The sequence below is a fragment of the Thermobia domestica genome, chromosome 8 (genome assembly GCF_964235325.1).
Source record: "Thermobia domestica chromosome 8, izTheDome1.hap1.1, whole genome shotgun sequence".
Classification (NCBI taxonomy): Eukaryota; Metazoa; Arthropoda; class Insecta; order Zygentoma; family Lepismatidae; genus Thermobia; species Thermobia domestica.
Genome location: NC_137461.1, coordinates 96,414,414 through 96,702,771, shown reverse-complemented (window position 1 = coordinate 96,702,771; position 288,358 = coordinate 96,414,414). Strand labels below are relative to the sequence as shown.

At 36.3% G+C, this 288,358-nt stretch overlaps 2 protein-coding genes across 2 annotated transcripts; both read right to left on the bottom strand.

The window, feature by feature from the left end:
* Nucleotides 1–954: 954 nt before the first annotated feature.
* On the bottom strand, nt 955–12,034 carry LOC145692227 (cytochrome P450 2D19-like). Its single transcript, XM_081767523.1, has 3 exons — nt 11,874–12,034; nt 3,447–3,585; nt 955–1,139 (listed from the first exon to the last, which is right to left on the bottom strand). Exons 1-3 carry the CDS (start codon nt 11,985–11,987, stop codon nt 955–957), a joined length of 438 nt encoding a protein of 145 aa, XP_081623649.1. The 5' UTR covers nt 11,988–12,034.
* A 44,025-nt stretch (nt 12,035–56,059) lies between these two features.
* Nucleotides 56,060–271,614, bottom strand: LOC145692225 (methyl farnesoate epoxidase-like). Its single transcript, XM_081767522.1, has 8 exons — nt 271,533–271,614; nt 265,710–265,802; nt 255,524–255,942; nt 251,971–252,073; nt 245,540–245,720; nt 72,734–72,848; nt 60,427–60,565; nt 56,060–56,470 (listed from the first exon to the last, which is right to left on the bottom strand). The coding sequence occupies exons 1-8, from the start codon at nt 271,612–271,614 to the stop codon at nt 56,271–56,273; spliced, it is 1,332 nt and encodes a 443-aa protein (XP_081623648.1). The 3' UTR covers nt 56,060–56,270.
* Nucleotides 271,615–288,358: the final 16,744 nt, after the last annotated feature.

Below are 288,358 nucleotides of genomic sequence, written 5' to 3'. Positions count from 1 at the left end.
CGAGCTAGACTTGGGCTCTTTTAGTTTGCATTAACAAGGATATCTGAGTCCTACTTAGGCTTCTTTCGTTTGCATTAATAAGGAACTCCGAGTCCTAACTGAGATCCTTCCGTTAGGATTAATCAGGAACTGCCAGTCCTACTTGGACTGTTTTCCTTAGCATTAATAAGGAACCCCGGGTCCTACCTAGGCTTAGGATTGAGAGTGTTAAAGTCAGGAATGTAAAGGATTATGTCAATCAATAATTTGTACTATGGCGTTTCAGTTGGGTTTGTTTCCAGTGGTTTAAACTCGTAAAGAGTACCGCGTGTTTAATTCTGAATGCTTTGATTGACATTTCCGTCTAACTGTAGTGACCTTAACGAATAGTCTTCGAGGGGGCCACTGTGGTTCAATGGTAGAATATTCACCTCTGATGCGTGAGGTCCGGGATTCGATCCCAGCTCGCACCAACTGGGCTTCGTGGCGGACAAACACCGAGTGAGTGTCTTTTCTCGGGGTTCTCCCATTTTCTCCATTCCATTCATTCTCATCATCACCTTTCACTCATCATCATCTCAGCCTACACTACATAAACGTAGAATGTAAAACTGACTTTCATCTTCATTTCAATAGGAATTAGTCACAAACATTTTGTTTTCCATTTTTTTTTCATCTCGAAGAGAGATATATAAGAAGGCGTATAATATCAACATAACTTATCTGGGTACCTATTACATAGTATTGAGCTGTAAAATCCAGCAACTGTCGTAGCATGAGAAATAGTAAGTCATTTATAAAATTCACACTTTGTAAAAATAGGACAAACATTTTAAAACTTTCAATATATATATATATATATATATATATATATATATATATATATATATATATATATATATATATATATATATATACAACATACAGAAATGAAATTGCTGACCACAGTAATCATGCGAAATATATTTTATTACATCATTTACGTCTTTCTTCAATGACTACCCGGAATGGCTTTGGCCGCATAGCAAATCCGTCGATTGTTTCTGTGGATGGTGTCGGTTCATTTGGTGGAATGCTGAACGTATATTTCTGCAACATCATTGTTGTAAACTGAAACAGAATAATTTTTGCCACACTTTCACCCAAACATCTTCTTCGTCCTGAAAATAAAATTAGACAGTAAAATAAAACATTGAATTCATTCTTTGAGATATTCTTAAATGGTACCATATAAAGACATGCAATCCAATTCTTAAATTGTTTTGTTAAATTAAGAAATCTGCAAAATATTGATGACTAATAGACTAACCAATATAATACGAACGTATTTCATAGTCATATTTATATTCTGGAATGTTCTGTGTAGTATTTACGTTATTATTTTGTAAATATAACAAGGGTATTATGCAGCAGCTTTCCTTATGAGGAATACTACTGTATTCGTCTATCTTATTACATCTTATTCCTATTCTATGATATATTTCTTGTATGTTGATTTTCCTTATATTTATTTTCTGAGCTTATAATTTGTTCATTCTTTATTCCAATATTTAACTTTTACCACTTGAATTATTGTTATTATTATTATTAAATATTCTGCCTCTTGGCAGGTCCTGGGACTAATGATCTTTTTTTTCTTTCAATTTTAGGTTTGAGACTGGAATTGTTTCTTCCACGTTTCCCGATCTTCAGCTTCCTCTTTTAACTACCAAATATTTTCTTCTATTTTTTAAATCATCGATCAGTTGTGTTCTTCTTCTTCCTATTCCTCCCTTTCCTTCCATCTTTCCTTCTATGGTGGTATAAAGAGGACAATTTTTTTTCGCAAGATGTGTCCAATCCAATTGGCTTTCCTACGAAGCATGCTGGCTAGAAGCGCCCTCTTCTCTTTTATCCGTTTCAAAACATCCTCATTTGTTACTCTCTCTGTCCAGTTTATCTTTTTCATCTTCCCATCTCAATTATTGTAAGGATAATTTATTGTATATAAAACTATATCATTCATACATAAAATACATTGTATTTTATCAATTATTTTATCTCCTCTAACTTTCTATATTCTATTCATTAATGTTCCTTTCTAGATTGCATCTATGATAGAGACAAATTTTATTTATGCATATGTATTAAAGTATCCTTTTCAATCAGATTCTTGATTTGTAAAATCTGTATTATTGCTTTAAAATACGTACAATATACTTTCCTTTTATGATGTAATAGAACTAAATTATGATGAATTGAAATAGCATAGTAGTTATTAACAAACACAGCAGAATTGTTTCTTTAATTAGATAGTGGGAGGAAGTTATTGATATAAGAAAATTGTGACAATGATAATGAACGTTGGTTTCAAATAATATAATAGCCTATCGTTAACAAGTTACACGTATCTTTAAAAGATCTGAAGGTTGTAAATAAAATCAGAAGTTTCTAATACATCCTATTAAGTGGAGAATCGTACCATCTTTATTATTAGTGTACTCCTGCCTATGATATTGCATTCTATTCTTTGTCCTTTTTCGATTACTCAATGGTTTTCAATACTAACAATTCATAAAGAAAATACCGCATCCATTGTTTCTCACGTGATTTAGCGTATGGCACCACCCTAAAAGCCTTGACCTAATAAGGCGTATATAATGATATACACATATTGAACAATTCCTCCTTTCTTCAGTTATGCTCCAAAGAACTTTCCCAAGACTGGTTTTCAACAACAAGGAAAGTGTTTATTTCTACAAGTTTGCACCTACGGAACCAAACAAGTAGAAAGTAAATTATAACTTTATAGGTTTTCTGTTGTATTATACATATTCAAAATTTAAGTAGTTACGTTATCTATATTATAAAATTGAAAGTGACTATGTTAATGACTCTTAATCTCTTGAACCACCCAACCGATCACAATCAAATTTTCAACATAGATGGAATTCGTGTCTAGGAAGTTTTTTCTTATTATGTCACTTTTACGGTAGAACTTGGGAGAGGGGGAGGAGAGATACTTAAAAATAATCTTAAATGCCCGAGAATGTTAGAGTCGAACCTATAGTTTGCGGGGTCGCTGAGATGAATAGTGACACTTCCAATGCCATTTAAATCCAAATTCATCTCCGCACCTTGGGGAGGGGTATATCAGAATGATCGAAAATGACCGATATTTGTGCCGAATCCATACCTTTCAGGGGCTATGAGATGAACAGTGACTCTTGCGATGCCGTTTAAATCGAAATTCTGCTTCCATTGTCCTTTATGTCCAAAATCAAACTTATTTTTTCCGTACAAAGAATTGGTATTCTGCTAGCACTTTATAAATTAGTAGAATTTTTAATACAATTGCTAAAATAAAGTTATTAATCAATTGAAGATGAAGAACTGATTTGATCAGATGACTGTTGAAACCTCAATGAAATTAGTTCAATATTCTTAAGGATTAAAGTAACTTCTTTCATCATTTTTTATTAACTTACCTCCTCCGTACGGAAAAATATTTTCAGCGTTAATAACTTGTCCATCTTGCAGAAATCTTTCCGGTTGAAATTTATCTGGATCAACCCAGAATTCCTTATCCCTATTAGCAGAATAAATATTCACGAACATAGTTGTTCCCTGAAAAAAATGTAGTTTACAAAAATATAATTTATTTTATAATACAAGGTTACGAGAAAAAATTAATACAATTAAATTAATCCAAATAAGAAACTATGAATAGTCTTTTGTCTTGGGACAATCATAGAAAAGATGCACGTGTGAACTTCACTTCAAATTTCCTGCCACTCAAGTCAATTAAATGAAAAAAGAAAACCAAACAACAACTATTAGGAATTACCATTTCCAGAGTAAAAGGAGCCCATAAAGTCCTGCAGGAAACTAAAACTCCAAAACTTCGAAGCCCTTACGTTTAAGTGTATAAACTTTGTGGTTGGAAGAAGGGAAGTTTAAAGTTTTATTCTGGCTACAATGCTCTATGGCGTTTGCGCTGGTAATCACGTGATTTAAGATGGCGTCTCTTAAAGAAAAGGCACAATGTGTTTTGTGGTTTGCAGAATTAAAACCTTGCGTTTCATCTTGCGCGAAAGTTCCAAACAACGTATGGGAAAACACCCCCAGCAGAAATAAGCATCAAGAGGTGATGCGAGAAGATCAAAGAAACGGGAAGTGTGTCAGATTTACCACGCAACGGAAGGCCGGGAACGAGTGACGATGTGATTCACACGTTGCAGGACAGCGTAGCCAGGAGTCCAATGAAGTCGTAGGTCATTGGAACTGGGAATACCGAAGTCAACGTTACACATGATCTTACGCAAGAATTTGAGGGTCCGGCCCCATAAGTTAAAATTTGTGCACGAGCTGATAGAGGAAGACTGTGACATGAGAATGGAATTCTGAGTCAATGCTTACCCGCTTACAAGAAGATGGTGACCTTTCTCGATTTCCGTTTTCAGATGAAGCCACATTTCAAATGTCGGGAAAAGTGAACAGGCACAACTGCCGAATTTGGGGGGTGGAAAATTCACGTGAATTCGAGGAGCACAAGCGGGGTAGTCCCAAAGTCAATGTGTGATGTGCTGTTTCAATGGACCACATTATCGGCCCTTTTTCTACGAGGAAGAGACGGTAAATGGTAACAATTATCTGAACATGCTACAGACATTCCTTTTGCCAGAACTTACTAGGTTAGGCATCCTTAATGAGGTCCATATGCAACAGGATGGGGCACCACCGCACCATGTCCTTCAAGTTCGACAGTTTCTTAACAAAGAATTTAAGGAGAGATGGATTGGCCGAAGAGGACCCACACCTTGACCTGCAAGATCACCAGATTTGTCGCCTTGTGATTACTGGCTGTGGGAACACGTGGAGACCAAATGTATTCGCACAAGCCAGCTAATCTGCACGATGTCAAGAACAAAATAACTGATGCAATTTTGAACATTCCAGACGACCACCACCAACATGCAATTCTTGGTTTCCCAAAAAGACTGCAAGAGTGTTTGGACGTGAATGGTGCACAATTGGATGTTTGGCGATGAACCTTAACTAGCTGAAACAAAACTTTGAACCTTTCTGTATGTACACTCATGTCCAAAATTATTGTCGCATGTCTATAAATATGTTTTTGTACGAATAAAATTTGATAACGAATTCGCCCGGTACTTCTTATAATGTTAGTATGTGTATAATCGGCAAAGACACGTATGTGACAAATTTCATGTCAAAAGAGCAGTAAATACGAACTATAAAACGAAAATAGAATTTTCTTGTCCATTCAGCAACATTTCTTTTTACTCATTATAATTTTCGTATTTACAATCCTTTTCCTATGAAATTTACCACAAATATACATTTCCCGATTATACACATAGTATCAGTATTAGAAGCACCCTGCAAAATTATTATCAAATAATAGTTTTACAAGAAGACAATTATAGATATGCGACAGTAATTTTGGACATGAGTGTACACCAAACAGTATTTGTTAACACATTACGTAGTTTCCTAGTTATAGAGTTTTACTTTCCTGCAGGACTTTATGAACTGTCTGTATATCTCACTGTAAACTGCGAACGATAACTACAAAATTTGATATCTATTTTTTATTACAGCCTCATGAATTTTTATTTTGTATAGATGTTAAATAGGATAAATGGCTTAAGAAACATATTCTCTAATCATAATATTCAAAGCCTTAGACGAATGTGCTTACATAGAGCATTTATATAGTTAGTACTTCTAGATAGTGGTGGTTAATTCATAGCCACACATACACAAACACACGCATACACACAAATAAAATTTCTGTGCACCGGACCCCAAGGCATGAATTAGATGTATTTTGTTACATAGAATCTAAATTTCAAAACCCCAGGACGATTGACCGTGTCGGTTTTTTTTTTTTTTTTTTTTTTGGGATAGGGAGGACACACGTTTTTCGCCCATAAAACAAAATTAACACTGTCAATCGTCCTAGAGTTTCGAAATTTGGATTCTGTGTAACAAAATACATCGAATCTTCTACGGTTCACTGCACAGAACTTTTTTTTTTTGTGTGTGGCTGTATTACATGTATCTTCGCTATCCAAAATTGTTCAAGTTTTTCGCTTATAAAAAAGAAATTGACACGGTCCATTGTCCCAGAGATGGTCATCCTCCCTCATTTTGCCCTCATGAGGGCCGTCCTCACCCTCACCTCACCCTCACTTTAGTAGTTGAGAGTGAGGGCGATAAAGTAATTGAGGGTGAGTGTGAGGGCGTCAATGAAGGGTGAGTGTGAGGGAAGGTGAGTGTGAGGGCGTCAATGGAGGGTGAGTGTGAGGGTGTCAATGGAGGGTGAGTTTGAGGGAGGGGGAGGGGAGGGCGTCAATGGAGGGTGAGTGTGAGGGCGTCAATGGAAGGTGAGTGTGAGGGAGGATGAGGGGAGGGTGTCAATGGAGGGTGAGTGTGATGGAGGGTGAGGGGTGTCAATTGAGTTTGAGGGTGAGGGAGGGTTAGGAAAAATGACCATCTCTGGAATGTGCTGGGGTCTCAAAATTTGGATTCTGTATAACAAAATACATAAAATCCATACCGAGGGATCCGGTGCACAGAGCTTCTATTTATTTTGTGTGTGTGACTGTGTTATCTTAATGAGGCTTCACACCATTCGTAAAAAGAAATTTCGAGTTATTTGAGTATTATTACTGTCGCAACGAATTAATATTGCTACTTATTGTGGAGAAACACCAATTAACAACTACAAACTCACTTTTATTTTCGAGCGACGATGGGTGAAAAGATTGATTGATTTGAAATATAGCTTCCTTCTTAGCACCGACACTGTATGGAGATTCGTCAGGTTTTTCTTTATCTTTCAATCTAAAAGTAGTTCACTGAAGGGTGAAAATAAAAATCCGATTTTCTCGAAAATATCTTTGGTGCCTTCCATTTCAATTCAGGCAGAGCATGTACCATCACCATCTCAGATATTGTTGAAACTTTTTTTATAGCAACTAGACATGTTTTTAAGAGACCCATATTTTTTTGTTTTGTCGAAAAAAATTTTCCCGCCAAGTAATGGGCCATCAAAGACGGGGAGTACAATTTATGAATTGTAGAAGACATGGAAAATGGTCAACTTCGGAGCCTCACCATTCGGCTATGGAGACAGGTAGAGTTATAATTCTTGTTGTGGTATGTACATAGGGATATAAATAAACTATATTTTATTATAGTTTGGTTTGCGCATGCGTATCTTTTTGTACATAAATTAACAAATGAACGTCAATTTATCTGAAAAGTCGAAGTTTGCGAATTTTTTTCGAGCACTTCCGGTTCGAATTTTAAGGTTCTGTTTTCGCGGTTGGTAAGACCTGGTTACCCGCTTTCCGAAAAAAATTTTGTATCGCTTCTGTGTGCAACCGTTTTGTCGCAAAAAATTCGAGAAATTGTAAAATTTTCAAAAATCGCCATTTTTGGGCGCCATTTTCTCGAAAACACCATCTTTTAAAATTCTGAAATTTTGTCAGATGGTTCAACTTTACATGAATAATAAACACACCAAATACCATTCTCGACCAATGCTTCATGAATTAACTGCAGCCTTTTAAAGTTAGCGAAGTTTCGTTAACTTTGATGTCACAGTTAGCAACACTGGGAACAATAAAAGTGCAATAATTTGATGATGTTTGTGGTTCACATTTATTAAATGAAGAATAAAAGGTTTTCTTGACTGTTTTTTTTTCATTATTTTGATCAAGAAGGCTCTCTGAAATAGTAAAATGAGCCTTCTCCTACTCCTCAGTTTCCTTAAACCGAAATAATCTGAGGTGGAAATTACGATTACGAAACACACAAATTTTAAGTTTACTTGAAATCCAATAAATTCTGATGATCTACAAAAAGCCTGGACTATTACATCAGTGATGATTTGGAATGCTCCAGACAAAGTCTCAATTAAGTGCGATGTCATTACAGTGATCGAAAAAGGACAAAAAAGTGAAAAAAAAATGAAACGTTTTCTTACGCGTTCCAAAGAAATTTACTGACTTTTTAAACAGAACAATCGCAACATAAGAATGGGTCACTCGGAATTTTACAGTATTAGACTAAAGTGGGTCAGTCCGCAACCTGCGAGGGAAATGTGTATGTGTGTGTGTGTATTGTGCAAATTTTAAGTTAGCTGCTACTGCGTTACTACAAATCAAAGGTTCAGCCTGTATTCAAGCTGTCATGAGTGACCTATTTCCTTTAGTAGTATGATCCATAGAAAATGACAACTGTCTTCTTCAAGAATGTGGTGAATGTCCCGGAGTGGAAGGAATAAGTATGGAATCTTTAATCATTGATCCTGATGAAAATGAAAGTGTTACGTATGTCATATGGGAAAACAATAATCTCGTTAAAAAAAAAAAAAAAAAAAAAAACTGTGCCATTTTCTGTTTTGGTATCGTAGATTGCTGATTTAACTGTAAGAAATGTAATTCACGACTACATCAAGAAAATCCAAAGAGAATTAATTGCTACCGAAAAGCACCGTATAAAATTTCAAGATACAAATCCTACTTTACTTCATGTGGACTTCGCTGAAAACTGGACTGTTATTCTGCAAAGTGAAATTCAGAGTTATCACCGGAATATGAAACAACTGACAGTTTTGTTGTAATAAACGACGATAAAACACACGATTCGGCTCATGTACTCATAGCCATAGACAAGATTCTAAAAATACTCGAAGAAAAGCGAAAATATAGGTTATAGAAAAAGGTTTGAATACGTGAAAATAGGTGTCTACAATTTCCCAAACCGTGTCAGTGATTTCTGATGGTGCTGCATCCCACTTTAAAAATCGCTTTCAGATGTTCGAGATGCAGACAGGTCCGATAAAGCAGTGGTTTTGCAGTGAAACCGGCCATGCAAGGGTCTCTGCGACGGTATTGAGGAGGGGGAAGTGTAAAGAATGTGGCAACGCGGCATAACCGTAAGCAAAAATAGATACACAGTATTAAAATCGCAGGAGAAAAAAATGAAATGAAATCTTTGTTTTACGTCCCACGTTTATGCCGGTTAGGCTAAGACGGTGATTATGAGAAATGAATGAAATGGTGGAATGCAGAGTGGGAGGAAACGGGATAACCCTGAGAAAACCCACGAGCACGGTGTTTGTCCACCACAAAGCCCACACGGCGTGAGCTGGGATCGAACCAGGGACCCCAAGTACCGGAGGTGAACGCTCTACCACTGAGCCACTGCGCCCTCACTAAAACCGCAGAAGAATTCGTGAGTATAGTGCAAGTACAAACTCCGGGTATTATTCTCGTTTTGTTGCCTGGAACTGAATTCGACGACTTCCGGAAGAAAAAAAGGGAAAGTATGCGACCAGTAACTGGTATTCAACGAAGTCATCTTTGGCTTTCGGAAAATGGCGAATTTTTATGGCAGTAACGGGTCACCATGAACTAACTTCATGCTTCCCCCAAAATCGAACTTCTGCAATTCAAAGTGTAGATTTAAGAAATTTGCAAAAAGGAACTTTTGTTACATACATATATGTATGATAACCAGTGCTGCGTAGAAAAAATATTATGAATAAATCATGAATTACGTGAAGTTGAAGTGCTGTTTATGCTTCCACACAGAACTTCAGCATTTGTGACTATCGACAATGTGCTATGCAGAGGCGGATCCAGGACTGACTTCTGGGGGTAATACTGCTACTTAGAGGTACTTTTAAGAGCTCCAAACTCTAAGACCGGTTTTATTTATACATAAAATAAAGTTTCTTCCCCCTAGATCCACTCCTGGACGAGTTGTGAGTGAACCAACACCTATTGGAGCACCTGCACGGTTACATGCTATTAGCGAAGAAGACACCAACCAAGCAAATGATTGGTCCATGTAATTAATAATAATAATAATAATAATAATAATAATAATAATAAACAGTGAAATTTTGTTTCCAAAGACCATTTTAAGTAAGTGAACTTGAAATTTGTGCGTTTCGTAATCGTAATTTCCACCTCAAATTATTTCGGTTTAAGAAAACGGAGGAGTAGGAGAAGGCTCATTTTACTATTTCAGAGAGCCTTCTTGATCAAAATAATGAAAAACACAATCAAGAAAACCTTTTATTCTTCATTTAATGAATGTGAACCACAAACATCATCAAATTATTGCACTTTTATTGTTCCCAGTGTTGCTAACTGTGACATCAAAATTAACGAAACTTCGCTAACTTTAAAAGGCTGCAGTTAATTCATGAAGCATTGGTCGAGAATGGTATTTGGTGTGTTTATTATTCATGTAAAGTTGAACCATCTGACAAAATTTCAGAATTTTAAAAGATGGTGTTTTCGAGAAAATGGCGCCCAAAAATGGCGATTTTTGAAAATTTTACAATTTCTCGAATTTTTTGCGACAAAACGGTTGCACACAGAAGCGATACAAATTTTTTTTCGGAAAGCGGGTAACCAGGTCTTACCAACCGCGAAAACAGAACCTTAAAATTCGAACCGGAAGTGCTCGAAAAAAATTCGCAAACTTCGACTTTTCAGATAAATTGACGTTCATTTGTTAATTTATGTACAAAAAGATACGCATGCGCAAACCAAACTATAATAAAATATAGTTTATTTATATCCCTATGTACATACCACAACAAGAATTATAACTCTACCTGTCTCCATAGCCGAATGGTGAGGCTCCGAAGTTGACCATTTTCCATGTCTTCTACAATTCATAAATTGTACTCCCCGTCTTTGATGGCCCATTACTTGGCAGGAAAATTTTTTTCGACAAAACAAAAAAATATGGGTCTCTTAAAAACATGTCTAGTTGCTATAAAAAAAGTTTCAACAATATCTGAGATGGTGATGGTACAATTTTATATTTTTTTGCCTGAGTTGAAATGGAAGGCATCCTTTATTGATTTTCATTTTGGTAACATTTCGTAAATAATTATTCCCTAAGCAGTAATACAATAGAGTTTAAATCATTTTTCTGTGAGAGTGACATTTTACTCTTATGAGTGACCTGTTAACATTAAAATAAATGGACCTAGGCGATTTTGTTCATAAATAAATATTTCAGAAACGACTCTAGAATATAGTGTAAACTAGTCCTCATTTTAAAAACAAATTCATAAGAAGTAGTACAATCTTGAGATGGATTTTTTTGTGGAAAATTTTCTCAAGAACGACTGAGACTACTTTATTCATATTTCACAAAGAAATATTTCATTAAAAACCCTACAATGTGTCGTAAATAATTTCCCTTTGAACATTTTATAAGGGGTAGCTTATCTTGGGGACAACTATATTTAGACTTTCTTTTCTCAAAACGATACAAATGATTTCAGAATGGCTTGTAGGCTTCTAATAGTTTCGTACACTTACGATAATTTACTCTGAACTGCAAATTTCAGTATGCACTGGTAAATGGGGAAGTGGTTATCTTTGCAATTACGGCGATTGTGTTTAGCAGAAAACTGGTAATGGAACCATCTATTGTTTGTTTATCTGAGTTAAGCGTACATTTACAGCATCTAGTCTATATGAGGCGTGGACCTACAGTTTAAGCTATAATCCGAACCACAGTAATGTTTCAAACTTTTATGCTCCTCCACCGGTAATTGAACCCGAGGCCATGTAAACAAAAAGTACACGCGCTAGTCGCTAGAGCAATGAAAAGTGCTGCAAAGATCTAAAAAGCAAATTTATGCAAATAATATATTTCTGATGAAAGCAATTATTTTTTAAATGAAACGATGGGAAAAATGCCACCTGGCTTTCCCATGATTTGATTATTCAATGTATGTTGTTAGCAGCTAACAAGTGTTAATTACATTCTTTGTGTTTTATACAACATTGAATACTTACCTTTCGCAATTCCCTCCCTCCCTCCGAAAAGTTTGAATTGTTTACCTTTGGTATGGTGTAACCTTGTATCTCATACTCTTCCACAGTCGTCCTTAGAATGAGAGGCAAAACTGGCATAATTCTCTGCACCTCAAGTATGACGGCATTCGTATAAGGCATCCTTAAAGCAATACATATAAGTAAGCTGCACACTAGCGAATACTATAAAGATATTGACACATGTGCATAAAGAAAATATGTTGAGACGGAGGTTCACAGTTTTCTATAATAAACGTTACTTAGCGATGGCTTAATGTTAGCTATATCTAACACTTGGTTCTATCTTGTAGGTGTAAGCACTTGGTTTGCAAGAATGAAGTTGGTTTTAAGGGACAATTATCAAGTTTAATTAATGATTCTTGATGTCTATTAGACTTAAGGCATTAATCATAGTAATATATACAGGGTGGCCCATAATTATGTATGTAACGTTTGACTGACTGTAATATTTGTAATAATGAACACAAAGTATAGAAATGGCCTGAGATTGGGGATAACGGCCACTGGACTTCCAACCATTAATATATAACAAACAGGGTGAATGAAACATTACCCAACTGCTCGATCGGTCGACGTGGGTCTGTGGAGTGGCGAGCTCGATCTCCCGATTTCATAAACCACTTGACTTTTTCGTATGGGGTGTTTTAAAGAACAAAGTGCATCAATATCACATACAAACTATGGTAAGCTATCACAAAAGAGTTCCACAGGATACCAGTACGGGTCTGTCAAGTTGCTTCTGACAACCTTGCTCTTCGTCTCCAGGCATTGGGTGGACTACGGGATTTGGATGGTGTATTGGTGGACCATGCCATAGAGAACAGAAATTAAAATTCTTGTAAGAAAAGATATGAGGGTAATGTGCATATGTACAATTTTATGTTACTAGTTTCTTTGCCGCAGTCGTTGAAACATCATATATCATATAATTATGGGACACTGTGTTCTGTATTCAACTACGAATTTCCTTAAAAGCATTTCAGCGTTAAGAAGATGGAATATCTTATTTGAAGTTTAGCTTTCAGCAGGAAGCACACAGGAGATAAACAGTATGATCTGTCATTCTTGTAGAAATGTTTACTTAATATTCGCATAATTTTTCACTGAAATATGGGAGATGTTGCTGTAGTGTTTAGTGAAAATAACGACAAAATAACTGCTTTTTCTTTAGCTCAAAGTAAGAAATAAACTCTGGCAAACACAACAAACAGGGCTGGGCTAAAATATTCGAATTTATAAAAAAAATATTCTTTGAAATCAATTTAACTACAATTTCATGTTTCGAGCGAAATAGATACTATTAGTAGACATTTTAAGAATTGAAGATTACAAGAATATGTCTTAGTGAAGTTCATTTTAATATTAAATTTGTAATAATGATAAAACGAAAATGAGGATGATAATTGCAATATATTTCAAAACACACCCATATACCGTTTCACATAAACAATACCCTACAACATTTTAAAATAAACAAGTCTTACCTTTTCGTATGAGAAGTGAAAGAGAGTCTGTTGTTATTCCCTACTGTTTTATCGATTTCCTTTTGAATTTTTTGCTGAACATCTGGATATAATATCATATATAAAATTATAAAACTTAAAGTATTACTTGCAGTATCTAAACCTGCTAAGAGCATATCATTTATGATATCATAGAATCTTGTACCTGTAAGTGAATAAAAACCATTAATTAAATATGTATATTTATTTATAATATTTAGTTGTAATAGGCTATATACGAGGGATGATCAGAAACTAAGGTTACAGGCCGATATTTCTAGAGTTTTGTCTGTTATAGAGAAATGAGTGTGCGGTACTTGTAATACATTGAGTTGGCAATTGTGCAGCGTTCAAACACCGCCAGCACCACCTACGGCACTAGTTGTAGGTAAACACAAATCGCGATTCGTTTGCGAAACTGGTATCGCGAAGAAGTCTGCTCAGTTGTTCGATTTCTATGGGCGAAACATGTAACCGCGGCTGAAATTCATCCGCAGCTGGCAGAGGTTTACGGAGAGATTGTAATGTCTCGTCAGTATGTAGCAGAATAGTGTCGAAAGTTTGTAGCTGGTAGAGAAAACGTCACCGACGAGGAGGGCAGTGGCCAACCCAGCACGGCATCAACAGATTTAAACACAGCTAGCGTAGGGAAGCTGATTCAGGCCAATAGGATTATCACGTTACGGCATCTGATTCCAGAATTGGGCATGTCGTTCGGAGGCACTTGGGAGGTTGTCGCTTCGCTTCAGACGAGGAGCTGAAACACTTCGTGACAACGTGGCTGAATACGCAAGGACAGGATTTTTACCAGGAGGGAATCTTCAAACTTATCTTACAATGCGACAAGTGCTACAAACGATATGGAGACTATGACGAAAAATAATCTACTCCCTGTTGACTATATTGTTTGTATGAAATAATACAGGGTGATTCTTTTAAAACTCACGGAAACTTTCATTTGGGTCTAGAGTTTTTAACTGAGGTCTGATTTTCATGCGATTTGTTTCAAATGATCAAGGAAGGATGGGAGATTTATGAGACTATGTTTACTGGTTTAAATTCATCCGGGATAATATCGGCCAGCCTAAAGAAAAACAGCAAATATTCGCCAGTGTACCTTACAACTGGAATGAGGTGCGGTACGGTGTGGAGATTTGAGTTTTCTTCGTTAGATGACAACTTTACCAAGTTCAATAAGAAACAGGAAATTTGGCTGTTGTATTGGGAATTGTTCTGTACAGTCCTGTGCTGCTATGTAAGGTGATGAGGACACAGTGAGAATAATGTATCGTTTGGAGCAACATGGGTTTATCGTTAAAAGTTTTTCGAGAACGGAATCTGTTGTTGCTACGCAAATGGCATTTAGAAACAAATTGTCTCACTTTCTGCCCTAGACAGGAAAATAATATGGTCGCTAGTGAATAAATTGGAAGAAACTGGTTCGCTTCTGAGTGAGATAGGGAAGCATCGGATCCCGCAGTGAGGTGTTGTGGCAGATGTCAGTTATCGAATCCTTAGGTCGCCCAAAAATCTCTCCCTTGTTTGTCTCAAGAAACCGGCTATAGCTATTCAACATGTGATTTATGGGTGTCTCACTAACACTTAATTTGTATTATGCAATTTCGTTCAAGAAACCAAAACTCCATTCCAATTGCAAGGTACACTGGCGAATATTTGCTGTTTTTCTTGAGGCTTGGTCGATATTACCCCGGATGAATTTAAACCAGTAAACGTAGTACCATGAATCTCCCATCCTTCCTTGGTCATTTACCAGAAACCGTATGAAAATCGGATTTCAGTTAGAAATTCTAGACCCAAATGGAATCCGTGAGTTTAAAAAAAAAATTACCCTGTATATACAGTTTCACTGCAGGCTTTGTGGCCTTACTTTCTGATCAACCCTCGTAATAAATAAATAAATATCCATGTCGTAGTACCTTCTCTATCTTCAAGGGGAAAAAAACTCAAACTACTATTCTTATTAACGCGAAAAGAAAAAAAAATCAGTATTTCATTTGTTCTAAGAATTTACCGTCTCAATAACATCTGACGTGAAATTATCTATTTAGTTTAAAATTTTGAAACAAATTGAGTTTCGTGTCACAGAGTAAACCTACGGTAGATTTCCAAAGTATGTGCATTTAATACTGAAACGAGGAATAAATCTTTACTTTCCGGTTGCTAACAATTAAAAATGTAACAGATGGAATCTGTTCTTGAAACTCCTAATCCGCATTAATAAAAAAAAAAAAAGAAAAGAAAGAAAGAAAAAAGAAAAAAAGAAAAAAAGAAAAAAAGAAGGAAAAAACTTTATTTCTACCGAATACAATTATAGAGGTGTAGGACAAAGGCGCCGATCCTGGGAGGCAAGGGGGCCCTGCTCCCCCCAAAAGCTCATGTGGGCACCCGCATTGTATTTATGAATATACTATATTTTACATAATTTGAATACAATTTGTATTAAAATCCTCCAAGGGGAGCTCCTCACGCGATGCGCAAATCCATATTAAATTTCTGCTTTGCACATGACGTCACGATAGGAGCAAGTGAGTACGTACTGATAAGAGCGCTTTTAAATACAAGCCGAAAGATTCGGTTTCTCAATTCGCGGCTTATTGAAATGTTGATTCTTTGCATTCATTGCTGAATTTTAATTTCTGCTTGTTTCCATATTAGGTGTTTAATGTCTTAATATTTTAAATTTCTGATTTTTTTCCAATTATTCATGCGTGTGTGTGCTACGTACAGTGTTTCAGATAAACTTAAGTGAAAGTTTTATTATTATTAATTTGTTTTGTATTATTTCGCATTGTGTTGTGAGTATACACTACACAAAAAGTAAACATAATACCTGGCTACGAAGTCACCGGGTACCATACGTAGCCTACAGTAGAAAAACTAAGAGTACAAACATAGTGTATCATTCCTTTGCAAAAAGTCCTCTTTTACAAAAACTAACTAACTAACTGAATAAATAAATAAATAAAAGTAAAAAAAAATCTCAAGTGTCGAAGAAAAGACCTCTTCGTTGTTTCAACTTTCACTGTATGTTCCCAACATTTGAAAGCGGATGATTACGTTAGTGACTAGCGAGCAGTACTGCTTACCTCTAGTGCGTAAGGTCGCTGGTTCGATCCCCGACCAAATAAGTTTGTGGCAGACAACATTGTGTCCGTGAATTTTATCGGGGTACTCCCATTTCTTTCCACTTTTGCATTCCACCAATTCTTCCATCATCATTTACTTGCTTTAGTTATCGTCTCCTTTAGCCTAAACGGCATAATCGTGGGACATTAAACTCTTTCATTCATTTAATTTTTTCTGAATGATCCAGTCGACATATCAAATGCCAGATGTAGAAATGGTAAGAAAGAACTGTCATATACCATATACCTATCAAGTTCAAGAGATAATTTTACGAGTGCTTTATGTTCGTTGTGAAGGAATGCGAGTAGGAAATTCACATCTCTTGCCCTTTCAGAAAGCTTTCTTAACAACAATTCGCTCTTTGGTCTTTTTTTTCTTATCTCTAATAGCTAAATATTAAGAATGTTCTGAGAGCGCAACTAAGTACGTCAAGATAGTTTGGAGAACTTTTTCTCACAAACACGAGGACCAGTGTTTCTTCCAGAAATGTTTTTAGGGGGCACTACCCCCCGCAGCTCTAGGGAGTGTCTCCCGGAGGAGAACAAAATAATACATCTATAATATAATAATAAATAGAAAAGTACCCGCAGTGCCCTCGGGTACGTTGTGTGCCCTCCGGAACATAGTTTCTGAAAAAAAAAAAACTGACGAGGACCATCCGACGCCAACTGAATTCAAACACCGTTTGCGGCTCCTACTTATGGGAAAAATATAAATGAAATACTTCTTTCAAATGAAGTTGCTATAGCACAAGAAAATGATGGAGATTTTTTGACATCAAAATTACTAGAAAGTGTTCTACCCGATATGACACAACCCTTAGCAATGATTGAACGCAAAACTGAAATTGACTACATTTTTATTTCAGATGAAAGAATAAATATTCAATCATCAGATGTTGAACAATGGACGGATTGTTCAGTAGAAGGGTTTCGAATTCTTGCTGGAGGCATAGTTTATCGGGGGAAGACAATATGACACTGATCACGTTAATAAGTTAAAAATTTCCAGATGTAAATGAAAAGTTATCAGGCTATTTGTGAGAACTAGAATGTTTATTCGCATGGAATACATGAATTCAGAAATGAATGCCTGACCAACGAAGAAAATCTTGACAATGGCATGCATCAGTTAAAAATGAAGCCCACAACAATTAACTAAGTAAGAAAAGATACGTAGAAATTATTACTTATTAATTCTTTTGCAAATGCCATGCATTCTGTTAACTGTGGTTGTGCGCTTCTCTTGCTCTGCTCCTGTAGTGACGTCATGTGACCAGCCAATCACCGTCTCGTTTCTCCTATAGCCCAACCTTACTACTCTATTAACCTTGAAAATCCTCATATATATGCCTTCTGCATTAGAATCCCCCCCCCCCAATTTACAGAGAAATCGGCGTCCTTGGAGTAGGATACAAGGTTGAAACCAGAAATTATTCTATAGTGCTGCCAAAATGTCTTGAGCCGTGGGAAAAATGTGAACTACAGCTCACACCCGCTACACACCCACGCGTTGAGCCAATAAGGGCTCAGCTGTTGTTAAGCGAGAGAGTCTTAGCCAAAGGGAGTGAAATTCCTTCAGTCGATAGCAGCGCTTGGAATGGAAGACTAGGTGTCAAGTCAATGCGGTATATCCATAGTTTCTAACTACTCATGACTGCCCAGTTTAGTACTAGTCAGTGTGTTGTTACTTAGTAAAAGAATTAAAGCCGAGTTGAAATATTTTATTGGATTACCGTACTGGATTCTTCGATTCAGTGCTGTACCAACTTTATGTATCTTTTCCTCAGAACTTTAGCAATTGTACTTTCTCTGAATGTACCAGTTAGAAAGTCTCATTTTCGCGTTTATTAAGTAGAAGCGAGTGTGGTAAAAACAAACATAGTTTAAAATGCTATGCACACAATTGATTCAATGAAAGGGAACTTACGTGTTAGAGTAGTGCCTCTCCGTTTCATTTCACATATGAGGAAATCCATTACGTCACGTAAGTTCTCATCACTATAGTCTCTTCTATGCTCCTCGAACAAAAGCTGTAACGATATCAGGTTAATTCAATATTTCGTAATCTGCGGATGATAATAATAATCGCTTACTTGGTTTTGTTTCATTATTTTAGAAGTAGGCTACAATTAAAAATAAATGTCACACAACATCTAAACTAAATTTGGTAGATCTCCTAAGTTGGCCGTAAATAATCTTCATATCAATTTTAGCTTAGTCTTCAAGTCTAAAACAATAAAATCAAGCAGAACGACGAAGAACGTATAAGTTCGCCGTGGCAGGCACTTATAATATTCGTAGCACTCTTGACATGATTTTATCAACTCCTAGAAGGCTCCTGCTAATATGTTACGAACCTCTGTTGTTTTGCCTCCCACGCTTTCAAAACAGGTCTCCTTGATAGCCAAATTTAGCTTTTTTTTCCTATGAGTAGGATGATTGGTACAGAACGGCGAAATTCTTCTGTCAGAAAGTCTGAATTCTTCCAAACTGCTGCCGAATGTTGAGTGCTTCCAAATATTGTCTTTTTTTTCATGTCTAACTGACTAGATTTCCTCTCCTTTGAGTTGAGTTTAGAGTCTCATTCAGCAAACCGAGACTATATGAGACGTGAACCTACAGCTCAACGTGGGATCCCAACCACATGAGCTCCCACCGGGAATCGAACCTACGTCTTCCACGCCAAAGGCTCAAATTGACTAGGGATCATTTAAACAGTCAGCCGACATTGCCATACAATACCTGCTTTACTATTCCCACGTCCTCCCGAGTGCTGCTTGTTGAAGGATACTCGCTCCTGGGACATCTACCGGTTTCTCATACACCTTTTGGGACCTCTTTGATGAAGTATTTAAATGATTACCTCCTAGATGTGTACATTCTCAGATCCGTACATGTCAAAATCCTTCCCAGATCCGTAAAAAGTGACATGAGCGATGACATGACATATTTTGACACTGATAAAAGATTTCCTACTTCCATACATGTTTAGTAACTGATACTGCTTTTGTGCATTTTAAAGAAACTTTGAGCAGAGGAGGATATGGAATTGTATGCTCAAAGGAACATGATAATAATAATAATAATAGTAATAATAATAATAATAATAATAATAATGCTTTTTTTTTTTTAAGAAACACTGGTACTAACGTAAAATGGTCAACTTTTTGCGTTGAGTTCAAATTCGACCAATATATCCTCCAAGTGTGTTTGATATGAATCCACAGACAGTATCAAAGGGATACACATACGCAAGTCGGCTCTTATAAAAAGCCTTCGTGGAACTAGTATCTGGATCTTCTATGATCTTTTCCCATCCGCAGCAGTCCGTTTACCGTTGTTACCACCACCTATATGTAATTCTGATCAATATAATCGACAAAAACACCATTAAAACTAATGACGATTTTTTGTTTATTTTTGTCCCATACATACTTTCTTCTTTTACTTTGCAACCTAAGATACTTTCTGTTATAAGCATGATCACTTGTTCTGGCTTCTAGCTTGAGAAAACGTAAAATTCGATGACATGAGGATGTTGCTTATTTAGCAAAGTATTTAATCTATTATTCCAACCCTCTGCGGAGTTACTTGTTCTATGGCGTTTTTCATGACAGTTCCACATGCGTACTGGGAATGTAGAATTTTCTAGCCACTTTTTAAGACATAGAGAACTTTAGACAGACGTGAACTAAGGCACTTTTCTTAACAATTCAAAACCTTGCCCATATAAATAAGCAGTTTCTTCCTTGTATATTTTCGAAACAGGTACATCAACTTCATGAATACGTTTCTCAGCTCTTTCGTGGCTAAGCGGTTAGCGTACGCGCCTTTGGTTTGAAAGATCCGGGCTCGATTCCTAGCTGAAGCTCATGTGGTTCGGGTTCCACATTAATCAGTAGGTGCCGTCTTATCGCTGCTGAAAGGGACGTTAAACTCAAAATCAACTCAACGAATACGTTTTTTGGCAGTGTATAGTGACATCTTCTCTTCAGTCAAAGCTGTATCACCGTACAAGTACGATTAGATACTCAAAGAATATTTTCACCCTGTGTCTGCATTCGGCCGACAAAATCCTTTCCTTCGTTAATGCATAACTAACTTCTTACATTTTCCTTATTAGCCATATGTAACCTATATTGACATCCATCATATATAGCCGACGGTTTTGTTTTACTTGTCTCTATATGCTCGAACGAACAACGCATCCATCATTTTCGCGAACCCACAAAATGCTGAAAGTAAAGTAAAATGTAGCTTGATTGTCATAGTAATAATAATAATAATTTTAATTTTAATGAAGGAATCATTCTCCTTCCACAATTTGTAAAGCTGTTAGGCTTTTTGGGTCCACACAATCTTTCCAGCTATTCGCTGTTTCGGGACAGGAGACACAAAAATATCCTAGGCAGTCTGGAAAATGAAACTGTTCTTTACCTCTTATTAGCTGCTACTCCAAACGAAACCTTTAGATTCCACACCCCCCTCTGCTAAAAATCTACCAATATTTCACACAAACAGTCCCAGATATCGAACCTGTACGGAAGTGGGAGTTGTTATCTTGCTTTCAAATCATGACATTCCATTGCATCTGGTACTTGTACGGAACTGGGAAAGATTTTGACATGTACAGAAGTGGGAATGTACACAAGTGGGATGACACCAATTAAACTACTTCAGATTTCCCCAACCTTGCCTGAAATTTCAGATTGATTCGTTGCTCATGATCCTCACAGCTGAAGAATTACAAAACGAAAGGTATATATATATATATATATATATATATATATATATATATATATATATATATATATATATATATATATATATATATATATATATATATATAAATTAATGCTTGCAGACACCTGAGATTATAGGCATTCATTGCCAAGACATTATAATACATGATTAAATATAATCAACACATCACTATTTAGCCAACAGCACAGGTAACTGATCGTCCGGATATTTATCAGCCAGACCTTATACGTATATTCTCGGAAATTATAGTGCATATTGCAATGTAAAATACATAGCACGTCCAGAAAGTAAGTTCCGTTTCAATTTATCTCCGCTGCAGCGCTGCAATCGCAGTTCCGCACATGCGCGGTAGACGCTCTGTATTAAGGAGAAGTAACGTGCGCCATTTGGAGATCGCTGTCAGTCACGTACGCTTTGTTGTGCTTGTTTACAATGTCAGTGTTGATTGAAAATCCCGCCGCTTGTGAAATCAGAGCGGTGATTCGTTTTCTGAATGCGAGGAAAGTGAAACCAAGTGAAATTTATCGGCAAATTTGCGATGTTTACGGACAAAATGCGATGATTGATTCAATGGTGAGAAGATGGGTCCGACAATTCAATGAAGGACGTAGTGACGTGCACAATGAAGAACGTCGTGGGCGTCCATCTTTGGTTACAGAAGAACTGGTTCACGCGATTGATGACAAGATCCAGGAAAACCGTAGGTTTACAATTAGTGTTCTCGGTATGGAATTTCCCCAATTCTCACGATCAACACTTCAACAATGACGACGAGCTGAAAGAAACTGTTTCCAACTGGTTGAAGACACAGGCGGCAAACTTCTATGAAGAAGGTATACAAAACCTTGTGCCACGCTATGACAAATGCCTGCAAAATTTCGGCAGTTATGTGGAAAAGTAGTTTAAGAGTTGTAGAATTTTGTGCAATAAATATTTTTCTGTATCTGTACACAATTTAATTTTATTACGAAACGGAACTTACTTTCTGGACGTGCCTCGTATTCATTTAAAAAATTATGACTGTTAAATTGCGTTACCTCAAAATATTTAGTGAAACACTCCATTATCCTTAGTTGTTGATTGTAACCTGTGAATTCCGGCGCAATGTATCGAAGAAAGGGGAAAACGTTCAGAATCAGACCTGATTTCATTGTTGCTGTTTCACACTCTTCAACAAGCAAAACCATGTTTTGTAATAATGGATCATTGTAGTCGAAAGTATGTCCTGCAATTAGATTCCACAGACAGTTCATAACAGGTATGTGAAACATGTTAATCATTGGGACACCTTTGGATCCATGTTGTATGCTCTTCTCCTGGAACATAGCAATTAAACGGAAACCCTCTTCTGTTATGAATGATTCCATGGTGTTTTGTCCGAAGCCCAAATCTTTCAATATCTTCAACATTAATCTTCTATTTTCCAACCAAACGGATCCACCTTGAAATATGATAGCTGAAAGAAATACACAATTTGTTTATCTAAAGATATATGTACTCAGGGGTAAAAGTGAATCTGAAAAGGTAGGGGTATGCATGACGTCACGCCATCCTCTTTGCCTATCTCTGCCCGTTATAATTTTCTTAGGAAGTGAGGTGACCCCATACATATTTTATAGAAGCTGGGGATGTCGTACCCCGCGTCTACCCTTACTTTTACCCCTGTATGTACCCCTAGGAAATAAATATAACTTTCATGCCAGAACATGCCATAAATACAACTAAAACAAAAAGTAAACAATAGAAAAATCTGTTAGTGAGATGGATGCGACAATGGACAGCCGAGGAGAAGGACCTGAATAAATAAAGGAAATAATCCACTTCATCATTGTATTTATTGATCGTTAATCTCATTCAAGATCATTTGCTCTCGTGCTATACTACAGTGATTTTTCGATAGTATCTGAAGAAGGATATGTTAGATATCCGAAACTGTCATATTTATTATTTTATAATAAATGCTGCTTTGCTTAGCATTTCTATTTTAGTGTAAGTTATTAAATATAGCAAAGCTAGTATGAATCTGTTAGTTACAGTATTTATTCCTCATTACGGTTTGATATAGCCATTGGAGATATATAGTGAATTAAGATGTCCATGTCGTTTATTATGTCCAGCGACTATCTCCAACTGCAACGAGGGCCGCGGTGGCTCAGTGGTAGAGCGTTCACCTCTGTTGTGTGAGGTCTCTGGTTCGATCCTAGCTCGCGGTAAGTAGGCTTTATGGTGAACAAACACATTGTGCGTGGGTTTTCTCGGGATACTGCCGTTTCCTTCCACTTTCTTCATTCATACATTTCCCATCATCACCGTCTCCTTTAGCCTACACGACATAAGAGTGGGATAAAAACTCAAAGATTTCATTGGGGGCCGCGGTGGCTCAGTGGTAGAGCGTTCACCTCTGGTGCCTGGGGTCCTGGGTTCGATCCCAGCCCCCGCCAAGTGAACTTTGTGGTGGGCAAACACCGTGCTCGTGTGTTATCCCGGGGTTCTCCCGTTTCCTCCCACTAACTTCATTCCACCATTTCACTAATCTCTCATCATCACCGTCTCCTTTAGCCTAATCGGCATAACCGTGGGACGTAAATCTCAAAGATTTCATTTCATTTTTTTCAAAGATTTCATTTCATTTCATTTCAAAGTGCAACGAGAAGTACAGTAAATACTGTAGCATAGCACAGTATTAAATTATGTTCATTCGCAAGCAATGACAATGTGGACGGTGAATTTTGTTCCAGACCCTCGAAATATATGAAATCTCAAAGCCTGTTTTTATTAATATTGAGACAATTGTAGATTATGCAATTTCATAAAACTGAGGCGGGATCTCACTCAACCTTACTCACCTTTATTGTTAGTGAAGAGGTTGAGGTTACTTGTTTGTCTATTTAAGTTTAGCGTCCTTTGTCAACACCGAGGCTGTATGAAACTACAGCTAAAGATGAAATGCAAACCCACGTAATGAATCCAAATGTTATCGATGTCCCACAGGGAATCAAACCCAGGACTACATATAATAAAGGCGCACGAGCTAGTCACTCAACGAGCGTTGAGGGTTTGCAGTATTTGCGTATACAGAAGATATTCAGGAGGTCGAGTTTCTCCCAGCGCAATGTCGGTTTGTGTATCATTGTTATTGAAATGAACTTGTAAATATAGATATTTTTTCGATATTCTGTCTCGAACACAGTCATATCTTATGGAAAAAGAAAAAAATGGTTTTCTTGTAGATCATTACTACGGCAAATTCGTCGGTCTGCATTTGTAACACAACTTCTATGGACTGTTTCCTTTGCTTTAAAATTATATAAGGACTCGATGATCGAGCATTTGTGTTTGTAAAGTCTGGTGTTTGCAGTGGGTCATGACGGATAGTGAGTCCAAGACGGCCATGGTGTGTCAGTGGTTTATGCTGGGTGAAATGGGTCGGTGGGTCAGAGTGGGTGACTGTACGTACTGTTGATCCACTGACCCATTCTTAAAATTTGATCCACTATACCCAGTGTCCACTCCAACTCTGGAATGGATAGCTACTGTCTTAGTACTAGTAATATAAACACATCATTCAAAAGTTTCGTATTATATTGTCCGAAGTAGGACAGGAAAGCAACCTGCAGGATGCGTGTTTGTTCTATACGAGAGATTGCTAGCAGATAAAAGCATTTAACTAATGAAACTACCGTGCCAAATATTTGAGTGAACATTCGAACTTGCAGAATGGGCAATTTATAATGCTCTGCAGGCCAGGTGATTATTTCCTATTTTCATTGCCAGAGGCGACAGCAACCCAAACGTGCAAAAACAATATATTTTCTGAATCTCTCTTCTATTTTGAGTATTCTGAATCTTGCATTAGAGCCTAGGCGAAATAGGGCCTGATCAACAAACATTTAAGAAGTAACTCTTTAAAGTTTACTTTTCTAAAAATCAGCCCGATATTAAGGGCAGAAAGAGCTTCGTAATTAAACGTTAAAGGAAATATTTTCACCATTAAGTCACGTTTCGATCAGGTACATGTATATGCTTATGGCCTACTACACTCTCCTTATTGTACATTGTTTTAATAAAAAACAAATTATATATTTTTAAACCTTCATTCACGGGATGGACTCGGCTTGCAAGACCCCATTAGGCTATCATTGCTTATAATCAGGGGTTTTGCTAGTTTCGTAATAACTCATTTTTATTTTTTGTTATGTAGATTTACCTCTAAAACAGTATCACAAAAATTGGATATATTAAATTGTCTCAAATCTCGAATTTCGTAACGAGTTCCCTTGTGCCTAATGGTTAGGGTACGCGCTTTTGACGTGGGAGATTCGGGTTCGATTCTCGGCTGGAGCTAATGTGGTTCACATCCCAAGTTAAGCTGTAGATTCATGTGTTATATAGCCTCGGTATTGAAAACCTCATTTCTTATATAGCCTCATTTTCGTAACATAGTTTAGTGTACTTACCTCCGTCTCCTTTGTAACCATATTTAATAATTGGAAAATTTTCTCTTCCTTCACACTTTCTGTTGTTAAGCACTTCGCTAACAGCTTGCTTTCCGGAAACAACAGTTTGAATGGTGCCAAATTGATCAAAAGTTACTACTGAGCCGTATTTTCTGAAGATATGGGTCATTACCAGTCTCCAAGAGCGTAATTGAAACCAAATATACGCAAAATATAGATAATTTCCTAACAATGGGATTGAAATTGGTCCTGTAATTAATAATAAGAATTAGGATATGTATGCAAGGTCATTAATTTAAATAAAATAAGTCCAGCAGTTAAAGTAAGGAAGGCATTTTTGCGACAACACACACACACACATACATGCACACATACATACATACATACATATATACATACATACACACACACACACACACACAGACATATATATATATATATATATATATATATATATATATATATATATATATATATATATATATATATATATATATATATATATATATACGAGGATTACATAAAAATCATGCCAACTATTTTTTTTACTAAAATAAGGATGAAGTAAGAAATTCTTAAATGTGCAAATATGTAAATGTTACTCAGTATGTTGGATGAACATACATATTCTCATGAGGATATAGTACAAGAAAAATTAGTACAACGAATACTATGTTTCATATATGTTTTACATTGGATTACAACTTTACAAACCATTACAATATTAGGCATCTGTACGTTATCAAATTTAAGTGTTTTTGTTTTTGAAGATAAAAAAGTCCTTGTAGATGTTAAAGGCTTTTTCCACATCCACAGCGACTAGCAGGGCAAACTTCGTATTCCTTCAGAATAGCAATTCAACTTGCAACATCATGACACCTCTGAAAACTAACCTCAAGCCTTCCTTTGTCAAAAAGAATTACTTGTTGTCTTCAGAAGTAGATAGTCCACTGTTCTTTAAACGTTGCTTCTAATGGCAGTTCTAACTAGTTTCTAACTAGTTACTCATATCAAATAAACCAGCATACTTAACTTTTAACAAAATATACAGTAAAAACATTGCTAGGGCAATTAGGGGGTGTAGAAGCAATAAAAAGCAAGAAAATGGGGAAGAAATGCTCTGGAAAGCTATACCTATTTCCGACTGGAAGCAAAATTTTACACCTCTGATATGTTCAGAAAGCTCAGTTTTTCTGTAAAGGGCGCACCTAAATATTTTAACCTTACTCTTCACAAACTCGGTAATATGCAGGAATCTTCTGAGTCTCATCGCTGCCGAGTAAATAAGGTGCATCGTTTGGAATTCGATTTCCTATCGAGTTATAAAACGGAGCAATGTTCTTATCTTGGTAGTGAGTTTTGTCTCATACGTATAAATTCCAGTGCTGACAAGATAAATTAACACTATTCAATGAATCAACAAGGATATTGTGAAATGTTTGTATTGCAGTTATATTCCCAAAATATTACGAATGAGTCAAAATGCTTATGGAAAGATACAATGGAGTTCACCGAACTGGTTGGAGAAACTGTAGACCCTGTGTCCAAATAGGTTTCCTCGCATAATTTTAATAGCTAAGTCTTACATTAAATTACATTTTTGAGAAATAATGAAACTCATATATTTTTTAGCCAATAGTTTCTTAGCTAGTGAATAAATTAAATTACTGTTATCCCTTCCGCCGAAGAACAATATTATGGTTTAATGAATGTCTTACTCAAAGTACCGGCGGGAGCTCATGTGGTTCGGATTCCACGTTAATCAGTAGGTCCACGTCTCATATAGCCTCGCTGCTGAACGGGACGTTAAACTCACAATCAACTCAAACTCTTACTCAAAGTAGTAAGTTAAGAATTCTGAGAAGAACGAAATGAAAGTTTCATGTCCCACGGCTATACCGGCTAGGCTAAAGGACGCGGTGATGATAAGAAATTAGGGAAATGGGAATGAAGAAAGTGGAAGAAAACCCAAGCACACCGTCTTTGTCCACACAAAGTTCACGTGTTGCGCGCTGGGATCAAACAAAGGACCCCATGCACCAGAGGTGAACTCTCTACCACTGAGCCACCGCGGCCTCTCTGAGAAGAAAGAACACTTAAAGCGATACATAATTCCAAGTTCACAATATAATATTAGCAACAAAAACTGTTACTGATCTACCTTGTGGCTGTGGTTAGTGTACGCACCTTCGAATCAAGACACTTGGCTTCTGTTGCCTGAATGAACTCATGTGCTTCAGAAGTCTTTTAAATAGAGGTGTATTTTTTTTCGGCGCTGAAAGGGATACTAACCTCCAATCCAGCCCACTAAGAATCACTGTATTGAAACAGAACCATGGACTCTAAACAAAAGCAATCATAAACCACTGTAGGCTATAGAAGTGTGAGTGTATATAATAAGGCGGAAGGGAAATTTGTAGGGACAATACTACTTGAGGGCGGTATAAAAACGGGTAATTGCAACATCAAGAGAAACACCAGAATTCTGGGCCACTCAGCTCGTACCCATTTCGTCAGTCCCGCCTGATGCAGAGAACGACTTTCCCAGTGCCGCCTGATAAGCGATGTCAGACGACCCAAGTACGATTCGAGAAATTGAGTAATCTGTTATAGAGGTGTATTCGTTCCCTTTTATGAGCCCAATTTAGGGTTGTATTCGCTCCCTTTTATGAACACTTTTTAGGGATGTATTTGTTCTATTTTATGAGCACTTTTCAAACACTTTTTCAATTTTATATCATCCTGTACTATTTAAACAAACGAAGGGATAAATTTGAGTGGAGTATTTAGTTTTGTACCAACCAGAAAAAAAACGAAGGATCATTTTAATTAGCTGAGTATTTTATACCATTTTTTAATATTTAAACAAACAATGGAATAAATTAGTACTAACCAGAAAAAGCGAGAAAGGTTCATTTTATCTAGTTCAGAATTTATATACCTTTTGTACTACTCCAATAAACCAGAAAAACCGAGGAAATGCCATTTTAACTAGTTCAGAATTTCTGTAGGTTTTTTGCTATTCAAATAAACGAAGGAATAAATTTGATTTGGATATTTAATTTACCAGACCAGAAAAAACCGAAGGACCATTTGAACTAGCTGAGCATTTTATACCATTTTATACTAATAAACAAACGAAGGGATAAATTTGTACAAACCAGAAGAAAAAGAGACCACTCAAATTTATTCTTTCGTTTATTTTAATACCCCAGAAGGTATAAAATGCTGAGCTAGTTAAAGTGGACCTTTTTTGCTTTTCTTCTGATTGGTACAAAAATAAAATAGACCACCCAAATTTATTCCTTCGTTTATTTGAGTAGCAAAAAAAGGTACAGAAATATTGAGTTAGTTAAAATGGACCTTGTTAGCTTATTTCGTGGTTGGTACAAAACTAAATGGGCCGACCAAATATATTCCTTCGATTATTTGATTAGTACAAAATTTTAATTCTTTCCTTTTCCTGCTTCCCACAAAACTGAATAGGTCACTCAAATTTAACCCTTCATTTATTTGAATAGCACAAAAAGGTATAAAGTTGCGAGCTAGTTAAAATGGACCTTCTTTCCTTTCTTCTTATTGGTACAAAAATAGAATAGACCACTCAAATTTATTCCTTCGTTTATTTTAGTAGTACAAAAGGTACAAAAATTCTGAACTATTAAAATGGCTTGTTGGTACAAATTTATTCCTTCCTTTATTTGCGTAGTACAAAAGCTATAACATTCTCAGTTAGTTAAAACAGCATATTTTTCGCTCTTTCTTCTCGGTGGTAGAAATCTATTCCTTCGTTTGTTTAAATAGTACAAAAAAGGTATAAAATACTGAGCTAGTTAAAATGATCTTCTTCCCTTTTTTCTCGTTGGTACAAAAGCAAATAAGCCACTCAAGTTTATTGCTTCGTTTGTTTGAGTAGCACAAAAAGGTATAACATGCTGAGCTAGTTACAATGGTCTTCTTCGCTTTTTCTGGTTAGTACAAATTTATTCCGTTGTTTGTGTAGCACAAAAATTATTAGTTAGTTAAATGGCATTTCTTTGCTTTTTCAGTTTGGTACAAAACTAAATAGGTCACAGACATTTAACCCTTCGTTTGTTTAAATATTACAAAAAGTATAAAATTCTAAGCCAGTTAAAATGGTCCTTCTTCGCTTTTTCCTCGTTGATACAAAAGGAAATAAGACACCTGAATTTATTTATTCATTTTTTAAATAGCACAGAAAGGTATGAAATGCTGTGTTAGTTAAAATGATCCTTCTTTGCCTTTTCCGGTAAGTAGAAATTTATTCCTTCGTTTATTTGAATAATACAAACGCTATAATAGGTCTTCACTTTTTCCAGTTGGTACAAAAGGAAGTAGACCACTCAAATTTTATTCATTCTTCACCTTTTTCTGGTTGGTACAAAACTAAATACTCCATCCACATTTATTTCTTCGTTTATTTGAATAGTACAAAATTATATATAATTCTGAGTTATTTAAAATGGTCCTTTCTGCTACAAAATTGAAAAGCTCACTCAAAGATATCCCTTCGTTTGGTTAAATAGTACAAAATGATATAAAAGTTATGAGCCAGTGAAAATGGTTCTTTTGCTTTTTCTGGTTAGTACTAATTTATTCCTTTGTTTATTTAAATAGTACAAAATGAAATAAAATACTCATCTAGTTAAAATGGACGTTCATTTTTTTGTGGGTTTAAAACGTAGAACTGCTAAATTTAGTCTTTTCCTTATTGGAGTGGTACAAGAGGTACATAAATTCTGAGTCCTTTTTCCCTTTTTCTGGTTAATACAAAGTTATCACTTTATTTACTTAAGGAGTACAAAATGCTTTAAAATACTCAGTTAAGATGGTCCATTTTCGGTTTTTCTGATTGTTACGAAATTAAATAGCCCACTTAAATTTATTCCTTTGTTTATTTGAGTAGTAAGAAATGATATAAAATTGCTAACTAGTTAAAAAGACATTTCTCGTTGGTACAAAATTGAATAGGTCATTCAAATTTATTCCTTCGTCTGTTTAAATACTACAAAATGGTCTAGAAATTCTTAGCTAGTTAAAAATGGCATTACTATTTGGTACAAAATTGAATAGGCCATTCAAATATATTCCTTCGTTTATTCAAATAGTACCAAAAAGTATAAAATACTCAGTTAGTTAAAATGGCTCTTCGTTTTTTCTGGTTGTTACAAAACTAAATACTCCACTCAAATTTATCCCCTCGTTTGTTTAAATAGTACAAAAGTTATAAAATGCTCAGATAGTTCACATGATCCGTCGGTTTTTGCTGGTTGTTACAAAATTAAATAGCCAATTCAAATTTATTCCTTCGTTTATTTGAATAGCAAAAAAGCTACAGAAATTCTGAGCTATTTAAAATGGCATTTCCTCGATTTTTCTTGTTTATTGGAGTAGTACAAAAGGTACATAAATTCTGAACTAGTTAAAATGGACCTTTTTCGCTTTTTCTGGTATGTACTAATTTATTCCATTGTTTGTTTAAATATTACAAAATGGTATAAAATACTCAGCTAATTAAAATGATCCTTCGGTATTTTCTGGTTGGCACAAAACTAAATACATCACTCAAATTTATCCCTTCGTTTGTTTAAATAGTACAGAATGATATAAAAATTCTCTGCTAGCTAAAATGGCATATTTTTGCTTTTTCTGCTTTTTATAAATTTATTTTCTCGTTTATTTGAATAGCCTAAAAAGGTATAGAAATCCCCTTTTTTATGCTTGGTACAAAATTGAATGTCATACAAATTTATCCGTCGCTCCGTTTATGAGTTATTTACGTTTAAATATTTAACCTTTGACCTCGATGGTCAGTACTTTTGGGATGTGTAGCAGTTGGTGACTTATTACTAAATGTGGCAACAGCACCTCAATATGTTGCTCCGTTTACGAGTTATTTACGTTTAAATATTTTATCTTTGACCTCGATGGTCAGTACTTTTGGTGTATGTACTACTTGACGAACTATAACAAAATGTGGAAACAGCACCTCAATGCGTTGCTTCGTTACAATTTATTCGGGTTTCAATGTTTGACCTTTGACCTCTATATTCAGTACTTTTGGGACATGTAGTACTTGACGATCTATTACTAAATGTGCAAACAGCACCTCAATATGTGGCTCCGTTTACGGGTTAGTCGAGCTTAAATATTTGACCTTTGACATCAATGATCAGTACTTTTGGAACATGTTGTACTTGATGACCTATTACTAAATGTGGAAACACTACCTCAATACGTCGATCCATTTATGAGTTATTAACGTTTAAATATTTGACTTTTGACCTCGATGGTCAGTACTTTTGGGACATGTAGATGTTGCAGACGTATTACTAAATGTGGAAACAGCACCTCAATATGTGGCTCCGTTTACGAGTTATTCGGGTTTAAATATTTGACCTTCAACCTCGATGGTCAGTACTTATGGGACATATAGATGTTGGTGACCTATTGCTAAATGTGGAAACAGCATCTTAATATGTTGCTGCGTTCACGAGTTATTTACGTATATATATATTTGACCTTTGACTTCAATCAATATTTTAGGAACATATAGAAGTTAATTACCCATTATTAATGTGCAAAAAGAACCTCAATATGTGATTCCGTTTACGCGTTATTCGGGTTTAAATATTTGACCTTTGACCTCGTGGATCAGTACTCTTGGGACATGTAGTACTTGATGACCTGTTACTAAATGTGGAAACACCACCTCGATACGTTGCAACGTTTGCGCGTTATTCTCATTTAAATATTTGACCTTTGACCTCGATGGTCAGTGCTTTTCAGACATGTAGTACTAGTTGAATGTTTGTGTAATTTCTGCTATATTACATGGGGGTTGATAAAAGGGAACTAGTACACTCTTGCTATTGATTCCTGTTCTCTGCTGTATTAAATAGCCCCTTCGGAATCCTATGGTACAATTTGTACCATATGCACTTTTCATGGTACATTGCGTTATTTCTCTTCTATTTGAGCTTTTTCGTCCGGGTTTTTTGTTTTCCAAGTCCAGAGGCCTTGCAGAAGACATTACGTATGGTTTCAGACCGTCCTGCGTCCAGACATAGGAGGTGATGACGTCATAAGTCAAAAATTTATTTTCTCATTTTCTAAGCGTATTTTCAATATTTTTTGACGGGCTTATTTTTCTACGTAGAAGATTGAAATTTTGCACAAACATTCAGTCCATGGCGTAGTATGTAGCAGATTTTTTGTTCCGATGTCAGTGCTAAAACAGGGGGGAACCAGAGAGGCAAAGGGGTAAAAATAGGGATTTTTACCCCAAAAATCCCGTTTTTCGTCATTTTACCGCCTTACATACATGCTAGGACCACGTGAGTCATACCGTCTCAAAGGCAGTTCCATTCTGAAGAGAAAGACTGTCGAATTATTATTCTAGGGTAATTAGGGCCGTCTCAGTGAATTTTTATCCAAATATACTTCTGTATAGGGTAAAAGTGGGGCATGGTAGGGACATTTTTTCTGGCGGGCCTATTTTTTCACGTAGAAGATTGAAATTTTGCACAAACATTCAGTCCACCGAATAGTATTTACCAGAAGTTTTTTTTCGATTTCTGCGTAAAAACAGGGAGGTCCAGAGGGGCAAAAGTTGAAAAAAGGGAAAATTTGCCCCAAAAACCCTTTTATCAGGAATTTCCCGCCTTAGATACATGATGGTGACATGTGAATGGTACAACCTGAAAGACAGTTCTATTCTGAAGAGAATGATTGGCAGATTATAGTCCTAGGGTAATTAGGGATGTCTCAGGAATTTTTTCCCTGAGATAATAGCGTTTTATGGTACTTTGGGGCATTGTAGGAATTTTTGATAAAAATTCTCCCGCCCTTACTATTCAAGATAGAAACTTGAAATTTGGCACACACATTCAGTATACCAAGTACTATTTATCAGATTTTTTTGATGACTACGATCACACAGGGAGGGTCCAGGGGGGGCCAAAGTTCGAGAAAAAATTTTCCCTCCGAAATTTTCACTTTGACATTTTTTCCCGCTTCTGGTATATGGTATGAGCATGCAAGTGGTACCATTCGAAAGCCAGCTTTATTCTGAAGAGAATGAGGTATGAACCATGATCCTAGGGTAAATAGTGACGATACAGTAGCTGCTTGACTGAAAGTCTAAAAAATAGCCCAAAAAGCCAGGATCCGGAAAGGGATAGAGGTTAAAAATAGGACATACTCTTTTATACATAGAGAGTTGCGAAAATAGGTGTTTGTAGTCTCTGTGTAATCTCTGTTGTGTTAAAATAGGGGTTGAAATATATGTTTCTTGTCTTAAGTAATTTCTGCTGTGTTAAAATAGGGGGTTGGAAAAAGCACTAATAAAAGGAAACGAGTACACCCCAATTATTCTCTGTTATGTTTGCAGTCTTTGCTATGTTACATAGGAGTGCGTTCGTAGTCTGTGCGCTCATAGTCTTATGTAATTAATGCTATGGTAATATAAGGGGAAAAATAAGCCAAACTCTCTTATAATGTCTGCTACCTGTTCGTAGTCTTACGGAATTTCTGCTATGTTAAATAGGCGGTTAGAAAATGTGTTCATAGTATTTTATTAGCTCTGTTATGTTCGTGGTCTCTGTGTTTTATCTGTTTGGATTATGTGTTCATTGTATTAAGTAGTTTCTGCTATGTTAAAATAGTAGTTGAAAAAAGTGCTCATAAAAAGAGAACGAATACACCCCTGCTACTGGTTCATAGTATTCTCTGCTGTATTAAATAGGGGTTGTAATCTGTGCTATGTTAAATAGTGATTAAAATATAGCCCAGACTTTTTTATTAGCTCTGCTATGTTCGTAGTCTCTGTCTAATATCTGATTCTATTATGTATTCATTGCATTAAATAATTTCTGTTATATTAACCTTAGGAACGCAAAATTATTTTTGAGTTACATGTAACAAAAACGGGGGGCCTCTGAGCAGGCCCACAGATTGAAGGTCATTGTTTCTCACAGAAAACAATTTATCTTGTCTGACATGAACTTGGGGTGTCTAAGACTTCATATATTATTATTTTCTATTACTACTTGGTTTCTAAGTACAGCGTTGTCAACTATATGTGTGTAATTGTTTAAGTTACTGTGAGATAGACATGACTTCTGGAAGTCCGAAGTCCTGTCATCTCTGAATACCGGGTACGTTAAACTCTACCAATAAAGGGAATCAGGAAGTCCGATTTCCTTTAGAGAAGTAATAGCACTTATAAGTAGAAAAGTTACTTGTTAATTTCTGTAGCAGTTAATTTTCTTATTCTTTTATTTTATTTCATTAATATTTTGTATATTGTTATTTTATAATTTAATATGCTTATGTATTTTTTATGTATATTCTTTAGTATATTGGATACATCCAATATATGAATTTTCTTCTTTAAATAAATAAAATAAATAAATAAATAAATAAATAAATAAATATATATATATATATATATATATATATATATATATATATATATATGTGTGTGTGTGTGTGTGTGTGTGTGTGTGTGTATGTGTATGTGTGTGTGTATGTATGTATATAAGGAATAAACTAATAGAAAATAAAATATTCAGGTGCCAAAAATAATCAGAAAAAATATATATACTAATTTTTTTAACGTGCAGTTGGCAACAATGCACCATAATAATAACTCAGAGTCACTCTGCATGTTGTAATACCAAAATTGTTTTAAAGGAAAGTAAAATAACTAGCCAAAACTCTGGAATATAACAGTTAGTGTATGCGGTGAATAGCCCCTTAGTACTACCAAGGGGGGGCCTCTGAGACCCACAACAATTTCCTTATTTATAAATAGAAAAAACAAAACACTAAAAAATAAGCAATTACGTTTTTTGATTAATGGGGTCAAGCTTGACAATATGAATTCTTTTCAGATTTTTTATGCAATTAGAAATGTTAGAAAATATAACAAAAATAATTTGTGGGCCTCTGGGGCTCCCCTTGGTGTTCCTAGGGTTAAAATAGGGGTTGAAGAAAGTGGTCATAAAAGAGAACGAATACACCCTTAAAATGTGGTCATAAAAGAGAACGAGTTTTTGGGCTGTTCAGTTTTCCCTAGATGGATGGTATGCGGGTCATGGACGTACAGGCCTTGTGTATTCTCTACTGTTATACAGAGGTTGAAAAAGAGCTCATAAAAGAGAACAAATACACTCCTAAAAAGTGGTATTAAAAGGGAGCGAATACACCCCTAAAATGGGCTCGTAAAAGGGAAAGAATACACCCCTATAACAGATTACTCAATTTCTCGACTCGTACCTGGGTCGTCTGACATTGCGTATCAGGAGTCACTGGGAAAGTCGTTCTATGCTTCAGGCGGGACTGACGAAATGGGTACGAGCTCAGTGGCCCAGAACTCTGGTCTTTCTACCAGTGTTGGGCAAATTTCAATTGAATTAACAATTAACAATTAATCTGTAAATTTAATTGTTAATTGCAATTAACCATTGAAATAAGTAATGGTTAATTGTTAATTGCAGTTGGCCATTAAAAAAGGAGAATCAATTGCAATTGATCAATTGATTGAAAGTAATTGCAGTGGAAAGTAATTGCAATTGAATTCTGTAATTCAATTGCAATTGAAATTAATTGGCAATTGATTCAATTGCAATTGATTTCCACAGCAATTACTTTCAATTGATTGATCAATTGCAATTGATTTTCAATGATTAATTTTCAACACTGTAGTTCAGAGAGGGCGTGGGGCAATGAAAACTTTAGCCACGACCAATTGACTCACCACCCGTCGTGACCCACGACCCACCGTGACCCACTCTGACCCACCACCCACCATAAATCACTCTTACCCACTGTGACCCACAGACCCACCAAAACCCATTGTCATCAACTCTGACCCATGATTCACGCCCTCTTCTCTACTGACTAAAGAGTTTAAACTTGTAATAAAACAAGCCTATAAAATTATCACTCATCGGAGTTTGAATTTCTACGATCAATCGCTCAAGCATCGCACTAATACAATAACGGCGGATCTGACCTTTCTAATATAAATAAAATAGTTTGTTCGTGTGTCTGTGTGTCTATCTTTATGCGGCCTGTGGACGAGACGAGTGGACCGAAACTTTTCAAAATTTGGTCACGGGTAGCTTGGTCTAGGCCCCAGACCAAGACGAAGAGTTTTTTTTTTTTTTTATTCCTTACTATGGGGTCTCCAGGAGACGTTTACCGGGACCAGCCTGGGGACCAGACAAGTCGACTGAGAGTTACCAAATTTTGGTCAAAGATACCTTGGTCCAGGTCCCACACCAAGGCAAAGCTTTTTCGAAAAAATTCGAACCAGGGGGTCTCAGGGGGGCGTTTACCGGGACATGTAAAAGTAGTAGAAAATGACCGATATCAGTGTCGATTTCATAGTTTTCGCGGTCGCTGAGATCAATAGTGAAACTCCGATCGCATTAACTTCCAAATTCACCGTATTCTGCTACGGGCCGTGGGTCAATGGGGGGGGGATACCGAAACGTACAAGTAATCCAAAATGACCGATATTAGTGTCAAATCCATAGTTTTCGCGGTTGCTGATATCAATGGTGACACTACCATTAGCGATGACTTTCAAATTCATCCACCGTTGTATGCGGGCCTTGGGTCACCAGAGGGGGGAATTCCGAGACATGTAAAAAAATAATCGTAAATGACCGATATTAATGTCAAACTCATAGTTTTCGGGGTAACTGAGCTCATTGGTGAAACTCAAGACAGCGTTTACTTTCACATTTAGCCCATATCAGATAAGAAACGGGGGCATTATGAAGGGGATCACGAGACATGTAAAAATAATCCACAATGACCAATGTCAAATCCGTAGTTTTCGCGGTGGCTGAGATCAATGGTGATACTTTCATTAGAGATGATTTTCAAATTTAGCCACCATTGTATGCGGGCCGGGAGTCACCGGGGGTGAGGAATTGCGAGACATGTAAAACTAATGGAAAGTGACCGATATTAGTGTCAAATCCATAGTTTTCGCTGTCGCTGAGATGAATGGTGATACTTCCACAGGCGTTGACTTCCAAATACAGCCCCCATCGGCTGCGGACCAGAGGCATTGTTTTTTTTTTCAAAATTGGAACAGAGGATTATAGGGATTTTTACCGGCATATGTAAAAAGTAGTAGAAAATGGCAGATGTTAGTGTAACATTCATAGTTTTCGTGGTATTAGTTGGGGGTTGGTGGGGGCCAGAGGAGATTTTTTCACAATACGAACCAAGAGGGTCTGAGGGGGCGTTCACCGGGACATGTAAAAGTAGTAGAATTTGTGTCGAATCCATATTTATCGGGGTTGCTCAGACGTATAGTGACACCCTCGATAGTGTTTACGTTCAATTTCAGCCCCATCGGCCTTCCCAATGAAAACACATGTACGTTGTTGGATATATATTTACACAAAATATATCCAATGTTAGAAATGTTTCTTAATTGTTCTCCCGTTGTTCAGTTTGTTTACATTGATATTTTATCTGATCCGTGCGAAGAACGGGCATAACAGCTAGTACGAAATGGTAAAGTGTTTGTTAAGGACCAAATTACAATGAATTCAATTATATAGACAATTATTATAATTATAACTAATAAATATTTCCTTGTTGAATCATAGAGCTCCTCCGTGGCTAAGCGGTTAGCGTACGCGCCTTTGGCGTGGGAAACCCGGGTTCGATTCCCGGCGGGAGCTCATGTGGTTCGAATTCCACGTTAATCAGTAGGTCCATGTCTCATATAGCCTCGCTGCTGACCGGGACGTTAAACCCCAAAAGCAACTCAAAATCAAATCAACTTGTTGAATTATACATATTTTTCAGTGGAAAAATGAATACAATTTAAAAGTCCCAAATCAACGTAAAGTAGACCAATGTAAAGGAAAAATGTATAAAATTTTCCATATAATTAAGCTTACAAACTTAAAATTTCCATGTAATTAAGCTAAATTTCCATTTTTGTGTCGTTTTGTGCGCCTATTTCCTCGTTTTCTGCGTCACCGGAAATGGGTCAATGTTATCCTACAAATATGGCGGAACAAGTTAATGCTGTTCCGTCAGGAACGATTTCGAGGTCGTTTCCTTCACATCGTCTTGTGCGTGTTTTCTACCGTTTTGTAAGCCTATTTCCACGTTTTGTGAATCAATGGTAGTGGGTCAAAATGGGCATTCAATGTGGGAAGAAAACTGATCCACTCTCCCACCAGTATCAAATTTCAAGGTCGCTTTTTTCGCATTGTTTAGTGCATATTTATACCGTTTCTGCGCATACTTTCACGTTTTGTAGGCCAACGAAAGTGGGTCAAAGGTGACCTACAAATATGGTAGAGAAAGACATATTCATTCCACTTTCAAGGTCCATTTTGACCCTCTTCCACTAATGCACAAAGCGACACAAATCATGTATAAAATGTGTGAAGGAAACGGCCTCATTTGATGGTGACGGAACAGCATTAAGTTATTCCGCTATACTTGTAGGCCATTTTGACCCATTTTTGTTGTCGCACTAAAGTTGAAATAGAAGCACTAAAGTGGAAATAGGAGCACAAAACGGTACAAAGCAGGCACTATACGATGCGAAAGAAACGACCCCCCAAATTCGATAGTGGCGGAACAATGGCTCTATTTTCTCACACATTGATGGACCATTTTGACGCATTTCTGGTGATGCTCAAAACGTGGAAGTAGGCGAACAGAACGGTACAAAATACACACTAAACGATGCGAAAGAACCAACCCCGAAATTCGATAGTGGCGGAATAGTGAGCCATTTAACTCCCACTTTAAAGGCCCGTTTAACTCACTTCCGGTGACTCACAAGACGAGGAAATAGGCACAGAAAACTTTTTTAAAAAATAATCACTAAACGATGCGAAAGAAACGACCTAGAAATTCGATAGTGTCGGAACAATGGGTCATTTTGGTCACACTTTGGACGTCCATTTTCACACACTTCTGGTGACGCGCAAAACGTGAAAATAAGAGCACGAAACGGCACGAAACATTCACTACTCGACGCGAAAGGAAAGTTCACGAAATTCGGTAGGTATAGTGGCGGAGCAGTGGGTCATTTTCGTCCCACCTTCGAGGCCCATTTTGACCGTCTTCCAGTTACGCACAAAACATCGAAATAGACGTACAAAAGGGTACGCGATGTGAAATTAACGACCTCGAGATTTAATAGTGGCGGAACTCTCGGTCATTTTCGTCCCATCTTGGAAGCCCATTTTGAGCCACTTCCGGTGACGCACTAAACGTGGAAATAAGGGCACGAAACGGCACGAAAATCCACTAGTCGATGCAAAACGAAGGATATCGAAATTCGGTAGTGGCGGAGCAGTGGGTCATTTTCGTCCCACCTTCGAGGCCCATTTTGACCGTCTTCCAGTGACGCACAAAACATCGAAATAGACGTACAAAAGGGTACGCAATGTGAAATTAACGACCTCGAGATTTAATAGTGGCGGAACTCTTGGTCATTTTCGTCCCATCTTGGAAGGCCATTTTGAGCCACTTCCGGTGACGCACGAAACGTGGAAATGGGGGCACGAAACAGCACGAAAATTCAGTAGTCGATGCGAAAGGAAGGATATCGAAATTCGGTAGTGGCGGAGCAGTGGGTCATTTTCGTCCCACCTTCGAGGCCCATTTTGACCGTCTTTCAGTGACGCACAAAACGTCGAAATAGGCGCACAAAAGGGTACGCGATGTGAAATTAACGACCTCGAAATTCGATAGTAGCAGAACTCTCGCTCATTTTCGTCCCATCTTGGAAGCCCATTTTGAGCCACTTCCGGTGACGCACTAAACGTGGAAATAAGGGCACGAAACGGCACGAAAATCCACTAGTCGATGCAAAACGAAGGATATCGAAATTCGGTAGTGGCGGAGCAGTGGGTCATTTTCGTCCCACCTTCGAGGCCCATTTTGACCGTCTTCCAGTGACGCACAAAACATCGAAATAGACGTACAAAAGGGTACGCAATGTGAAATTAACGACCTCGAGATTTAATAGTGGCGGAACTCTTGGTCATTTTCGTCCCATCTTGGAAGGCCATTTTGAGCCACTTCCGGTGACGCACTAAACGTGGAAATAAGGGCACGAAACGGCACGAAACATTCACTACTCGACGCGAAAGGAAGAACCTCGAAATTCGGTAGTGGCGGAGCAGTGGGTCATTTTCGTCCCACCTTTGAGGCCCATTTTGACCGTCTTCCAGTGACGCACAAAACGTCGAAATAGACGTAAAGGGTACGCGATGTGAAATTAACGACCTCGAGATTTAATAGTGGCGGAACACTTGATCGTTTTCGTCCCACCTTGGGGACTCATTTTAACCCACTTCCCACGACGTACAAAACGGAAGTAGACGCACAAAACGGCACAAAACGATGTGAAGGAAACAATCTCGAAATTCATTGGTGGCGGAAGAGCAATAACTTGTTCCGCCATATTTGTAGGCCCATTTTGACCACTTCCGGTGATGCACAAAATGTGGGAATAGGCGCATAAAGCGACACAAAACACGCACAAAAGATGCAAAACAAAGTACCTTGAAATTCGTTGGTGGCGGAACAAGTTAATGACGCCGTGAGCACCAATATAAGTATATACTGTAGTTCTTACCAGTTGGCGCGGTGGGTCAGTGGTAGAGCGTTCACCTCCGGTGCTTGAGGACCTTGGTTCGATCCCAGCTCGCGCAGTTTGTACTTTGTGGTGGACAAACACCGTGCTCGTGGATTTTCTCGGGGTTCTCCCGTTTCCTCCCACTTTCTTCATTTCATTCATTTCCTATCATCACCGTCTCCTTTAGCCTATCCGGCATAAGCGTGAGACGTAAAACTAAAGATTTCTTATCATTTTTTGTAGTTCTTACCATCAAGGCTGAGAACTGCACTGTCCAATTTTTTAGCCAAAGTAGAAGCCCAACCGGAATAGTGATGTCAACCGACTCGGCTTGGTTCAACTGAGCGTACAGCTTGAGCTGGCTTGATTGGGATTACCCATCGACTGGGCTCAATTGAGCCAATGGCTTGAACCGGCTCGGTAAAGACGAGTCATCGGCTCGGCTCGATTGGAGCCAACGGCTCGAACCAGCTCCGTTGAAACGAGTCCATAGGCTGGGTTCGAGTCAGCTCAACTGAGCCGATGGCTTGAACGGGCTCGGTTGGGGTAAGCAATCAGCTCAATTCGGCTCGGCTCGTGTGAACCATCGGCTGGAGCTGGCTCGGTTGGATGAGCTGTTGGCTCGGCTCACTTCTCGGTTCGGCTCGATAAGTGAATAGGCTGTGAGCGAGCCGCTTGAGCTGTTGACAACCCTAAACCCGGGTCGAGCAGTTTTGAACATGTTTGGCTGGAGTCCCATAACTTCTAACAATTTTTGGCTCGAGCCCGAATACTTGCTCCTCCTGAACTCAAACCAAGAACCTCGTGACCGATGTCCTTGCCTCCTGAAGATTTCTTGACGACCGAGATTGACAGTCAACTAATTTTTAGTATTCAGATACAAACCGCCTATATTTCATGTTTATACAGGTACACGGTGTTATAATGATAATTAATTATAGTAGTAGTAGTAGTATCATTGATTATTATATTGTCTATGTAGGATACTTGGAACTACACAAAGGATTTAGCTCGAATTGGCTCGACTCGACTGGAAACTCGATCCGAATTCGAGTCGAGTTGGGGGAAATTTTTCGAGCCGAGATCTCAAGTCGAGCTCAAAGATGTCTGCTTCGAGTCGAGTCGAGTTTTAAAGAAAACTCGCTCGAACTCGCTGGTGCCCATTCCTATTGTATGCATGACGGGCATATAGAGTTCTTTCGAGGGGGATAGAACCATAAACATAATATATTTTAAAAAATACTTAGTTTCCTGGCTTTCTTCCCAGGGGGGGGGAAGGGATGGTAGGTATCCAGCATTTCTTATAAGTACCTTATTTGAAATATGTAAAACAATAACAAGTGGACAACACAATACACACACATCTTCTTATCTTCAGTTTTAATTGCTGATTTCAATTGCAATTAACAATTACAATTAACAATTACAAGTTTCAATTGTCAATTGCAATTAACAATTAAATGTTTCAATTGCACCCTTTGCAATTGACAATTAACAATTAAAAGTTTCAATTGCCTGGTGACCAATTAACAATTAACAATTGACGAAAATTTAATTGCAAATTTTATGATTGAATTCAATTGCAATTGAAATTAATTGTCAATTACAAATTGAAATCAATTGCAATTGAAATCAATTGCAATTGATTTTCAGAGCAATTACTTTCAATTGATTGATCAATTGCAATTGATTTCAATTGATTTTGCCCAACACTGCTTTCTACTAGTATCAAGACTAACACTTAGGCGAACATCACGATGCATACAAATTTCACAGTTTGCGGTAAGTGACTTCCCGAATGATAGCGCTGTGCTTATTATGTCAATAATTTTCTCGAAGAATATGCCCAGATTAGATCCGAGGACAGGACTTACAACATCAGGACTAGATGACACAATAGTCATACACCCCACAGGTGAGAGGCATATGCAGCTTATTGCCTTCCACATACCAGAATTCTAGATATGGCTCTTGTGTGGCAAATGCTAGCACATGCTAATAGTTTCATTCAGGCATGCACTTCTACAAACAGCCACAGGATAAATTATTCAACGGTATTGTAAACATTTCCTTTAAAGCGTATTCATACCTACGGTCGCACAATACTTCTGTAGCTTCTCTCCATTTTATCCAAGCGCTGCTAATTTTGCTGCTTACATTTTCTTCTATTACTGCATTCTCCTGCAGTATTGATCCCAGATACTTGTATTTCTTCGTCTTTATCACCTGTTTCTCGTTCAGGCGTATTCTTCTGTTTTTCAGGATGTCCACTTCCATGGTACTCTTGAGGATCTCGTCAATACATCCTTTTTGTTGTTAGTCGCAAAGGTCATTTTCAGCCTTGTCATAGGGTATCAAAATTGCACAAACGAACAAAGTATGGTGCGATCATTCACCATTTCTGGTCCAAATAGTGTTGATGTTAGTCACTGATAAAGGTATAGAGTTTGAACCCGTAAAGGAAAGTTAGCTGCGATTGTGTGTTTCTCATGATACAATTAATCACGAACCTGTTCATCACATTGCTTCTGGCTCATTGCGCACTCCAGTCTGTTTTGTAAATATGTACAGAGTTTTTCAGTTCGTATGCCTGACCTCGGTTTATCCTTTTGTTGTGTTTCAATGGTTGGTTCCTAGTAGATGCTAAATTCGATATTCTAATCGCATCAACCAAAAATCGAGAATACCTAATCATTCGTCCACATCCAGAATGAGTAATCATTCGTCCACATTAGGCTGAAGGACAATACATCTAATGCTAAATTAAATATCTCTTTTATTTTCTTTTTGGTGTTCCAAAATTAACGAGTTACATGCTGATATAAAAAAAGGACAATGAAAAAGACAGTCTCTCATGACAAATATATAGATATATTATGCTTCGTTTTTATTATGACTCATTGATCCTTCTTTGTTTTCAAATTTATCGATTTTACCCCACTCTTTGTTCACATAGCTTTCCAAGCTGTTTTTTCTTTTGCCGTTTAAGGAATCCTGTTGTGATCAATTTAAATATTGGGCGTTCAGAGAATAAGGGAATCAAGACAAATGATCAAAATGTGGAGGAAAGAGACATAAAGTTTGTACGGTACGTATAAGTAATGGAAAAGTTAACACAATTTTTGTACATTATAAGATTTTTATACAATATCTGGACGTAAATCTTTCAGCTTCAGATGAACCTGGAAGGAGTTAATATATGGATTTTAAAGATGAAACATGTCAAAAATGACCAAAAATGAACGTGATTCCCTTATGCACTGAACGCGACATACTAAGGTTAAAGTCTCACGTACGTAGGTATACAGTCTGAGACATCTAAAACTACCCCTGCAATACTGAAGAAACAAGAAGCACTACCAATATACGGTTTGCGGTATACAGTAACATCAAATGTGGCTTGTCAAACGGAGGTATGATGTGATAGGAATAATATACACAAAGAGGGTATTAGGAACGAAATGACTTTTTTCTTTTGCAAAAGAACGGTAGACAAAAACACGAATAACATGAAAGGATAGAAAGGAGAAATACAACGCCTTTGTCTCATGCTTCTACTGCATATAGTAACGGAGATATGGCCATTGGAATGGTTGTAAACAAAAAGACAAATGACCCACTTGACCGCCAGTACTTCGGTACGTATGCCATCTGAGGTGTCTGACAGACGAGACTTTGACGTGGAGTAAGTTGTGGTTGCCGAGCCACGAAATCGTGGTAGTTCAGAACAGGCACTCGCAGTAGTAAGATTGAAGACGATGGTGTTTACAAACGCAGAAAAAGCTGACTGATTTTGATTTATGGAGAATACAGGAAGAATGCCTTAGAAGCCTGCCGTGTGCATACAGAGAAATATCCGGGCAGACAGTAATTTTGCGATGTCTTTTAGTAAGCTGTTTGGGAAATTAAGGGACATTCGAAGTGTAATACCGCGACAATCTGTGGGGAAAGGCCAATTACAGCAAATGGATGCAACAAATTCTCTGGCTGCTGTTGCTGTGAATCCACACGTTAGCTCCCATGATATTGCCAGGGATGGTGGTATGAGTCAATGAATCGTATTACGCATTCTGCATGCACAAGCGTTTTATCCATATCATATCTCCATCCACCAGAAACTACACGGGAATGATTTTATGCATCGTTTTACACATAGATGTTAGGACAGGATACTCCAGATTTGTCGTGTAACCTATTCACCGACGGGGGAACCTTTACGAACCATAGAAACGTTAACCTAAGGAACATGCACTATTGATTTGTAACGAATCCACATTGGCTTCAATGGAGCTTTAACATATGGTGTGGAATAGCGAGTTAGCATCTTCTTGGGTCATCCTTCATACGTAGGACACTGAATACTGACCAATACATACACTTCCAAGAAAATGAACTCATAACACTTTCAGAGGACATACCGCTTCAGACAAGGAGCGAAATGTGTTATGAACATAACGCACACCCAGTTCACAGTGTACGATGTTCTACAACACGTTTGAATAATATGTTTACCACTTTGTGGATTGGACGAGAAGAACCTGTCAAATAGCCGGCTCGTTATCCAGATTTGGACCGTTAGACTTTTTCTCCGGGGAAAGCTGAAGGACAATGTACTCTGGGATGTGTCAACAACACCAGACGATATGCATCAATGCATTAGTGCAACCTATAGGGGTGTTACACATGCGATGCTACATATTGTGGAACGATCTTTGCATGTGCACCTCGATGCCTATCGCAGCGAACAGCCGCCATTTCGAACGTACACTTTGACAGATTAGGTTTAACTTATTGTGCATATCGTTTTGATGGTTATTTTACATATTTATTATCATTACGTTCTGCACCTGCTGGCCATGTCTCGTGCTTTCTTCTTCGTTTCCTCATCTCTTCCCACAGCTTCTGACAGCTTATACATACCGCAGCACAGGCGGTCAAGTGGGTAACTAGTCTTTCTGTTTATAACAATTCCCATGTCATATCTCCATTACTACGTGCAGTAGCGGCATGAGACAAACAGCGTTGTATCTCACCATGTGTGTTCTTCCAAGTTATTCATGTTTTTTTCTATACTTCCATTACAAAAAGCCTCTTCATCCCTGATGCAGCATTTGTCGATATTTTTCCTACCACACCATATCTCCTTTCACGAGCCCCTTTTTATATGACTGTTTACGGCAAACCGTATATCGCTTGCGTTTCTAGTTCCAATATTTCAGTTGTACTTTTAGATGTAATCACGCTGCATACCATTAGGTAAAGGAGTTTACTTTATCAATATACGTACTCATACATGATGTAAAAAAAAATTGGTGGACTATATAGACAAAGATTACCCTGCAGAACTCTCTTGAAACGTGGGGAGTAAACTCCGTCTAAGTTGATCAATAACACCTTTTCAAGGGGCCGCGATAGCTCAGTGGTAAAGCGTTCATCTATTGTCCGTGGGATCTCTTCTTTGATCTCAGTCCGCGCCAAGTTGGATTTGTGGCGGACAAATACCGTGTGCATGGGATTTCTCGGGGTTTTCAAGGTTCCTTCATTCCATCATAGCTGAATCGTTTATCCCATCATAACCATCTCCCTTAGCGTCGGTGCATAATCGTGGAACATTAAATTAATAAAAACTTTATCTTCTTTCTTTTCATCTTTTAACGTTCCATAATTCTGTTCTGAAGGAAGACGGCGGTGATGCTAAACCCCACGCGCACGATGTTTGTTCACCATAAAATGCACTAGGCTCGAGCTGGGACCGAACCAGAGACATACGCAATAGCTCTACTGCCAATTCACAGCAGCCTTTTACCAAACACTTGCTCCGCGGCCCTCTACCAAACCTGACACTCTTAGTACGCAAGGCTGAAAAAGAAGTTACCTATTACACATAAAAGTACAAGCCTTCTCTGAGTGACAACTTCTAAAATTATATTTGGGCATACTTGGTAATTTTTATTTCACCTACCTGGCGGTAATCGTTTCTTTCGATACAACTCTCTGTACATATATAAACCAAAGATAATAAAAAGGATACACCACAACAGCATTGTTCACTTGGTAAAGTCTAGTATTACATTAAAACTTAAACATTCATGTCGTTAATTTCTTCTTCTCATCTAAGTTAATCCAATTTCGTATTCTATGTTCAGATAACAAAAGCTATATAACTATTTACGATGCCAATGTTGAATAGATATAAACATAAATATACACTGATAAAAGTTATCACCATGTGATGTGATAGTCTATTTTCATTAACTATCATACGACAATATAATAAGATTGCTTTTATATAATGAAAGTAGATGAAGCATATTTTAACGATGGACTTTAAATCAAATGAATCGTGCTAAAATTGATTTTTAATTTTCAAGACACTTTATTTAAAATTCTACATACAAAACAAGATACACATATTCTACAGTGTTATAATAATATTCAACGAACTTAAAAAGTGTATTGTGTGTCTGTCTTTCTGTCTGTCTGTCTGTTATTTGCGATTTTTTTTTAATTTTGAACCCTGCGTTCGACAGAGCATCAAAAACTATCGGAGAAAATGATTACATTTTTCGCGTCATCCTTACCGTTCCCGAGATATTGTCCAAAAAATGGCCAATAGTAACAGGTGGTCACTGGTTTGACCAGTGGCTATCAATTAATATTGGTACCAAAATGTTTATCATCGTCTTAGGTATTGATTAATACTAATATCATCTCTCTATGACATACTCTTTCCGTGATATTGGCCAAAAAATGGTTCCGATTTCGGGAGCTTTAAGGAGCCATATCTCGGGAACTGTAAGTCATAGAGAGATGATATTTTGCGAAATTTTGCGAGAAACAGATCAAGATAGGATAAAAAGATTTACTTTTACATGTAGAAACAATCATAGTTATACTTCTCGCTCCATTTCTCCATTCTTTTTAAGTTCGTTCTGACAATGCTCCTTGAGCATTCTCAACTGGTTTAATAATGTATTTCCTGTTTTAAAAATAATTAATTTAAATGAGAAAAATGCTGTGTTAGGTAGCTTATACATATGTACAGAGGGAAAATGTGAAAATAGCAATGTACCCTGCATGGACTTTTCTTTTTTTGTTCGAGTTTGACTCGAATTACAGTAATATTGCATATTGTTATATGATCTCAAAATATGTTATTACACTCAAGAATGCTAATGACACATCGTCATAAGAAATTCAAACAAAATGGTAGAATCACAGACGTTGTATAGGAAGACACAGGTATTTTGAAATTATATTTAAATTTTCAGATTGACGTCGAAATGAATTCAGATTGAGGGCGTGCGTTAGTAACAATCTTCACAGCTTTTGACAATTAACGTGTTTGATGTGCACAAAGGACAATCCGCAAGACCTTAACGATCCATAACACCAAGACATGCTTCTTATGTTATGTTGTTGGAGTAAGTGTTGTTATTGGTCAAGTGTAGACATTAATAAGCCATGCACATCCATTTCGACATTCATGCATCTTCTAAAGATATGACCTTGACTTCCAACAATTACAACTTACCGATTGAATTTTCAGTTTTGTATCAAATGATGATTCTAGAATCCCTTTTCAGTGAACAGAAAATTGAGGGAATATCCTAAAAAAAATTAAAAGTAATGTTTTTCTTATGCGAGAATTTTTCATCAGTCGAATTACTATTTCATCCTAATCAGATTTAAGAAATTAACATTAATGGAAGATCAACATATTTGGGCTAACAGAAGTTTGCTGAAGTGACCTGAAAGTTTACTGAATATAAAGTGTAAATTTGAATATTGAACAAATTGTACATCTTTTCACTTTTTAGAAGCGAAATTATTGAGAACGCGCCAACACATAGGCCTATTTACTCATTTTTGATTGAGAGCTTATATATCGAATTTCACCCCTCTAACTTAAGTGAATTCTCACATCAAGCATTTTCTGAATAAATAATTAAAATTTTAATCCTGAAAATTGTCCCCTTTAGGAGCCAAAGTTTTGGAAAGGCTAAAACACGTTTTCGATTAATTTCACTTAGGGGTTTATGTACCAAACTTCTTACTTCGAACTTAAACGAATACTCACATAATTTTTTTCTGTATAAAACTTCTAAAATATGAATATTATAGAAGTTGTTCCCTTTCCTCATTAAAAGCTGAATTGTGTGAACATGCATTCTGTTCTTTTCGATTAGGAGTTTAAGCATCGAATTCCACACCACTAACTTGAGTGAATCCTAACATGTAGCAGTTTCAGTATAAAAAGTCAAAATTTGTAAGATAGAAATTGCTCTCTTTCTCCCTACTTAACAGCGGAATTTTCGAAGAATGCTGAAATTCATGTTTAATTATTTTTAGTGAGAAGCCCATATACCAAATTTTATCTTTCTAATGTGAGATACATTATTGGAAAAAGAATTGAACCGTCTTTAATCCCGCTTAAGGTGTGTATTTTTAAAAAATCCTTTCTTATCACTTGTTTCCATGACAAGATTTTCCTGTCCAAATTTTGTTTCTAACTATAGTACTATGGCCTTAATATTGATGAGTGAGTCACTCTTATATAATATTGTATAGATATGAAAGGAAAAATATCTAAACCAGGTCAACACACAAAATTACTAACTTCCCAAATGCAGTAATTAGTGCAATACTGATCATGGCATAGCCGGAAATATATCATACAGTGCATTAATGATTGCCGTAACAAAGAAATTGGCTTATACACGTATACACCAAGTATTATGTGGCGTCACCGTCTAAATTGTGCGTCATATGGTCAGCCAAAGTATTTCATATGCTCTTGTGACATGAAGTTTAGCATTTTATTTCAGTACACAGAGGTCATTCGCCACCATGTATTGCAAGTAATATAAATCTCCTCATAAGAAAGAGTAACCAAATGCTTGCTGTATCTTTTTATTTTTAACGCTGATTCTTCTTTTCTTCGTTTCTTTTTGTTTCATCCTTCCTTAATTTTTTTCATTTCTGGTCTCGAAGGGGGGAGTCCGGACCCCCAGGATCCCCCCTTGGCTACGTGCCAGTTAGACGGTTCCAAAGCATGAATCCATTTATGGCATTGCAAGTATCTTCTTTTTATGTAATAGATCTTGAGGTAGGAGCCAAATCTTGAAAGTTTCTTCGTTTTTGTAATGGAACTGATGGAAACGTAATTCTAAGCTTGAGCCAAGTACATGAAACGAAAATTCTTAGTTTTTTTTCCATGTTCTCAGTCAGTAGCCTTTTGCCAAAATATAACAAGAGGTCTTCAGCATATGATTGTGCTGCTTTCAAAGCTGCTAACTTCGTACTCACTTTGCTTGTAGTGTCGTAGCCGGTTAAAGAATGAATAACTTAAAGCTGTTAAAACAGTAACCAGTACTCTGCTTTCAAATAAGTGAAGTGGAATGTACTGCGATGATGTTCCTACTCCAAAGGAAATACAAAATTCTTGAAGTCGTAAACATGTCTACTTTTGTAGGTAGTGATAGAGGGCATCAACAAAAACATTGGCATCAGTAGAACAAATAACCACATTGCTTACAATTGAAATCAGTTTCATGTGAGAAATATGGGCTAGGATTGTCTCATCTGCTTCTTCATGATCAGATTCCAAAATAAGTTCGTTCTCAACCATTCTTTATACAAAAACATCTCGGCTGACCATCTTTAACTACACTACCAGAGTAAATCGGAACAGATGAAGTAACAAACTTTTCCCCCGGTATATCCAATCAACAAAGTATAATTTAACAATATAGCTTCTTTCGGTCAGACAAGAAAAATCTTCGTATGTATGACACAAAAGGGTAGGATTTCTAACGAGATATGTCGTAACATTTTTCAGAAGATAAATCCTAAGATATTTCCTAGAATTTATCTCTAAGTGTATAGCAGGCCTAAGTTTCGGTTAGAATGGAATATTGTTTAGTTTTATTCATGTGTAAGATGATATAGCAGTACGTAGGCATGTTGCATGTTACTTTCAGTTGGTATGAAAATATAAGAAGGTCAAACACAATTTTGATCAAGTCAGTCTATCAATGCAACCATATTAGCAGTACTGTTACCTTATGCTCGGCATAACGTAACATGACCCGGTACTTTTGAACACCTTGTATATTGAAAGGAATTTTTATCTTTATTGAAAATGTAAGAAAACATGTTTAATTTTTTGTAGTAGGAAAAGTAGGTTGCAAAATTTGCGTAATTTTATTTAAGAAAGTAGTTTCAACAAGTATCAAATGAAAAGTACATGGTTAGTAATTATAGTTTGCATATTTTACGTATTTAACCAAAAATATAACATTATTTTAGAAAATAAGTGTATATTTTAGCTTTTTTAATGGTTTTCAGTTTATTTCTATAGGTATTTCGGCATAGGGAATCTTCAAAAGAAAACTAAAATTTTTATTTCGTGAAATTTCTTCAAAATTCCAAATTAAGAAAGTCAGCCATAATTTCTTCTTGGTGCATCTCTTTGTTTTCGGAGTAAATTATTTGATTGGATCATCCGCAATCACAGCTGTGGTTGAGATTTTCGGCTTTCTTTGATCTTAGCAGAGAAGCCTATCATCCGATAGTTACGTCACAATTATCTTCCAATTAGGGATCATCTTCTCATTGTTCTTTGTCTTGCATCTTCAGCAGTTATAGGATATGGACGTGCAGTGTTCGTCGTCTGTACAAAATTGTGAAATTAATTAGTATTTTAAAAACTGTGATTTTTTCTTTGACTTACATCAGTGGTACTCGTATGGAATGATGCTTCTTGAAAAATTTTATTTTCTCGAACAGCAAGAAAACGTAGTAGAAGCAGAATAAGACGGTGGCAAAGACTCTGGTCTTGGGTTTGGTGTGTTAACATCAGGAAGTTGAGTGGCACTCCATGGCCACATGAAACGTCATTGCAGTTGCTTGTGCATGTAAATATATTTTGTAGAGACCACGAATGAAATCTCTTAAGGAGATTTCATGGAATATATTCATCATAATTTTTTTAAACCTCAGTTTAGTCAGTCGACGATGGATGGATCCATGTAAGTAGAAAACCAGTGAAACAAAATTCAGTTCAGATAGTAACACCTTGAAATTAATAGTTTGGTGGCATAATAATAACAGTGTGGTTTTTCTTGTGTACGTGTGAATATTAACATGATGTGCTAAGTGCATCGTGACAGCGTGAATTCATTCAATGGGGGGGGGGAAGAAAGCTAGAATTATCTCAACTCAGAGCGATTGTCATAACAACAAGAAAATGTGTGTACCGCACACACATTTTCCCCCAAGGAAAGAAATGTTAGATTCCCTAAAACCTCAAAATTATTCATTTTCGGAAACATAGTGCTGCTCCAAATTATTTTTATAATTTGGCATGTTGTTTTCTTTGGTTTTAAAATAATTCTAAACATTACAGAAAGTTTGGAAGTAAGTGTCAGAAATCACGGCTAATGTCTAGTACAAGGGTACATAAAAAAAATGCGTACTGGTAACAGGAAACTATCGCCAATAGGTCAAATCTACGTTATTTTACTCTGATACCCATCGAGAAAGTTTAAAATTACAGCCTTAACGAATACTAGTAGAAATGTTTTAGTATTTTTAAAGTAAAATAATGTTTCAGAGCGACACTTTAAGAAATAGCCACTACGTCTTTTGTCGTAATGTGGTAGCTAAAAATCAACATAAAATTTTATGAATGGAAAGGGTGCTTCATGTATATGTGTATGACTTTTTTTCTTAGGTTAAGTTAGTATAGTATAGCTAGGTTAGGATAGGGATTTTAGGTTTAAGTTGTGCAAATATTTTCTCTGAGTGTTTACCTGTGCTAGTTTGTCCAGTGGGTCCGAGCTTCAAGAGAGGTAGCGAAAAGCGTAAATCCTCTATGGCGGCCGCAATTTCAATGCACAGAAGGGTTTGAGCACCAAAATGATAGAGAAAGGAAAAATATAGCTAACCACAACAATATGTAGTGAAGATTTAAAAGTGTGATGTGTTTTGTTGATTTTCATTTGTTTCGTGTCGGTCTGATGTGAATGATTATAAATGTTGAGAATATTAATGAATATGAATATTTCAAGAATATCTGTGGAAAATTAAAATTTAAGTAAATAATGTTTTAGGCTCTGAAGATTTAGAAAATCTTTAACGTTAGTTTCTTTCTTTCAATTCAGATGGGTATGTCAGTACGAGCAAGTGTTAAGATTCTTTTATCAAATTTCTTGTAAATCCACTTTACATGAATAATGTCAAATAAAAATTACTAGCCGTGAAAACATCTTTCTTTTCAAGTACAGAATATAAATTCTTTTGTAGTTTTAAGAAGTAAAATTTGAGTTACAGTTGTTTGATATTTATGGGAAGCATGAACAAGGCAAGGAGCAGTACACACATAACAATGTTACTGGGGAAATGAAATAGCTGTGAATCGAAGGAAGAGACTTTTCCTTAGTGTGACCGGGGTTGGAAACAACCGAGTCTGCGGATTTTTTTTATTTTATCAGTTTTAAATCAAAATCTCAGTTTGGATTTTTTTTATTCCGTTGCGCGACAAAAATTCGGTTTTGGGGATTGTGTTTTTTTAATTTATTTATTTAGATAGGGCATTTACAGACAACATTAAGATCTCCATTGTGCTCATTGCCAGCTCCACTCGTAGGTCGATGTCCTGTGTCTGTAGTTGTGGTTCACAACCTATTTTCTGATGGGATGTGGATAATGAACTGCAGGCCTGGATATCGAACTGTGAGTTGAGATGGAAGAGACTCTGGAATTTTTACATTTTGGGGCAAGATTCGAGTTCTTTTTTCCGTAGATGATTGGCTTGGTGAGTGTGTCGGTGACTGTTGATGGCGAGCCCATACGGGCCCAGTAGGTTCGTTGTGATACATTCAGTGATACATTCAGCATAGCCTGTAGTCTCAAGGAAAGGGAACATCATACAAGAAACACAACATCATCAGTATCATCATCATCATTTTTATTTGTATTATTTCATTTTATTTATATTTATATTATTTTTTTAAAGTAAAAGTACTGATGTAGCACATGAGCCACAATGGCTATATATAGGTATTGAGCTTTATAAGAAAAAATGTACATAATTTATACAGATGGTGATCAGAAAAATGGAAACACCTGTAGTTGGCAACACGTCAGATGTATGGGTTGGCAGTGGTGTCGTGGCGCCCACAGCGCCGGACTGCTGGTGGTAGTGTGTTAGGTCGGTCTCCTTTCTACGTCAGGCGCAGTGGAACAGCAGCGTCCAGTGGCTGCAGCAGACGGAGGTAGTATAAAATGGGAGACCTCTCAGATTTTCGAAGAGGGCAAATTGTTGGTGCGCGGTTATGTGGAGTGAGTGTGACGGCAGTGGCTACTGTGTTAGGTGTGTCGCGTGGGACAGTGTCGAAGGTGATGACGGCCTACACAACACACGGAAAAAACCACATCGGGGAAGCGGAACAGTGGGCGGAAGAAAATCATGAGTGACAGGTCACGCCGGGTATTAAAGCGCATTGTCACGCAGAATCGTCGTGCCACTGCGGAGCAAGTGACGGAGGAACTCAATCAGCACCTCCCTCACCCTGTTTCGACTACCACAGTCAGCCGCGAATTACATGACATGAACTTACGGGGTTGTGTGGCACATGCCAAACCGCTCATCAGGGACCATAACGCTTTCGCACGCCGCAAATGTTGCCGCGACCATGCAACTTGGACCGTTGAGGACTGGAAACTTGTGATATGGTCGGATGAGTCATCCTTCACCCTATTCCCAACCACGGGCCGTGTTTATGTGTGGAGAACGCCCAAAGAAGCTTATGATTTGCAGTGTCTCCGCCCAAGTGTGAAACATGGCGGTGGCTCGCTGATGTTGTGGGCCGCCATATCATGGTTTTCATTTGGTCCTGTGGTCACTTAGCGGACGAATCACTGCCAACGATTATGTTGCAATTTTAGGAGACCACTTGCATCCTATGGTCTGGATGTTGTTCCCAGACAATGACACCATCTTTCAGGATGATAATGCACCCATTCACACCGCTGGCGTTATTGCAGCGTGGTTTGAGGAACATCGGGATGAAGTTCAACACATGCCCTGGCCCGCCCAATCCCCAGATCTCAACATAATTGAACATCTGTTGTCCGTCTTGGAAACACGACTCCGGCGACGATTTCCACCTCCATCCTCTCTCACAGAACTGGCCGATGTCCTGCACGAGGAATGGTGTAAAATTCCACTTGCTACCATTCACGACCTCTATGCCTCCATCCCACGTCGCATCAAGTCTGTTCTGAAGGCGAAAGGTGGCCCGACACCATATTAATCTGGTAAGTTGCAATTTCGTTCAGGTGTTTCCATTTTTCTGATCACCATCTGTATGAGCATATGGATATCAATATGTGAAAGTTATTGTTTTAATGTGTCCTCCATGCGCCCTTAAGAATAATGTATAACACTTCATTGTGCTTGGCATTTTCAGTGAGACAAAGCTTCTTGCAAAATTTCATAATCTCAGTGAAGTTTTATATTTTCAGATGCAGATGTAAGTCGCAGTCACCTATAACACTAAATCATGTTAATAAAATTATTTTGTATCATTGTAAAGTGAACGTAAAGATTGACGAAAATGATATACAGATTGATGAAAATGGTGTAAAGATTGATGACTGCGACAGAAGTTGGATGATCGAGTACATCGTTCGAGCTATTAAAATAAAAATGTATACAAGAAATTTACAAAAACAATTCAATTCTTGATTCCAAGAATATAATCCTTCAATTAAAATATAATATATGGTATGAAGCTCGTAAAACAATGAACAATGTCAGGAAAAGTTTTCTTCCTCTATTCAATCGCAGTGGAATTACTTTATTTACTCATACTATCGATATATCTCTCACGAATAACTACACGGTATGACTTTGGTTTGACTACAAATCCATCGATTATCTCCACAGGTGGTGGCGCTTCATTTGATGGAACACTGAAGGTAAACTTTTGTAGCAGCAATGTTAGAAATTGAAAGAGGATCATCTTTGCAAAGTTTTCACCCAGGCATCGTCTTCGACCTGTAATTAAACGTTACATTTAATTACTACAAACTATTTAACATTTCGGAAAAATCAATTTTCATCGTCGGTATTTATTGTAAATAGTAAGATTATCTATTAAAATCATTTTTAAACGTTAAGATAATCTTAACGTTTAAAAATGATTTTATTTTCCTTACGAGAACCGTAAACTTCTAGAATGAAAATGATTCGTGTTCATTTTGCAGAGAAAATATTTTACTACATGACAGATTACATTGCTATTACAACACTAGCAGCTGTTCTGATGTGCTGCCACATAAGTTTTGGACAGAATGAGTTGTTACCTTGCGCACAAAATATACTCCAAAATTGTTCAGAACAAAATTAGAAACTGTTGAATCATTTTTCACCATGAAACACTTAAAAATTATTAATTTTATTAATTTGATCTCAAATTTAAATCGGCATACACACCATACCCAGAAGGGGAGGGTAGAGAAAAATTCTCCATGAAGTACCTGTTAAGTTTTCACCAAAAAAGAAAAAAAGTGAAAATAAATTTGTTATTATGAACAAAAAACTTATAACTACTTTGAACTTAGTGAAAACTTGTTTAATATACTGTTCACAAGTAATCTCACGAATGTTATATTCAAATCAACAATAATAATTTTAGTGAAATTCGGTGAAAATCCGTTTTTTACTATGAGACACGGATTTTTTTTATATTTACAAAGTCAGCAGAACGTAGAAAATGCTATAGAATTTACCACGCAATGGCATATTTTATGTCATTTGCTTGTTTGGGAGAATTCATGAAGACATCTCCTATGATCTACCCAACATGTTATATTATGCAAATAAAAAAAGTGAGAAAGTGTAAATGAAATAACTTTTATCAAATTCAATAACTCAATATAAACTAAAAAAAATTAGAACACGCTGTGAAAGAGCCCAAGAAACAAGTAACAAGAAAGAAAGCAGGTAACAACAAAATAATTCAAATTCAAGCAATAAGCCCTAACAGCAAAAAATAAATAAGAAAGTATCAGAACATCTTAAATATTCAAATCTCAAGAATAGCAGTGAGAATTTTGGTCACTTTAGAGCTCTGAATATTTCAAGTATTCTACAACGAGTGAGATAATCCATTCTTACCAATACTGACGGTTGATATCAAGCACTAATGGAATGTGTGAGATTGGACCTTCAATACACTAGCATGAAAATATTACTTCATCCTTTCTATTTCATACTAGTGTCCAAGAACCTCTGTCGATCCCCGCAAGTGGAATGAAGATTATTTTCTTTGGCTTAATTTTGAACATTGCCAGTGAGGTAGAAAATACGTTGGACGAAACAGCATTGGGACAGGATTACAGTGCAAAGCCTGTCAAAGATGTGGCGTTCTTGATATCTGCATTGTTTCTCCGAACGTCATCATATCCCGACACTCAGCGAACAAAGGCAGCGCAGCCACATTTCTGTTGACAGTCACAAACATTCTCACAGGGACGTATTTTCTAGACATTCTTCAGGCTTATACAGTACCAATGCTTTCCTATTCGTGCAGATAAGCAGCGATGTTGTAAAAACTGCAAACATGGTCAAGGGCAAGCTTAACTGCTGATAGTTTCGCAGGGAATACTGAAAGGAGATGGTGAAGACTAAATAGTGAGCTGTTATTGTCAATGACGAAGGAACATGTAACAAACGTCTCACTTTGGAAGCGATCAGTATGCAACACACTAAAATTAGGGTACTACACTATTCCTGGATATTTGTGTAATGTTTGGCGTGTAACGACAGCCTTGGCGTATACAAAAGTCATGGTGGAACAGAATTAACGTGTAGGAACAAAGAGACGGCGATACAAATTCATCAGAAATGTAACTCTCGTATGCATGAACATACCATGGCGTACAGCGAGAGAACGTGGACCAAAGCTGGAAGGGTGGTTAATAATGCAACGCACATGAGCTGAATAACTTCTGAGAAATATCTTACGACGATGGACTTGCTTCAACGTAAGGTCAAGAAACAGGGCAGTCCAGCAAACATAAGTTGCTAGGTTGGTGATTTCCAGGTGATGTTTAGTATAAAGTTACCTCAGCAGAGAGAAACGATTGGTTGAATAAGCAATACAATCCCTAATCTAATTTGGAGCAAATTAGACTACATTATAATCATAAGGAAACAATATGACCAGCACCCAAAGAGCAGTGAAAACGAGTAGATTTTTTTTAAAGAAAACAGACAAGAATATTAAGATTCCGAATACGAAGTACCTACGTTAAGCGATGATCAAAGGCCAAAGCCAGAAATTGGACCGTAATCCGAGAAACAAGTGCCACTGAGACACAGATCCGGATCAATAAGGCAAGTTATTGGCGGTTAAAGTGTACACGTTGAGGTTTCTCGGTCGCAAACAGAGAAGCTGTCTCACTCGAAAAGTGGATAGAATGATTTAATACCAGTTGGAGGTATCAAGTAATACCTTGAAGATATAGGAAATGACAATAAAGAATATGGTTGTTAACGCTGAGAAATCCACAGACAGAAGACTGAGTCTGTAACAAAACATGGTTGACGCTGACTTCAAACAGTGTAACTCTAAGAACATTGTCTTCAAGAAAATTATTTTCCCGAGAAAATTGCTCTGAACGACTATAATCCACATGCCAGTTAAACTTACATTCGTCAAGTAAGTTTGTTATGAACCCCGACATGTGACTACGAACACTACCTTAATAAAGATGTTTCAATCATCTATAGCACATAATTGTGTCATAAATCTTTCCCAAATCTATGAATACAGCAACGACGTGTTCATGATAGAATAAGATAGACTGAAAATGACTCAAAAAGAAATGTGACTATAAGTACTATAGAAGATATTTGTAGAACATACACACAAAGACCTTGCAGACCCAACTTGTAAGTGCAATGAGAGAGCGTACTAAGCGGTTAGCGTACGCGTATTTGGCGTGGAAGACCTGGGTTCACTTAACAGAGGGAGTTCATGTGGTTCAAATACCACCCTAAGCTGTAGATCCGCGTCTCATACAGCGTTGCTGCTGAAAGGAACGGAAAACTCACAATCAAGTCAAATGTAGAAAGTCTATAGCTCATGGCAGTTATTTCGCTTTTGACTTCTTTCAAGATTGGAAACACCAGAGGCAGGAAGCCATAGAGGCAGGAAGACCGGACCGCTTCTCTCCTCCGACCAGATATGATTAAGATGCTGCAATAATGCAATATGAGTATTGCGGGAAACTTTATGCAATTGATCCTAACACATACAACTAATCTCGGGGAACAGTATTATGTAACTTGCTTGGAGCAGAATCGAGCTAGAGAGCAATAAAGGTAATTGCTTTCATATTCTGTATTTCTGGTGTAGAAATTTGAAGGGTTCCTTTTGAAACAAGTACGAAAAAGATTAAACTCGAAAGAAATGATTACACAATCAGAGAGTAAAATATTTCACCACTGGTATATGGTTTTGATACTGGTATAAAACGAATTGAAAATTATGCAACAACTAGATAAAATACCTATTCTGCACATGAAAAGCATAAGTTTCTGGAAAATATTTGAACGCTATACTTGATTACCTCTTTATCCTTTCAGGCTGCGTATTTCAATCGAAATGAAACTATAATAACCGAATTAAACTGAAGTTCTAAAATGTTGGCTCCCTCCCTGAGGTTTATATCCAATACTTCATTTAGTGATGGATTAGGCATTCTAGTTGTCAAAAAGTGGTTATTTATTGAACGAACTTGACTGAAAACAGTAGTCATGAAAAGTTGTCGAATTAATTGTTAAATAAGTTTTAGTTAACATTAATGTACATGTTAAATAATTTTATTCTAAATTTGTTATATTAACATTTAAAATGTGCTGGAACTGATTGTTTGTAAACTAATTATACTGTATAGGTGAAGTGTTTATTCAGAAATAAATGCAAATAAAGTAACATAAACTACCTCCTCCAAATGGAAAAAATGAGTCGGTGTTAACAAGTTTCCCATCTTTTAGAAACCGTTCTGGGTTAAATTTGCTGCTATCTGGAAATGGTTCTTCGTCCTTGTGTGCCACACCCATGTGGAGGATGATATTTGTTCCCTGGAATGAAATACGATTATATACGTATAATGAATTTGTAGAACAAGATTTTAGCTAATTCAAAGATTACTTTTGCAGTTGTGTTTGATTCTTAACATCCCTTTCATCACTAAAGCCATAATGAGTATTGGACCTTTACAGTATATTGTTTTCCCACCAGAAATCGAAGTCAAGTCTTTCTGTATAATATCAGTAATTAAATACTGTATTGACTTTATGAGAGTAATATGCTAAGATACAGTACATTCTATTCTACAAAGAAGGAAGCTAAAAAAAATCTTTAGTAAAACTACACATTACACATCGAATATTTATCACATACGCCAACAGATTGAACGAAATTAGACATTTGTTAATCTGAAATGTATTGATGAAGAGCAAAGGGAAACGAGGAAGAAAAGTTTACACAGAAGCTTAGATTGTTCTGTTTTGTAGAAAGTGATCATGTTATGCACTAATCTTTAGTCAAGGAAATAAAGACAATTGGTGTACTTGATTACCCATTTATCCTTTCAGGATGTATATTTTAATCGAAATAAAGTGATAATAACCGAACTAAACTGTAAGTTCTAACAATTTTCTAATATTCATTTAAAACAATGGAATCATTTCCTTGCTTTTGAACGGTTTGGTCCTCTTTATCTTTAAGAAAACGAAATATTATAGAAACCATTCTTTCCCTCATTTTACTAGCAAAATTTCTAGAAACGTTTGCAAACGTGTTATTTTAAATTATTAGTACTAACACCAATTTTCAAATGCCCAACTTGAAGTGTTCGTGAAATACTGTTTTTGGTCGAGTTAAAAAGAGAGGTTCTCAGTTTGACCTGTATGGGTCTGTGTATGTTAAGTAAGACTGTACGCGATCATATTGAGAAAAGTTGGTTAATTTCAATGTGGTTTTCACTCATCGAATAACCAGTTCCCAAGGAAGGTTTAAACGTACAAAATATTTGAAGTAGTATTAATTAATTAATTATTATTTTTTTTAAAAAAATCAAACAATTGAAACCGCGCGTCCCATAACAGCACAAGTCCACTTTTTGGCACTATATGATTTATATATATCGTTGTAATCGTCTAACTGAGCTCTACCGTTTGGCGTTCAAAGCAACGCAGGTTCCCTGTCTTCCGCATGTTCTGATGTGTTAAGTTTCATTAGCACACAAGTCTATGGACCTATGTTGTTCTGAAAAGCAAACAGCGACTAGTTTATCGAGTGTTTGAATTATGAAAGCAACGTTCCACTGTCGCCGCATGGAGTAATTTAATAATTGAATACAAATCAAAAACTATAATTGCAAGCAAGATATTAAGTGGGCTTAGTTACAGGAACATTCATGATAACAGAAAACGCAAAAGTTGATGAAAAAACTTAGAGAGAGCATATAGAGCTAAAATTCCCCTGGAAGCTGCTAAAATCAGGGATATTGAAAAATACCTGTCCTCAATTTTACTTGCATAGCAACTTTACTTTCAGAGACTTCTGGACCAGTATGATAAAGATCAGACTCGCAGTGCTGAGGAATCAGTGTGGGATTCTGATTAAGTGAAGGTAAGATATGAGTAAACAATGCATTGTTTGTTGTATTACATTATTCTGAAAATACAGACTGGGTTTATGCACAGTGACTGTTTGTTGTTTTATTTCCAAACATTATTCCATAAACAAGAGTATATTCCTTTTCCAAATGAGAGTTATAGTATCTAAAACCAATGTAACAGACTAATGAGTTCCATAACAACACGAGTCCAGTATTTTCATTATTTTATTATAAACAAATTGCTTGTAATACTCGTCATTTTAATACTTAGTGACATTTGTTATCCAGCAAAGTGTAAGTATGAAAATATCTGATTTCCAAGCTCAAATTTCTAAGATTTATTCAGTTTTTATTGATTTTTTCAACATCTCTTCAGCTGGACTTGTATTATTATGGAAGTCACAGGTTCAATTCCTGCAACGTCTGAGAAAAACGCATTCTAAAATATACTATAATAATTAAAACAATGGAGTAAAACAGGTATCACAATTAAATAGTAAGGGCCATTTTTACCAGGTTTCTATAGCCCGTCTCCCGTAGCTTACCGAGCATTTCGAGAGACGTTAAACTGACAAATTTATTTACTTTCCAGGTTTCTCAAAATGGTTTGACACTGGTGATGGATGTTTAGATTATTGGCGATGTAATGACTGTTTACATACCGGTCTTGTTCAACTTCTGCACATCTTTCTCTGTGATTGGCGGCGAGGACCATTTTGGACATAGACATTTCCTGAACGAAAGCGACTGTTTTACTGATTTTTGTGTCAGTTTTCTGTTGTTTGAAGTGCCTAAATATCTGCAGTCTACTAACAACGAACATATAGAGAGTCACAATGTTCCATTGGTAGTGCTCGTATCTGGTTTCAGGTATCGGAGGTTTTATTTCAGGTCATGTGAATTCATAGCGAACAACATTGGGAGTGAGAGAGAGGAGGAGGCGGAAGAGAGGTTCAAAAACGGATTCAAAGAGGAATACATTCACATATGTAAGAATTAGAGAAACAAGTTGTCGGATAGCATCCATATTCTGAAGAAAACTGATATTTTGTGAAGCAGAAGAAATACGCAACTTCACACTAACAGAACGCTTTTGAAAGCATCAAATAACTGCACAGGAAGAGAAAGATCTTAACAATTAGAGAATGAAGAATTGAAGATTTACGGATCTCTAAGATGGGTTTCGAACTCAGAACCTCTCGGTTATGAAGCAATGACATTAACTTTTTAGTGTATAATTTCTCTAGTTACAATTACTTTCTTATTTTAGTTGATTTTCCATTAACTTTTATTAACAGCAATATCGAAACATAGAGAATAGTTAAATTTCAGAGGCTCTCTCACAGCAAATGAAACGTATATTAACCTTTAAACTACGGGATATTTTGATTACAAAATACCCTGTTTCTTGTCTTAACTACGAATATTACGATTTCGAAATGGTACTACAATAACTTTTTAACACGTTTTGTTTCATATGTTTTCGATAAATAGGAGTGAATAAATTGACTTCTTTGTAAACCCTTACGAAAACGCTTTAAATGTAGTTTAAAGGTTAAAGGTAAATTACCTCCGTAGTTTAAAGGTTAAAGATTTACCTTCGTAGTTTAAGGGTTAAGGCGCACGCGCTATCCACTACATCAACGGGAAGGGCATTTTTCGCTGCAGAATGCTACTTGAACCTTGCATATCTCGAGAATATCATCACTTTCGATGCAGGAACATTGGAAATACTGAATATCTTAATGCTATTAATAAAAGTTAAATGTTAAGTCGAACAGGTGTTCCAATGTGTCGAAAAATAAGTGTTTAAAGTGCATCCTTGGGAAGAGAATTCAACGTACTTCAATTTCTTGTATGTAAACATTCTTATCCAACAGTCGGAAATCTAGACATGGTATATTCTAAAATACCAACCGAGATTAGTATAAGTACGAAGTCTGGTCGAATGGTATAGGGGTTAGATGAATCTAAATTAACATTTTAATCTATGGAAAATATTACTGGGAAGTTAGTGTCAACTTGGTACAACCTATCCTCACTGATCTAGTCGCAGTCATTCCTCCACACCACTACAGTTAAGTCATACACAAGTGGTGTGTGTGGAGTGAAGCTGAATAGCTATATTTCTTTTCTTTACTAAGGTGTACTGCCATCTATTGAAGAAAGTAGTGCGTTGATAATTAATTTCTGTTTGTTTCTGAAGTGTTTTCTGTATACTAACTAATAATTACCACCAAAACACAGTGAAACCTGAATTGTCTAAGAAATTTAGGTCCGGCTAACCAAGCCCCGCTTATATTCTTGGCTCAATGCTCATTTTCAAGATTATTTCATGAAAATTCGTGCTCTTCAGTTACACAATGAGGATTATTCCATTTACATTCCGTTTTCATCAGCATAAGACTAAGAGACTTTTCTACATGCTGCACCGTTTCGGGTACAATATTTGCATTCCGATAGCTCGACCAGCCATGTTTCTATTTCTAATATCGATATAATTAATGTAAGAGTCGTTGATTTACGTTTTGATACATCATTGGATATATTGAGACAGACTGAGACTTGTAAGTGTCTACGGCACAGTATATTCATTAGATGAGGAGATGTGGGGTCTCAGTACTCTCTTTATGCTATTTACAATGAAATGCGTGTTACCTACATGAAAATCCATCAACATGTCCCTTCACTATTACTGTGGATGGGCATCGAACTACTATTCCTTATCCAGGACAGTTATCAACCTGTTGGAAATGTCTATCTTTTTCGCACCTTAACACTCAATATCCTCTTCGCAACAGCATCTCGGAGATATTTGCTAAGCACGATAGATAATCGCCTCTTATGTCATCCCAAATGACAGAACTAGGAAAAGTTTCTACTTATTCTGTGTTATTTATGAGTTTCCGAATCGATTCCCTCTACAAATATACACAAGAGAATATTACAACTATTCTGATATGTTGTTTTCATCTTTTCAAAAATGAAGTAAGTATCTTACTTCTATGGATAGGGACATTTACTGTATGTCCAATACCCAACACTTTCAATTGAGACTTGAGATTTACTATGTCATTAAAATTGTTCTGATACAGAGTGCACATAATCAATGTCTTTAGCGCAATTTGTTTATTCCCCCAATTGTAAATATTATTCTCTTCAAGAAGTTATGATAAGTGATTTCTCATTTTTTTCACATTATCAGATCATAGTTACCCTTGGTCGTATCGGTTGCGGTTGTTTTGTATCGATAAGATATATCTGTTCGTGATATTTATTTACTATAAGATGGCCGCGGTGTACACTATATTAGCGATGGTTACTGCCTCTATTTTATATGGTCATTCAGAGACAAATCAGTATAAACATTGAGGACGATTTTAGGCTGAAGCTGTTATCATTTTACTCACTACTATCAAGTGCTATCCATGTTATCTGAGGATTTGTTACCGGGCAAATCAGTAGCAGTACGACATTCCGCTACTAGGTGTCTCGAAGTATATGTATTAGTTACTGCACCATAAAGTTGCGTCATCTTTGGTGCGTTCAGTTGTGAGTAGTTGTCGTGAATGTCAAGACGTGTTTCTGTGCTTCTGCGACTTCTCAAAATGGCTGACGTTAAGGAGTAACAGATTTGCATAAACTTCTGTGTCAAATTAAACAAAACTGCAGCTTAAATCCACCTCATGGAGAAAGAGTCATTTGTTGAGAGTGCACTGAGTCAAGCAAGAACATTTGAGTGGTTTAAGCGTTTCAAAGAAGGCCGCGCATCTATGGAAGATAACAAACATTATGGTCGACCGTCAACATGCACAACACCGTGAGATGCACGCAGCATCATGAAAGTGCGTGATGTGATTCGCGAAGACAGAAAGCAGATAATTCAGATATTTGTAACAGACCTCGACTGTCGCATGGTACATATCAACGAATTCTATCCGATGAACTGAACATGAGACGAACTGCAGCGAAGTGTGTCCCTCGCCTTCTCAGCATCGATCAAGAAACCTCAGGATTCAGACGTGCACTGAGCTGCAACAGAGAGTTCAAGAGTGTCCAAACTTCTTATCCAAATTTATTACAGGTGATGAATGTTACCCATAAACGAAGCAGCGATCATCACAATGAAAGACGCCATCATCTCCAAGGGCAGAAAAAAGCTCGACAAATTCACAGCAACATCAACTCGATGCTGATAATTTTTTCAACATTCGAGGATTGCGCATAAGTTGTTTGTTCCGCTTAGTCAGAATACCATCAGGGAGTTTTTCTGCGAGGTTTTGAAGAGACTGAAGGAAGATTTTCTACCAAACGACCAAACGAAAGGCTAGTTGCTACACCATTACAATGCACCCGCGCACACTTCGGTCATTCTGATGAAATTCCTGGCCAAAACAACATGGCAATGGTTCTGTATCCTCTCTTACTCCCCTGACCTAGCCCTGTGCTACTTCTGTCTGCTCGCGAAGATGAAACTCGCGTTGAAAGGGCGACGTTTTGACCCCATTGGAGACATCCAAGTGGAATCGCAACGGGTCCTGAACAACCTTCACCTGCCTTTCTAGGAGTGCTTCCAGAAGTTACGTACTTACCGAAGGGGACTACTTTCAAGGTGATGGAGGACATTAGGATTTAAGTATAGTTTTCTGACTTTTACAATTACATTCTCGGATATTTTGGGTAGCTTTTCGTATAGTGTGTGTGGGAAGGTTTTTGAAACTAATATTTATTCGATTATATTTAAAGATCATGTTTCCGTATGTTTCATATTGAACTATTCATAATGTGTTTGTCGTTTGTAAAGTCTTTGTTTGAAACTAAATGCTACACTATTGTATAAACCTGGCATTGAAACTTTACTTTTTCAAAAGTGGTAGTTTTGGTTACCTCAACGCACCTCTAATTGTCTTTCTAATGTCAATCACTGGGAGATTAGATATATGAAATCTAAAATCAGATCTCTCTTTCAATGCCAAGAGAAGGAACGTAAAATATTATTTACCGTCTGTTCGGAAGTTTATTATGTCGCTTTGTGTGATCTATCGTCTAGCTAGGCGAGCTTGAGCCCTATCAAACGCATCGTCTAAATTAAAGAAACAATGAAACTAAAAACTGCAATCCGATGTAAATAATTTTGTACTCGAAGACACTCCTGAGCGTCTCTCATACGAATCGCTTTGATTGTATCACAACGATCGCAAAGTTCAATGTCGCCGAAACATACAATTGCCATTTAATGATTCTAATGGTTCTTTACTCACTGATACAGCGATAATCATTGACGAATTTTCCACATAGTTTTCTCAAATAGCTATGCTCCGAATTTCCTTCCAATTATACTTTAGTTTCCGATTACTCCTTATTATTACCATTTCAGATTTTTTGTGAAGAAAGTAGTCTCTTTCTGCAACCTATTACTGTTTGTGCTATACAAATCGTGCTTCACATAAACAGACCACGTGCTTGTCCCAGTCTCCAATCCAAATGGTATTTTATATTTGCTTTATAAAGAATTTGTTATACTTGTTGGCTTAATTCTGTGTGAGAAATACATTTTTTTAACAGGTGGTTCTATTTTACAAAGTGAGAGGATTGAGAGGATTGCTATCTGTTACTCAAGCTGGCAACTTCCCCATTTGATCAATCTTACCGACCTATCACGCTGCTCAATATGAAGATATTTTTTACCAAAATTATGGCCAAATAGCTTCATCTTATTATTCACAAAATTATCAGCCTCTTCCAAGCTGGTTTACACACGACTTTTAAAATTTATATAGCTCTTTGAAAAAGAAGGGAAGTCATTTCTTCCTTTTTCATTTAAACGCACTAAGGCGGGTGTCATTTCATTAGATTATGAAAGAACAGGGTGCGAATTGGCGGGGGGATGCCAGGGATTTCCCCCCCTGACAAAAATCTTTCCCATCCTAGAGAAGAAAAATTTTATCCCTGGCAGGGATAACTTTTTCCCCCTCTGGAGTATTTTTAAATGGACATAAAGATAAGATAGAAAAAGGGAACAATTCTTACTTTGCGTAGCTAACCTAAATATTACTTGAGTGAAAATTTATGAAAGTGCGCATATGGGTGAAATTCATACCCCCTGGGAAAATTTTTCAATTCGCACACTGTGAAAGAACGTTCTACGGTCTGTCCCACCAATATATATTTTCCGTCCTAGAGACTTGAAAGATTCCGATTGCCTTAATATCACTACTTCAGACGTTGCAGTAAAATTTCACTCTCCGTCTCTACACAAATGGCCACCTTTCTCCAGCTCTCTCTATAAGTAAAGGTGTTCGTCAGGGCTGTATCCTTTTAATGCCCTTATTTAGTATAGCATTAGAACCGCATTTTTATAAATTTGTGCAATTTCGCACTGATATTTTACATGATTTCCAACAGTTAAATGTTGAAACGTATGATGAAGATATTACTGTTAGTTGTACTACTCCTACACAAGTTATGCTTTTCTTTACTCAAGTGGCTTCCTTTCAACAGCTTAGTGGTCTCCAACTTAACATCACAAAATCTCAGTTATTTTCCGTTTGCTGAGTTTTAGAACCTCAACTCCCCTGAGTTACTGTTTCCTTTCCAACAAGTATTCAACTTGAAATCTTACGAATCCATTTCCAATCTGACTTAAATTCCACATATATACATGTCTAGGAACCATTAATTCAGGCAATTAGTGAACCCTTACCTTGCTTTTTCTTTCTCTACCGCATAAAGTTCTCTACTTAAATACTTATATCAGCTCTAATACTGCGAGAATCTTCCTCTTAACAGAACTATACACAAAGCTACTAGATTTTCTTTTCGCTTTTTTTTTTTTTTTTTTTTTTACGGAGAGGTACCGCAATACTCATGTAAACCAGCTTTCAACAAGTACAATTTATGACCGACTATTGCGCTCAATAGGTAGCGTGTTGGGCATCTCTTTGGCCTAACAATACTTCTTATTTAAGATTCCAACACCGATCCCCATTTATTTACTGTGAATTATTTATTTATTTAACAATCACCAGATACAGCTCAAAGGCCATTTTACACTGGATATCCAACAACAACAATAACAATGGAAAGGATTTGGGAAGGTATCGGCCAGGGCTTGTTTAGTAGGTACCATCCTGGCATTTGCCTGATAGGACTGAGGGAAACCCTGGAAAACCTCAGTCAGGATGGTCGGCAGCGGGATTCGAACCCACGACCTCCCGAATGCGAAGCCAACGCTCTACCACTTGAGCTATTTTTCTACCGATATTCGTACTTCCGAACTAACGTTGAAACAATTGTATTGATGTTTCTTAATACGACATAATTCTACCCACATGGCTCTTCAACAACGAAGAAATCCTCTACACAACTAGCCGAAAATCTGGAACAATATTTTCTCACTGTACCTTTCTGTAAAGCTAGTTGATTTGCTGTCTTTCGTACATTGTTACCTATCAATGAACGTTTATATCAAATTTACTGTAGTTTTTTTTTACCTCTTTGACTTCATTGTCAACAAGAAGATACCATCTGTCATCACAATACATCCTGTTTATATTCTTCCTTCGTATGGTGCATTTTTTGTCAATTTGTGAGCTAACTTTCTCGCATCTCGCCAGAAGCTATACTACAAACATGGGTTCGGTTCCCAGATATTTTTTGTTTCATTCTCAAAAACATCGCATTGTCTAGTGGCTTCTTGGCACTACTATCCCTTGCATCTCAAAATATTCACTTCTCAATACACCTTATAGTTACGGGAAACCTTTGAAAAGAACCTTCTTTGCCAGATATTTGATTGTTCTACTTAATGAATGATTTTGTAACACTTACTGTCTTATCATACTTACTCATCATGTTATTTAAGCTTTTATTCATTTATTTTTAAGGATATATTTATTTTTCATTTCTGTTTGATTGTCTCTTTCTCTTCTGTGTTTTTACTGTCATATACTTTATTGTTTGCTTAGTATTCTCTGTAATTGTGTTTATGTATAGTTAATTGTGTAACCTAATAAAAATAAAGAGAAAAGGTGGAAATAGTTATCCCTATTTGCAACCATATTTGAATCTCTCCCCTTCCTCTTGCTTCTCCCCCTCTCAATGTCATATCATGAACTCATGTAGTCTAGGAGCCTGCAATGGCTCAGTGGTAGATCGTTCACCTCTGGTGCATGGGGTCCTTGGTTCGATTCTATCACGCGCGAAGTGAGCTTTGTGATGGGCAAACACCGTATGCGTAGGTTTTCTCGAGGCTCCCCGTTTCTTCTTACTTTCTTCGTTCCACCATTTCATCCATTTCTCATCATCACCGTTTCTTTAGCCTAACCGGCATAATCGTCGGACGTAAAATTTAAAGCTATCATTTTCAATAGTCTGCGATCAACTTTCCGACTACTGGTACTACGTTCTACGAATAGGCAATCGTGACTTCCTATAGGTTTGTTACTAATAGGCTGTAGACATTTAGGCACTTCAAACAGAGAACATAGGCTCAAAAATTAGTAAACCATGAACTAAAAATAGGCATATAAAATATCCAAAAGCTAACAAAACGTGGCAAACTCTTAAGTTACTTATATACTTTTCATAGATAAATCTTGCATTTTATGGAGGAAAAGATTTTTTAGAAGCGAAAAACAGTTTTGTATTATCAGTGGTCAAACTCCATTTCCTTTTATTATGGTTTTGGAAAGGCGTAGCTTATGTGTGGCCTTTCAGCGGGAACGGAGTCGAAGAAACCTCTTATTAGATCATGAATGTCAACCTCTAGTTAAATATTACCAAATACATGTTATGTTTTAAACAGCTTCCAAATAGGAGAAAATTATTTTTATTAACTCACCCTAATATTACACCTTAGTGAGAACACTTAAAAGTGAACATAAAATAGTAACAAACTATCACCCAATTTTTAAATACTGAAAATAAATAGTTTTTATAATATTTTCCAAAGAAATGTGCCATATTATTATATAGTAAAGTTATATTGCATCGCAGGAGCTGGACCAGCCTTAACAAATTATAATTTTGTATGAAAAATAGTGAACAAGAGATGAATGAACTAACGGTGCCGCTCTGTCAGCGCACAAACTATGAAGATCCATTAAAGAAAAACTATACTACTTTTCTTTGTGTTAAAAATTCAGATTGCATTGCTTTGTCCTTTTACACATCTCTTGTTATACTGTTGATTACATAAACAAATATATATATATATATATATATATATATATATATATATATATATATATATATATATATATATATATATATATATATATATATATATATATAATTTTCCTCATCGATTGAAATTTTAAAACAACATGTTTAATTAAGTTTTCAATTTCTTTGTCCCTATCTGTTTTACATCAAATGATGTAGATAGTTATTAATTTAATGGAGATACCTGGAGTTGAAAATGTGACAGAAGGTTTGGAATCGGTCTCCGGCTGTTGGTAGTAGGGTATTACGAGCAGTAAAACGATAGTGTGAAATTAAATGACCAAATTATGATAATATAAAATGAGCAGCATCTCTGAAAAGATCAAATTTTTGGCTCAAGATAATATAGTGTGACTGTTAGGGAAGTGACGATTATCTTAGGTGTCTCAAAACTGTCAGTGCCTATTGTGAGGACGGCCAAAAGCTCACGTTAAAAACATAAAGAACAGCAGTCGGTAGAAAACCATCAGTAAGAGGTGCCACTGATGATTAAAGCGGATTGTCACTCGAAGCCTTCTGCGATTGCAATACAATTGACCTAGAAACTCAAGCAGCAATTTCTACAGGTTGTGTTATAATCATAGTCCGCTACCAGGTATACGACATGCATATACGTGATCAGGTTGAACGGGAATCGCCACTGTTAATTTATCATATCGCTTTAGCACGACGCCAATGGTGACATATGGACCATTGCTGACTAGAAAGATATGATATTGTCGGATGAATCTTAGTCCACCTTTTTTTCTAACTACAGGTCATGCTTGTGTGTGGTGGACGCTCAAAGAAGAGTAAGATCTGAAATGTGTCTGCCCAACTGTAAAACATGGCGGCATCTCTGTTATACTGTGGGTATCAATATCCTAATATTCTATAGGTCCTGGGCTGACACTTACCGGTAGCGTCACTGCCCGCGATTATATCACCATGTTAGGTGACGATGTTCATTCAAGGGTCCAGATGTTTATTCCGACCAATGATACAACATTCCAGGATGATAATATGCCCATTCATACAGATGGAACTGTTGCGGTGTGGTTTAAGAAACAGCACGATGAAGCTGAACACTTTCCTGGCTCATCCAATCCTTGGACCTAAACAAAACTGAAAATATATTGTCCATTTTGAAGACAAGAATGAGGCCGAGATTTGTGTCTCCATCCTCTCCCACAAAACTCAGTGTGAAATGATATAATATTTCACTTGCTGCTTTCACAACCTCTTTGAAACTTTTTTAAAACCTGATAAGTGCTGTGCTGAAACAAAAAGCTGGTCCAACGTCACATTAACCTTGAAAGTTTTTATTTTTCTTGAGTTTCATTAAATTGATAAGTATCTATATATCGAAATTGTAAAACGACATTATAATAGGGGTTACTTTTTACTCTTAAGTACATACCTTAGGTATATTGTAATCCAATATAGTAAAATCCTCTACGCTCATTCTAAGAAAAAGTGGAAATGTGGGCACTATCCTCACCACCTCCAGTAGAGTAGCTGATGTATAAGGCATCCTAAAATTACAATAGCCTTTTCATTTAAGTACATTAAGATTTGAATTATATGTGTACTGCAAATAAAATAAGAGAAATTTTGATTAGTTTAGCTATATTTGAATTGGAGTATAGATTCAGCTAACTGATTTGAATATTATCAAAAGTGTGAACGTTCTGTGATAAATTTAAACAAATTGAGAATATCATGCTGTGCAATAATAATAATCATAATATTATTCATTATATCATTATGCAAAAGTTAAAATGGTTAACGACAATAAAAATATTATTGTAAGTTGTTCAAAAAGTGTTTAAGGACTCTTTAGATACTTAAAATAAGTATACCTTCAGTTTCTCATGTAATGCAATTTTGGAGAAGAAATGTATTTAAACTAACCATTATTAAGTTATATTTCGCGTTTACAGATGAGAATAGTCACAGCTGTCCAACTGAATAGTAAGTAATCTGATTCTCAAGAAAATCTAGGTGTACGAGAATCTGCTTAGCGGAGTTTTGGCTCACTCAGAGGTGGAATACGTCGTGTGTTTACTTAGGAGTAAATCAGGCCTTTTCAGAATACATACAATTCCGTTTCCCATGAAAGGAAGCTTACTACTTTAATGAAATGCTAGGTAGTGCAATGCTACGTCACGAATCTGCTCCATGTCAATGTATTAAATTCAGTATTTTCATTAAATTTCAGTATTTGATACCGTTTGCAATATGGAGGTCGTGAAACCTGAAATAAAAATCAAATGTTATCACTCACTAACTCTCATCAAAAGCTGTAAGCATGGAAACAGGAGATACGGTACAAATGTATGATTTGTAATGTGAATAAACAAAAACTCCGAAAACTGTAAACTTCCCCCTCAAAAGAGGAAAATCAGGAGGAAAGGGTCCTTAGTATTCGACATATGATGATTTTTGTTAGTATTCGACACTACGGAACGTACGTTTGGTGTGTAATACCACGTCCGTGTCAATTCCGTTACTATTCTTGTAGAACCCTCCAAAATTTGATATATTTTCGTATATTTGTATATTTGTGACATTGTGACATTCTCATCCTTACTTTGGAACACTGCATGAATAGTGTAGTATTGTAAGTTTACGTCCAATACGTTAATTTTAAAGACGTAGTAACCTTTACCATTTTAAAAAATGCAACGTTATTTTGAGTGGCAACACTGTTATTGTGGTTGTATTGTAAGGGTATGATAATGTCCGTCTGTCTATATAGTAATGGTATGGATTTATCAGCGTTTTGTGTCTATTATTTTGAAAGGTACAAGGGTGTATCAAGATAAATTGTCCACCTTGTATGCGTTCATTTTTCAGTGGGAAAGATTATGGTTATATAAAGTAATTGAGCCCCTTTTCTCCTTCGAACAAATATGAAAGATGAATTTGGATTTGACTGCATCGGTACTGTCAGTGCTGTTCTCACGGATCGGATACTACACTGTTAAAAATAATTTCTTAAATTTGAGAAACCGTTTCTTATCTGTGCACCGAGACAATATTTTCTTAGAAATGAAATTTGGCAATTCTCATTCATAAGGAAAGTAGCAGTATATTTTCTCGTTTCACTTTATACAACCTCATCTACTTTCCTTCATTTCTCATTAATGAGAGTTTCAAACTCTTGTTTCTAAGAAAACATATTCTCGGTGCACATATAAGAAACGGTTTCTCAGATTTAAGAAAGTATTTTTAACAGTGTAATATCGAACTTTCTTACTATCTTTGTATACCACTCTTTACTCCAGCTTATATCGATGGGATTGAACTTGAACTTCGCAAATGTTTCTAGTAATCTCAGTAACCCCAAAAATTATGGATTGGGCACTAATATCTGTCCGTTTAAATTAGTATTACGTTATTCCCTGACGCCTTCTTCACGCTTACCGAAAATGTACTGAAAACTATGTTAGGCTAGCTCCACTAATGTAGCGAAAATAATCAATATCGGTGTAGTAGTCTAGAATGAGTTAGCCATCAAACAATATTTTTAAGTGTGATACCTCTCACCTTTCACCCCTTTACCGAAAATGTGCTAGAAACATAAGGTAGGCCAATGTACACTCATGTAGCGAGAAAATCACAATCTGCACAGTTAGAAGAAGATTGCAGACAAACATCCTTACATTAATTTTATATACATAGAAGGTGGACCTTGCCACCTCTTAAAACGTGTTTAAAAATCTCTAGGGCGTGGTTCCTACTATTTTAAATGAAGAGTTTTATGTATATACACAAGTTTTGTTTTCCTTAGTTGAGACGATTGTTGGATTGTTATATGTTCAATTTTTAGCGTAAACTTTGGACCACTTGCTTTCCCTTAATATATGCATTTAAACCAAAGTAACATAATAAAATTCCAAGTTAGGTTATGGTCCATTCATGTACCGGAAATCATCAAAGTCGGTCCAGCGGTATATGAGCAATGTAGGGAGAAACTTCGTTACACTAATTTTTATATTCACAGAAGATGTCCTCTTTCCCCTCTATAACAGGAATCTTGAAAAACGTTGGGACACAGATTCTATTCTTTTAAGTGAAGATTGTGTGTACCAAGTTTCATCTTTCTGAGCTGAGAATATTGTGAGATATTTATTTATTTGCTTATTTTGAAGGCCCCTCACCCCCGTTAGGGCACACAGCATAATCAAGGTAGCATGATAAGAAGGTGTTATGTTCCAGTTCTGTACCAAAAATAATAAAATCGGTCAAGGGGTCTAGGAGTTGTTGAGGGGCAGAGATTGTTACATGTACGAAGAAAATGCCTTCTTATTCCCTCTTAGAACATGATATTTCAGAAAATTAGACAAGTGGTCTATGATTTTAATGAACAATTTCTAAACCAAGTTTCATACTTCTAAGTTAACAGGATCGTGAGATACTCAATTTTCTCATAAATTCTCACATCCTCTCGCCCTCCCTTGATATACGGAACTTTAATCACAATAACGTGACAGCTATCCAGATTGCGCTATTGCCCTGTATTGCACCAAACATCACCGAAAAAGAGTCTTCCAGTCTAGGAGAAATTCGCGGATGAACATAGTTTTATTCACTTTTACCCATATAGATGCTTCCCTTGCCCTCCTTAAAACAGGAATTTTTAAAGACGCTTTAACGCGGATCAGGTTAATTTAAACGAGAAACTGATATGGAAAGTACTATCGTTTTAGTTAAAAGGATCAGATAGTATGAATTTTGAACTCCCTCTTCCCTTTAGGATTCTTATTTTGACAAAAGTAATATAGTGAAAATATAAGCTAGGCAAGAGATAAGTCAGATGTCAAAAGTCAGCAAATCAGTGAACGTTCTAGGAGAAGTTGACGAACAATTGTCGTCATGATATAGAACACAGGGCCTTTGAATCAACAGAATAAGAATTTAGTCTTTTAAATAATAGGTAAGGAAATAATTCTATGATTACAGATTATTAAAGCAGCAGACGGAAGTCAAAACTATTTTTTCATACTTATTCAAATTTCCGCTCTTCTATGATCTGGTTATGAGGAGAAAAAATAATACCAAAACAGGAAGAAAATATTACTCAAAATAAACTAATCTCTCGAACAATTGTTCAGGGTAATTATATACCTCTATAATCGGAAACACACTTAATTGTTTGCATACTTCCACAAAACATACAAACACCAAATTTTGCATACTTGTTCGTCATGGGATGTGAGTAATGGGAAAATTCCGATATCACGAAAAAGGCGACATTTTCCATGGAAATGAAGTGTCGAAATTTTTCGTCGTTTCGAAATGCTGGTTTTTAGAGTAGTTCCACACACCATAGAAACGTCATATTTTGTCAGGCAGTGAAGCTAGGAACATAGTTTATGATAGAAAAAAGAGCATTAAAATTCGTTTTCGTTTCGCGGCGCAAATCGAAAAAATGTGAAATTTGTAATGGCTGTATGTAGGACGTTGAAATTTCGAGGTGATGTTTATTCTGATGCGTAGTTTGCGAATCCGCCCTTAAACTTGAAAGAAATAGTCATGTTCGGTGTAAGATGGTGCTAGGAATGTTATAAGGGGGCGTCTAATTCTACACAACTTGTAGATATGGTGGAATCACGAAATTGCGTTCAAGTGTGTAGATTACAGCGTATGTGAGGGGAAAATTCCGACATGTTGGAAAAGTCGCCATCTTCGATTCAAAATGGCGGCTCAAAAATTTGTAACCATGAAAATTGTAAGTTGTGCTCTTGGTAGGTAAGCCAGGTTTCGCTATGTTATTAAGGACGTAGTTCAGTTTAAGTGAAGAAACAAATCATTCGAGAAGTCGCCATCTTGAATGCAAAATTGCCATATTTTTGAATTGCCTTCATTTGGACTCTTATGTGGTATATTGAGGAGAATAAAACAAACAAAGTTCAACGTATTAAGTTAGCTCCGCGGTAAAGTGTCTGCTTTCTGAGTAGCAGGTCTGGGTTCGATTCCCCGCCGAACCTTGTTTTATCTTATGTTTTTTTTCTTATCATGTTGCTTCGTTTTATCAAAATAATTTCTGTTGGCATTGCGTGAACAAAATATTTTCGTTATTACAGAACATAGACGAAAAGAATATATTTATACACTAACTGTTGATATCGTCTTGAAACTAGGCAGTTTGTTCGTGTGAAGCTTCGAGACGATACTCAACTATTTAGAAAGAAACATATGTAGCTTTAGAGATGGGGCAACACCAGTGTTTCTTTCAGAAACAATGTTCCTGAGGATCACAGTTAGTATTCCCAAAGGCACTGCTCATAGTTTTCTATTTATTATTCTATTATACACGTATTATTTGGTCTCCTGCGGGGGCACTCTAAGAGCCCCAAGGAGGCAGTGTACCCCCAAAAAACATTTTGGAAAAAAACATTGAGCATCATTTGCACGATATAGTATAGAGACGAGACAAAAATACATTTTGTCTCGCGAGGATAGTGTGTGCTTCAAACCGGAAATAATTGCAAACAATCTCCCTTTTTATACTGGTCGTTTAGATAGATGCGTATACCAAGTTTGAAGTCTATACCACAACTGAAAAAGTATAAGATTATAACTTTTCAGGAAATACACACACACACACACACACACACACATATATATATATATATATATATATATATATATATATATATATATATTTATACGCACCTTTTGACAATTTTCTCGTTGGCAGCGTATATAGTTATAATATACGGGATACGTGGAATAGTGCCTCTTTCGGTTCAGTAGTTTGTTTACAGGACCGGTTGGAGTGAAATGCGTTTTATAATAGACTCAACCTTTTAGGCAAACAATATATGCTATAAAAATAAACTTTCAAAGAAAGAAAAAGTGAGAAAAAGATTGTTAGGAATCGAACCCAGGTCTCCTGTCCAGTAGGCTCACGTCAAACCCCTACACTACCGATTTCCTTAGATTTTCGACTTCGTTCTTACTGCTCACATAATACTGGTACGTTGCGGCCTGCATCTGTGGGGAATTATATACCTCTATAATCGGAAACACACTTAATTGTTTGCATACTTCCACAAAACATACAAACACCAAATTTTGCATACTTGTTCGTCATGGGATGTGAGTAATGGGAAAATTCCGATATCACGAAAAAGGCGACATTTTCCATGGAAATGAAGTGTCGAAATTTTTCGTCGTTTCGAAATGCTGGTTTTTAGAGTAGTTCCACACACCATAGAAACGTCATATTTTGTCAGGCAGTGAAGCTAGGAACATAGTTTATGATAGAAAAAAGAGCATTAAAATTCGTTTTCGTTTCGCGGCGCAAATCGAAAAAATGTGAAATTTGTAATGGCTGTATGTAGGACGTTGAAATTTCGAGGTGATGTTTATTCTGATGCGTAGTTTGCGAATCCGCCCTTAAACTTGAAATAAATAGTCATGTTCGGTGTAAGATGGTGCTAGGAATGTTATAAGGGTGCGTCTAATTCTACACAACTTGTAGATATGGTGGAATCACGAAATTGCGTTCAAGTGTGTAGATTACAGCGTATGTGAGGGGAAAATTCCGACATGTTGGAAAAGTCGGCATCTTCGATTCAAAATGGCGGCTCAAAAATTTGTAACCATGAAAATTGTAAGTTGTGCTCTTGGTAGGTAAGCCAGGTTTCGCTATGTTATTAAGGACGTAGTTCAGTTTAAGTGAAGAAACAAATCATTCGAGAAGTCGCCATCTTGAATGCAAAATTGCCATATTTTTGAATTGCCTTCATTTGGACTCTTATGTGGTATATTGAGGAGAATAAAACATACAAAGTTCAACGTATTAAGTTAGCTCCGCGGTAAAGTGTCTGCTTTCTGAGTAGCAGGTCTGGGTTCGATTCCCCGCCGAACCTTGTTTTATCTTATGTTTTTTTTCTTATCATGTTGCTTCGTTTTATCAAAATAATTTCTGTTGGCATTGCGTGAACAAAATATTTTCGTTATTACAGACATAGACGAAAAGAAAATATTTATACACTAACTGTTGATATCGTCTTGAAACTAGGCAGTTTGTTCGTGTGAAGCTTCGAGACGATACTCAACTATTTAGAAAGAAACATATGTAGCTTTAGAGATGGGGCAACACCAGTGTTTCTTTCAGAAACAATGTTCCTGAGGATCACAGTTAGTATTCCCAGGGGCACTGCTCATAGTTTTCTATTTATTATTCTATTATACACGTATTATTTGGTCTCCTGCGGGGGCACTCTAAGAGCCCCAAGGAGGCAGTGTACCCCCAAAAAACATTTTGGAAAAAAACATTGAGCATCATTTGCACGATATAGTATAGAGACGAGACAAAAATACATTTTGTCTCGCGAGGATAGTGTGTGCTTCAAACCGGAAATAATTGCAAACAATCTCCCTTTTTATACTGGTCGTTTAGATAGATGCGTATACCAAGTTTGAAGTCTATACCACAACTGAAAAAGTATAAGATTATAACTTTTAAAGAAATACACACACACACACACACACATATATATATATATATATATATATATATATATATATATATATATATACGCACCTTTTGACAATTTTCTCGTTGGCAGTGTATATAGTTATAATATACGGGATACGTGGAATAGTGCCTCTTTCGGTTCAGTAGTTTGTTTACAGGACCGGTTGGAGTGAAATGCGTTTTATAATAGACTCAACCTTTTAGGCAAACAATATATGCTATAAAAATAAACTTTCAAAGAAAGAAAAAGTGAGAAAAAGATTGTTAGGAATCGAACCCAGGTCTCCTGTCCAGTAGGCTCACGTCAATCCCCTACACTACCGATTTCCTTAGATTTTCGACTTCGTTCTTACTGCTCACATAATACTGGTACGTTGCGGCCTGCATCTGTGGGGAATTATATACCTCTATAATCGGAAACACACTTAATTGTTTGCATACTTCCACAAAACATACAAACACCAAATTTTGCATATTTGTTCGTCATGGGATGTGAGTAATGGGAAAATTCCGATATCACGAAAAAGGCGACATTTTCCATGGAAATGAAGTTTCGAAATTTTACGTCGTTTCGAAATGCTGGTTTTTAGAGTAGTTCCACACACCATAGAAACGTCATATTTTGTCAGGCAGTGAAGCTAGGAACATAGTTTATGATAGAAAAAAGAGCATTAAAATTCGTTTTCGTTTCGCGGCGCAAATCGAAAAAATGTGAAATTTGTAATGGCTGTATGTAGGACGTTGAAATTTCGAGGTGATGTTCATTCTGATGCGTAGTTTGCGAATCCGCCCTTAAACTTGAAAGAAATAGTCATGTTCGGTGTAAGATGGTGCTAGAAATGTTATAAGGGGGCGTCTAATTCTACACAACTTGTAGATATGGTGGAATCACGAAATTGCGTTCAAGTGTGTAGATTACAGCGTATGTGAGGGGAAAATTCCGACATGTTGGAAAAGTCGCCATCTTCGATTCAAAATGACGGCTCAAAAATTTGTAACCATGAAAATTGTAAGTTGTGCTCTTGGTAGGTAAGCCAGGTTTCGCTATGTTATTAAGGACGTAGTTCAGTTTAAGTGAAGAAACAAATCATTCGAGAAGTCGCCATCTTGAATGCAAAATTGCCATATTTTTGAATTGCCTTCATTTGGACTCTTATGTGGTATATTGAGGAGAATAAAACAAACAAAGTTCAACGTATTAAGTTAGCTCCGCGGTAAAGTGTCTGCTTTCTGAGTAGCAGGTCTGGGTTCGATTCCCCGCCGAACCTTGTTTTATCTTATGTTTTTTTTCTTATCATGTTGCTTCGTTTTATCAAAATAATTTCTGTTGGCATTGCGTGAACAAAATATTTTCGTTATTACAGACATAGACGAAAAGAAAATATTTATACACTAACTGTTGATATCGTCTTGAAACTAGGCAGTTTGTTCGTGTGAAGCTTCGAGACGATACTCAACTATTTAGAAAGAAACATATGTAGCTTTAGAGATGGGGCAACACCAGTGTTTCTTTCAGAAACAATGTTCCTGAGGATCACAGTTAGTATTCCCAGGGGCACTGCTCATAGTTTTCTATTTATTATTCTATTATACACGTATTATTTGGTCTCCTGCGGGGGCACTCTAAGAGCCCCAAGGAGGCAGTGTACCCCCAAAAAACATTTTGGAAAAAAACATTGAGCATCATTTGCACGATATAGTATAGAGACGAGACAAAAATACATTTTGTCTCGCGAGGATAGTGTGTGCTTCAAACCGGAAATAATTGCAAACAATCTCCCTTTTTATACTGGTCGTTTAGATAGATGCGTATACCAAGTTTGAAGTCTATACCACAACTGAAAAAGTATAAGATTATAACTTTTCAGGAAATACACACACACACACACACACACACATATATATATATATATACGCACCTTTTGACAATTTTCTCGTTGGCAGCGTATATAGTTATAATATACGGGATACGTGGAATAGTGCCTCTTTCGGTTCAGTAGTTTGTTTACAGGACCGGTTGGAGTGAAATGCGTTTTATAATAGACTCAACCTTTTAGGCAAACAATATATGCTATAAAAATAAACTTTCAAAGAAAGAAAAAGTGAGAAAAAGATTGTTAGGAATCGAACCCAGGTCTCCTGTCCAGTAGGCTCACGTCAATCCCCTACACTACCGATTTCCTTAGATTTTCGACTTCGTTCTTACTGCTCACATAATACTGGTACGTTGCGGCCTGCATCTGTGGGGAATTATATACCTCTATAATCGGAAACACACTTAATTGTTTGCATACTTCCACAAAACATACAAACACCAAATTTTGCATACTTGTTCGTCATGGGATGTGAGTAATGGGAAAATTCCGATATCACGAAAAAGGCGACATTTTCCATGGAAATGAAGTGTCGAAATTTTTCGTCGTTTCGAAATGCTGGTTTTTAGAGTAGTTCCACACACCATAGAAACGTCATATTTTGTCAGGCAGTGAAGCTAGGAACATAGTTTATGATAGAAAAAAGAGCATTAAAATTCGTTTTCGTTTCGCGGCGCAAATCGAAAAAATGTGAAATTTGTAATGGCTGTATGTAGGACGTTGAAATTTCGAGGTGATGTTTATTCTGATGCGTAGTTTGCGAATCCGCCCTTAAACTTGAAAGAAATAGTCATGTTCGGTGTAAGATGGTGCTAGGAATGTTATAAGGGGGCGTCTAATTCTACACAACTTGTAGATATGGTGGAATCACGAAATTGCGTTCAAGTGTGTAGATTACAGCGTATGTGAGGGGAAAATTCCGACATGTTGGAAAAGTCGCCATCTTCGATTCAAAATGGCGGCTCAAAAATTTGTAACCATGAAAATTGTAAGTTGTGCTCTTGGTAGGTAAGCCAGGTTTCGCTATGTTATTAAGGACGTAGTTCAGTTTAAGTGAAGAAACAAATCATTCGAGAAGTCGCCATCTTGAATGCAAAATTGCCATATTTTTGAATTGCCTTCATTTGGACTCTTATGTGGTATATTGAGGAGAATAAAACAAACAAAGTTCAACGTATTAAGTTAGCTCCGCGGTAAAGTGTCTGCTTTCTGAGTAGCAGGTCTGGGTTCGATTCCCCGCCGAACCTTGTTTTATCTTATGTTTTTTTTCTTATCATGTTGCTTCGTTTTATCAAAATAATTTCTGTTGGCATTGCGTGAACAAAATATTTTCGTTATTACAGACATAGACGAAAAGAATATATTTATACACTAACTGTTGATATCGTCTTGAAACTAGGCAGTTTGTTCGTGTGAAGCTTCGAGACGATACTCAACTATTTAGAAAGAAACATATGTAGCTTTAGAGATGGGGCAACACCAGTGTTTCTTTCAGAAACAATGTTCCTGAGGATCACAGTTAGTATTCCCAAAGGCACTGCTCATAGTTTTCTATTTATTATTCTATTATACACGTATTATTTGGTCTCCTGCGGGGGCACTCTAAGAGCCCCAAGGAGGCAGTGTACCCCCAAAAAACATTTTGGAAAAAAACATTGAGCATCATTTGCACGATATAGTATAGAGACGAGACAAAAATACATTTTGTCTCGCGAGGATAGTGTGTGCTTCAAACCGGAAATAATTGCAAACAATCTCCCTTTTTATACTGGTCGTTTAGATAGATGCGTATACCAAGTTTGAAGTCTATACCACAACTGAAAAAGTATAAGATTATAACTTTTAAGGAAATACACACACACACACACACACACATATATATATATATATATATATATATATATATATATATATATATATATATATATACGCACCTTTTGACAATTTTCTCGTTGGCAGCGTATATAGTTATAATATACGGGATACGTGGAATAGTGCCTCTTTCGGTTCAGTAGTTTGTTTACAGGACCGGTTGGAGTGAAATGCGTTTTATAATAGACTCAACCTTTTAGGCAAACAATATATGCTATAAAAATAAACTTTCAAAGAAAGAAAAAGTGAGAAAAAGATTGTTAGGAATCGAACCCAGGTCTCCTGTCCAGTAGGCTCACGTCAATCCCCTACACTACCGATTTCCTTAGATTTTCGACTTCGTTCTTACTGCTCACATAATACTGGTACGTTGCGGCCTGCATCTGTGGGGAATTATATACCTCTATAATCGGAAACACACTTAATTGTTTGCATACTTCCACAAAACATACAAACACCAAATTTTGCATACTTGTTCGTCATGGGATGTGAGTAATGGGAAAATTCCGATATCACGAAAAAGGCGACATTTTCCATGGAAATGAAGTGTCGAAATTTTTCGTCGTTTCGAAATGCTGGTTTTTAGAGTAGTTCCACACACCATAGAAACGTCATATTTTGTCAGGCAGTGAAGCTAGGAACATAGTTTATGATAGAAAAAAGAGCATTAAAATTCGTTTTCGTTTCGCGGCGCAAATCGAAAAAATGTGAAATTTGTAATGGCTGTATGTAGGACGTTGAAATTTCGAGGTGATGTTTATTCTGATGCGTAGTTTGCGAATCCGCCCTTAAACTTGAAAGAAATAGTCATGTTCGGTGTAAGATGGTGCTAGGAATGTTATAAGGGGGCGTCTAATTCTACACAACTTGTAGATATGGTGGAATCACGAAATTGCGTTCAAGTGTGTAGATTACAGCGTATGTGAGGGGAAAATTCCGACATGTTGGAAAAGTCGCCATCTTCGATCCAAAATGGCGGCTCAAAAATTTGTAACCATGAAAATTGTAAGTTGTGCTCGTGGTAGGTAAGCCAGGTTTCGCTATGTTATTAAGGACGTAGTTCAGTTTAAGTGAAGAAACAAATCATTCGAGAAGTCGCCATCTTGAATGCAAAATTGCCATATTTTTGAATTGCCTTCATTTGGACTCTTATGTGGTATATTGAGGAGAATAAAACATACAAAGTTCAACGTATTAAGTTAGCTCCGCGGTAAAGTGTCTGCTTTCTGAGTAACAGGTCTGGGTTCGATACCCCGCCGAATCTTGTTTTATCTTATGTTTTTTTTCTTATCATGTTGCTTCGTTCTATCAAAATAATTTCTGTTGGCATTGCGTGAACAAAATATTTTCGTTATTACAGACATAGACGAAAAGAATATATTTATACACTAACTGTTGATATCGTCTTGAAACTAGGCAGTTTGTTCGTGTGAAGCTTCGAGACGATACTCAACTATTTAGAAAGAAACATATGTAGCTTTAGAGATGGGGCAACACCAGTGTTTCTTTCAGAAACAATGTTCCTGAGGATCACAGTTAGTATTCCCAGGGGCACTGCTCATAGTTTTCTATTTATTATTCTATTATACACGTATTATTTGGTCTCCTGCGGGGGCACTCTAAGAGCCCCAAGGAGGCAGTGTACCCCCAAAAAACATTTTGGAAAAAAACATTGAGCATCATTTGCACGATATAGTATAGAGACGAGACAAAAATACATTTTGTCTCGCGAGGATAGTGTGTGCTTCAAACCGGAAATAATTGCAAACAATCTCCCTTTTTATACTGGTCGTTTAGATAGATGCGTATACCAAGTTTGAAGTCTATACCACAACTGAAAAAGTATAAGATTATAACTTTTAAGGAAATACACACACACACACACACACACACACATATATATATACGCACCTTTTGACAATTTTCTCGTTGGCAGCGTATATAGTTATAATATACGGGATACGTGGAATAGTGCCTCTTTCGGTTCAGTAGTTTGTTTACAGGACCGGTTGGAGTGAAATGCGTTTTATAATAGACTCAACCTTTTAGGCAAACAATATATGCTATAAAAATAAACTTTCAAAGAAAGAAAAAGTGAGAAAAAGATTGTTAGGAATCGAACCCAGGTCTCCTGTCCAGTAGGCTCACGTCAATCCCCTACACTACCGATTTCCTTAGATTTTCGACTTCGTTCTTACTGCTCACATAATACTGGTACGTTGCGGCCTGCATCTGTGGGGAATTATATACCTCTATAATCGGAAACACACTTAATTGTTTGCATACTTCCACAAAACATACAAACACCAAATTTTGCATACTTGTTCGTCATGGGATGTGAGTAATGGGAAAATTCCGATATCACGAAAAAGGCGACATTTTCCATGGAAATGAAGTGTCGAAATTTTTCGTCGTTTCGAAATGCTGGTTTTTAGAGTAGTTCCACACACCATAGAAACGTCATATTTTGTCAGGCAGTGAAGCTAGGAACATAGTTTATGATAGAAAAAAGAGCATTAAAATTCGTTTTCGTTTCGCGGCGCAAATCGAAAAAATGTGAAATTTGTAATGGCTGTATGTAGGACGTTGAAATTTCGAGGTGATGTTTATTCTGATGCGTAGTTTGCGAATCCGCCCTTAAACTTGAAAGAAATAGTCATGTTCGGTGTAAGATGGTGCTAGGAATGTTATAAGGGTGCGTCTAATTCTACACAACTTGTAGATATGGTGGAATCACGAAATTGCGTTCAAGTGTGTAGATTACAGCGTATGTGAGGGGAAAATTCCGACATGTTGGAAAAGTCGCCATCTTCGATTCAAAATGGCGGCTCAAAAATTTGTAACCATGAAAATTGTAAGTTGTGCTCTTGGTAGGTAAGCCAGGTTTCGCTATGCTATTAAGGACGTAGTTCAGTTTAAGTGAAGAAACAAATCATTCGAGAAGTCGCCATCTTGAATGCAAAATTGCCATATTTTTGAATTGCCTTCATTTGGACTCTTATGTGGTATATTGAGGAGAATAAAACAAACAAAACTCAACGTAGTAAGTTAGCTCCGCGGTAAAGTGTCTGCTTTCTGAGTAACAGGTCTGGGTTCGATTCCCCGCCGAACCTTGTTTTATCTTACGTTTTTTTTTCTTATCATGTTGCTTCGTTTTATCAAAATAGTTTCTGTTGGCATTGCGTGAACAAAATATTTTCGTTATTACAGACATGGACGAAAAGAATATATTTATACACTAACTGTTGATATCGTCTTGAAACTAGGCAGTTTGTTCGTGTGAAGCTTCGAGACGATACTCAACTATTTAGAAAGAAACATATGTAGCTTTAGAGATGGGGCAACACCAGTGTTTCTTTCAGAAACAATGTTCCTGAGGATCACAGTTAGTATTCCCAGGGGCACAGCTCATAGTTTTCTATTTATTATTCTATTATACACGTATTATTTGGTCTCCTGCGGGGGCACTCTAAGAGCCCCAAGGAGGCAGTGTACCCCCAAAAAACATTTTGGAAAAAAACATTGAGCATCATTTGCACGATATAGTATAGAGACGAGACAAAAATACATTTTGTCTCGCGAGGATAGTGTGTGCTTCAAACCGGAAATAATTGCAAACAATCTCCCTTTTTATACTGGTCGTTTAGATAGATGCGTATACCAAGTTTGAAGTCTATACCACAACTGAAAAAGTATAAGATTATAACTTTTAAGGAAATACACACACACACACACACACACACACACACACACATATATATATATATATATATATATATATATATATATATATATATATATACGCACCTTTTGACAATTTTCTCGTTGGCAGCGTATATAGTTATAATATACGGGATACGTGGAATAGTGCCTCTTTCGGTTCAGTAGTTTGTTTACAGGACCGGTTGGAGTGAAATGCGTTTTATAATAGACTCAACCTTTTAGGCAAACAATATATGCTATAAAAATAAACTTTCAAAGAAAGAAAAAGTGAGAAAAAGATTGTTAGGAATCGAACCCAGGTCTCCTGTCCAGTAGGCTCACGTCAATCCCCTACACTACCGATTTCCTTAGATTTTCGACTTCGTTCTTACTGCTCACATAATACTGGTACGTTGCGGCCTGCATCTGTGGGGAATTATATACCTCTATAATCGGAAACACACTTAATTGTTTGCATACTTCCACAAAACATACAAACACCAAATTTTGCATACTTGTTCGTCATGGGATGTGAGTAATGGGAAAATTCCGATATCACGAAAAAGGCGACATTTTCCATGGAAATGAAGTGTCGAAATTTTTCGTCGTTTCGAAATGCTGGTTTTTAGAGTAGTTCCACACACCATAGAAACGTCATATTTTGTCAGGCAGTGAAGCTAGGAACATAGTTTATGATAGAAAAAAGAGCATTAAAATTCGTTTTCGTTTCGCGGCGCAAATCGAAAAAATGTGAAATTTGTAATGGCTGTATGTAGGACGTTGAAATTTCGAGGTGATGTTTATTCTGATGCGTAGTTTGCGAATCCGCCCTTAAACTTGAAAGAAATAGTCATGTTCGGTGTAAGATGGTGCTAGGAATGTTATAAGGGGGCGTCTAATTCTACACAACTTGTAGATATGGTGGAATCACGAAATTGCGTTCAAGTGTGTAGATTACAGCGTATGTGAGGGGAAAATTCCGACATGTTGGAAAAGTCGCCATCTTCGATTCAAAATGGCGGCTCAAAAATTTGTAACCATGAAAATTGTAAGTTGTGCTCTTGGTAGGTAAGCCAGGTTTCGCTATGCTATTAAGGACGTAGTTCAGTTTAAGTGAAGAAACAAATCATTCGAGAAGACGCCATCTTGAATGCAAAATTGCCATATTTTTGAATTGCCTTCATTTGGACTCTTATGTGGTATATTGAGGAGAATAAAACAAACAAAATTCAACGTAGTAAGTTAGCTCCGCGGTAAAGTGTCTGCTTTCTGAGTAGCAGGTCTGGGTTCGATTCCCCACCAAACCTTGTTTTATCTTACGTTTTTTTTTCTTATCATGTTGCTTCGTTTTATCAAAATAGTTTCTGTTGGCATTGCGTGAACAAAATATTTTCGTTATTACAGACATGGACGAAAAGAATATATTTATACACTAACTGTTGATATCGTCTTGAAACTAGGCAGTTTGTTCGTGTGAAGCTTCGAGACGATACTCAACTATTTAGAAAGAAACATATGTAGCTTTAGAGATGGGGCAACACTAGTGTTTCTTTCAGAAACAATGTTCCTGAGGATCACAGTTAGTATTCCCAGGGGCACTGCTCATAGTTTTCTATTTATTATTCTATTATACACGTATTATTTGGTCTCCTGCGGGGGCACTCTAAGAGCCCCAAGGAGGCAGTGTACCCCCAAAAAACATTTTGGAAAAAAACATTGAGCATCATTTGCACGATATAGTATAGAGACGAGACAAAAATACATTTTGTCTCGCGAGGATAGTGTGTGCTTCAAACCGGAAATAATTGCAAACAATCTCCCTTTTTATACTGGTCGTTTAGATAGATGCGTATACCAAGTTTGAAGTCTATACCACAACTGAAAAAGTATAAGATTATAACTTTTCAGGAAATACACACACACACACACACATATATATATATATATATATATATATATATATATATATATATATATATATATATATATATACGCACCTTTTGACAATTTTCTCGTTGGCAGCGTATATAGTTATAATATAGGGGATACGTGGAATAGTGCCTCTTTCGGTTCAGTAGTTTGTTTACAGGACCGGTTGGAGTGAAATGCGTTTTATAATAGACTCAACCTTTTAGGCAAACAATATATGCTATAAAAATAAACTTTCAAAGAAAGAAAAAGTGAGAAAAAGATTGTTAGGAATCGAACCCAGGTCTCCTGTCCAGTAGGCTCACGTCAATCCCCTACACTACCGATTTCCTTAGATTTTCGACTTCGTTCTTACTGCTCACATAATACTGGTACGTTGCGGCCTGCATCTGTGGGGAATTATATACCTCTATAATCGGAAACACACTTAATTGTTTGCATACTTCCACAAAACATACAAACACCAAATTTTGCATACTTGTTCGTCATGGGATGTGAGTAATGGGAAAATTCCGATATCACGAAAAAGGCGAAATTTTCCATGGAAATGAAGTGTCGAAATTTTTCGTCGTTTCGAAATGCTGGTTTTTAGAGTAGTTCCACACACCATAGAAACGTCATATTTTGTCAGGCAGTGAAGCTAGGAACATAGTTTATGATAGAAAAAAGAGCATTAAAATTCGTTTTCGTTTCGCGGCGCAAATCGAAAAAATGTGAAATTTGTAATGGCTGTATGTAGGACGTTGAAATTTCGAGGTGATGTTTATTCTGATGCGTAGTTTGCGAATCCGCCCTTAAACTTGAAAGAAATAGTCATGTTCGGTGTAAGATGGTGCTAGGAATGTTATAAGGGGGCGTCTAATTCTACACAACTTGTAGATATGGTGGAATCACGAAATTGCGTTCAAGTGTGTAGATTACAGCGTATGTGAGGGAAAAATTCCGACATGTTGGAAAAGTCGGCATCTTCGATTCAAAATGGCGGCTCAAAAATTTGTAACCATGAAAATTGTAAGTTGTGCTCTTGGTAGGTAAGCCAGGTTTCGCTATGTTATTAAGGACGTAGTTCAGTTTAAGTGAAGAAACAAATCATTCTAGAAGTCGCCATCTTGAATGCAAAATTGCCATATTTTTGAATTGCCTTCATTTGGACTCTTATGTGGTATATTGAGGAGAATAAAACAAACAAAATTCAACGTAGTAAGTTAGCTCCGCGGTAAAGTGTCTGCTTTCTGAGTAGCAGGTCTGGGTTCGATTCCCCGCCGAACCTTGTTTTATCTTACGTTTTTTTTTCTTATCACGTTGCTTCGTTTTATCAAAATAGTTTCTGTTGGCATTGCGTGAACAAAATATTTTCGTTATTACAGACATGGACGAAAAGAATATATTTATACACTAACTGTTGATATCGTCTTGAAACTAGGCAGTTTGTTCGTGTGAAGCTTCGAGACGATACTCAACTATTTAGAAAGAAACATATGTAGCTTTAGAGATGGGGCAACACCAGTGTTTCTTTCAGAAACAATGTTCCTGAGGATCACAGTTAGTATTCCCAGGGGCACTGCTCATAGTTTTCTATTTATTATTCTATTATACACGTATTATTTGGTCTCCTGCGGGGGCACTCTAAGAGCCCCAAGGAGGCAGTGTACCCCCAAAAAACATTTTGGAAAAAAACATTGAGCATCATTTGCACGATATAGTATAGAGACGAGACAAAAATACATTTTGTCTCGCGAGGATAGTGTGTGCTTCAAACCGGAAATAATTGCAAACAATCTCCCTTTTTATACTGGTCGTTTAGATAGATGCGTATACCAAGTTTGAAGTCTATACCACAACTGAAAAAGTATAAGATTATAACTTTTCAGGAAATACACACACACACACACACACACACACACATATATATATATATATATATATATATATATATATATATATATATATATATATATATATATATATATATATATATACGCACCTTTTGACAATTTTCTCGTTGGCAGCGTATATAGTTATAATATACGGGATACGTGGAATAGTGCCTCTTTCGGTTCAGTAGTTTGTTTACAGGACCGGTTGGAGTGAAATGCGTTTTATAATAGACTCAACCTTTTAGGCAAACAATATATGCTATAAAAATAAACTTTCAAAGAAAGAAAAAGTGAGAAAAAGATTGTTAGGAATCGAACCCAGGTCTCCTGTCCAGTAGGCTCACGTCAATCCCCTACACTACCGATTTCCTTAGATTTTCTACTTCGTTCTTACTGCTCACATAATACTGGTACGTTGCGGCCTGCATCTGTGGGGAATTATATACCTCTATAATCGGAAACACACTTAATTGTTTGCATACTTCCACAAAACATACAAACACCAAATTTTGCTACTTGTTCGTCATGGGATGTGAGTAATGGGAAAATTCCGATATCACGAAAAAGGCGACATTTTCCATGGAAATGAAGTGTCGAAATTTTTCGTCGTTTCGAAATGCTGGTTTTTAGAGTAGTTCCACACACCATAGAAACGTCATATTTTGTCAGGCAGTGAAGCTAGGAACATAGTTTATGATAGAAAAAAGAGCATTAAAATTCGTTTTCGTTTCGCGGCGCAAATCGAAAAAATGTGAAATTTGTAATGGCTGTATGTAGGACGTTGAAATTTCGAGGTGATGTTTATTCTGATGCGTAGTTTGCGAATCCGCCCTTAAACTTGAAAGAAATAGTCATGTTCGGTGTAAGATGGTGCTAGGAATGTTATAAGGGGGCGTCTAATTCTACACAACTTGTAGATATGGTGGAATCACGAAATTGCGTTCAAGTGTGTAGATTACAGCGTATGTGAGGGGAAAATTCCGACATGTTGGAAAAGTCGCCATCTTCGATTCAAAATGGCGGCTCAAAAATTTGTAACCATGAAAATTGTAAGTTGTGCTCTTGGTAGGTAAGCCAGGTTTCGCTATGTTATTAAGGACGTAGTTCAGTTTAAGTGAAGAAACAAATCATTCGAGAAGTCGCCATCTTGAATGCAAAATTGCCATATTTTTGAATTGCCTTCATTTGGACTCTTATGTGGTATATTGAGGAGAATAAAACATACAAAGTTCAACGTATTAAGTTAGCTCCGCGGTAAAGTGTCTGCTTTCTGAGTAGCAGGTCTGGGTTCGATTCCGCGGCGAACCTTGTTTTATCTTATGTTTTTTTTCTTATCATGTTGCTTCGTTTTATCAAAATAATTTCTGTTGGCATTGCGTGAACAAAATATTTTCGTTATTACAGACATGGACGAAAAGAATATATTTATACACTAACTGTTGATATCGTCTTGAAACTAGGCAGTTTGTTCGTGTGAAGCTTCGAGACGATACTCAACTATTTAGAAAGAAACATATGTAGCTTTAGAGATGGGGCAACACCAGTGTTTCTTTCAGAAACAATGTTCCTGAGGATCACAGTTAGTATTCCCAGGGGCACTGCTCATAGTTTACTATTTATTATTCTATTATACACGTATTATTTGGTCTCCTGCGGGGGCACTCTAAGAGCCCCAAGGAGGCAGTGTACCCCCAAAAAACATTTTGGAAAAAAACATTGAGCATCATTTGCACGATATAGTATAGAGACGAGACAAAAATACATTTTGTCTCGCGAGGATAGTGTGTGCTTCAAACCGGAAATAATTGCAAACAATCTCCCTTTTTATACTGGTCGTTTAGATAGATGCGTATACCAAGTTTGAAGTCTATACCACAACTGAAAAAGTATAAGATTATAACTTTTCAGGAAATACACACACACACACACACACACACATATATATATATATATATATATACGCACCTTTTGACAATTTTCTCGTTGGCAGCGTATATAGTTATAATATACGGGATACGTGGAATAGTGCCTCTTTCGGTTCAGTAGTTTGTTTACAGGACCGGTTGGAGTGAAATGCGTTTTATAATAGACTCAACCTTTTAGGCAAACAATATATGCTATAAAAATAAACTTTCAAAGAAAGAAAAAGTGAGAAAAAGATTGTTAGGAATCGAACCCAGGTCTCCTGTCCAGTAGGCTCACGTCAATCCCCTACACTACCGATTTCCTTAGATTTTCAACTTCGTTCTTACTGCTCACATAATACTGGTACGTTGCGGCCTGCATCTGTGGGGAATTATATACCTCTATAATCGGAAACACACTTAATTGTTTGCATACTTCCACAAAACATACAAACACCAAATTTTGCATACTTGTTCGTCATGGGATGTGAGTAATGGGAAAATTCCGATATCACGAAAAAGGCGACATTTTCCATGGAAATGAAGTGTCGAAATTTTTCGTCGTTTCGAAATGCTGGTTTTTAGAGTAGTTCCACACACCATAGAAACGTCATATTTTGTCAGGCAGTGAAGCTAGGAACATAGTTTATGATAGAAAAAAGAGCATTAAAATTCGTTTTCGTTTCGCGGCGCAAATCGAAAAAATGTGAAATTTGTAATGGCTGTATGTAGGACGTTGAAATTTCGAGGTGATGTTTATTCTGATGCGTAGTTTGCGAATCCGCCCTTAAACTTGAAAGAAATAGTCATGTTCGGTGTAAGATGGTGCTAGGAATGTTATAAGGGGGCGTCTAATTCTACACAACTTGTAGATATGGTGGAATCACGAAATTGCGTTCAAGTGTGTAGATTACAGCGTATGTGAGGGGAAAATTCCGACATGTTGGAAAAGTCGGCATCTTCGATTCAAAATGGCGGCTCAAAAATTTGTAACCATGAAAATTGTAAGTTGTGCTCTTGGTAGGTAAGCCAGGTTTCGCTATGTTATTAAGGACGTAGTTCAGTTTAAGTGAAGAAACAAATCATTCGAGAAGTCGCCATCTTGAATGCAAAATTGCCATATTTTTGAATTGCCTTCATTTGGACTCTTATGTGGTATATTGAGGAGAATAAAACAAACAAAATTCAACGTAGTAAGTTAGTTCCGCGGTAAAGTGTCTGCTTTCTGAGTAGCAGGTCTGGGTTCGATTCCCCGCCGAACCTTGTTTTATCTTACGTTTTTTTTTCTTATCACGTTGCTTCGTTTTATCAAAATAGTTTCTGTTGGCATTGCGTGAACAAAATATTTTCGTTATTACAGACATGGACGAAAAGAATATATTTATACACTAACTGTTGATATCGTCTTGAAACTAGGCAGTTTGTTCGTGTGAAGCTTCGAGACGATACTCAACTATTTAGAAAGAAACATATGTAGCTTTAGAGATGGGGCAACACCAGTGTTTCTTTCAGAAACAATGTTCCTGAGGATCACAGTTAGTATTCCCAGGGGCACTGCTCATAGTTTTCTATTTATTATTCTATTATACACGTATTATTTGGTCTCCTGCGGGGGCACTCTAAGAGCCCCAAGGAGGCAGTGTACCCCCAAAAAACATTTTGGAAAAAAACATTGAGCATCATTTGCACGATATAGTATAGAGACGAGACAAAAATACATTTTGTCTCGCGAGGATAGTGTGTGCTTCAAACCGGAAATAATTGCAAACAATCTCCCTTTTTATACTGGTCGTTTAGATAGATGCGTATACCAAGTTTGAAGTCTATACCACAACTGAAAAAGTATAAGATTATAACTTTTCAGGAAATACACACACACACACACACACACACACACACATATATATATATATATATATATATATATATATATATACGCACCTTTTGACAATTTTCTCGTTGGCGGCGTATATAGTTATAATATACGGGATACGTGGAATAGTGCCTCTTTCGGTTCAGTAGTTTGTTTACAGGACCGGTTGGAGTGAAATGCGTTTTATAATAGACTCAACCTTTTAGGCAAACAATATATGCTATAAAAATAAACTTTCAAAGAAAGAAAAAGTGAGAAAAAGATTGTTAGGAATCGAACCCAGGTCTCCTGTCCAGTAGGCTCACGTCAATCCCCTACACTACCGATTTCCTTAGATTTTCGACTTCGTTCTTACTGCTCACATAATACTGGTACGTTGCGGCCTGCATCTGTGGGGAATTATATACCTCTATAATCGGAAACACACTTAATTGTTTGCATACTTCCACAAAACATACAAACACCAAATTTTGCATACTTGTTCGTCATGGGATGTGAGTAATGGGAAAATTCCGATATCACGAAAAAGGCGAAATTTTCCATGGAAATGAAGTGTCGAAATTTTTCGTCGTTTCGAAATGCTGGTTTTTAGAGTAGTTCCACACACCATAGAAACGTCATATTTTGTCAGGCAGTGAAGCTAGGAACATAGTTTATGATAGAAAAAAGAGCATTAAAATTCGTTTTCGTTTCGCGGCGCAAATCGAAAAAATGTGAAATTTGTAATGGCTGTATGTAGGACGTTGAAATTTCGAGGTGATGTTTATTCTGATGCGTAGTTTGCGAATCCGCCCTTAAACTTGAAAGAAATAGTCATGTTCGGTGTAAGATGGTGCTAGGAATGTTATAAGGGGGCGTCTAATTCTACACAACTTGTAGATATGGTGGAATCACGAAATTGCGTTCAAGTGTGTAGATTACAGCGTATGTGAGGGGAAAATTCCGACATGTTGGAAAAGTCGCCATCTTCGATTCAAAATGGCGGCTCAAAAATTTGTAACCATGAAAATTGTAAGTTGTGCTCTTGGTAGGTAAGCCAGGTTTCGCTATGTTATTAAGGACGTAGTTCAGTTTAAGTGAAGAAACAAATCATTCGAGAAGTCGCCATCTTGAATGCAAAATTGCCATATTTTTGAATTGCCTTCATTTGGACTCTTATGTGGTATATTGAGGAGAAAAAACATACAAAGTTCAACGTATTAAGTTAGCTCCGCGGTAAAGTGTCTGCTTTCTGAGTAGCAGGTCTGGGTTCGATTCCGCGGCGAACCTTGTTTTATCTTATGTTTTTTTTCTTATCATGTTGCTTCGTTTTATCAAAATAATTTCTGTTGGCATTGCGTGAACAAAATATTTTCGTTATTACAGACATGGACGAAAAGAATATATTTATACACTAACTGTTGATATCGTCTTGAAACTAGGCAGTTTGTTCGTGTGAAGCTTCGAGACGATACTCAACTATTTAGAAAGAAACATATGTAGCTTTAGAGATGGGGCAACACCAGTGTTTCTTTCAGAAACAATGTTCCTGAGGATCACAGTTAGTATTCCCAGGGGCACTGCTCATAGTTTTCTATTTATTATTCTATTATACACGTATTATTTGGTCTCCTGCGGGGGCACTCTAAGAGCCCCAAGGAGGCAGTGTACCCCCAAAAAACATTTTGGAAAAAAACATTGAGCATCATTTGCACGATATAGTATAGAGACGAGACAAAAATACATTTTGTCTCGCGAGGATAGTGTGTGCTTCAAACCGGAAATAATTGCAAACAATCTCCCTTTTTATACTGGTCGTTTAGATAGATGCGTATACCAAGTTTGAAGTCTATACCACAACTGAAAAAGTATAAGATTATAACTTTTCAGGAAATACACACACACACACACACACACACACATATATATATATATATATATATATATATATATATATATATATATATATATATATATATACGCACCTTTTGACAATTTTCTCGCTGGCAGCGTATATAGTTATAATATACGGGATACGTGGAATAGTGCCTCTTTCGGTTCAGTAGTTTGTTTACAGGACCGGTTGGAGTGAAATGCGTTTTATAATAGACTCAACCTTTTAGGCAAACAATATATGCTATAAAAATAAACTTTCAAAGAAAGAAAAAGTGAGAAAAAGATTGTTAGGAATCGAACCCAGGTCTCCTGTCCAGTAGGCTCACGTCAATCCCCTACACTACCGATTTCCTTAGATTTTCGACTTCGTTCTTACTGCTCACATAATACTGGTACGTTGCGGCCTGCATCTGTGGGGAATTATTATTATTATTATTATTATTTATTATTATTTATTATTTTTATATACCTCTATAATCGGAAACACACTTAATTGTTTGCATACTTCCACAAAACATACAAACACCAAATTTTGCATACTTGTTCGTCATGGGATGTGAGTAATGGGAAAATTCCGATATCACGAAAAAGGCGACATTTTCCATGGAAATGAAGTGTCGAAATTTTTCGTCGTTTCGAAATGCTGGTTTTTAGAGTAGTTCCACACACCATAGAAACGTCATATTTTGTCAGGCAGTGAAGCTAGGAACATAGTTTATGATAGAAAAAAGAGCATTAAAATTCGTTTTCGTTTCGCGGCGCAAATCGAAAAAATGTGAAATTTGTAATGGCTGTATGTAGGACGTTGAAATTTCGAGGTGATGTTTATTCTGATGCGTAGTTTGCGAATCCGCCCTTAAACTTGAAAGAAATAGTCATGTTCGGTGTAAGATGGTGCTAGGAATGTTATAAGGGGGCGTCTAATTCTACACAACTTGTAGATATGGTGGAATCACGAAATTGCGTTCAAGTGTGTAGATTACAGCGTATGTGAGGGGAAAATTCCGACATGTTGGAAAAGTCGCCATCTTCGATTCAAAATGGCGGCTCAAAAATTTGTAACCATGAAAATTGTAAGTTGTGCTCTTGGTAGGTAAGCCAGGTTTCGCTATGTTATTAAGGACGTAGTTCAGTTTAAGTGAAGAAACAAATCATTCGAGAAGTCGCCATCTTGAATGCAAAATTGCCATATTTTTGAATTGCCTTCATTTGGACTCTTATGTGGTATATTGAGGAGAATAAAACAACCAAATTCAACGTAGTAAGTTAGCTCCGCGGTAAAGTGTCTGCTTTCTGAGTAGCAGGTCTGGGTTCGATTCCGCGGCGAACCTTGTTTTATCTTATGTTTTTTTTCTTATCATGTTGCTTCGTTTTATCAAAATAATTTCTGTTGGCATTGCGTGAACAAAATATTTTCGTTATTACAGACATGGACGAAAAGAATATATTTATACACTAACTGTTGATATCGTCTTGAAACTAGGCAGTTTGTTCGTGTGAAGCTTCGAGACGATACTCAACTATTTAGAAAGAAACATATGTAGCTTTAGAGATGGGGCAACACCAGTGTTTCTTTCAGAAACAATGTTCCTGAGGATCACAGTTAGTATTCCCAGGGGCACTGCTCATAGTTTTCTATTTATTATTCTATTATACACGTATTATTTGGTCTCCTGCGGGGGCACTCTAAGAGCCCCAAGGAGGCAGTGTACCCCCAAAAAACATTTTGGAAAAAAACATTGAGCATCATTTGCACGATATAGTATAGAGACGAGACAAAAATACATTTTGTCTCGCGAGGATAGTGTGTGCTTCAAACCGGAAATAATTGCAAACAATCTCCCTTTTTATACTGGTCGTTTAGATAGATGCGTATACCAAGTTTGAAGTCTATACCACAACTGAAAAAGTATAAGATTATAACTTTTCAGGAAATACACACACACACACACACACACACATATATATATATATATATATATACGCACCTTTTGACAATTTTCTCGTTGGCAGCGTATATAGTTATAATATACGGGATACGTGGAATAGTGCCTCTTTCGGTTCAGTAGTTTGTTTACAGGACCGGTTGGAGTGAAATGCGTTTTATAATAGACTCAACCTTTTAGGCAAACAATATATGCTATAAAAATAAACTTTCAAAGAAAGAAAAAGTGAGAAAAAGATTGTTAGGAATCGAACCCAGGTCTCCTGTCCAGTAGGCTCACGTCAATCCCCTACACTACCGATTTCCTTAGATTTTCGACTTCGTTCTTACTGCTCACATAATACTGGTACGTTGCGGCCTGCATCTGTGGGGAATTATATACCTCTATAATCGGAAACACACTTAATTGTTTGCATACTTCCACAAAACATACAAACACCAAATTTTGCATACTTGTTCGTCATGGGATGTGAGTAATGGGAAAATTCCGATATCACGAAAAAGGCGACATTTTCCATGGAAATGAAGTGTCGAAATTTTTCGTCGTTTCGAAATGCTGGTTTTTAGAGTAGTTCCACACACCATAGAAACGTCATATTTTGTCAGGCAGTGAAGCTAGGAACATAGTTTATGATAGAAAAAAGAGCATTAAAATTCGTTTTCGTTTCGCGGCGCAAATCGAAAAAATGTGAAATTTGTAATGGCTGTATGTAGGACGTTGAAATTTCGAGGTGATGTTTATTCTGATGCGTAGTTTGCGAATCCGCCCTTAAACTTGAAAGAAATAGTCATGTTCGGTGTAAGATGGTGCTAGGAATGTTATAAGGGGGCGTCTAATTCTATACAACTTGTAGATATGGTGGAATCACGAAATTGCGTTCAAGTGTGTAGATTACAGCGTATGTGAGGGGAAAATTCCGACATGTTGGAAAAGTCGCCATCTTCGATTCAAAATGGCGGCTCAAAAATTTGTAACCATGAAAATTGTAAGTTGTGCTCTTGGTAGGTAAGCCAGGTTTCGCTATGTTATTAAGGACGTAGTTCAGTTTAAGTGAAGAAACAAATCATTCGAGAAGTCGCCATCTTGAATGCAAAATTGCCATATTTTTGAATTGCCTTCATTTGGACTCTTATGTGGTATATTGAGGAGAATAAAACAAACAAAATTCAACGTAGTAAGTTAGCTCCGCGGTAAAGTGTCTGCTTTCTGAGTAGCAGGTCTGGGTTCGATTCCCCGCCGAACCTTGTTTTATCTTACGTTTTTTTTTCTTATCACGTTGCTTCGTTTTATCAAAATAGTTTCTGTTGGCATTGCGTGAACAAAATATTTTCGTTATTACAGACATGGACGAAAAGAATATATTTATACACTAACTGTTGATATCGTCTTGAAACTAGGCAGTTTGTTCGTGTGAAGCTTCGAGACGATACTCAACTATTTAGAAAGAAACATATGTAGCTTTAGAGATGGGGCAACACCAGTGTTTCTTTCAGAAACAATGTTCCTGAGGATCACAGTTAGTATTCCCAGGGGCACTGCTCATAGTTTTCTATTTATTATTCTATTATACACGTATTATTTGGTCTCCTGCGGGGGCACTCTAAGAGCCCCAAGGAGGCAGGCAAACAATCTCCCTTTTTATACTGGTCGTTTAGATAGATGCGTATACCAAGTTTGAAGTCTATACCACAACTGAAAAAGTATAAGATTATAACTTTTCAGGAAATACACACACACACACACACACACATATATATATATATATATATATATATATATATATATATATATATATATATATATATATATATATATATATACGCACCTTTTGACAATTTTCTCGTTGGCAGCGTATATAGTTATAATATACGGGATACGTGGAATAGTGCCTCTTTCGGTTCAGTAGTTTGTTTACAGGACCGGTTGGAGTGAAATGCGTTTTATAATAGACTCAACCTTTTAGGCAAACAATATATGCTATAAAAATAAACTTTCAAAGAAAGAAAAAGTGAGAAAAAGATTGTTAGGAATCGAACCCAGGTCTCCTGTCCAGTAGGCTCACGTCAATCCCCTACACTACCGATTTCCTTAGATTTTCGACTTCGTTCTTACTGCTCACATAATACTGGTACGTTGCGGCCTGCATCTGTGGGGAATTATATACCTCTATAATCGGAAACACACTTAATTGTTTGCATACTTCCACAAAACATACAAACACCAAATTTTGCTACTTGTTCGTCATGGGATGTGAGTAATGGGAAAATTCCGATATCACGAAAAAGGCGACATTTTCCATGGAAATGAAGTGTCGAAATTTTTCGTCGTTTCGAAATGCTGGTTTTTAGAGTAGTTCCACACACCATAGAAACGTCATATTTTGTCAGGCAGTGAAGCTAGGAACATAGTTTATGATAGAAAAAAGAGCATTAAAATTCGTTTTCGTTTCGCGGCGCAAATCGAAAAAATGTGAAATTTGTAATGGCTGTATGTAGGACGTTGAAATTTCGAGGTGATGTTTATTCTGATGCGTAGTTTGCGAATCCGCCCTTAAACTTGAAAGAAATAGTCATGTTCGGTGTAAGATGGTGCTAGGAATGTTATAAGGGGGCGTCTAATTCTACAAAACTTGTAGATATGGTGGAATCACGAAATTGCGTTCAAGTGTGTAGATTACAGCGTATGTGAGGGGAAAATTCCGACATGTTGGAAAAGTCGCCATCTTCGATTCAAAATGGCGGCTCAAAAATTTGTAACCATGAAAATTGTAAGTTGTGCTCTTGGTAGGTAAGCCAGGTTTCGCTATGTTATTAAGGACGTAGTTCAGTTTAAGTGAAGAAACAAATCATTCGAGAAGTCGCCATCTTGAATGCAAAATTGCCATATTTTTGAATTGCCTTCATTTGGACTCTTATGTGGTATATTGAGGAGAATAAAACAAACAAAATTCAACGTAGTAAGTTAGCTCCGCGGTAAAGTGTCTGCTTTCTGAGTAGCAGGTCTGGGTTCGATTCCCCGCCGAACCTTGTTTTATCTTACGTTTTTTTTTCTTATCACGTTGCTTCGTTTTATCAAAATAGTTTCTGTTGGCATTGCGTGAACAAAATATTTTCGTTATTACAGACATGGACGAAAAGAATATATTTATACACTAACTGTTGATATCGTCTTGAAACTAGGCAGTTTGTTCGTGTGAAGCTTCGAGACGATACTCAACTATTTAGAAAGAAACATATGTAGCTTTAGAGATGGGGCAACACCAGTGTTTCTTTCAGAAACAATGTTCCTGAGGATCACAGTTAGTATTCCCAGGGGCACTGCTCATAGTTTTCTATTTATTATTCTATTATACACGTATTATTTGGTCTCCTGCGGGGGCACTCTAAGAGCCCCAAGGAGGCAGTGTACCCCCAAAAAACATTTTGGAAAAAAACATTGAGCATCATTTGCACGATATAGTATAGAGACGAGACAAAAATACATTTTGTCTCGCGAGGATAGTGTGTGCTTCAAACCGGAAATAATTGCAAACAATCTCCCTTTTTATACTGGTCGTTTAGATAGATGCGTATACCAAGTTTGAAGTCTATACCACAACTGAAAAAGTATAAGATTATAACTTTTCAGGAAATACACACACACACACACACACATATATATATATATATATATATATATATATATATATATATATATACGCACCTTTTGACAATTTTCTCGTTGGCAGCGTATATAGTTATAATATACGGGATACGTGGAATAGTGCCTCTTTCGGTTCAGTAGTTTGTTTACAGGACCGGTTGGAGTGAAATGCGTTTTATAATAGACTCAACCTTTTAGGCAAACAATATATGCTATAAAAATAAACTTTCAAAGAAAGAAAAAGTGAGAAAAAGATTGTTAGGAATCGAACCCAGGTCTCCTGTCCAGTAGGCTCACGTCAAACCCCTACACTACCGATTTCCTTAGATTTTCGACTTCGTTCTTACTGCTCACATAATACTGGTACGTTGCGGCCTGCATCTGTGGGGAATTATATACCTCTATAATCGGAAACACACTTAATTGTTTGCATACTTCCACAAAACATACAAACACCAAATTTTGCATACTTGTTCGTCATGGGATGTGAGTAATGGGAAAATTCCGATATCACGAAAAAGGCGACATTTTCCATGGAAATGAAGTGTCGAAATTTTTCGTCGTTTCGAAATGCTGGTTTTTAGAGTAGTTCCACACACCATAGAAACGTCATATTTTGTCAGGCAGTGAAGCTAGGAACATAGTTTATGATAGAAAAAAGAGCATTAAAATTCGTTTTCGTTTCGCGGCGCAAATCGAAAAAATGTGAAATTTGTAATGGCTGTATGTAGGACGTTGAAATTTCGAGGTGATGTTTATTCTGATGCGTAGTTTGCGAATCCGCCCTTAAACTTGAAAGAAATAGTCATGTTCGGTGTAAGATGGTGCTAGGAATGTTATAAGGGGGCGTCTAATTCTACACAACTTGTAGATATGGTGGAATCACGAAATTGCGTTCAAGTGTGTAGATTACAGCGTATGTGAGGGGAAAATTCCGACATGTTGGAAAAGTCGCCATCTTCGATTCAAAATGGCGGCTCAAAAATTTGTAACCATGAAAATTGTAAGTTGTGCTCTTGGTAGGTAAGCCAGGTTTCGCTATGTTATTAAGGACGTAGTTCAGTTTAAGTGAAGAAACAAATCATTCGAGAAGTCGCCATCTTGAATGCAAAATTGCCATATTTTTGAATTGCCTTCATTTGGACTCTTATGTGGTATATTGAGGAGAATAAAACAAACAAAATTCAACGTAGTAAGTTAGCTCCGCGGTAAAGTGTCTGCTTTCTGAGTAGCCGGTCTGGGTTCGATTCCCCGCCGAACCTTGTTTTATCTTACGTTTTTTTTTCTTATCACGTTGCTTCGTTTTATCAAAATAGTTTCTGTTGGCATTGCGTGAACAAAATATTTTCGTTATTACAGACATGGACGAAAAGAATATATTTATACACTAACTGTTGATATCGTCTTGAAACTAGGCAGTTTGTTCGTGTGAAGCTTCGAGACGATACTCAACTATTTAGAAAGAAACATATGTAGCTTTAGAGATGGGGCAACACCAGTGTTTCTTTCAGAAACAATGTTCCTGAGGATCACAGTTAGTATTCCCAGGGGCACTGCTCATAGTTTTCTATTTATTATTCTATTATACACGTATTATTTGGTCTCCTGCGGGGGCACTCTAAGAGCCCCAAGGAGGCAGTGTACCCCCAAAAAACATTTTGGAAAAAAACATTGAGCATCATTTGCACGATATAGTATAGAGACGAGACAAAAATACATTTTGTCTCGCGAGGATAGTGTGTGCTTCAAACCGGAAATAATTGCAAACAATCTCCCTTTTTATACTGGTCGTTTAGATAGATGCGTATACCAAGTTTGAAGTCTATACCACAACTGAAAAAGTATAAGATTATAACTTTTCAGGAAATACACACACACACACACACACATATATATATATATATATATATATATATATATATATATATATATATATATATATATATATATATATATATACGCACCTTTTGACAATTTTCTCGTTGGCAGCGTATATAGTTATAATATACGGGATACGTGGAATAGTGCCTCTTTCGGTTCAGTAGTTTGTTTACAGGACCGGTTGGAGTGAAATGCGTTTTATAATAGACTCAACCTTTTAGGCAAACAATATATGCTATAAAAATAAACTTTCAAAGAAAGAAAAAGTGAGAAAAAGATTGTTAGGAATCGAACCCAGGTCTCCTGTCCAGTAGGCTCACGTCAAACCCCTACACTACCGATTTCCTTAGATTTTCGACTTCGTTCTTACTGCTCACATAATACTGGTACGTTGCGGCCTGCATCTGTGGGGAATTATATACCTCTATAATCGGAAACACACTTAATTGTTTGCATACTTCCACAAAACATACAAACACCAAATTTTGCATACTTGTTCGTCATGGGATGTGAGTAATGGGAAAATTCCGATATCACGAAAAAGGCGAAATTTTCCATGGAAATGAAGTGTCGAAATTTTTCGTCGTTTCGAAATGCTGGTTTTTAGAGTAGTTCCACACACCATAGAAACGTCATATTTTGTCAGGCAGTGAAGCTAGGAACATAGTTTATGATAGAAAAAAGAGCATTAAAATTCGTTTTCGTTTCGCGGCGCAAATCGAAAAAATGTGAAATTTGTAATGGCTGTATGTAGGACGTTGAAATTTCGAGGTGATGTTTATTCTGATGCGTAGTTTGCGAATCCGCCCTTAAACTTGAAAGAAATAGTCATGTTCGGTGTAAGATGGTGCTAGGAATGTTATAAGGGGGCGTCTAATTCTACACAACTTGTAGATATGGTGGAATCACGAAATTGCGTTCAAGTGTGTAGATTACAGCGTATGTGAGGGGAAAATTCCGACATGTTGGAAAAGTCGCCATCTTCGATTCAAAATGGCGGCTCAAAAATTTGTAACCATGAAAATTGTAAGTTGTGCTCTTGGTAGGTAAGCCAGGTTTCGCTATGTTATTAAGGACGTAGTTCAGTTTAAGTGAAGAAACAAATCATTCGAGAAGTCGCCATCTTGAATGCAAAATTGCCATATTTTTGAATTGCCTTCATTTGGACTCTTATGTGGTATATTGAGGAGAATAAAACATACAAAGTTCAACGTATTAAGTTAGCTCCGCGGTAAAGTGTCTGCTTTCTGAGTAGCAGGTCTGGGTTCGATTCCCCGCCGAACCTTGTTTTATCTTATGTTTTTTTTTCTTATCATGTTGCTTCGTTTTATCAAAATAATTTCTGTTGGCATTGCGTGAACAAAATATTTTCGTTATTACAGACATAGACGAAAAGAATATATTTATACACTAACTGTTGATATCGTCTTGAAACTAGGCAGTTTGTTCGTGTGAAGCTTCGAGACGATACTCAACTATTTAGAAAGAAACATATGTAGCTTTAGAGATGGGGCAACACCAGTGTTTCTTTCAGAAACAATGTTCCTGAGGATCACAGTTAGTATTCCCAGGGTCACTGCTCATAGTTTTCTATTTATTATTCTATTATACACGTATTATTTGGTCTCCTGCGGGGGCACTCTAAGAGCCCCAAGGAGGCAGTGCCCAAAAAACATTTTGGAAAAAAACATTGAGCATCATTTGCACGATATAGTATAGAGACGAGACAAAAATACATTTTGTCTCGCGAGGATAGTGTGTGCTTCAAACCGGAAATAATTGCAAACAATCTCCCTTTTTATACTGGTCGTTTAGATAGATGCGTATACCAAGTTTGAAGTCTATACCACAACTGAAAAAGTATAAGATTATAACTTTTAAGGAAATACACACACACACACACACACACACATATATATATATATATATATATATATATATATATATATATATACATATACGCACCTTTTGACAATTTTCTCGTTGGCAGCGTATATAGTTATAATATACGGGATACGTGGAATAGTGCCTCTTTCGGTTCAGTAGTTTGTTTACAGGACCGGTTGGAGTGAAATGCGTTTTATAATAGACTCAACCTTTTAGGCAAACAATATATGCTATAAAAATAAACTTTCAAAGAAAGAAAAAGTGAGAAAAAGATTGTTAGGAATCGAACCCAGGTCTCCTGTCCAGTAGGCTCACGTCAATCCCCTACACTACCGATTTCCTTAGATTTTCGACTTCGTTCTTACTGCTCACATAATACTGGTACGTTGCGGCCTGCATCTGTGGGGAATTATATACCTCTATAATCGGAAACACACTTAATTGTTTGCATACTTCCACAAAACATACAAACACCAAATTTTGCATACTTGTTCGTCATGGGATGTGAGTAATGGGAAAATTCCGATATCACGAAAAAGGCGACATTTTCCATGGAAATGAAGTGTCGAAATTTTTCGTCGTTTCGAAATGCTGGTTTTTAGAGTAGTTCCACACACCATAGAAACGTCATATTTTGTCAGGCAGTGAAGCTAGGAACATAGTTTATGATAGAAAAAAGAGCATTAAAATTCGTTTTCGTTTCGCGGCGCAAATCGAAAAAATGTGAAATTTGTAATGGCTGTATGTAGGACGTTGAAATTTCGAGGTGATGTTTATTCTGATGCGTAGTTTGCGAATCCGCCCTTAAACTTGAAAGAAATAGTCATGTTCGGTGTAAGATGGTGCTAGGAATGTTATAAGGGGGCGTCTAATTCTACACAACTTGTAGATATGGTGGAATCACGAAATTGCGTTCAAGTGTGTAGATTACAGCGTATGTGAGGGGAAAATTCCGACATGTTGGAAAAGTCGCCATCTTCGATTCAAAATGGCGGCTCAAAAATTTGTAACCATGAAAATTGTAAGTTGTGCTCTTGGTAGGTAAGCCAGGTTTCGCTATGTTATTAAGGACGTAGTTCAGTTTAAGTGAAGAAACAAATCATTCGAGAAGTCGCCATCTTGAATGCAAAATTGCCATATTTTTGAATTGCCTTCATTTGGACTCTTATGTGGTATATTGAGGAGAATAAAACAAACAAAATTCAACGTAGTAAGTTAGCTCCGCGGTAAAGTGTCTGCTTTCTGAGTAGCAGGTCTGGGTTCGATTCCCCGCCGAACTTTGTTTTATCTTACGTTTTTTTTTTATCACGTTGCTTCGTTTTATCAAAATAGTTTCTGTTGGCATTGCGTGAACAAAATATTTTCGTTATTACAGACATGGACGAAAAGAATATATTTATACACTAACTGTTGATATCGTCTTGAAACTAGGCAGTTTGTTCGTGTGAAGCTTCGAGACGATACTCAACTATTTAGAAAGAAACATATGTAGCTTTAGAGATGGGGCAACACCAGTGTTTCTTTCAGAAACAATGTTCCTGAGGATCACAGTTAGTATTCCCAGGGGCACTGCTCATAGTTTTCTATTTATTATTCTATTATACACGTATTATTTGGTCTCCTGCGGGGGCACTCTAAGAGCCCCAAGGAGGCAGTGTACCCCCAAAAAACATTTTGGAAAAAAACATTGAGCATCATTTGCACGATATAGTATAGAGACGAGACAAAAATACATTTTGTCTCGCGAGGATAGTGTGTGCTTCAAACCGGAAATAATTGCAAACAATCTCCCTTTTTATACTGGTCGTTTAGATAGATGCGTATACCAAGTTTGAAGTCTATACCACAACTGAAAAAGTATAAGATTATAACTTTTCAGGAAATACACACACACACACACACACATATATATATATATATATATATATACGCACCTTTTGACAATTTTCTCGTTGGCGCGTATATAGTTATAATATACGGGATACGTGGAATAGTGCCTCTTTCGGTTCAGTAGTTTGTTTACAGGACCGGTTGGAGTGAAATGCGTTTTATAATAGACTCAACCTTTTAGGCAAACAATATATGCTATAAAAATAAACTTTCAAAGAAAGAAAAAGATTGTTAGGAATCGAACCCAGGTCTCCTGTCCAGTAGGCTCACGTCAAACCCTTACACTACCGATTTCCTTAGATTTTCGACTTCGTTCTTATTGCTCACATAATACTGGTACGTTGCGGCCTGCATCTGTGGGGAATTATATACCTCTATAATCGGAAACACACTTAATTGTTTGCATACTTCCACAAAACATACAAACACCAAATTTTGCATACTTGTTCGTCATGGGATGTGAGTAATGGGAAAATTCCGATATCACGAAAAAGGCGACATTTTCCATGGAAATGAAGTGTCGAAATTTTTCGTCGTTTCGAAATGCTGGTTTTTAGAGTAGTTCCACACACCATAGAAACGTCATATTTTGTCAGGCAGTGAAGCTAGGAACATAGTTTATGATAGAAAAAAGAGCATTAAAATTCGTTTTCGTTTCGCGGCGCAAATCGAAAAAATGTGAAATTTGTAATGGCTGTATGTAGGACGTTGAAATTTCGAGGTGATGTTTATTCTGATGCGTAGTTTGCGAATCCGCCCTTAAACTTGAAAGAAATAGTCATGTTCGGTGTAAGATGGTGCTAGGAATGTTATAAGGGGGCGTCTAATTCTACACAACTTGTAGATATGGTGGAATCACGAAATTGCGTTCAAGTGTGTAGATTACAGCGTATGTGAGGGGAAAATTCCGACATGTTGGAAAAGTCGCCATCTTCGATTCAAAATGGCGGCTCAAAAATTTGTAACCATGAAAATTGTAAGTTGTGCTCTTGGTAGGTAAGCCAGGTTTCGCTATGTTATTAAGGACGTAGTTCAGTTTAAGTGAAGAAACAAATCATTCGAGAAGTCGCCATCTTGAATGCAAAATTGCCATATTTTTGAATTGCCTTCATTTGGACTCTTATGTGGTATATTGAGGAGAATAAAACAAACAAAATTCAACGTAGTAAGTTAGCTCCGCGGTAAAGTGTCTGCTTTCTGAGTAGCAGGTCTGGGTTCGATTCCCCGCCGAACTTTGTTTTATCTTACGTTTTTTTTCTTATCACGTTGCTTCGTTTTATCAAAATAGTTTCTGTTGGCATTGCGTGAACAAAATATTTTCGTTATTACAGACATGGACGAAAAGAATATATTTATACACTAACTGTTGATATCGTCTTGAAACTAGGCAGTTTGTTCGTGTGAAGCTTCGAGACGATACTCAACTATTTAGAAAGAAACATATGTAGCTTTAGAGATGGGGCAACACCAGTGTTTCTTTCAGAAACAATGTTCCTGAGGATCACAGTTAGTATTCCCAGGGGCACTGCTCATAGTTTTCTATTTATTATTCTATTATACACGTATTATTTGGTCTCCTGCGGGGGCACTCTAAGAGCCCCAAGGAGGCAGTGTACCCCCAAAAAACATTTTGGAAAAAAACATTGAGCATCATTTGCACGATATAGTATAGAGACGAGACAAAAATACATTTTGTCTCGCGAGGATAGTGTGTGCTTCAAACCGGAAATAATTGCAAACAATCTCCCTTTTTATACTGGTCGTTTAGATAGATGCGTATACCAAGTTTGAAGTCTATACCACAACTGAAAAAGTATAAGATTATAACTTTTAAGGAAATACACACACACACACACACATATATATATATATATATATATATATATATATATATATATATATACGCACCTTTTGACAATTTTCTCGTTGGCAGCGTATATAGTTATAATATACGGGATACGTGGAATAGTGCCTCTTTCGGTTCAGTAGTTTGTTTACAGGACCGGTTGGAGTGAAATGCGTTTTATAATAGACTCAACCTTTTAGGCAAACAATATATGCTATAAAAATAAACTTTCAAAGAAAGAAAAAGTGAGAAAAAGATTGTTAGGAATCGAACCCAGGTCTCCTGTCCAGTAGGCTCACGTCAATCCCCTACACTACCGATTTCCTTAGATTTTCGACTTCGTTCTTACTGCTCACATAATACTGGTACGTTGCGGCCTGCATCTGTGGGGAATTATATACCTCTATAATCGGAAACACACTTAATTGTTTGCATACTTCCACAAAACATACAAACACCAAATTTTGCATACTTGTTCGTCATGGGATGTGAGTAATGGGAAAATTCCGATATCACGAAAAAGGCGACATTTTCCATGGAAATGAAGTGTCGAAATTTTTCGTCGTTTCGAAATGCTGGTTTTTAGAGTAGTTCCACACACCATAGAAACGTCATATTTTGTCAGGCAGTGAAGCTAGGAACATAGTTTATGATAGAAAAAAGAGCATTAAAATTCGTTTTCGTTTCGCGGCGCAAATCGAAAAAATGTGAAATTTGTAATGGCTGTATGTAGGACGTTGAAATTTCGAGGTGATGTTTATTCTGATGCGTAGTTTGCGAATCCGCCCTTAAACTTGAAAGAAATAGTCATGTTCGGTGTAAGATGGTGCTAGGAATGTTATAAGGGGGCGTCTAATTCTACACAACTTGTAGATATGGTGGAATCACGAAATTGCGTTCAAGTGTGTAGATTACAGCGTATGTGAGGGGAAAATTCCGACATGTTGGAAAAGTCGCCATCTTCGATTCAAAATGGCGGCTCAAAAATTTGTAACCATGAAAATTGTAAGTTGTGCTCTTGGTAGGTAAGCCAGGTTTCGCTATGTTATTAAGGACGTAGTTCAGTTTAAGTGAATAAACAAATCATTCGAGAAGTCGCCATCTTGAATGCAAAATTGCCATATTTTTGAATTGCCTTCATTTGGACTCTTATGTGGTATATTGAGGAGAATAAAACAAACAAAATTCAACGTAGTAAGTTAGCTCCGCGGTAAAGTGTCTGCTTTCTGAGTAGCAGGTCTGGGTTCGATTCCCCGCCGAACCTTGTTTTATCTTACGTTTTTTTTCTTATCACGTTGCTTCGTTTTATCAAAATAGTTTCTGTTGGCATTGCGTGAACAAAATATTTTCGTTATTACAGACATGGACGAAAAGAATATATTTATACACTAACTGTTGATATCGTCTTGAAACTAGGCAGTTTGTTCGTGTGAAGCTTCGAGACGATACTCAACTATTTAGAAAGAAACATATGTAGCTTTAGAGATGGGGCAACACCAGTGTTTCTTTCAGAAACAATGTTCCTGAGGATCACAGTTAGTATTCCCAGGGGCACTGCTCATAGTTTTCTATTTATTATTCTATTATACACGTATTATTTGGTCTCCTGCGGGGGCACTCTAAGAGCCCCAAGGAGGCAGTGTACCCCCAAAAAACATTTTGGAAAAAAACATTGAGCATCATTTGCACGATATAGTATAGAGACGAGACAAAAATACATTTTGTCTCGCGAGGATAGTGTGTGCTTCAAACCGGAAATAATTGCAAACAATCTCCCTTTTTATACTGGTCGTTTAGATAGATGCGTATACCAAGTTTGAAGTCTATACCACAACTGAAAAAGTATAAGATTATAACTTTTCAGGAAATACACACACACACACACACACACACACACACACATATATATATATATATATATATACGCACCTTTTGACAATTTTCTCGTTGGCGCGTATATAGTTATAATATACGGGATACGTGGAATAGTGCCTCTTTCGGTTCAGTAGTTTGTTTACAGGACCGGTTGGAGTGAAATGCGTTTTATAATAGACTCAACCTTTTAGGCAAACAATATATGCTATAAAAATAAACTTTCAAAGAAAGAAAAAGATTGTTAGGAATCGAACCCAGGTCTCCTGTCCAGTAGGCTCACGTCAAACCCTTACACTACCGATTTCCTTAGATTTTCGACTTCGTTCTTATTGCTCACATAATACTGGTACGTTGCGGCCTGCATCTGTGGGGAATTATATACCTCTATAATCGGAAACACACTTAATTGTTTGCATACTTCCACAAAACATACAAACACCAAATTTTGCATACTTGTTCGTCATGGGATGTGAGTAATGGGAAAATTCCGATATCACGAAAAAGGCGACATTTTCCATGGAAATGAAGTGTCGAAATTTTTCGTCGTTTCGAAATGCTGGTTTTTAGAGTAGTTCCACACACCATAGAAACGTCATATTTTGTCAGGCAGTGAAGCTAGGAACATAGTTTATGATAGAAAAAAGAGCATTAAAATTCGTTTTCGTTTCGCGGCGCAAATCGAAAAAATGTGAAATTTGTAATGGCTGTATGTAGGACGTTGAAATTTCGAGGTGATGTTTATTCTGATGCGTAGTTTGCGAATCCGCCCTTAAAGTTGAAAGAAATAGTCATGTTCCGTGTAAGATGGTGCTAGGAATGTTATAAGGGGGCGTCTAATTCTACACAACTTGTAGATATGGTGGAATCACGAAATTGCGTTCAAGTGTGTAGATTACAGCGTATGTGAGGGGAAAATTCCGACATGTTGGAAAAGTCGCCATCTTCGATTCAAAATGGCGGCTCAAAAATTTGTAACCATGAAAATTGTAAGTTGTGCTCTTGGTAGGTAAGCCAGGTTTCGCTATGTTATTAAGGACGTAGTTCAGTTTAAGTGAAGAAACAAATCATTCGAGAAGTCGCCATCTTGAATGCAAAATTGCCATATTTTTGAATTGCCTTCATTTGGACTCTTATGTGGTATATTGAGGAGAATAAAACATACAAAGTTCAACGTATTAAGTTAGCTCCGCGGTAAAGTGTCTGCTTTCTGAGTAGCAGGTCTGGGTTCGATTCCCCGCCGAACCTTGTTTTATCTTATGTTTTTTTTCTTATCATGTTGCTTCGTTTTATCAAAATAATTTCTGTTGGCATTGCGTGAACAAAATATTTTCGTTATTACAGACATGGACGAAAAGAATATATTTATACACTAACTGTTGATATCGTCTTGAAACTAGGCAGTTTGTTCGTGTGAAGCTTCGAGACGATACTCAACTATTTAGAAAGAAACATATGTAGCTTTAGAGATGGGGCAACACCAGTGTTTCTTTCAGAAACAATGTTCCTGAGGATCACAGTTAGTATTCCCAGGGGCACTGCTCATAGTTTTCTATTTATTATTCTATTATACACGTATTATTTGGTCTCCTGCGGGGGCACTCTAAGAGCCCCAAGGAGGCAGTGTACCCCCAAAAAACATTTTGGAAAAAAACATTGAGCATCATTTGCACGATATAGTATAGAGACGAGACAAAAATACATTTTGTCTCGCGAGGATAGTGTGTGCTTCAAACCGGAAATAATTGCAAACAATCTCCCTTTTTATACTGGTCGTTTAGATAGATGCGTATACCAAGTTTGAAGTCTATACCACAACTGAAAAAGTATAAGATTATAACTTTTCAGGAAATACACACACACACACACACACACACACACACACATATATATATATATATATATATACGCACCTTTTGACAATTTTCTCGTTGGCGCGTATATAGTTATAATATACGGGATACGTGGAATAGTGCCTCTTTCGGTTCAGTAGTTTGTTTACAGGACCGGTTGGAGTGAAATGCGTTTTATAATAGACTCAACCTTTTAGGCAAACAATATATGCTATAAAAATAAACTTTCAAAGAAAGAAAAAGATTGTTAGGAATCGAACCCAGGTCTCCTGTCCAGTAGGCTCACGTCAAACCCTTACACTACCGATTTCCTTAGATTTTCGACTTCGTTCTTATTGCTCACATAATACTGGTACGTTGCGGCCTGCATCTGTGGGGAATTATATACCTCTATAATCGGAAACACACTTAATTGTTTGCATACTTCCACAAAACATACAAACACCAAATTTTGCATACTTGTTCGTCATGGGATGTGAGTAATGGGAAAATTCCGATATCACGAAAAAGGCGACATTTTCCATGGAAATGAAGTGTCGAAATTTTTCGTCGTTTCGAAATGCTGGTTTTTAGAGTAGTTCCACACACCATAGAAACGTCATATTTTGTCAGGCAGTGAAGCTAGGAACATAGTTTATGATAGAAAAAAGAGCATTAAAATTCGTTTTCGTTTCGCGGCGCAAATCGAAAAAATGTGAAATTTGTAATGGCTGTATGTAGGACGTTGAAATTTCGAGGTGATGTTTATTCTGATGCGTAGTTTGCGAATCCGCCCTTAAAGTTGAAAGAAATAGTCATGTTCCGTGTAAGATGGTGCTAGGAATGTTATAAGGGGGCGTCTAATTCTACACAACTTGTAGATATGGTGGAATCACGAAATTGCGTTCAAGTGTGTAGATTACAGCGTATGTGAGGGGAAAATTCCGACATGTTGGAAAAGTCGCCATCTTCGATTCAAAATGGCGGCTCAAAAATTTGTAACCATGAAAATTGTAAGTTGTGCTCTTGGTAGGTAAGCCAGGTTTCGCTATGTTATTAAGGACGTAGTTCAGTTTAAGTGAAGAAACAAATCATTCGAGAAGTCGCCATCTTGAATGCAAAATTGCCATATTTTTGAATTGCCTTCATTTGGACTCTTATGTGGTATATTGAGGAGAATAAAACATACAAAGTTCAACGTATTAAGTTAGCTCCGCGGTAAAGTGTCTGCTTTCTGAGTAGCAGGTCTGGGTTCGATTCCCCGCCGAACCTTGTTTTATCTTATGTTTTTTTTCTTATCATGTTGCTTCGTTTTATCAAAATAATTTCTGTTGGCATTGCGTGAACAAAATATTTTCGTTATTACAGACATGGACGAAAAGAATATATTTATACACTAACTGTTGATATCGTCTTGAAACTAGGCAGTTTGTTCGTGTGAAGCTTCGAGACGATACTCAACTATTTAGAAAGAAACATATGTAGCTTTAGAGATGGGGCAACACCAGTGTTTCTTTCAGAAACAATGTTCCTGAGGATCACAGTTAGTATTCCCAGGGGCACTGCTCATAGTTTTCTATTTATTATTCTATTATACACGTATTATTTGGTCTCCTGCGGGGGCACTCTAAGAGCCCCAAGGAGGCAGTGTACCCCCAAAAAACATTTTGGAAAAAAACATTGAGCATCATTTGCACGATATAGTATAGAGACGAGACAAAAATACATTTTGTCTCGCGAGGATAGTGTGTGCTTCAAACCGGAAATAATTGCAAACAATCTCCCTTTTTATACTGGTCGTTTAGATAGATGCGTATACCAAGTTTGAAGTCTATACCACAACTGAAAAAGTATAAGATTATAACTTTTCAGGAAATACACACACACACACACACACATATATATATATATATATACGCACCTTTTGACAATTTTCTCGTTGGCAGCGTATATAGTTATAATATACGGGATACGTGGAATAGTGCCTCTTTCGGTTTAGTAGTTTGTTTACAGGACCGGTTGGAGTGAAATGCGTTTTATAATAGACTCAACCTTTTAGGCAAACAATATATGCTATAAAAATAAACTTTCAAAGAAAGAAAAAGTGAGAAAAAGATTGTTAGGAATCGAACCCAGGTCTCCTGTCCAGTAGGCTCACGTCAATCCCCTACACTACCGATTTCCTTAGATTTTCGACTTCGTTCTTACTGCTCACATAATACTGGTACGTTGCGGCCTGCATCTGTGGGGAATTATATACCTCTATAATCGGAAACACACTTAATTGTTTGCATACTTCCACAAAACATACAAACACCAAATTTTGCATACTTGTTCGTCATGGGATGTGAGTAATGGGAAAATTCTGATATCACGAAAAAGGCGACATTTTCCATGGAAATGAAGTGTCGAAATGTTTCGTCGTTTCGAAATGCTGGTTTTTAGAGTAGTTCCACACACCATAGAAACGTCATATTTTGTCAGGCAGTGAAGCTAGGAACATAGTTTATGATAGAAAAAAGAGCATTAAAATTCGTTTTCGTTTCGCGGCGCAAATCGAAAAAATGTGAAATTTGTAATGGCTGTATGTAGGACGTTGAAATTTCGAGGTGATGTTTATTCTGATGCGTAGTTTGCGAATCCGCCCTTAAACTTGAAAGAAATAGTCATGTTCGGTGTAAGATGGTGCTAGGAATGTTATAAGGGGGCGTCTAATTCTACACAACTTGTAGATATGGTGGAATCACGAAATTGCGTTCAAGTGTGTAGATTACAGCGTATGTGAGGGGAAAATTCCGACATGTTGGAAAAGTCGCCATCTTCGATTCAAAATGGCGGCTCAAAAATTTGTAACCATGAAAATTGTAAGTTGTGCTCTTGGTAGGTAAGCCAGGTTTCGCTATGTTATTAAGGACGTAGTTCAGTTTAAGTGAATAAACAAATCATTCGAGAAGTCGCCATCTTGAATGCAAAATTGCCATATTTTTGAATTGCCTTCATTTGGACTCTTATGTGGTATATTGAGGAGAATAAAACATACAAAGTTCAACGAATTAAGTTAGCTCCGCGGTAAAGTGTCTGCTTTCTGAGTAGCAGGTCTGGGTTCGATTCCCCGCCGAACCTTGTTTTATCTTATGTTTTTTTTCTTATCATGTTGCTTCGTTTTATCAAAATAATTTCTGTTGGCATTGCGTGAACAAAATATTTTCGTTATTACAGACATAGACGAAAAGAATATATTTATACACTAACTGTTGATATCGTCTTGAAACTAGGCAGTTTGTTCGTGTGAAGCTTCGAGACGATACTCAACTATTTAGAAAGAAACATATGTAGCTTTAGAGATGGGGCAACACCAGTGTTTCTTTCAGAAACAATGTTCCTGAGGATCACAGTTAGTATTCCCAGGGGCACTGCTCATAGTTTTCTATTTATTATTCTATTATACACGTATTATTTGGTCTCCTGCGGGGGCACTCTAAGAGCCCCAAGGAGGCAGTGTACCCCCAAAAAACATTTTGGAAAAAAACATTGAGCATCATTTGCACGATATAGTATAGAGACGAGACAAAAATACATTTTGTCTCGCGAGGATAGTGTGTGCTTCAAACCGGAAATAATTGCAAACAATCTCCCTTTTTATACTGGTCGTTTAGATAGATGCGTATACCAAGTTTGAAGTCTATACCACAACTGAAAAAGTATAAGATTATAACTTTTCAGGAAATACACACACACACACACACACACACACATATATATATATATATATATATATATATATATATATATATATATATATATATATATATATATATACGCACCTTTTGACAATTTTCTCGTTGGCAGCGTATATAGTTATAATATACGGGATACGTGGAATAGTGCCTCTTTCGGTTCAGTAGTTTGTTTACAGGACCGGTTGGAGTGAAATGCGTTTTATAATAGACTCAACCTTTTAGGCAAACAATATATGCTATAAAAATAAACTTTCAAAGAAAGAAAAAGTGAGAAAAAGATTGTTAGGAATCGAACCCAGGTCTCCTGTCCAGTAGGCTCACGTCAATCCCCTACACTACCGATTTCCTTAGATTTTCGACTTCGTTCTTACTGCTCACATAATACTGGTACGTTGCGGCCTGCATCTGTGGGGAATTATATACCTCTATAATCGGAAACACACTTAATTGTTTGCATACTTCCACAAAACATACAAACACCAAATTTTGCATACTTGTTCGTCATGGGATGTGAGTAATGGGAAAATTCCGATATCACGAAAAAGGCGACATTTTCCATGGAAATGAAGTGTCGAAATTTTTCGTCGTTTCGAAATGCTGGTTTTTAGAGTAGTTCCACACACCATAGAAACGTCATATTTTGTCAGGCAGTGAAGCTAGGAACATAGTTTATGATAGAAAAAAGAGCATTAAAATTCGTTTTCGTTTCGCGGCGCAAATCGAAAAAATGTGAAATTTGTAATGGCTGTATGTAGGACGTTGAAATTTCGAGGTGATGTTTATTCTGATGCGTAGTTTGCGAATCCGCCCTTAAACTTGAAAGAAATAGTCATGTTCGGTGTAAGATGGTGCTAGGAATGTTATAAGGGGGCGTCTAATTCTACACAACTTGTAGATATGGTGGAATCACGAAATTGCGTTCAAGTGTGTAGATTACAGCGTATGTGAGGGGAAAATTCCGACATGTTGGAAAAGTCGCCATCTTCGATTCAAAATGGCGGCTCAAATATTTGTAACCATGAAAATTGTAAGTTGTGCTCTTGGTAGGTAAGCCAGGTTTCGCTATGTTATTAAGGACGTAGTTCAGTTTAAGTGAATAAACAAATCATTCGAGAAGTCGCCATCTTGAATGCAAAATTGCCATATTTTTGAATTGCCTTCATTTGGACTCTTATGTGGTATATTGAGGAGAATAAAACATACGAAGTTCAACGTATTAAGTTAGCTCCGCGGTAAAGTGTCTGCTTTCTGAGTAGCAGGTCTGGGTTCGATTCCCCGCCGAACCTTGTTTTATCTTATGTTTTTTTTCTTATCATGTTGCTTCGTTTTATCAAAATAATTTCTGTTGGCATTGCGTGAACAAAATATTTTCGTTATTACAGACATAGACGAAAAGAATATATTTATACACTAACTGTTGATATCGTCTTGAAACTAGGCAGTTTGTTCGTGTGAAGCTTCGAGACGATACTCAACTATTTAGAAAGAAACATACGTAGCTTTAGAGATGGGGCAACACCAGTGTTTCTTTCAGAAACAATGTTCCTGAGGATCACAGTTAGTATTCCCAGGGGCACTGCTCATAGTTTTCTATTTATTATTCTATTATACACGTATTATTTGGTCTCCTGCGGGGGCACTCTAAGAGCCCCAAGGAGGCAGTGTACCCCCAAAAAACATTTTGGAAAAAAACATTGAGCATCATTTGCACGATATAGTATAGAGACGAGACAAAAATACATTTTGTCTCGCGAGGATAGTGTGTGCTTCAAACCGGAAATAATTGCAAACAATCTCCCTTTTTATACTGGTCGTTTAGATAGATGCGTATACCAAGTTTGAAGTCTATACCACAACTGAAAAAGTATAAGATTATAACTTTTCAGGAAATACACACACACACACACACACATATATATATATATATATATATATATATATATACGCACCTTTTGACAATTTTCTCGTTGGCAGCGTATATAGTTATAATATACGGGATACGTGGAATAGTGCCTCTTTCGGTTCAGTAGTTTGTTTACAGGACCGGTTTGAGTGAAATGCGTTTTATAATAGACTCAACCTTTTAGGCAAACAATATATGCTATAAAAATAAACTTTCAAAGAAAGAAAAAGTGAGAAAAAGATTGTTAGGAATCGAACCCAGGTCTCCTGTCCAGTAGGCTCACGTCAATCCCCTACACTACCGATTTCCTTAGATTTTCGACTTCGTTCTTACTGCTCACATAATACTGGTACGTTGCGGCCTGCATCTGTGGGGAATTATATACCTCTATAATCGGAAACACACTTAATTGTTTGCATACTTCCACAAAACATACAAACACCAAATTTTGCATACTTGTTCGTCATGGGATGTGAGTAATGGGAAAATTCCGATATCACGAAAAAGGCGACATTTTCCATGGAAATGAAGTGTCGAAATTTTTCGTCGTTTCGAAATGCTGGTTTTTAGAGTAGTTCCACACACCATAGAAACGTCATATTTTGTCAGGCAGTGAAGCTAGGAACATAGTTTATGATAGAAAAAAGAGCATTAAAATTCGTTTTCGTTTCGCGGCGCAAATCGAAAAAATGTGAAATTTGTAATGGCTGTATGTAGGACGTTGAAATTTCGAGGTGATGTTTATTCTGATGCGTAGTTTGCGAATCCGCCCTTAAACTTGAAAGAAATAGTCATGTTCGGTGTAAGATGGTGCTAGGAATGTTATAAGGGGGCGTCTAATTCTACACAACTTGTAGATATGGTGGAATCACGAAATTGCGTTCAAGTGTGTAGATTACAGCGTATGTGAGGGGAAAATTCCGACATGTTGGAAAAGTCGCCATCTTCGATTCAAAATGGCGGCTCAAAAATTTGTAACCATGAAAATTGTAAGTTGTGCTCTTGGTAGGTAAGCCAGGTTTCGCTATGTTATTAAGGACGTAGTTCAGTTTAAGTGAAGAAACAAATCATTCGAGAAGTCGCCATCTTGAATGCAAAATTGCCATATTTTTGAATTGCCTTCATTTGGACTCTTATGTGGTATATTGAGGAAATAAAACAAACAAAATTCAACGTAGTAAGTTAGCTCCGCGGTAAAGTGTCTGCTTTCTGAGTAGCAGGTCTGGGTTCGATTCCCCGCCGAACCTTGTTTTATCTTACGTTTTTTTTTCTTATCACGTTGCTTCGTTTTATCAAAATAGTTTCTGTTGGCATTGCGTGAACAAAATATTTTCGTTATTACAGACATGGACGAAAAGAATATATTTATACACTAACTGTTGATATCGTCTTGAAACTAGGCAGTTTGTTCGTGTGAAGCTTCGAGACGATACTCAACTATTTAGAAAGAAACATATGTAGCTTTAGAGATGGGGCAACACCAGTGTTTCTTTCAGAAACAATGTTCCTGAGGATCACAGTTAGTATTCCCAGGGGCACTGCTCATAGTTTTCTATTTATTATTCTATTATACACGTATTATTTGGTCTCCTGCGGGGGCACTCTAAGAGCCCCAAGGAGGCAGTGTACCCCCAAAAAACATTTTGGAAAAAAACATTGAGCATCATTTGCACGATATAGTATAGAGACGAGACAAAAATACATTTTGTCTCGCGAGGATAGTGTGTGCTTCAAACCGGAAATAATTGCAAACAATCTCCCTTTTTATACTGGTCGTTTAGATAGATGCGTATACCAAGTTTGAAGTCTATACCACAACTGAAAAAGTATAAGATTATAACTTTTCAGGAAATACACACACACACACACACACACACATATATATATATATATACGCACCTTTTGACAATTTTCTCGTTGGCAGCGTATATAGTTATAATATACGGGATACGTGGAATAGTGCCTCTTTCGGTTCAGTAGTTTGTTTACAGGACCGGTTGGAGTGAAATGCGTTTTATAATAGACTCAACCTTTTAGGCAAACAATATATGCTATAAAAATAAACTTTCAAAGAAAGAAAAAGTGAGAAAAAGATTGTTAGGAATCGAACCCAGGTCTCCTGTCCAGTAGGCTCACGTCAATCCCCTACACTACCGATTTCCTTAGATTTTCGACTTCGTTCTTACTGCTCACATAATACTGGTACGTTGCGGCCTGCATCTGTGGGGAATTATATACCTCTATAATCGGAAACACACTTAATTGTTTGCATACTTCCACAAAACATACAAACACCAAATTTTGCATACTTGTTCGTCATGGGATGTGAGTAATGGGAAAATTCCGATATCACGAAAAAGGCGACATTTTCCATGGAAATGAAGTGTCGAAATGTTTCGTCGTTTCGAAATGCTGGTTCTGGTTTTTAGAGTAGTTCCACACACCATAGAAACGTCATATTTTGTCAGGCAGTGAAGCTAGGAACATAGTTTATGATAGAAAAAAGAGCATTAAAATTCGTTTTCGTTTCGCGGCGCAAATCGAAAAAATGTGAAATTTGTAATGGCTGTATGTAGGACGTTGAAATTTCGAGGTGATGTTTATTCTGATGCGTAGTTTGCGAATCCGCCCTTAAACTTGAAAGAAATAGTCATGTTCGGTGTAAGATGGTGCTAGGAATGTTATAAGGGGGCGTCTAATTCTACACAACTTGTAGATATGGTGGAATCACGAAATTGCGTTCAAGTGTGTAGATTACAGCGTATGTGAGGGGAAAATTCCGACATGTTGGAAAAGTCGCCATCTTCGATTCAAAATGGCGGCTCAAAAATTTGTAACCATGAAAATTGTAAGTTGTGCTCTTGGTAGGTAAGCCAGGTTTCGCTATGTTATTAAGGACGTAGTTCAGTTTAAGTGAATAAACAAATCATTCGAGAAGTCGCCATCTTGAATGCAAAATTGCCATATTTTTGAATTGCCTTCATTTGGACTCTTATGTGGTATATTGAGGAGAATAAAACATACAAAGTTCAACGAATTAAGTTAGCTCCGCGGTAAAGTGTCTGCTTTCTGAGTAGCAGGTCTGGGTTCGATTCCCCGCCGAACCTTGTTTTATCTTATGTTTTTTTTCTTATCATGTTGCTTCGTTTTATCAAAATAATTTCTGTTGGCATTGCGTGAACAAAATATTTTCGTTATTACAGACATAGACGAAAAGAATATATTTATACACTAACTGTTGATATCGTCTTGAAACTAGGCAGTTTGTTCGTGTGAAGCTTCGAGACGATACTCAACTATTTAGAAAGAAACATATGTAGCTTTAGAGATGGGGCAACACCAGTGTTTCTTTCAGAAACAATGTTCCTGAGGATCACAGTTAGTATTCCCAGGGGCACTGCTCATAGTTTTCTATTTATTATTCTATTATACACGTATTATTTGGTCTCCTGCGGGGGCACTCTAAGAGCCCCAAGGAGGCAGTGTACCCCCAAAAACATTTTGGAAAAAAACATTGAGCATCATTTGCACGATATAGTATAGAGACGAGACAAAAATACATTTTGTCTCGCGAGGATAGTGTGTGCTTCAAACCGGAAATAATTGCAAACAATCTCCCTTTTTATACTGGTCGTTTAGATAGATGCGTATACCAAGTTTGAAGTCTATACCACAACTGAAAAAGTATAAGATTATAACTTTTCAGGAAATACACACACACACACACATATATATATATATATATATATATATATATATATATATATATATATATATACGCACCTTTTGACAATTTTCTCGTTGGCAGCGTATATAGTTATAATATACGGGATACGTGGAATAGTGCCTCTTTCGGTTCAGTAGTTTGTTTACAGGACCGGTTGGAGTGAAATGCGTTTTATAATAGACTCAACCTTTTAGGCAAACAATATATGCTATAAAAATAAACTTTCAAAGAAAGAAAAAGTGAGAAAAAGATTGTTAGGAATCGAACCCAGGTCTCCTGTCCAGTAGGCTCACGTCAATCCCCTACACTACCGATTTCCTTAGATTTTCGACTTCGTTCTTACTGCTCACATAATACTGGTACGTTGCGGCCTGCATCTGTGGGGAATTATATACCTCTATAATCGGAAACACACTTAATTGTTTGCATACTTCCACAAAACATACAAACACCAAATTTTGCATACTTGTTCGTCATGGGATGTGAGTAATGGGAAAATTCTGATATCACGAAAAAGGCGACATTTTCCATGGAAATGAAGTGTCGAAATTTTTCGTCGTTTCGAAATGCTGGTTTTTAGAGTAGTTCCACACACCATAGAAACGTCATATTTTGTCAGGCAGTGAAGCTAGGAACATAGTTTATGATAGAAAAAAGAGCATTAAAATTCGTTTTCGTTTCGCGGCGCAAATCGAAAAAATGTGAAATTTGTAATGGCTGTATGTAGGACGTTGAAATTTCGAGGTGATGTTTATTCTGATGCGTAGTTTGCGAATCCGCCCTTAAACTTGAAGGAAATAGTCATGTTCGGTGTAAGATGGTGCTAGGAATGTTATAAGGGGGCGTCTAATTCTACACAACTTGTAGATATGGTGGAATCACGAAATTGCGTTCAAGTGTGTAGATTACAGCGTATGTGAGGGGAAAATTCCGACATGTTGGAAAAGTCGCCATCTTCGATTCAAAATGGCGGCTCAAAAATTTGTAACCATGAAAATTGTAAGTTGTGCTCTTGGTAGGTAAGCCAGGTTTCGCTATGTTATTAAGGACGTAGTTCAGTTTAAGTGAATAAACAAATCATTCGAGAAGTCGCCATCTTGAATGCAAAATTGCCATATTTTTGAATTGCCTTCATTTGGACTCTTATGTGCTATATTGAGGAGAATAAAACATACAAAGTTCAACGAATTAAGTTAGCTCCGCGGTAAAGTGTCTGCTTTCTGAGTAGCAGGTCTGGGTTCGATTCCCCGCCGAACCTTGTTTTATCTTATGTTTTTTTCTTATCATGTTGCTTCGTTTTATCAAAATAATTTCTGTTGGCATTGCGTGAACAAAATATTTTCGTTATTACAGACATAGACGAAAAGAATATATTTATACACTAACTGTTGATATCGTCTTGAAACTAGGCAGTTTGTTCGTGTGAAGCTTCGAGACGATACTCAACTATTTAGAAAGAAACATATGTAGCTTTAGAGATGGGGCAACACCAGTGTTTCTTTCAGAAACAATGTTCCTGAGGATCACAGTTAGTATTCCCAGGGGCACTGCTCATAGTTTTCTATTTATTATTCTATTATACACGTATTATTTGGTCTCCTGCGGGGGCACTCTAAGAGCCCCAAGGAGGCAGTGTACCCCCAAAAAACATTTTGGAAAAAAACATTGAGCATCATTTGCACGATATAGTATAGAGACGAGACAAAAATACATTTTGTCTCGCGAGGATAGTGTGTGCTTCAAACCGGAAATAATTGCAAACAATCTCCCTTTTTATACTGGTCGTTTAGATAGATGCGTATACCAAGTTTGAAGTCTATACCACAACTGAAAAAGTATAAGATTATAACTTTTCAGGAAATACACACACACACACACACACCACACATATATATATATATATATATATATATATATATATATATATATATATATATATATATATATATATAATATACGCACCTTTTGACAATTTTCTCGTTGGCAGCGTATATAGTTATAATATACGGGATACGTGGAATAGTGCCTCTTTCGGTTCAGTAGTTTGTTTACAGGACCGGTTGGAGTGAAATGCGTTTTATAATAGACTCAACCTTTTAGGCAAACAATATATGCTATAAAAATAAACTTTCAAAGAAAGAAAAAGTGAGAAAAAGATTGTTAGGAATCGAACCCAGGTCTCCTGTCCAGTAGGCTCACGTCAATCCCCTACACTACCGATTTCCTTAGATTTTCGACTTCGTTCTTACTGCTCACATAATACTGGTACGTTGCGGCCTGCATCTGTGGGGAATTATATACCTCTATAATCGGAAACACACTTAATTGTTTGCATACTTCCACAAAACATACAAACACCAAATTTTGCATACTTGTTCGTCATGGGATGTGAGTAATGGGAAAATTCCGATATCACGAAAAAGGCGACATTTTCCATGGAAATGAAGTGTCGAAATGTTTCGTCGTTTCGAAATGCTGGTTTTTAGAGTAGTTCCACACACCATAGAAACGTCATATTTTGTCAGGCAGTGAAGCTAGGAACATAGTTTATGATAGAAAAAAGAGCATTAAAATTCGTTTTCGTTTCGCGGCGCAAATCGAAAAAATGTGAAATTTGTAATGGCTGTATGTAGGACGTTGAAATTTCGAGGTGATGTTTATTCTGATGCGTAGTTTGCGAATCCGCCCTTAAACTTGAAAGAAATAGTCATGTTCGGTGTAAGATGGTGCTAGGAATGTTATAAGGGGGCGTCTAATTCTACACAACTTGTAGATATGGTGGAATCACGAAATTGCGTTCAAGTGTGTAGATTACAGCGTATGTGAGGGGAAAATTCCGACATGTTGGAAAAGTCGCCATCTTCGATTCAAAATGGCGGCTCAAAAATTTGTAACCATGAAAATTGTAAGTTGTGCTCTTGGTAGGTAAGCCAGGTTTCGCTATGTTATTAAGGACGTAGTTCAGTTTAAGTGAATAAACAAATCATTCGAGAAGTCGCCATCTTGAATGCAAAATTGCCATATTTTTGAATTGCCTTCATTTGGACTCTTATGTGGTATATTGAGGAGAATAAAACATACAAAGTTCAACGAATTAAGTTAGCTCCGCGGTAAAGTGTCTGCTTTCTGAGTAGCAGGTCTGGGTTCGATTCCCCGCCGAACCTTGTTTTATCTTATGTTTTTTTTCTTATCATGTTGCTTCGTTTTATCAAAATAATTTCTGTTGGCATTGCGTGAACAAAATATTTTCGTTATTACAGACATAGACGAAAAGAATATATTTATACACTAACTGTTGATATCGTCTTGAAACTAGGCAGTTTGTTCGTGTGAAGCTTCGAGACGATACTCAACTATTTAGAAAGAAACATATGTAGCTTTAGAGATGGGGCAACACCAGTGTTTCTTTCAGAAACAATGTTCCTGAGGATCACAGTTAGTATTCCCAGGGGCACTGCTCATAGTTTTCTATTTATTATTCTATTATACACGTATTATTTGGTCTCCTGCGGGGGCACTCTAAGAGCCCCAAGGAGGCAGTGTACCCCCAAAAAACATTTTGGAAAAAAACATTGAGCATCATTTGCACGATATAGTATAGAGACGAGACAAAAATACATTTTGTCTCGCGAGGATAGTGTGTGCTTCAAACCGGAAATAATTGCAAACAATCTCCCTTTTTATACTGGTCGTTTAGATAGATGCGTATACCAAGTTTGAAGTCTATACCACAACTGAAAAAGTATAAGATTATAACTTTTCAGGAAATACACACACACACACACACACACATATATATATATATATATATATATATATATATATATATATATATATATATATATATATATATATATATATATATATATATACGCACCTTTTGACAATTTTCTCGTTGGCAGCGTATATAGTTATAATATACGGGATACGTGGAATAGTGCCTCTTTCGGTTCAGTAGTTTGTTTACAGGACCGGTTGGAGTGAAATGCGTTTTATAATAGACTCAACCTTTTAGGCAAACAATATATGCTATAAAAATAAACTTTCAAAGAAAGAAAAAGTGAGAAAAAGATTGTTAGGAATCGAACCCAGGTCTCCTGTCCAGTAGGCTCACGTCAATCCCCTACACTACCGATTTCCTTAGATTTTCGACTTCGTTCTTACTGCTCACATAATACTGGTACGTTGCGGCCTGCATCTGTGGGGAATTATATACCTCTATAATCGGAAACACACTTAATTGTTTGCATACTTCCACAAAACATACAAACACCAAATTTTGCATACTTGTTCGTCATGGGATGTGAGTAATGGGAAAATTCTGATATCAAGAAAAAGGCGACATTTTCCATGGAAATGAAGTGTCGAAATGTTTCGTCGTTTCGAAATGCTGGTTTTTAGAGTAGTTCCACACACCATAGAAACGTCATATTTTGTCAGGCAGTGAAGCTAGGAACATAGTTTATGATAGAAAAAAGAGCATTAAAATTCGTTTTCGTTTCGCGGCGCAAATCGAAAAAATGTGAAATTTGTAATGGCTGTATGTAGGACGTTGAAATTTCGAGGTGATGTTTATTCTGATGCGTAGTTTGCGAATCCGCCCTTAAACTTGAAGGAAATAGTCATGTTCGGTGTAAGATGGTGCTAGGAATGTTATAAGGGGGCGTCTAATTCTACACAACTTGTAGATATGGTGGAATCACGAAATTGCGTTCAAGTGTGTAGATTACAGCGTATGTGAGGGGAAAATTCCGACATGTTGGAAAAGTCGCCATCTTCGATTCAAAATGGCGGCTCAAAAATTTGTAACCATGAAAATTGTAAGTTGTGCTCTTGGTAGGTAAGCCAGGTTTCGCTATGTTATTAAGGACGTAGTTCAGTTTAAGTGAATAAACAAATCATTCGAGAAGTCGCCATCTTGAATGCAAAATTGCCATATTTTTGAATTGCCTTCATTTGGACTCTTATGTGCTATATTGAGGAGAATAAAACATACAAAGTTCAACGAATTAAGTTAGCTCCGCGGTAAAGTGTCTGCTTTCTGAGTAGCAGGTCTGGGTTCGATTCCCCGCCGAACCTTGTTTTATCTTATGTTTTTTTTCTTATCATGTTGCTTCGTTTTATCAAAATAATTTCTGTTGGCATTGCGTGAACAAAATATTTTCGTTATTACAGACATAGACGAAAAGAATATATTTATACACTAACTGTTGATATCGTCTTGAAACTAGGCAGTTTGTTCGTGTGAAGCTTCGAGACGATACTCAACTATTTAGAAAGAAACATATGTAGCTTTAGAGATGGGGCAACACCAGTGTTTCTTTCAGAAACAATGTTCCTGAGGATCACAGTTAGTATTCCCAGGGGCACTGCTCATAGTTTTCTATTTATTATTCTATTATACACGTATTATTTGGTCTCCTGCGGGGGCACTCTAAGAGCCCCAAGGAGGCAGTGTACCCCCAAAAAAACATTTTGGAAAAAAACATTGAGCATCATTTGCACGATATAGTATAGAGACGAGACAAAAATACATTTTGTCTCGCGAGGATAGTGTGTGCTTCAAACCGGAAATAATTGCAAACAATCTCCCTTTTTATACTGGTCGTTTAGATAGATGCGTATACCAAGTTTGAAGTCTATACCACAACTGAAAAAGTATAAGATTATAACTTTTCAGGAAATACACACACACACACACACACATATATATATATATATATATATATATATATATATATATATATATATATATATATATATACGCACCTTTTGACAATTTTCTCGTTGGCAGCGTATATAGTTATAATATACGGGATACGTGGAATAGTGCCTCTTTCGGTTCAGTAGTTTGTTTACAGGACCGGTTGGAGTGAAATGCGTTTTATAATAGACTCAACCTTTTAGGCAAACAATATATGCTATAAAAATAAACTTTCAAAGAAAGAAAAAGTGAGAAAAAGATTGTTAGGAATCGAACCCAGGTCTCCTGTCCAGTAGGCTCACGTCAATCCCCTACACTACCGATTTCCTTAGATTTTCGACTTCGTTCTTACTGCTCACATAATACTGGTACGTTGCGGCCTGCATCTGTGGGGAATTATATACCTCTATAATCGGAAACACACTTAATTGTTTGCATACTTCCACAAAACATACAAACACCAAATTTTGCATACTTGTTCGTCATGGGATGTGAGTAATGGGAAAATTCTGATATCAAGAAAAAGGCGACATTTTCCATGGAAATGAAGTGTCGAAATGTTTCGTCGTTTCGAAATGCTGGTTTTTAGAGTAGTTCCACACACCATAGAAACGTCATATTTTGTCAGGCAGTGAAGCTAGGAACATAGTTTATGATAGAAAAAAGAGCATTAAAATTCGTTTTCGTTTCGCGGCGCAAATCGAAAAAATGTGAAATTTGTAATGGCTGTATGTAGGACGTTGAAATTTCGAGGTGATGTTTATTCTGATGCGTAGTTTGCGAATCCGCCCTTAAACTTGAAGGAAATAGTCATGTTCGGTGTAAGATGGTGCTAGGAATGTTATAAGGGGGCGTCTAATTCTACACAACTTGTAGATATGGTGGAATCACGAAATTGCGTTCAAGTGTGTAGATTACAGCGTATGTGAGGGAAAATTCCGACATGTTGGAAAAGTCGCCATCTTCGATTCAAAATGGCGGCTCAAAAATTTGTAACCATGAAAATTGTAAGTTGTGCTCTTGGTAGGTAAGCCAGGTTTCGCTATGTTATTAAGGACGTAGTTCAGTTTAAGTGAATAAACAAATCATTCGAGAAGTCGCCATCTTGAATGCAAAATTGCCATATTTTTGAATTGCCTTCATTTGGACTCTTATGTGCTATATTGAGGAGAATAAAACATACAAAGTTCAACGAATTAAGTTAGCTCCGCGGTAAAGTGTCTGCTTTCTGAGTAGCAGGTCTGGGTTCGATTCCCCGCCGAACCTTGTTTTATCTTATGTTTTTTTTCTTATCATGTTGCTTCGTTTTATCAAAATAATTTCTGTTGGCATTGCGTGAACAAAATATTTTCGTTATTACAGACATAGACGAAAAGAATATATTTATACACTAACTGTTGATATCGTCTTGAAACTAGGCAGTTTGTTCGTGTGAAGCTTCGAGACGATACTCAACTATTTAGAAAGAAACATATGTAGCTTTAGAGATGGGGCAACACCAGTGTTTCTTTCAGAAACAATGTTCCTGAGGATCACAGTTAGTATTCCCAGGGGCACTGCTCATAGTTTTCTATTTATTATTCTATTATACACGTATTATTTGGTCTCCTGCGGGGGCACTCTAAGAGCCCCAAGGAGGCAGTGTACCCCCAAAAAAACATTTTGGAAAAAAACATTGAGCATCATTTGCACGATATAGTATAGAGACGAGACAAAAATACATTTTGTCTCGCGAGGATAGTGTGTGCTTCAAACCGGAAATAATTGCAAACAATCTCCCTTTTTATACTGGTCGTTTAGATAGATGCGTATACCAAGTTTGAAGTCTATACCACAACTGAAAAAGTATAAGATTATAACTTTTCAGGAAATACACACACACACACACACATATATATATATATATATATATATATATATATATATATATATATATATATATATATATATATATATATATACGCACCTTTTGACAATTTTCTCGTTGGCAGCGTATATAGTTATAATATACGGGATACGTGGAATAGTGCCTCTTTCGGTTCAGTAGTTTGTTTACAGGACCGGTTGGAGTGAAATGCGTTTTATAATAGACTCAACCTTTTAGGCAAACAATATATGCTATAAAAATAAACTTTCAAAGAAAGAAAAAGTGAGAAAAAGATTGTTAGGAATCGAACCCAGGTCTCCTGTCCAGTAGGCTCACGTCAATCCCCTACACTACCGATTTCCTTAGATTTTCGACTTCGTTCTTACTGCTCACATAATACTGGTACGTTGCGGCCTGCATCTGTGGGGAATTATATACCTCTATAATCGGAAACACACTTAATTGTTTGCATACTTCCACAAAACATACAAACACCAAATTTTGCATACTTGTTCGTCATGGGATGTGAGTAATGGGAAAATTCTGATATCACGAAAAAGGCGACATTTTCCATGGAAATGAAGTGTCGAAATGTTTCGTCGTTTCGAAATGCTGGTTTTTAGAGTAGTTCCACACACCATAGAAACGTCATATTTTGTCAGGCAGTGAAGCTAGGAACATAGTTTATGATAGAAAAAAGAGCATTAAAATTCGTTTTCGTTTCGCGGCGCAAATCGAAAAAATGTGAAATTTGTAATGGCTGTATGTAGGACGTTGAAATTTCGAGGTGATGTTTATTCTGATGCGTAGTTTGCGAATCCGCCCTTAAACTTGAAGGAAATAGTCATGTTCGGTGTAAGATGGTGCTAGGAATGTTATAAGGGGGCGTCTAATTCTACACAACTTGTAGATATGGTGGAATCACGAAATTGCGTTCAAGTGTGTAGATTACAGCGTATGTGAGGGGAAAATTCCGACATGTTGGAAAAGTCGCCATCTTCGATTCAAAATGGCGGCTCAAAAATTTGTAACCATGAAAATTGTAAGTTGTGCTCTTGGTAGGTAAGCCAGGTTTCGCTATGTTATTAAGGACGTAGTTCAGTTTAAGTGAATAAACAAATCATTCGAGAAGTCGCCATCTTGAATGCAAAATTGCCATATTTTTGAATTGCCTTCATTTGGACTCTTATGTGCTATATTGAGGAGAATAAAACATACAAAGTTCAACGAATTAAGTTAGCTCCGCGGTAAAGTGTCTGCTTTCTGAGTAGCAGGTCTGGGTTCGATTCCCCGCCGAACCTTGTTTTATCTTATGTTTTTTTTCTTATCATGTTGCTTCGTTTTATCAAAATAATTTCTGTTGGCATTGCGTGAACAAAATATTTTCGTTATTACAGACATAGACGAAAAGAATATATTTATACACTAACTGTTGATATCGTCTTGAAACTAGGCAGTTTGTTCGTGTGAAGCTTCGAGACGATACTCAACTATTTAGAAAGAAACATATGTAGCTTTAGAGATGGGGCAACACCAGTGTTTCTTTCAGAAACAATGTTCCTGAGGATCACAGTTAGTATTCCCAGGGGCACTGCTCATAGTTTTCTATTTATTATTCTATTATACACGTATTATTTGGTCTCCTGCGGGGGCACTCTAAGAGCCCCAAGGAGGCAGTGTACCCCCAAAAAACATTTTGGAAAAAAACATTGAGCATCATTTGCACGATATAGTATAGAGACGAGACAAAAATACATTTTGTCTCGCGAGGATAGTGTGTGCTTCAAACCGGAAATAATTGCAAACAATCTCCCTTTTTATACTGGTCGTTTAGATAGATGCGTATACCAAGTTTGAAGTCTATACCACAACTGAAAAAGTATAAGATTATAACTTTTCAGGAAATACACACACACACACACATATATATATATATATATATATATATATATATATATATATATATATACGCACCTTTTGACAATTTTCTCGTTGGCAGCGTATATAGTTATAATATACGGGATACGTGGAATAGTGCCTCTTTCGGTTCAGTAGTTTGTTTACAGGACCGGTTGGAGTGAAATGCGTTTTATAATAGACTCAACCTTTTAGGCAAACAATATATGCTATAAAAATAAACTTTCAAAGAAAGAAAAAGTGAGAAAAAGATTGTTAGGAATCGAACCCAGGTCTCCTGTCCAGTAGGCTCACGTCAATCCCCTACACTACCGATTTCCTTAGATTTTCGACTTCGTTCTTACTGCTCACATAATACTGGTACGTTGCGGCCTGCATCTGTGGGGAATTATATACCTCTATAATCGGAAACACACTTAATTGTTTGCATACTTCCACAAAACATACAAACACCAAATTTTGCATACTTGTTCGTCATGGGATGTGAGTAATGGGAAAATTCCGATATCACGAAAAAGGCGACATTTTCCATGGAAATGAAGTGTCGAAATGTTTCGTCGTTTCGAAATGCTGGTTTTTAGAGTAGTTCCACACACCATAGAAACGTCATATTTTGTCAGGCAGTGAAGCTAGGAACATAGTTTATGATAGAAAAAAGAGCATTAAAATTCGTTTTCGTTTCGCGGCGCAAATCGAAAAAATGTGAAATTTGTAATGGCTGTATGTAGGACGTTGAAATTTCGAGGTGATGTTTATTCTGATGCGTAGTTTGCGAATCCGCCCTTAAACTTGAAAGAAATAGTCATGTTCGGTGTAAGATGGTGCTAGGAATGTTATAAGGGGGCGTCTAATTCTACACAACTTGTAGATATGGTGGAATCACGAAATTGCGTTCAAGTGTGTAGATTACAGCGTATGTGAGGGGAAAATTCCGACATGTTGGAAAAGTCGCCATCTTCGATTCAAAATGGCGGCTCAAAAATTTGTAACCATGAAAATTGTAAGTTGTGCTCTTGGTAGGTAAGCCAGGTTTCGCTATGTTATTAAGGACGTAGTTCAGTTTAAGTGAATAAACAAATCATTCGAGAAGTCGCCATCTTGAATGCAAAATTGCCATATTTTTGAATTGCCTTCATTTGGACTCTTATGTGGTATATTGAGGAGAATAAAACATACGAAGTTCAACGTATTAAGTTAGCTCCGCGGTAAAGTGTCTGCTTTCTGAGTAGCAGGTCTGGGTTCGATTCCCCGCCGAACCTTGTTTTATCTTATGTTTTTTTTCTTATCATGTTGCTTCGTTTTATCAAAATAATTTCTGTTGGCATTGCGTGAACAAAATATTTTCGTTATTACAGACATAGACGAAAAGAATATATTTATACACTAACTGTTGATATCGTCTTGAAACTAGGCAGTTTGTTCGTGTGAAGCTTCGAGACGATACTCAACTATTTAGAAAGAAACATACGTAGCTTTAGAGATGGGGCAACACCAGTGTTTCTTTCAGAAACAATGTTCCTGAGGATCACAGTTAGTATTCCCAGGGGCACTGCTCATAGTTTTCTATTTATTATTCTATTATACACGTATTATTTGGTCTCCTGCGGGGGCACTCTAAGAGCCCCAAGGAGGCAGTGTACCCCCAAAAAACATTTTGGAAAAAAACATTGAGCATCATTTGCACGATATAGTATAGAGACGAGACAAAAATACATTTTGTCTCGCGAGGATAGTGTGTGCTTCAAACCGGAAATAATTGCAAACAATCTCCCTTTTTATACTGGTCGTTTAGATAGATGCGTATACCAAGTTTGAAGTCTATACCACAACTGAAAAAGTATAAGATTATAACTTTTCAGGAAATACACACACACACACACACACACACACATATATATATATATATATATATATATATATATATATATATATATATATATATATATATATATATATACACGCACCTTTTGACAATTTTCTCGTTGGCAGCGTATATAGTTATAATATACGGGATACGTGGAATAGTGCCTCTTTCGGTTCAGTAGTTTGTTTACAGGACCGGTTGGAGTGAAATACGTTTTATAATAGACTCAACCTTTTAGGCAAACAATATATGCTATAAAAATAAACTTTCAAAGAAAGAAAAAGTGAGAAAAAGATTGTTAGGAATCGAACCCAGGTCTCCTGTCCAGTAGGCTCACGTCAATCCCCTACACTACCGATTTCCTTAGATTTTCGACTTCGTTCTTACTGCTCACATAATACTGGTACGTTGCGGCCTGCATCTGTGGGGAATTATATACCTCTATAATCGGAAACACACTTAATTGTTTGCATACTTCCACAAAACATACAAACACCAAATTTTGCATACTTGTTCGTCATGGGATGTGAGTAATGGGAAAATTCCGATATCACGAAAAAGGCGACATTTTCCATGGAAATGAAGTGTCGAAATTTTTCGTCGTTTCGAAATGCTGGTTTTTAGAGTAGTTCCACACACCATAGAAACGTCATATTTTGTCAGGCAGTGAAGCTAGGAACATAGTTTATGATAGAAAAAAGAGCATTAAAATTCGTTTTCGTTTCGCGGCGCAAATCGAAAAAATGTGAAATTTGTAATGGCTGTATGTAGGACGTTGAAATTTCGAGGTGATGTTTATTCTGATGCGTAGTTTGCGAATCCGCCCTTAAACTTGAAAGAAATAGTCATGTTCGGTGTAAGATGGTGCTAGGAATGTTATAAGGGGGCGTCTAATTCTACACAACTTGTAGATATGGTGGAATCACGAAATTGCGTTCAAGTGTGTAGATTACAGCGTATGTGAGGGGAAAATTCCGACATGTTGGAAAAGTCGCCATCTTCGATTCAAAATGGCGGCTCAAAAATTTGTAACCATGAAAATTGTAAGTTGTGCTCTTGGTAGGTAAGCCAGGTTTCGCTATGTTATTAAGGACGTAGTTCAGTTTAAGTGAAGAAACAAATCATTCGAGAAGTCGCCATCTTGAATGCAAAATTGCCATATTTTTGAATTGCCTTCATTTGGACTCTTATGTGGTATATTGAGGAGAATAAAACAAACAAAATTCAACGTAGTAAGTTAGCTCCGCGGTAAAGTGTCTGCTTTCTGAGTAGCAGGTCTGGGTTCGATTCCCCGCCAAACCTTGTTTTATCTTACGTTTTTTTTTCTTATCACGTTGCTTCGTTTTATCAAAATAGTTTCTGTTGGCATTGCGTGAACAAAATATTTTCGTTATTACAGACATGGACGAAAAGAATATATTTATACACTAACTGTTGATATCGTCTTGAAACTAGGCAGTTTGTTCGTGTGAAGCTTCGAGACGATACTCAACTATTTAGAAAGAAACATATGTAGCTTTAGAGATGGGGCAACACCAGTGTTTCTTTCAGAAACAATGTTCCTGAGGATCACAGTTAGTATTCCCAGGGGCACTGCTCATAGTTTTCTATTTATTATTCTATTATACACGTATTATTTGGTCTCCTGCGGGGGCACTCTAAGAGCCCCAAGGAGGCAGTGTACCCCCAAAAAACATTTTGGAAAAAAACATTGAGCATCATTTGCACGATATAGTATAGAGACGAGACAAAAATACATTTTGTCTCGCGAGGATAGTGTGTGCTTCAAACCGGAAATAATTGCAAACAATCTCCCTTTTTATACTGGTCGTTTAGATAGATGCGTATACCAAGTTTGAAGTCTATACCACAACTGAAAAAGTATAAGATTATAACTTTTCAGGAAATACACACACACACACACACATATATATATATATATATATATATATATATATATATATATATATATACGCACCTTTTGACAATTTTCTCGTTGGCAGCGTATATAGTTATAATATACGGGATACGTGGAATAGTGCCTCTTTCGGTTCAGTAGTTTGTTTACAGGACCGGTTGGAGTGAAATGCGTTTTATAATAGACTCAACCTTTTAGGCAAACAATATATGCTATAAAAATAAACTTTCAAAGAAAGAAAAAGTGAGAAAAAGATTGTTAGGAATCGAACCCAGGTCTCCTGTCCAGTAGGCTCACGTCAATCCCCTACACTACCGATTTCCTTAGATTTTCGACTTCGTTCTTACTGCTCACATAATACTGGTACGTTGCGGCCTGCATCTGTGGGGAATTATATACCTCTATAATCGGAAACACACTTAATTGTTTGCATACTTCCACAAAACATACAAACACCAAATTTTGCATACTTGTTCGTCATGGGATGTGAGTAATGGGAAAATTCCGATATCACGAAAAAGGCGACATTTTCCATGGAAATGAAGTGTCGAAATGTTTCGTCGTTTCGAAATGCTGGTTTTTAGAGTAGTTCCACACACCATAGAAACGTCATATTTTGTCAGGCAGTGAAGCTAGGAACATAGTTTATGATAGAAAAAAGAGCATTAAAATTCGTTTTCGTTTCGCGGCGCAAATCGAAAAAATGTGAAATTTGTAATGGCTGTATGTAGGACGTTGAAATTTCGAGGTGATGTTTATTCTGATGCGTAGTTTGCGAATCCGCCCTTAAACTTGAAAGAAATAGTCATGTTCGGTGTAAGATGGTGCTAGGAATGTTATAAGGGGGCGTCTAATTCTACACAACTTGTAGATATGGTGGAATCACGAAATTGCGTTCAAGTGTGTAGATTACAGCGTATGTGAGGGGAAAATTCCGACATGTTGGAAAAGTCGCCATCTTCGATTCAAAATGGCGGCTCAAAAATTTGTAACCATGAAAATTGTAAGTTGTGCTCTTGGTAGGTAAGCCAGGTTTCGCTATGTTATTAAGGACGTAGTTCCGTTTAAGTGAAGAAACAAATCATTCGAGAAGTCGCCATCTTGAATGCAAAATTGCCATATTTTTGAATTGCCTTCATTTGGACTCTTATGTGGTATATTGAGGAGAATAAAACATACGAAGTTCAACGTATTAAGTTAGCTCCGCGGTAAAGTGTCTGCTTTCTGAGTAGCAGGTCTGGGTTCGATTCCCCGCCGAACCTTGTTTTATCTTATGTTTTTTTTCTTATCATGTTGCTTCGTTTTATCAAAATAATTTCTGTTGGCATTGCGTGAACAAAATATTTTCGTTATTACAGACATAGACGAAAAGAATATATTTATACACTAACTGTTGATATCGTCTTGAAACTAGGCAGTTTGTTCGTGTGAAGCTTCGAGACGATACTCAACTATTTAGAAAGAAACATACGTAGCTTTAGAGATGGGGCAACACCAGTGTTTCTTTCAGAAACAATGTTCCTGAGGATCACAGTTAGTATTCCCAGGGGCACTGCTCATAGTTTTCTATTTATTATTCTATTATACACGTATTATTTGGTCTCCTGCGGGGGCACTCTAAGAGCCCCAAGGAGGCAGTGTACCCCCAAAAAACATTTTGGAAAAAAACATTGAGCATCATTTGCACGATATAGTATAGAGACGAGACAAAAATACATTTTGTCTCGCGAGGATAGTGTGTGCTTCAAACCGGAAATAATTGCAAACAATCTCCCTTTTTATACTGGTCGTTTAGATAGATGCGTATACCAAGTTTGAAGTCTATACCACAACTGAAAAAGTATAAGATTATAACTTTTCAGGAAATACACACACACACACACATATATATATATATATATATATATATATATATATATATATATATATATATATATATATATATATATATATACACGCACCTTTTGACAATTTTCTCGTTGGCAGCGTATATAGTTATAATATACGGGATACGTGGAATAGTGCCTCTTTCGGTTCAGTAGTTTGTTTACAGGACCGGTTGGAGTGAAATGCGTTTTATAATAGACTCAACCTTTTAGGCAAACAATATATGCTATAAAAATAAACTTTCAAAGAAAGAAAAAGTGAGAAAAAGATTGTTAGGAATCGAACCCAGGTCTCCTGTCCAGTAGGCTCACGTCAATCCCCTACACTACCGATTTCCTTAGATTTTCGACTTCGTTCTTACTGCTCACATAATACTGGTACGTTGCGGCCTGCATCTGTGGGGAATTATATACCTCTATAATCGGAAACACACTTAATTGTTTGCATACTTCCACAAAACATACAAACACCAAATTTTGCATACTTGTTCGTCATGGGATGTGAGTAATGGGAAAATTCCGATATCACGAAAAAGGCGACATTTTCCATGGAAATGAAGTGTCGAAATTTTTCGTCGTTTCGAAATGCTGGTTTTTAGAGTAGTTCCACACACCATAGAAACGTCATATTTTGTCAGGCAGTGAAGCTAGGAACATAGTTTATGATAGAAAAAAGAGCATTAAAATTCGTTTTCGTTTCGCGGCGCAAATCGAAAAAATGTGAAATTTGTAATGGCTGTATGTAGGACGTTGAAATTTCGAGGTGATGTTTATTCTGATGCGTAGTTTGCGAATCCGCCCTTAAACTTGAAAGAAATAGTCATGTTCGGTGTAAGATGGTGCTAGGAATGTTATAAGGGGGCGTCTAATTCTACACAACTTGTAGATATGGTGGAATCACGAAATTGCGTTCAAGTGTGTAGATTACAGCGTATGTGAGGGGAAAATTCCGACATGTTGGAAAAGTCGCCATCTTCGATTCAAAATGGCGGCTCAAAAATTTGTAACCATGAAAATTGTAAGTTGTGCTCTTGGTAGGTAAGCCAGGTTTCGCTATGTTATTAAGGACGTAGTTCAGTTTAAGTGAAGAAACAAATCATTCGAGAAGTCGCCATCTTGAATGCAAAATTGCCATATTTTTGAATTGCCTTCATTTGGACTCTTATGTGGTATATTGAGGAGAATAAAACAAACAAAATTCAACGTAGTAAGTTAGCTCCGCGGTAAAGTGTCTGCTTTCTGAGTAGCAGGTCTGGGTTCGATTCCCCGCCGAACCTTGTTTTATCTTACGTTTTTTTTTCTTATCATGTTGCTTCGTTTTATCAAAATAGTTTCTGTTGGCATTGCGTGAACAAAATATTTTCGTTATTACAGACATGGACGAAAAGAATATATTTATACACTAACTGTTGATATCGTCTTGAAACTAGGCAGTTTGTTCGTGTGAAGCTTCGAGACGATACTCAACTATTTAGAAAGAAACATATGTAGCTTTAGAGAGGGGGCAACACCAGTGTTTCTTTCAGAAACAATGTTCCTGAGGATCACAGTTAGTATTCCCAGGGGCACTGCTCATAGTTTTCTATTTATTATTCTATTATACACGTATTATTTGGTCTCCTGCGGGGGCACTCTAAGAGCCCCAAGGAGGCAGTGTACCCCCAAAAAACATTTTGGAAAAAAACATTGAGCATCATTTGCACGATATAGTATAGAGACGAGACAAAAATACATTTTGTCTCGCGAGGATAGTGTGTGCTTCAAACCGGAAATAATTGCAAACAATCTCCCTTTTTATACTGGTCGTTTAGATAGATGCGTATACCAAGTTTGAAGTCTATACCACAACTGAAAAAGTATAAGATTATAACTTTTCAGGAAATACACACACACACACACACACACACACATATATATATATATATATATATATATATATATATATATATATATATATATATATATATATATATATATATATATATATATATATACGCACCTTTTGACAATTTTCTCGTTGGCAGCGTATATAGTTATAATATACGGGATACGTGGAATAGTGCCTCTTTCGGTTCAGTAGTTTGTTTACAGGACCGGTTGGAGTGAAATGCGTTTTATAATAGACTCAACCTTTTAGGCAAACAATATATGCTATAAAAATAAACTTTCAAAGAAAGAAAAAGTGAGAAAAAGATTGTTAGGAATCGAACCCAGGTCTCCTGTCCAGTAGGCTCACGTCAAACCCTTACACTACCGATTTCCTTAGATTTTCGACTTCGTTCTTATTGCTCACATAATACTGGTACGTTGCGGCCTGCATCTGTGGGGAATTATATACCTCTATAATCGGAAACACACTTAATTGTTTGCATACTTCCACAAAACATACAAACACCAAATTTTGCATACTTGTTCGTCATGGGATGTGAGTAATGGGAAAATTCTGATATCACGAAAAAGGCGACATTTTCCATGGAAATGAAGTGTCGAAATGTTTCGTCGTTTCGAAATGCTGGTTTTTAGAGTAGTTCCACACACCATAGAAACGTCATATTTTGTCAGGCAGTGAAGCTAGGAACATAGTTTATGATAGAAAAAAGAGCATTAAAATTCGTTTTCGTTTCGCGGCGCAAATCGAAAAAATGTGAAATTTGTAATGGCTGTATGTAGGACGTTGAAATTTCGAGGTGATGTTTATTCTGATGCGTAGTTTGCGAATCCGCCCTTAAACTTGAAAGAAATAGTCATGTTCGGTGTAAGATGGTGCTAGGAATGTTATAAGGGGGCGTCTAATTCTACACAACTTGTAGATATGGTGGAATCACGAAATTGCGTTCAAGTGTGTAGATTACAGCGTATGTGAGGGGAAAATTCCGACATGTTGGAAAAGTCGCCATCTTCGATTCAAAATGGCGGCTCAAAAATTTGTAACCATGAAAATTGTAAGTTGTGCTCTTGGTAGGTAAGCCAGGTTTCGCTATGTTATTAAGGACGTAGTTCAGTTTAAGTGAAGAAACAAATCATTCGAGAAGTCGCCATCTTGAATGCAAAATTGCCATATTTTTGAATTGCCTTCATTTGGACTCTTATGTGGTATATTGAGGAGAATAAAACATACAAAGTTCAACGAATTAAGTTAGCTCCGCGGTAAAGTGTCTGCTTTCTGAGTAGCAGGTCTGGGTTCGATTCCCCGCCGAACCTTGTTTTATCTTATGTTTTTTTTCTTATCATGTTGCTTCGTTTTATCAAAATAATTTCTGTTGGCATTGCGTGAACAAAATATTTTCGTTATTACAGACATAGACGAAAAGAATATATTTATACACTAACTGTTGATATCGTCTTGAAACTAGGCAGTTTGTTCGTGTGAAGCTTCGAGACGATACTCAACTATTTAGAAAGAAACATATGTAGCTTTAGAGATGGGGCAACACCAGTGTTTCTTTCAGAAACAATGTTCCTGAGGATCACAGTTAGTATTCCCAGGGGCACTGCTCATAGTTTTCTATTTATTATTCTATTATACACGTATTATTTGGTCTCCTGCGGGGGCACTCTAAGAGCCCCAAGGAGGCAGTGTACCCCCAAAAAACATTTTGGAAAAAAACATTGAGCATCATTTGCACGATATAGTATAGAGACGAGACAAAAATACATTTTGTCTCGCGAGGATAGTGTGTGCTTCAAACCGGAAATAATTGCAAACAATCTCCCTTTTTATACTGGTCGTTTAGATAGATGCGTATACCAAGTTTGAAGTCTATACCACAACTGAAAAAGTATAAGATTATAACTTTTCAGGAAATACACACACACACACACACACACACACACACACACATATATATATATATATATATATATATATATATATATATATATATATATATATATATATATATATATATATACGCACCTTTTGACAATTTTCTCGTTGGCAGCGTATATAGTTATAATATACGGGATACGTGGAATAGTGCCTCTTTCGGTTCAGTAGTTTGTTTACAGGACCGGTTGGAGTGAAATGCGTTTTATAATAGACTCAACCTTTTAGGCAAACAATATATGCTATAAAAATAAACTTTCAAAGAAAGAAAAAGTGAGAAAAAGATTGTTAGGAATCGAACCCAGGTCTCCTGTCCAGTAGGCTCACGTCAATCCCCTACACTACCGATTTCCTTAGATTTTCGACTTCGTTCTTACTGCTCACATAATACTGGTACGTTGCGGCCTGCATCTGTGGGGAATTATATACCTCTATAATCGGAAACACACTTAATTGTTTGCATACTTCCACAAAACATACAAACACCAAATTTTGCATACTTGTTCGTCATGGGATGTGAGTAATGGGAAAATTCCGATATCACGAAAAAGGCGACATTTTCCATGGAAATGAAGTGTCGAAATGTTTCGTCGTTTCGAAATGCTGGTTTTTAGAGTAGTTCCACACACCATAGAAACGTCATATTTTGTCAGGCAGTGAAGCTAGGAACATAGTTTATGATAGAAAAAAGAGCATTAAAATTCGTTTTCGTTTCGCGGCGCAAATCGAAAAAATGTGAAATTTGTAATGGCTGTATGTAGGACGTTGAAATTTCGAGGTGATGTTTATTCTGATGCGTAGTTTGCGAATCCGCCCTTAAACTTGAAAGAAATAGTCATGTTCGGTGTAAGATGGTGCTAGGAATGTTATAAGGGGGCGTCTAATTCTACACAACTTGTAGATATGGTGGAATCACGAAATTGCGTTCAAGTGTGTAGATTACAGCGTATGTGAGGGGAAAATTCCGACATGTTGGAAAAGTCGCCATCTTCGATTCAAAATGGCGGCTCAAAAATTTGTAACCATGAAAATTGTAAGTTGTGCTCTTGGTAGGTAAGCCAGGTTTCGCTATGTTATTAAGGACGTAGTTCAGTTTAAGTGAATAAACAAATCATTCGAGAAGTCGCCATCTTGAATGCAAAATTGCCATATTTTTGAATTGCCTTCATTTGGACTCTTATGTGGTATATTGAGGAGAATAAAACATACGAAGTTCAACGTATTAAGTTAGCTCCGCGGTAAAGTGTCTGCTTTCTGAGTAGCAGGTCTGGGTTCGATTCCCCGCCGAACCTTGTTTTATCTTATGTTTTTTTTCTTATCATGTTGCTTCGTTTTATCAAAATAATTTCTGTTGGCATTGCGTGAACAAAATATTTTCGTTATTACAGACATAGACGAAAAGAATATATTTATACACTAACTGTTGATATCGTCTTGAAACTAGGCAGTTTGTTCGTGTGAAGCTTCGAGACGATACTCAACTATTTAGAAAGAAACATACGTAGCTTTAGAGATGGGGCAACACCAGTGTTTCTTTCAGAAACAATGTTCCTGAGGATCACAGTTAGTATTCCCAGGGGCACTGCTCATAGTTTTCTATTTATTATTCTATTATACACGTATTATTTGGTCTCCTGCGGGGGCACTCTAAGAGCCCCAAGGAGGCAGTGTACCCCCAAAAAACATTTTGGAAAAAAACATTGAGCATCATTTGCACGATATAGTATAGAGACGAGACAAAAATACATTTTGTCTCGCGAGGATAGTGTGTGCTTCAAACCGGAAATAATTGCAAACAATCTCCCTTTTTATACTGGTCGTTTAGATAGATGCGTATACCAAGTTTGAAGTCTATACCACAACTGAAAAAGTATAAGATTATAACTTTTCAGGAAATACACACACACACACACACACACACACATATATATATATATATATATATATATATATATATATATATATATATATATACACGCACCTTTTGACAATTTTCTCGTTGGCAGCGTATATAGTTATAATATACGGGATACGTGGAATAGTGCCTCTTTCGGTTCAGTAGTTTGTTTACAGGACCGGTTGGAGTGAAATGCGTTTTATAATAGACTCAACCTTTTAGGCAAACAATATATGCTATAAAAATAAACTTTCAAAGAAAGAAAAAGTGAGAAAAAGATTGTTAGGAATCGAACCCAGGTCTCCTGTCCAGTAGGCTCACGTCAATCCCCTACACTACCGATTTCCTTAGATTTTCGACTTCGTTCTTACTGCTCACATAATACTGGTACGTTGCGGCCTGCATCTGTGGGGAATTATATACCTCTATAATCGGAAACACACTTAATTGTTTGCATACTTCCACAAAACATACAAACACCAAATTTTGCATACTTGTTCGTCATGGGATGTGAGTAATGGGAAAATTCCGATATCACGAAAAAGGCGACATTTTCCATGGAAATGAAGTGTCGAAATTTTTCGTCGTTTCGAAATGCTGGTTTTTAGAGTAGTTCCACACACCATAGAAACGTCATATTTTGTCAGGCAGTGAAGCTAGGAACATAGTTTATGATAGAAAAAAGAGCATTAAAATTCGTTTTCGTTTCGCGGCGCAAATCGAAAAAATGTGAAATTTGTAATGGCTGTATGTAGGACGTTGAAATTTCGAGGTGATGTTTATTCTGATGCGTAGTTTGCGAATCCGCCCTTAAACTTGAAAGAAATAGTCATGTTCGGTGTAAGATGGTGCTAGGAATGTTATAAGGGGGCGTCTAATTCTACACAACTTGTAGATATGGTGGAATCACGAAATTGCGTTCAAGTGTGTAGATTACAGCGTATGTGAGGGGAAAATTCCGACATGTTGGAAAAGTCGCCATCTTCGATTCAAAATGGCGGCTCAAAAATTTGTAACCATGAAAATTGTAAGTTGTGCTCTTGGTAGGTAAGCCAGGTTTCGCTATGTTATTAAGGACGTAGTTCAGTTTAAGTGAAGAAACAAATCATTCGAGAAGTCGCCATCTTGAATGCAAAATTGCCATATTTTTGAATTGCCTTCATTTGGACTCTTATGTGGTATATTGAGGAGAATAAAACAAACAAAATTCAACGTAGTAAGTTAGCTCCGCGGTAAAGTGTCTGCTTTCTGAGTAGCAGGTCTGGGTTCGATTCCCCGCCGAACCTTGTTTTATCTTACGTTTTTTTTTCTTATCACGTTGCTTCGTTTTATCAAAATAGTTTCTGTTGGCATTGCGTGAACAAAATATTTTCGTTATTACAGACATGGACGAAAAGAATATATTTATACACTAACTGTTGATATCGTCTTGAAACTAGGCAGTTTGTTCGTGTGAAGCTTCGAGACGATACTCAACTATTTAGAAAGAAACATATGTAGCTTTAGAGATGGGGCAACACCAGTGTTTCTTTCAGAAACAATGTTCCTGAGGATCACAGTTAGTATTCCCAGGGGCACTGCTCATAGTTTTCTATTTATTATTCTATTATACACGTATTATTTGGTCTCCTGCGGGGGCACTCTAAGAGCCCCAAGGAGGCAGTGTACCCCCAAAAAACATTTTGGAAAAAAACATTGAGCATCATTTGCACGATATAGTATAGAGACGAGACAAAAATACATTTTGTCTCGCGAGGATAGTGTGTGCTTCAAACCGGAAATAATTGCAAACAATCTCCCTTTTTATACTGGTCGTTTAGATAGATGCGTATACCAAGTTTGAAGTCTATACCACAACTGAAAAAGTATAAGATTATAACTTTTCAGGAAATACACACACACACACACATATATATATATATATATATATATATATATATATATATATATATATATATATATATACGCACCTTTTGACAATTTTCTCGTTGGCAGCGTATATAGTTATAATATACGGGATACGTGGAATAGTGCCTCTTTCGGTTCAGTAGTTTGTTTACAGGACCGGTTGGAGTGAAATGCGTTTTATAATAGACTCAACCTTTTAGGCAAACAATATATGCTATAAAAATAAACTTTCAAAGAAAGAAAAAGTGAGAAAAAGATTGTTAGGAATCGAACCCAGGTCTCCTGTCCAGTAGGCTCACGTCAATCCCCTACACTACCGATTTCCTTAGATTTTCGACTTCGTTCTTACTGCTCACATAATACTGGTACGTTGCGGCCTGCATCTGTGGGGAATTATATACCTCTATAATCGGAAACACACTTAATTGTTTGCATACTTCCACAAAACATACAAACACCAAATTTTGCATACTTGTTCGTCATGGGATGTGAGTAATGGGAAAATTCCGATATCACGAAAAAGGCGACATTTTCCATGGAAATGAAGTGTCGAAATTTTTCGTCGTTTCGAAATGCTGGTTTTTAGAGTAGTTCCACACACCATAGAAACGTCATATTTTGTCAGGCAGTGAAGCTAGGAACATAGTTTATGATAGAAAAAAGAGCATTAAAATTCGTTTTCGTTTCGCGGCGCAAATCTAAAAAATGTGAAATTTGTAATGGCTGTATGTAGGACGTTGAAATTTCGAGGTGATGTTTATTCTGATGCGTAGTTTGCGAATCCGCCCTTAAACTTGAAAGAAATAGTCATGTTCGGTGTAAGATGGTGCTAGGAATGTTATAAGGGGGCGTCTAATTCTACACAACTTGTAGATATGGTGGAATCACGAAATTGCGTTCAAGTGTGTAGATTACAGCGTATGTGAGGGGAAAATTCCGACATGTTGGAAAAGTCGCCATCTTCGATTCAAAATGGCGGCTCAAAAATTTGTAACCATGAAAATTGTAAGTTGTGCTCTTGGTAGGTAAGCCAGGTTTCGCTATGTTATTAAGGACGTAGTTCAGTTTAAGTGAAGAAACAAATCATTCGAGAAGTCGCCATCTTGAATGCAAAATTGCCATATTTTTGAATTGCCTTCATTTGGACTCTTATGTGGTATATTGAGGAGAATAAAACATACAAAGTTCAACGTATTAAGTTAGCTCCGCGGTAAAGTGTCTGCTTTCTGAGTAGCAGGTCTGGGTTCGATTCCCCGCCGAACCTTGTTTTATCTTATGTTTTTTTTCTTATCATGTTGCTTCGTTTTATCAAAATAATTTCTGTTGGCATTGCGTGAACAAAATATTTTCGTTATTACAGACATAGACGAAAAGAATATATTTATACACTAACTGTTGATATCGTCTTGAAACTAGGCAGTTTGTTCGTGTGAAGCTTCGAGACGATACTCAACTATTTAGAAAGAAACATATGTAGCTTTAGAGATGGGGCAACACCAGTGTTTCTTTCAGAAACAATGTTCCTGAGGATCACAGTTAGTATTCCCAGGGGCACTGCTCATAGTTTTCTATTTATTATTCTATTATACACGTATTATTTGGTCTCCTGCGGGGGCACTCTAAGAGCCCCAAGGAGGCAGTGTACCCCCAAAAAACATTTTGGAAAAAAACATTGAGCATCATTTGCACGATATAGTATAGAGACGAGACAAAAATACATTTTGTCTCGCGAGGATAGTGTGTGCTTCAAACCGGAAATAATTGCAAACAATCTCCCTTTTTATACTGGTCGTTTAGATAGATGCGTATACCAAGTTTGAAGTCTATACCACAACTGAAAAAGTATAAGATTATAACTTTTCAGGAAATACACACACACACACACACACACACACATATATATATATATATATATATATATATATATATATATATATATATATATATATATATATACGCACCTTTTGACAATTTTCTCGTTGGCAGCGTATATAGTTATAATATACGGGATACGTGGAATAGTGCCTCTTTCGGTTCAGTAGTTTGTTTACAGGACCGGTTGGAGTGAAATGCGTTTTATAATAGACTCAACCTTTTAGGCAAACAATATATGCTATAAAAATAAACTTTCAAAGAAAGAAAAAGTGAGAAAAAGATTGTTAGGAATCGAACCCAGGTCTCCTGTCCAGTAGGCTCACGTCAATCCCCTACACTACCGATTTCCTTAGATTTTCGACTTCGTTCTTACTGCTCACATAATACTGGTACGTTGCGGCCTGCATCTGTGGGGAATTATATACCTCTATAATCGGAAACACACTTAATTGTTTGCATACTTCCACAAAACATACAAACACCAAATTTTGCATACTTGTTCGTCATGGGATGTGAGTAATGGGAAAATTCCGATATCACGAAAAAGGCGACATTTTCCATGGAAATGAAGTGTCGAAATTTTTCGTCGTTTCGAAATGCTGGTTTTTAGAGTAGTTCCACACACCATAGAAACGTCATATTTTGTCAGGCAGTGAAGCTAGGAACATAGTTTATGATAGAAAAAAGAGCATTAAAATTCGTTTTCGTTTCGCGGCGCAAATCGAAAAAATGTGAAATTTGTAATGGCTGTATGTAGGACGTTGAAATTTCGAGGTGATGTTTATTCTGATGCGTAGTTTGCGAATCCGCCCTTAAACTTGAAAGAAATAGTCATGTTCGGTGTAAGATGGTGCTAGGAATGTTATAAGGGGGCGTCTAATTCTACACAACTTGTAGATATGGTGGAATCACGAAATTGCGTTCAAGTGTGTAGATTACAGCGTATGTGAGGGGAAAATTCCGACATGTTGGAAAAGTCGCCATCTTCGATTCAAAATGGCGGCTCAAAAATTTGTAACCATGAAAATTGTAAGTTGTGCTCTTGGTAGGTAAGCCAGGTTTCGCTATGTTATTAAGGACGTAGTTCAGTTTAAGTGAAGAAACAAATCATTCGAGAAGTCGCCATCTTGAATGCAAAATTGCCATATTTTTGAATTGCCTTCATTTGGACTCTTATGTGGTATATTGAGGAGAATAAAACATACAAAGTTCAACGTATTAAGTAGCTGGTGGCAATAGCCGAGTGGTCTCGGGCGTTCGGCTTCGGATCATGAGGCGCAATCCACTGGGGGTTCGAATCCCTCTGAAGAGCAAGGTCGGAATTTTAACTGTCTTGGATATGTATGTGTTCGTGTCCCTGTCGAATATGGTAAAAGGTCGAAAAGGCCTTGTATACGGGCAAAACCCGGGTTGCTCAGGAAACTGAGGTATGATCGGTTGATCTTTAAAAAAAAAAAAAGTTAGCTCCGCGCTAAAGTGTATGCTTTCTGAGTAGCAGGTCTGGGTTCGATTCCCCGCCGAATTTTGTTTTATCTTATGTTTTTTTTCTTATCATGTTGCTTCGTTTTATCAAAATAATTTCTGTTGGCATTGCGTGAACAAAATATTTTCGTTATTACAGACATAGACGAAAAGAATATATTTATACACTAACTGTTGATATCGTCTTGAAACTAGGCAGTTTGTTCGTGTGAAGCTTCGAGACGATACTCAACTATTTAGAAAGAAACATATGTAGCTTTAGAGATGGGGCAACACCAGTGTTTCTTTCAGAAACAATGTTCCTGAGGATCACAGTTAGTATTCCCAGGGGCACTGCTCATAGTTTTCTATTTATTATTCTATTATACACGTATTATTTGGTCTCCTGCGGGGGCACTCTAAGAGCCCCAAGGAGGCAGTGTACCCCCAAAAAACATTTTGGAAAAAAACATTGAGCATCATTTGCACGATATAGTATAGAGACGAGACAAAAATACATTTTGTCTCGCGAGGATAGTGTGTGCTTCAAACCGGAAATAATTGCAAACAATCTCCCTTTTTATACTGGTCGTTTAGATAGATGCGTATACCAAGTTTGAAGTCTATACCACAACTGAAAAAGTATAAGATTATAACTTTTCAGGAAATACACACACCACACACACACACACACACATATATATATATATATATATATATATATATATATATATATATATATATATATATATATATATATATACGCACCTTTTGACAATTTTCTCGTTGGCAGCGTATATAGTTATAATATACGGGATACGTGGAATAGTGCCTCTTTCGGTTCAGTAGTTTGTTTACAGGACCGGTTGGAGTGAAATGCGTTTTATAATAGACTCAACCTTTTAGGCAAACAATATATGCTATAAAAATAAACTTTCAAAGAAAGAAAAAGTGAGAAAAAGATTGTTAGGAATCGAACCCAGGTCTCCTGTCCAGTAGGCTCACGTCAATCCCCTACACTACCGATTTCCTTAGATTTTCGACTTCGTTCTTACTGCTCACATAATACTGGTACGTTGCGGCCTGCATCTGTGGGGAATTATATACCTCTATAATCGGAAACACACTTAATTGTTTGCATACTTCCACAAAACATACAAACACCAAATTTTGCATACTTGTTCGTCATGGGATGTGAGTAATGGGAAAATTCCGATATCACGAAAAAGGCGACATTTTCCATGGAAATGAAGTGTCGAAATGTTTCGTCGTTTCGAAATGCTGGTTTTTAGAGTAGTTCCACACACCATAGAAACGTCATATTTTGTCAGGCAGTGAAGCTAGGAACATAGTTTATGATAGAAAAAAGAGCATTAAAATTCGTTTTCGTTTCGCGGCGCAAATCGAAAAAATGTGAAATTTGTAATGGCTGTATGTAGGACGTTGAAATTTCGAGGTGATGTTTATTCTGATGCGTAGTTTGCGAATCCGCCCTTAAACTTGAAAGAAATAGTCATGTTCGGTGTAAGATGGTGCTAGGAATGTTATAAGGGGGCGTCTAATTCTACACAACTTGTAGATATGGTGGAATCACGAAATTGCGTTCAAGTGTGTAGATTACAGCGTATGTGAGGGGAAAATTCCGACATGTTGGAAAAGTCGCCATCTTCGATTCAAAATGGCGGCTCAAAAATTTGTAACCATGAAAATTGTAAGTTGTGCTCTTGGTAGGTAAGCCAGGTTTCGCTATGTTATTAAGGACGTAGTTCAGTTTAAGTGAAGAAACAAATCATTCGAGAAGTCGCCATCTTGAATGCAAAATTGCCATATTTTTGAATTGCCTTCATTTGGACTCTTATGTGGTATATTGAGGAGAATAAAACATACAAAGTTCAACGTATTAAGTTAGCTCCGCGGTAAAGTGTCTGCTTTCTGAGTAGCAGGAGTAGTAATGGCCTGACTATAGGAAACTTTTTGGCCCCTGGGTCCCTGCCTCAGGACCCATGGTCCCTGGCCGGGGTCAATGACCTAGGGGTACATAGGACCACCCCCTCTAAATTTTGGCATGGGTACCTTGGCCCACCCCCTAAATTTTGGCAGGGGTACCTAGGACCACCCCCCTTAAATTTTGGAAATTGCCAAATCTAAAAATTTGTTATGGTAGGGTAGGACCATAGTATGTACCTCTATCAGTATTGGGTGTCTATGTCGTTCCCTTTTATGGGTAAAAAATTGCCAAAAATTCAAATTTTGGAGGTTTTTGACCTAATTTATCCCCTTTGATGAGGTGTTATTACCCTATATGGTTATATGGGCGTATACAGGGGTCCATTCCCTTTCATAGCATATGGGTATATTAATGCACTCCTTGAAATTTTTGGGAGGGGTACCTTGGCCCACCCCTTCAATTTTGGAAATTGCCCAATTTAAACATTGGGTATTATAGTATAGGACCCTAATATCTATTATGATAAATTTGGGTGGTCCACCTCATTCCCTTCTAGGGGTACAAAATTGCCAAAACTATAAACGTAAGCAATACGTTATACCACGTGTTTGGTTTTTGGCTCAATTTATCCCCTTTGATGAGGTGTTATTACCTTATATGGTTATATGGTCATGTATAGGGGTCCATTCCCTTTATAAGATGTGGGTATATTTGTGCACCCCGGGAGGGGCACCTTGGCCCACCCCTTAAATTTTGGAAATTGACCAATTTAAACATTTGGTATTATAGTACTGCACCCTAACATGTATTATGATAAATTTGGGTGGTCCACCTTGTTCCCTTCTAGGGGTACAAATTTGCCAAAATTTTAGTACAACCACGTGTTTGGTATTTTGGCCCAATTTATTTCCTTGGATGAAGTCCTATTACCTTATATGGTCATGTATAGGGGTTGATTATCTATCATAAGACATAGGTACATTGGTGCACCCCGGGAGGGGTACCTTGGCCCACCCCTTAAATTTTGGAAATTGCCCAATTTAAACATTTGGTATTATAGTACAGGTCCTCAATATGTATCATGATAAATTTGGATGGTCTACATCGTTCCCTTTTAGGGGTACAAAAATTGCCAAAATATAAACGTTGTACCACGTGTTTGTTTTTTTGGTCCATTTTATCCCCTTTGATGAGATCCTATGATTACAAGGGGTCCATATCCTATCATAAGACATGGGTATATTGTTGCACCCTTCTTAAATTTTGGCAATGGTGGTCCACTGAAATTGTCCAATTGAAGCATAGTACAGGACCTCAATATGTTTCGGTGGTCCTATTTTCAAATTTTTAAGTACAACCACGTGTTCGGTTACTGACTCAATGTATCCTATTTGATAAGGTATGGACGGTATCTCCTTTCAATTTGGTAGTACCCTTCGGGTGTAGTACGGTCACGTGATCAATGATTTGGTTTTGATGCGCGACGAGGTCCCTGGTCAATGTTCTCTAGGAATTAGGTGGAAACTTTGTCCAGGGTTCTCGTCTTATATCGCACAGTTCTTTAGGAGAATCTGATAACGTTGTATATGGAATGAACAATAAAAACACATAAATAAGTATAAATTGTATTTTATTCATATTTCTGGTTTCTTCTTTTTCTTTCTTATTGACAATGTTTGTATATTGAGCTGGGTTTCTTCATTAGACCGCCTCCTCTTCTTGATTGCGATGATTTGTTTCCATGTTTTGCAGCATAGCACCCGTTTGCAAAGCTTCGTATTGTGAATTCTGTAAAAAAGAACGAGGAAAAAGATGATTAGTATAGAAATAGATGATGATTAAACAATACATTTGCAATGATAAATATGATAAAATTACCTGGAAGGTATATTGCAGCAGTCTACGATCATTAACCGTGGGTACTGTTGTGAACAAATATTGAATTTCACGCAGAGATTTTCCTTGGGCTTTACAGCACAAATAAAAATAAGCATAATAGCCACATACGGATGAACCAAGACTTTGCATTTGGCTATTATTATATTTATAGTATATACAATGAAGTTTTAACAATGCAACATGTTGTGGTACATAAGGAGGAAGGCCATAGCTGTCAAAATATTCTCCAACACCGCGATGATCAATATAAATTGCAATCCAATGACTTCCTAGTTTTGTGGATGGATCTGTATTTACAATCATTGCCAGAGGAAGAGAAATCCGTGAGGGCAACTCATCGCTTGCAAATACCCCGGTAAAATGATTTCTGAATAATGGACTACCGTGTAAAGCACTAGCTAATTGTAATGTATTCAACATCGTGAATGGAAATGATACATAACGTATACGTACCTTGTAATTTAAAAGTCCAGGATAATGTTGCGCTGGTGGTCGATCTCTAGGAGTGAGGAAAACTCTCCATACACAATACAGTTTGCAGGTGCTGCTAATTTCTCTTGGAAATGAACTTCCAATCGGATGGCTCCATGTCGTTGTAAATTCCAATAGTGACAATCTCCAGCAGAAGAATCGGGAGTTAGGTCAAATACAAACAGTGTATATCCATTCTTGTAGTCGGCTCTTGAAATTGTATTTCCAGTATTGGTAAAATGTATGCCAGAGCCTGAGAACAATGTGTGGTACGATGAAATGTAGAGATTTTCTTCAAAGTTGGGTTGCAATGGTTTTGAAGGTACAGCTTTTCCATGCACGTACAATGTAAAGAAATTAATGTTTAGATGTTGAAATTCAAATGGATTGGTGGTAATAGTTCCACTGGATGCTTCATTCGATGTAAATCCTACAATAATACGATTTGGCAATGTTCCCATAAACAGGTTATCAATAGTTTTGGATTGTATATCCTTCGGGATGGTAAATGATTTCATTTGAACCCTTGTCAGAGGATACTTTGCCGGTGTAGATTGTAAAATTTTATTGTGTGCCAATTTGACACTAGGGCTGATGCTGACTTTTTTCACCTGCAACGATGCATCTAGAATATTGATTTTTGCATTGACACCACTTTCACCGGCCATGAGACAAAAGTTTGGCTTTGCAGGAATAAGTTTCACACGTAATTCCACTCCATGAATTAAAAATTTATCTTGATTAAAAATGTCACAATGAAGATGTCCAATCATATCGAATTTCATACTTTGTTTTGTCAGTTCATAGCGTTGTTGAAATCCTTTGTTCTCACTTGTGGTTGCGTTCATATGACCAGCCGTATCTTGAAACCACATTGCTGTTTGTAAATGTGTATTTTTAGCTCCATCACTATAATTGAGTAGTTTTTCCATGTACGAACGATATGGATGATTATGTGACGGAAATGAAATCAGTTTATTGTTCAAGTAGATTTGTACTTCACTAAACATAGCATTTAGAAAATCATTGACAGGTGCAATTGCTTTATCCGTATTGATGAAGGAGGAACCATCTGGTTTCACAATTTGTGCTTGGATGTACAATAAGGTTTGTGGTAAATCAATGTATTCATCACTGCTACCACTCACTACAAATTCTATTGGTGAATTTTCAGCTATTGAACTAATTGGTTTGTAGCCAATAATACGATTGTCCAGAACACTGGTTTGCGTGGGCAACGTTGAAAAAATGTCCAATTCACTTTTTACACATTCACAGGATTGATGATGTAAGAAAACCATCGTTGAATTAATCAAAAATATCTGGTGACGATGCCAATGATCTCTTCTTCTTCTTATGTGATAATTTACGTCTCTTTGTAGGATTGATGGTGTTGTTGATCGTTGGAAGGTCAACCTCAAACTGAGAGCAGTCATCCCATTTTCGTTTATGATATCCACTTCCCAGCATAGTTTTCAACTTGTTTTTAGCTTTTTCTTGTAAATTCGATTTTGCCTCTTGCATCCGTTGATGAAACGATTCTTCCAGCGGTTGATTCGAGATCACAACATCATTAATCATATTGGCACCTGATTTTAATAATTCTTTTCCCACAGTTTTAGCGCCTTGCTTCACAAGTGGTAACACTGAACGAAATAAGCCACCAAGGAAACTTCCAATGCCATGTCCTGCTTGATAGGGACTTCCCACATAGACGTTGCCGATACCGGATAACGCTTGTTTTTGGTAGTATTGCAAATACGGATCAGTCATGACGACGACGACGGAAATGTAGTTTTGTACACACCGTTCCAAAGGTGAATGGCATACGATGACCTGTGCTATCCCTTATATCGATTTGTATTTGCTCAAAATTCATTTTTTCCACCGGAACATAATGTGCAGGATTAAAGATTTGCACTGCATGACTTCCAAAAGTATGATTCACAGGATCCATGTTGACAATTCGTAGCAAGGGTACCATTGTATCTCCAACAATGACAGATTCAATAATGTCACAGTAGACGTACATTTGTGATGGTAAGCCTAATCGTACATCCGGTGTATATTGTCCCTTTTCCATATCTTTTAAATCACTTTTCGGGTCAAATCCAAGCATTAAACTAACACTTGGTGACAATTGTACAGAAGTATGGATTTCCTTTTTGGGATGTCTTATGAGGCATATATTATTAGCTGCGTCATGAGATATAAATAAATTGGTTTCTTTATGATGTATATTAATTGCATGAATAAGATCCCGTATATTGTTATAATAGCGTACAGGGATCGTTACAACCTTCCACGGTTCCTGATCATTACTACTTGATGATTTGTAATATATTTTATTGTTTTTACTGTTAATGTTCAGCAAAGAATGTGGATAATGAATCTCTACAATTGCCACATCCCATTTCTGGCGAAACTCTACACGTCGTTGTAATTTCGTAATATATGAAGTCAATGTATTTTCTGGAAAATAATCCATGGAACTATTACTGGGAAGTGTAACGTAAAAATCTTGATCAGGTTCCATTCTTCTTCCTCTTCTTCAATGAAGTTGCAGGGATCCACGAATTGAATGAGGAAGGATATTCTTTCCAGTGGACGAGATACTCCTTTCTGCGATTATCGATGAGGAACGTCGAAGGGAGCGGTACTGGTTGTAATTCTTCTCTGTAGAAAACACCATCGATAAGTTGATGATTTAAATCCTCTAGTCGATACACTGGTGGGTTTCTTGGTACAATGGCTTTTACTCTGAATATTTCCCAAGTCCAGTTCTCGAGGTAACCCTTGTCAAAGATACGTTTTGTTTTACTTATACGAACAGTATCACCAACAGATAAATCCGTATCTTGTTTTGAACGTTGTAGCTTTTTGTCGTATAAGTTATGCCACACCTCCAGTAAATTGTCCTGAGAAACGTTTGCAGGTGCCATTTTAATACTGGAATGCCGACTTTCATTGTATGCTTTTACAAGTAAAGGCAATACTTTGATGTAATTGTATGTTTGATATTTGGTAAAGTATTTCCACATACGATGTTTCAATGTCTGATTAAATCTTTCTGCGATGCTGGCTTTAATATCTGGATCCTTTGTTGTAACATGTTGCACGTTGTGTTTTCTGAGAAACTTTTGTACTGTCTTGTTGGTAAATTCAGTTCCTTGATCACTACGTAGTACAATTGGTTTCCTGTCCTGGAAAATCATTTCAAATGCATTCACTATATCCTCGGCACTTTTTGATTTTAGTGGTACAGCCCACCCGTACCGACTAAACACATCAATCACTGTAAGAATATAGCGGTAATTGTCATTATAGTTTTGAAGTGATTGTAAATCATTTAAATCACATTCCCATTGATCATCAATATTGTTGACAAGATAAAAATCTCTACGGAAACGACGACGTACAGGACGATGTAACGTGTAGGTAGGTTGTTTGTTTAACCAAAGTTTTATTTTGGCTAGAGGTATAGATTTTCCTGTGGCTTGCCATAATTTCTTTGCAGTAGAAAATGATGCAGGGTGTGCTGGATTGTAATAAATGGATTTCAACTTTTTGTTCATGGTTTGTACGTTGACCATTGTGGAATGATACGTTTTCTTTTTGGTCGGACTTCTAAAACATCATCATCATCTTCTTCTTCTTCTTCTTCTCCGGAAGAAAATAATTCAGGTGCCGGTTTTGGTGGTGCAGATCCTTCAGATGCTGTTGTACTATTATGCTTGACAATATAGTTTAATCTCCGTGGATTACCAATCAATTCTTGAGGTGTGTTTGACGATGCAAGGTAGTTGCAAAACGATTCCCAGCCTTGAGGATTAGAATGTTTCCTCGGTCGAGTCACATCGCACATTAAATCTACAATATTGGATCCATGTAGTTTATTATCGTTGATGTACACTGTTCCTTTATGATCCCACGTAATTGCGTCATCTTGTTTTAAACGACGGAATAGTAGTTCGGCTTTCTTACGATACATTTGTGGTATTGCGGCTAAAATTTCTTGTTTCGTGCTATCGTCAACATTCGGGACGTCACCATCAGGTTTCATTGATGTAATTGTAAGTGGTATTGGTTCTTCTTGTTTACGTATCACATAAAGATATTTCTGTAATATTCTATTGTACTGATTCCATTTTTCTTCATCACTTGGATACGATGTATTCAATATGGATTGCATTTCACGATCAAGATTGGATTCTCGATTTTCACTCGCACGGGATGATGATGCATGCATTCGTTGAAGCATTTCTGGTGGCACTAAAACCATCTTCTTGCTATGTTCCATGATGTTTATTGTTTAAACAAAATACTGGATAACACACTTCCTACAATAGGTGCAAGTAATGCAGGTAAGAATCCTCCTTGTTGTACGGCTAAATGTTTCTTCTTTTTATCCAATGATTTTGTATTGTCCACCAGATAGCGGAGCGTGTTCTTGTAACGCTTTAATCTTGACTTCTGCGCACTTGTCAGTGGAACATTGCCTTTTAAGACATTATAACAACATTCACAAATACTATGAATTAATGAAGCGTCTGCATTGGCAATAATAGCTTTACGCAATCTTGGTTTAGCTTTGTGCAGAGCACGTAGCAGATCAGCGTGTTTCACTGTAGGAGACATCGTGACAGACTAAGTCATTCTTTTCACATGCACAATAATTTAAACATGTTTTGTTGGTACGTAAACATAATGATGCAAATCGTCGGGAAAAATATTTGTACGAAATCGCATTTCATCGGGTGTATCTTGTTTAAGATCCATCAGTAAATAACCATGTGGATTTCTTGTTGCGTCTGCATAACTTTCTTGTAGAAACAGTGGATGCTCAGGCATGATTTGATAACTCATATGCTTGATTTGTGACTTGTCACGTGGATTTTTAAACAACACCAAATACGAACAATTTAAACTCATATTTCTATTTGCTTTACTTTGATGAAATACATTTTGTGTTATAAAAATCACACTAATATTTCGATGATGTGATCCTTTTGTGAACATATCAACAATATCACTATTCACTTCTCGCATATGGTCATCAATAATAATCAAATGTGGTCCATCGTGAGGCTGAAAATCTTTCATTCGTGGAAGTCCTTCGTGAAATTCTACTGGAACTGGCATTGTTGCATACACGTCTTGCCATTCTGCATAATACCAATATATCTTACGAAATTTTGCATTGATCATGGTTGGGAGATGTGACAGTAATCGCTTCACAAAATACGTTTTTCCACACCCACTAGGCCCTGCGAAAATACAGGTAAATGGATGTTTCCACTGTGTATCCATGATGAACACTAACACCTTGTTTCAAAAATGATGCGTATTTAAAGCGAGTACAAATTTTCTTTTTGTTTTAGATTGTAAACTCTTGCACTCACTGGTGTGAAAAGGTTAAAACCGTTCATCTGTTTATCGAGTAGTTGAAAACCGTTTATTTGTTAATCGAATAGTTGAAAACCGTTTATTTGTTAATCGAATAGTTAAAAACCGGATAAAGTTTAACGGTTAACCGTGAAAGCTGATCACTGTTTGATTTAAATTCTATTTGAAAATTTTTCGTTTGAAATTTGTTTTGTAATTTTTGTTTCAAAAATTTTGTTTAAATTTTTTTTTGTTTCAAATTTTGTTTAAAAATTTTTTCGTTTGAAATTTTTTTTGTTGAAAATTTTTGTTTTGAAATTTTTGTTTTCAAAATTTTGTTTGAAATTTTTTTTCGTTTGAAAATTTTTAATTTTTTTGTTGCAAAATTTTTTGTTTAAATTTTTTTTGTTCGAAATTTTTGTTTTGAAATTTTTCGTTTCCAATTTTTTTTTGTTTAAAATTTTTTTTGTTTCAAACTAAAAAACTTTTTGTTTGAAATTTAAGTTTAAAAAATGTTCGAATTTTTTGTTTAAAATTTTTTGTTTGAACATTTTTGTTTCGAAATTTTTTCGTTTCAATTTTTGTTTTCATTTTTTTTTTAGTTTGAAAAGTTGAAAAAAAAAGTTTTAAATGCCAAGAATCTTTCCTAGAGAACATTGACCAGGGACCTCGTCGCGCATCAAAACCAAATCATTGATCACGTGACCGTACTACACCCGAAGGGTACTACCAAATTGAAAGGAGATACCGTCCATACCTTATCAAATAGGATACATTGAGTCAGTAACCGAACACGTGGTTGTACTTAAAAATTTGAAAATAGGACCACCGAAACATATTGAGGTCCTGTACTATGCTTCAATTGGACAATTTCAGTGGAGCACCATTGCCAAAATTTAAGAAGGGTGCAACAATATACCCATGTCTTATGATAGGATATGGACCCCTTGTAATCATAGGATCTCATCAAAGGGGATAAAATGGACCAAAAAAACAAACACGTGGTACAACGTTTATATTTTGGCAATTTTTGTACCCCTAAAAGGGAACGATGTAGACCATCCAAATTTATCATGATACATATTGAGGACCTGTACTATAATACCAAATGTTTAAATTGGGCAATTTCCAAAATTTAAGGGGTGGGCCAAGGTACCCCTCCCGGGGTGCACCAATGTACCTATGTCTTATGATAGATAATCAACCCCTATACATGACCATATAAGGTAATAGGACTTCATCCAAGGAAATAAATTGGGCCAAAATACCAAACACGTGGTTGTACTAAAATTTTGGCAAATTTGTACCCCTAGAAGGGAACAAGGTGGACCACCCAAATTTATCATAATACATGTTAGGGTGCAGTACTATAATACCAAATGTTTAAATTGGTCAATTTCCAAAATTTAAGGGGTGGGCCAAGGTGCCCCTCCCGGGGTGCACAAATATACCCACATCTTATAAAGGGAATGGACCCCTATACATGACCATATAACCATATAAGGTAATAACACCTCATCAAAGGGGATAAATTGAGCCAAAAACCAAACACGTGGTATAACGTATTGCTTACGTTTATAGTTTTGGCAATTTTGTACCCCTAGAAGGGAATGAGGTGGACCACCCAAATTTATCATAATAGATATTAGGGTCCTATACTATAATACCCAATGTTTAAATTGGGCAATTTCCAAAATTGAAGGGGTGGGCCAAGGTACCCCTCCCAAAAATTTCAAGGGGTGCATTAATATACCCATATGCTATGAAAGGGAATGGACCCCTGTATACGCCCATATAACCATATAGGGTAATAACACCTCATCAAAGGGGATAAATTAGGTCAAAAACCTCCAAAATTTGAATTTTTGGCAATTTTTTACCCATAAAAGGGAACGACATAGACACCCAATACTGATAGAGGTACATACTATGGTCCTACCCTACCATAACAAATTTTTAGATTTGGCAATTTCCAAAATTAAAGGGGGGTGGTCCTAGGTACCCCTGCCAAAATTTAGGGGGTGGGCCAAGGTACCCCTGCCAAAATTTAGAGGGGGTGGTCCTATGTACCCCTAGGTCATTGACCCCGGCCAGGGACCATGGGTCCTGAGGCAGGGACCCAGGGGCCAAAAAGTTTCCTATAGTCAGGCCATTACTACTGCAGGTCTGGGTTCGATTCCCCGCTGAACCTTGTTTTATCTTATGTTTTTTTTCTTATCATGTTGCTTCGTTTTATCAAAATAATTTCTGTTGGCATTGCGTGAACAAAATATTTTCGTTATTACAGACATAGACGAAAAGAATATATTTATACACTAACTGTTGATATCGTCTTGAAACTAGGCAGTTTGTTCGTGTGAAGCTTCGAGACGATACTCAACTATTTAGAAAGAAACATATGTAGCTTTAGAGATGGGGCAACACCAGTGTTTCTTTCAGAAACAATGTTCCTGAGGATCACAGTTAGTATTCCCAGGGGCACTGCTCATAGTTTTCTATTTATTATTCTATTATACACGTATTATTTGGTCTCCTGCGGGGGCACTCTAAGAGCCCCAAGGAGGCAGTGTACCCCCAAAAAGCATTTTGGAAAAAAACATTGAGCATCATTTGCACGATATAGTATAGAGACGAGACAAAAATACATTTTGTCTCGCAAGGATAGTGTGTGCTTCAAACCGGAAATAATTGCAAACAATCTCCCTTTTTATACTGGTCGTTTAGATAGATGCGTATACCAAGTTTGAAGTCTATACCACAACTGAAAAAGTATAAGATTATAACTTTTCAGGAAATACACACACACACACACACACACACACATATATATATATATATATATATATATATATATATATATATATATATATATATATATATATATATATACGCACCTTTTGACAATTTTCTCGTTGGCAGTGTATATAGTTATAATATACGGGATACGTGGAATAGTGCCTCTTTCGGTTCAGTAGTTTGTTTACAGGACCGGTTGGAGTGAAATGCGTTTTATAATAGACTCAACCTTTTAGGCAAACAATATATGCTATAAAAATAAACTTTCAAAGAAAGAAAAAGTGAGAAAAAGATTGTTAGGAATCGAACCCAGGTCTCCTGTCCAGTAGGCTCACGTCAATCCCTAAACTACCGATTTCCTTAGATTTTCGACTTCGTTCTTACTGCTCACATAATACTGGTACGTTGCGGCCTGCATCTGTGGGGAATTATATACCTCTATAATCGGAAACACACTTAATTGTTTGCATACTTCCACAAAACATACAAACACCAAATTTTGCATACTTGTTCGTCATGGGATGTGAGTAATGGGAAAATTCCGATATCACGAAAAAGGCGACATTTTCCATGGAAATGAAGTGTCGAAATTTTTCGTCGTTTCGAAATGCTGGTTTTTAGAGTAGTTCCACACACCATAGAAACGTCATATTTTGTCAGGCAGTGAAGCTAGGAACATAGTTTATGATAGAAAAAAGAGCATTAAAATTCGTTTTCGTTTCGCGGCGCAAATCGAAAAAATGTGAAATTTGTAATGGCTGTATGTAGGACGTTGAAATTTCGAGGTGATGTTTATTCTGATGCGTAGTTTGCGAATCCGCCCTTAAACTTGAAAGAAATAGTCATGTTCGGTGTAAGATGGTGCTAGGAATGTTATAAGGGGGCGTCTAATTCTACACAACTTGTAGATATGGTGGAATCACGAAATTGCGTTCAAGTGTGTAGATTACAGCGTATGTGAGGGGAAAATTCCGACATGTTGGAAAAGTCGCCATCTTCGATTCAAAATGGCGGCTCAAAAATTTGTAACCATGAAAATTGTAAGTTGTGCTCTTGGTAGGTAAGCCAGGTTTCGCTATGTTATTAAGGACGTAGTTCAGTTTAAGTGAAGAAACAAATCATTCGAGAAGTCGCCATCTTGAATGCAAAATTGCCATATTTTTGAATTGCCTTCATTTGGACTCTTATGTGGTATATTGAGGAGAATAAAACATACAAAGTTCAACGTATTAAGTTAGCTCCGCGGTAAAGTGTCTGCTTTCTGAGTAGCAGGTCTGGGTTCGATTCCCCGCCGAACCTTGTTTTATCTTATGTTTTTTTTCTTATCATGTTGCTTCGTTTTATCAAAATAATTTCTGTTGGCATTGCGTGAACAAAATATTTTCGTTATTACAGACATAGACGAAAAGAATATATTTATACACTAACTGTTGATATCGTCTTGAAACTAGGCAGTTTGTTCGTGTGAAGCTTCGAGACGATACTCAACTATTTAGAAAGAAACATATGTAGCTTTAGAGATGGGGCAACACCAGTGTTTCTTTCAGAAACAATGTTCCTGAGGATCACAGTTAGTATTCCCAGGGGCACTGCTCATAGTTTTCTATTTATTATTCTATTATACACGTATTATTTGGTCTCCTGCGGGGGCACTCTAAGAGCCCCAAGGAGGCAGTGTACCCCCAAAAAACATTTTGGAAAAAAACATTGAGCATCATTTGCACGATATAGTATAGAGACGAGACAAAAATACATTTTGTCTCGCGAGGATAGTGTGTGCTTCAAACCGGAAATAATTGCAAACAATCTCCCTTTTTATACTGGTCGTTTAGATAGATGCGTATACCAAGTTTGAAGTCTATACCACAACTGAAAAAGTATAAGTTTATAACTTTTCAGGAAATACACACACACACACACACACACACACACACATATATATATATATATATATATATATATATATATATATATATATATATATATATATATATACGCACCTTTTGACAATTTTCTCGTTGGCAGCGTATATAGTTATAATATACGGGATACGTGGAATAGTGCCTCTTTCGGTTCAGTAGTTTGTTTACAGGACCGGTTGGAGTGAAATGCGTTTTATAATAGACTCAACCTTTTAGGCAAACAATATATGCTATAAAAATAAACTTTCAAAGAAAGAAAAAGTGAGAAAAAGATTGTTAGGAATCGAACCCAGGTCTCCTGTCCAGTAGGCTCACGTCAATCCCCTACACTACCGATTTCCTTAGATTTTCGACTTCGTTCTTACTGCTCACATAATACTGGTACGTTGCGGCCTGCATCTGTGGGGAATTATATACCTCTATAATCGGAAACACACTTAATTGTTTGCATACTTCCACAAAACATACAAACACCAAATTTTGCATACTTGTTCGTCATGGGATGTGAGTAATGGGAAAATTCCGATATCACGAAAAAGGCGACATTTTCCATGGAAATGAAGTGTCGAAATTTTTCGTCGTTTCGAAATGCTGGTTTTTAGAGTAGTTCCACACACCATAGAAACGTCATATTTTGTCAGGCAGTGAAGCTAGGAACATAGTTTATGATAGAAAAAAGAGCATTAAAATTCGTTTTCGTTTCGCGGCGCAAATCGAAAAAATGTGAAATTTGTAATGGCTGTATGTAGGACGTTGAAATTTCGAGGTGATGTTTATTCTGATGCGTAGTTTGCGAATCCGCCCTTAAACTTGAAAGAAATAGTCATGTTCGGTGTAAGATGGTGCTAGGAATGTTATAAGGGGGCGTCTAATTCTACACAACTTGTAGATATGGTGGAATCACGAAATTGCGTTCAAGTGTGTAGATTACAGCGTATGTGAGGGGAAAATTCCGACATGTTGGAAAAGTCGCCATCTTCGATTCAAAATGGCGGCTCAAAAATTTGTAACCATGAAAATTGTAAGTTGTGCTCTTGGTAGGTAAGCCAGGTTTCGCTATGCTATTAAGGACGTAGTTCAGTTTAAGTGAAGAAACAAATCATTCGAGAAGTCGCCATCTTGAATGCAAAATTGCCATATTTTTGAATTGCCTTCATTTGGACTCTTATGTGGTATATTGAGGAGAATAAAACAAACAAAATTCAACGTAGTAAGTTAGCTCCGCGGTAAAGTGTTTGCTTTCTGAGTAGCAGGTCTGGGTTCGATTCCCCGCCGAACCTTGTTTTATCTTACGTTTTTTTTTCTTATCATGTTGCTTCGTTTTATCAAAATAGTTTCTGTTGGCATTGCGTGAACAAAATATTTTCGTTATTACAGACATGGACGAAAAGAATATATTTATACACTAACTGTTGATATCGTCTTGAAACTAGGCAGTTTGTTCGTGTGAAGCTTCGAGACGATACTCAACTATTTAGAAAGAAACATATGTAGCTTTAGAGATGGGGCAACACTAGTGTTTCTTTCAGAAACAATGTTCCTGAGGATCACAGTTAGTATTCCCAGGGGCACTGCTCATAGTTTTCTATTTATTATTCTATTATACACGTATTATTTGGTCTCCTGCGGGGGCACTCTAAGAGCCCCAAGGAGGCAGTGTACCCCCAAAAAACATTTTGGAAAAAAACATTGAGCATCATTTGCACGATATAGTATAGAGACGAGACAAAAATACATTTTGTCTCGCGAGGATAGTGTGTGCTTCAAACCGGAAATAATTGCAAACAATCTCCCTTTTTATACTGGTCGTTTAGATAGATGCGTATACCAAGTTTGAAGTCTATACCACAACTGAAAAAGTATAAGATTATAACTTTTCAGGAAATACACACACACACACACACACACATATATATATATATATATATATATATATATATATATATATATATATATATATATATATACGCACCTTTTGACAATTTTCTCGTTGGCAGCGTATATAGTTATAATATACGGGATACGTGGAATAGTGCCTCTTTCGGTTCAGTAGTTTGTTTACAGGACCGGTTGGAGTGAAATGCGTTTTATAATAGACTCAACCTTTTAGGCAAACAATATATGCTATAAAAATAAACTTTCAAAGAAAGAAAAAGTGAGAAAAAGATTGTTAGGAATCGAACCCAGGTCTCCTGTCCAGTAGGCTCACGTCAATCCCCTACACTACCGATTTCCTTAGATTTTCGACTTCGTTCTTACTGCTCACATAATACTGGTACGTTGCGGCCTGCATGTGGGGAATTATATACCTCTATAATCGGAAACACACTTAATTGTTTGCATACTTCCACAAAACATACAAACACCAAATTTTGCATACTTGTTCGTCATGGGATGTGAGTAATGGGAAAATTCCGATATCACGAAAAAGGCGAAATTTTCCATGGAAATGAAGTGTCGAAATTTTTCGTCGTTTCGAAATGCTGGTTTTTAGAGTAGTTCCACACACCATAGAAACGTCATATTTTGTCAGGCAGTGAAGCTAGGAACATAGTTTATGATAGAAAAAAGAGCATTAAAATTCGTTTTCGTTTCGCGGCGCAAATCGAAAAAATGTGAAATTTGTAATGGCTGTATGTAGGACGTTGAAATTTCGAGGTGATGTTTATTCTGATGCGTAGTTTGCGAATCCGCCCTTAAACTTGAAAGAAATAGTCATGTTCGGTGTAAGATGGTGCTAGGAATGTTATAAGGGGGCGTCTAATTCTACACAACTTGTAGATATGGTGGAATCACGAAATTGCGTTCAAGTGTGTAGATTACAGCGTATGTGAGGGGAAAATTCCGACATGTTGGAAAAGTCGGCATCTTCGATTCAAAATGGCGGCTCAAAAATTTGTAACCATGAAAATTGTAAGTTGTGCTCTTGGTAGGTAAGCCAGGTTTCGCTATGTTATTAAGGACGTAGTTCCGTTTAAGTGAAGAAACAAATCATTCGAGAAGTCGCCATCTTGAATGCAAAATTGCCATATTTTTGAATTGCCTTCATTTGGACTCTTATGTGGTATATTGAGGAGAATAAAACATACAAAGTTCAACGTATTAAGTTAGCTCCGCGGTAAAGTGTCTGCTTTCTGAGTAACAGGTCTGGGTTCGATTCCCCGCCGAATCTTGTTTTATCTTATGTTTTTTTTCTTATCATGTTGCTTCGTTTTATCAAAATAATTTCTGTTGGCATTGCGTGAACAAAATATTTTCGTTATTACAGACATAGACGAAAAGAATATATTTATACACTAACTGTTGATATCGTCTTGAAACTAGGCAGTTTGTTCGTGTGAAGCTTCGAGACGATACTCAACCTCAACTATTTAGAAAGAAACATATGTAGCTTTAGAGATGGGGCAACACCAGTGTTTCTTTCAGAAACAATGTTCCTGAGGATCACAGTTAGTATTCCCAGGGGCACTGCTCATAGTTTTCTATTTATTATTCTATTATACACGTATTATTTGGTCTCCTGCGGGGGCACTCTAAGAGCCCCAAGGAGGCAGTGTACCCCCAAAAAACATTTTGGAAAAAAACATTGAGCATCATTTGCACGATATAGTATAGAGACGAGACAAAAATACATTTTGTCTCGCGAGGATAGTGTGTGCTTCAAACCGGAAATAATTGCAAACAATCTCCCTTTTTATACTGGTCGTTTAGATAGATGCGTATACCAAGTTTGAAGTCTATACCACAACTGAAAAAGTATAAGATTATAACTTTTCAGGAAATACACACACACACACACACACACATATATATATATATATATATATATATATATATATATATATATATATATATATATACGCACCTTTTGACAATTTTCTCGTTGGCAGCGTATATAGTTATAATATACGGGATACGTGGAATAGTGCCTCTTTCGGTTCAGTAGTTTGTTTACAGGACCGGTTGGAGTGAAATGCGTTTTATAATAGACTCAACCTTTTAGGCAAACAATATATGCTATAAAAATAAACTTTCAAAGAAAGAAAAAGTGAGAAAAAGATTGTTAGGAATCGAACCCAGGTCTCCTGTCCAGTAGGCTCACGTCAATCCCCTACACTAGCGATTTCCTTAGATTTTCGACTTCGTTCTTACTGCTCACATAATACTGGTACGTTGCGGCCTGCATCTGTGGGGAATTATATACCTCTATAATCGGAAACACACTTAATTGTTTGCATACTTCCACAAAACATACAAACACCAAATTTTGCATACTTGTTCGTCATGGGATGTGAGTAATGGGAAAATTCCGATATCACGAAAAAGGCGACATTTTCCATGGAAATGAAGTGTCGAAATTTTTCGTCGTTTCGAAATGCTGGTTTTTAGAGTAGTTCCACACACCATAGAAACGTCATATTTTGTCAGGCAGTGAAGCTAGGAACATAGTTTATGATAGAAAAAAGAGCATTAAAATTCGTTTTCGTTTCGCGGCGCAAATCGAAAAAATGTGAAATTTGTAATGGCTGTATGTAGGACGTTGAAATTTCGAGGTGATGTTTATTCTGATGCGTAGTTTGCGAATCCGCCCTTAAACTTGAAAGAAATAGTCATGTTCGGTGTAAGATGGTGCTAGGAATGTTATAAGGGGGCGTCTAATTCTACACAACTTGTAGATATGGTGGAATCACGAAATTGCGTTCAAGTGTGTAGATTACAGCGTATGTGAGGGGAAAATTCCGACATGTTGGAAAAGTCGCCATCTTCGATTCAAAATGGCGGCTCAAAAATTTGTAACCATGAAAATTGTAAGTTGTGCTCTTGGTAGGTAAGCCAGGTTTCGCTATGTTATTAAGGACGTAGTTCAGTTTAAGTGAAGAAACAAATCATTCGAGAAGTCGCCATCTTGAATGCAAAATTGCCATATTTTTGAATTGCCTTCATTTGGACTCTTATGTGGTATATTGAGGAGAATAAAACAAACAAAATTCAACGGAGTAAGTTAGCTCCGCGGTAAAGTGTCTGCTTTCTGAGTAGCAGGTCTGGGTTCGATTCCCCGCCGAACCTTGTTTTATCTTACGTTTTTTTTCTTATCACGTTGCTTCGTTTTATCAAAATAGTTTCTGTTGGCATTGCGTGAACAAAATATTTTCGTTATTACAGACATGGACGAAAAGAATATATTTATACACTAACTGTTGATATCGTCTTGAAACTAGGCAGTTTGTTCGTGTGAAGCTTCGAGACGATACTCAACTATTTAGAAAGAAACATACGTAGCTTTAGAGATGGGGCAACACCAGTGTTTCTTTCAGAAACAATGTTCCTGAGGATCACAGTTAGTATTCCCAGGGGCACTGCTCATAGTTTTCTATTTATTATTCTATTATACACGTATTATTTGGTCTCCTGCGGGGGCACTCTAAGAGCCCCAAGGAGGCAGTGTACCCCCAAAAAACATTTTGGAAAAAAACATTGAGCATCATTTGCACGATATAGTATAGAGACGAGACAAAAATACATTTTGTCTCGCGAGGATAGTGTGTGCTTCAAACCGGAAATAATTGCAAACAATCTCCCTTTTTATACTGGTCGTTTAGATAGATGCGTATACCAAGTTTGAAGTCTATACCACAACTGAAAAAGTATAAGATTATAACTTTTCAGGAAATACACACACACACACACACATATATATATATATATATATATATATATATATATATATATATATATATATATATATATATACGCACCTTTTGACAATTTTCTCGTTGGCAGCGTATATAGTTATAATATACGGGATACGTGGAATAGTGCCTCTTTCGGTTCAGTAGTTTGTTTACAGGACCGGTTGGAGTGAAATGCGTTTTATAATAGACTCAACCTTTTAGGCAAACAATATATGCTATAAAAATAAACTTTCAAAGAAAGAAAAAGTGAGAAAAAGATTGTTAGGAATCGAACCCAGGTCTCCTGTCCAGTAGGCTCACGTCAATCCCCTACACTACCGATTTCCTTAGATTTTCGACTTCGTTCTTTCTGCTCACATAATACTGGTACGTTGCGGCCTGCATCTGTGGGGAATTATATACCTCTATAATCGGAAACACACTTAATTGTTTGCATACTTCCACAAAACATACAAACACCAAATTTTGCATACTTGTTCGTCATGGGATGTGAGTAATGGGAAAATTCCGATATCACGAAAAAGGCGACATTTTCCATGGAAATGAAGTGTCGAAATTTTTCGTCGTTTCGAAATGCTGGTTTTTAGAGTAGTTCCCCGCACCATAGAAACGTCATATTTTGTCAGGCAGTGAAGCTAGGAACATAGTTTATGATAGAAAAAAGAGCATTAAAATTCGTTTTCGTTTCGCGGCGCAAATCGAAAAAATGTGAAATTTGTAATGGCTGTATGTAGGACGTTGAAATTTCGAGGTGATGTTTATTCTGATGCGTAGTTTGCGAATCCGCCCTTAAACTTGAAAGAAATAGTCATGTTCGGTGTAAGATGGTGCTAGGAATGTTATAAGGGGGCGTCTAATTCTACACAACTTGTAGATATGGTGGAATCACGAAATTGCGTTCAAGTGTGTAGATTACAGCGTATGTGAGGGGAAAATTCCGACATGTTGGAAAAGTCGCCATCTTCGATTCAAAATGGCGGCTCAAAAATTTGTAACCATGAAAATTGTAAGTTGTGCTCTTGGTAGGTAAGCCAGGTTTCGCTATGTTATTAAGGACGTAGTTCAGTTTAAGTGAAGAAACAAATCATTCGAGAAGTCGCCATCTTGAATGCAAAATTGCCATATTTTTGAATTGCCTTCATTTGGACTCTTATGTGGTATATTGAGGAGAATAAAACATACAAAGTTCAACGTATTAAGTTAGCTCCGCGGTAAAGTGTCTGCTTTCTGAGTAGCAGGTCTGGGTTCGATTCCCCGCCGAACCTTGTTTTATCTTATGTTTTTTTTTCTTATCATGTTGCTTCGTTTTATCAAAATAATTTCTGTTGGCATTGCGTGAACAAAATATTTTCGTTATTACAGACATAGACGAAAAGAATATATTTATACACTAACTGTTGATATCGTCTTGAAACTAGGCAGTTTGTTCGTGTGAAGCTTCGAGACGATACTCAACTATTTAGAAAGAAACATATGTAGCTTTAGAGATGGGGCAACACCAGTGTTTCTTTCAGAAACAATGTTCCTGAGGATCACAGTTAGTATTCCCAGGGGCACTGCTCATAGTTTTCTATTTATTATTCTATTATACACGTATTATTTGGTCTCCTGCGGGGGCACTCTAAGAGCCCCAAGGAGGCAGTGTACCCCCAAAAAACATTTTGGAAAAAAACATTGAGCATCATTTGCACGATATAGTATAGAGACGAGACAAAAATACATTTTGTCTCGCGAGGATAGTGTGTGCTTCAAACCGGAAATAATTGCAAACAATCTCCCTTTTTATACTGGTCGTTTAGATAGATGCGTATACCAAGTTTGAAGTCTATACCACAACTGAAAAAGTATAAGATTATAACTTTTCAGGAAATACACACACACACACACACACATACACACACACATATATATATATATATATATATATATATATATATATATATATATATATATATATATATATATATATATATATATATACGCACCTTTTGACAATTTTCTCGTTGGCAGCGTATATAGTTATAATATACGGGATACGTGGAATAGTGCCTCTTTCGGTTCAGTAGTTTGTTTACAGGACCGGTTGGAGTGAAATGCGTTTTATAATAGACTCAACCTTTTAGGCAAACAATATATGCTATAAAAATAAACTTTCAAAGAAAGAAAAAGTGAGAAAAAGATTGTTAGGAATCGAACCCAGGTCTCCTGTCCAGTAGGCTCACGTCAATTCCCTACACTACCGATTTCCTTAGATTTTCGACTTCGTTCTTACTGCTCACATAATACTGGTACGTTGCGGCCTGCATCTGTGGGGAATTATATACCTCTATAATCGGAAACACACTTAATTGTTTGCATACTTCCACAAAACATACAAACACCAAATTTTGCATACTTGTTCGTCATGGGATGTGAGTAATGGGAAAATTCCGATATCACGAAAAAGGCGACATTTTCCATGGAAATGAAGTGTCGAAATTTTTCGTCGTTTCGAAATGCTGGTTTTTAGAGTAGTTCCACACACCATAGAAACGTCATATTTTGTCAGGCAGTGAAGCTAGGAACATAGTTTATGATAGAAAAAAGAGCATTAAAATTCGTTTTCGTTTCGCGGCGCAAATCGAAAAAATGTGAAATTTGTAATGGCTGTATGTAGGACTTGAAATTTCGAGGTGATGTTTATTCTGATGCGTAGTTTGCGAATCCGCCCTTAAACTTGAAAGAAATAGTCATGTTCGGTGTAAGATGGTGCTAGGAATGTTATAAGGGGGCGTCTAATTCTACACAACTTGTAGATATGGTGGAATCACGAAATTGCGTTCAAGTGTGTAGGTTACAGCGTATGTGAGGGGAAAATTCCGACATGTTGGAAAAGTCGCCATCTTCGATTCAAAATGGCGGCTCAAAAATTTGTAACCATGAAAATTGTAAGTTGTGCTCTTGGTAGGTAAGCCAGGTTTCGCTATGTTATTAAGGACGTAGTTCAGTTTAAGTGAAGAAACAAATCATTCGAGAAGTCGCCATCTTGAATGCAAAATTGCCATATTTTTGAATTGCCTTCATTTGGACTCTTATGTGGTATATTGAGGAGAATAAAACAAACAAAATTCAACGTAGTAAGTTAGCTCCGCGGTAAAGTGTCTGCTTTCTGAGTAGCAGGTCTGGGTTCGATTCCCCGCCGAACTTTGTTTTATCTTACGTTTTTTTTCTTATCACGTTGCTTCGTTTTATCAAAATAGTTTCTGTTGGCATTGCGTGAACAAAATATTTTCGTTATTACAGACATGGACGAAAAGAATATATTTATACACTAACTGTTGATATCGTCTTGAAACTAGGCAGTTTGTTCGTGTGAAGCTTCGAGACGATACTCAACTATTTAGAAACATATGTAGCTTTAGAGATGGGGCAACACCAGTGTTTCTTTCAGAAACAATGTTCCTGAGGATCACAGTTAGTATTCCCAGGGGCACTGCTCATAGTTTTCTATTTATTATTCTATTATACACGTATTATTTGGTCTCCTGTGGGGGCACTCTAAGAGCCCCAAGGAGGCAGTGTACCCCCAAAAAACATTTTGGAAAAAAACATTGAGCATCATTTGCACGATATAGTATAGAGACGAGACAAAAATACACTTTGTCTCGCGAGGATAGTGTGTGCTTCAAACCGGAAATAATTGCAAACAATCTCCCTTTTTATACTGGTCGTTTAGATAGATGCGTATACCAAGTTTGAAGTCTATACCACAACTGAAAAAGTATAAGATTATAACTTTTCAGGAAATACACACACACACACACACACACACACACACACATATATATATATATATATATATATATATATATATATATACGCACCTTTTGACAATTTTCTCGTTGGCAGCGTATATAGTTATAATATACGGGATACGTGGAATAGTGCCTCTTTCGGTTCAGTAGTTTGTTTACAGGACCGGTTGGAGTGAAATGCGTTTTATAATAGACTCAACCTTTTAGGCAAACAATATATGCTATAAAAATAAACTTTCAAAGAAAGAAAAAGTGAGAAAAAGATTGTTAGGAATCGAACCCAGGTCTCCTGTCCAGTAGGCTCACGTCAATCCCCTACACTACCGATTTCCTTAGATTTTCGACTTCGTTCTTACTGCTCACATAATACTGGTACGTTGCGGCCTGCATCTGTGGGGAATTATTATATACCTCTATAATCGGAAACACACTTAATTGTTTGCATACTTCCACAAAACATACAAACACCAAATTTTGCATACTTGTTCGTCATGGGATGTGAGTAATGGGAAAATTCCGATATCACGAAAAAGGTGACATTTTCCATGGAAATGAAGTGTCGAAATTTTTCGTCGTTTCGAAATGCTGGTTTTTAGAGTAGTTCCACACACCATAGAAACGTAATATTTTGTCAGGCAGTGAAGCTAGGAACATAGTTTATGATAGAAAAAAGAGCATTAAAATTCGTTTTCGTTTCGCGGCGCAAATCGAAAAAATGTGAAATTTGTAATGGCTGTATGTAGGACGTAGAAATTTCGAGGTGATGTTTATTCTGATGCGTAGTTTGCGAATCCGCCCTTAAACTTGAAAGAAATAGTCATGTTCGGTGTAAGATGGTGCTAGGAATGTTATAAGGGGGCGTCTAATTCTACACAACTTGTAGATATGGTGGAATCACGAAATTGCGTTCAAGTGTGTAGATTACAGCGTATGTGAGGGGAAAATTCCGACATGTTGGAAAAGTCGCCATCTTCGATTCAAAATGGCGGCTCAAAAATTTGTAACCATGAAAATTGTAAGTTGTGCTCTTGGTAGGTAAGCCAGGTTTCGCTATGTTATTAAGGACGTAGTTCAGTTTAAGTGAAGAAACAAATCATTCGAGAAGTCGCCATCTTGAATGCAAAATTGCCATATTTTTGAATTGCCTTCATTTGGACTCTTATGTGGTATATTGAGGAGAATAAAACATACAAAGTTTAACGTATTAAGTTAGCTCCGCGGTAAAGTGTCTGCTTTCTGAGTAGCAGGTCTGGGTTCGATTCCCCGCCGAACCTTGTTTTATCTTATGTTTTTTTTCTTATCATGTTGCTTCGTTTTATCAAAATAATTTCTGTTGGCATTGCGTGAACAAAATATTTTCGTTATTACAGACATAGACGAAAAGAATATATTTATACACTAACTGTTGATATCGTCTTGAAACTAGGCAGTTTGTTCGTGTGAAGCTTCGAGACGATACTCAACTATTTAGAAAGAAACATATGTAGCTTTAGAGATGGGGCAACACCAGTGTTTCTTTCAGAAACAATGTTCCTGAGGATCACAGTTAGTATTCCCAGGGGCACTGCTCATAGTTTTCTATTTATTATTCTATTATACACGTATTATTTGGTCTCCTGCGGGGGCACTCTAAGAGCCCCAAGGAGGCAGTGTACCCCCAAAAAACATTTTGGAAAAAAACATTGAGCATCATTTGCACGATATAGTATAGAGACGAGACAAAAATACATTTTGTCTCGCGAGGATAGTGTGTGCTTCAAACCGGAAATAATTGCAAACAATCTCCCTTTTTATACTGGTCGTTTAGATAGATGCGTATACCAAGTTTGAAGTCTATACCACAACTGAAAAGTATAAGATTATAACTTTTCAGGAAATACACACACACACACACACACACACATATATATATATATATATATATATATATATATATATATATATATATATATATATATATATATATATATATATATACGCACCTTTTGACAATTTTCTCGTTGGCAGCGTATATAGTTATAATATACGGGATACGTGGAATAGTGCCTCTTTCGGTTCAGTAGTTTGTTTACAGGACCGGTTGGAGTGAAATGCGTTTTATAATAGACTCAACCTTTTAGGCAAACAATATATGCTATAAAAATAAACTTTCAAAGAAAGAAAAAGTGAGAAAAAGATTGTTAGGAATCGAACCCAGGTCTCCTGTCCAGTAGGCTCACGTCAATCCCCTACACTACCGATTTCCTTAGATTTTCGACTTCGTTCTTACTGCTCACATAATACTGGTACGTTGCGGCCTGCATCTGTGGGGAATTATATACCTCTATAATCGGAAACACACTTAATTGTTTGCATACTTCCACAAAACATACAAACACCAAATTTTGCATACTTGTTCGTCATGGGATGTGAGTAATGGGAAAATTCCGATATCACGAAAAAGGCGACATTTTCCATGGAAATGAAGTGTCGAAATGTTTCGTCGTTTCGAAATGCTGGTTTTTAGAGTAGTTCCACACACCATAGAAACGTCATATTTTGTCAGGCAGTGAAGCTAGGAACATAGTTTATGATAGAAAAAAGAGCATTAAAATTCGTTTTCGTTTCGCGGCGCAAATCGAAAAAATGTGAAATTTGTAATGGCTGTATGTAGGACGTTGAAATTTCGAGGTGATGTTTATTCTGATGCGTAGTTTGCGAATCCGCCCTTAAACTTGAAAGAAATAGTCATGTTCGGTGTAAGATGGTGCTAGGAATGTTATAAGGGGGCGTCTAATTCTACACAACTTGTAGATATGGTGGAATCACGAAATTGCGTTCAAGTGTGTAGATTACAGCGTATGTGAGGGGAAAATTCCGACATGTTGGAAAAGTCGCCATCTTCGATTCAAAATGGCGGCTCAAAAATTTGTAACCATGAAAATTGTAAGTTGTGCTCTTGGTAGGTAAGCCAGGTTTCGCTATGTTATTAAGGACGTAGTTCAGTTTAAGTGAATAAACAAATCATTCGAGAAGTCGCCATCTTGAATGCAAAATTGCCATATTTTTGAATTGCCTTCATTTGGACTCTTATGTGGTATATTGAGGAGAATAAAACATACAAAGTTCAACGTATTAAGTTAGCTCCGCGGTAAAGTGTCTGCTTTCTGAGTAGCAGGTCTGGGTTCGATTCCCCGCCGAACCTTGTTTTATCTTATGTTTTTTTTCTTATCATGTTGCTTCGTTTTATCAAAATAATTTCTGTTGGCATTGCGTGAACAAAATATTTTCGTTATTACAGACATAGACGAAAAGAATATATTTATACACTAACTGTTGATATCGTCTTGAAACTAGGCAGTTTGTTCGTGTGAAGCTTCGAGACGATACTCAACTATTTAGAAAGAAACATATGTAGCTTTAGAGATGGGGCAACACCAGTGTTTCTTTCAGAAACAATGTTCCTGAGGATCACAGTTAGTATTCCCAGGGGCACTGCTCATAGTTTTCTATTTATTATTCTATTATACACGTATTATTTGGTCTCCTGCGGGGGCACTCTAAGAGCCCCCAAGGAGGCAGTGTACCCCCAAAAAACATTTTGGAAAAAAACATTGAGCATCATTTGCACGATATAGTATAGAGACGAGACAAAAATACATTTTGTCTCGCGAGGATAGTGTGTGCTTCAAACCGGAAATAATTGCAAACAATCTCCCTTTTTATACTGGTCGTTTAGATAGATGCGTATACCAAGTTTGAAGTCTATACCACAACTGAAAAAGTATAAGATTATAACTTTTCAGGAAATACACACACACACACACACACACATATATATATATATATATATATATATATATATATATATATATATATATATATATATATATATATATATATATATATATATATATATACGCACCTTTTGACAATTTTCTCGTTGGCAGCGTATATAGTTATAATATACGGGATACGTGGAATAGTGCCTCTTTCGGTTCAGTAGTTTGTTTACAGGACCGGTTGGAGTGAAATGCGTTTTATAATAGACTCAACCTTTTAGGCAAACAATATATGCTATAAAAATAAACTTTCAAAGAAAGAAAAAGTGAGAAAAAGATTGTTAGGAATCGAACCCAGGTCTCCTGTCCAGTAGGCTCACGTCAATCCCCTACACTACCGATTTCCTTAGATTTTCGACTTCGTTCTTACTGCTCACATAATACTGGTACGTTGCGGCCTGCATCTGTGGGGAATTATATACCTCTATAATCGGAAACACACTTAATTGTTTGCATACTTCCACAAAACATACAAACACCAAATTTTGCATACTTGTTCGTCATGGGATGTGAGTAATGGGAAAATTCCGATATCACGAAAAAGGCGACATTTTCCATGGAAATGAAGTGTCGAAATTTTTCGTCGTTTCGAAATGCTGGTTTTTAGAGTAGTTCCACACACCATAGAAACGTCATATTTTGTCAGGCAGTGAAGCTAGGAACATAGTTTATGATAGAAAAAAGAGCATTAAAATTCGTTTTCGTTTCGCGGCGCAAATCGAAAAAATGTGAAATTTGTAATGGCTGTATGTAGGACGTTGAAATTTCGAGGTGATGTTTATTCTGATGCGTAGTTTGCGAATCCGCCCTTAAACTTGAAAGAAATAGTCATGTTCGGTGTAAGATGGTGCTAGGAATGTTATAAGGGGGCGTCTAATTCTACACAACTTGTAGATATGGTGGAATCACGAAATTGCGTTCAAGTGTGTAGATTACAGCGTATGTGAGGGGAAAATTCCGACATGTTGGAAAAGTCGCCATCTTCGATTCAAAATGGCGGCTCAAAAATTTGTAACCATGAAAATTGTAAGTTGTGCTCTTGGTAGGTAAGCCAGGTTTCGCTATGTTATTAAGGACGTAGTTCAGTTTAAGTGAATAAACAAATCATTCGAGAAGTCGCCATCTTGAATGCAAAATTGCCATATTTTTGAATTGCCTTCATTTGGACTCTTATGTGGTATATTGAGGAGAATAAAACATACAAAGTTCAACGTATTAAGTTAGCTCCGCGGTAAAGTGTCTGCTTTCTGAGTAGCAGGTCTGGGTTCGATTCCCCGCCGAACCTTGTTTTATCTTATGTTTTTTTTCTTATCATGTTGCTTCGTTTTATCAAAATAATTTCTGTTGGCATTGCGTGAACAAAATATTTTCGTTATTACAGACATAGACGAAAAGAATATATTTATACACTAACTGTTGATATCGTCTTGAAACTAGGCAGTTTGTTCGTGTGAAACTTCGAGACGATACTCAACTATTTAGAAAGAAACATATGTAGCTTTAGAGATGGGGCAACACCAGTGTTTCTTTCAGAAACAATGTTCCTGAGGATCACAGTTAGTATTCCCAGGGGCACTGCTCATAGTTTTCTATTTATTATTCTATTATACACGTATTATTTGGTCTCCTGCGGGGGCACTCTAAGAGCCCCAAGGAGGCAGTGTACCCCCAAAAAACATTTTGGAAAAAAACATTGAGCATCATTTGCACGATATAGTATAGAGACGAGACAAAAATACATTTTGTCTCGCGAGGATAGTGTGTGCTTCAAACCGGAAATAATTGCAAACAATCTCCCTTTTTATACTGGTCGTTTAGATAGATTCGTATACCAAGTTTGAAGTCTATACCACAACTGAAAAAGTATAAGATTATAACTTTTCAGGAAATACACACACACACACACACACACATATATATATATATATATATATATATACGCACCTTTTGACAATTTTCTCGTTGGCAGCGTATATAGTTATAATATACGGGATACGTGGAATAGTGCCTCTTTCGGTTCAGTAGTTTGTTTACAGGACCGGTTGGAGTGAAATGCGTTTTATAATAGACTCAACCTTTTAGGCAAACAATATATGCTATAAAAATAAACTTTCAAAGAAAGAAAAAGTGAGAAAAAGATTGTTAGGAATCGAACCCAGGTCTCCTGTCCAGTAGGCTCACGTCAATCCCCTACACTACCGATTTCCTTAGATTTTCGACTTCGTTCTTACTGCTCACATAATACTGGTACGTTGCGGCCTGCATCTGTGGGGAATTATATACCTCTATAATCGGAAACACACTTAATTGTTTGCATACTTCCACAAAACATACAAACACCAAATTTTGCATACTTGTTCGTCATGGGATGTGAGTAATGGGAAAATTCCGATATCACGAAAAAGGCGACATTTTCCATGGAAATGAAGTGTCGAAATTTTTCGTCGTTTCGAAATGCTGGTTTTTAGAGTAGTTCCACACACCATAGAAACGTCATATTTTGTCAGGCAGTGAAGCTAGGAACATAGTTTATGATAGAAAAAAGAGCATTAAAATTCGTTTTCGTTTCGCGGCGCAAATCGAAAAAATGTGAAATTTGTAATGGCTGTATGTAGGACGTTGAAATTTCGAGGTGATGTTTATTCTGATGCGTAGTTTGCGAATCCGCCCTTAAACTTGAAAGAAATAGTCATGTTCGGTGTAAGATGGTGCTAGGAATGTTATAAGGGGGCGTCTAATTCTACACAACTTGTAGATATGGTGGAATCACGAAATTGCGTTCAAGTGTGTAGATTACAGCGTATGTGAGGGGAAAATTCCGACATGTTGGAAAAGTCGCCATCTTCGATTCAAAATGGCGGCTCAAAAATTTGTAACCATGAAAATTGTAAGTTGTGCTCTTGGTAGGTAAGCCAGGTTTCGCTATGTTATTAAGGACGTAGTTCAGTTTAAGTGAAGAAACAAATCATTCGAGAAGTCGCCATCTTGAATGCAAAATTGCCATATTTTTGAATTGCCTTCATTTGGACTCTTATGTGGTATATTGAGGAGAATAAAACAAACAAAATTCAACGTAGTAAGTTAGCTCCGCGGTAAAGTGTCTGCTTTCTGAGTAGCAGGTCTGGGTTCGATTCCCCGCCGAACCTTGTTTTATCTTACGTTTTTTTTTCTTATCACGTTGCTTCGTTTTATCAAAATAGTTTCTGTTGCATTGCGTGAACAAAATATTTTCGTTATTACAGACATGGACGAAAAGAATATATTTATACACTAACTGTTGATATCGTCTTGAAACTAGGCAGTTTGTTCGTGTGAAGCTTCGAGACGATACTCAACTATTTAGAAAGAAACATACGTAGCTTTAGAGATGGGGCAACACCAGTGTTTCTTTCAGAAACAATGTTCCTGAGGATCACAGTTAGTATTCCCAGGGGCACTGCTCATAGTTTTCTATTTATTATTCTATTATACACGTATTATTTGGTCTCCTGCGGGGGCACTCTAAGAGCCCCAAGGAGGCAGTGTACCCCCAAAAAACATTTTGGAAAAAAACATTGAGCATCATTTGCACGATATAGTATAGAGACGAGACAAAAATACATTTTGTCTCGCGAGGATAGTGTGTGCTTCAAACCGGAAATAATTGCAAACAATCTCCCTTTTTATACTGGTCGTTTAGATAGATGCGTATACCAAGTTTGAAGTCTATACCACAACTGAAAAAGTATAAGATTATAACTTTTCAGGAAATACACACACACACACACACATATATATATATATATATATATATATATACGCACCTTTTGACAATTTTCTCGTTGGCAGCGTATATAGTTATAATATACGGGATACGTGGAATAGTGCCTCTTTCGGTTCAGTAGTTTGTTTACAGGACCGGTTGGAGTGAAATGCGTTTTATAATAGACTCAACCTTTTAGGCAAACAATATATGCTATAAAAATAAACTTTCAAAGAAAGAAAAAGTGAGAAAAAGATTGTTAGGAATCGAACCCAGGTCTCCTGTCCAGTAGGCTCACGTCAGACCCCTACACTACCGATTTCCTTAGATTTTCGACTTCGTTCTTACTGCTCACATAATACTGGTACGTTGCGGCCTGCATCTGTGGGGAATTATATACCTCTATAATCGGAAACACACTTAATTGTTTGCATACTTCCACAAAACATACAAACACCAAATTTTGCATACTTGTTCGTCATGGGATGTGAGTAATGGGAAAATTCCGATATCACGAAAAAGGCGACATTTTCCATGGAAATGAAGTGTCGAAATTTTTCGTCGTTTCGAAATGCTGGGGTTTAGATTAGTTCCACACACCATAGAAACGTCATATTTTGTCAGGCAGTGAAGCTAGGAACATAGTTTATGATAGAAAAAGAGCATTAAAATTCGTTTTCGTTTCGCGGCGCAAATCGAAAAAATGTGAAATTTGTAATGGCTGTATGTAGGACGTTGAAATTTCGAGGTGATGTTTATTCTGATGCGTAGTTTGCGAATCCGCCCTTAAACTTGAAAGAAATAGTCATGTTCGGTGTAAGATGGTGCTAGGAATGTTATAAGGGGGCGTCTAATTCTACACAACTTGTAGATATGGTGGAATCACGAAATTGCGTTCAAGTGTGTAGATTACAGCGTATGTGAGGGGAAAATTCCGACATGTTGGAAAAGTCGCCATCTTCGATTCAAAATGGCGGCTCAAAAATTTGTAACCATGAAAATTGTAAGTTGTGCTCTTGGTAGGTAAGCCAGGTTTCGCTATGTTATTAAGGACGTAGTTCAGTTTAAGTGAAGAAACAAATCATTCGAGAAGTCGCCATCTTGAATGCAAAATTGCCATATTTTTGAATTGCCTTCATTTGGACTCTTATGTGGTATATTGAGGAGAATAAAACATACAAAGTTCAACGTATTAAGTTAGCTCCGCGGTAAAGTGTCTGCTTTCTGAGTAGCAGGTCTGGGTTCGATTCCCCGCCGAACCTTGTTTTATCTTATGTTTTTTTTCTTATCATGTTGCTTCGTTTTATCAAAATAATTTCTGTTGGCATTGCGTGAACAAAATATTTTCGTTATTACAGACATAGACGAAAAGAATATATTTATACACTAACTGTTGATATCGTCTTGAAACTAGGCAGTTTGTTCGTGTGAAGCTTCGAGACGATACTCAACTATTTAGAAAGAAACATGTAGCTTTAGAGATGGGGCAACACCAGTGTTTCTTTCAGAAACAATGTTCCTGAGGATCACAGTTAGTATTCCCAGGGGCACTGCTCATAGTTTTCTATTTATTATTCTATTATACACGTATTATTTGGTCTCCTGCGGGGGCACTCTAAGAGCCCCAAGGAGGCAGTGTACCCCCAAAAAACATTTTGGAAAAAAACATTGAGCATCATTTGCACGATATAGTATAGAGACGAGACAAAAATACATTTTGTCTCGCGAGGATAGTGTGTGCTTCAAACCGGAAATAATTGCAAACAATCTCCCTTTTTATACTGGTCGTTTAGATAGATGCGTATACCAAGTTTGAAGTCTATACCACAACTGAAAAAGTATAAGATTATAACTTTTCAGGAAATACACACACACACACACACACACATATATATATATATATATATATATATATATATATATATATATATATATATATATATATATACGCACCTTTTGACAATTTTCTCGTTGGCAGCGTATATAGTTATAATATACGGGATACGTGGAATAGTGCCTCTTTCGGTTCAGTAGTTTGTTTACAGGACCGGTTGGAGTGAAATGCGTTTTATAATAGACTCAACCTTTTAGGCAAACAATATATGCTATAAAAATAAACTTTCAAAGAAAGAAAAAGTGAGAAAAAGATTGTTAGGAATCGAACCCAGGTCTCCTGTCCAGTAGGCTCACGTCAAACCCCTACACTACCGATTTCCTTAGATTTTCGACTTCGTTCTTACTGCTCACATAATACTGGTACGTTGCGGCCTGCATCTGTGGGGAATTATATACCTCTATAATCGGAAACACACTTAATTGTTTGCATACTTCCACAAAACATACAAACACCAAATTTTGCATACTTGTTCGTCATGGGATGTGAGTAATGGGAAAATTCCGATATCACGAAAAAGGCGACATTTTCCATGGAAATGAAGTGTCGAAATTTTTCGTCGTTTCGAAATGCTGGGGTTTAGATTAGTTCCACACACCATAGAAACGTCATATTTTGTCAGGCAGTGAAGCTAGGAACATAGTTTATGATAGAAAAAAGAGCATTAAAATTCGTTTTCGTTTCGCGGCGCAAATCGAAAAAATGTGAAATTTGTAATGGCTGTATGTAGGACGTTGAAATTTCGAGGTGATGTTTATTCTGATGCGTAGTTTGCGAATCCGCCCTTAAACTTGAAAGAAATAGTCATGTTCGGTGTAAGATGGTGCTAGGAATGTTATAAGGGGGCGTCTAATTCTACACAACTTGTAGATATGGTGGAATCACGAAATTGCGTTCAAGTGTGTAGATTACAGCGTATGTGAGGGGAAAATTCCGACATGTTGGAAAAGTCGCCATCTTCGATTCAAAATGGCGGCTCAAAAATTTGTAACCATGAAAATTGTAAGTTGTGCTCTTGGTAGGTAAGCCAGGTTTCGCTATGTTATTAAGGACGTAGTTCAGTTTAAGTGAAGAAACAAATCATTCGAGAAGTCGCCATCTTGAATGCAAAATTGCCATATTTTTGAATTGCCTTCATTTGGACTCTTATGTGGTATATTGAGGAGAATAAAACATACAAAGTTCAACGTATTAAGTTAGCTCCGCGGTAAAGTGTCTGCTTTCTGAGTAGCAGGTCTGGGTTCGATTCCCCGCCGAACCTTGTTTTATCTTATGTTTTTTTTCTTATCATGTTGCTTCGTTTTATCAAAATAATTTCTGTTGGCATTGCGTGAACAAAATATTTTCGTTATTACAGACATAGACGAAAAGAATATATTTATACACTAACTGTTGATATCGTCTTGAAACTAGGCAGTTTGTTCGTGTGAAGCTTCGAGACGATACTCAACTATTTAGAAAGAAACATATGTAGCTTTAGAGATGGGGCAACACCAGTGTTTCTTTCAGAAACAATGTTCCTGAGGATCACAGTTAGTATTCCCAGGGGCACTGCTCATAGTTTTCTATTTATTATTCTATTATACACGTATTATTTGGTCTCCTGCGGGGGCACTCTAAGAGCCCCAAGGAGGCAGTGTACCCCCAAAAAACATTTTGGAAAAAAACATTGAGCATCATTTGCACGATATAGTATAGAGACGAGACAAAAATACATTTTGTCTCGCGAGGATAGTGTGTGCTTCAAACCGGAAATAATTGCAAACAATCTCCCTTTTTATACTGGTCGTTTAGATAGATGCGTATACCAAGTTTGAAGTCTATACCACAACTGAAAAAGTATAAGATTATAACTTTTCAGGAAATACACACACACACACACACACACACATATATATATATATATATATATATATATATATATATATATATATATATATACGCACCTTTTGACAATTTTCTCGTTGGCAGCGTATATAGTTATAATATACGGGATACGTGGAATAGTGCCTCTTTCGGTTCAGTAGTTTGTTTACAGGACCGGTTGGAGTGAAATGCGTTTTATAATAGACTCAACCTTTTAGGCAAACAATATATGCTATAAAAATAAACTTTCAAAGAAAGAAAAAGTGAGAAAAAGATTGTTAGGAATCGAACCCAGGTCTCCTGTCCAGTAGGCTCACGTCAAACCCCTACACTACCGATTTCCTTAGATTTTCGACTTCGTTCTTACTGCTCACATAATACTGGTACGTTGCGGCCTGCATCTGTGGGGAATTATATACCTCTATAATCGGAAACACACTTAATTGTTTGCATACTTCCACAAAACATACAAACACCAAATTTTGCATACTTGTTCGTCATGGGATGTGAGTAATGGGAAAATTCCGATATCACGAAAAAGGCGACATTTTCCATGGAAATGAAGTGTCGAAATTTTTCGTCGTTTCGAAATGCTGGGGTTTAGATTAGTTCCACACACCATAGAAACGTCATATTTTGTCAGGCAGTGAAGCTAGGAACATAGTTTATGATAGAAAAAAGAGCATTAAAATTCGTTTTCGTTTCGCGGCGCAAATCGAAAAAATGTGAAATTTGTAATGGCTGTATGTAGGACGTTGAAATTTCGAGGTGATGTTTATTCTGATGCGTAGTTTGCGAATCCGCCCTTAAACTTGAAAGAAATAGTCATGTTCGGTGTAAGATGGTGCTAGGAATGTTATAAGGGGGCGTCTAATTCTACACAACTTGTAGATATGGTGGAATCACGAAATTGCGTTCAAGTGTGTAGATTACAGCGTATGTGAGGGGAAAATTCCGACATGTTGGAAAAGTCGCCATCTTCGATTCAAAATGGCGGCTCAAAAATTTGTAACCATGAAAATTGTAAGTTGTGCTCTTGGTAGGTAAGCCAGGTTTCGCTATGTTATTAAGGACGTAGTTCAGTTTAAGTGAAGAAACAAATCATTCGAGAAGTCGCCATCTTGAATGCAAAATTGCCATATTTTTGAATTGCCTTCATTTGGACTCTTATGTGGTATATTGAGGAGAATAAAACATACAAAGTTCAACGTATTAAGTTAGCTCCGCGGTAAAGTGTCTGCTTTCTGAGTAGCAGGTCTGGGTTCGATTCCCCGCCGAACCTTGTTTTATCTTATGTTTTTTTTCTTATCATGTTGCTTCGTTTTATCAAAATAATTTCTGTTGGCATTGCGTGAACAAAATATTTTCGTTATTACAGACATAGACGAAAAGAATATATTTATACACTAACTGTTGATATCGTCTTGAAACTAGGCAGTTTGTTCGTGTGAAGCTTCGAGACGATACTCAACTATTTAGAAAGAAACATATGTAGCTTTAGAGATGGGGCAACACCAGTGTTTCTTTCAGAAACAATGTTCCTGAGGATCACAGTTAGTATTCCCAGGGGCACTGCTCATAGTTTTCTATTTATTATTCTATTATACACGTATTATTTGGTCTCCTGCGGGGGCACTCTAAGAGCCCCAAGGAGGCAGTGTACCCCCAAAAAACATTTTGGAAAAAAACATTGAGCATCATTTGCACGATATAGTATAGAGACGAGACAAAAATACATTTTGTCTCGCGAGGATAGTGTGTGCTTCAAACCGGAAATAATTGCAAACAATCTCCCTTTTTATACTGGTCGTTTAGATAGATGCGTATACCAAGTTTGAAGTCTATACCACAACTGAAAAAGTATAAGATTATAACTTTTCAGGAAATACACACACACACACACATATATATATATATATATATATATATATATATATATATATATATATATATATATATATACGCACCTTTTGACAATTTTCTCGTTGGCAGCGTATATAGTTATAATATACGGGATACGTGGAATAGTGCCTCTTTCGGTTCAGTAGTTTGTTTACAGGACCGGTTGGAGTGAAATGCGTTTTATAATAGACTCAACCTTTTAGGCAAACAATATATGCTATAAAAATAAACTTTCAAAGAAAGAAAAAGTGAGAAAAAGATTGTTAGGAATCGAACCCAGGTCTCCTGTCCAGTAGGCTCACGTCAATCCCCTACACTACCGATTTCCTTAGATTTTCGACTTCGTTCTTACTGCTCACATAATACTGGTACGTTGCGGCCTGCATCTGTGGGGAATTATATACCTCTATAATCGGAAACACACTTAATTGTTTGCATACTTCCACAAAACATACAAACACCAAATTTTGCATACTTGTTCGTCATGGGATGTGAGTAATGGGAAAATTCCGATATCACGAAAAAGGCGACATTTTCCATGGAAATGAAGTGTCGAAATTTTTCGTCGTTTCGAAATGCTGGTTTTTAGAGTAGTTCCACACACCATAGAAACGTCATATTTTGTCAGGCAGTGAAGGTAGGAACATAGTTTATGATAGAAAAAAGAGCATTAAAATTCGTTTTCGTTTCGCGGCGCAAATCGAAAAAATGTGAAATTTGTAATGGCTGTATGTAGGACGTTGAAATTTCGAGGTGATGTTTATTCTGATGCGTAGTTTGCGAATCCGCCCTTAAACTTGAAAGAAATAGTCATGTTCGGTGTAAGATGGTGCTAGGAATGTTATAAGGGGGCGTCTAATTCTACACAACTTGTAGATATGGTGGAATCACGAAATTGCGTTCAAGTGTGTAGATTACAGCGTATGTGAGGGGAAAATTCCGACATGTTGGAAAAGTCGCCATCTTCGATTCAAAATGGCGGCTCAAAAATTTGTAACCATGAAAATTGTAAGTTGTGCTCTTGGTAGGTAAGCCAGGTTTCGCTATGTTATTAAGGACGTAGTTCAGTTTAAGTGAAGAAACAAATCATTCGAGAAGTCGCCATCTTGAATGCAAAATTGCCATATTTTTGAATTGCCTTCATTTGGACTCTTATGTGGTATATTGAGGAGAATAAAACAAACAAAATTCAACGTAGTAAGTTAGCTCCGCGGTAAAGTGTCTGCTTTCTGAGTAGCAGGTCTGGGTTCGATTCCCCGCCGAACCTTGTTTTATCTTACGTTTTTTTTTCTTATCACGTTGCTTCGTTTTATCAAAATAGTTTCTGTTGGCATTGCGTGAACAAAATATTTTCGTTATTACAGACATGGACGAAAAGAATATATTTATACACTAACTGTTGATATCGTCTTGAAACTAGGCAGTTTGTTCGTGTGAAGCTTCCAGACGATACTCAACTATTTAGAAAGAAACATATGTAGCTTTAGAGATGGGGCAACACCAGTGTTTCTTTCAGAAACAATGTTCCTGAGGATCACAGTTAGTATTCCAGGGGCACTGCTCATAGTTTTCTATTTATTATTCTATTATACACGTATTATTTGGTCTCCTGCGGGGGCACTCTAAGAGCCCCAAGGAGGCAGTGTACCCCCAAAAAACATTTTGGAAAAAAACATTGAGCATCATTTGCACGATATAGTATAGAGACGAGACAAAAATACATTTTGTCTCGCGAGGATAGTGTGTGCTTCAAACCGGAAATAATTGCAAACAATCTCCCTTTTTATACTGGTCGTTTAGATAGATGCGTATACCAAGTTTGAAGTCTATACCAAAACTGAAAAAGTATAAGATTATAACTTTTCAGGAAATACACTCACACACACACACATATATATATATATATATATATATATATATATATATATATATATATATATATATATATATATATATATATATAATATATATATATATATATATATATATATATATATATATATATATATATATATATAGATATATATATATATATATATATATATATATATATACGCACATTTTGACAATTTTCTCGTTGGCAGCGTATATAGTTATAATATACGGGATACGTGGAATAGTGCCTCTTTCGGTTCAGTAGTTTGTTTACAGGACCGGTTGGAGTGAAATGCGTTTTATAATAGACTCAACCTTTTAGGCAAACAATATATGCTATAAAAATAAACTTTCAAAGAAAGAAAAAGTGAGAAAAAGATTGTTAGGAATCGAACCCAGGTCTCCTGTCCAGTAGGCTCACGTCAAACCCCTACACTACCGATTTCCTTAGATTTTCGACTTCGTTCTTACTGCTCACATAATACTGGTACGTTGCGGCCTGCATCTGTGGGGAATTATATACCTCTATAATCGGAAACACACTTAATTGTTTGCATACTTCCACAAAACATACAAACACCAAATTTTGCATACTTGTTCGTCATGGGATGTGAGTAATGGGAAAATTCCGATATCACGAAAAAGGCGACATTTTCCATGGAAATGAAGTGTCGAAATTTTTCGTCGTTTCGAAATGCTGGGGTTTAGATTAGTTCCACACACCATAGAAACGTCATATTTTGTCAGGCAGTGAAGCTAGGAACATAGTTTATGATAGAAAAAAGAGCATTAAAATTCGTTTTCGTTTCGCGGCGCAAATCGAAAAAATGTGAAATTTGTAATGGCTGTATGTAGGACGTTGAAATTTCGAGGTGATGTTTATTCTGATGCGTAGTTTGCGAATCCGCCCTTAAACTTGAAAGAAATAGTCATGTTCGGTGTAAGATGGTGCTAGGAATGTTATAAGGGGGCGTCTAATTCTACACAACTTGTAGATATGGTGGAATCACGAAATTGCGTTCAAGTGTGTAGATTACAGCGTATGTGAGGGGAAAATTCCGACATGTTGGAAAAGTCGCCATCTTCGATTCAAAATGGCGGCTCAAAAATTTGTAACCATGAAAATTGTAAGTTGTGCTCTTGGTAGGTAAGCCAGGTTTCGCTATGTTATTAAGGACGTAGTTCAGTTTAAGTGAAGAAACAAATCATTCGAGAAGTCGCCATCTTGAATGCAAAATTGCCATATTTTTGAATTGCCTTCATTTGGACTCTTATGTGGTATATTGAGGAGAATAAAACATACAAAGTTCAACGTATTAAGTTAGCTCCGCGGTAAAGTGTCTGCTTTCTGAGTAGCAGGTCTGGGTTCGATTCCCCGCCGAACCTTGTTTTATCTTATGTTTTTTTTCTTATCATGTTGCTTCGTTTTATCAAAATAATTTCTGTTGGCATTGCGTGAACAAAATATTTTCGTTATTACAGACATAGACGAAAAGAATATATTTATACACTAACTGTTGATATCGTCTTGAAACTAGGCAGTTTGTTCGTGTGAAGCTTCGAGACGATACTCAACTATTTAGAAAGAAACATATGTAGCTTTAGAGATGGGGCAACACCAGTGTTTCTTTCAGAAACAATGTTCCTGAGGATCACAGTTAGTATTCTCAGGGGCACTGCTCATAGTTTTCTATTTATTATTCTATTATACACGTATTATTTGGTCTCCTGCGGGGGCACTCTAAGAGCCCCAAGGAGGCAGTGTACCCCCAAAAAACATTTTGGAAAAAAACATTGAGCATCATTTGCACGATATAGTATAGAGACGAGACAAAAATACATTTTGTCTCGCGAGGATAGTGTGTGCTTCAAACCGGAAATAATTGCAAACAATCTCCCTTTTTATACTGGTCGTTTAGATAGATGCGTATACCAAGTTTGAAGTCTATACCACAACTGAAAAAGTATAAGATTATAACTTTTCAGGAAATACACACACACACACACACACACATATATATATATATATATATATATATATATATATATATATATATATATACGCACCTTTTGACAATTTTCTCGTTGGCAGCGTATATAGTTATAATATACGGGATACGTGGAATAGTGCCTCTTTCGGTTCAGTAGTTTGTTTACAGGACCGGTTGGAGTGAAATGCGTTTTATAATAGACTCAACCTTTTAGGCAAACAATATATGCTATAAAAATAAACTTTCAAAGAAAGAAAAAGTGAGAAAAAGATTGTTAGGAATCGAACCCAGGTCTCCTGTCCAGTAGGCTCACGTCAATCCCCTACACTACCGATTTCCTTAGATTTTCGACTTCGTTCTTACTGCTCACATAATACTGGTACGTTGCGGCCTGCATCTGTGGGGAATTATATACCTCTATAATCGGAAACACACTTAATTGTTTGCATACTTCCACAAAACATACAAACACCAAATTTTGCATACTTGTTCGTCATGGGATGTGAGTAATGGGAAAATTCCGATATCACGAAAAAGGCGACATTTTCCATGGAAATGAAGTGTCGAAATTTTTCGTCGTTTCGAAATGCTGGTTTTTAGAGTAGTTCCACACACCATAGAAACGTCATATTTTGTCAGGCAGTGAAGCTAGGAACATAGTTTATGATAGAAAAAAGAGCATTAAAATTCGTTTTCGTTTCGCGGCGCAAATCGAAAAAATGTGAAATTTGTAATGGCTGTATGTAGGACGTTGAAATTTCGAGGTGATGTTTATTCTGATGCGTAGTTTGCGAATCCGCCCTTAAACTTGAAAAAAAATTGTCATGTTCGGTGTAAGATGGTGCTAGGAATGTTATAAGGGGGCGTCTAATTCTACACAACTTGTAGATATGGTGGAATCACGAAATTGCGTTCAAGTGTGTAGATTACAGCGTATGTGAGGGGAAAATTCCGACATGTTGGAAAAGTCGCCATCTTCGATTCAAAATGGCGGCTCAAAAATTTGTAACCATGAAAATTGTAAGTTGTGCTCTTGGTAGGTAAGCCAGGTTTTGCTATGTTATTAAGGACGTAGTTCAGTTTAAGTGAAGAAACAAATCATTCGAGAAGTCGCCATCTTGAATGCAAAATTGCCATATTTTTGAATTGCCTTCATTTGGACTCTTATGTGGTATATTGAGGAGAATAAAACAAACAAAATTCAACGTAGTAAGTTAGCTCCGCGGTAAAGTGTCTGCTTTCTGAGTAGCAGGTCTGGGTTCGATTCCCCGCCGAACTTTGTTTTATCTTACGTTTTTTTTCTTATCACGTTGCTTCGTTTTATCAAAATAGTTTCTGTTGGCATTGCGTGAACAAAATATTTTCGTTATTACAGACATGGACGAAAAGAATATATTTATACACTAACTGTTGATATCGTCTTGAAACTAGGCAGTTTGTTTGTGTGAAGCTTCGAGACGATACTCAACTATTTAGAAAGAAACATATGTAGCTTTAGAGATGGGGCAACACCAGTGTTTCTTTCAGAAACAATGTTCCTGAGGATCACAGTTAGTATTCCCAGGGGCACTGCTCATAGTTTTCTATTTATTATTCTATTATACACGTATTATTTGGTCTCCTGCGGGGGCACTCTAAGAGCCCCAAGGAGGCAGTGTACCCCCAAAAAACATTTTGGAAAAAAACATTGAGCATCATTTGCACGATATAGTATAGAGACGAGACAAAAATACATTTTGTCTCGCGAGGATAGTGTGTGCTTCAAACCGGAAATAATTGCAAACAATCTCCCTTTTTATACTGGTCGTTTAGATAGATGCGTATACCAAGTTTGAAGTCTATACCACAACTGAAAAAGTATAAGATTATAACTTTTCAGGAAATACACACACACACACACACACACACACACACATATATATATATATATATATATATATATATATATATATATATATATATATATATATATACGCACCTTTTGACAATTTTCTCGTTGGCAGCGTATATAGTTATAATATACGGGATACGTGGAATAGTGCCTCTTTCGGTTCAGTAGTTTGTTTACAGGACCGGTTGGAGTGAAATGCGTTTTATAATAGACTCAACCTTTTAGGCAAACAATATATGCTATAAAAATAAACTTTCAAAGAAAGAAAAAGTGAGAAAAAGATTGTTAGGAATCGAACCCAGGTCTCCTGTCCAGTAGGCTCACGTCAATCCCCTACACTACCGATTTCCTTAGATTTTCGACTTCGTTCTTACTGCTCACATAATACTGGTACGTTGCGGCCTGCATCTGTGGGGAATTATATACCTCTATAATCGGAAACACACTTAATTGTTTGCATACTTCCACAAAACATACAAACACCAAATTTTGCATACTTGTTCGTCATGGGATGTGAGTAATGGGAAAATTCCGATATCACGAAAAAGGCGACATTTTCCATGGAAATGAAGTGTCGAAATTTTTCGTCGTTTCGAAATGCTGGTTTTTAGAGTAGTTCCACACACCATAGAAACGTCATATTTTGTCAGGCAGTGAAGGTAGGAACATAGTTTATGATAGAAAAAAGAGCATTAAAATTCGTTTTCGTTTCGCGGCGCAAATCGAAAAAATGTGAAATTTGTAATGGCTGTATGTAGGACGTTGAAATTTCGAGGTGATGTTTATTCTGATGCGTAGTTTGCGAATCCGCCCTTAAACGTGAAAGAAATAGTCATGTTCGGTGTAAGATGGTGCTAGGAATGTTATAAGGGGGCGTCTAATTCTACACAACTTGTAGATATGGTGGAATCACGAAATTGCGTTCAAGTGTGTAGATTACAGCGTATGTGAGGGGAAAATTCCGACATGTTGGAAAAGTCGCCATCTTCGATTCAAAATGGCGGCTCAAAAATTTGTAACCATGAAAATTGTAAGTTGTGCTCTTGGTAGGTTAGCCAGGTTTCGCTATGTTATTAAGGACGTAGTTCAGTTTAAGTGAATAAACAAATCATTCGAGAAGTCGCCATCTTGAATGCAAAATTGCCATATTTTTGAATTGCCTTCATTTGGACTCTTATGTGGTATATTGAGGAGAATAAAACATACAAAGTTTAACGTATTAAGTTAGCTCCGCGGTAAAGTGTCTGCTTTCTGAGTAGCAGGTCTGGGTTCGATTCCCCGCCGAACCTTGTTTTATCTTATGTTTTTTTTCTTATCATGTTGCTTCGTTTTATCAAAATAATTTCTGTTGGCATTGCGTGAACAAAATATTTTCGTTATTACAGACATAGACGAAAAGAATATATTTATACACTAACTGTTGATATCGTCTTGAAACTAGGCAGTTTGTTCGTGTGAAGCTTCGAGACGATACTCAACTATTTAGAAAGAAACATATGTAGCTTTAGAGATGGGGCAACACCAGTGTTTCTTTCAGAAACAATGTTCCTGAGGATCACAGTTAGTATTCCCAGGGGCACTGCTCATAGTTTTCTATTTATTATTCTATTATACACGTATTATTTGGTCTCCTGCGGGGGCACTCTAAGAGCCCCAAGGAGGCAGTGTACCCCCAAAAAACATTTTGGAAAAAAACATTGAGCATCATTTGCACGATATAGTATAGAGACGAGACAAAAATACATTTTGTCTCGCGAGGATAGTGTGTGCTTCAAACCGGAAATAATTGCAAACAATCTCCCTTTTTATACTGGTCGTTTAGATAGATGCGTATACCAAGTTTGAAGTCTATACCACAACTGAAAAAGTATAAGATTATAACTTTTCAGGAAATACACACACACACACACACATATATATATATATATATATATATATATATATATATATATATATATATATATATATATATATATACGCACCTTTTGACAATTTTCTCGTTGGCAGCGTATATAGTTATAATATACGGGATACGTGGAATAGTGCCTCTTTCGGTTCAGTAGTTTGTTTACAGGACCGGTTGGAGTGAAATGCGTTTTATAATAGACTCAACCTTTTAGGCAAACAATATATGCTATAAAAATAAACTTTCAAAGAAAGAAAAAGTGAGAAAAAGATTGTTAGGAATCGAACCCAGGTCTCCTGTCCAGTAGGCTCACGTCAATCCCCTACACTACCGATTTCCTTAGATTTTCGACTTCGTTCTTACTGCTCACATAATACTGGTACGTTGCGGCCTGCATCTGTGGGGAATTATATACCTCTATAATCGGAAACACACTTAATTGTTTGCATACTTCCACAAAACATACAAACACCAAATTTTGCATACTTGTTCGTCATGGGATGTGAGTAATGGGAAAATTCCGATATCACGAAAAAGGCGACATTTTCCATGGAAATGAAGTGTCGAAATTTTTCGTCGTTTCGAAATGCTGGTTTTTAGAGTAGTTCCACACACCATAGAAACGTCATATTTTGTCAGGCAGTGAAGCTAGGAACATAGTTTATGATAGAAAAAAGAGCATTAAAATTCGTTTTCGTTTCGCGGCGCAAATCGAAAAAATGTGAAATTTGTAATGGCTGTATGTAGGACGTTGAAATTTCGAGGTGATGTTTATTCTGATGCGTAGTTTGCGAATCCGCCCTTAAACTTGAAAGAAATAGTCATGTTCGGTGTAAGATGGTGCTAGGAATGTTATAAGGGTGCGTCTAATTCTACACAACTTGTAGATATGGTGGAATCACGAAATTGCGTTCAAGTGTGTAGGTTACAGCGTATGTGAGGGGAAAATTCCGACATGTTGGAAAAGTCGCCATCTTCGATTCAAAATGGCGGCTCAAAAATTTGTAACCATGAAAATTGTAAGTTGTGCTCTTGGTAGGTAAGCCAGGTTTCGCTATGTTATTAAGGACGTAGTTCAGTTTAAGTGAAGAAACAAATCATTCGAGAAGTCGCCATCTTGAATGCAAAATTGCCATATTTTTGAATTGCCTTCATTTGGACTCTTATGTGGTATATTGAGGAGAATAAAACATACAAAGTTCAACGTATTAAGTTAGCTCCGCGGTAAAGTGTCTGCTTTCTGAGTAGCAGGTCTGGGTTCGATTCCCCGCTGAACCTTGTTTTATCTTATGTTTTTTTTCTTATCATGTTGCTTCGTTTTATCAAAATAATTTCTGTTGGCATTGCGTGAACAAAATATTTTCGTTATTACAGACATAGACGAAAAGAATATATTTATACACTAACTGTTGATATCGTCTTGAAACTAGGCAGTTTGTTCGTGTGAAGCTTCGAGACGATACTCAACTATTTAGAAAGAAACATATGTAGCTTTAGAGATGGGGCAACACCAGTGTTTCTTTCAGAAACAATGTTCCTGAGGATCACAGTTAGTATTCCCAGGGGCACTGCTCATAGTTTTCTATTTATTATTCTATTATACACGTATTATTTGGTCTCCTGCGGGGGCACTCTAAGAGCCCCAAGGAGGCAGTGTACCCCCAAAAAACATTTTGGAAAAAAACATTGAGCATCATTTGCACGATATAGTATAGAGACGAGACAAAAATACATTTTGTCTCGCGAGGATAGTGTGTGCTTCAAACCGGAAATAATTGCAAACAATCTCCCTTTTTATACTGGTCGTTTAGATAGATGCGTATACCAAGTTTGAAGTCTATACCACAACTGAAAAAGTATAAGATTATAACTTTTCAGGAAATACACACACACACACACACACACATATATATATATATATATATATATATATATATATATATATATATATATATATATATATATATATATATATATATATATATATATATACGCACCTTTTGACAATTTTCTCGTTGGCAGCGTATATAGTTATAATATACGGGATACGTGGAATAGTGCCTCTTTCGGTTCAGTAGTTTGTTTACAGGACCGGTTGGAGTGAAATGCGTTTTATAATAGACTCAACCTTTTAGGCAAACAATATATGCTATAAAAATAAACTTTCAAAGAAAGAAAAAGTGAGAAAAAGATTGTTAGGAATCGAACCCAGGTCTCCTGTCCAGTAGGCTCACGTCAATCCCCTACACTACCGATTTCCTTAGATTTTCGACTTCGTTCTTACTGCTCACATAATACTGGTACGTTGCGGCCTGCACCTGTGGGGAATTATATACCTCTATAATCGGAAACACACTTAATTGTTTGCATACTTCCACAAAACATACAAACACCAAATTTTGCATACTTGTTCGTCATGGGATGTGAGTAATGGGAAAATTCCGATATCACGAAAAAGGCGACATTTTCCATGGAAATGAAGTGTCGAAATTTTTCGTCGTTTCGAAATGCTGGTTTTTAGAGTAGTTCCACACACCATAGAAACGTCATATTTTGTCAGGCAGTGAAGCTAGGAACATAGTTTATGATAGAAAAAAGAGCATTAAAATTCGTTTTCGTTTCGCGGCGCAAATCGAAAAAATGTGAAATTTGTAATGGCTGTATGTAGGACGTTGAAATTTCGAGGTGATGTTTATTCTGATGCGTAGTTTGCGAATCCGCCCTTAAACTTGAAAGAAATAGTCATGTTCGGTGTAAGATGGTGCTAGGAATGTTATAAGGGGGCGTCTAATTCTACACAACTTGTAGATATGGTGGAATCACGAAATTGCGTTCAAGTGTGTAGATTACAGCGTATGTGAGGGGAAAATTCCGACATGTTGGAAAAGTCGCCATCTTCGATTCAAAATGGCGGCTCAAAAATTTGTAACCATGAAAATTGTAAGTTGTGCTCTTGGTAGGTAAGCCAGGTTTCGCTATGTTATTAAGGACGTAGTTCAGTTTAAGTGAAGAAACAAATCATTCGAGAAGTCGCCATCTTGAATGCAAAATTGCCATATTTTTGAATTGCCTTCATTTGGACTCTTATGTGGTATATTGAGGAGAATAAAACATACAAAGTTCAACGTATTAAGTAGCTGGTGGCAATAGCCGAGTGGTCTCGGGCGTTCGGCTTCGGATCATGAGGCGCAATCCACTGGGGGTTCGAATCCCTCTGAAGAGCAAGGTCGGAATTTTAACTGTCCTGGATATGTATGTGTTCGTGTCCCTGTCGAATATGGTAAAAGGTCGAAAAGGCCTTGTATACGGGCAAAACCCGGGTTGCTCAGGAAACTGAGGTATGATCGGTTGATCTTTAAAAAAAAAAAAAAGTTAGCTCCGCGGTAAAGTGTATGCTTTCTGAGTAGCAGGTCTGGGTTCGATTCCCCGCCGAATTTTGTTTTATCTTATGTTTTTTTTCTTATCATGTTGCTTCGTTTTATCAAAATAATTTCTGTTGGCATTGCGTGAACAAAATATTTTCGTTATTACAGACATAGACGAAAAGAATATATTTATACACTAACTGTTGATATCGTCTTGAAACTAGGCAGTTTGTTCGTGTGAAGCTTCGAGACGATACTCAACTATTTAGAAAGAAACATATGTAGCTTTAGAGATGGGGCAACACCAGTGTTTCTTTCAGAAACAATGTTCCTGAGGATCACAGTTAGTATTCACAGGGGCACTGCTCATAGTTTTCTATTTATAATTCTATTATACACGTATTATTTGGTCTCCTGCGGGGGCACTCTAAGAGCCCCAAGGAGGCAGTGTACCCCCAAAAAACATTTTGGAAAAAAACATTGAGCATCATTTGCACGATATAGTATAGAGACGAGACAAAAATACATTTTGTCTCGCAAGGATAGTGTGTGCTTCAAACCGGAAATAATTGCAAACAATCTATCTTTTTATACTGGTCGTTTAGATAGATGCGTATACCAAGTTTGAAGTCTATACCACAACTGAAAAAGTATAAGATTATAACTTTTCAGGAAATACACACACACACACACACACACACATATATATATATATATTGTCAGGCAGTGAAGCTAGGAACATAGTTTATGATAGAAAAAAGAGCATTAAAATTCGTTTTCGTTTCGCGGCGCAAATCGAAAAAATGTGAAATTTGTAATGGCTGTATGTAGGACGTTGAAATTTCGAGGTGATGTTTATTCTGATGCGTAGTTTGCGAATCCGCCCTTAAACTTGAAAGAAATAGTCATGTTCGGTGTAAGATGGTGCTAGGAATGTTATAAGGGGGCGTCTAATTCTACACAACTTGTAGATATGGTGGAATCACGAAATTGCGTTCAAGTGTGTAGATTACAGCGTATGTGAGGGGAAAATTCCGACATGTTGGAAAAGTCGCCATCTTCGATTCAAAATGGCGGCTCAAAAATTTGTAACCATGAAAATTGTAAGTTGTGCTCTTGGTAGGTAAGCCAGGTTTCGCTATGTTATTAAGGACGTAGTTCAGTTTAAGTGAAGAAACAAATCATTCGAGAAGTCGCCATCTTGAATGCAAAATTGCCATATTTTTGAATTGCCTTCATTTGGACTCTTATGTGGTATATTGAGGAGAATAAAACATACAAAGTTCAACGTATTAAGTTAGCTCCGCGGTAAAGTGTCTGCTTTCTGAGTAGCAGGAGTAGTAATGGCCTGACTATAGGAAACTTTTTGGCCCCTGGGTCCCTGCCTCAGGACCCATGGTCCCTGGCCGGGGTCAATGACCTAGGGGTACATAGGACCACCCCCTCTAAATTTTGGCAGGGGTACCTTGGCCCACCCCCTAAATTTTGGCAGGGGTACCTAGGACCACCCCCCTTAAATTTTGGAAATTGCCAAATCTAAAAATTTGTTATGGTAGGGTAGGACCATAGTATGTACCTCTATCAGTATTGGGTGTCTATGTCGTTCCCTTTTATGGGTAAAAAATTGCCAAAAATTCAAATTTTGGAGGTTTTTGACCTAATTTATCCCCTTTGATGAGGTGTTATTACCCTATATGGTTATATGGGCGTATACAGGGGTCCATTCCCTTTCATAGCATATGGGTATATTAATGCACCCCTTGAAATTTTTGGGAGGGGTACCTTGGCCCACCCCTTCAATTTTGGAAATTGCCCAATTTAAACATTGGGTATTATAGTATAGGACCCTAATATCTATTATGATAAATTTGGGTGGTCCACCTCATTCCCTTCTAGGGGTACAAAATTGCCAAAACTATAAACGTAAGCAATACGTTATACCACGTGTTTGGTTTTTGGCTCAATTTATCCCCTTTGATGAGGTGTTATTACCTTATATGGTTATATGGTCATGTATAGGGGTCCATTCCCTTTATAAGATGTGGGTATATTTGTGCACCCCGGGAGGGGCACCTTGGCCCACCCCTTAAGTTTTGGAAATTGACCAATTTAAACATTTGGTATTATAGTACTGCACCCTAACATGTATTATGATAAATTTGGGTGGTCCACCTTGTTCCCTTCTAGGGGTACAAATTTGCCAAAATTTTAGTACAACCACGTGTTTGGTATTTTGGCCCAATTTATTTCCTTGGATGAAGTCCTATTACCTTATATGGTCATGTATAGGGGTTGATTATCTATCATAAGACATAGGTACATTGGTGCACCCCGGGAGGGGTACCTTGGCCCACCCCTTAAATTTTGGAAATTGCCCAATTTAAACATTTGGTATTATAGTACAGGTCCTCAATATGTATCATGATAAATTTGGATGGTCTACATCGTTCCCTTTTAGGGGTACAAAAATTGCCAAAATATAAACGTTGTACCACGTGTTTGTTTTTTTGGTCCATTTTATCCCCTTTGATGAGATCCTATGATTACAAGGGGTCCATATCCTATCATAAGACATGGGTATATTGTTGCACCCTTCTTAAATTTTGGCAATGGTGGTCCACTGAAATTGTCCAATTGAAGCATAGTACAGGACCTCAATATGTTTCGGTGGTCCTATTTTCAAATTTTTAAGTACAACCACGTGTTCGGTTACTGACTCAATGTATCCTATTTGATAAGGTATGGACGGTATCTCCTTTCAATTTGGTAGTACCCTTCGGGTGTAGTACGGTCACGTGATCAATGATTTGGTTTTGATGCGCGACGAGGTCCCTGGTCAATGTTCTCTAGGAATTAGGTGGAAACTTTGTCCAGGGTTCTCGTCTTATATCGCACAGTTCTTTAGGAGAATCTGATAACGTTGTATATGGAATGAACAATAAAAACACATAAATAAGTATAAATTGTATTTTATTCATATTTCTGGTTTCTTCTTTTTCTTTCTTATTGACAATGTTTGTATATTGAGCTGGGTTTCTTCATTAGACCGCCTCCTCTTCTTGATTGCGATGATTTGTTTCCATGTTTTGCAGCATAGCACCCGTTTGCAAAGCTTCGTATTGTGAATTCTGTAAAAAAGAACGAGGAAAAAGATGATTAGTATAGAAATAGATGATGATTAAACAATACATTTGCAATGATAAATATGATAAAATTACCTGGAAGGTATATTGCAGCAGTCTACGATCATTAACCGTGGGTACTGTTGTGAACAAATATTGAATTTCACGCAGAGATTTTCCTTGGGCTTTACAGCACAAATAAAAATAAGCATAATAGCCACATACGGATGAACCAAGACTTTGCATTTGGCTATTATTATATTTATAGTATATACAATGAAGTTTTAACAATGCAACATGTTGTGGTACATAAGGAGGAAGGCCATAGCTGTCAAAATATTCTCCAACACCGCGATGATCAATATAAATTGCAATCCAATGACTTCCTAGTTTTGTGGATGGATCTGTATTTACAATCATTGCCAGAGGAAGAGAAATCCGTGAGGGCAACTCATCGCTTGCAAATACCCCGGTAAAATGATTTCTGAATAATGGACTACCGTGTAAAGCACTAGCTAATTGTAATGTATTCAACATCGTGAATGGAAATGATACATAACGTATACGTACCTTGTAATTTAAAAGTCCAGGATAATGTTGCGCTGGTGGTCGATCTCTAGGAGTGAGGAAAACTCTCCATACACAATACAGTTTGCAGGTGCTGCTAATTTCTCTTGGAAATGAACTTCCAATCGGATGGCTCCATGTCGTTGTAAATTCCAATAGTGACAATCTCCAGCAGAAGAATCGGGAGTTAGGTCAAATACAAACAGTGTATATCCATTCTTGTAGTCGGCTCTTGAAATTGTATTTCCAGTATTGGTAAAATGTATGCCAGAGCCTGAGAACAATGTGTGGTACGATGAAATGCAGAGATTTTCTTCAAAGTTGGGTTGCAATGATTTTGAAGGTACAGCTTTTCCATGCACGTACAATGTAAAGAAATTAATGTTTAGATGTTGAAATTCAAATGGATTGGTGGTAATAGTTCCACTGGATGCTTCATTCGATGTAAATCCTACAATAATACGATTTGGCAATGTTCCCATAAACAGGTTATCAATAGTTTTGGATTGTATATCCTTCGGGATGGTAAATGATTTCATTTGAACCCTTGTCAGAGGATACTTTGCCGGTGTAGATTGTAAAATTTTATTGTGTGCCAATTTGACACTAGGGCTGATGCTGACTTTTTTCACCTGCAACGATGCATCTAGAATATTGATTTTTGCATTGACACCACTTTCACCGGCCATGAGACAAAAGTTTGGCTTTGCAGGAATAAGTTTCACACGTAATTCCACTCCATGAATTAAAAATTTATCTTGATTAAAAATGTCACAATGAAGATGTCCAATCATATCGAATTTCATACTTTGTTTTGTCAGTTCATAGCGTTGTTGAAATCCTTTGTTCTCACTTGTGGTTGCGTTCATATGACCAGCCGTATCTTGAAACCACATTGCTGTTTGTAAATGTGTATTTTTAGCTCCATCACTATAATTGAGTAGTTTTTCCATGTACGAACGATATGGATGATTATGTGACGGAAATGAAATCAGTTTATTGTTCAAGTAGATTTGTACTTCACTAAACATAGCATTTAGAAAATCATTGACAGGTGCAATTGCTTTATCCGTATTGATGAAGGAGGAACCATCTGGTTTCACAATTTGTGCTTGGATGTACAATAAGGTTTGTGGTAAATCAATGTATTCATCACTGCTACCACTCACTACAAATTCTATTGGTGAATTTTCAGCTATTGAACTAATTGGTTTGTAGCCAATAATACGATTGTCCAGAACACTGGTTTGCGTGGGCAACGTTGAAAAAATGTCCAATTCACTTTTTACACATTCACAGGATTGATGATGTAAGAAAGCCATCGTTGAATTAATCAAAAATATCTGGTGACGATGCCAATGATCTCTTCTTCTTCTTATGTGATAATTTACGTCTCTTTGTAGGATTGATGGTGTTGTTGATCGTTGGAAGGTCAACCTCAAACTGAGAGCAGTCATCCCATTTTCGTTTATGATATCCACTTCCCAGCATAGTTTTCAACTTGTTTTTAGCTTTTTCTTGTAAATTCGATTTTGCCTCTTGCATCCGTTGATGAAACGATTCTTCCAGCGGTTGATTCGAGATCACAACATCATTAATCATATTGGCACCTGATTTTAATAATTCTTTTCCCACAGTTTTAGCGCCTTGCTTCACAAGTGGTAACACTGAACGAAATAAGCCACCAAGGAAACTTCCAATGCCATGTCCTGCTTGATAGGGACTTCCCACATAGACGTTGCCGATACCGGATAACGCTTGTTTTTGGTAGTATTGCAAATACGGATCAGTCATGACGACGACGACGGAAATGTAGTTTTGTACACACCGTTCCAAAGGTGAATGGCATACGATGACCTGTGCTATCCCTTATATCGATTTGTATTTGCTCAAAATTCATTTTTTCCACCGGAACATAATGTGCAGGATTAAAGATTTGCACTGCATGACTTCCAAAAGTATGATTCACAGGATCCATGTTGACAATTCGTAGCAAGGGTACCATTGTATCTCCAACAATGACAGATTCAATAATGTCACAGTAGACGTACATTTGTGATGGTAAGCCTAATCGTACATCCGGTGTATATTGTCCCTTTTCCATATCTTTTAAATCACTTTTCGGGTCAAATCCAAGCATTAAACTAACACTTGGTGACAATTGTACAGAAGTATGGATTTCCTTTTTGGGATGTCTTATGAGGCATATATTATTAGCTGCGTCATGAGATATAAATAAATTGGTTTCTTTATGATGTATATTAATTGCATGAATAAGATCCCGTATATTGTTATAATAGCGTACAGGGATCGTTACAACCTTCCACGGTTCCTGATCATTACTACTTGATGATTTGTAATATATTTTATTGTTTTTACTGTTAATGTTCAGCAAAGAATGTGGATAATGAATCTCTACAATTGCCACATCCCATTTCTGGCGAAACTCTACACGTCGTTGTAATTTCGTAATATATGAAGTCAATGTATTTTCTGGAAAATAATCCATGGAACTATTACTGGGAAGTGTAACGTAAAAATCTTGATCAGGTTCCATTCTTCTTCCTCTTCTTCAATGAAGTTGCAGGGATCCACGAATTGAATGAGGAAGGATATTCTTTCCAGTGGACGAGATACTCCTTTCTGCGATTATCGATGAGGAACGTCGAAGGGAGCGGTACTGGTTGTAATTCTTCTCTGTAGAAAACACCATCGATAAGTTGATGATTTAAATCCTCTAGTCGATACACTGGTGGGTTTCTTGGTACAATGGCTTTTACTCTGAATATTTCCCAAGTCCAGTTCTCGAGGTAACCCTTGTCAAAGATACGTTTTGTTTTACTTATACGAACAGTATCACCAACAGATAAATCCGTATCTTGTTTTGAACGTTGTAGCTTTTTGTCGTATAAGTTATGCCACACCTCCAGTAAATTGTCCTGAGAAACGTTTGCAGGTGCCATTTTAATACTGGAATGCCGACTTTCATTGTATGCTTTTACAAGTAAAGGCAATACTTTGATGTAATTGTATGTTTGATATTTGGTAAAGTATTTCCACATACGATGTTTCAATGTCTGATTAAATCTTTCTGCGATGCTGGCTTTAATATCTGGATCCTTTGTTGTAACATGTTGCACGTTGTGTTTTCTGAGAAACTTTTGTACTGTCTTGTTGGTAAATTCAGTTCCTTGATCACTACGTAGTACAATTGGTTTCCTGTCCTGGAAAATCATTTCAAATGCATTCACTATATCCTCGGCACTTTTTGATTTTAGTGGTACAGCCCACCCGTACCGACTAAACACATCAATCACTGTAAGAATATAGCGGTAATTGTCATTATAGTTTTGAAGTGATTGTAAATCATTTAAATCACATTCCCATTGATCATCAATATTGTTGACAAGATAAAAATCTCTACGGAAACGACGACGTACAGGACGATGTAACGTGTAGGTAGGTTGTTTGTTTAACCAAAGTTTTATTTTGGCTAGAGGTATAGATTTTCCTGTGGCTTGCCATAATTTCTTTGCAGTAGAAAATGATGCAGGGTGTGCTGGATTGTAATAAATGGATTTCAACTTTTTGTTCATGGTTTGTACGTTGACCATTGTGGAATGATACGTTTTCTTTTTGGTCGGACTTCTAAAACATCATCATCATCTTCTTCTTCTTCTTCTTCTCCGGAAGAAAATAATTCAGGTGCCGGTTTTGGTGGTGCAGATCCTTCAGATGCTGTTGTACTATTATGCTTGACAATATAGTTTAATCTCCGTGGATTACCAATCAATTCTTGAGGTGTGTTTGACGATGCAAGGTAGTTGCAAAACAATTCCCAGCCTTGAGGATTAGAATGTTTCCTCGGTCGAGTCACATCGCACATTAAATCTACAATATTGGATCCATGTAGTTTATTATCGTTGATGTACACTGTTCCTTTATGATCCCACGTAATTGCGTCATCTTGTTTTAAACGACGGAATAGTAGTTCGGCTTTCTTACGATACATTTGTGGTATTGCGGCTAAAATTTCTTGTTTCGTGCTATCGTCAACATTCGGGACGTCACCATCAGGTTTCATTGATGTAATTGTAAGTGGTATTGGTTCTTCTTGTTTACGTATCACATAAAGATATTTCTGTAATATTCTATTGTACTGATTCCATTTTTCTTCATCACTTGGATACGATGTATTCAATATGGATTGCATTTCACGATCAAGATTGGATTCTCGATTTTCACTCGCACGGGATGATGATGCATGCATTCGTTGAAGCATTTCTGGTGGCACTAAAACCATCTTCTTGCTATGTTCCATGATGTTTATTGTTTAAACAAAATACTGGATAACACACTTCCTACAATAGGTGCAAGTAATGCAGGTAAGAATCCTCCTTGTTGTACGGCTAAATGTTTCTTCTTTTTATCCAATGATTTTGTATTGTCCACCAGATAGCGGAGCGTGTTCTTGTAACGCTTTAATCTTGACTTCTGCGCACTTGTCAGTGGAACATTGCCTTTTAAGACATTATAACAACATTCACAAATACTATGAATTAATGAAGCGTCTGCATTGGCAATAATAGCTTTACGCAATCTTGGTTTAGCTTTGTGCAGAGCACGTAGCAGATCAGCGTGTTTCACTGTAGGAGACATCGTGACAGACTAAGTCATTCTTTTCACATGCACAATAATTTAAACATGTTTTGTTGGTACGTAAACATAATGATGCAAATCGTCGGGAAAAATATTTGTACGAAATCGCATTTCATCGGGTGTATCTTGTTTAAGATCCATCAGTAAATAACCATGTGGATTTCTTGTTGCGTCTGCATAACTTTCTTGTAGAAACAGTGGATGCTCAGGCATGATTTGATAACTCATATGCTTGATTTGTGACTTGTCACGTGGATTTTTAAACAACACCAAATACGAACAATTTAAACTCATATTTCTATTTGCTTTACTTTGATGAAATACATTTTGTGTTATAAAAATCACACTAATATTTCGATGATGTGATCCTTTTGTGAACATATCAACAATATCACTATTCACTTCTCGCATATGGTCATCAATAATAATCAAATGTGGTCCATCGTGAGGCTGAAAATCTTTCATTCGTGGAAGTCCTTCGTGAAATTCTACTGGAACTGGCATTGTTGCATACACGTCTTGCCATTCTGCATAATACCAATATATCTTACGAAATTTTGCATTGATCATGGTTCGGAGATGTGACAGTAATCGCTTCACAAAATACGTTTTTCCACACCCACTAGGCCCTGCGAAAATACAGGTAAATGGATGTTTCCACTGTGTATCCATGATGAACACTAACACCTTGTTTCAAAAATGATGCGTATTTAAAGCGAGTACAAATTTTCTTTTGGTTTTAGATTGTAAACTCTTGCACTCACTGGTGTGAAAAGGTTAAAACCGTTCATCTGTTTATCGAGTAGTTGAAAACCGTTTATTTGTTAATCGAATAGTTGAAAACCGTTTATTTGTTAATCGAATAGTTAAAAACCGGATAAAGTTTAACTGTTAACCGTGAAAGCTGATCACTGTTTGATTTAAATTCTATTTGAAAATTTTTCGTTTGAAATTTGTTTTGTAATTTTTGTTTCAAAAATTTTGTTTAAATTTTTTTTGTTTCAAATTTTGTTTAAAAATTTTTTCGTTTGAAATTTTTTTTGTTGAAAATTTTTGTTTTGAAATTTTTGTTTTCAAAATTTTGTTTGAAATTTTTTTTCGTTTGAAAATTTTTAATTTTTTTGTTGCAAAATTTTTTGTTTAAATTTTTTTTGTTCGAAATTTTTGTTTTGAAATTTTTCGTTTCCAATTTTTTTTTGTTTAAAATTTTTTTTGTTTCAAACTAAAAAACTTTTTGTTTGAAATTTAAGTTTAAAAAATGTTCGAATTTTTTGTTTAAAATTTTTTGTTTGAACATTTTTGTTTCGAAATTTTTTCGTTTCAATTTTTGTTTTCATTTTTTTTTTAGTTTGAAAAGTTGAAAAAAAAAGTTTTAAATGCCAAGAATCTTTCCTAGAGAACATTGACCAGGGACCTCGTCGCGCATCAAAACCAAATCATTGATCACGTGACCGTACTACACCCGAAGGGTACTACCAAATTGAAAGGAGATACCGTCCATACCTTATCAAATAGGATACATTGAGTCAGTAACCGAACACGTGGTTGTACTTAAAAATTTGAAAATAGGACCACCGAAACATATTGAGGTCCTGTACTATGCTTCAATTGGACAATTTCAGTGGAGCACCATTGCCAAAATTTAAGAAGGGTGCAACAATATACCCATGTCTTATGATAGGATATGGACCCCTTGTAATCATAGGATCTCATCAAAGGGGATAAAATGGACCAAAAAAACAAACACGTGGTACAACGTTTATATTTTGGCAATTTTTGTACCCCTAAAAGGGAACGATGTAGACCATCCAAATTTATCATGATACATATTGAGGACCTGTACTATAATACCAAATGTTTAAATTGGGCAATTTCCAAAATTTAAGGGGTGGGCCAAGGTACCCCTCCCGGGGTGCACCAATGTACCTATGTCTTATGATAGATAATCAATCCCTATACATGACCATATAAGGTAATAGGACTTCATCCAAGGAAATAAATTGGGCCAAAATACCAAACACGTGGTTGTACTAAAATTTTGGCAAATTTGTACCCCTAGAAGGGAACAAGGTGGACCACCCAAATTTATCATAATACATGTTAGGGTGCAGTACTATAATACCAAATGTTTAAATTGGTCAATTTCCAAAATTTAAGGGGTGGACCAAGGTGCCCCTCCCGGGGTGCACAAATATACCCACATCTTATAAAGGGAATGGACCCCTATACATGACCATATAACCATATAAGGTAATAACACCTCATCAAAGGGGATAAATTGAGCCAAAAACCAAACACGTGGTATAACGTATTGCTTACGTTTATAGTTTTGGCAATTTTGTACCCCTAGAAGGGAATGAGGTGGACCACCCAAATTTATCATAATAGATATTAGGGTCCTATACTATAATACCCAATGTTTAAATTGGGCAATTTCCAAAATTGAAGGGGTGGGCCAAGGTACCCCTCCCAAAAATTTCAAGGGGTGCATTAATATACCCATATGCTATGAAAGGGAATGGACCCCTGTATACGCCCATATAACCATATAGGGTAATAACACCTCATCAAAGGGGATAAATTAGGTCAAAAACCTCCAAAATTTGAATTTTTGGCAATTTTTTACCCATAAAAGGGAACGACATAGACACCCAATACTGATAGAGGTACATACTATGGTCCTACCCTACCATAACAAATTTTTAGATTTGGCAATTTCCAAAATTAAAGGGGGGTGGTCCTAGGTACCCCTGCCAAAATTTAGGGGGTGGGCCAAGGTACCCCTGCCAAAATTTAGAGGGGGTGGTCCTATGTACCCCTAGGTCATTGACCCCGGCCAGGGACCATGGGTCCTGAGGCAGGGACCCAGGGGCCAAAAAGTTTCCTATAGTCAGGCCATTACTACTGCAGGTCTGGGTTCGATTCCCCGCTGAACCTTGTTTTATCTTATGTTTTTTTTTCTTATCATGTTGCTTCGTTTTATCAAAATAATTTCTGTTGGCATTGCGTGAACAAAATATTTTCGTTATTACAGACATAGACGAAAAGAATATATTTATACACTAACTGTTGATATCGTCTTGAAACTAGGCAGTTTGTTCGTGTGAAGCTTCGAGACGATACTCAACTATTTAGAAAGAAACATATGTAGCTTTAGAGATGGGGCAACACCAGTGTTTCTTTCAGAAACAATGTTCCTGAGGATCACAGTTAGTATTCCCAGGGGCACTGCTCATAGTTTTCTATTTATTATTCTATTATACACGTATTATTTGGTCTCCTGCGGGGGCACTCTAAGAGCCCCAAGGAGGCAGTGTACCCCCAAAAAGCATTTTGGAAAAAAACATTGAGCATCATTTGCACGATATAGTATAGAGACGAGACAAAAATACATTTTGTCTCGCGAGGATAGTGTGTGCTTCAAACCGGAAATAATTGCAAACAATCTCCCTTTTTATACTGGTCGTTTAGATAGATGCGTATACCAAGTTTGAAGTCTATACCACAACAGAAAAAGTATAAGATTATAACTTTTCAGGAAATACACACACACACACACACACACACATATATATATATATATATATATATATATATATATATATATACGCACCTTTTGACAATTTTCTCGTTGGCAGCGTATATAGATATAATATACGGGATACGTGGAATAGTGCCTCTTTCGGTTCAGTAGTTTGTTTACAGGACCGGTTGGAGTGAAATGCGTTTTATAATAGACTCAACCTTTTAGGCAAACAATATATGCTATAAAAATAAACTTTCAAAGAAAGAAAAAGTGAGAAAAAGATTGTTAGGAATCGAACCCAGGTCTCCTGTCCAGTAGGCTCACGTCAATCCCCTACACTACCGATTTCCTTAGATTTTCGACTTCGTTCTTACTGCTCACATAATACTGGTACGTTGCGGCCTGCATCTGTGGGGAATTATATACCTCTATAATCGGAAACACACTTAATTGTTTGCATACTTTCACAAAACATACAAACACCAAATTTTGCATACTTGTTTGTCATGGGATGTGAGTAATGGGAAAATTCCGATATCACGAAAAAGGCGACATTTTCCATGGAAATGAAGTGTCGAAATTTTTCGTCGTTTCGAAATGCTGGTTTTTAGAGTAGTTCCACACACCATAGAAACGTCATATTTTGTCAGGCAGTGAAGCTAGGAACATAGTTTATGATAGAAAAAAGAGCCTTAAAATTCGTTTTCGTTTCGCGGCGCAAATCGAAAAAATGTGAAATTTGTAATGGCTGTATGTAGGACGTTGAAATTTCGAGGTGATGTTTATTCTGATGCGTAGTTTGCGAATCCGCCCTTAAACTTGAAAGAAATAGTCATGTTCGGTGTAAGATGGTGCTAGGAATGTTATAAGGGGGCGTCTAATTCTACACAACTTGTAGATATGGTGGAATCACGAAATTGCGTTCAAGTGTGTAGATTACAGCGTATGTGAGGGGAAAATTCCGACATGTTGGAAAAGTCGCCATCTTCGATTCAAAATGGCGGCTCAAAAATTTGTAACCATGAAAATTGTAAGTTGTGCTCTTGGTAGGTAAGCCAGGTTTCGCTATGTTATTAAGGACGTAGTTCAGTTTAAGTGAAGAAACAAATCATTCGAGAAGTCGCCATCTTGAATGCAAAATTGCCATATTTTTGAATTGCCTTCATTTGGACTCTTATGTGGTATATTGAGGAGAATAAAACATACAAAGTTCAACGTATTAAGTTAGCTCCGCGGTAAAGTGTCTGCTTTCTGAGTAGCAGGTCTGGGTTCGATTCTCCGCTGAACCTTGTTTTATCTTATGTTTTTTTTCTTATCATGTTGCTTCGTTTTATCAAAATAATTTCTGTTGGCATTGCGTGAACAAAATATTTTCGTTATTACAGACATAGACGAAAAGAATATATTTATACACTAACTGTTGATATCGTCTTGAAACTAGGCAGTTTGTTCGTGTGAAGCTTCGAGACGATACTCAACTATTTAGAAAGAAACATATGTAGCTTTAGAGATGGGGCAACACCAGTGTTTCTTTCAGAAACAATGTTCCTGAGGATAACAGTTAGTATTCCCAGGGGCACTGCTCATAGTTTTCTATTTATTATTCTATTATACACGTATTATTTGGTCTCCTGCGGGGGCACTCTAAGAGCCCCAAGGAGGCAGTGTACCCCCAAAAAACATTTTGGAAAAAAACATTGAGCATCATTTGCACGATATAGTATAGAGACGAGACAAAAATACATTTTGTCTCGCGAGGATAGTGTGTGCTTCAAACCGGAAATAATTGCAAACAATCTCCCTTTTTATACTGGTCGTTTAGATAGATGCGTATACCAAGTTTGAAGTCTATACCACAACTGAAAAAGTATAAGATTATAACTTTTCAGGAAATACACACACACACACACACACACACACATATATATATATATATATATACATATATATATATATATATATATATATATATATATATATATATATATATATATATATACGCACCTTTTGACAATTTTCTCGTTGGCAGCGTATATAGTTATAATATACGGGATACGTGGAATAGTGCCTCTTTCGGTTCAGTAGTTTGTTTACAGGACCGGTTGGAGTGAAATGCGTTTTATAATAGACTCAACCTTTTAGGCAAACAATATATGCTATAAAAATAAACTTTCAAAGAAAGAAAAAGTGAGAAAAAGATTGTTAGGAATCGAACCCAGGTCTCCTGTCCAGTAGGCTCACGTCAATCCCCTAAACTACCGATTTCCTTAGATTTTCGACTTCGTTCTTACTGCTCACATAATACCGGTACGTTGCGGCCTGCATCTGTGGGGAATTATATACCTCTATAATCGGAAACACACTTAATTGTTTGCATACTTCCACAAAACATACAAACACCAAATTTTGCATACTTGTTCGTCATGGGATGTGAGTAATGGGAAAATTTCGATATCACGAAAAAGGCGACATTTTCCATGCAAATGAAGTGTCGAAATTTTTCGTCGGTTCGAAATGCTGGTTTTTAGAGTAGTTCCACACACCATAGAAACGTCATATTTTGTCAGGCAGTGAAGCTAGGAACATAGTTTATGATAGAAAAAAGAGCATTAAAATTCGTTTTCGTTTCGCGGCGCAAATCGAAAAAATGTGAAATTTGTAATGGCTGTATGTAGGACGTTGAAATTTCGAGGTGATGTTTACTCTGATGCGTAGTTTGCGAATCCGCCCTTAAACGTGAAAGAAATAGTCATGTTCGGTGTAAGATGGTGCTAGGAATGTTATAAGGGGGCGTCTAATTCTACACAACTTGTAGATATGGTGGAATCACGAAATTGCGTTCAAGTGTGTAGATTACAGCGTATGTGAGGGGAAAATTCCGACATGTTGGAAAAGTCGCCATCTTCGATTCAAAATGGCGGCTCAAAAATTTGTAACCATGAAAATTGTAAGTTGTGCTCTTGGTAGGTAAGCCAGGTTTCGCTATGTTATTAAGGACGTAGTTCAGTTTAAGTGAAGAAAGAAATCATTCGAGAAGTCGCCATCTTGAATGCAAAATTGCCATATTTTTGAATTGCCTTCATTTGGACTCTTATGTGGTATATTGAGGAGAATAAAACATACAAAGTTCAACGTATTAAGTTAGCTCCGCGGTAAAGTGTCTGCTTTCTGAGTAGCAGGTCTGGGTTCGATTACCCGCCGAACCTTGTTTTATCTTACGTTTTTTTTCTTATCATGTTGCTTCGTTTTATCAAAATAATTTCTGTTGGCATTGCGTGAACAAAATATTTTCGTTATTACAGACATAGACGAAAAGAATATATTTATACACTAACTGTTGATATCGTCTTGAAACTAGGCAGTTTGTTCGTGTGAAGCTTCGAGACGATACTCAACTATTTAGAAAGAAACATATGTAGCTTTAGAGATGGGGCAACACCAGTGTTTCTTTCAGAAACAATGTTCCTGAGGATCACAGTTAGTATTCCCAGGGGCACTGCTCATAGTTTTCTATTTATTATTCTATTATACACGTATTATTTGGTCTCCTGCGGGGGCACTCTAAGAGCCCCAAGGAGGCAGTGTACCCCCAAAAAACATTTTGGAAAAAAACATTGAGCATCATTTGCACGATATAGTATAGAGACGAGACAAAAATACATTTTGTCTCGCGAGGATAGTGTGTGCTTCAAACCGGAAATAATTGCAAACAATCTCCCTTTTTATACTGGTCGTTTAGATAGATGCGTATACCAAGTTTGAAGTCTATACCACAACTGAAAAAGTATAAGATTATAACTTTTCAGGAAATACACACACACACACACACACACACACACACACACATATATATATATATATATATATATATATATATATATATATATATATATATATATATATATACGCACCTTTTGACAATTTTCTCGTTGGCAGCGTATATAGTTATAATATACGGGATACGTGGAATAGTGCCTCTTTCGGTTCAGTAGTTTGTTTACAGGACCGGTTGGAGTGAAATGCGTTTTATAATAGACTCAACCTTTTAGGCAAACAATATATGCTATAAAAATAAACTTTCAAAGAAAGAAAAAGTGAGAAAAAGATTGTTAGGAATCGAACCCAGGTCTCCTGTCCAGTAGGCTCACGTCAATCCCCTACACTACCGATTTCCTTAGATTTTCGACTTCGTTCTTACTGCTCACATAATACTGGTACGTTGCGGCCTGCATCTGTGGGGAATTATATACCTCTATAATCGGAAACACACTTAATTGTTTGCATACTTCCACAAAACATACAAACACCAGATTTTGCATACTTGTTCGTCATGGGATGTGAGTAATGGGAAAATTCCGATATCACGAAAAAGGCGACACTTTCCATGGAAATGAAGTGTCGAAATTTTTCGTCGTTTCAAAATGCTGGTTTTTAGAGTAGTTCCACACACCATAGAAACGTCATATTTTGTCAGGCAGTGAAGCTAGGAACATAGTTTATGATAGAAAAAAGAGCATTAAAATTCGTTTTCGTTTCGCGGCGCAAATCGAAAAAATGTGAAATTTGTAATGGCTGTATGTAGGACGTTGAAATTTCGAGGTGATGTTTGTTCTGATGCGTAGTTTGCGAATCCGCCCTTAAACTTGAAAGAAATAGTCATGTTCGGTGTAAGATGGTGCTAGGAATGTTATAAGGGGGCGTCTAATTCTACACAACTTGTAGATATGGTGGAATCACGAAATTGCGTTCAAGTGTGTAGATTACAGCGTATGTGAGGGGAAAATTCCGACATGTTGGAAAAGTCGCCATCTTCGATTCAAAATGGCGGCTCAAAAATTTGTAACCATGAAAATTGTAAGTTGTGCTCTTGGTAGGTAAGCCAGGTTTCGCTATGTTATTAAGGACGTAGTTCAGTTTAAGTGAAGAAACAAATCATTCGAGAAGTCGCCATCTTGAATGCAAAATTGCCATATTTTTGAATTGCCTTCATTTGGACTCTTATGTGGTATATTGAGGAGAATAAAACAAACAAAATTCAACGTAGTAAGTTAGCTCCGCGGTAAAGTGTCTGCTTTCTGAGTAGCAGGTCTGGGTTCGATTCCCCGCCGAACTTTGTTTTATCTTACGTTTTTTTTCTTATCACGTTCCTTCGTTTTATCAAAATAGTTTCTGTTGGCATTGCGTGAACAAAATATTTTCGTTATTACAGACATGGACGAAAAGAATATATTTATACACTAACTGTTGATATCGTCTTGAAACTAGGCAGTTTGTTCGTGTGAAGCTTCGAGACGATACTCAACTATTTAGAAAGAAACATATGTAGCTTTAGAGATGGGGCAACACCAGTGTTTCTTTCAGAAACAATGTTCCTGAGGATCACAGTTAGTATTCCCAGGGGCACTGCTCATAGTTTTCTATTTATTATTCTATTATACACGTATTATTTGGTCTCCTGCGGGGGCACTCTAAGAGCCCCAAGGAGGCAGTGTACCCCCAAAAAACATTTTGGAAAAAAACATTGAGCATCATTTGCACGATATAGTATAGAGACGAGACAAAAATACATTTTGTCTCGCGAGGATAGTGTGTGCTTCAAACCGGAAATAATTGCAAACAATCTCCCTTTTTATACTGGTCGTTTAGATAGATGCGTATACCAAGTTTGAAGTCTATACCACGACTGAAAAAGTATAAGATTAAAACTTTTAAGGAAATACACACACACACACACACATATATATATATACGCACCTTTTGACAATTTTCTCGTTGGCAGCGTATATAGTTATAATATACGGGATACGTGGAATAGTGCCTCTTTCGGTTCAGTAGTTTGTTTACAGGACCGGTTGGAGTGAAATGCGTTTTATAATAGACTCAACCTTTTAGGCAAACAATATATGCTATAAAAATAAACTTTCAAAGAAAGAAAAAGTGAGAAAAAGATTGTTAGGAATCGAACCCAGGTCTCCTGTCCAGTAGGCTCACGTCAATCCCCTACACTACCGATTTCCTTAAATTTTCGACTTCGTTCTTACTGCTCACATAATACTGGTACGTTGCGGCCTGCATCTGTGGGGAATTATATACCTCTATAATCGGAAACACACTTAATTTTTTGCATACTTCCACAAAACATACAAACACCAAATTTTGCATACTTGTTCGTCATGGGATGTGAGTAATGGGAAAATTCCGATATCACGAAAAAGGCGACATTTTCCATGGAAATGAAGTGTCGAAATTTTTCGTCGTTTCAAAATGCTGGTTTTTAGAGTAGTTCCACACACCATAGAAACGTCATATTTTGTCAGGCAGTGAAGCTAGGAACATAGTTTATGATAGAAAAAAGAGCATTAAAATTCGTTTTCGTTTCGCGGCGCAAATCGAAAAAATGTGAAATTTGTAATGGCTGTATGTAGGACGTTGAAATTTCGAGGTGATGTTTATTCTGATGCGTAGTTTGCGAATCCGCCCTTAAACTTGAAAGAAATAGTCATGTTCGGTGTAAGATGGTGCTAGGAATGTTATAAGGGGGCGTCTAATTCTACACAACTTGTAGATATGGTGGAATCACGAAAGTGCGTTCAAGTGTGTAGATTACAGCGTATGTGAGGGGAAAATTCCGACATGTTGGAAAAGTCGCCATCTTCGATTCAAAATGGCGGCTCAAAAATTTGTAACCATGAAAATTGTAAGTTGTGCTCTTGGTAGGTAAGCCAGGTTTCGCTATGTTATTAAGGACGTAGTTCAGTTTAAGTGAATAAACAAATCATTCGAGAAGTCGCCATCTTGAATGCAAAATTGCCATATTTTTGAATTGCCTTCATTTGGACTCTTATGTGGTATATTGAGGAGAATAAAACATACAAAGTTCAACGTATTAAGTTAGCTCCGCGGTAAAGTGTCTGCTTTCTGAGTAGCAGGTCTGGGTTCGATTACCCGCCGAACCTTGTTTTATCTTATGTTTTTTTTCTTATCATGTTGCTTCGTTTTATCAAAATAATTTCTGTTGGTATTGCGTGAACAAAATATTTTCGTTATTACAGACATAGACGAAAAGAATATATTTATACACTAACTGTTGATATCGTCTTGAAACTAGGCAGTTTGTTCGTGTGAAGCTTCGAGACGATACTCAACTATTTAGAAAGAAACATATGTAGCTTTAGAGATGGGGCAACACCAGTGTTTCTTTCAGAAACAATGTTCCTGAGGATCACAGTTAGTATTCCCAGGGGCACTGCTCATAGTTTTCTATTTATTATTCTATTATACACGTATTATTTGGTCTCCTGCGGGGGCACTCTAAGAGCCCCAAGGAGGCAGTGTACCCCCAAAAAACATTTTGGAAAAAAACATTGAGCATCATTTGCACGATATAGTATAGAGACGAGACAAAAATACATTTTGTCTCGCGAGGATAGTGTGTGCTTCAAACCGGAAATAATTGCAAACAATCTCCCTTTTTATACTGGTCGTTTAGATAGATGCGTATACCAAGTTTGAAGTCTATACCACAACTGAAAAAGTATAAGATTATAACTTTTAAGGAAATACACACACACACACACACACACATATATATATATATATATATATATATATATATATATATATATATATATATATATATATATATATATATATATATACGCACCTTTTGACAATTTTCTCGTTGGCAGCGTATATAGTTATAATATACGGGATACGTGGAATAGTGCCTCATTCGGTTCAGTAGTTTGTTTACAGGACCGGTTGGAGTGAAATGCGTTTTATAATAGACTCAACCTTTTAGGCAAACAATATATGCTATAAAAATAAACTTTCAAAGAAAGAAAAAGTGAGAAAAAGATTGTTAGGAATCGAACCCAGGTCTCCTGTCCAGTAGGCTCACGTCAATCCCCTACACTACCGATTTCCTTAGATTTTCGACTTCGTTCTTACTGCTCACATAATACTGGTACGTTGCGGCCTGCATCTGTGGGGAATTATATACCTCTATAATCGGAAACACACTTAATTGTTTGCATACTTCCACAAAACATACAAACACCAAATTTTGAATACTTGTTCGTCATGGGATGTGAGTAATGGGAAAATTCCGATATCACGAAAAAGGCGACATTTTCCATGGAAATGAAGTGTCGAAATTTTTCGTCGTTTCAAAATGCTGGTTTTTAGAGTAGTTCCACACACCATAGAAACGTCATATTTTGTCAGGCAGTGAAGCTAGGAACATAGTTTATGATAGAAAAAAGAGCATTAAAATTCGTTTTCGTTTCGCGGCGCAAATCGAAAAAATGTGAAATTTGTAATGGCTGTATGTAGGACGTTGAAATTTCGAGGTGATGTTTATTCTGATGCGTAGTTTGCGAATCCGCCCTTAAACTTGAAAGAAATAGTCATGTTCGGTGTAAGATGGTGCTAGGAATGTTATAAGGGGGCGTCTAATTCTACACAACTTGTAGATATGGTGGAATCACAAAATTGCGTTCAAGTGTGTAGATTACAGCGTATGTGAGGGGAAAATTCCGACATGTTGGGAAAGTCGCCATCTTCGATTCAAAATGGCGGCTCAAAAATTTGAAACCATGAAAATTGTAAGTTGTGCTCTTGGTAGGTAAGCCAGGTTTCGCTATGTTATTAAGGACGTAGTTCAGTTTAAGTGAAGAAACAAATCATTCGAGAAGTCGCCATCTTGAATGCAAAATTGCCATATTTTTGAATTGCCTTCATTTGGACTCTTATGTGGTATATTGAGGAGAATAAAACATACAAAGTTCAACGTATTAAGTTAGCTCCGCGGTAAAGTGTCTGCTTTCTGAGTAGCAGGTCTGGGTTCGATTACCCGCCGAACCTTGTTTTATCTTATGTTTTTTTTCTTATCATGTTGCTTCGTTTTATCAAAATAATTTCTGTTGGCATTGCGTGAACAAAATATTTTCGTTATTACAGACATAGACGAAAAGAATATATTTATACACTAACTGTTGATATCGTCTTGAAACTAGGCAGTTTGTTCGTGTGAAGCTTCGAGACGATACTCAACTATTTAGAAAGAAACATATGTAGCTTTAGAGATGGGGCAACACCAGTGTTTCTTTCAGAAACAATGTTCCTGAGGATCACAGTTAGTATTCCCAGGGGCACTGCTCATAGTTTTCTATTTATTATTCTATTATACACGTATTATTTGGTCTCCTGCGGGGGCACTCTAAGAGCCCCAAGGAGGCAGTGTACCCCCAAAAAACATTTTGGAAAAAAACATTGAGCATCATTTGCACGATATAGTATAGAGACGAGACAAAAATACATTTTGTCTCGCGAGGATAGTGTGTGCTTCAAACCGGAAATAATTGCAAACAATCTCCCTTTTTATACTGGTCGTTTAGATAGATGCGTATACCAAGTTTGAAGTCTATACCACAACTGAAAAAGTATAAGATTATAACTTTTCAGGAAATACACACACATACACACATATATATATATATATATATATATATATATATATATATATATATATATATATATATATATATACGCACCTTTTGACAATTTTCTCGTTGGCAGCGTATATAGTTATAATATACGGGATACGTGGAATAGTGCCTCTTTCGGTTCAGTAGTTTGTTTACAGGACCGGTTGGAGTGAAATGCGTTTTATAATAGACTCAACCTTTTAGGCAAACAATATATGCCATAAAAATAAACTTTCAAAGAAAGAAAAAGTGAGAAAAAGATTGTTAGAAATCGAACCCAGGTCTCCTGTCCAGTAGGCTCACGTCAATCCCCTACACTACCGATTTCCTTAGATTTTCGACTTCGTTCTTACTGCTCACATAATACTGGTACGTTGCGGCCTGCATCTGTGGGGAATTATATACCTCTATAATCGGAAACACACTTAATTGTTTGCATACTTCCACAAAACATACAAACACCAAATTTTGCATACTTGTTCGTCATGGGATGTGAGTAATGGGAAAATTCCGATATCACGAAAAAGGCGACATTTTCCATGCAAATGAAGTGTCGAAATTTTTCGTCGTTTCGAAATGCTGGTTTTTAGAGTAGTTCCACACACCATAGAAACGTCATATTCTGTCAGGCAGTGAAGCTAGGAACATAGTTTATGATAGAAAAAAGAGCATTAAAATTCGTTTTCGTTTCGCGGCGCAAATCGAAAAAATGTGAAATTTGTAATGGCTGTATGTAGGACGTTGAAATTTCGAGGTGATGTTTATTCTGATGCGTAGTTTGCGAATCCGCCCTTAAACTTGAAAGAAATAGTCATGTTCGGTGTAAGATGGTGCTAGGAATGTTATAAGGGGGCGTCTAATTCTACACAACTTGTAGATATGGTGGAATCACGAAATTGCGTTCAAGTGTGTAGATTACAGCGTATGTGAGGGGAAAATTCCAACATGTTGGAAAAGTCGCCATCTTCGATTCAAAATGGCGGCTCAAAAATTTGTAACCATGAAAATTGTAAGTTGTGCTCTTGGTAGGTAAGCCAGGTTTCGCTATGTTATTAAGGACGTAGTTCAGTTTAAGTGAAGAAACAAATCATTCGAGAAGTCGCCATCTTGAATGCAAAATTGCCATATTTTTGAATTGCCTTCATTTGGACTCTTATGTGGTATATTGAGGAGAATAAAACAAACAAAATTCAACGTAGTAAGTTAGCTCCGCGGTAAAGTGTCTGCTTTCTGAGTAGCAGGTCTGGGTTCGATTCCCCGCCGAACCTTGTTTTATCTTACGTTTTTTTTCTTATCACGTTGCTTCGTTTTATCAAAATAGTTTCTGTTGGCATTGCGTGAACAAAATATTTTCGTTATTACAGACATGGACGAAAAGAATATATTTATACACTAACTGTTGATATCGTCTTGAAACTAGGCAGTTTGTTCGTGTGAAGCTTCGAGACGATACTCAACTATTTAGAAAGAAACATATGTAGCTTTAGAGATGGGGCAACACCAGTGTTTCTTTCAGAAACAATGTTCCTGAGGATCACAGTTAGTATTCCCAGGGGCACTGCTCATAGTTTTCTATTTATTATTCTATTATACACGTATTATTTGGTCTCCTGCGGGGGCACTCTAAGAGCCCCAAGGAGGCAGTGTACCCCCAAAAAACATTTTGGAAAAAAACATTGAGCATCATTTGCACGATATAGTATAGAGACGAGACAAAAATACATTTTGTCTCGCGAGGATAGTGTGTGCTTCAAACCGGAAATAATTGCAAACAATCTCCCTTTTTATACTGGTCGTTTAGATAGATGCGTATACCAAGTTTGAAGTCTATACCACAACTGAAAAAGTATAAGATTATAACTTTTAAGGAAATACACACACACACACACACACACATATATATATATATATATATATATATATATATATATATATATATATATATATATATATATATATACGCACCTTTTGACAATTTTCTCGTTGGCAGCGTATATAGTTATAATATACGGGATACGTGGAATAGTGCCTCTTTCGGTTCAGTAGTTTGTTTACAGGACCGGTTGGAGTGAAATGCGTTTTATAATAGACTCAACCTTTTAGGCAAACAATATATGCTATAAAAATAAACTTTCAAAGAAAGAAAAAGTGAGAAAAAGATTGTTAGGAATCGAACCCAGGTCTCCTGTCCTGTAGGCTCACGTCAATCCCCTACACTACCGATTTCCTTAGATTTTCGACTTCGTTCTTACTGCTCACATAATTCCGGTACGTTGCGGCCTGCATCTGTGGGGAATTATATACCTCTATAATCGGAAACACACTTAATTGTTTGCATACTTCCACAAAACATACAAACACCAAATTTTGCATACTTGTTCGTCATGGGATGTGAGTAATGGGAAAATTCCGATATCACGAAAAAGGCGACATTTTCCATGCAAATGAAGTGTCGAAATTTTTCGTCGTTTCGAAATGCTGGTTTTTAGAGTAGTTCCACACACCATAGAAACGTCATATTTTGTCAGGCAGTGAAGCTAGGAACATAGTTTATGATAGAAAAAAGAGCATTAAAATTCGTTTTCGTTTCGCGGCGCAAATCGAAAAAATGTGAAATTTGTAATGGCTGTATGTAGGACGTTGAAATTTCGAGGTGATGTTTATTCTGATGCGTAGTTTGCGAATCCGCTCTTAAACTTGAAAGAAATAGTCATGTTCGGTGTAAGATGGTGCTAGGAATGTTATAAGGGGGCGTCTAATTCTACACAACTTGTAGATATGGTGGAATCACGAAATTGCGTTCAAGTGTGTAGATTACAGCGTATGTGAGGGGAAAATTCCGACATGTTGGAAAAGTCGCCATCTTCGATTCAAAATGGCGGCTCAAAAATTTGTAACCATGAAAATTGTAAGTTGTGCTCTTGGTAGGTAAGCCAGGTTTCGCTATGTTATTAAGGACGTAGTTCAGTTTAAGTGAAGAAACAAATCATTCGAGAAGTCGCCATCTTGAATGCAAAATTGCCATATTTTTGAATTGCCTTCATTTGGACTCTTATGTGGTATATTGAGGAGAATAAAACATACAAAGTTCAACGTATTAAGTTAGCTCCGCGGTAAAATGTCTGCTTTCTGAGTAGCAGGTCTGGGTTCGATTCTCCGCCGAACCTTGTTTTATCTTATGTTTTTTTTCTTATCATGTTGCTTCATTTTATCAAAATAATTTCTGTTGGCATTGCGTGAACAAAATATTTTCGTTATTACAGACATAGACGAAAAGAATATATTTATACACTAACTGTTGATATCGTCTTGAAACTAGGCAGTTTGTTCGTGTGAAGCTTCGAGACGATACTCAACTATTTAGAAAGAAACATATGTAGCTTTAGAGATGGGGCAACACCAGTGTTTCTTTCAGAAACAATGTTCCTGAGGATCACAGTTAGTATTCCCAGGGGCACTGCTCATAGTTTTCTATTTATTATTCTATTACACACGTATTATTTGGTCTCCTGCGGGGGCACTCTAAGAGCCCCAAGGAGGCAGTGTACCCCCAAAAAACATTTTGGAAAAAAACATTGAGCATCATTTGCACGATATAGTATAGAGACGAGACAAAAATACATTTTGTCTCGCGAGGATAGTGTGTGCTTCAAACCGGAAATAATTGCAAACAATCTCCCTTTTTATACTGGTCGTTTAGATAGATGCGTATACCAAGTTTGAAGTCTATACCACGACTGAAAAAGTATAAGATTATAACTTTTAAGGAAATACACACACACACACACACATATATATATATACGCACCTTTTGACAATTTTCTCGTTGGCAGCGTATATAGTTATAATATACGGGATACGTGGAATAGTGCCTCTTTCGGTTCAGTAGTTTGTTTACAGGACCGGTTGGAGTGAAATGCGTTTTATAATAGACTCAACCTTTTAGGCAAACAATATATGCTATAAAAATAAACTTTCAAAGAAAGAAAAAGTGAGAAAAAGATTGTTAGGAATCGAACCCAGGTCTCCTGTCCAGTAGGCTCACGTCAATCCCCTACACTACCGATTTCCTTAGATTTTCGACTTCGTTCTTACTGCTCACATAATACTGGTACGTTGCGGCCTGCATCTGTGGGGAATTATATACCTCTATAATCGGAAACACACTTAATTGTTTGCATACTTCCACAAAACATACAAACACCAAATTTTGCATACTTGTTCGTCATGGGATGTGAGTAATGGGAAAATTCCGATATCACGAAAAAGGCGACATTTTCCATGGAAATGAAGTGTCGAAATTTTTCGTCGTTTCAAAATGCTGGTTTTTAGAGTAGTTCCACACACCATAGAAACGTCATATTTTGTCAGGCAGTGAAGCTAGGAACATAGTTTATGATAGAAAAAAGAGCATTAAAATTTGTTTTCGTTTCGCGGCGCAAATCGAAAAAATGTGAAATTTGTAATGGCTGTATGTAGGACGTTGAAATTTCGAGGTTATGTTTATTCTGATGCGTAGTTTGCGAATCCGCCCTTAAACTTGAAAGAAATAGTCATGTTCGGTGTAAGATGGTGCTAGGAATGTTATAAGGGGGCGTCTAATTCTACACAACTTGTAGATATGGTGGAATCACGAAATTGCGTTCAAGTGTGTAGATTACAGCGTATGTGAGGGGAAAATTCCGACATGTTGGAAAAGTCGCCATCTTCGATTCAAAATGGCGGCTCAAAAATTTGTAACCATGAAAATTGTAAGTTGTGCTCTTGGTAGGTAAGCCAGGTTTCGCTATGTTATTAAGGACGTAGTTCAGTTTAAGTGAAGAAACAAATCATTCGAGAAGTCGCCATCTTGAATGCAAAATTGCCATATTTTTGAATTGCCTTCATTTGGACTCTTATGTGGTATATTGAGGAGAATAAAACATGCAAAGTTCAACGTATTAAGTTAGCTCCGCGATAAAGTGTCTGCTTTCTGAGTAGCAGGTCTGGGTTCGATTCCCCGCCGAACCTTGTTTTATCTTATGTTTTTTTTCTTATCATGTTGCTTCGTTTTATCAAAATAATTTCTGTTGGCATTGCGTGAACAAAATATTTTCGTTATTACAGACATAGACGAAAAGAATATATTTATACACTAACTGTTGATATCGTCTTGAAACTAGGCAGTTTGTTCCTGTGAAGCTTCGAGACGATACTCAACTATTTAGAAAGAAACATATGTAGCTTTAGAGATGGGGCAACACCAGTGTTTCTTTCAGAAACAATGTTCCTGAGGATCACAGTTAGTATTCCCAGGGGCACTGCTCATAGTTTTCTATTTATTATTCTATTATACACGTATTATTTGGTCTCCTGCGGGGGCACTCTAAGAGCCCCAAGGAGGCAGTGTACCCCCAAAAAACATTTTGGAAAAAAACATTGAGCATCATTTGCACGATATAGTATAGAGACGAGACAAAAATACATTTTGTCTCGCGAGGATAGTGTGTGCTTCAAACCGGAAATAATTGCAAACAATCTCCCTTTTTTATACTGGTCGTTTAGATAGATGCGTATACCAAGTTTGAAGTCTATACCACAACTGCAAAAGTATAAAATTATAACTTTTCAGGAAATACACACACACACACACACACATATATATATATATATATATATATATATATATATATATATATATATATATATATATATATATATATATATATATATATATATACGCACCTTTTGACAATTTTCTCGTTGGCAGCGTATATAGTTATTATATACGGGATACGTGGAATAGTGCCTCTTTCGGTTCAGTAGTTTGTTTACAGGACCGGTTGGAGTGAAATGCGTTTTATAATAGACTCAACCTTTTAGGCAAACAATATATGCTATAAAAATAAACTTTCAAAGAAAGAAAAAGTGAGAAAAAGATTGTTAGGAATCGAACCCAGGTCTCCTGTCCAGTAGGCTCACGTCAATCCCCTACACTACCGATTTCCTTAGATTTTCGACTTCGTTCTTACTGCTCACATAATACTGGTACGTTGCGGCCTGCATCTGTGGGGAATTATATACCTCTATAATCGGAAACACACTTAATTGTTTGCATACTTCCACAAAACATACAAACACCAAATTTTGCATACTTGTTCGTCATGGGATGTGAGTAATGGGAAAATTCCGATATCACGAAAAAGGCGACATTTTCCATGGAAATGAAGTGTCGAAATTTTTCGTCGTTTCAAAATGCTGGTTTTTAGAGTAGTTCCACACACCATAGAAACGTCATATTTTGTCAGGCAGTGAAGCTAGGAACATAGTTTATGATAGAAAAAAGAGCATTAAAATTCGTTTTCGTTTCGCGGCGCAAATCGAAAAAATGTGAAATTTGTAATGGCTGTATGTAGGACGTTGAAATTTCGAGGTTATGTTTATTCTGATGCGTAGTTTGCGAATCCGCCCTTAAACTTGAAAGAAATAGTCATGTTCGGTGTAAGATGGTGCTAGGAATGTTATAAGGGGGCGTCTAATTCTACACAACTTGTAGATATGGTGGAATCACGAAATTGCGTTCAAGTGTGTAGATTACAGCGTATGTGAGGGGAAAATTCCGACATGTTGGAAAAGTCGCCATCTTCGATTCAAAATGGCGGCTCAAAAATTTGTAACCATGAAAATTGTAAGTTGTGCTCTTGGTAGGTAAGCCAGGTTTCGCTATGTTATTAAGGACGTAGTTCAGTTTAAGTGAAGAAACAAATCATTCGAGAAGTCGCCATCTTGAATGCAAAATTGCCATATTTTTGAATTGCCTTCATTTGGACTCTTATGTGGTATATTGAGGAGAATAAAACATGCAAAGTTCAACGTATTAAGTTAGCTCCGCGGTAAAGTGTCTGCTTTCTGAGTAGCAGGTCTGGGTTCGATTCCCCGCCGAACCTTGTTTTATCTTATGTTTTTTTTCTTATCATGTTGCTTCGTTTTATCAAAATAATTTCTGTTGGCATTGCGTGAACAAAATATTTTCGTTATTACAGACATAGACGAAAAGAATATATTTATACACTAACTGTTGATATCGTCTTGAAACTAGGCAGTTTGTTCCTGTGAAGCTTCGAGACGATACTCAACTATTTAGAAAGAAACATATGTAGCTTTAGAGATGGGGCAACACCAGTGTTTCTTTCAGAAACAATGTTCCTGAGGATCACAGTTAGTATTCCCAGGGGCACTGCTCATAGTTTTCTATTTATTATTCTATTATACACGTATTATTTGGTCTCCTGCGGGGGCACTCTAAGAGCCCCAAGGAGGCAGTGTACCCCCAAAAAACATTTTGGAAAAAAACATTGAACATCATTTGCACGATATAGTATAGAGACGAGACAAAAATACATTTTGTCTCGCGAGGATAGTGTGTGCTTCAAACCGGAAATAATTGCAAACAATCTTCCTTTTTTATACTGGTCGTTTAGATAGATGCGTATACCAAGTTTGAAGTCTATACCACAACTGAAAAAGTATAAGATTATAACTTTTCAGGAAATACACACACACACACATATATATATATATATATATATATATATATATATATATATATATATATATACGCACCTTTTGACAATTTTCTCGTTGGCAGCGTATATAGTTATAATATACGGGATACGTGGAATAGTGCCTCTTTCGGTTCAGTAGTTTGTTTACAGGACCGGTTGGAGTGAAATGCGTTTTATAATAGACTCAACCTTTTAGGCAAACAATATATGCTATAAAAATAAACTTTCAAAGAAAGAAAAAGTGAGAAAAAGATTGTTAGGAATCGAACCCAGGTCTCCTGTCCAGTAGGCTCACGTCAATCCCCTACACTACCGATTTCCTTAGATTTTCGACTTCGTTCTTACTGCTCACATAATACTGGTACGTTGCGGCCTGCATCTGTGGGGAATTATATACCTCTATAATCGGAAACACACTTAATTGTTTGCATACTTCCACAAAACATACAAACACCAAATTTTGCATACTTGTTCGTCATGGGATGTGAGTAATGGGAAAATTCCGATATCACGAAAAAGGCGACATTTTCCATGGAAATGAAGTGTCGAAATTTTTCGTCGTTTCAAAATGCTGGTTTTTAGAGTAGTTCCACACACCATAGAAACGTCATATTTTGTCAGGCAGTGAAGCTAGGAACATAGTTTATGATAGAAAAAAGAGCATTAAAATTCGTTTTCGTTTCGCGGCGCAAATCGAAAAAATGTGAAATTTGTAATGGCTGTATGTAGGACGTTGAAATTTCGAGGTGATGTTTATTCTGATGCGTAGTTTGCGAATCCGCCCTTAAACTTGAAAGAAATAGTCATGTTCGGTGTAAGATGGTGCTAGGAATGTTATAAGGGGGCGTCTAATTCTACACAACTTGTAGATATGGTGGAATCACGAAATTTCGTTCAAGTGTGTAGATTACAGCGTATGTGAGGGGAAAATTCCGACATGTTGGAAAAGTCGCCATCTTCGATTCAAAATGGCGGCTCAAAAATTTGTAACCATGAAAATTGTAAGTTGTGCTCTTGGTAGGTAAGCCAGGTTTCGCTATGTTATTAAGGACGTAGTTCAGTTTAAGTGAAGAAACAAATCATTCGAGAAGTCGCCATCTTGAATGCAAAATTGCCATATTTTTGAATTGCCTTCATTTGGACTCTTATGTGGTATATTGAGGAGAATAAAACATACAAAGTTCAACGTATTAAGTTAGCTCCGCGGTAAAGTGTCTGCTTTCTGAGTAGCAGGTCTGGGTTCGATTCCCCGCCGAACCTTGTTTTATCTTATGTTCTTTTTCTTATCATGTTGCTTCGTTTTATCAAAATAATTTCTGTTGGCATTGCGTGAACAAAATATTTTCGTTATTACAGACATAGACGAAAAGAATATATTTATACACTAACTGTTGATATCGTCTTGAAACTAGGCAGTTTGTTCGTGTGAAGCTTCGAGACGATACTCAACTATTTAGAAAGAAACATATGTAGCTCTAGAGATGGGGCAACACTAGTGTTTCTTTCAGAAACAATGTTCCTGAGGATCACAGTTAGTATTCCCAGGGGCACTGCTCATAGTTTTCTATTTATTATTCTATTATACACGTATTATTTGGTCTCCTGCGGGGGCACTCTAAGAGCCCCAAGGAGGCAGTGTACCCCCAAAAAACATTTTGGAAAAAAACATTGAGCATCATTTGCACGATATAGTATAGAGACGAGACAAAAATACATTTTGTCTCGCGAGGATAGTGTGTGCTTCAAACCGGAAATAATTGCAAACAATCTCCCTTTTTTATACTGGTCGTTTAGATAGATGCGTATACCAAGTTTGAAGTCTATACCACAACTGAAAAAGTATAAGATTATAACTTTTAAGGAAATACACACACACACACACACACATATATATATACGCACCTTTTGACAATTTTCTCGTTGGCAGCGTATATAGTTATAATATACGGGATACGTGGAATAGTGCCTCTTTCGGTTCAGTAGTTTGTTTACAGGACCGGTTGGAGTGAAATGCGTTTTATAATAGACTCAACCTTTTAGGCAAACAATATATGCTATAAAAATAAACTTTCAAAGAAAGAAAAAGTGAGAAAAAGATTGTTAGGAATCGAACCCAGGTCTCCTGTCCAGTAGGCTCACGTCAATCCCCTACTCTACCGATTTCCTTAGATTTTCGACTTCGTTCTTACTGCTCACATAATACTGGTACGTTGCGGCCTGCATCTGTGGGGAATTATATACCTCTATAATCGGAAACACACTTAATTGTTTGCATACTTCCACAAAACATACAAACACCAAATTTTGCATACTTGTTCGTCATGGGATGTGAGTAATGGGAAAATTCCGATATCACGAAAAAGGCGACATTTTCCATGGAAATGAAGTGTCGAAATTTTTCGTCGTTTCAAAATGCTGGTTTTTAGAGTAGTTCCACACACCATAGAAACGTCATATTTTGTCAGGCAGTGAAGCTAGGAACATAGTTTATGATAGAAAAAAGAGCATTAAAATTCGTTTTCGTTTCGCGGCGCAAATCGAAAAAATGTGAAATTTGTAATGGCTGTATGTAGGACGTTGAAATTTCGAGGTGATGTTTATTCTGATGCGTAGTTTGCGAATCCGCCCTTAAACTTGAAAGAAATAGTCATGTTCGGTGTAAGATGGTGCTAGGAATGTTATAAGGGGGCGTCTAATTCTACACAACTTGTAGATATGGTGGAATCACGAAATTGCGTTCAAGTGTGTAGATTACAGCGTATGTGAGGGGAAAATTCCGACATGTTGGAAAAGTCGCCATCTTCGATTCAAAATGGCGGCTCAAAAATTTGTAACCATGAAAATTGTAAGTTGTGCTCTTGGTAGGTAAGCCAGGTTTCGCTATGTTATTAAGGACGTAGTTCAGTTTAAGTGAAGAAACAAATCATTCGAGAAGTCGCCATCTTGAATGCAAAATTGCCATATTTTTGAATTGCCTTCATTTGGACTCTTATGTGGTATATTGAGGAGAATAAAACATACAAAGTTCAACGTATTAAGTTAGCTCCGCGGTAAAGTGTCTGCTTTCTGAGTAGCAGGTCTGGGTTCAATTCCCCGCCGAACCTTGTTTTATCTTATGTTTTTTTTCTTATCATGTTGCTTCGTTTTATCAAAATAATTTCTGTTGGCATTGCGTGAACAAAATATTTTCGTTATTACAGACATAGACGAAAAGAATATATTTATACACTAACTGTTGATATCGTCTTGAAACTAGGCAGTTTGTTCGTGTGAAGCTTCGAGACGATACTCAACTATTTAGAAAGAAACATATGTAGCTTTAGAGATGGGGCAACACCAGTGTTTCTTTCAGAAACAATGTTCCTGAGGATCACAGTTAGTATTCCCAGGGGCACTGCTCATAGTTTTCTATTTATTATTCTATTATACACGTATTATTTGGTCTCCTGCGGGGGCACTCTAAGAGCCCCAAGGAGGCAGTGTACCCCCAAAAAACATTTTGGAAAAAAACATTGAACATCATTTGCACGATATAGTATAGAGACGAGACAAAAATACATTTTGTCTCGCGAGGATAGTGTGTGCTTCAAACCGGAAATAATTGCAAACAATCTTCCTTTTTTATACTGGTCGTTTAGATAGATGCGTATACCAAGTTTGAAGTCTATACCACAACTGAAAAAGTATAAGATTATAACTTTTCAGGAAATACACACACACACACACACATATATAATATATATATATATATATATATATATATATATATATATATATATATATATATATATATATATATACGCACCTTTTGACAATTTTCTCGTTGGCAGCGTATATAGTTATAATATACGGGATACGTGGAATAGTGCCTCTTTCGGTTCAGTAGTTTGTTTACAGGACCGGTTGGAGTGAAATGCGTTTTATAATAGACTCAACCTTTTAGGCAAACAATATATGCTATAAAAATAAACTTTCAAAGAAAGAAAAAGTGAGAAAAAGATTGTTAGGAATCGAACCCAGGTCTCCTGTCCAGTAGGCTCACGTCAATCCCCTACACTACCGATTTCCTTAGATTTTCGACTTCGTTCTTACTGCTCACATAATACTGGTACGTTGCGGCCTGCATCTGTGGGGAATTATATACCTCTATAATCGGAAACACACTTAATTGTTTGCATACTTCCACAAAACATACAAACACCAAATTTTGCATACTTGTTCGTCATGGGATGTGAGTAATGGGAAAATTCCGATATCACGAAAAAGGCGACATTTTCCATGGAAATGAAGTGTCGAAATTTTTCGTCGTTTCAAAATGCTGGTTTTTAGAGTAGTTCCACACACCATAGAAACGTCATATTTTGTCAGGCAGTGAAGCTAGGAACATAGTTTATGATAGAAAAAAGAGCATTAAAATTCGTTTTCGTTTCGCGGCGCAAATCGAAAAAATGTGAAATTTGTAATGGCTGTATGTAGGACGTTGAAATTTCGAGGTGATGTTTATTCTGATGCGTAGTTTGCGAATCCGCCCTTAAACTTGAAAGAAATAGTCATGTTCGGTGTAAGATGGTGCTAGGAATGTTATAAGGGGGCGTCTAATTCTACACAACTTGTAGATATGGTGGAATCACGAAATTGCGTTCAAGTGTGTAGATTACAGCGTATGTGAGGGGAAAATTCCGACATGTTGGAAAAGTCGCCATCTTCGATTCAAAATGGCGGCTCAAAAATTTGTAACCATGAAAATTGTAAGTTGTGCTCTTGGTAGGTAAGCCAGGTTTCGCTATGTTATTAAGGACGTAGTTCAGTTTAAGTGAAGAAACAAATCATTCGAGAAGTCGCCATCTTGAATGCAAAATTGCCATATTTTTGAATTGCCTTCATTTGGACTCTTATGTGGTATATTGAGGAGAATAAAACATACAAAGTTCAACGTATTAAGTTAGCTCCGCGGTAAAGTGTCTGCTTTCTGAGTAGCAGGTCTGGGTTCGATTCCCCGCCGAACCTTGTTTTATCTTATGTTCTTTTTCTTATCATGTTGCTTCGTTTTATCAAAATAATTTCTGTTGGCATTGCGTGAACAAAATATTTTCGTTATTACAGACATAGACGAAAAGAATATATTTATACACTAACTGTTGATATCGTCTTGAAACTAGGCAGTTTGTTCGTGTGAAGCTTCGAGACGATACTCAACTATTTAGAAAGAAACATATGTAGCTCTAGAGATGGGGCAACACTAGTGTTTCTTTCAGAAAAAAATGTTCCTGAGGATCACAGTTAGTATTCCCAGGGGCACTGCTCATAGTTTTCTATTTATTATTCTATTATACACGTATTATTTGGTCTCCTGCGGGGGCACTCTAAGAGCCCCAAGGAGGCAGTGTACCCCCAAAAAACATTTTGGAAAAAAACATTGAGCATCATTTGCACGATATAGTATAGAGACGAGACAAAAATACATTTTGTCTCGCGAGGATAGTGTGTGCTTCAAACCGGAAATAATTGCAAACAATCTCCCTTTTTTATACTGGTCGTTTAGATAGATGCGTATACCAAGTTTGAAGTCTATACCACAACTGAAAAAGTATAAGATTATAACTTTTAAGGAAATACACACACACACACACACACATATATATATACGCACCTTTTGACAATTTTCTCGTTGGCAGCGTATATAGTTATAATATACGGGATACGTGGAATAGTGCCTCTTTCGGTTCAGTAGTTTGTTTACAGGACCGGTTGGAGTGAAATGCGTTTTATAATAGACTCAACCTTTTAGGCAAACAATATATGCTATAAAAATAAACTTTCAAAGAAAGAAAAAGTGAGAAAAAGATTGTTAGGAATCGAACCCAGGTCTCCTGTCCAGTAGGCTCACGTCAATCCCCTACTCTACCGATTTCCTTAGATTTTCGACTTCGTTCTTACTGCTCACATAATACTGGTACGTTGCGGCCTGCATCTGTGGGGAATTATATACCTCTATAATCGGAAACACACTTAATTGTTTGCATACTTCCACAAAACATACAAACACCAAATTTTGCATACTTGTTCGTCATGGGATGTGAGTAATGGGAAAATTCCGATATCACGAAAAAGGCGACATTTTCCATGGAAATGAAGTGTCGAAATTTTTCGTCGTTTCAAAATGCTGGTTTTTAGAGTAGTTCCACACACCATAGAAACGTCATATTTTGTCAGGCAGTGAAGCTAGGAACATAGTTTATGATAGAAAAAAGAGCATTAAAATTCGTTTTCGTTTCGCGGCGCAAATCGAAAAAATGTGAAATTTGTAATGGCTGTATGTAGGACGTTGAAATTTCGAGGTGATGTTTATTCTGATGCGTAGTTTGCGAATCCGCCCTTAAACTTGAAAGAAATAGTCATGTTCGGTGTAAGATGGTGCTAGGAATGTTATAAGGGGGCGTCTAATTCTACACAACTTGTAGATATGGTGGAATCACGAAATTGCGTTCAAGTGTGTAGATTACAGCGTATGTGAGGGGAAAATTCCGACATGTTGGAAAAGTCGCCATCTTCGATTCAAAATGGCGGCTCAAAAATTTGTAACCATGAAAATTGTAAGTTGTGCTCTTGGTAGGTAAGCCAGGTTTCGCTATGTTATTAAGGACGTAGTTCAGTTTAAGTGAAGAAACAAATCATTCGAGAAGTCGCCATCTTGAATGCAAAATTGCCATATTTTTGAATTGCCTTCATTTGGACTCTTATGTGGTATATTGAGGAGAATAAAACATACAAAGTTCAACGTATTAAGTTAGCTCCGCGGTAAAGTGTCTGCTTTCTGAGTAGCAGGTCTGGGTTCAATTCCCCGCCGAACCTTGTTTTATCTTATGTTTTTTTTCTTATCATGTTGCTTCGTTTTATCAAAATAATTTCTGTTGGCATTGCGTGAACAAAATATTTTCGTTATTACAGACATAGACGAAAAGAATATATTTATACACTAACTGTTGATATCGTCTTGAAACTAGGCAGTTTGTTCGTGTGAAGCTTCGAGACGATACTCAACTATTTAGAAAGAAACATATGTAGCTTTAGAGATGGGGCAACACCAGTGTTTCTTTCAGAAACAATGTTCCTGAGGATCACAGTTAGTATTCCCAGGGGCACTGCTCATAGTTTTCTATTTATTATTCTATTATACACGTATTATTTGGTCTCCTGCGGGGGCACTCTAAGAGCCCCAAGGAGGCAGTGTACCCCCAAAAAACATTTTGGAAAAAAACATTGAGCATCATTTGCACGATATAGTATAGAGACGAGACAAAATTACATTTTGTCTCGCGAGGATAGTGTGTGCTTCAAACCGGAAATAATTGCAAACAATCTCCCTTTTTTATACTGGTCGTTTAGATAGATGCGTATACCAAGTTTGAAGTCTATACCACAACTGAAAAAGTATAAGATTATAACTTTTAAGGAAATACACACACACACACACACATATATATATATATATATATATATATATATATACGCACCTTTTGACAATTTTCTCGTTGGCAGCGTATATAGTTATAATATACGGGATACGTGGAATAGTGCCTCTTTCGGTTCAGTAGTTTGTTTACAGGACCGGTTGGAGTGAAATGCGTTTTATAATAGACTCAACCTTTTAGGCAAACAATATATGCTATAAAAATAAACTTTCAAAGAAAGAAAAAGTAAGAAAAAGATTGTTAGGAATCGAACCCAGGTCTCCTGTCCTGTAGGCTCACGTCAATCCCCTACACTACCGATTTCCTTAGATTTTCGACTTCGTTCTTACTGCTCACATAATACCGGTACGTTGCGGCCTGCATCTGTGGGGAATTATATAACTCTATAATCGGAAACACACTTAATTGTTTGCATACTTCCACAAAACATACAAACACCAAATTTTGCATACTTGTTCGTCATGGGATGTGAGTAATGGGAAAATTCCGATATCACGAAAAAGGCGACATTTTCCATGGAAATGAAGTGTCGAAATTTTTCGTCGTTTCGAAATGCTGGTTTTTAGAGTAGTTCCACACACCATAGAAACGTCATATTTTGTCAGGCAGTGAAGCTAGGAACATAGTTTATGATAGAAAAAAGAGCATTAAAATTCGTTTTCGTTTCGCGGCGCAAATCGAAAAAATGTGAAATTTGTAATGGCTGTATGTAGGACGTTGAAATTTCGAGGTGATGTTTATTCTGATGCGTAGTTTGCGAATCCGCCCTTAAACTTGAAAGAAATAGTCATGTTCGGTGTAAGATGGTGCTAGGAATGTTATAAGGGGGCGTCTAATTCTACACAACTTGTAGATATGGTGGAATCACGAAATTGCGTTCAAGTGTGTAGATTACAGCGTATGTGAGGGGAAAATTCCGACATGTTGGAAAAGTCGCCATCTTCGATTCAAAATGGCGGCTCAAAAATTTGTAACCATGAAAATTGTAAGTTGTGCTCTTGGTAGGTAAGCCAGGTTTCGCTATGTTATTAAGGACGTAGTTCAGTTTAAGTGAAGAAACAAATCATTCGAGAAGTCGCCATCTTGAATGCAAAATTGCCATATTTTTGAATTGCCTTCATTTGGACTCTTATGTGGTATATTGAGGAGAATAAAACATACAAAGTTCAACGTATTAAGTTAGCTCCGCGGTAAAATGTCTGCTTTCTGAGTAGCAGGTCTGGGTTCGATTCTCCGCCGAACCTTGTTTTATCTTATGTTTTTTTTCTTATCATGTTGCTTCATTTTATCAAAATAATTTCTGTTGGCATTGCGTGAACAAAATATTTTCGTTATTACAGACATAGACGAAAAGAATATATTTATACACTAACTGTTGATATCGTCTTGAAACTAGGCAGTTTGTTCGTGTGAAGCTTCGAGACGATACTCAACTATTTAGAAAGAAACATATGTAGCTTTAGAGATGGGGCAACACCAGTGTTTCTTTCAGAAACAATGTTCCTGAGGATCACAGTTAGTATTCCCAGGGGCACTGCTCATAGTTTTCTATTTATTATTCTATTACACACGTATTATTTGGTCTCCTGCGGGGGCACTCTAAGAGCCCCAAGGAGGCAGTGTACCCCCAAAAAACATTTTGGAAAAAAACATTGAGCATCATTTGCACGATATAGTATAGAGACGAGACAAAAATACATTTTGTCTCGCGAGGATAGTGTGTGCTTCAAACCGGAAATAATTGCAAACAATCTCTTTTTTTATACTGGTCGTTTAGATAGATGCGTATACCAAGTTTGAAGTCTATACCACAACTGAAAAAGTATAAGATTATAACTTTTCAGCGTATATAGTTATAATGTACGGGATACGTGGAATAGTGCCTCTTTCGGTTCAGTAGTTTTTTTACAGGACCGGTTGGAGTGAAATGCGTTTTATAATAGACTCAACCTTTTAGGCAAACAATATATGCTATAAAAATAAACTTTCAAAGAAAGAAAAAGTGAGAAAAAGATTGTTAGGAATCGAACCCAGGTCTCCTGTCCTGTAGGCTCACGTCAATCCCCTACACTACCGATTTCCTTAGATTTTCGACTTCGTTCTTACTGCTCACATAATACTGGTACGTTGCGGCCTGCATCTGTGGGGAATTATTTATATACCTCTATAATCGGAAACACACTTAATTGTTTGCATACTTCCACAAAACATACAAACACCAAATTTTGCATACTTGTTCGTCATGGGATGTGAGTAATGGGAAAATTCCGATATCACGAAAAAGGCGACATTTTCGATGCAAATGAAGTGTCGAAATTTTTCGTCGTTTCGAAATGCTGGTTTTTAGAGTAGTTCCACACACCATAGAAACGTCATATTTTGTCAGGCAGTGAAGCTAGAAACATAGTTTATGATAGAAAAAAGAGCATTAAAATTCGTTTTCGTTTCGCGGCGCAAATCGAAAAAATGTGAAATTTGTAATGGCTGTATGTAGGACGTTGAAATTTCGAGGTTATGTTTATTCTGATGCGTAGTTTGCGAATCCGCCCTTAAACTTGAAAGAAATAGTCATGTTCGGTGTAAGATGGTGCTAGGAATGTTATAAGGGGGCGTCTAATTCTACACAACTTGTAGATATGGTGGAATCACGAAATTGCGTTCAAGTGTGTAGATTACAGCGTATGTGAGGGGAAAATTCCGACATGTTGGAAAAGTCGCCATCTTCGATTCAAAATGGCGGCTCAAAAATTTGTAACCATGAAAATTGTAAGTTGTGCTCTTGGTAGGTAAGCCAGGTTTCGCTATGTTATTAAGGACGTAGTTCAGTTTAAGTGAAGAAACAAATCATTCGAGAAGTCGCCATCTTGAATGCAAAATTGCCATATTTTTGAATTGCCTTCATTTGGACTCTTATGTGGTATATTGAGGAGAATAAAACAAACAAAATTCAACGTAGTAAGTTAGCTCCGCGGTAAAGTGTCTGCTTTCTGAGTAGCAGGTCTGGGTTCGATTCCCCGCCGAACCTTGTTTTATCTTACGTTTTTTTTCTTATGACGTTGCTTCGTTTTATCAAAATAGTTTCTGTTGGCATTGCGTGAACAAAATATTTTCGTTATTACAGACATGGACGAAAAGAATATATTTATACACTAACTGTTGATATCGTCTTGAAACTAGGCAGTTTGTTCGTGTGAAGCTTCGAGACGATACTCAACTATTTAGAAAGAAACATATGTAGCTTTAGAGATGGGGCAACACCAGTGTTTCTTTCAGAAACAATGTTCCTGAGGATCACAGTTAGTATTCCCAGGGGCACTGCTCATAGTTTTCTATTTATTATTCTATTATACACGTATTATTTGGTCTCCTGCGGGGGCACTCTAAGAGCCCCAAGGAGGCAGTGTACCCCCAAAAAACATTTTGGAAAAAAACATTGAGCATCATTTGCACGATATAGTATAGAGACGAGACAAAAATACATTTTGTCTCGCGAGGATAGTGTGTGCTTCAAACCGGAAATAATTGCAAACAATCTCCCTTTTTATACTGGTCGTTTAGATAGATGCGTATACCAAGTTTGAAGTCTATACCACAACTGAAAAAGTATAAGATTATAACTTTTAAGGAAATACACACACACACACACACATATATATATATATATATATATATATATATATATATATATATATATATATATACGCACCTTTTGACAATTTTCTCGTTGGCAGCGTATATAGTTATAATATACGGGATACGTGGAATAGTGCCTCTTTCGGTTCAGTAGTTTGTTTACAGGACCGGTTGGAGTGAAATGCGTTTTATAATAGACTCAACCTTTTAGGCAAACAATATATGCTATAAAAATAAACTTTCAAAGAAAGAAAAAGTGAGAAAAAGATTGTTAGGAATCGAACCCAGGTCTCCTGTCCAGTAGGCTCACGTCAATCCCCTACACTACCGATTTCCTTAGATTTTCGACTTCGTTCTTACTGCTCACATAATACTGGTATGTTGCGGCCTGCATCTGTGGGGAATATATATATACCTCTATAATCGGAAACACACTTAATTGTTTGCATACTTCCACAAAACATACAAACACCAAATTTTGCATACTTGTTCGTCATGGGATGTGAGTAATGGGAAAATTCCGATATCACGAAAAAGGCGACATTTTCCATGGAAATGAAGTGTCGAAATTTTTCGTCGTTTCAAAATGCTGGTTTTTAGAGTAGTTCCACACACCATAGAAACGTCATATTTTGTCAGGCAGTGAAGCTAGGAACATAGTTTATGATAGAAAAAAGAGCATTAAAATTCGTTTTCGTTTCGCGGCGCAAATCGAAAAAATGTGAAATTTGTAATGGCTGTATGTAGGACGTTGAAATTTCGAGGTGATGTTTATTCTGATGCGTAGTTTGCGAATCCGCCCTTAAACTTGAAAGAAATAGTCATGTTCGGTGTAAGATGGTGCTAGGAATGTTATAAGGGGGCGTCTAATTCTACACAACTTGTAGATATGGTGGAATCACGAAATTGCGTTCAAGTGTGTAGATTACAGCGTATGTGAGGGGAAAATTCCGACATGTTGGAAAAGTCGCCATCTTCGATTCAAAATGGCGGCTCAAAAATTTGTAACCATGAAAATTGTAAGTTGTGCTCTTGGTAGGTAAGCCAGGTTTCGCTATGTTATTAAGGACGTAGTTCAGTTTAAGTGAAGAAACAAATCATTCGAGAAGTCGCCATCTTGAATGCAAAATTGCCATATTTTTGAATTGCCTTCATTTGGACTCTTATGTGGTATATTGAGGAGAATAAAACAAACAAAATTCAACGTAGTAAGTTAGCTCCGCGGTAAAGTGTCTGCTTTCTGAGTAGCAGGTCTGGGTTCGATTCCCCGCCGAACTTTGTTTTATCTTACGTTTTTTTTCTTATCACGTTCCTTCGTTTTATCAAAATAGTTTCTGTTGGCATTGCGTGAACAAAATATTTTCGTTATTACAGACATGGACGAAAAGAATATATTTATACACTAACTGTTGATATCGTCTTGAAACTAGGCAGTTTGTTCGTGTGAAGCTTCGAGACGATACTCAACTATTTAGAAAGAAACATATGTAGCTTTAGAGATGGGGCAACACCAGTGTTTCTTTCAGAAACAATGTTCCTGAGGATCACAGTTAGTATTCCCAGGGGCACTGCTCATAGTTTTCTATTTATTATTCTATTATACACGTATTATTTGGTCTCCTGCGGGGGCACTCTAAGAGCCCCAAGGAGGCAGTGTACCCCCAAAAAACATTTTGGAAAAAAACATTGAGCATCATTTGCACGATATAGTATAGAGACGAGACAAAAATACATTTTGTCTCGCGAGGATAGTGTGTGCTTCAAACCGGAAATAATTGCAAACAATCTCCCTTTTTATACTGGTCGTTTAGATAGATGCGTATACCAAGTTTGAAGTCTATACCACGACTGAAAAAGTATAAGATTATAACTTTTAAGGAAATACACACACACACACACACACATATATATATACGCACCTTTTGACAATTTTCTCGTTGGCAGCGTATATAGTTATAATATACGGGATACGTGGAATAGTGCCTCTTTCGGTTCAGTAGTTTGTTTACAGGACCGGTTGGAGTGAAATGCGTTTTATAATAGACTCAACCTTTTAGGCAAACAATATATGCTATAAAAATAAACTTTCAAAGAAAGAAAAAGTGAGAAAAAGATTGTTAGGAATCGAACCCAGGTCACCTGTCCTGTAGGCTCACGTCAATCCCCTACACTACCGATTTCCTTAGATTTTCGACTTCGTTCTTACTGCTCACATAGTACCGGTACGTTGCGGCCTGCATCTGTGGGGAATTATATACCTCTATAATCGGAAACACACTTAATTGTTTGCATACTTCCACAAAACATACAAACACCAAATTTTGCATACTTGTTCGTCATGGGATGTGAGTAATGGGAAAATTCCGATATCACGAAAAAGGCGACATTTTCCATGGAAATGAAGTGTCGAAATTTTTCGTCGTTTCGAAATGCTGGTTTTTAGAGTAGTTCCACACACCATAGAAACGTCATATTTTGTCAGGCAGTGAAGCTAGGAACATAGTTTATGATAGAAAAAAGAGCATTAAAATTCGTTTTCGTTTCGCGGCGCAAATCGAAAAAATGTGAAATTTGTAATGGCTGTATGTAGGACGTTGAAATTTCGAGGTGATGTTTATTCTGATGCGTAGTTTGCGAATCCGCCCTTAAACTTGAAAGAAATAGTCATGTTCGGTGTAAGATGGTGCTAGGAATGTTATAAGGGGGCGTCTAATTCTACACAACTTGTAGATATGGTGGAATCACGAAATTGCGTTCAAGTGTGTAGATTACAGCGTATGTGAGGGGAAAATTCCGACATGTTGGAAAAGTCGCCATCTTCGATTCAAAATGGCGGCTCAAAAATTTGTAACCATGAAAATTGTAAGTTGTGCTCTTGGTAGGTAAGCCAGGTTTCGCTATGTTATTAAGGACGTAGTTCAGTTTAAGTGAAGAAACAAATCATTCGAGAAGTCGCCATCTTGAATGCAAAATTGCCATATTTTTGAATTGCCTTCATTTGGACTCTTATGTGGTATATTGAGGAGAATAAAACATACAAAGTTCAACGTATTAAGTTAGCTCCGCGGTAAAATGTCTGCTTTCTGAGTAGCAGGTCTGGGTTCGATTCTTCGCCGAACCTTGTTTTATCTTATGTTTTTTTTCTTATCATGTTGCTTCATTTTATCAAAATAATTTCTGTTGGCATTGCGTGAACAAAATATTTTCGTTATTACAGACATAGACGAAAAGAATATATTTATACACTAACTGTTGATATCGTCTTGAAACTAGGCAGTTTGTTCGTGTGAAGCTTCGAGACGATACTCAACTATTTAGAAAGAAACATATGTAGCTTTAGAGATGGGGCAACACCAGTGTTTCTTTCAGAAACAATGTTCCTGAGGATCACAGTTAGTATTCCCAGGGGCACTGCTCATAGTTTTCTATTTATTATTCTATTACACACGTATTATTTGGTCTCCTGCGGGGGCACTCTAAGAGCCCCAAGGAGGCAGTGTACCCCCAAAAAACATTTTGGAAAAAAACATTGAGCATCATTTGCACGATATAGTATAGAGACGAGACAAAAATACATTTTGTCTCGCGAGGATAGTGTGTGCTTCAAACCGGAAATAATTGCAAACAATCTCTTTTTTTATACTGGTCGTTTAGATAGATGCGTATACCAAGTTTGAAGTCTATACCACAACTGAAAAAGTATAAGATTATAACTTTTCAGCGTATATAGTTATAATATACGGGATACGTGGAATAGTGCCTCTTTCGGTTCAGTAGTTTGTTTACAGGACCGGTTGGAGTGAAATGCGTTTTATAATAGACTCAACCTTTTAGGCAAACAATATATGCTATAAAAATAAACTTTCAAAGAGAGAAAAAGTGAGAAAAAGATTGTTAGGAATCGAACCCAGGTCTCCTGTCCTGTAGGCTCACGTCAATCCCCTACACTACCGATTTCCTTAGATTTTCGGCTTCGTTCTTACTGCTCACATAGTACTGGTACGTTGCGGCCTGCATCTGTGGGGAATTATATACCTCTATAATCGGAAACACACTTAATTGTTTGCATACTTCCACAAAACATACAAACACCAAATTTTGCATACTTGTTCGTCATGGGATGTGAGTAATGGGAAAATTCCGATATCACGAAAAAGGCGACATTTTCCATGGAAATGAAGTGTCGAAATTTTTCGTCGTTTCAAAATGCTGGTTTTTAGAGTAGTTCCACACACCATAGAAACGTCATATTTTGTCAGGCAGTGAAGCTAGGAACATAGTTTATGATAGAAAAAAGAGCATTAAAATTCGTTTTCGTTTCGCGGCGCAAATCGAAAAAATGTGAAATTTGTAATGGCTGTATGTAGGACGTTGAAATTTCGAGGTGATGTTTATTCTGATGCGTAGTTTGCGAATCCGCCCTTAAACTTGAAAGAAATAGTCATGTTCGGTGTAAGATGGTGCTAGGAATGTTATAAGGGGGCGTCTAATTCTACACAACTTGTAGATATGGTGGAATCACGAAATTGCGTTCAAGTGTGTAGATTACAGCGTATGTGAGGGGAAAATTCCGACATGTTGGAAAAGTCGCCATCTTCGATTCAAAATGGCGGCTCAAAAATTTGTAACCATGAAAATTGTAAGTTGTGCTCTTGGTAGGTAAGCCAGGTTTCGCTATGTTATTAAGGACGTAGTTCAGTTTAAGTGAAGAAACAAATCATTCGAGAAGTCGCCATCTTGAATGCAAAATTGCCATATTTTTGAATTGCCTTCATTTGGACTCTTATGTGGTATATTGAGGAGAATAAAACAAACAAAATTCAACGTAGTAAGTTAGCTCCGCGGTAAAGTGTCTGCTTTCTGAGTAGCAGGTCTGGGTTCGATTCCCCGCCGAACCTTGTTTTATCTTACGTTTTTTTTCTTATCACGTTGCTTCGTTTTATCAAAATAGTTTCTGTTGGCATTGCGTGAACAAAATATTTTCGTTATTACAGACATGGACGAAAAGAATATATTTATACACTAACTGTTGATATCGTCTTGAAACTAGGCAGTTTGTTCGTGTGAAGCTTCGAGACGATACTCAACTATTTAGAAAGAAACATATGTAGCTTTAGAGATGGGGCAACACCAGTGTTTCTTTCAGAAACAATGTTCCTGAGGATCACAGTTAGTATTCCCAGGGGCACTGCTCATAGTTTTCTATTTATTATTCTATTATACACGTATTATTTGGTCTCCTGCGGGGGCACTCTAAGAGCCCCAAGGAGGCAGTGTACCCCCAAAAAACATTTTGGAAAAAAACATTGAGCATCATTTGCACGATATAGTATAGAGACGAGACAAAAATACATTTTGTCTCGCGAGGATAGTGTGTGCTTCAAACCGGAAATAATTGCAAACAATCTCCCTTTTTATACTGGTCGTTTAGATAGATGCGTATACCAAGTTTGAAGTCTATACCACAACTGAAAAAGTATAAGATTATAACTTTTCAGGAAATACACACACACACACACACACACATATATATATATATATATATATATATATATATATATATATATATATATATATACGCACCTTTTGACAATTTTCTCGTTGGCAGCGTATATAGTTATAATATACGGGATACGTGGAATAGTGCCTCTTTCGGTTCAGTAGTTTGTTTACAGGACCGGTTGGAGTGAAATGCGTTTTATAATAGACTCAACCTTTTAGGCAAACAATATATGCTATAAAAATAAACTTTCAAAGAAAGAAAAAGTGAGAAAAAGATTGTTAGGAATCGAACCCAGGTCTCCTGACCAGTAGGCTCACGTCAATCCCCTACACTACCGATTTCCTTAGATTTTCGACTTCGTTCTTACTGCTCACATAGTACTGGTATGTTGCGGCCTGCATCTGTGGGGAATTACACCTCTAAAATCGGAATAGTAATCGGGTTATATATGCGTTTTTTAGTATCATTAAGGAAATGATGTCTTTTTATTTAATTGTAATAAGAAATTAGAAAGACACCATTCTAATACACTGTTATACTACTATGCAAAAGGTGGTTTGTTTAAAATGCTATAAACAAATTTTCAAAAGCCTCCAGTAATATTCATATTCTAAATTACTTAGTTAATATTCGTCTTCATTGAAAATATGAGAGTAAAGATACACGAAGACTCTATGTAATTGCCCAGTGTATATAAACATTTCAAAAAGTCTTGCTGCCCAGTAAGTACATTTTTTACCAAAGGACACCATTATAATAAGATGTACTACGTTACACTGCAAAAACTAGTGTTGAATCAAATGTTTTGAACTAATATTTAAAAAGCCTTAACAAAATTCATTTATATAAATTACCTACAAATTGTAGTGTTTATTGAAAATACAAGACGAGAGATACTTTTTGACTGCAAGAAATTGTCCAGTAAATATGAAATATTTGAAAAAGTCTTGCTGCAAGTAATATGTACAACTATGCCCAAGGTTTCCATTATAATCCACTGTACTACATTACAGTACAAAAGTAGTGTTCACTCAAATGCTATGAAAAAAATTTAAATAATTTCCAACAATATTCATATTTGTAAATTACCTAGTAAATTGTAGTCTTCATTGTAAATACAAGAATAAATATACAGGAAGCCTGAAATATTTTCGCACTCTTATATCACAGATGTGAATTACTTTTTGTGCAGAAAGTATGTAGAATTAACAACAGGGACACTATTATAATACATTGTACGTACTAAATTACACTGCAAAACATAATATTTAAAAGGGTGGAAAAATTCACATTTGTAAACAGTGAGTGTTTTCGGAAAATGAAAGGTTTAATTGGTAGGCTATTGCAAGACAGTTTCCGCGGTTTATGTTTCAGAAAAAAAAAACTCTGTTATTGTCTCTAACATGTATAGATGTGCGTAAAGTGTATGTAATTAGCCATGTATATGATTGCCAGAATAGAAGTAGTAATAGAGTTCTTTCTTATAAATTGTGTGTTTGCTGTCCAAAGTTAAATGGAAGAAATAATACCGGTTCAATTGAAGTATGTGTTGGTAACAGATGTGTGCTGTAAAGGGAAGTGAATTCCTCAAGGAATAGTTTTCTAGAACTTGACACCTTATGGCAAAGCCACAACCGGGGGTCTGGGGGCGGAGCCCCCAGCGAGCTTTAGCGAGTGTCAAGTCTATAGTCACAGAGTTATTTTCCTTTCTAGTCCATCTGATTTTGTTTTGATCATGCCTTTAGCTAGCAATTAACTTTTCACCAAGGCTGGTTAAAAATGTAGTGTGTGGAAAATCGAGGAAGGCTTCTGTCACAAACGTAAGACCATTCCAAGCTTTTAATTAGTTTCGTTTATTAAAGGGAACACTTGTTAAAAGGTAAAGCAGGGTTCTGAGTGCAATAAGTAAATAAAAGAAAATACAGTGCTCGTACGAATAAGAACCTTATAACAGAAACAGGGAGAAATTTCGTAATTAAATAATTAATTACGATTGACTTGTTCCAGAATATGAACTACAGACCAGATTATTGGCATATGTGATGCTTATGCTATAATCTGACCAAATTTCAGGCATTTCTGGTTAATAATTTCGCCGAGGAGGGCTGCGATCATTGCCTTATTTTTACTATCTTGACCCTTCTGTTCGATGCTTAAAGATGTATCAAAGTCTCCTAACCAGACAATATCTAGCATGATACTATTGACTTTTCACTATTGACTTTTCAAATTGCGCCAGCGTAAGAAATCAGTTTATCTGTTTGTATTGCAGAAATATTGAAAATGACGGAGAAAAGAAGGCAGTTCAAAATAACAAACAAAGAAGAGGAATACAGAAGGTGCAGAAACAGAAACAACTTGCGCAAGGAAATTGAGGAAAATATAGTCAAAGGCGATACAGAAACAACATATAGAAAGGTTAGAAAACAGTTCGGTGAGAAAAAAGAAACGCACAGACATTATCATAGACAAGGACATAACAACGCTAATATAAGAAGAGGGGATAACAAGAAGATGCAAGGAATACACAGAAGAACTCTACAAAGGAGACAGAGTGATCGAAGAAGACATTGACAAGGAAAAAGACGTCGATGAAAATTAATTAGGACCATCAATCTTATAGTGCGAATTTAACAATGCTTTGGAGAAAATGCAATATGGTCATCATTTCTTACCTTTTATACTATCTATTGGAGATCCTAGGTCAATCTTAACATCATTTGACGGATACAACACTATCTATCTTACATATACATACATACATACACACACACACACACACACATATATATATATATATATATATATATATATATATATATATATATATATATATATACCAGTAACAATTGGCCTTACCTTTTCATATGTTCAAGAAATGATGGTGTATCATTTCCAATTACTTCATCTATTTCTTTCTGGACTTTTTCTTGAACCTCAGGATACAGTATCAAATGCAAGAATGCAAATCCTAACGTGCTGCTAGAAGTATCAAGGCCAGCAAATAACAAATCCAAAACGATGTCATGGAAATCTGTATCTGTAATATGGAAATGTTGTTAGTTGACAAATAAGAAATTATTACTAATTTTACTTAAATTTAATCGTAACCATGGATATGTTTTCTTTCAAAATCATACGCTAAAATTATTATTAATTACTAAATAATCCGCTAATTACATTAAATGTTTAAAGAGTAGCTTCGTCACTTATTCAGTAATTAACCGTGCCATATTATGTTCTTTGCCGGAACATGTACAAAACCAATTGTGGACTACAGCCATCCGAGTGGTATTAAGGACCTCTCTCCTGCTGTTCAGTGACTACTTACTCAGCTGAACAGGTGGAAATATAGGAAAACTACAAAATGGCACGCTTTTATCAGTAGCAATGAACAAGAGTTGGAGAAGCTATTCTAATTAGAAAACATTTGAGCACTTCGAATCATCGTCGAAACACAATATTTAATAAATGTTCGTTCGGGGAAATTGCATGTTGAGATCTTTTAAACATCACCGAAGAGAAGATAAAATCAGGGTTAGCTAACTAATATACCATCGAAGCAGCTAGTATTGAAAGTAAGAAGTGAAGTGAATACTTTCCAACACAGTCACTGATTTTAAACTTCAGTCTAACTACGGATGCGAAATTCGATAAGGTTGGTTATCATAGAGATAAATTATGGCAACATATTACTTGTGTGAAACTGCTTTAACTGTCAGAATTCCAGGAAGAGTAGCACTTAATATGATCCAACGGCTGCTATTTGTGCAAATTGTTGCCAAGAAATTCACGACCAGAAATCTTGTACAGCGACAAAGTTTAAAATATGTTAACTATAAAGATTTCATTCTGCCTAGTACAGAAACTGCAGTTTTCAATGAAAGAAGCCTATCCCAAAGATATTGAAAAGATTTCCGTTGCCTATATTGAGCATCGTTAGAAGGATTGCATTCGTATCTTGCTTCTTTTTTTATTTCCCCCTATTTCTGATACTTTGCGGAAATAAATGGCGACCCAGAGATTTCACGTTTCTACGCAAACTAAATTCTCTACATTTAAGAGTCCTAAACCGGAAACGCCAGTCATTCCTCTTGTTATCAAACCATAGAAAACATTACGTTTTGTTCGGGGTGGCGGTCTCTAGGTAACCCAACTCATTGTTACTCGCCATATATTCCGCCAGCTTGCACAACGTCGGTTTAGCTACTCGAAATGTTGAGTGGACGCTAATTGACTCGCAGGAAATTGTTTTCCTTTAAACTTTGATCATTACAGTGTAGTGCTTATCAATTAAACATAAATGGTTTAAGAATTCAACTTGAGGAAATCAAACAATTAGTCCCTGATCACTGACCGGTAGAAATTTGACAGCAGTAAACTCATTTTCAGCCTATCCAGTCGTCTATTTTACTCCGTTACACGGGTTGTATCAGTAATGACGATATTGATGGACACGTAGTGAACCTGGTAATTATTGGTGTAATCGATGCCTTTCATTCTCGGCATAGTAACATGGAATATCCATTGGGAGCAGTGACAATGATTGTTTTATTTGCTCGTTTACTCGTAATTGTTTCATATATATTTCTTGTAGTGAAGTGAAAGAGGATCCATTTAAACTTTAGCATGATCTTGAGCCTATTGCAGTGATTTTCGAAACTTCAATACGTATCATCGTCTGTGGGTCTTCTAATGGACTGAAGATTGTGACCTTATATAACGAGACTGCTTGGAAATATTAGAATAGATGTCTTTAGTGATAGTAACCTTACTCACTATTCTACTTACTCACGTTCTTTTTATTTACTATGTAATGTTTTCTTACTGGCTTGCTCGACATGAAATGGCCTTTGTAAAAGTGATTTCTTCCCTGTGTTCACTGACGGTCTACATGTTACCAACCCATTTCATCTACCATGCTATCAAATGAAACGGTATATTGCAAAACATTTCGAGTGTTCAAAGAGTTTAATTCTACTGATACCTTCATTGTATATGAAGCAATGTGTAGCATACCATTTTCGTCGCTGCCCAAGGTTTCATGCCAAAAAATGTAGGTAATGATCGACGACAAAGTGGCCACCAGAGATTTTCGGAAATCCGTTGTGTAATTGTTGCTAGTCAGCGTAATCTTGTCACTTCGAATGGTCATCCAATTTCCAATAATTTCCAACAATTCCGCATTGTGGTAGTTTTTGCTAGCTAATTTTCTAAACCTTCTAATCGCCAATACTAGAAGGCTGTATATCATCCGTCAAGATAACTAGCAGAATTTTAAGAGTGTTGTTTATCGTTGGGATTGCCCAATAAGTAATTACTGTTCTTTTAGTAGTGTGACTGCTATTTCAGAGAAAGAGTTACTTGAACAAACAGTTTTCTATTATTTATGACTATTCCATCTTTTCATAGTTTTGATACTCTCTTCGAGTGATTCCATTAGATTTTTAGAGCTAATTTTAGGAACTACAGCGTTCCTCTTGTCACTTTTTTGTTAGGTTCTACGTTGAGTGAGTCGTCAAATACTCCCACGGAAATTGGCTATATATCTTATAATATCTTGCACATACTATGTATAAATTGCATTACTGCTCCTTTCTAATAATATGTGGTAACGACAGACTTTCTCACTTGAATGGTGTAAGACTCTTCTCTTCCCTAATCTTGAAACTACAAAAAACGCAATAACTGCCGCAAGAAGGTAACCAAACATCTGTTGTAATATTTGGAGTATCGTTGCTTTTTGAAGAACTTTTAATATGGATTCCGGTTTCCAGATCTATTTTTCGCAATCCTGCTATTCTTGACAGCCGATTTTGGGAAAGCCTTTACCAACCGCGTGCGCCTTGGTACTATATTTTATAATTTATATAAGGTTTATGACACAAATTGGAATATTAATATACCATTATAAATGGGAGATGTGGTCACATGGTACCTTATTTTAGAGTGTGTATGAGTTCTGATCGATCAACACTATTCCCGGAAAATAACAATGTCCTTCAAGGCACTGGTATTAGTTGTACATTATTGGCTTTCAAAATCAATATTATTTTGTCCCAGTTCCAATCTTTTCTATGTCGATGATGTTATTTATTTTTGTCTCTATGCCTCTATAGAGTAGTTAGCAGCTCCAAGTAGCTTTAATTTTTTCCTTTTATAATCGAATGAGGGAGGTGTTCAGTTTTCTGCTAAAAATACAGTATCTGTACATTCTTTTATCCAAAACGAACTTGCAGTGTTGATCGGAATCCGATTTCTGGTTTTGACTTTTGATTATCACCTAACGCGAGCACCATACATATGCAATTTTATGGGTTCTTTTCTTTGAGCTCTAAAATTGTTTCTTTCACTTTCCTCTCAATTGCTGATTGTATTACTTTCTTACTATACCGTAGTCTGATTTTATCTAAATTATACCATGGTTTTATAGTTTATTAATCTGTTTGTTCGTTCCTGCTGAAGCAACTTGTCACTGTTCATTGACTTTTGGGCTAGGAAATGGTGCTTTCTTCAATAGCCCTAATGCTAGCAGTTATGTAAAAGTAAATTAATCATATCACTCTGCTGTCTTAATAAACATCTTCAGGACTGCGGAGCCCTATACACTGTATTTCTGACTGTCCGTGAAGGTGTCCTCTGCGTCGAGACAAGTCGTATGACGAATATGCAGCACGTCCTTAAGCTTTAAGCCCATTGTATATTCGTAATAAAAGATCTGGTCCAAGGTAAATTTGTATCCCGTTTCTTTGTTTCCTAAAATTCTGTGATATTTCTTGTTGGCTAGGACTACCAGGAATAACAGCTAGAGTTCTAGCGCTGTTAAAACTGGACACTATTTAGTGTTGCATTCAGATGTTTCCAAAAGTATGAATTCTGTAAGTTTTTTCATTCGTCACCGATGAGGACAGGTCGGAATTTAGTCTGCATTGCAGGTATCTGTGTTTTAGTTTTTACTGCTGAACTCACAAAAGTTAAACTCATCTTGACAGCTTTAGATTTCGCTATGCTTATTTGCACTTACTTATAAGGCGTGATTATTTGCCTGCATATTGTCTTTAGTAAATGCACTCTTCTGTAAGACATTCTTGTGAGATGCTATTACCTACAGCAATAGCACTGTGTCGTCATTATCTGCTAAATGATGGCTTATTTTGGCATTCGATGAAATGAGAATAACCAAGAAATTTGTATTGGCGCATTGACAAAGAATTCACTGGAGTACACTTACATAAGCTCGGCTTTCGGCAACTATTTCGTCCAACGATTGCACTCTCACTGACAAGTGTATCGAAACTACATTAATCAAAATTCAATTAAACCTGATTTGGGAAATTGGCAGACGCCGTCTTATGTTAATTGCCGTGATGAAGGATCTTGGCGCGCTTGTGTATCGTAAACTTTGTACTCACTCATTAATGTTTAGTACGTGACGCCAATCTTAAGTATTATGATAGCTGTATTGTCCTGCTGAGTATTCGTTTCATCCTTGCAGACTGCTTATGCCTCAGACAACGATTCTAACAATATAATAATATTAATCCGGTTTTGGAGCATAACCTTGCTATAGTGATCGAATTCTTGCTTTTACTTGTGAGGTTTAAATAGTTAGAGTTATCTGAGATTTTTCCTTAAAATTCTTCATCTTAGATTTATAATTATTTGAGATTTTTCATACTTTTGTTTTGTTATCAATATTTAATCTTTTTGACGAGTTCACTTGATACGTTTCTAATTATTTGGTTTTATTGTAGTATTTCCTGGAAGTTATAATTAATTTGCACTTCTAGTAGTATTATTTTGATTTATTTTAAACATTATGGACAATATCTCTTTGCTAAATACCTTATTCTGAAAGAAACCTTCCTGCTCTCATTCCATCAATTACTCAATCAGTTATAGTAAATATTTAACATTGTATTATTAACGACAGAGTGTAGCACGAAGTAAACAGAACAGCAGCTATGTAATACAAAGATGAATTGATGTTCTGTATCAAGTATGCGTGCTGCACAGTGGTGTACTACTTCCGTAAAGTTCAAGTAAGCAGAAGCGGTCGGCCGTAACCTGTGAAAAGAATCTTAGACGTTATTTGAGCTTAGAGTTACTTAACACTGAATCTCAGATTGCTACACGTGACTTTTAACTGTCTGCAGAATGTCTGCAGAGCGAAGTGGAATAGATAGCATAAGGTAAAACTGTTGCCGTATTAATGCTAACTAAGGCAATAGAAACAACTAATGGATAAGAAAGTGCCTATATTACGACAAAATATTTCAAAATTGCTTTCATAGTAACTTAAACATCTTTATACATAGCATTATAGCATTATGCTGAAATACATCCGTGTCCATAAGTTACGGAACACAATAGGAATAGGGAAGAATGAAGCTGGGGTATATGGCTATCTGCTGTATCGGACTGTGAGAGAAATACCCAAAATGCATACTGAAGGTGAAATGACTCAGAGATACATAAAATGGTGGTACGGCATCTACATCGTGTGGGTTCGTCATATTGATGACAAATGTAACCTGTTTGATATGGCCAAATAGTTGAATATAGGATGAGAATAGCCAAAAACGGCTATGCAGGTTGTACAACATGTTTCCATACTGTGGATGAGGCCTCCCAGCAACTCCTGTGGTAATGTAAGCTGCAAATTGCACAAGCACCTGTCTGATGTTATCCAGATTTCGGGATGCTAGATCGGAAACCTGGTTTTTCTACGTTCAAGGTCGTTGCAGAAATGCTCAATCAGATTCTAATCTGAAGGACGAGGTAGTAACTCAATAGGCAGAGGCTGCTTCACGGACAAAGACATAAGTCTCAGAAGCTGCTCCGAGGTAACGTGCTAATTAAGATGTCGGATTGGTTTCATGTCTTCAGTCTTTTATAGTATAAGATACTGGTCCTTGTGCTGAATTTTGATACGTGAGAGACTTGATCCATTTTGCCTTGGCATGTTTTTCTTCCTCTGAGAAACATATGCTTTGTAACAAATTACAGTGAGAGACACATTCCACTCCGCACCCAGAGCTCATAGACTTTGCCCCATTTGCAATCTTCTTATCGATGGATAGTCTTATGGGAAAAACATTTTAAAAAACGTTTCTATTCGGGTGACAAATCTTGGACAGTTACGTAATTATGTTAATGCTCCTCTTGTTTGAAGTACGTAAAGGTTTAGAGTAAATCGAAAATAGTTGAATTTTTAAATTTTATATTTTATACCCTTCATGGTTAAATACAAAAACGAACTAGAAGATTCATAATAGAAATAAACTCACATTTAAGATTGGAATCCTTTTCTTTCATTTCTCGTAGCAGCATGCTCATGAAATCATGTAAATTGTCATCATTGTATTCGTTCTTGTGTATTTCGTACATTTTCTGTAATAAATAAAAGCTTATAAGTGACAGCAAAAATGTAACTTGTACTTACATTTATAAAAGACAATTAAAAAGATTTTGACATATTCGCAGCATCTTGGTTTATAAAATATTGCAATAAAGTAAAATACGTGCGTCAATGGAAGAAACAATAATGGTTACGGCTACGGATCAAAAATAAGGTATGAAATAAAATGGTGACGTAAAACTCGTTTTGTTAATTTAGTTCTGCAATTCAAACTTTTTGATTAGGATGCAAGAGTTATTTCTTTCATACTTAGTTCGGGCTTGCACAATGTATGTAAGTTATTTAAAGAATCTACATACATGTAAGAAAGACAATTACTGGTACACTACATACATGTAAGGAGGGTATTCAAAGGTTTATAGATTGCACTGATGTGTACCGCGAGGCAGAACGTAATGATAATATTACGTCCATAATAATAATAAGTCCATCTAGTAATAATATTTGGAGTGTTATTAATTCCATTGAGATGTGGAACATTTCTGTACTACAATTCAATGAAAATGTGATAACAGAAATCGAACAAATATGCTTAGATAGCACTATGTTAAGTAAATCTGTAAATTACACTTAACAATTACTTGACTTTTAACTATACTCGTATTTTGTTCTGTTATTGATAATAATAGTTATTTACTAGAGAACTTCTTTTAAAATTTAAACTTAAAAAAATATCTAAATGGAAAGTGTCTACAAATACTAAGGGAAATTTTCCTGTTTATGCTTTAGCATATTAATGCATCGATCATGCTCTACTTCCTCAGAAACATCTTACATTGACTGTATGTGTTAGTAAAACTGATTTCATATAAAAATAAATAATTTACAAACAATGAATTAATAATCAGTTGCACTTTCTTATTGATTACTTCTTTCTACACTTGATTGCCGAAAATAAATGATAGTATGTGGTTTTTACACAATTATTCGTTTGTCGTAAAATAACCTTTTACGTTAATATCATAATATATATTTGATTGTAGTTAGTTAAAGACGGCATTATTGGTTGTGTCATGGCAAAAAGATGGAGCTTTATCCTGAAACTACTTTCTAACGCCGTATTCTAGTTTTTAGTCTTTTCAACTTTGAAAGTGACTCGTGTCGGTTGGAAACTTAAATTTCACCTTCACTATTATAATAATGTTACTTCGTAACACTTTCCTTGTTTGTTTCACTAGTTTAGTTTGGTTTGTTTTACACGTCTCTTTGGCGTCGGCGTGGTATCTACACCCTAACGATGAATCAAAATACAGTAGCTCCCACTTTGTATCGAACTCGGGATAATGTGCGTTTAGCCTTTTGACCACAAAGAAATACATGAGATATTACATTTTGATTTCGTTAAGAACACTGTGAATAGGCACAAACTTTAAAAATATGTTTAAAAAAGAAATACGCATCGACACATATGTTGATAATCCGTAATCCAAGAAAGTTTAATGTCATATTGTTACCGTATTCTTATACTGAAAAAGAAAGGTTGCTTACGCCTTTTCGTTGTAGTCTTCTAATATCAGTATTTTACTCTACAATGTTTTTGTAAATAATATGTTTTCGGTTCATATGTATACTATTGTTTCAAAATACTCATATTTCACGCACCTAAATTAATAAAAGTTACTTTTTTAATTAAGGAAAAGAATTATGCTTTATTCCATAGTCGAAACGCACCAAATGAACTTTGTGGTGGACAAATACCGTGTGTGTGGGTTTCCCCAGGGTTCTCCCGTTTCCCCCACTTTCTCCATTGCACCATTTCATTCATTTCTCATCATCACCGTCTCCTTTAGCCAAGCCGGCACAAGCGACGTAAAACTCAAACATTTCATTTCCATAGTCAAACGTGTGGGTATGATCACATTCTTTGCTTAGTATGCCATCACAAAGAAAAATATTTTTAACATGCTGAGAAGTTAACACAACTCGGCTACAATAATTTGTCAATAGCTGATAACAACGTTTTGTATTTCATTCGTAGTGGTAAAATGGCGTGTGTCGTGTTTGTGCTTCTCTTTCTGTGTTGAACTGAGTTCGAATTGGATCTGTCTGTTATGCTACGATGAGGTAGAGAGAAGATATACAGGATCTATTATCGATAGTGCTCTTAATTTGACCTGAGTACATAAGTAGATTAAAGAAAAACAAAACAAAAGTTACTTCTTATTATGTTGTTTCAGTTTTTATGAATTTGAACATCCCATAGACATCCTACTGTTCTAAATGAAATCCAAAAATAGGAAAAAAGAAAGAAAGTAGGATAGAATTCGATCCAGTATGAAAATGCTTGATGAGTTTTTTTTAAATTTTACTCTACTCACTCATCCAAAGGGACTCTGTTCAAAAAAATCCCACTTTTACTATATATTGAGCTTTATAGCCGTAGCACGTAGCTCCAAATCTCAAGAGAAGGGTTTTATAGCTTTTTATATATATGGGTACGAGATCTTTATTGCGGAAACGAATATATATTTGTTAGACAATCTATATACTAAGTTTAACCCATGTCCGGCCAAGCTATTTTTGTAACGTAGACGGCAACTGGAGCCTTATCAACTCTATTAGCCTTACCAACTCGATATGTTCATGACTTTAACTTCGGCTAAATATAGAAGAATTCCATCTTAAAATACACCTTCGGTGTTTAAAAGGGGCGCAAAACTTCAAAACACAAAACAAAAAAAATTGTTCTAATATTGACCCATTCTATACACAAAACAAATTAATCTGCTTTGCTAGGACATTTGCAATTTCATTGACTTTTCCTTGATTCAGTGTGAATATAGCCATATCCATAGAATTTGAAATCATCTTTAATTTGTTTCATGCCACCTTGCTTGAGAGTACATAACACTAGCTCGAGAATTGGCTACTTCTTCGAATTAAATTGAATTTGAAGTCGGTTTATTTCCTCTTGGCTACGCAAGCATAAAAAATGTGTAATTTTTATGGTACTTTCCATTACAATTTTTACTTCAAATACAGAAGCCTATTTTGTTGTTTGCTGTAAGTTCCAGTATACTGCGCAGCCGTCGCTTTTTAAATTGTTGGTAATGACTTCAACCGAATGTTTCAACGGCTATTAGCTAGAGAATTTATTATCTTTTATCCTTCACGCGGCATGCAAGTTATTGTCCTCTTATATCTAAATTACCTGTGAACAATAAATTTTTAATATAGAAAAATACCAATAAAGTATACTAAGAAATAGTATATTGAAAACGAATTTAGTATGGTAAGCTCATGAGAGTTAATGTAAAATTGAAGAATATATCCAATTGGAAGATTAGATGAAAATATATTTACGAGATCCTAACCAAACAAATGTGAATGATAAATAGAATAACATACTGAAAAGAAAAAATAATTGTTTGACGAAATTATATGTTATTAGTAAAAAACAACAACAACAACAAAACTAGTACCTGGATGTAGTCTCCGAAGCATTTATTCACTCTTATTCCATGATTGTAACCCGTAAGCTCAGGTGCAAAGAAACGTAAAAACGGTATGACAATTAGAATTAATCCTGATGTCATTAACACAGTTTCAAATTCTGCTAGAACGTCTGTCATATTATGCAAGATCGGATCATCATAATTAAATGTGCGTCCTGCAATAAGGTTCCATAGACAATTCAGAACAGGTGCATGGAATACGTCATTCATTGTAAATCCTCTGGATCCAGATTCAATACTTTTCTTTTGTAATAACGCAATTAACCGAGAACCTTCCTCATTAATTGTTGCCTCCATACAATTCTTTCCGAAACCTAAATCCTTCAGAATTTTTACTGTTACTTGTCTCTTCTCAAACCACATGTCTCCACTTCTAAAAATTATAGCTGAAATAAATAAAATAACATGATAGTAAGCTTAAGTCAGTATTCATGAATAATATAAGAAAGGTGTAATTACTGAAACCATAAAATAGCAGCAGGAGTTTGACTAATTTCGATGTGAATGAGAAATTGTTATAAATTGTTGTTGTATGCATGAGAAGAAATTGTTGTTCTTGCATTATTATAATGCTACTATTTACAGAACGGAAAAGTCTTGGAATAGACGCTGTATACTTATTCTACATCTGTATCTATATACTATTGTATCTACTCTGCAAAAGAAATCAGTTTTGTCTATTACACCATAAATGGAAAACGGCTAAGCCATATTGAGTATATTTAGCACTATCCTTCTCCCTGGCTTTAATCATACCACTTTAACTAAAACACTTTCCTAAAGAAGGAGAAACATTCAGAAAAGTATGCCAGAAATAGAGTATCCCTTGTCTTAGCGAGGTTAAACTCTTATTATGGACATTTTCATAAAAATAAGTTGCTATGTACCTCAGTATTATCGAAAACTCCACTTTTAAGGGAGAGAGAAAGCAATTCCTTTAAAGTTTATTCGATATAAAAATGACATCGAGAATCTGTCTCATCATTAAGGTAAACCGATTAAACTCTTTGAAATTCATTTCTGCGCATAGTTAGGATTTTGCTTGAGCTAGATTTTTTACGTGTCACTTTCATTAAAATACATGTCCTAATGGAAAGGAATGTGACCTGAAAATGAATGCGAAAAATAAAGTAACTCGGTTCCTTGGTCTTCGCCTGTCTTCCACATCAGTCCTGTCTTCTTCAGTGTAGTCTCACTTTTTGAGAATTTATACTTAAAATTACATGAACGCATTTTACGAATAAAATACTAATCTATTTTTATTATCAAAGTAAATTGTAATAGGAATCATATAAACAGGTTTCAGATATACCTAGAAGAGGCATTCTAACTTAGATGGGTTTGTTAAATATGATTTCAGTTTTTTCTGTATGAAGAACTGCTAGATTTTCAGAAAATTTTCTTCTATATTTAAATGTAAGTACTGCAATTAATTTTTCCACGAGTTTTTTTATTACATGGAAGTCCTATATTTACACTATTTCTTAACTTTTTCTAATACAGCATTGTTTACAAGCTAATTGTTTAAATGCTAATATTTTATTAACTTTTTAAGTGTAAGTCCTTGTGATAAATACAATTTTAGATTTTGATGGTGCAATATAAGTATAATTGTCTTTATCGTGAAGTGTTGTTAATAATTTTGAGAGTCTATTATATTGTTTATATAATTCTGGATTTATTGTGAAGTTCTTGTAAATATTCTCTCTCTCTCTCTCTCTCTATCTATCTATCTACCTATATATATATATAATTTCAGAATCATCTTTTCTTTCTATTTTTTATTTATCCAATATTTGTCATATTCATTGTCAACATACAATGGAGGGTCAGAAACTAAGGTTACAGAACTGTTTTGAGTTTCGTCTGTAATAGAGAAATGAAAAGTATGCGCTAATTGTAATACATGGAGTTGCCAACTTTGTAGTTTCAGCCACTTTCCACCTACAACGCTAGTAGTAGGTAAACACAAAAGGCGGCTTGTTTCGAAAAATGGTCTTGCGAAGACGTCCGCTCAGTTATTCGATTTTTGTGGGCGAAACATGTAACCACGGATGAAATTCACTGACAGCTGGTAGAGGTTTACTTAGAGACTGTAATGTCTCGAGAGCATGTCGCAGAATGGTGTCGACAGTACGTGGCCGATAGAGAAAACGTCACCGACGAGGGGTGCAGTAGCCGACCCAGAAAGACAACAACGTTTCACTGCAGGCTTTGCAGGAAATAACATATGGTAACCCGAATCCAACTTCCCGAATAATGTTTTCACTATACTGCTACTCTGATATTTTAAAATCAATATGAACATTTATACCATGATTTATTAATAATCAATACAAAACCCATTTAATATTCATAAAGGTCACTCTATCTTTGTGAAGTTCGCAAAAAGTTAAAAACAAATTTTCAAACTCATATACAACAGTTTCTTACATATAGAGGAAGTATAATGATTTGTGATATGTACAGTGGTGGTGTATCAAATAAACATCTTAATAATATTTTGAAAATTATGTTCTTTGAAACTTTTAAAATGTTTTGCACTAACATTTGATATATAATTTACTTTGAAAAGTTTTATCTAACACATTGTAAATCTCTTTTTCAAAATCTTTATTTTGTAAGGTTCATACATAACGGAATTGCAATTTATATCTTTTAGTAATATTATACCGTGGTTTACTTATTCCACAAGATCTTTTTCTTTTATTTGTATTGTAAAATTTTTGTACAATCTCATTTCCTTTAACATTTCTCTTAATATCAATTATGGAAATGACTTGAGATACTCACCTCTATACAGAAAACGAGAAATATACCGACCCCTTATACCATCCACTTTACTCAGATAACTTTTGTCCTTTATATCTATACCTCAAATATAAATACATGTTATAATGATGAAAATTTGCCTTGAAATATTTTTATTTTGTTGTGTATATCTTCCATGCTTAAGCATAAATTTTTTATTGTAGTTGTCGATAAAATTTATTAAACCTATACTTTTGATTCACTTTTTAACATATACATTACATCTTTAAAAGAATAACCTTCACTCAATAGTTTTAAAAGTTTAATACAAAGATGTGACCATATGACTGAACTAAAGTCTTGTATGAGTTTACCATAATGAAACAAGTTTTTAATCCAATATGTTGTATTGATAGCTTAGATGGTACAACTACATATAAATAAAAAACATATTTAGCATTTTCATATTTCCAGTAATATCTGGTGTGTTTGAATGTTAGAGTTTTATCTGAATTTTTAACATTGCATTGATATAGTGTACATTTTTTGGTAACTCGTTACCAATAAACATCCATCTAACATATTGTATCTTTAATTCTATCATTTATTTCTCTACGTTGAAGTTGGTTAATAGTTTTAATTTCTTTGTTTTCTACCTAAACCTTTTCCATCTTGTTCTGCTTCCATTATTAAGCAGTGCTTTTTGTTCTTCTAATTCTTGTTTATTTGTACAGTATTAGCAGAAGCTCCTGCTAAAGAACATTCAGCTTCTAATGCTGTAAACGTTGTAGGTATTGAAAATATGAACGAATCATTATGTTCTTTCGGCCAACTCTTGATCTTTTCCATTTTTGTTAAACTCATTCCTTTTCTTGTTTGATTTTCATAGCTTTATCCTTAAGATTTTTCTTGATAAATATACTTGTATAATCTACCCTATTTTTAAAGTAAATAACTCAATGTAAGGAACTGAAAATCTAGCATCTTTAAGGTAACACATCTAATGTTTATCTAGGTATTATAGAGAAAATTTTTATAAACGCAGGTCTTATTTGAAATTCATACTTAAATTTACTTTGGCTTTTATAGCTGAGGGAGTTCCTAAAGCCGGTAACATTTTTGGTAATGATTGACACATCTTTAACAAATGCCTTTCCCTATGACTTATTTTCTATCTCTTTAAACGCAATATATCTAGTATCTGTTTCTTTATTATTTTTGTAATATATATCGTGATCCTTACAAGCTCCTTCTAATGTGCTTATTTTGTCTTTCTGAAATTTCTTGTAGATCAACACCCGAAGCACAGTACAAAAAACCTGGAATAGGTAATTCAAATGGGAGTTTGTTAGTCAAATTGTTAACCAAATCCTTTACCATATTTCTAATTTTTTCATAAATTTTGGTAGTAATGTGTTTATGATCTTTGCTAAATAACCTATACCTTTTGGATCTTTAAAATAATAAATTGTGAGAGTTTAGAATTCACCATGTCTATAATACCTAGTTTCTCATTGTAAAAAATATTATTACTATCTTTATTCTCCATCATTAACAATTTATCTATGTATTAATTATCTAATATCATCTATTCGTACACATTCTTTTAGCAATTAAATGTATTGTTTAATTCCTTTGTGATATTTTGATGATTTCTTATATTTCTACATTTCTTTCCAAATTCGTTTAAACTCGTATCATATTTAAGAGCAAAACTTGGTTTAGTGCTTTTAGTTAAAAGTTCATTCTTTGGATACATATAATTTGTATTATTATATGTTTATTATTTTCTTCATCTTCTTTTCTGGCAATTTCAATTTTATTATTATTATCAAATGTATTTTTGGAGTTAATAACAGCAATAGACCATCTGTAGCTGTAAACGATTTACCATCAAAAAATATATTATCATCTTCTGATCATACTTTTTCAAATCCATTTTCATAATGACAAATTTGTGTCTGAAATTCTTGAAAACCAAGTGTACATCGCTATTGCGGTTTGGTTCATATAGGTACCGAGAAGTAGTAAGTGTAGATTTAAGATTTTGTATTTCTTGAGAGATTGAAAATAAATGGTTTACTTATGAAGCCGTTAATTTCCTTCGAGAAGTTTTTCATCGTTAAATAGCTTTTGCTCAAATGATTTTTCTGATTATGTTGTAGGGTAATATAAATTATCTTTAGAAACTGGGTAGATTCTTGTTTTGTTCTTCTTTAATATCACTCCCTAAATTGTGAATAGTATCAATTACTGGTTGTTTTTTTCTTTTTTCTATCTTAGATTTCTTGTCTTTCTAGTTTCCAAATTATAAAATCCTTAATGGAGAAATCTCAATTTCCTTATGATACATTTATTGTATTGACAGCCTTGAATGATAAATGCTTGGATTTTGATCTTTAGATGTTGACATTGAACGTTGATGTTTGAATGTTGATTATACGTTATATAATTATGAACCATAAAATTATAACAGTGGGTATATTAGATGTTTATAAAGTTCTTTTGCTTATCATTATATTTACCATTGTTCATTTCTACTTTCATTTCAATTGCTATAAAACAATAATCATATGTTCAGCAAGTAGATCATATCCCTTTAAATTTAACATAAAAATATCCCCCAACAAATTCATTATATATATGTGTGATATTTGTATCATCTTGACAAAATATTCATAACAAATTATTGTTATTTCTTACAACTAAAGCAATCTAAATGATTGTCTGTCCCTAGTAAAATCATCTTTAATTTATTGTTTTGGTTTTCTAGTATAAAATTATCAAACGCAGCAATAGGATAATCTTTTCATTCATCACTTGATATAATAGTATCATTACTAGATAAAAATGTTGCTATTTAATCTCTAAATTTTAACTCTGCTTTTTTGTACTTGTTGATATTTAGATTGATCGATGCTTTTGAAATATGCTTATAAATGTAATTATTAGATAACCAACATGGTTCCATTAAAATTAAAAACGGAGAAAAGTTTTACCACTTCCAGATGGGCCTATAATAGTACGGCGGTTAATGAGTTCAACTCTGCATTTTATGACTAAAAAGTCACATTTCACACAGATATTCTTTGGGCTGTATTCAACAATTTAAGAAGGGGAGCGAAGCTGAAATTCTTAGCGGGTGGCTTTCCCAGGCATGGATGCCTACCTACAGAAGTAGATCGCTATTTGTAGTGTTTGATTCGGTATTTGCCATTCAAACGTATCTCCTACGACACAAAATATATAAAAAATGGTACGATTCAATCATTAGCTAAATCTACAGACAATGTCAGGTACTTTTCGGTTAAAAGAGGGCAGTCTTTATGGCGGATTGCCTACACTCGAGGATAACTTCAAATTTCAGCCCTAAAAGTGATGGATGTTTAGATGTTTTGTCAAATTGTATACGTCAATAGGTAATCAGAAATCAATTAAACTGAAAACAAATTTCACTAGTGTCAGATTTCAAGAGTTGTTCAATTATAGCATAAAAGTACCTTTAAACTGAGCACAAATATAAGTAAAACAGCATCATTCTTGCTTTACAAGAGCAATCTATAGTTAACTGTCATTAACAACACTGTACACTGTCACAACGTCATTTACATTATAAGTAATTGCTAAAAAGAAATACAGAAGCTAAAGAAGTTTAAGAAAATACTCGAAACAGTTCATTCACATTAGTAAAGTTGTGCACAGATCAATGAAGACTTCCGGCATTTGAATCGATTCTCGGAGCATATCGATTCACTAGCAACCACATTTAATTAATTCCAAACATGTCATTGCAGCAATGGGGATCGTGGTAACTTGCCTTCATTTTCTTTCCAATCCTACGAAGTTAGTTTGGAAGAGGTCATGTAGTGGTTTCAAACAATGAGCACAAATCATAGACTGATAAGATGCTCTGCGATCATGTTGAATGAGCGCGTCTTGTGTAGGTGGGATTGATTCAATCGTTCTTGTTTTCTTTGTTTAATAAATTCTTCCTTGTTTCATGAGAGAATCTATTATCGATAACGATGACTTATCATATAGTAGCACAACATAGTTTTCTAATGATGGAACCGCCTCATCTATATTCGCGTTAGCCAGTGCAGTGAAAGCTCCAGTCACTTCTGGTACTGCATTTTCTTGCCGTTTCCTTGCCTCTTCCGTAAAATGATGTGGTAAATGCGTGGAACATCGGAAGTGTTTCCGCCCTTGATGGTCCCAATGACTCTGACATTTCTCTTTCGTTTATGTATCTGGGATACAGAAATAGCACATCACTTAGGAGTTTGCAATATTTAAGTAAACATAGCGTAGTTTCACTCGATTAGCAGTAAATAAAAAGATAGTTCACGAAGGTGTGTGTGAGTGCATCTAAGCAAACACTTTCTCTAGCTGGGGGAAGTTCTGGCTCGCCGGGAACAACAACATGAGTGGTCCCATTTATAGACATTACGTATATTTGATTAGAAGTTCAAGCGATTATTCGTGGATAGTCTATATTTGTAGCAGTTATGGTACTCCATGCTTAATCTTAATTATACAGTAAGAAATTATCCCTGTGGATAGCGTGAAGTGTGTATACCGACAGCTAATGCTGAGTCCAATACCAAATGAATAAGGTTTCACCGATTGGGTACTTACCGAAAGCTTTGTCCAAGTCCAAAGGCAAAGAACATATCCTCCGGTGCCAATTTGTTGAAAACTCTGATAGCCAAAACAACAACATCTGTATCCACAGTTCGAAGGAACACCTTTCGATATCCACAAGAGACAGCGTCTGCAAAATGAAGCATCATCCCTGTGTCCGCTTCCTCGTGGTTGTAGGCGTTTAAAGAATTAATGTTCGATCTGGTAGCCGTAGTCAGTGCAAACTCCCTTTTAGTGGTATAATTTTTTTTGTTCATTTGTTCCATCTACCCCCAACCGATAATGATCTTTGGAATGATTAAAAGAAAAAGTTGTCGCTTATTGTCGTTTGATAAAAGTTCTTGGAAATTGGGGCGTTAGGTAAGAAGCAATATTTCCAACTAGTTTCCCTTGATTCTCGTGTCATTTCTTTTATGGAGTTGGGAAAAAATATTCGTCCCATGACACATCAATTCGTTTCACTGTTGCAAGCTGTTTTTTATGTATTCTTCAAAAGTTTTGGTTGCTCCTCGAGGAATCAGATGAATAATAGCTGCTCCATCAAACATCTTCACGTATAATTCAGATTCTTGAAAGATTTCTTCCTTTTAAAGAGGTTCAAGGCATTTGAGCAAACTAGATTTGTGACTCAGCTGTATAGTCTCCTACTGTCAGTGATTGAGGGTACAACTCATTTTCATGCTTGAAGAATTCGTCCAAATCGCCTGATCTATATTGGCATGCAATGTAGAGACGATTAAGCAACATGCAATCATTTGTAAGGCACTTTTCACCAAGACGTGTTCGTCTCTTCTGTTGGTTCTTGAATAAGGAAAACCTCTAGCATTTCAATGGATCAGTAAATTTCTTAATTTTGTTCTTAAGCCTGTCTTCAACAAATAATGTGACTTGCGATTGTCCTTCTGTTTCCATCATTTTGAGGGTAATAGCTGCTTCAGATTGTGCTGTTATTTTGTTGTTGATCCGGTAAAGCTCTCTTGTTGTTTCTAGAAAATGATTACCAGGGTACTCAAGAGTAATTATTAACGAATGAACACGTTTTTGAAATTTTTCACTAAATGTTTTAGATATTTCATGATGTTTAGTATCATTTTCTTTGCATTTAAAAGTGAATTTCATATGTTCAATTTATTGAGATATTTCTGGTAATTCTAAAAGAAATTTTCGTAATGTTTCCGGACTTTCCATCAGTCCAATAATTCCCCCGTTACCTTTGAGTGTGGCATTAATATGCTCGTGAGCTTGGTCGAGAGCCATCGCTGAAAAAGATCGACAACTTTTTCGTGCAACAAAGGCATCTCGTTTGAAAGCTGCCATCACGTCGGGATACAAGGTATCAAGTGAGAGCAGGTCACAAATAGGCAACTATGCCAGGGACGTTGTATAAGGGTCTGATTTTGAGGAACAAATCTACTTTAATCGTTTGTCTACTGATATACTATTAAAAACGTGAAACTCTTATGTCTGTAGGGGTCTTGCCCCCTTTTTCCCGCCAAATCTGAAATGACAACCCTGAGCCATGCATTAAAGAAATACCAAACAAAGATTTCAGCTTTCCATCTTTTACAAATGGGTGGTAATAATGTGAAGAAAATATGAGAAGTATAAATGTTTAGCAACAAGATGCAAATTTCACCAAAATTTTGGCTGGCCAAAATTTTCATTTTACTTACGATTGTGCTATTTTTAAGATATTATTTTGCTATAATTAAACAACATTTTAAATGTAACAATAATAACATTATTTTAGTTTAATTGATTTCTGATTACCTACTTATAATTCGACAAAACATGTGATGAATCAAACACTTAGAGGACTGAAATTTGAAGAGCTTTCGTCGAATGTAGGCAATTTGCTGTTTAGATTGCTCTCTTTAAATTAAACAAAGCCGATATTGTTTCTAGATTCAGTTAATGGCTAACTCGTATCATTTTTACACATTTTGTGTTGTAGTAGGTACGTGATACGTGGGAAAGTCAAATACCGAAACAAATGCAGCAAATAGTAATCCACTCCTATAGGTATGCAACAATACATGGCCAAGCCACCTGCCAAGAATTTCAGCTTGCTCCCCTTTGCAAATGGTCGAATATAGTCTGAAGAACATTTGTGCGAAGTGTGACCTTTTAGTCACAAAATGCAGAGTTCACTAAAATTTTGGCTCTTAACCACCGAACTATAGTAAGACATCTTGTCATCAGCTAACCATTGATTGATTTTGGTCTCAAACGCTGAGGATTGTGGAAAAGAGTACAAGAAGATATGCATAATATTGTATCAGAGCCTAGTGACTTATAAACTTGATTTTGCAACTCTAAAGAAACCAGAGGAAAGATAGGATGGCAAATTTATGCTTTAGGCTTTACGGATTTTAAATTTGTGCAGAGGGAATGATTCAGAATTATCAAAAATGTATGGCATATTGCGAAAAAATATACTCTATCTTAAGTTTTGCCATATTGGAAAATCGTCTTGCAGGTTTAAATTCAAACTTAAAACATGGGGTAGATTTTATCCTCTTTACCCCCTCAATCTTGATGGATTACAGCCTCAAACAATAGTATTATTTCTGCAATATGGGGAAAACATATATCATGTTCACTTAAAATCAGATAGCTTTTAAATTGCGGGTATACACACAAGCAAATAAGCAAGTCGACAAACAGAAGCTTTGTCACACTCTCTCGAAATAGCATGTACTTAAAAATAATTTTGCTGTACACTTCAATATCTTGAAGTAATATTAACATTTCTTACCTCCATTTCCTTTGTAGAGATATTTAGTCACTGGAAAATTGTCACGTCCTTCGGTTTTTCTGTTCGTGATCACCTCACGAATAGCTTCTATTTCTGATACAAAAATTACAATAAAGCCAAATAATTTAAATGTGATAATTGGACCATATTTCTCACACATATAAGTTATTACTTGACTCCAAGAGCGCAATTGGAACCACATATACAGATAATATAATGAGTTTCCAAACACTGGAATCGATTTTGGTGCTGAAAATAGAAATATTTCATTTGTTGTTAATTTTTGATGCATTGTAAAGGTCGGCAAAGCAGTAAATCTATAATTTGATTAGACCGTTAATTTCTTGCATGCAGTTAGAAGTATGTGTACGTTTTATTTTACAGCAGAAACGAGCTCTCCAAAAGTACTGAAAGTGTGAAATATTGGAACTAGTAGCGAATAGATATTACTTTCCAGTAATTTTTGTTTTATCTTTCTGGGCACGTTCTTTATTTTTTCCGTAATCTATGCATAAGTCTCTTTAAATTTTATTGCTACTTTTTAAAATTTTATTCCAATTCCTCGGTCACCATGGATTGTGTGTGTTGTTTCTTGTACAAGAACTTTGATAATAACAACCAGTTTAATCTTTATCCGGATCCAAACGGTTGCAGTCCACTTTCTGAGACGCAACAACGTCTTCATCCATAAAAGATTCAAGATTTGCAAACAACTGTTTCGAATCTGTAGTTACACTTAACGTTAGACATTAAAATCTTGGAACAAAAATAGATAAAGAACCGTGGGCTATTCACTTCTGTCAGATGACAGTTATTTTTGTTGTTGTTCTTGCAATGAAAATTTTAAGTAGTATTCAAAAATCGATGTGTTGCTGAATTTTGAAGATGCCCTGAATTGGCATATTGAACCAATATGTAGTTTATTCTACTGTTTCAGTGGTTTACCATTGTCTACCGCGAACAAAAGTGCATTCACACTTCCAATTTTTCATATCCTTCAACGTTGAACATCCAACAATGCAGTGAGGATTGCTTGGTTGATTAGTATGTAAGGCATTCTACAAGTGCTGTACCTTGTTCAGACGATGACAGTGTATCAAATTGCAAAAAACGAGAATACAATCCATGCTTCGGCAGCGAATAAACAATGGGGAAGAAGACTCCGTTAAGTATCTAAAGAGTGATTGATATCATGAGAGAGTTACAAAGTAATACTATTTAACCTTAGACGTACCAAGCAAAAATCAAAGTTATTTTAACTTTCATTTTGCTTCACAGGATACAGTATTTTGCAAAATCTCTAAATGTTTTACAGTATTCGTTTTACAGTACTACAGTACCCTTCTCTTTCGTTACTTTTCAGTTTTAATATCTCTACTAAGACTTCATGAAAAATATATCACGTCGTAAGAGGTGACTTGACTAATACCTTTGTTGTACGAAAAAAATATCCGCAAAACCTACTTATTTTTCATTAAAAATATTATTATTATTATGTGTCATTTGTACATTAAACCTAACAAAAACCTTTTCCGTTGGTATATTATTGTTTTTCAGTATGTTCTTATCGAACGCCGTAACATACGATGCACAGCCTCTTGTTATATTTTAAATAATCGAGAACGGTAATTTCGTAAAGAAGAATAAACAAAAATGAACTAAAATACAATAGAATATGAATATGGATGAATTTTCTTGACAATATTTCAAGAATGGAGTATTGACAAATCTATCTCCATTCCCTCTTTTTCTCGATTAATATGTGCATGATTTTTGCATCTCATGTCTAGATGCAGAGCTTTGAGCGGGAGAGCTTTTGTGAACGCGGCATTGAACCTCCGGGTTCCACAGGCCATAGAGTTAGTTAGAGTTAGTTCTTACAAGAAAAAATGAATTTATATTTATTATATTTGAAGTAGAGTGGATTTGAACTGAAGACTTTGGGAATACTAGACCAGTTTTTATAACACCTCGACTATTCTTATACAACTGGTAAAATCTCTTAACATGGTGTTCTTCTTCATAAAATGGAAATCGGAGAGAGAATGAATAGAAAAATATTCGAATGAGAAAACAAAAATAAAAACAGAAATTTTTGCTTGCAGACTTAAGGTGAAGATATCTAAGTCTTGGTTAGGACAACCTTTTGAAGAAATCTTGAGGGATACTAGGAACTGAGCAGTAGTCGGTTAAATCATACTTTGCTCTTTTAATCTATTTTTGGGATACTGGTTACAGAAAAAAATGTGGAAAATGTTTTCACCAACTTACTCCGTTATTTTAGTCAAGAAGAATGAGGCGTTAAGCCATTACTTTATTTTGTTCTCTGTTAAAAGATAGCTTGTCATCCACTCCGTTAAATTAACAAAGAACTATTGTCAAGTAGTGCTGTGTTAATATTTTCCACACATCTTGTTTCTGCTTTCTCAAATATCCTTTGTGTTTTCGATTGCATTTTTCGAACACACAAGAGATCACGAATATAACACCTGAAAATATTCTTGTTAGCTATACTTTCTTTAACGAAATATACGATGGTTTTACGGATTAATTTTTTTCGCAAAACAAAGGTAGCAGTCAAGTCATCTCGTACGACATGATATATTTTTCATAAAGTTTTAATAGAGATATTAAAACTGAAAAGTAACAGAAGAGAAGGTAACATTGAAAACAATAATGCAAAACATTCAGAGATTTTAAATACTGAATCCAGTGAAACAAAATGACAGTTTGAACAACATCGATATTTGTTTAGTATATCTAATGTTAAATAAGATCACTTATTAACGTTTCGCATCATATAAATCGCTCTGTAGATACCAAACGGTGTATTCTTACCGATTGCATATTCCTTACCGAAGCATAGATTTTATTCAACTTTTTGCAGATTCCTATACTGACATCTTTTGAACAATATAGAGCACCTGCATCCTCTCAAACATCCTCCAAGCATCCTCTCTACATTGTTCGTTGTCTAATGCTGAAGGTTGTAAAAAATAGGAAGTGTGAATGCACTTTTGTTTGCGGTAATACAAATATCTTTTATGTCTAAATAGAAGCACTTAGCTGTGCTTAGATGTTTAATGACAGTATTAATAAGATGTCTAATTTAACAGCTTAGATGTTTAATGACTTTAAGTACAACGTATTTATGTTTTTCTTCTGAGCGTTAATACAGTGATTGCATACGCTTGAGTGAATTTTGGGATTTGAACCCCTTGGGGAAGATGTTTTTAATACATATACATTATATATATATATATATATATATATATATATATATATATATATATATATATATATATATATATATATAGAGAGAGAGAGAGAGAGAGAGAGAGAGAGAGAGATACAAAAATCATTCTTTTCCTAAGAGAAGATGAGATTGACTGCTCGAACCATCTCTCTTGATGCTTCGTATCCCACTATAATTTATTTATGATATTCAACACTACTGACGGTATACATCGTTGAAGCGAGCGATCTTCTCCCTCAATAATTTGTACCAAACTATAGGAATCGTCTCTAATCTCAAGCAAACTACCCACAATGTTTTATAAAAAGCTGGGTATTTCTAATGAATACCCATTAAAACATATTATTGCATAAAAATTATACACTCGCTTATTATTGATCCATTTCAACTAGAGATAATTGAGACGAATGGAAAATCTTAGAAATAGATAGACAATATTCAATAAAAGTGTAATTTTTTCGAAAGTTATCATATATTTTTTAAAATTAAATCTTGGGGGGTCGGGAAGTCCTGCATATCATTTTAGAGAACTAAATTCACCCCTCACTCTTCACTAATGATAATCTCAAGCAGAGAGGTTACGGAAAAATCAAAGAAAATATGCACAATATTGTAACAAAAAAGAATGAGTTCTATATAAGTTATTATGTAGTTGTAAAACAATCGTGGCAGAAACCTATTCTTTATTCTTTACTAATTTCAGCTCCGTACAGAATGAATAATTGGGAAACCATATTACATCGAAAGTTTAAAGCAACGGAAAATATAATGGAACTTTTTTTTTCGGGAGGGTGAACGGAAAATCCGTCTCAAATAAAAGAGCTGAGTTTACTGCTTATTCTTGATTGATATCAATCTCAACCACTTGGAATTACAGAAAAGTCAAAAAAATATATTATACTGTACAAAATCGAATGAATTTTTGCAAAATTATCTTGAAACTCTAAAATGGGGGTTAGGAATTAGATTTCTCTGCTATGGCAGTTATGAACATGTTAGCAAGTCTCGTACGAAAGATTACATCACACTGCGCGGGGAATTACGAAGGAAGGAATGAATGGGGAAGGAAAGAAGCGGGCTGGGACCATTAAGTGAGGTAGCATCCCACGCTTAGGTTTCGAAATCCTTTTTACACTTTTCAACGGAGTGTAACATGTAACAAACCTGAGTATGGTTACAACAAAGACTGAACTCTAAATGTGGTAGGATGGAGCCGGTAGGAGGAAAAATCCAGTTCTTTATCCTGAGGTTGGTTTTAACTATTTGCAGAGGGACTGATTCGGAAACAATAAAAATATTCGATATATTACACCAAAAATGGAACTTCTTTTAAACGAGTGTTAGCGAAAATTCTACTATTTGACTCCATTGACATTTGTGCTGGTCAGTCAATCCGTCTACTCATTTGTGCGTCTGTTAAATGATAACTATAAAACCTAACCGATTTTAAGGAAATTTGGTATGCACTTTCCTCCAGCATGTTTGGAGTGCAATCCAACAAGAATAAGGAGTCAAAGGGCGTAAAATACCCCATGTTTAAGTTTCAACTTTAATGAACAAATTTTTGCAGGATAATCCACATTAAAATTATTCGATTTCGACAAACTGTAATATACAGTTTTTTAAAAGAATATTCTTATGATTCTAAAAGCTTTGGATTAAAATCTGGCAATAATGAAAGAGGGATATCCCCCAATTTTAATAAATATGTTCTTCGAAAATGTATTATAAGGAGGAGTTTGATGTTGATCCAATATGCAAAATAGTTTCTTTTGAGCTTCCGAACCATTCCCTCTGGATGGATAAAGCATGAGCTTGACTCTCCAAAAATGAACATTTTCTGTGCGGTGTTCTTCGAAAAAGTGAACGTCTCATTTTTATTCGAACAAGAGACTGTCACCGCTGACTCACTTCTAGACATGTTGGAAACTTGGATGTTACACCACCTGAACACCAATTATGATTATTACATTTGCAACTTGACGGTGCTCCGCCCCATTTTCACAGAAATGTACGAGAGATTCTTAATCGTGTTCTTCAACTACTAGATTAGATGTGCTGTAACTGAAGACAACAACCTTTTAATATGGTAACCTCGTTCGCTGGATGAACACGGATTTTTTTCTTTGGGGGTTTGTTGAAGATAGAGTTTATGTACCATCAATGCCCGCGACCCTTGAAAAAGTTTGGGATCGGATAACGCATGCAATCAAAACGATCCACACCGAGATAGGAATATTTTGATTACCGTGTACATGTGTGTCGTGGGTCCGAGGATGCACATATTGAAGGATTCTGACTAATGCTTCAGAAACTTAAATAGTTGTTGTTTCATATGCTGTAAGACTTGCCTATGTGAGGTAATAAATAGGTTTATTATTAATTTTTAAAGCCGTACTACTCGTTTATAACATTTAAAAACATCGGGGAAGGGTACGATGCTATCCCTTCTATCATCGTCAATGTATGGTAGCTTATCAACTTTTATCGTGTTCTGCTATCTGTAAAACACTATCTAAAGTTCTCCTTTGGGTATATTCTATTTTCCAAAATATATTACAACTTACCTGGTGGCAATCTAGTCTTCTGTGATGGTTTCAGATATAAGAGTGCCCCAATAACAATGAGAAAAATAAGCCACAGCCACATAGTAATACACTCTGTCTTCCCAGATAAAAGTCTGTATCACCTGAAAATAATATAACAGTATTCATACGTCTGCCATTAGAGTAAGTTAAAACGGAACAGTAACAGTACTAGAAGTTAGACTAAAATTTTCGTCTCTTAGAATTTCTTCTACTTCTTCGTTGTCCCTAGACCAATGGTTCCCAAACTTTCTTGATTGAACTTTCACACTTTATTGAACGCAGACGAAATCATGATTTAATAAAATTATTTGGTTTTATTAAATTGACAATATAAATTATAATAGTGCAATCTTAAAAAAAAATTATAAAGCAGCGACTCTATGTAGCATTGAGCGGTGTTACAGCCCCACAATTTGTCTTGATTTTGCCTTAACGAATTATTGAATCCTTCATTAATTTAAATGGAATTGGTGAGAGTAGGAAGGAGAAATATGACAAAAAACTTACTTTTGGAAAATGGAAAATAAAGCTATTTAGCGAAAATACCATTGCTTTTGCAAAAATATGTGTAAGAGACACTTGTAGGGTAACATAAAATATTTCATTACCGAAAAAATAATGAAATTAGATATTTAGTTGTACAGAAAGTATTATTGTGGAATGTTTTTTTTTTTTCCTTCTGGAATGTTGTTCTTTTCCCCTCTCACCGATTTATTTGTAACATTGCGCAAGACACCCATTGGTAACTACCGTCTTAGGCAATAAAGCGATACATACACAATAATAACACAGCCATACACACGTAAAAGCTCTGTGAACCGAACCCCAGGGCATGGATTCGATGTATTTTGTTACACAAAATCAAAATTTCGAAATCCCAGAAAAATCGATCGTGTCAATTTTTATGGGTAAAACACTTTGGATAGGCAGGATACACATAATAGAGTTATGCAGAACAAAAAGAAATAAATTAAAAGAAAAGAAAAAAGAAAGAAAGTTCTGTACAGCGGACCCCAGGTTATGGATTCGATGTATTTTGTTACACAGCATCCAAATTTCAGAACTGAGAACAATTGACCGTGTCAATTTCTTTTTATCTGCGAAAAACAAGCGGTATCCGACAAGGAAGATACACGTAATACAGCAATGCAAGAAAACTAAAGTTCTTTTCAGCAGTCACACATAACAACAACTTGATACGATCGACCTTCCTGGAGTTTCGAAATTTGGATTCTGTGTAAGAAAATCCATAGACTGGAGTTCGGAGCACAGAACGTTTATGTTTTATGTGTGTGGCTGCGTAAGTAATTTCCTGATTCCTTAATATATCTCTTCTCTTAATTACGTTATTTTTTACTACAATATTCCTAGTTTAAAGTTAAAATTTAGTTTCTATCAAACATTCATATTTAAGACTCAACGATATTGAGTAAATATGCCACGTTGATTTTGTAGTTCATTACATAAAAAGTCGTTACATTAGCGCATTACATTAGTTGTACATGGAGAATTGTTTTCCTTTGATCGAAACTCCATTTTTAATGACGTAACTTCCCTGTTCAAAGAAAACAAGGAAATTATTCTTTATATAAACCAACAGATTAAAAAGTGAAGCTGTTTACCGGTATTCAACATAGTTAAAATATGATGTAAGGTATTCGTACTTATTCTGAGACAGAAGTGATCTTTGTCAAGCTAAAAAATCTCGTATTTTGAAACTAAAATATAATGCAGAGTCTGTTTTGAGTTTGTCATATTGAAATACAAAAGTTACATTAGATGCTTTTACAGGGCTACAATTTAACACACATTCAGATACGAAATCGAGGCTTGTCTTCCACAACAACAACAACTATCAGTTTCTCGGTTCTCACTTTATTGTGGGGTGAAGTACCCCAAAATAGAGGAGACATTTTAAGCCAAATCGCAAGATTTTAACCCTGAGGACAAATTTTTAATTTCCCTATTTACATTAATTTGAGGACACGAAATTTAGTGGGGCTATGCACGGCATCATTAGTATTAATACCTCAAATTTGGAATGTAAATATTCCATGTTTGAGGTCATTTCTCTCGTGAATTAAAAAAGATCATTGGATATCTCGTCCTCAAATTAATATATATAGTGTAAGTGAAAATCTACCGAAACCTGACCAATTTTATCACTGACATGAGTAGTAATTCCTTAGTAAGGACCCCAAACTACAGATTAGATAAGTTGCCATCAATTGCAATATAACTAAAATTACCATCTATTGGAATCTATCTAAAATGTCCAACTATGCAAACAAAGTAGTAGATTTTTTCTAAATTTAAAGTAACATTATTGACAAGTTTTAATGCAAAAAGACAGCATTATCAAGATCAGCAGTTTTCTGCTAAATCTGATGAACTTGGAATTGCATCTGCCAGTGAAAATTGGCTGTGGGCAGATCGACGGGAAATCTCGAGCTTAAGAAAAAACTATTTGCAATGCAATTAGAAACAAAGTAACATTTCGTTAATACATATTTCTGTACATCTTTTAAACCGTCCGGGATTGTTAGGGAGTGTATTTCGTATATTTTCAAATCGCAAATAACAGAAGAGGTGACATTACCGTTGCAACTGTCAATACTATGTAACCAGTTCATGATTTTCAAGTGTCGCTTGTTTAATAACTGCGTTCCTTTCTCTTCCCTACTTAATTATGTAAGAATTAGTTTTTATTTCGGTGTTTCCTGAATACATTTGTAACAAAAAGTAGAAATAAATATAATTTCTAAATAATATAAATATTACTCTTTGTACATTTTAAGCACTTTCCCCCTCAAAATAACCTCCTCAACTGACAATACACCGCTCCCAACTTTACTTCCGTTTTTGGAAAGCTTCTTGGAACGCAATTTCTCCGATGGTGCGCAAGCCTCTTCTCGCATTGTTCTGAATCCCTTCTGCGGTTTGGAAAAGACGTTCTTTCAAATAAAATTTTAAGTTTGGGAAACAGGAAAAGGTCTGCTGGGACTAAGTCCGGAGAATGGGGTGGATACGACACAACAGAAATCTGATGTTCTGTCAGGTAACTGTGGATGAGGAACGAAGCGTGAATAGGCGCATTGGCACGATGGACAATCAAGTCTTGTTTTCCAACAATTCAGGCCTCTTTGTGCGCACAACATCCCTCAACCGCGCTAAAATGCCCTAATACAACTGTTTGTTTATAAAACCAATGAACAAACACTGCTATTCATTTGTATGGGGCTATTTAAAGCAATAGGTATAGAAGAAAAATTCTCTAACTATTCAAGACCTGGAAACGAACATTCGAAATGCCAATGAGAACATTAACACTTCTAATCTTCGTAAAGTTGCTGCTAACCTGGTGAAACGTGTGAACCAGTGCTTGAATCAAAACAGGGGACACTCCCAGCATCCACTGTAGATTGGTAACTCATTTCTGATAGTAGCAGTGTTGCCGGGTGCATATAAGTGAATGTTTTATCATAATAATTTCAAAGTTTCTTTTTCATTGTTTTCAGGAATTGCGTAATGTAGACAGATCCTTAACACACCTGTCGTTGCACTGAAACATCAGCAAAGTTCCCCATTCACAGTGTTAATTTATGAAAACTACGATTTCTCTAGTTCTCCCTTACAGACGCCTCATTATATTAGTTATCGGTGAAAATGAAAAATTCTTTTTTCTGCTCCATAGTTTCTAAGCGACTCCAACTAAACAAACTGAAAATTAACGACAGAACATTCATACGTATGAGTTATGAGTCAATTTGCATGGTTTCCAAAAAAAATTGATTTACACCTTTGGTTACATCTGGCAACACTGTGTCGCTCCTAGTGAACTTCAATCGTCGCTTAGTAGTTTAAAAATATATGCATGTACAAGGCTTCATTTTGGTATAACCAATATTCGTGTATCACTTCAGGTTCAAAAGTTCTACTATTCCAAACTCCGGGTTGCATTGTAATTGGACACCCTGCTAAGCAAAGATAGCGGTTGGAGGCATGGCAAGGAAACGTGTGCGATCGGAAGAGCAATCTAATTTACAAAAGAGAATGCTGGAGTATTGCGTAAATGATGTGAAAATTCTCACAGTTATCAAATTTATAAATAATATTGAAGAGAAAAGGGATGGGTTATAATGTTTTCTTATTTCGTCAACGATTGCAAGTTTAGCCATGCAGACGTATAGAACATCATATCTTCCACAAGAAAGTATCTCCATTATTCCACCTTTGGGGTTCCATCATAAAACAAAAACAAGCGAAAAAGCAATGAAATGTATAAAATAAATAGAACACGAAATGGGTATAGAAATCCAGCATGCTGGACGGATTGCAGAACAATCTTTTGGAAGGTATAATGTTGACGGATATTACGTAGAACTCAAAGCTGTCTTTGAGTTCATGGAGTCTTCTAGTAAGTGTGCTGGCTTTGTTTGCCGAATAACCGCAATGCCGTAGTAGATAATGCGCATGGTCCGTACAACACATTCGAAAAAGGGTATGAACATATGGAACTCCCTGGTAAATATTTCACGGAAATGCTACAAATGAATTTGTATGATATATAGGAGTGCTCTTGGGATGATAAAGTACGCACAGATGTAGAGTTGCAAAAGTTTTTTCAAGAATATTTCACTAACGGAAACGACTTTCTTATTCCTAAGAGTTGCTACAACGAGGACGTACGGAAATCTTTCGCTCGTATGTTGAATGTGCGGACGATGAAAATATTCTCTACTACCATATTATATCGTTATAACCTTATGCCGTAGAAAGGAAAACCTTCCGGTGGGATCACATAATTTACCTAAGGGGCCGGTTTTCCCAGATGTGGGAAAAAGTAATGGGAATAGAGAATGTATCGTATTGGCCCCGAAACAACTCTTCTTCTCGGTTCTACCTTACGTGGCGCAAGGACGATTAATATTCGGGTTTTGCTGGTCATGTATGGAAGAAGAAACTAACGACAATTCCACACATTGCGAATCTGAACGACCAATGACTGAAACTTTTTGTACACCAGAGTTTCGCCGTGCTCTTCAAAACGGTTATAAGATCGTCAAAATATATATAAAATCTCGAAATTCGAACTTTACGTAGTTTATTCCAGAACTATGTGAATACGTTTCTTCAGATAAAGCAGGAAGCCTCACGCTATCGTGCTTGGTGCAAAACTGACGACAAACAAACATATATTGACGATTATTATGCTCATGAAGTCATAATATTAAATAAAGAAAACATGAGGACGAACAATGCGCAAAGTTGTACCTCAATTCACTTTATGGCAAATGGGGACAACGTACAGATATGACGCAGTGTATCATTGTTGATAGTAGGGCAGAGTTCCATAGGTATCTTACAATACCGAGATACCGGTTCATAGTGTGATTCCAGTTGGTGATGAACATCTCATTCTCACATATAAAGACCTGGAAACTGAGAATGTCCCTATTGAATTTTCCATCATCATGCTTGCCGGGTTTACTACGTCATGGGCCAGGCAACAATACTTGACATATGACTTGCTTACAACTGTAGGACCTGATGACGTTATTTATTGTGACACAGATAGTATCATGTTTACGTGTAAAAATGATAAGGAACCTACGTTAAACTTGGAAACTATTTGGGTGAGAAATCAGAAGGATGGGAGTTTGTAACGTTCACAGCATTGGGGCCGAAAAACTATAGTATGAGGTTTAGAAACGCCTCTGGGGAATTTCGATACATACACAAAATTATGGGGATTAGACGAAATGATAGAACTTCTCAAAAATAAACTTCGAGAGTTTCTATGGATTAATAACTGGTGAAATTAATTCAATAACAATAGAAAAAGAAAATAGTATCGTGCCAAACAGGAGCTCATATATTTTCACGTAAAGAGACTTAAACGGCACCAGCGAAAAGAAAAAGCGAAAATGAATTGTCCTTATACAGAATGATGAACCTACCAAAGACACGAAATTTACCTATTGGTTATGAAAAATAATTTTATCCTGAGCTATTAATGGTAATATGTGGGTGTATTTTATTCGTTCGCTTCATATCTTTGACGGATCGCTTCCTATCTTTTACGCATCGTTTGCTGTATAAACTATCTAGTACACTCTGTGAGTTTGAATTATTAAACAAAATAATTTATTCTTAATTTATTTCATTAATTTATTTTTACTTTATTTCCTTAATTTATTCTTAATTTTTGTTAAATGTGTGAGTGAGTGTATATAAAGTAAAGTATTTGCTTCATTCATTTATTTTAAATGAGATGTTAAAGTTTCAACATCCCTCAACCATTTTAAATGCTGGTCCTTCACGTGAAGGTAAAACCTGTTTTGTAATCGTTTATTAAATGAACGTTATTAAATGTTTACTATGAAATTTAATGAAATTGTTTGCTGTTACGGTATAGTAATACTAAGCTTAGATGCAAATGCACAAGTTCGATTCATAGAATTCCAGATATGAATAATTTTCAAATACAAGAAAATTCATTATTAATATTAGATGATTTAATGTCTCAAACAAATGGTGATGCAAACGTATTTACAAAATATGCAAATTATAAAAATTAACTGTAATATTTATTGTACAGAATTTAACATGAACGTGATATAAGTTTAAATGCATATTATATTATAGTATTTGAAAATCCACTGATAAATTCCAAATACTATATTTATCAAGGCAATAATGCCACGTTATCGTAAACAAATTGTGACACGTTCTATGTGTTAGAAACATGTAACACGTGAACCTCACAGTTATTTGTTATTTGAGTTGACGCAGAAAACAAATGATGCGTTTCGATTGCGTACAAATATTTTTCCTGATGAAACACTGTATGTATACGCAAATGTAAAAGACAGTAATTAAGTAGCTTACGTTTAGTTTACTTCAATATGTTTACGTTTAGTGTTGAAGATGAAACAACACCTTGATACTCTCCGTGCATTGTGCAAATGAAAAAGTGCAAAGCGGAAACAAATTATGCAACATGTATTCGGTGATTTATTACGTACTATTTCACAAGTTGGTAAAAACATCATAAAAGGAAAGATTCCGTTGAATTCGCGTGAGAAGCAACATTTATCTAGACATAAAAAGATCTTGCGTGTTTTATTTGCTTAACGTACAGAACTTAAGAAGAAAAAGAATATTTTATTACAAAAGTGTAGTGCGTTTCTACCGTTAATCTTAGGACCATTACTTGGTGCAGTAGCAAGTAGGTAGTTTATTTGGAAGGTAATTATGTCGGAATTTCATAAAATCATATGAGTTCCTGAAAAGGCAATAAAACAAATGCATGCAAATATGAAATCAACAGATTCACATCAATCGCGTTTAGATGAAGAAATGAATAGTATCTTAAAAGGTAACGATCTTAATATTGATGAAAAATGGAAATTGTATCAACAATCATTACAACAGTATTTAAATTATTCTTCTACAGTTTCATAAAATCATATTACATTACCTATTATTGAAAACGATGTTCATGGAACATCAATATCTGAAAAAAAATCCCTTTGTATCAGACATTTTACAATCAGCTCCGAAAACAAAACGAAGGAAAACTGATCTATTATTATCATCACAGATAACAAGTTGTGATAAAACGAGTTGGGGTCAAACAGAAACAGAATGTATTCAAGGAAAAACAATACCAGGTTGTAATGTTATATATTTAATAAAAGATGTTGTACATACACGAAAATATTCAAGAAACTCAATAGGTATTAATCAATTTAAAAGTTTATTAGATGATCTTAATGTATTACGGGAATTTATTTCTACGCCTATAGTAAAATCACATAGCAAAGTTAAAAAATCAAGAAGTCCGTCAATAGTTGCAAGTATATTTAAAAATTGGAAAGATTATAAAAGATAATAATGGTAAAATTGTCAATATTATATTATCATTATACGAATCGTGCTTCTTTATCAATTATCAAAACATTACAACACAAAACAAAACTACCAAAAAAGTAAATTAATGATTTGTTAGCATCTCAAGATGCATATACGTGCAACGGCATGTATAGTGTTTGAATGTAAACAGTATTATGTTAATGTACCAAATGAAACATTACAAATGGATTTAGCAGATATGCAAAATATTGCAAAGTATAACAAAAAATTAGAAATATATATGATGTATAGATATTTTTTCATGTTACGCACATTGTGTTACCTCAAAAACAAAAACAGGTCCTAAAATGGCAAAAGCAGTTACAAAAATTTTAAAAAAATAAACTACCCATGTTTAGAGTACAAACTCATTTAGGTACAGAATTTTGTAATCGTCATCTAAAACGTTTATTTGAAGTATATGAAATTAATCATGATAGTGTACATTCAGAAATTTAATTTGCATTAGGAGGACTATTTATAAGAACATTAAAACAAAAGTCTATCGTTATTTTACTGCTAAAAATACATATTGTTTTCTGAATGTTTTAGATCATTTTTTTTTAAAAATATATAATTATACGTATCATAGTAGTATTAAAATGGCACCTGCATGTGTAAGTGATTCTAATGCTGATCAACTTTGGAATACGTTGTACGGGGATAAAATGAATGAAAAGAAATTTACATGTAAATTTCATGCGAATGATTATGTACGTGTTAGTAAATATAAACGTAAGTTAGAAAAAGGATATTTACCAAAATGTCCCCAAGAAATTTTTATCATTGATAAATGTATTCCGACAAATCCTATAAGTATAAATTTAAAGATTGAAATGGGTAAGAAATTAAATGTATATTTTATACACAAGAATTGCAAAAAGTAAATCTTAATTCAAACAAAACTTTTAATTGAAAAAAATATTAAAACGAAAGAAAGATATATGTAAGTAAAATGGTTAGGATATCGTTCAAATATGAATTCATGGATTAAAAGAATTTCTATTTATTTTTCAAAATGAATTCGATGATAAAAACATGATTTCTATGTTACTCTGCCTTCAAATGCCAGTAGTGAGATTTTTAGTGATAACACGACTTCTTCATTTATAGTAAAGTTTGCACAACCCATTCATTTAAGTGAGGGAGAATGATATGTTGCATTAACACAACTTAATATGCCTTTCAGATTTTATAATGTTCGTGAAAATGAAAAAATGTAATTCAAAGCATCATTGATGATGAACTTGAAATTAATGATATTGATATAACACTAGGATATTATGATTCTGTTCATTCTACTTCAGATATGATTCCTGAACATGTACGCATGTTAAAATATTATAAAAATAAAAATCGAATTGTGATAACATTCTTTAAAGTTAGAGAATCAATGTATAATTGGCATAACACGGATTACAACATTTACTTGGATTTGTAAATGAAAATACAACAGAGTTTCAAGATACTATTTTTCTAAAACCTTCTAATGAAAAAGTTCCAGTAATAGGACTTGCAAAATTCATGTAATTTAGATTATATAGCTAAACAAGAACTATTTCAAAATCAGCAGGGATCTGACGAACTAATAGATTCATATTTTTTTTACGGAAATTAAGGACAATAAGGCAGTTGTTACAGGACGCATCGGAAGATCAGAAAATTAATCATTTGACATTAGGTCTGCAAAGAGATTTCCTCAATAAAATAGCACTCGAACGATTTGAAACAGTAGAGGCACTGCAAACCAGGTTAAATCAATTGGAATCCGCCAATGATTTACTAAGGAAGAGGGATCATGTAGAATTAGCACCGAAATTATATACGCTATTTGGCCAAAATTCAGTACCTATCCCTCATAATCTATATTTGTTACCAAACGATCCTAAAACGGTATATTTAATCCAACAAACTGTAACATCTCTCCACGCACTTCTCCAAGACCAAAATCACTTAACAAGTCATTTTTCTGAAATACATCTGCATCATTCCTTTCCATGGACTATTCCAATTATATCATATATCATATTTTTCCTTTTACTCGCTGTAGGCATAGCCTTACATTTCTATATAAACGCCTACAATCACTGCATAACTATTTCTTTTCCTTTTCAGAAAGATTCTCCAGATCCTAATCCCAGGTATTATTCTTTCCTTCATTTTCGTAATTATAATAACCTATTTATCATTAATAAGTCCCGTTATAAGAGCCAACATCCACCAACACGTCCGGCCATTTCACTACCGCTAAAGAGGGTTACATCCTCTGCGCCTATTATTGCAATGGTCCAACAACCATCACCGACAAACACCACCGGACTCGACACAACAATAGGGCCGCCGTGACACAGTGGTAGAGCTTTCATCTCTCGTGCTTGGTGTCCCGGGTTTAAACCCTGCGCCCGTCAAGTGAACTTTGTGATGGACAAACACCGTCTGCGTGGGTTTTCTCGGGCTTCTCCCGTTTCCTCCCACGTTCTTCATTCCACTATTTCATTCATCTCTCATCATCACCGTCTCCTTTAGCCTAACCGACATATCCGTGGGACGTACAACTCAAATATTTCATTTTATTTCATTTTTCGACACAAAAATACCTACCGAATGTAGTGAACAAAAAACTCGAACTGTTCCCACAATTAGTGACTTAGTATATAGTTATTAAATACAGTGATGACGCTTTCTGACCACTTTGAGGGAAATTATATCAAAGTGTTGACCCTGCTTAGTCGGACCAGATAATAGTGTTATTACCATTTTATTGTGCTTATATCTTTCAATACAACAGTGTTTAGTGCTTTATGATGTTTCTTGCGTGTCTTCAAACTACAACAGTGTGCACCTTGCTTTTCTGTGTATCAGTGTCTTCTGTCACGGCACCCGAGTGCATTACTAGTGTTATTTTCAAAAATAATCTTGTAAGATTATTTTTCTCCACCTTCAGAGTAAGCACATATTTCCACAACACATGCTATTATTTATAAACAATACAAGCAGAAAAGTCACTACAACAAGGAAGACACGAAACCAAGATGACGAATTCTGAGGGGGAACGAGCTACCAGGAGACCATCTATAAAAGCGCAGCCTGAGGAGGAACGAGCTATCCGCTTGACAGCTGATCAAATAACCAACACCTGCTCCTGAGGTAGCTTTGGACTAGGGAATCCTAACTACAGCCAAACCTTGCGAAGCTGCTTTAGGCTGAGGAAGTTTCTCGCAAGACTCACAAAAGACCCTGCAGATGCTCTGGAGGCAGCTTTGAGTAAAAGATTCATCGTGCAAAACACGTTTCTTCTTTATCTTCGTCGCTTATAGGGTCAGACTTAATTCAATTATTCTTTGTAAATTCAAATATATTTGTATTTAAATTTTGTAATAAAATTGGTGAAGGGGAAACCACCCGGACCGTTATTGACTCTATGTCAAAGACATTACAATATGTACTTCTCCAGATATAAGGCGTACAAGAAAATTTTTCATTGAAATATATTGGATCTTTTGTTCCAAAAATTAAACACAGATCATCTAATTTACGAAGTTTAAAAAAATCCTGTGATTTGGGACAGATCAAGCGAAGTATACAAAAATACATCTGAGGGAAGAAATGCCTTGCGTGAAAAGTCATTGGAAAAAAAAAAAACGAAATAGGTGAGTACTCTCAAATACTACTACTAATATTATAATAATAATAATAATAATAATAATAATAATAATAATAATAATAATAATAATAATAATTATTATTATTATTATTATTATTATTATTATTATTATTATTATTATTATTATTATTATTATTATTATTATGCATGACTTTTATGTAATTTGCCCGCTTTTTCTATTCAAACTTGGCATGAATACTTATATCCGATGATAACTCATAATTTCAACTATTCCAACACTATACTTCTTCGTGAGTATATAGCTAACACGAGTTTTTCTGTGTAAGCGGTGACAGGTTCGATTTCCGGTGAAGGTGCGTGCCTCAGATACAAGACCCGAGTAGTGGCTCAGTATTCGTTCAGGCCCTAGGTCGGTCCCGCCTCATATATATCTTCGGTCCTTAAGGGAATTTAAAATATACCTTAAGAATCAAGACGGAAGATGAATTAATTTTTTTGAATGGCAGAAAGGAAGTTAGCAATGTCTCGACGATTAAATGTGCTACATTTTTACTTATCATGCAACTTTCTGTAATTGTGTATCAACTTCAACGTTCCGTTTGAACAGCGAGGGAGGCTATGAGACATGGACCTACAGTATAAGGTGGAATCCGAGCCGCTGTACTCGTTCAGATTTTGTAAGGCACTCCCACCGGGAATCGAACACGGGACCATGCGCAGCAAAGGCGCGCGTGCTAGCCACTAGACTAGTGGGGATGCCTACTCCTCGGCAGAGTGCATTCTCACTGAGAAGTTCAAATAACAATATAGGTTAGGCCTATATGACATATTGCGTTATAGTATTTGTTGTTAATGGCCACACTCACCAGCAAAAGCATTATGACCACCTAGATAATATACGGTATGTCCACTTTGGGTCACAGGACAGCAGCAAAGTGGTTTAACATGGAAACGATGAGGCCTTGGTAAGGCGGCTAGAGACATGGTATACCATATCTACACAAAAGTCACTTGATTCCTTTAGCATATGTTCATAATATATAAGAGGCCTAATCACTGAGAAATATAATACCGCTAATTTTACAGTAATTATGTTATATCATCAAATAGATAAAACGATAATCAAAATATGGAACAAAAGTGCCCTAGATATTATTTTGCATGAGGTACCGTTACCACGAGTCAACTAATAGCTTTCCGTTTGCAGTCATTTAGAAACGCGAAAATAAATCCCGATTTTCTAAATGGCTGGAAATCGAAAACAGATAAGTGAGTCGTGATAACGGTATCTCATGTAAAATAATATTTTATAGGGAGCTCTTGTTCCACTTTTCGATTATCTTTTATCTGTCTGAAGATATGACATACTGGTAATTACTATAAAATTAGCGTTATTTTAATTTTGCCCTGATAGGGCCTCTTAGCCCGCTTAAATTACGTTTCTCGTTTTTCATTTTTTTTTCAGAAATCCTAGTCTTTAGTTTCCATATTGAAGTAGGTAACGTTTCCTACAACACAATGCATTTTGTCAAAATTTGTTCCATTTCTGACCCATTCATAATAAAACTATTAAAATTAAGACATTTTTTAAAATTATTCAATATTCTTGGATTTTATTTTGTTACTTTAAACCAATGACACTCTACTATATGTTGTATTTTTCTCAAATTTCAATTTGAATAACTTTGAATAAATTTATATTTTAATTCTTAAGATCAAATAGAATATTTTATTTTAATTATTATATTTGAATCACTGAATTGAAAAGGGAAGAATCTGTTGCTATTATATTCGATTTAAAAAAAAAAAGTATCTCACGTACAAATGACGGACGTTTGTCCCTGCTGTATCCTTTATTTAAAGCCCAGGTTTTCTTCCGTTCTGCACTACATGAAGGGCTAACGAAAAATAAATAATTTGCATATCTGATCTCATTTTTTAAAAAAAATGGAGTTCTCTTCTTCTTCAACTCAGCGATTAAATGGAAGTACACGTTATTGATAAATAAATCCCCAATATATAAGAGTACTTACTTTATCGCAGTATTTTGAATTCAGTATATAAATACGGTCCATGCACCTACATCACTTGAAAAGTATTTTGCAAACTTGTCTTTTTAAGTTAAGTATCACTCTTGCTGTTTTTCCTGTAGCGGGATCCATTTCATACAGTCTTTCAACAGGTCAAAGTGTTCTCGATTTGAATACTAGTCCCTCTTCCGTACAAAATTATGTTAAAACACAACACACTTTTATGATGTCTTCTGCCAATGCTACGTCAACGTTTATTGGTCGTGCAAAATACGCCATTTATTTGCGAGAATTCCTTAAAGAGTACTCAATGAACGTACGTGCTAGAGAAAGTCTAATGAGACACGTTTCTTGATCAAAAGTTTATTCTAGTGAAATGGTTAATATTTTAGTCTTTGATGCAGAATTTTGGATTCGATTCCGGAGAGAAATACGAGATGTAGAGTCTGTCATACTAAAAGTGATACAAAATTTACCATTTCTTTTTTGCTTGTTTCTCACAGGTAAAAGGACATAATGAAGTACAATTTACCACAATCATAGATAATGTTATTCTATAAGAGAAAATATAAACCTGAAGAATTTAAATTTTCAGATTGCCATCCATAGAAATTGCAGTGTTGACAGAAAAACATTTCCCTAAATTATAAGTTAAGGCGACGATTAGAGGAAAGAACTTAACTCCATTTGATTACATATCATGTTGTCTTGGAATCCTCTGAACTGTTTTGTAACCTGTATGACCTTAAGCACCGTACTACGTCATCCCCCTCATTCACTATAGCATAACTCAAGTCATAACGGCCAGTTGTTATTCGAAGTTATCAAACAGCCTTCATGATTTGGAGCACCTCTAGTGGACTTTGTTCGAAGTATAGAGGCTTGGCACGAGGTGCAAGATTTTGTTCTGTTGCCACTAAAGATCATAGTTCAGGTCATACAGGGTTAAATAATAGTTGTATGTAGTTTGTAATAAAATAGTTTTAACTTATAGTTCTTAAAATTAAATAATCATGTTATTTAAAAAGTAATTCAGAGGATACCAAAACAACATGGTACGTAATCACATGGAATTGAGTTCGTTCCTTTAGTCGCTGCCTTTAGTCTCTGGCAACACTGTAATTTTTATGGATGGTAACACTGAAAATTCTTCAGGTTCATATTTTCTGTTGTACAATGACATTATCTACGATTGTGGTAAATTGCATTTCATTATCTCCTTTCACTTATGAAAAACAAGCTAAAGAAACATGGTAAATTTTGCATTATTTTTAGTATGTCAGGCTCTAACATCTTTCATATCTTCTTCGATGAAAAACAAATACCAAAGAAAACTAACCAATTTGGTTGAACAAGCTTGTGTATTAGTGGTTCTCAAATATTTATGAGGCCAAGAAAAACATTTATGGGCCACATTTATGGTACTATTTCTCAGGTTTCATTTGTATATTGCATAACTCACATGCTTCTTAGTAATTTTATTGCTCTACAAAACAACAAAGAATAGCTAGAGTAACGTTAACAACATAAATATTACGTACTAAAAGCCATCAATGTCTTAATTTCATTACTTTGCAATACATAATTAAAAGTGAAATTAAAGCATTCCTTAAAAAAAAAGAAGAAAGATCGAAAGAAAGAAAGAAACAACAGCATGTTCTCTTGCTAAAAAACACTTCATACATGTCAGCATTATTTTTCTTACTTCAAAGTTACAGCTTACATGTGTATGTATGAATTTGAACTATGATGTAAAATACGTCAATTTTCAACAAATGTAGTGATTTAGAGCTTGAGATCACTGTATGTTTGAGTGTAGTTATTGCAAATTTACGTAATAATTAAAATACTTAGAAACAAATACGAATTGAGGTGTAATAAGTGGTTACATATTACTGTTTTTTTTTTCTACTAGAGGATTTGGTTGGTTACATATATATTAATGGTATGACAGGTAATTCCACGGCAGGATAATTTGTTTAATCTGAAGCATAATAAGATTAATCAAACTAGTGTTAATGCTATTACGTTACCAGAGATTGATTAACACCAATCAAAGGATGGAGGAAATTGGAAGAAATGCACCAATTTCAGAATCAGCTAATTCTGAATTCCAACAATTTATCAAGCAGATGAAAGAATTGATTGAAAATAAATTGGAATCTTAGACTGGTCAATTGTCAAGTAAAATTGAACAAATAACAAATAAATTGGAACAGTTAGAGCAAACCCGAACAGGTGTGTTGCAATATCATAGCCATAAATTTGATCAAATGACCAGAAACTGGAATAATTAGAACCAGGCTTTACGACAGGATTTCAAAATCGGGGATGGAGAGTGTTCAAATATTTACGGGGGGCTAGTGATCGACTTTTAGAAAGCTTTTATTACTTTTACCTTTCTCGTATTATCCTAAAATTCTGCAATAACACAAAAGATTACATCTGTCCACTGAAATCCTAACTTCAACAAAGTATAAAATGTTGAATTGCTATCTCTTCATTTTCTTATTTTTATTTTGCGTCAATACCCATTACAATCAAGGTAAGTTATAATATTAAAGAATTAATTCACTTGCATAATGTTGAACTAAAATCCGTCGTAGTTTTCGTGATTAATGTATGCATGGAGAAATAGAACTCTGATGTTCTAGATTTATCATTCCTCTTGTCGTTCTTACACCTGTTAGATTTAGATTTGCCCTGCCTAAAATGAAAATTCTTCATTTTCCACGACTGAGATCAGTCAGTGGTTAGGTTAGGTTAGATGAACTGTTCTATTCGTTCCGATTTTTCTTTACCGGTATTTACATCGTCAAACTCCTGCACAGTTTCTTCTCTCTTCCTTATTAGAGGAATACAAACTATTTATTTTCTTAGACATATTAACACCAGAAACAAAGTATTTATCATCTATGTCTATTCTTTTTAAGGCGCGAATTTACCACAGAACGTGCCTTTTCTATCTATCTAGTTATCTCCCTTTCGGGAGATTTATAAAGAAAGTCCCGGCCTTTTAGCCCAGTGGACTGTTTCACTAAATGTGTTTTAATTGTTTTTGAAAACGTAGATTTGTATAAAATGGCGCGTTCCAACATGGACGAATTTGCTTGTTCTAAGTATATTTGTTTTCACACAATTTGTAAAATTACTTGGGGGATAGAGGCTCAGAACATATAAAAAGATGTAATAATATATAAAAATTGTAAAAAAACTAAATTTTGTCAAAATTT

Coding starts and splice junctions, on each gene's coding strand:
- LOC145692225 (XM_081767522.1), bottom strand. CDS start 271,614: ATGTGGCTGTGGCTTATTTTTCTCATTGTTATTGGGGCACTCTTATAT. Junction 252,074..255,523: donor GCTTCGGAGACTACATCCAG/GTACTAGTTTTG, acceptor TATTTATTACAG/AAAATGTACGAAATACACAA. Junction 60,566..72,733: donor TGGATTACAATATACCTAAG/GTATGTACTTAA, acceptor ATTTCATTCCAG/GGAACAAATATCATCCTCCA.
- LOC145692227 (XM_081767523.1), bottom strand. CDS start 11,987: ATGCCTTATACGAATGCCGTCATACTTGAGGTGCAGAGAATTATGCCA. Junction 3,586..11,873: donor AAGGTTACACCATACCAAAG/GTAAACAATTCA, acceptor CATTTTTTTCAG/GGAACAACTATGTTCGTGAA. Junction 1,140..3,446: donor TATTTTTCCGTACGGAGGAG/GTAAGTTAATAA, acceptor TTTTATTTTCAG/GACGAAGAAGATGTTTGGGT.